Source organism: Mytilus galloprovincialis, chromosome 1 (genome assembly GCF_965363235.1).
Source record: "Mytilus galloprovincialis chromosome 1, xbMytGall1.hap1.1, whole genome shotgun sequence".
Taxonomy (NCBI): Eukaryota; Metazoa; Mollusca; class Bivalvia; order Mytilida; family Mytilidae; genus Mytilus; species Mytilus galloprovincialis.
Window position 1 is genome coordinate 98,858,797 of NC_134838.1, and position 288,358 is coordinate 99,147,154.

At 32.2% G+C, this 288,358-nt stretch overlaps 6 protein-coding genes and 4 long non-coding RNA genes across 16 annotated transcripts; 2 read left to right on the forward strand and 8 right to left on the reverse strand.

The window, feature by feature from the left end:
- Window positions 1-744: 744 nt before the first annotated feature.
- On the reverse strand, window positions 745-28,825 carry LOC143046794 (uncharacterized). Of its 2 annotated transcripts, XM_076219870.1 has the most exons (16): window positions 28,667-28,823; window positions 22,680-22,873; window positions 17,616-17,702; window positions 17,124-17,238; window positions 16,259-16,431; window positions 15,325-15,464; window positions 14,215-14,368; window positions 13,798-13,889; window positions 13,225-13,432; window positions 12,522-12,661; window positions 10,610-10,778; window positions 7,786-7,932; window positions 6,586-6,735; window positions 3,410-3,488; window positions 2,485-2,548; window positions 745-1,868 (listed from the first exon to the last, which is right to left on the reverse strand). In XM_076219870.1, exons 3-16 carry the CDS (start codon window positions 17,686-17,688, stop codon window positions 1,647-1,649), a joined length of 1,926 nt encoding a protein of 641 aa, XP_076075985.1. In that variant the 5' UTR covers window positions 17,689-17,702; window positions 22,680-22,873; window positions 28,667-28,823; the 3' UTR covers window positions 745-1,646. The 2 variants fall into 2 exon arrangements, with proteins under 2 accessions (XP_076075985.1, XP_076075980.1); XM_076219865.1 differs by lacking the exon at window positions 22,680-22,873 and having other exon boundaries at window positions 28,667-28,825.
- A 14,738-nt stretch (window positions 28,826-43,563) lies between these two features.
- Window positions 43,564-75,286, reverse strand: LOC143046860 (protein-serine O-palmitoleoyltransferase porcupine-like). Its single transcript, XM_076219923.1, has 13 exons — window positions 75,214-75,286; window positions 66,806-67,052; window positions 65,869-66,085; window positions 65,494-65,537; window positions 64,674-64,861; window positions 63,665-63,771; window positions 62,051-62,164; window positions 61,606-61,706; window positions 60,955-61,031; window positions 52,429-52,492; window positions 51,767-51,852; window positions 50,824-50,928; window positions 43,564-50,347 (listed from the first exon to the last, which is right to left on the reverse strand). The coding sequence occupies exons 2-13, from the start codon at window positions 67,032-67,034 to the stop codon at window positions 50,249-50,251; spliced, it is 1,431 nt and encodes a 476-aa protein (XP_076076038.1). The 5' UTR covers window positions 67,035-67,052; window positions 75,214-75,286; the 3' UTR covers window positions 43,564-50,248.
- Window positions 75,287-79,845: 4,559 nt separating this feature from the next.
- LOC143046881 (voltage-dependent calcium channel subunit alpha-2/delta-2-like) lies at window positions 79,846-136,748 on the forward strand. Of its 6 annotated transcripts, XM_076219941.1 has the most exons (39): window positions 79,846-79,961; window positions 87,606-87,699; window positions 88,110-88,226; window positions 89,327-89,386; window positions 90,308-90,443; window positions 92,899-93,030; window positions 93,484-93,544; window positions 93,942-93,992; window positions 95,521-95,620; window positions 98,135-98,203; window positions 99,114-99,203; window positions 99,646-99,765; window positions 100,017-100,101; window positions 100,384-100,433; window positions 101,259-101,342; window positions 102,923-102,997; window positions 106,109-106,174; window positions 106,719-106,796; window positions 107,524-107,598; window positions 107,765-107,833; window positions 109,332-109,352; window positions 112,867-112,938; window positions 113,624-113,685; window positions 114,489-114,556; window positions 115,648-115,705; window positions 116,332-116,426; window positions 116,967-117,054; window positions 117,670-117,726; window positions 118,236-118,345; window positions 118,787-119,028; window positions 119,584-119,654; window positions 120,202-120,277; window positions 120,978-121,039; window positions 121,446-121,472; window positions 125,456-125,484; window positions 125,912-126,026; window positions 126,690-126,829; window positions 128,063-128,139; window positions 132,696-136,748. In XM_076219941.1, the coding sequence occupies exons 1-39, from the start codon at window positions 79,855-79,857 to the stop codon at window positions 132,792-132,794; spliced, it is 3,288 nt and encodes a 1,095-aa protein (XP_076076056.1). In that variant the 5' UTR covers window positions 79,846-79,854; the 3' UTR covers window positions 132,795-136,748. The 6 variants fall into 6 exon arrangements, with proteins under 6 accessions (XP_076076056.1, XP_076076062.1, XP_076076066.1 ...); XM_076219947.1 differs by lacking the exon at window positions 109,332-109,352; XM_076219951.1 differs by lacking the exon at window positions 102,923-102,997.
- A 7,814-nt stretch (window positions 136,749-144,562) lies between these two features.
- LOC143046929 (uncharacterized) lies at window positions 144,563-155,554 on the reverse strand. Its single transcript, XM_076219976.1, has 4 exons — window positions 155,487-155,554; window positions 148,690-149,145; window positions 146,681-146,900; window positions 144,563-145,815 (listed from the first exon to the last, which is right to left on the reverse strand). The coding sequence occupies exons 2-4, from the start codon at window positions 149,092-149,094 to the stop codon at window positions 144,848-144,850; spliced, it is 1,593 nt and encodes a 530-aa protein (XP_076076091.1). The 5' UTR covers window positions 149,095-149,145; window positions 155,487-155,554; the 3' UTR covers window positions 144,563-144,847.
- A 5,070-nt stretch (window positions 155,555-160,624) lies between these two features.
- On the reverse strand, window positions 160,625-163,142 carry LOC143046942 (toll-like receptor 2). The gene has a single exon (XM_076219982.1). It carries the CDS (start codon window positions 163,087-163,089, stop codon window positions 160,750-160,752), a length of 2,340 nt encoding a protein of 779 aa, XP_076076097.1. The 5' UTR covers window positions 163,090-163,142; the 3' UTR covers window positions 160,625-160,749.
- A 342-nt stretch (window positions 163,143-163,484) lies between these two features.
- On the forward strand, window positions 163,485-168,137 carry LOC143046952 (uncharacterized). The gene is made up of 2 exons (XR_012969327.1): window positions 163,485-163,580; window positions 167,694-168,137. It is a non-coding gene; the product is annotated as an uncharacterized LOC143046952 (long non-coding RNA).
- Window positions 168,138-177,911: 9,774 nt separating this feature from the next.
- On the reverse strand, window positions 177,912-181,911 carry LOC143046960 (toll-like receptor 6). Its single transcript, XM_076219994.1, has 2 exons — window positions 181,738-181,911; window positions 177,912-180,607 (listed from the first exon to the last, which is right to left on the reverse strand). Exon 2 carries the CDS (start codon window positions 180,577-180,579, stop codon window positions 178,210-178,212), a length of 2,370 nt encoding a protein of 789 aa, XP_076076109.1. The 5' UTR covers window positions 180,580-180,607; window positions 181,738-181,911; the 3' UTR covers window positions 177,912-178,209.
- A 6,196-nt stretch (window positions 181,912-188,107) lies between these two features.
- LOC143046972 (uncharacterized) lies at window positions 188,108-190,710 on the reverse strand. The gene is made up of 2 exons (XR_012969336.1): window positions 190,538-190,710; window positions 188,108-189,018 (listed from the first exon to the last, which is right to left on the reverse strand). It is a non-coding gene; the product is annotated as an uncharacterized LOC143046972 (long non-coding RNA).
- Window positions 190,711-195,086: 4,376 nt separating this feature from the next.
- On the reverse strand, window positions 195,087-198,953 carry LOC143050856 (uncharacterized). The gene is made up of 4 exons (XR_012970501.1): window positions 198,804-198,953; window positions 196,770-196,850; window positions 195,986-196,092; window positions 195,087-195,584 (listed from the first exon to the last, which is right to left on the reverse strand). It is a non-coding gene; the product is annotated as an uncharacterized LOC143050856 (long non-coding RNA).
- Window positions 198,954-215,614: 16,661 nt separating this feature from the next.
- Window positions 215,615-240,231, reverse strand: LOC143050921 (uncharacterized). Its single transcript, XR_012970509.1, has 3 exons — window positions 239,914-240,231; window positions 217,532-217,705; window positions 215,615-216,422 (listed from the first exon to the last, which is right to left on the reverse strand). It is a non-coding gene; the product is annotated as an uncharacterized LOC143050921 (long non-coding RNA).
- Between the last annotated feature and the right edge of the window lie 48,127 nt (window positions 240,232-288,358).

Consider the following 288,358-nt stretch of genomic DNA (forward strand, 5'->3'; position numbering starts at 1 on the left):
GGATATTATAATTGTCTACAAATATAGTCCATCGTATGGAGTTTATTTCTTGTAAATTTTGTCGGTGCACCCTCTTTAACCATATCATCATGCTTAATGTACAAAACAAAAAGGGAGGGAAAGAGGGGAATAGCACTGTAAAAAGTTTGATAGAGTCGTGAATCTTGGGCAAAAAAGTAATCTGGTTCAATCGAGGAGGATTAAAATGAAAAAATCAGAGCTGTCAATTTCAATAATGTTCTATATAACTTACGTCTATTGGTTTGTTAGTATCGTTGAACAAATCTTAAGACTATGTTTTTTTCTTTCATTGTCGATTATTTTCCTCAGTAGAAAAGAGTACGAATTATCTTCATGATTTTAATAATTAACCATACTTGTATGTGTTCAGTGGTATTACACTCCGCACCATCATTTTATGATATGTATATGGATGTTCAGCTGTGGTGTGTGATAAAATTTCTCTCCGGGACAATCTGTATCAATATGTCAAGACGTGTCAGTCCAACTTACTTACTTTTACATAAAATTGTGAAATAAAGGCAACAGTAGTATACCGCTGTTTGAAATTCATAAATCGATTGAGGAAAAAACAAATCCGGGTAACAAACTAAAACTGAGGGAAACATATCAAATATAAGAGGAGAACAACGACACAACAGAAACACAGCACTAAAATGTAAAAAGTTGAGTATGGACATATATTTGTAAATGGACTTTTTTTTAATAAACACGGAGTTGAAATAAATTGTTTAATTCAAAATACTTTACAACTAAACGTCTATACACAAATACAGAAAATATCGAATGGTAAACACTTGTGTTGAAACCCCACCTTAATCTTTAAAAAAAATGTCTCTCTTTAAAATAACACAATATATTTTTTTAAATTCTTTTGCTGAATCGTCGTTAGATGATCCGTAATGTATAAGATTTGGCAGTTGGATGTTTTTCTTATGTTCTTCAGGGTATGATTTTGTTGAATATATGAATTTAGTAGATGTTTCTACATTGTTACAATAAAAAGTATTTCATTTGTTGTTGGTAAATACCTTTAAATGGAAATGAAATTCCCAATTGGTGAATTTATGATGGGGTAATCTCAATGATTTGTCATTTAATAGTGTGTACAATGCTTGTTGGAAATTACTATACTGACTGTCTGCAATTAAAGTTACATGTTAGTAAGTGTAAAAAATGCAATAAGTTTGCATATGCACACAGAGCTTACATCAATGACATTGAATTAACTCACAATATTTTGACAATAGATCAGGACGAATACAAATGCATAGTGACATTAAAGTACTCTAAATTTAAAACAATTTCAATCATGCCGACTGTAAATTAAAGAATAACCCACTTATTCTTCGTTGCTCTGATTATTCATTGTTAATTGTGACCTTGCTCGGTTCTAAACTATACCAGCCATTTCCCAAAGACACCATTCAATTTATTGTAATTGGTTTCCCGTCTTTAAGAACTTTTAGACATTCTGTATGGAAATGTTGGAAAAATCATTTAATCTCCATATCTCTCAAATGATAACGTATTCTGCATTGGATCCAATCACAGAATATTGCGTGGATTGTTGGACATCATTCCGTCCAGCGTAATTAGTGCAAAATAAATCCATAATTCTGCTGTCAGGTATTTAAAAGTGGTAACGCAGAATCGACGTTTTGAAGCAGATTGGAATTTCCTTTTGATGACGCCATACCAGAATCCCCGCGTGCGCTAGATGAAGTTTCCCCAGATGGTAAATGCATACTTGAATCTTTATTCAACAGCAGACAAAAATCTCCGGTTGAAGATGGAAGGTTACGGTATCTTTGAGTTAAGCTATCAGTATTTTGATTTGAATTATCCTAAAGAAAAATTTTAAAAAAATCATAAATATGGATAAAGCATAAACAAATAAAAAATTGTTTTTTCTGGGTTTTTTTCTTTCTTGAAATTCATGGTAACCAAGTTCATATAAATTTCGTTCTAAAATATCAAAATTATACTGCTATATTGCAACGCTGTCCAGTTCTAAACACTACATGCCTACACTGTGGAAGTGTGTATGCATTTAAAATAAAACTGATATGCAATCACATGTTTTCGTTGAGTGTGTTCAGTTCCTTAGTTTAAAAAAGGGTAAGTAAACATGTGTGCCCATATATGTATTGAACGTAGGAGATATAATAATCCTTTGAACAAGTTAAAGTAGTCCACACCTTTGTGTTAATATATAAATAACACATGAAAAGCCAAGGTTGGCAATGCTTTTTCGAGGGGAACCACAATCTGCTCTATCATTTTCTCAGCTATGTGTTATCTAACTTATTGTTCTGAATATCCAATCATTTTTTTTTTCTTTTACAGATGAATTATATTTAAAGTATTATCTATATAGTATTGTTATGATGATTGGTGTATCTTTTTTGTCTGTAGATAACTATATTTATGTTCAGATAAAATAAAATATTAAATATTTACGTTGATATGTGGTGTTTCTATTATGAATGGTCGTTTTATTGTCTTTATTGTCCTTCTAACTTTCCTGCAGAAGATAAAACAGGTTTAAAATTATAATATTCGCCTTCAACTAAATAGAAGAAATGTACCTTAAAGGGATTTACATTCCCTTTTTCTTTTCAAATTTTCATGTAGAGAAATTCCAATTTTCCTTTGAATATCAATCAAATCCCATTTTACACTAAAAATAAAATAAATAAAATCTTCCACGAAAGATCCATGTTTTTACTTGCTTGCTTTTAAATTAATAAACACTATATTTCCGTTATTATTTTCTAATTCTATAACTAATGTGTACAGTTATGCTACGAATTTCTAACTCTTGCAAAACTGCTAGCATTAAACAAAAAAAAAATATATCTAAAATAAGATTCCGGTTGTACTAAGAAAACTAGGACAAATTATTTATTTTCACACATGCGAAACAAAATATGTTTTATATATGAACTTTTTTTTCCTCTGTAGCTATGTACTAGTTTATGAGAACAAAGTCAGTCATTCATTCATAAAACAGAAATATTTAGAAACAGAAAAAATATTTAAATGTGCACCTTATGATCAGCATGACTTTATCAAATGACAATACTAATACTGAAAATCCATGCTAAAAATAAGTCGTAGGAACGCGATGTCGCGGGTGTGTTTTATTAAAAAAGATATTTAGAAAAAAACATTAGTGAAAATCTGACATTTTCGTAACTGTTTTTCAACGATGCAAGTTCTACAACTCGAGAAAAATCAGAATGAAAAAATGTTCCCAGTTAAAAAAAAAGCAGGTTAATTCATTGCTTGTGATTTGTACTTCACAAATCCTGAAGAATTCGATGAAAACATAACGGGATAACACAACATATAAGAACAAAATAAGTTCTACTAATTACATTACCTCACTATCATACAACATCCAAATATAGCTAAAAAGCAGAATACAGCTCCAACTGATAATAAAGCTGATACTAATACCCCTGCAATAGACAAGTTTTATGTATACTTTATATCATTTCTGTTATTTACACTGTGATCTAATATAGATGCAATGTCATTAATCTACCAACTACTTCAGAGTTGAAGAGACATTAATATTCATCCTAATACCTGGTCTGTTTTAGAGGACAGCTGTGGTGAATGAAGCCGTTTGTTACCTGCAAAAGCTTCTCACAGTATCAGTGTACTAGGTAACTTTATTCGTACAATACCGCAAATGTATTAATTCATACTTTCTACATTCTACTGTCACGGGACATATAAATAAAATTCTTTATAAAATAACAAAATCTCATTAGTATTGTTGAAAAACAATAGTGTTGACAATCCGGGCATCTTAACTGAATTGATTTAATCTATGCAATTCTTGATTTAGGACCGAAGTGAAAATGTATGTTATACATGGTTGTGTGCATAATTGGTCATCTGTTGCATTAAATATGTTGCTCCCCAGAATAGTTTTCCTAACTGTATTTTGCAAAACATTTTGAAACGTTGGGTCGTCGATGCACTTAAAATTTTTACTGAATTTGGCCTTTACATTTCATTCGAGAGTCACTGGTGAATATTTGTTGACGAAACGCGCATTATGAGTACACAACTATAAACCTGGTATATTTGATTATTTTTTCTCTTTCCATTTTACATGTAAAAAATGACAGCAATACGTTGTATAGATAAGAACGAAACTTTGTAAGAGTAATTAATTGTATGATGCCATCATACAAGTTATTACTTGTACAAATATAATTGTACGAGTAATTCCCTGTACAGTTTTTGTTGAGAAAAAGATAATTACTTGTACAACACGCTATTTTTTTGTTTTATTTGTTTCTTCCTTCTATCTGCTTTTTAAGTAATAACTTCAGCAAGCATGACACTTTGAGCATATTGGGTTGAACAACTAGGTGCCACTAAAATACGGACTACTGGTGCAAAGTGACAAAGTCATTGAAAGGAATAAATAAAATGAAACTCTTATTCCAATTACTTTTATTTATTATTTTTCAATGGAGGGAAATACTCAATTGTTCTCTGACAGTTGGGTTTTAATTATAATTAATTATTTACTTTTTTTTGTTGGTTTTTTTTTAATGAAATTGCACAATTCTTAATCATTCAGACCAGTGTCAGTTGTTCTCATGAGTTCATGAAATCATCAAACTCTTTATGTCAGCGTTCTATATTTTTATGAACACGTGACTTTGAGGTGGAAGTGGTCAATCATACAAAAATAAAAGTTCTAGCCAAAGAAGAAATTCCCTTCAATTAACATCATGCAGGATATGTGGAGCTCTAAAAAGTAAAAACAATGTCAGTGAGTTGGTAAGCCACTTTTGTCTTTTACGGGCGCAGTCCACTGAATTTGGTATAGTGATCCTGATAGTACATGATCAACATGGTATATCTGACAGTAACATCTTAGACTTTGACTAGACTACAAGCATAAAAGACTGTAGTTATGATAGGAGGAGCGACCTTTTTCAAAATATTCAAATATATGAGAGAAAATCCGGATAATTTCTCAGCTTATATTGTCAAATTGTGGTATTTTTAACTCCTTATAATTATTATTTGTATGCCTCCATGACCAATTTTAACACCAGAGTGTGCTGTTCTAGTCAGAGGGTAAAGTTGATCAACTTTACAATAATAAATTATTTCGTCTCCTTTGCAAATGAGTTTATCAATTTAATTCCAGCTGCATTCAAAACATCATGCTGTGACGAATGGCTTTGGGACGACTTTGCATTAAAAAGGGCGAAATCAGTAGTTATTTCGTATTTGAAACTCAAAACAGCTAAACATTGGAATTAAAAGCTACAGTTACAATTCTCTTATCTTATTTAATACTCACCTTATACTTCATGGTATTTATATGTTACATTTTATTAAAGTTACAGTAAGGTTAATCATTTGTTAACTAGACATCTCTTGATTCTATGATATGCTCTGTATGGCATAGTCAAATAAAGGATTGAAACACCATCGATACTAGGTTATACAGGGTAATGGTATTGTCCAATAGTGGTATATCCCAATCATCCAGTGGTATATAATCAGCCGTCAGCAGTCAATCAGGGTCGATATTACGATCAGATCACATGTATAAGTGATAAGATAAATACCTACTTATTGTATGTTCCAAACATTGGATTCACTTCTCAATTCTTTCCAATAACTGAAACTTAGTAGAAGAATTATCTTAAGCTAAAAGTGAGCTGCATCGAGAAAAGTGAAAGAGCTGGATAAGCTTCGTTGATAAAGATAAAGATAAAGGGGAAAGAGCAATAATGTTGCGAGCCGGTTGAGCTATCTATTTGAGATAGAAATATTGTGAGCCAGTAGAGCTACAGCCCTAGTGAGTATGTTGAGCTAGGAGCTACAGAGCTAGTGAGCAAGTGTATCTTGCTATTTATTTGACACATAGTCAGTAAGCCAGTTGGGCTGAATAATTGAGCTGGAAGAGATATATGAGCCAAGAGAGTTAAAGAGGAGTTATAAACAAAAGAAAATATATACACAAGTCTCAGATCTCAGGAATCAACTCGGGTACGGACCCCAGACACAATGTCATCTTAATAATTATTTTTGTAGTGCTGTCTTTTTAGAACTTAACTTGGCTTCCTTTACATTACTTAAAGTATCTCTTTCTCTTTCGCTAGTTAATACTGAATTATTAGAAGATTTTACTTGATGTTTTCCATGTTTATCCTTTAATAACCTAATAATTAAACTGTACAAATTGGCTACCATATTTATCAAATAATTTCAACATGTTTCAAGTTTATACTGATGCACTTACAATGTATACTAAATCATTTGTTTAAAGGGAAAGTTTTGTTGTAGTCAGGAAATAGGCCGAGGTAGAATAATGATTTGTGCAAGTTATTATCTTTTTTCTCAATGAAAATTGGACCAGTAATTACTTGTACAATTGTATTTGTACAAGTAATAACTTGTAAGTTGGCATCATACAAGTATTATCCTGTACTAAATAATAACATACACACGACATATATACCAATGTGTATCGCGAACTTTCAAGATGAAGAAATATATAGTATGTAAATTTACTTTTATTGCTAGATATTTGTATACATTCCTCTGTTGATGATCTTCTATCTGTATTCTTCCAATTTGGAAAAACTCTGACACACACATTATCTTTTGTTGTTTTAATGAAAGCATGCTCGGTTGTACCAGCCACTTTAACTTCTGTATAATCTAGGAAAAAGGTTTAAACGCAAGAAGTTAATACATAGATATAGGAAGATGAGACACTTCAGCATCCAAGTCACAATTTTATTTGTAAAAGTAAACCATTACAGGTCAAAGTACGACCTTCAACACGGAGCATTGGTTCACAACGAACAGCAAGCTATAAAGCCCAAAAACTGACTAGTGTGAAACTATTCAAACAGGCAATGGTTGATTTCAAAGTATAAACTTTTTGAAATTGAAAATAGTCATATTTGATTAATTCTATGAATAACCAGTCAATTTCGTAGAATTATGAAAGGTTGAAGACTTATACAATATTACAGATGATGTCCCAACTTTAAAGATCAGAAGTAATATTCTAAATCATGGAGACTGATACCGATAATATTCAAATGTCTGACTGTGCTACGTATTCATATAATATAAATCATTTGGCTAAGATGATTAATAGTATTTGTAAGTTAAAATATATTTTTTTTATTTTCCTGATGACCTTAGCAATAATGGTAAACAAAATTCATAATGTATTTGCTAGACAATATGTCAAAGTAACTAACATATGAATATTAACAATGAGTGCAAGTTATCATCTTACGAACACTTTGATTTTGAATGTTTTAAATACAAGGATGAAAATGTATGTCATATCAAACCAGAAAATAATTGTCAAACAACAAAACATTTTTTATTTCCTTTTGGTATAAAAATAAAAAAAGGACGACGAAAATGTCCCGTCTTTATACTAGATCACTTTATAGAACCCTTATAAGAAGAAAATATAGTCTGGTCGTAAAGATGTACGACATCATTCTTTCAACAGTAAGAGATAGCCTTCAGAAATAATGTGATCACGTATATTTTCGAAATAAGAGGTCTTTTACTCCCAAAAAATATTACCTATGCTGAATTTGTTAAACAAAGAATTTGTTGTTATTGTCTGTTGTTTTGATTTTTGTCTTAGTTCAATCGAATCGTGAGACTTGAACATCGATATACTACTTTTGTCTAAATGATCGTTCTGACTATCCTTATTTATTTAGTACTGATACCTACCTCCACATCCTTTTCCTTCACAAAACTGAATATTATAAAAATCGATCAACTGTTTGACCTTTTCGAAATTACACTTTGGTAATCGCCATTTTACAAGGACGCCATCTTCTTTTGGATACAGTGTAACTTTTAACTGCAAATTAAATTCTGAAATGAACAAAAATAGTATAATAATATTTATGGTAATGATGTCTCTTCAATGATGCTCAATTATCCATAAAAGTGCTTCGGACGCAAGAAATTTTTAAACTTGTTGTTTTTAATTTTTTTTTTTTTTTTTTTAATTTTTTTTTTTTTTTTTTAAATCTTTTTTACAAAAGAAAATCGAGAATTGAATGCGTTCATAACGACTTATTAACTTTTTTCCCTTCTATAACGCTATGCATTTTCTGAATAGTACTATATTACATTTATATATATTATACTTCACGTTAAAATGCAAGAATTTTATTGGCCCATACGATCGAGACAATTTACTCTATCCCATATGGCTGAGCGGATGACATGTTTTTAATGTCATCCTCTCGCGCAGACCGATCAAAATTCGATAATTTAAAGGACAATAATTGAATTTACAGACAATGCTCAAGTTCCACGTTTTGGCTCAGAAATTATTCATAGGCTCAATTTTTTTTTTATTAAAAAAACCTAACTTCACTTATGTTGATTTTTTAAACGTTGTTATGTACGTGACGTCATAGGAAAATACTTTTAATTCAAAATTCAACAGCAAAAGACAATTATGATAGGACATTCAGTATAATAAATTAAATAAAAAATAGCTGAGAGATTGATAGAACAGATTGGTACCCCCTCGAAAAAAGCATTGTCAACCTTGGCTTCGCCGCTTTACTATTTTGACCTGAGCGTCACTGATAAGTATTATTTTGACGAAACACGCGTCTGGCGTATCAATTTAAAAGTCTGGTACCTTTGATAACTATAAGCATGTCGAAATGTTTTATTGTATTGTTTATTTGTGCATATCTCTGTTCTGAATGTTCATTTATTTGTACTGTAGTCCTGACATGTAATGTTGTCATTTTAATGCTATATTTAACATTGCCATAAAAGCGCGAGATTTGGCTAGCAACAAAACCATGTTCATCCCACCATTTTTTCTTGAAATGACTTGAAAGTCAGGAAAATGGCAGTTGTTATCTTGTAGTTCGTTTCTCTGTGTGTTGCATTGTAGTTTGTTTTTTTGTTACACTTTAGTGTTTCTGTTGTTTCGTTGTTTTCCCTTATACCTTACAGCGGGTTATTTTCGTGGGGTGTAAATTTTCGCTTATTTTCGCCGTTTTTGGCACAACTTTTTTGATCTTTTGGTCCTTGATGCTGTTCGACTTTGTGCTTGTTTCGGCTTTCAAACTTTTGTATCTGGGCGTCACTTGTAGATCTTGTGTGGACAAAATACACTTCTGGCGTATTAAAATTTTGAAATTGTTGCCTTTTGTTGGCTGTTGTTCGTGCGTTTCTTTGTCAATTGTGTTCTCCAATTTATTTATATTGTAGTCCTGTGGTGTTGAGTTGTCATTTTAATGTGATATTTCACATGGCTATAAAAGAGGGAGGTTTGGCATACCACAAAACCAAGTTCAACCCACCATTGTTTCCTTTAAAAATGTCCTGTACCAAGTCAGGAATATGGCAATTGTTATATTATAGTTCGTTTCTGTGTGTGTTATATTTTAACGTTGCGTCGTTTGTTTTCTCTTATTTTTTAGTGTAAATTCACATTGCGATAAGACGTGTCACGGTACTTGTCTATCCCAAATTAATGTATTTGGTTTTGATGTTATATTTGTTATTCTCATGGGATTTTGTCTGATGCTTGGTCCGTTTCTGTGTGTGTTACATTGTAGTGTTGTGTCGTTGTTCTCCTCTTATATTTAATGCGTTTCCCTCAGTTTTAGTTTGTTACCCCGATTTTGTTTTTTGTCCATGGATTTATGAGTTTGAACAGCGGTATACTACTGTTGCCTTTATTGAACAAAATCGCCAAAATAAATTCCGACAATTTAAAAGTGTACATGCAAAGGTATTGATAAAAGTTTTGAATCCGCCAAAACTAAAACGGCCAAAATATTTCGTTTACCTTATTCAAGGAAAATCGCAAAATTTTACACCCGCGAAAATAACCCGCTATACGGTAGTCAGTGTGTTTCCCTCAGTTTTAGTTTGTAACCCGGATTTGTTTTCTCTCAATGGATTTATGACTTTCAAACAGCGATATACTACTGTTGTCTTTACTTGACCATGTTTTCTCGGGGTTACAATCTGCTCTATCACCCTCTCAGCTATGAAACGTAATAACCTTCACTGTTCTTAACAAACAAACAAGTTTTATAGTTATTGTATATCATGACTTTCAATTTATTTTCTCTAATTTCTTTTTAACATTGCTAACTGACGATATGTCCTTTTTTTTTATCTTTCAAACCTTTTGGTCTTGGCCCTATCTTATATTGGATTTCAAGAAAGACTTAACGCACATTGAAATCATAACTAATACCTAGGGGGTCGGTACGATACTGATGGACTTTCAGTAAATTAGGGTTCCATCCTACCAGTAGCTAGTGCTTTGGTAATTGCAGCATAATTTAATTCATATATCTAGCTATAAATATTAAGTTAACTAATTATGTAATTGTACTAACTCTACGGTTGGCACTGCACTGTCACGTTACCCTTGTGTGGTATTTTATGTTTGGCTAATAATTGCTTTATTTGTTCCGTGTATAGTTTCTTACAGTATGCAGTTGATTACATATTTCAACTGTTTATAATTTGAACTTGTAGAGTAATCCCCTTGATGTCTTACCTTTATTAACATCGATAAAACAGTCTGACCATTTAAAGCCTGAAGACATATTGTTCCTTGACGTATACGATACACCAAATAAATATGTGGAGGAATTTGTAAGGGGTCCTGGTAAGGCAGAATAACTATGTCCATCTGCTAAGCTTATTTCTATAGAATTCGGAGTATCCTACAAAACAATAAAGGTTAATGAGTTCCTATTCAGAATTTTCATTGATATAACGAGCTTGTTCCTTTTGCTAAATCCAACGATTTGTATATTTCCATAACTCGTTCAATATGATCATGTCCGCAGTGACTTTTAAGATTCTTAATATGTTTTGATTTTCAAATATTTCATTCGTGAGCATCACTGAAGACACTCTAATTGTCGAAATGCGCATCTGGTACAGTAAACCTGGTACCGTTAATGTTATTACTATGAATTGTCGGTTAATTTTAACATGTAGTCATGCTTTTTATACATGCAGCTTAGGGCGTCCTTCTTATTTAATCCGTTAGAGGTGTTTAAATTGATACATTAGTTTTGGAGAACATGGTTCGTCTATTACTTTAGAATGGGTTTTTACAAGCTTTCTATAACTTCAGGTACTCTTAGATTTGTATTTTGTGTGTTTTTGTCTGTACATTAGTTATGAGTACGATATACCAATCTGATAAAGTAATGCCAATCAAACCCATAATTTTGTACGTCAATCTATCATGTGGTCTTTTAACCCATCCTTCATTTGTCTAGACAAAAGACATATCAAAGATCCAGCCTTATACTAGTTATTACCCATGTCAAAAGGTTGTAATTATCAATGGTTGCTGTCAGTAATAATTGTTTATGGTAACGAATTAGGTTTTGCTCATTGTTGAAGGCCTTACTGTGACCTGTAGTTGTTTATATCCTGGTGTCACGGTGATAAATGTATCAAAGACAATGATAACCTTTTTTCTATATTAACATTGATATAAGACCATAAAAACATCTCTAGCAGGGTGTTGAGGAATAAAGACTAAAGTCGAAACTACACAAGTTTTAATATCACCATCAAGAAACTGTCTGTGTCTCAACAAATCACAACTATTATGTTTTCATGGTCTTAGATCTCAAAAATTTACAAGTTTCAAACATCGGAATACTAGTATTACCACTTTCTTATTTGACTCACCTGATCTACTTCCTTTTTTAGTTTACCAATCCTATCACTTTTCGTTAATTACCTTGATTTGTCTCATGAATTGACTAATGAAATCTTAACATTGGTAAAATATCTGAATTTAAAAGGACATTTGTTATGCCAAAACTGAGATCTTCAAACAGATCAACTCCTTCCTTCATCACACCTAAACTTAGATCGGCTCTACATTTAAGGCATTTGCGATTGTTTCAGGTGTTGAAATTCTGTTGATTGTTTTCATTAAATCGGTTAACCCATACTGAAGAAACTGTTGAAATGCGATGACCGCAAGTTAAAATTTGGTATTCAATACTGTTCGTCCACCTGACGGTTATCATATTTTCTCACCCACTTTCCCTAATTTTAACTATGTATTTAATAAAATCTTTCTTTCGTAGAGGCATTATCACTAGCAGGTTACGTTTCTTCTAAATAGTTTTTATTATTGGAGCTTCCGACTCGTTTGTTAGTAAATGTGCGACTCCATATCCAATGAATGAAGAAAACAGTTTTAGAGATTCCAGTGCAGATAAAGGGTTTGTATACTCATTGTGTCATAAATGTGTAAAGATAAGTGGGGTTTTTTTTCTTCATTTTCTTCAACATATAAAGTAGTTCGTAGATTCAAATGGATTGTTCGTCGGTACCTGACATTACTGTTAACTTTTTATTTAGTTTGTCAAACGTACATAAACCTAAATATATATTATATTTTAGAGCTGTATAACACAAGATAAACTATAAACCTTGCATATATCCCAGAAAGCCTGTTCACACCAAAATAAAGTGTACGATGAAATATCTATTGTCTCTGCAAACTTCCAATACAACTTTATTTGTGATTCCATGTCTTTGACAGCAACTACTTCTTCAACAAATTCAATATCTACAACAGAGTAATTGTTCTATGTTAATAAAATGTTTGTGTTAAAATTGACTTCTTTGGATTTGAAGAAAATAAAAAGAGAAAATGGAATAAAAGTTTTGGCTGATACTGACAAAAAACTTAACTCATATCATCTTGTAAATAACCGAACGTATTCGAAATGAAAACATTATTAGAAGAGGTCAATTCAAAAAGACAGGACAAAAAGTCAATAATCAATCAAGTATGATTCGGACTCAGAAAAGTGTATTCTAGATTTAATCAACTATAGCTCAAGTAAAAGAAAATCAGCGGCATCTTTAATGTAATGTGAAGCGCTATCTCAGACTTTTATACTTAACTTATATTCATTAATCAAAATATCTATGTTTGAGCTAATTTGCATTGTCGTTTGTCTCAGTCGTTTGTATGTTTATGTTGAAATTCAGTGTTTCTGTTGTTTCGTTGCTTTCCTCCTAAAGTTGATGTGTTTCCCTCGGTTTTAGTTTGTAACCCGGATTTGTTTTCTCTCAATCGATTTATGACTTTTGAACAGCGATATTCTACTGTTGCTTTATATTTACCTTTATATGATGGTATTTGAACAGACTCCAAGGTTGAATTTCCGATTTCGTTGTATGAGTAAAGGAACGCTTGATACTTCACTGTGGTATCGACGTTAAATGTAGAATAAAACTTTCCACTACTGTGGAGTAAAGTTATCCCGTTTGTTGACATGAAATATACGCCATATTGTATTGTATCGCCATTCCACCTGGACTTTTCAATTTGCTGTTAGAAGTTTAAACAAAATGGTTGTTATAAATGTAATACTTTTGTTTTATGTAAAAAGTAAAATTACAAAAATACTAAACTCCGATGAAAATTCAAAACGGAAAGTCCTTCATCAAACGGCAAAATCAAAAGCTCAAACTCATCAAACAAATGGACAGCAGCTGTCGTATGCCTAGGTTGGTGCAGGCATTTTCTTTAAATAGATAATGGTGGATTAAATGCAAACAGACAGATAACTATATCTCTATACAAAGCAGTTAAGGAGTATATGCAAGTTATCTTATTTTCAACTCTAAAAAATATACCGTAAAGACTAAATACAGTATATGTATTTTCTGAAGAACATTTTTTCAATCATTTACCTTCCAGAAGATCGTGACATCGGCTGATGAATTCTTAGATGGTTGTATCCAGGAATATCCTCCAATATGTGTACTTGGTGGAGATTCTGGAACTAGTCACAAAACATATGTGAATATATTAACAAAGAATACTATTAATGAACAAGCTATGAAAATTTCAGGAATTATGAGTATTTAATTTTAAATATCTTCCTCCCTGTATTTATTAACATACTGTTATTGTTTACAGCAAAATTAATGAAATGATATTTTTGTTCTACACAGAATCAACTGTTGTCGGATTATTTATTTCTAGTCTTTTTAATACAGTTTTTTACATGACTTTTGTCACTTTTTGATACAACTATGAGTCTATGATTTTTGTTACTGAAAATCAAAAAGACTCGATCTCTTTCAGTGCATGTAATAAAAGTATACCTGTTTTGTTAGTTCTGACTATTGTCTTAACCATTTTACTCCAACGCCCCTTTCTTTCAGGTTTACATGTCACCTGTATTTCGTATCTCGTGTATGGTTTTAGATGACATATTTCACTGCGGACTTCGCTTTTCTCGGAGCAAAGGGTGAGTATCTAAAATAATTAGAAGGTTTAATGATGTTACTATATGTTCTTACTATATATTTAAGGGCAGCAATTATCATAAACATAAGATCATTCTATCTTTGCATTTCACGCATTTTCTGTCTATTCATCAATGAATTTGCCTCGAAGCATGTTCTTTGTTTTAATGTGAGTATAATTACATCGCGAGATTAGTTTTAGCAAATACTAAGTGTTTGGCTAAGAAAATATGTTTTTTTTCGAGAAGTAAAAACTGAAAATAAGTAACAAATCATTTTCACACAATTTGATGTTTATGACTTTAGAAATATTGTTCAAAATTTTTACTCATTTTTATCACTTTAAAAAATAATGATAATGTTTAAAAACCGCATTTAGTGCGTTTCTTTTGGGTTTTTTTAACATAAAAAAAACTTGGAACAACGGTTCGCTTAAAACAATTTCGACGACGAACTTTCAAAATTTGTTTATACAATTATATGAAGCCAAATTCTTGCAAAGTAAAATAATAATATAAAGTTCATATTTTATAGAATAAAGAAATTGGTATATTGACAATACGAAAGCTATCCAACTGAAATGGATTAAAGCAATTATGGGTCAACAAGAAGTTGATATTTCCAGACATGGTTAAATCATATCTTGTTTAATTCAGTTTTAGTCCAAAATATGCATGAATATTTTTGAGCTTTAACAATAATCAATCACTTAAGAAATCATACACAAACTAAAAAAAAAATCTGTTATGTTTAAAAGTGCTAATTAGCAATTAATAGTTATCTTTCAAAATCATACTGATGTAACACTAGTATTAAAAATCAGTGATTTAGCTATCTCGAAAAAGTCTGCTCTTTTAATTTTGTCATTTGATAAATAATTTTCCGTTTTGAATTTTCTCTGGAGTTCGGTAGTTTTGCTATATACTTTTCCCAACTTTTATGAACGTAGAAGAAAGCAGTAAGTACCTTGGTTTGCAGTGCTCTTTCCGGCTTGTACATAACCTTAAAAGTCTTATTGTGCACATGATCTGAATGTTTCCATTCAAGTAACACGCATGACCAATTTTTCGCCATTGCAAACACTCTATTAACAGGATCTGGGTACACTACGAACAGAAGAAAGAATCATTTTGCAATTCATTTGTAGAAATAGAAAGTAACTCTTATAACAAAAAATAATAAAAGATCAAAAATTCTGTCTGATATGATGATTATGATAATTGTCATTAAAACCACATTATAAAAAAATCTTCATTCCTTACACGTAATTATGTCATTTAGCAGTATTTGTAACATTGCCATATAAGCGGGAGGTTTGACTAGCCAGAAAATCAGTTTAAACCCACCATTTTCCCTTTAAATGTCTTGCACCAGATCATAAATACGGTAGTAGTTATCAAATAGTCCGTTCCTGTATATGTTATTTTTTGTTTTTGTTGCAATTCGGTGTTTCTGCTGTTACGTTGTTTTTCTCTTTCATGTGTTTCTCTCGGTTTTGGTTCGTGACCCGTATTTGTTTTCGTTTGACCAATTTATGACTATTGAACAACGGTACATGACTGTTGCCTTTATTTTTCTGTTGTTCCGACGTTTTCATCTTATAGAGGATGTGTTTCCCTCGGTTTTAGTGTGCAACACGAATTTGTTTTCGCTTAATCGATTTATGATTATTGAACAACGGTATACTACTCTTGCATTTATTTATTCATATCCATACATAAAGAAGCAAAGTTGCCACTCATTGTGGAGGACAAACGTTTTCAATATTAACAACAATATAAATATGAACGTGTGTGTCAATAGGCAAGAGTGGATGATAGGATTTGACCCTTACAAAAGAAGTCCTCTTTACAATATAGAGAGTGTTGCTTATTCAGGCAACAAATGTATAAATCCTTACCTGACTCATTCCATCTTACGAGAAAGAAGTTGTGTAAGTTATTGTTAATAGTGACGCTGATGTTATGTTTTCTCTCTATGTCAATATTATGGTCATTTATGCTCCATTCACATGATGTATTGTTGGTAAGTTCAGGGCAATAGTACCACTTTGGAAATGGAACTATGGGTTGCCTGAAAGAATCCGAAAATAAATTATTGACTCTATACATAATATTTGAAAATAATTTCTGAATAAATCGCCATCTGGTGGTCAAATGGATAAAAGTATAAATAGCAAATAAAACATGAAAATGTTATGGTAATACATGATAATTCGAACTGTACAGTAACAATTCATGCTATGGAATTCTCGACTTTACAACACTACTTGGTTATATCGAAAATCGAAATTTCAATGTCGTAGGAAATAATAAGAAACGCACAAAATATATATCGAATAAAAAAATGTTACTATGCTATTCCAGTCTTGTCAAAGATCAAAGAGAAGTTTACATGAAGAAGTTTTAATCTAAGAATATAAAATTTCAATATGAATATATTGATATCTATTAAAATATGTCTTTTAAATTATGTCAGTGCTGAAACATGATTTATATGTTTCTGGTGACTAGTTGTGTCATTTGCTATCGCACCAGTAAACATTACTTTAATACGTTTCCATTTCCATCCGTTTCAAACAATAATGGTTTCCAATTGAATTCGCATTCTGCACAAGCATCAATATACGAAGTTAGTTTATCAAAAGTCAGTTACAGTATACTCAAGTCCAGTTATTTTGGACAAACCAAACAAACATAGAAGTGAAAATAACCGCACTGTTATTAACACCGAAAGAAAAGATAATAGGTATAAAGTAATATTACCAATAAACCTTGACAATCTTTATGTCAATACTATCTGTAATATTCCATGTACAGATAACTCTCTCCCAGTTGTACACAACGCAGGAAAAATCTTTAACGTAGCTCACATTATTATCTGAAATAAAATTAAAAGAATAAAAACGAATGTAATTAAAAGCTGCAATATGTAACAAAACCTGTTGAACTGGTTGACTGTCGTGAGCAAATCTTCAAGGTGGATATTATTATCATGGTGTATTTTTCGGTTTTCAAAATTGTGGTATTGTCCTAAATCCAAATATCACACGGCGAAGCTGAAGAAGAAAACCGGTCTTGGCTATGTTGTTGAAACCTAAAAGGTGCTAGAAACGTTTTTTAATATTATTATTATCATTTTTATTACTTTCTTGCTCATATATGTTGTAATTGTCATCAGGGATATCTATATGTGTGTTTTGACCATTTTTTCATTTGATACAAAAATAAATGTTTTAATATGATGTGGAACTATACCTTGAATGTGAGTGAAAACCAATCCTAATACTCCAAGTACAACAGCTGAATGATACCATGACCACTGTATCATAGTATTTCCAGTTCCTGCAAGAATAAGATTTAATTTTAATTAAATGCATTAAAAATGCAGCAAAATTGATTAATTGGTGTTAAACGCCTCTTCCAACACACTAGTGTGCTATTTCGTGGCGGTCAGTTTTAATTAGTAATGAAAGCTGGGGTCCCAGAAAAAAACGACCATCGGTAAGAAAACTAATAATTCTAGTCAATTACGATTAGAGTCGAGCTTCGTGCGGGATTCGAACTCACAGCCTCAATACAGTATTTCGACTACTTATACCACCGTTGTCCCTATAAAGATACGATCTTAGTAACGTCAATTACATAATTACGCCACACTTCTTGATTTTAAACAACAAAAAATAACGTTAAGTTGTCATACAGACAACAATTAATAGTTGTGCTTTTTCAAATGAAATCCAAGTCTTCAGAGTTTGTTTAAGTGATTGTGTTTAATACGTTTTAAGTGTACAAAATGAGTGCAACGTTTATGATTTTGTTATTCGTTTGTTTTGTTTTGTTATGAGGTCTTTATCTTCCGAGTGGTTAATAGAGAATTGGTAAAATATTTGCATAAAAATTCAAAACGTTTAAATATGGCTACTATTTTTTGTATAATGGCTTTATAATACCATATCCTAATTTCCATAGAGAATTGTCAAACCAATTTAACAATTAGTCAACCAAACATGTAACAATCTAATTATGCTAGGTAAACACTATAAATTTATTGAAAATGAAAGTTGATCTTGGTATTTAGTTCCATCAACAAAATGAAAAAAACTGTTTGTTAAAAAAATGCGCGATTTCGTTTCTTTATTTAAGTAAAATTTTCTTAACCGTGTTTCTCTTTATTTTTCTTCACAAAAAATCATTTAGATAGTTTCAATTCATAATTAGAATTGTCTATCGATTATTAACAGAAATCTCGTTATTAACTGCGGTGGAAAATAATGAATGCAATCTTTTTAATGTTTGTTTCGTTCATTTTAGCTTTATTTCATTTTTGTCTATGACTCTTGATGCTGTGCTTTTTTCAGGGAAATCTTCATGATCTGCTTTATAATTATAAAATAAAATACTATAGACTAAGATTAACAAGATAAACAGTTACACCACGATATCATGATGCACCAAAATATAAAAAAAAATATGACATTAGTGTTAAACTAGAGGCTCTAAAGAGCCTGTGTCGCTCACCTTGGTCTTGTGCATATTAAACAATGGACACGGATAAATTCATGACATAATTGTGTTTTGGTGATAGTGATGTGTTTGTAGATCTTACTTTACTGAACATTCTTGTTGCTACAATTACCTCTATCTATAATGAACTTGGCCCAGTAATTACAGTGGAAAATATTTTCTAAAAATTTACAAAAATTTATGAAAAATGTTAAAAATTAACTATAAAGGGCAATTACTCCTTAAGGGGTCAATTGACTATTTTGGTCATGTAAAAACTTATTTGTAGATCTTATTTTGCTGAACGTTATTGCTGTATACAGTTTATCTCTATCTATAATAATATTCAAGATAATAACAAAAAACGGCAAAATTTCCTTAAAATTACCAATTCAGGACAGTAACCTAACAACGGGTTGTCCGATCCATGTGAAAACATCAGGGCAGATAGATCTTAACCTGATAAACAATTAAACCCTGTCAGATTTTCTCTTAATGCTTCGGTTTTTGAGTTATAAGCCAAAAACTGCATTTTACCCCTATAATCTATTATTAGCCGTGGCAGCCATTTTGGTTGATTGGCCAGGTCACGCCACACATTTTTTAAACAAGTTACCCCAATGATGATTGTGGCCAAGTTTAGTTTAATTTGGCCCAGTAGTTTCAGAGAAGAAGATTTTTGTAAAAGATTACTAAGATTTTCGAAAAAAATGGTTAAAAACTGACTATAAAGGGCAATAACTCCTTCAGGGGTCAACTGACCATTTTGGTCATGCTGACTTATTTGTAAATCTTACTTTGCTGAACATTATTGCTGCTTACAGTTTATTTCTATCTATAATAATATTCAAGATAATAACCAAAAACAGCCAAATTTCCTTAAAATTACCAATTCAGGGGCAGCAACCCAACAACAGTTGTCTGATTCATCTGAAAATTTCAGGACAGATAGATCTTGACCTGATAAACACTTTTACTGCTGTCAGATTTGCTCTAAATGCTTTGGTTTTTGAGTTATAAGCCAAAAACTGCATTTTACCCTTATGTTCTATTTTTAGCCATGGCGGCCATCTTGGTTGGTTGGCCGGGTCACGCCACACATTTTTTAAACTAGATATCCCAAAGATGATTGTGGCCAAGTTTGGATTAATTTGGCCCAGTAATTTCAGAGGAGAAGATTTTTGTAAAAGATTACTAAGATTTTCGAAAAAATGGTTTAAAACTGACTATAAAGGGCAATAACTCCTTCAGGGGTCAACTGACCATTTTGGTCATGTTGACTTATTTGTAAATCTTACTTTGCTGAACATTATTGCTGTTTACAGTTTATCTCTATCTATAATAATATTCAAGATAATAGCCAAAAACAGCAAAAATTCCCTAAAATTACGAGTTCAGGGACAGCAACCCAATAACGGGTTGTCGGATTCATCTGAAAATATGAGGGCAGATAGATCTTGACCTGATAAACAATTTTATCCCATGTCAGATTTGCTCTTAATGCTTTGGTTTTTGAGTTTTAAGCCAAAAACTGCATTTTACCCCTATGTTCTATTTTGAGCCATGGCGGCCATCTTGGTTGGTTGGCCGGGTCACGCCACACATTTTTTAAACTAGATACCCCAATGATGATTGTGGCCAAGTTTGGTTTAATTTGGCTTAGTAGTTTCAGAGGAGAAGATTTTTGTAAAAGTTAACGACGACGGACGACGGACGACGACGGACGACGACGACGACGGACGACGGACGCCAAGTGATGGGAAAAGCTCAAAAGCTAAAAAGCTTGATCTGAAGATCTACTGGAAACTTTTCTTCTAGCCCATTTGAAAAGAGCAAGGCGTTATTTTCTTGTGTTTAGTGCACCAAACACACAGAAAACAACGCCTTCCAGTAAATCTTTCCATAAAGCTTAGTATAGTTACATGGTAATGTCTACAAGAGGTTTCCTTAAATTTAAATACAGAGCAAGAATTTTGAAAATAAAAGTAAAAATAATTGGTCAAGCTAAATATTATAAACAGCTTAACTTAACTATAAGTAAGATATGTTGGTTGTTTTTATCCAAAATATTGTATTTATAATCTAACCTGTTATTTGATGTTTATAATTCATTTCTATCAGTTTAAATTGTAAACAATTGTTCAACATTAAACTTCCACAGTTTTCTTTTTGTTTGAACAATGTGCGTCAACCAAATCTGCAATGGCGTAATGTTTGTACTTTGTTTAAACCAAAGCTGTGTTGAATCTTTAATTGAAAGATCAAATAGTTTTTATGTTTCTTTATATGATGGAGTTTGTTTTTGTTGCACTTCAGTGATCCTGTTGTTCCGGTGTTTTCCTCTTATAGTTGATGTGATTCCTTCGGTTCAAGTGTGTAACACTAATTTGTTTTCTCTGAATCGATTTGTGACTTTTGAACAGTGGTATACTACTGTTGATTTTAGTTTTGTTGCCAATGTTAAAATAACCCATGTGTTATCTTCTTGGGTTAAATTGGTTGGTATATGCTTCACAATCTATCTTGCTAATAAGTATCTTGATTTATAGGACATCTGCCACTGATCTGGTCATCTGAATCTTTTTTTTTTCTAAATCCTAAACTGCAATTAACATTTATCCCAAAAATATATAGGACATTGTTAACCATAACCCAATTTGTGCTGGAAGTTAAGTTATCCAATGATTTTCGTGTACAAATTAAATCATTCTGGTCATCGATGTCCTTCGATGCAAAATTTGACAAAAACATGTAAAACTTGCAACTTTGAATCAAAATGCATTTGACAGCAAAATGTAGAGCTGAATATCATTTTATGGAAATGGGTAAAGTGTTGAAGCAATGATTCTAATATAGACAGATACACCTTATTTCAATTTCCAATAAAATTTGACAATTTAAAGATTTTGACCAAAAATTGAAACAAATACAGGTGATATTAGCCCAACCTCTCGAATAGAAGACCAAATATTTTGACAGTACATGTATTCAAAAACAGTTTTTCTTTGTTTATAGATCTTGATGCTTGTTTCATCTGTTAATTTGTACAGTTTATATAATTATTGTGTCCTCATATGAAATCAGGTGTATACATTTTATCAAAATCGTGTTTGTGAGCCCTCAGCTCTCTCCTAACCTGGACCAGTTTTGTAACAACGCAACATAAGAACAAACTACAAACATAATCAATCGGAAAAGGCTTGAATTATCAGTTTGACATTCTGCACAAATAAAAGCAAATCACAAAAAGACATAAACTATGAACACGATACTTATTCTATAGATATAAGAAGATGTGGTATGAGTGCCAATGAGACAACTCCCCATCTAAGTCACAATTTTTTAAAGTAAACCATTAGAGGTCAAAGTACGGTCTTCCAACATGGAGCATTGACTCACAACGAACAGCAAGCTATAAAGAACCCCCAAAATGACTAGTCTAAAACCATTCAAACTGGAAAACCAACGGTCTAATTTATATCGTCGTCGTCTTCTAAAAAAGGAAAATTAACAATAGGGAATGAAAAATCAACTCTTGTCGTAAATTTTAGTATGGAGTTTCCCTATAGAATTTGAAATGTCTAAATCTAGAAAAGGACAACTACTGCTGTTTATGTTAGATTAAAGTTAAAGTACTAGTAAGTTCATTTGGGTTAATTTCGTTAGTTTATTAAGACTATATTGCCTCTTTCTTATTTAAACTTTGGTTGCTACTCCCCGAGTGCGAAGTAGAATCTAGCTGCAACCATGGTGTTAAGAAGAGCCATACAAATCTAGATTTTACTTCGCTCTGGGGGAGTAATGTAGACCCTATACCTCTTTTAGCTCTTGCTTTTAATTACCATGGTTGCAACACATCTGGCTTAAGTAGTCCCTAGACTAGGTTGCTCTTTCTATTTAACACTATAGTTGCAACTCTCATTGCCTAAAGTTTCAGCTCTTTCTTCTAAACACAATGGTTGCAACTCCGATTGAGTAAAGTCACCTATAGATTATTCTGGCTCTTGATTCTAAACACAATGAATGCAATTAGTTATCAAAGGTAACAGGCTTATAATTTGATTTGCCAGACGCGTGTTTCGTCTACATTAGACTCATCAGTGATGCTCAGATCAAAATAATTAAAAGCCAAACAAGTACACAGTTGAAGAGCATTGAGGATAAAAAAATTCCAAAAGGTTGTGCCCAATACGGCTTAGGTAATCTTTGCCTTGGATACGAAAATTCTTAGTATTTAGAATAATTCATACGTTTGCAAACAGTTAATTCAAAAAAAAATGACCATATAATTGATATTCCTTCCATCACCGAAGTGCTGGCTACTGGGCTGGTATTCCTCGGGGACGTAACGTCCACCAGCAGTTGCATCGACTCAGCGGTGAAAATACTTATCAAATTATCAAAGGTATCAGGCTTATAATTTAATATGCCAGACGCGCGTTTCGTCTACACAAGACTCATCAGTGACGCTCAGATCAAAATATTTAGAAAGCCAAATCAGTACAAAGTTGAAGAGCATTGAGGACCCAAATTCCAAAAAGTTGTGCCAAATATGGCTAAGGTAATCTATGCCTGGGATAAGAAAATCCTCAGTATTTTGAATAATTCATACTTTTGCAAACAGTTACAGCAGATTTCATTGAGTGTGTAGCGAAAGGTAATATCATTGGTTAGCTTGCTTGTTAGCTGAACCGTGAAGTCATTATTAGGTCAGGTATACTACCCTCCTTTCAAAGTAGCATAGTCCAACAGACAGATAGATTAGTTATCTATCGGACTTGTCTATTCTTAGTGTAGGGTAGTTAACCTAACCTAACAATGATTTCACGGTTCAGCTAAAAAGCAAGCTAACCAACTATATTACTTTTAGCTACACACTCAATGGAATCCGCTGTAACATGTGGAGTAGGATCTGCTTACCTTTACGGAGCACATGATATCACCCCCAGTTTTTGGTGGGGTTCGTGTTGCTTAGTCTTTATGTTTGTTTCTATGTTATGTCTTCTGTACTATTATTTGTCTGTTTGTCTTTTTATTTTTAGCAATGGCGTTGTCAGTTTATTTTCGATCTATGAGTTTGACTGTCCCTCTGGTATCTTTTGTCCGTCTTTTATAAAAATGATCATATAATTGATATTCATGTCAACACCGAAGTGCTGACAACTGGGCTGGTGATAACCACGGGGACGAAACGTCCACCAGCAGTGGCATCGACCACTCTCCTAGCGTAAAGTTGACACTAGACTGATTTGGTTCTTTCTTCTGAACACAATAGTTGCAACTTTCATAGCGTAAAGTAGCCAATAGATTATTATGGCTCTTGCTCTTAACACAATGAATGCAACTCTCCTAGCGTAAAGTAGTTACTAGACTGTTTTTGGTTCTGTCTATGTAACACTATGGTTGCAACTCTCATGGCATAAATTAGTCCCTAGCCTATTTTTGTTCTTTCTTAGACCTTATGCTATGTTGGATTTTTATAACTGACACTATGGCTACAAATCAATGTTGATTAGTTCTTATGTTCCTTTCATTCTTTACTTTCATGCTGCCAAACGTTTTATGCATTTGGATTTCCGGTATTGTCTTCTTGTCTCAATCATAATTCAACGGACGCGTGTAAGGAGGTGCTCTGATATCGGTATTATACGATCTATAATATAATTTTTTACAACGAATCCAAGTTGACATTATGTTCAATCTCAGATGTTGCAACGTTTTAAACGTACAGTTACAAATATACTAAGGAACTTCAAGAATATTATTTGACTAAAGTTAAATGATAAAGCCTCGGTCACACCTTAACGGATAGCTCGAACGGATGACTAACGGATGACTAACGGATAACTTTTATTCAATCCGTTCATGTCCGTTAGACGTCCGTTCTTATCCGTTAGACGTCCGTTCATATCCGTTGCATGTCCGTTTAGCGTACGTTTTATCCGTCGACGTCCGTTCTGTACGGTGGAAATTGTTGAGCATGTTCAAAACTTTGAACGGACGTCCAACGGATGAAAACGAAGTCGTTTTCACTACGCAAACTATCAAAAAGTATGTAGATGTTTTGTAGAGTTAAAGTACAATTACGGAAAAACACTATTTAGCATGCAACAAATATAAATTTTCGCAAATGACAGTTTATTTGTAAAAAGCGGCGAAATCCGACATTGGACATCTTGCAAGACATGTGCCAGAAGCCGTTGCATTTTTATATGTGGTGTAAGTGCTGCAAAAATTCGATTTTGATATGGTCTATCTATGTACTTTTGTGAGCATGATTTACACAATCGAAATTTCATATAGTCTTATATTTCAAAACCTATAAATGATAACTTAACATTTTTTCTAAATCTGACCATAATGAACACTATTTGTATTTGCCAAAAAATAGCGTTGGTCTTTACAGGAACGCATATTCAGTAATATTGTAATAATTAATATATAAAGCATATCACTCATTCTAATTTTCGCGAATATAACATTGTTTTGAAGAACACAAACACCCCTGCTAAAGTTATTATGCGTATAGTCTGTTACGTCTGACACGCATATTTTTGACGTTTTGTCAATATGTTGTACTTATTTTAGTCTATTGTAAAATATGATAAAACAATTTGTAGTTTTTTTCGGAATAGTATTTACCCGACTAGTCTATGGATATATAAGAATTCATGAACCTTAAGAAATCTGACATACCAATAATTGGCATTTCTGACGCGAAATTTTCATTGGCATTTATCCGTTTCAGATCCGTTCATCATCCGTTTTATCCGTTATACGTCCGGTACTCGTCCGTTGGATGTACGTTCGACATCCGTTCTGTCCGGTACGTTTCCGTTTCTCGTACCTTACATATCCGGTGTGTGTCCGTTCTGCATTCGTAACACGTCCGTTTTATTCGGTCAGTACATCAACGGACTCCCAACGGATAACAATTTTGTCAACGGACAATTTATGTTCATCCGTTAGGCGTCCGTTCGTGCTATCCGGTAAGGTGTGACCGAGGCTTAACCATTCCATGTATACTGAAAACCAAACGAGAATGAACTGCAATCGTATGAATTAAGCAATAATAAGTAAAACAAATCACACAGAAATTAATTCAACAAAGCAAAAAAAGCAGCAAATGTATGGTTGTAGAATATAATCTATCTCCTTCTTTTTGGTTTGCGTTTTATTTTTCTTAGGTGCAAGTATTTTTTCTGATGAAAATTATTTATGCATAAATGATAAGTTGCATTTTTAACCATATTTGGTATCTTTCGTCCCTCTTTTTTAACCATATTTAAAGATATGAAAACTGGCAACGATAAGAATTCTAGCAAAACAGTTCTCATTTTGTTGAGTTCTTGAAAAAATAACATTAATGCAAACTGTTCCTAATTTTATAAACTCGTATAACTGTTACTGTGCTTAAACGGATGTGGGTAACTTAAGTTACCCACAGCCCAAGATGGAGCCGCCTCGCGTCGGTTAGATACTTTTCTTCTATAGAATAACAATACCACGAATGCATTAATTAAACAACTGAATTTAAAAGTTGTATTAATCGTTAAGGGAAACCCCTAAACTGGAAAAGTGATTAAATTCTACAAAATAAACGATCACAGCACGATTTTAAAAAACACTTAGGCTGTCCGTAACTTCAAAACAACTTGTCCGTATCTTTTTTGATCATACCAATAGAGATGTCCGTAACTTTCAAAGAATCGACATACGCGGATGTAATGTTTAAACTGATGATAGAGATTGCATCGAATACATATTCACAAAACGAAGTAGATGTCTAGTATGATATATAATTTATTGTATCGATGGAAGACAAAATTGGGAAAAATATTAAAAAAATCACGATAAATCCGCAAAACTCGGGTCTCATTTTGTATAACGTCGGGGTACCCGTATCGCCTAGTTCGGAGGGTTGTTTCCGATCATAGCAGATAAACTGTTGAAACATCATCGTTCGTTTTTATTTTTGAACAAGTAGACTACACAAGTATTTTTACACATACATGTAGCATGTATACACTTACTGATTTTCTGCCAGCAACGACAAGGGTAGCATGAATCCGGGATTTTGGAGGGGAACCCAAATTGCCCAGGCATGCAGTGGATAGACTATACGAGACTTAAGTGCACAAACTTTTTCCGTCTTTTTGAAAAAGCCAAAAACACTTTTCTCTCATCCCCACAAAAACAAATCCCATCAAGATTAACAGTAAAATAAAAGGGGTGTCAATCTGGACACACTGGGACGTTGCGCACGGTGATATTGCGGCACCCTGGCCAAGATTTACAGTAAATGGGAAAACTTAAAAAAAAGGACATTTTGTATAAATGAATAAACCTAGTTTTACAGCTAGCTGCATATTTCATTTGTATGCAAGTTGCATTAAATCTCATTATACTGAATAAAACTGAAAGACACAATAGGTAAAAGTCAGTGACAATAAAAGGAAAAGAGCAGTTTAACATAGTGTAACAATTCGACATAGTATATAAAAATATAAATAACTACGTAGGACAACAGGGTAATTTAATAGTCTAACAACCCCTGATAACATACAAAGAGAGAAAAAAAACATACTAGGAAACATATTCAAAAAATCATAACACTATAACTAACTGGTGGGATGTATAAATACCGAGCCGCGTCAAAGAGTATTCATCAAAATACACATAGAAAGAAACAGAGGTGAAGGTAAACCGCAAACATATAATTAAACTCAAAACATTAAAGAGTATGGAAAAGCCTTGGTCTGACAAGCGAAAAACGTCGATAAGACGCACATCAGTAAATAAAAGTTCAAACCATAACCAGTATGGAGTACCACAAACCCCACATAAAACTTCTGTGGTGTAAGTATGATGCGTTAATAAAATCACATTTGGTGGTGAATGAGTAGTATAAACGGTCGCGAAGGTTACAAATATGATGTTAATTGTCTTCTAATTGTTCAAATTATAATTCTTAAAATTTTAAATCAAAAGTTACCCACATCTAAAAATAAAGTTACGGACAGTCTGCTTAGTTTCGATCAAAAAGTTACGGACATCTTATGCATTTTTTAAAGTTGACCTTGCGCTTTAGTGAACTCTATATTAACAAATTTATGGTAATTGTTAGTCATTTCTTTATTCAATAATCCTATAAATATTTACATTCTGCATGAAAAACGTCGCAAAAGGTACATTTTGTATGAATTAAATATCAACGAGTTTAGAGTCCGCCATCAGTTACCCACAGCCGTTTAAGCACAGTGACTGTACCCCAAAAAAAATACATTGCAGGGGTGTTTATATTATCAAGTATATTAATATGATACATATGTAACGGTTAGAATAGGAGGTTTTTTTTTCATTACTTTGTACATTTTAAAAAGAATTTAATTCTACTACAACGAAATATTTCTAACACGGGTTCAAATAAACCGGGTGTATTTTGTCGTAATTACCTTTAACAGGGATAGTACCTACTTTTCTTTACGTTTTATTTTAATTGAAATCCCTTTCGGAAAATTTTCAGTATGCATCAATGAGTTTGATATAAAAATATTTATCTGTTGATAACATGTATAAACAAATTCGTTAAAATTCTAAATTAAAAATACCTCTTGAAAATTCTTTGTATAAATAGAAGAGTGTTTTACCCTGTGATGCGAAATTCTAATTAGGAATCAAAATACTCAATACCGAATTAAATTAAAATAAATGAGGACAAAATGCTTTAATCATTCAAATAATTATAAATACATTGTCAAAAGTAAAACAAAACATAAAAAAAAATGAAAACCTGGACTTACCCTATCGAGGCTTTATTAATGTCAATACTATGTCCTGTTATGATTTGCTGTTTTAAATGATTAAATGCACGTGGTTATCACACATGGGAATTTCATAACAACAAAAATATCATAACAAATAAGGTAAAATGAAAATCAACTTTTCTTCTGTAATCCAGCGTATCAAATCAGTCAGGTGAAGAAAAATTTATAGTTTAAAGTACAGTATTGATATATATTGCTTAATTAATGTTCAATAACCATGAAAATCAGTTTAGAAAGGTAAATATTTATTCACATCGACAACTTTCATTGATAATAAAAAAAATATTAATTTAGAATATAAAAAAGGTTCAAACAACAAATATAAGGTTTCAAAAGAGCAATCTGATTTCCCGTAAAGAAAAAAAGTATCGTACAATCTAACGAGTTTTCAAACAGTAACTGACTTGCATATTCGGATGTTGAGTCTTAAATTTTAGTGTAATACATCATTTCAGTTGAGAGTGAAATATACCCTTTTCATGGGTTATACAACCAAACAATGACAACAGATTATCAAAATAATAAGTTAAGAAAAATTCTTTTGTAATTGACGCACATACTTAGAAACGATAAAATAGAACACAACTCGCACAAACAATAAGACCCTAGGGATTGACTTAGGGAAACAATATAGCCATCCCTAGTCTTCCCCTTTTCGGCAGTAAAACCTTTGTTGAAGTGTCGCATATGTTGGTTGTGTGATGTATATATTCGGAGCCACGTCCGATCGGAATGGGGACGTCAAATATCAGTTAAATCTTGCGGAAAATCGATTCGAAAGATGGGGTTCACAAAATACTCATGGGTGACTGGGGAAGCGAAGTTTGGTCTCTTGGTCTTCTTCCGCTCGGCAGTAAAACGCTTGCCAAAGTGGGGCGTCCGTTTGGCGGTGCGTGATGTTTCAAGTTTGCCTACCACGTGCGGTCAGAATGGAGACGTTAAATCCGATTCCTCGTGTTAAGAGAGTGCCACGCTCTTTGCACGTTAAGAACCCTTGCAACAACTATATGAGGGGTCCGTAGGTGGCCTTTTCCAAGGCAAAATGCATATCCCTATCGAACATACCCTCATATTCCAGTGGCAGTCCAAATTTCCCCGACCATCATCCCAGATGAACTCTATTATTACAATGCCTACCTATTGTGTTTATTGTTATTAACATGTTCTCGTCCTGAACATGCATGAAATATTTGCCACTGGACGTTAAGTAACCAACAATCAATCAATCAACAATACGCATGCTTTATATTTTTTGGTTAACGGGGCAAAGAAAACTAGTTTAGTCGAAGCTTTTGTTAATTTTCATGTATCGAAAATGTTCTTGAAATAGGGAAGAATTATTATCTATTTTGTCAGATAGTATACTTGAACGAAACAGTCGAAACGGTCAACTCGTGTCGTCAATGCTAATTTCATATCTACATACTCTGCGAGCTTTTTATCTTTAAGTTTAAAAAATAAATTGATATATTCAGACATTTTTTTTTTTCATTTTCAGTATTTCAATAGAGCATTATCAAAGCATTGACGTACTAAGTCCTTTATAACTGAAGTAACATCCTACGGCTTGTTTTTGTAAACGCTTAGAAGTTACATCGCATAGTTTTTAAATGTCTAGACCTTTCCAAGGCCTTCCATGTTTAACTAACATAAAATTTATAGCAACAGTTAACAAACTACAGGATATATAGTGTATTACAGGAGGTGGGTTGTGTACTTAAATGAATATGAATCACAACAAAACTGTCTTTAAAAACATACATAAGTCTTTTTGAAATGGCCGAAACCCTAAACACGTTGTGATAAACTACCACTGACCGGCTATCAACACAACCTTCTTTAAAAACTGTGGGTATAAAATTTATAAAATAAACCAGTTAATTGTTAAAGATGCACCCGCCGTTGCAAGCTTTATATCCGAGACTCGTTTACCGCGACTTTCTTAGCAATAAAGAAAAAAAACATGCAATCAAAATATTTATAGAAACCTACTTATTTCCCAAAAAATATTTCAATGCTTTGCTCTTTCACTTCAAAGCTTGCATTCTGATTTGCATACTTTGAATTCAGCGTCTTAACAGAAGTTTATTACTTTCTACTAGTATTTTCGATCAGCTACTACTGGTGGGTTAAAAAACAGAATCTCTGTAGTAAACCAATACAGGACATGCGCGTAGCTACGTTTACGTCAAAACGCCCGGGCGTACACTTGAATTTTGAAAATAAAACAAATAATCGACATAGAATAAGAAAAACTGGTCAAAAGCACATCAGCCTTGTGCTTCTTTTTTTTAATGGATTGTAATTTTGAATAAAAAGGGACTAAATTTACTCAAATAGATCATTTAATATATTTGTTCGAATCTTTTGTAAAAGTCTAAATCCACTATGAATTCTACGTACTTTTCTTATATTTAAAGCAATTCACTATCTGCTCAGATTCGATATGCTGTTTGTATTTTTGTCGAGCCTGTGATTTATGTCCCAAAAGCGAGACAAAGCGGCGTCAATATTTAGGTTCCGAATGTGGATAAAGTCTTTTGAATGCCTCTCCGTGAAATTTTACGAAAGTTGAACAGAAACTGTTTATGATCAAAAGAGTATTCAGAGCAATATAATAATGCAATTACATCTTTAATTTTTCCCGCATTTTAAGGACAAAATGTATTTCTTTCTGCAATTAATAAGTGGTCGCAGTTTGGGCTTACATTTTGTTATTTCTCAATTACATTAACTACTTGTCGAACCTTCATCGAAATTTATGAAAATGCCGAAGAAGCTTTTTCTATGACTAATGTATAAAGCTAAAATTTTGAAAGCATTTGTTTTCGTTCATTTTTCGGTTCTTTTCTGATAGACAGATAGCCGGACTCTTCTTTACGCAATAAATTGTTTTAAATGCTCAATTTATAAACCTTCATAGATTGTCGTGAAATATTCCAGATCAAGAAAAAAATATCAAAAGAAAATTTTAGATTTTTTTTAAATCCCTTTAAAGGAATTTCAATAATAAATTGATTCACTTTTTGTGGGAAGAAATCCAAGGTGTTCCAGAATTTTTTTATATTGCACCTCTTAGAAATATTTTTTTTTTCATGTTCATTAAAAGGTGCTTTCGTTGATTGTATGCTCACTCACGGCACCCTTTAAACTTATTTAAAAGTAATATTGGTTTGGACGTTTTCTCTAAAACCAATGACCATTAGGCTAGCTTCCAGTTGTTATCAATGAGTTTTTACTGACAGGAATCATTATGGTATCTCATTCTCGATAGCTTTCGGGGGCTTCGTCCCTTTCGAACCCACTACCAACAGGTGCTTTGACATCATTTGCGGATCCGGGGGGGTCCGTGGGTTGGAACCCCCCCTTTTTCTTAGACGATCAATGCATTTGAATGGGAGCATATAGTTGAAACCCCCCTTTTTTAAAATGGCTGGATCCGCCCCTGTACATTGAGCGGTTGGCACCCCTCATATCCCTCGCCAAGGTTCGGGCGTACACGTAAAAATGACCCAGCTACGCCACTGCAGGAAGCAATAATAAAAAGTAAAAAAAGTGCAAAGCGGGGACAGACCATAAGAAAAAAGCCAATATAGAGATATCATTTTAGTAATATTGGCCATAAATTAATGAAACATCAACGTCTCCAAATAACAAAAACAAGAGTAACTAGAAATGCCGTTACAAGCAATAGCGGATGCATCCCTGGTCCGCCAATTGCCATTAACAGCATCCATTTCGAAAGTACATCATAACCCATATATCATTTTTTTGTTAAAACTATAGAACAATTTTAACAAAAAAAAACTTAAAAGATTCTATTATATGTATTATAACTGTGCATAAAAGGTCTGGAAATCGGTTGAGGCAATCTCTTGACTTATCATACGACACAGAAGTACTGACGGACAGACAGACATAGTGATTACTAAAGGGCACCACAGATTATACAAATATATGCGACTGGTCAACAGTTTTCAGCATTCAATAAAGATAGTTCAATAGAAATACTAATTAAGCATTACTTTTGTCTTGTGTCTTATATGTATATGTATAAAGCATTAATTTACACCAACATTTTGCAATAGTATGTTCACAAAACTTTAAAACCGCATTACCAAAAAAAAACAGTCTGTAAATAATTTTGAATTTATAAGAGAGTTCCAGTTATATATTTTTTTTTAAATTGAACTTAAAAACATAATTTTGTAAATAGAACGGTTATAAATGCAAAAAAAAAAAAATTACAAAAAACATTATAAAATGTTAAGTACAAGAGTAATGAGGACAGAATATACGATGTGCAATTAATAAAAAAAAAAAAGAGAATCTGAAATTGAAAATAATAGCAACTTTCAAGGTGACGATAGCGATTGAATTGCATTGTTTACAAAGAATAGAAATATTATACTTTACCAAATTTTCTAAGAAATATATAAATTTCCATATAATTAAACCTTGAATTATGAAAAACAAATGTTTCGTAGAAAGTATCGGGAGTATCATTTTCAATTTGATTTTAAAATCAATATTGTATATAAAATCTGACAACAGATGGTACCATAAAAACAATAGTTATATTTTGTGGACAGTTCAATAAAAAATAAGTTTTGATTTTCAAGGTAATTCATTTTTGATCAAATAACAAAAAAGTACATTTAAAATGTAAAACATGTACGAAAAAATAAAACAAAATTAAAAATAAAACAAACAAAATATAATCCGATGTAAATTAATCATCAGTGAATGAACGTACGAGTATCTTCGCTTTTATTCTTGTTCCAAATATCTTTGCTAGTAAACTGGCAGCTTCTTTTTTAAACTTTATGCGATTGTTTTTTGGCAGACCATGTGTTGCCATGTATTTCTAAAATTTATGAAAGAGCTATACATGACCAACTAATGGAATTCTTACATAAACATTTTTATCCTCTTCTTTCGGCATTTAAGTCAGGTTTTGGTTGCCAAACTGCATTTATTAAAATAATAGAAGACTGGAAAAAAGCTCTGGACGAGAACAAATTTATTGCTGCAATTTTGATGGATCTATCTAAAGCATTTGATTGTTTACCGCATGATTTACTTTTACTTAAATTGGAAGCATACGGTCTGTCTAAAAATTCTCTAAAATTATTAAAAAGTTATTTAGAAAACCGCAAACAACGCATTAAAATTGGAAGTTCTTACAGTGAATGGGATCGTATGTTTAAAGGCGTACCACAAGGGTCAATTATTGGTCCAGTTCTTTTCAATGTCTTCATAAATGACATATTTCATTTTGTACAAAAAAGCACCATTTATAATTATGCTGATGACAACACTGTATCATACAGTGATCATAATTTAGATAAAGTTGTTGAAAGTTTAGAAACTGATAGTTTAAATCTAATAAACTGGTTTTCTATAAATTTAATGAAGGCTAATCCTGACAAATTCCAGGCTATAGCCATTGGAAAAAAAAAACAAATAAACATAATTTGATATTTAATTTAAATGGGAACAAAATTTCTTGTGAAGAAAATGTTAAACTTCTTGGAATAACTATAGATTCGGACTTAAATTTTAACATTCATATATCGGAAATATGTAAAAAGGCATCAAGACAATTAAATATTCTAAAACGTATGGGTAAATATTTAAACAGGCTAGGTAGGTTAACAGCATACTAATCATTCATACTTTCGAATTTTAACTATTGTCCAGTAATTTGGCACTACTGTAGTGAAAAAAAAATCTTTTAAAATGGAAAAAATTCAAGAAAGAGCTCTAAGATTCATTTATGAAGATTATGATATTCCTTACGAAAAACTGCTAGAAAAATCTAAATTGCCATCTTTAAAAATTAGAAGAATAAAAACAATTGCAATAGAAACATTTAAAATAATTCACAAAAAAAGTCCGAGCTACCTTCATGAATTGATTGATATAAAAATTAACAAGTATGATTTAAGATCACAGGAAACAGCAGTACTCCCAAGAGTTCGAACTACTAATCATGGCTTAAGATCGTTTCGCTATAATGCTGCACAAATCTGGAATGAGCTACCGAACCATTGTCAGATGGAAACATCTTTGGACCAATTCAAAAAATTGGTACAAACATGGGATCCAAGTAACAGCTCATGCCAGTGCAGTGCATGCATATAGTGTTTATGCCCGTTTTATTTTTACTTTTATTTTTTGTGTGATTATATGATTTGTGCAATCTTATTGTGCTAGCGTGTATTTATTCACGATTGAATAAATACCGTTATGATTTTGTAACGTATATTTTATTTCCGATTTGAATTTGCTTTTAATAAAGATGATTTAATTCCTAATTCATATTTGTGTTTTCGTTTTCAAATAGATTAATTACGGATTGTAATTAATTATGAGTGGTGCTATTCGTATTTTATATTCACGGACTTTGACGATTGACTAGTTCGGCCTTGATTGTTACTCACTTCTACTATTCTGATGGTCAGTGTTTTACGCTTGATTTGACCGCACACTTTCTGCTATTTCATTGGTTATATATCTTTTGGCGGTTTATTTCTATTAAGTCTATATGCAATTGTGGATTGATGTTCAAACCGAACAGACGTTTCTTATACTTTATTTGCTGTTTCATATTTTGTACTATTTGTATTGGAGGAATTCCACGATTATTTCAGGTCAGTTTGCTTACTTATCTCTTTAGATATTCTGTCTTTATCTTACTTTCATTGTAATTTTATTACCGGATTAATCAGTATTTCACGCATGAGTAACTTTCCATTTTAGCATGAATTCGTAGTAAGAATGTGTATCGTGTGATTGGTGAATGAATGTTGTAAACTATTTAAAAGGTTAACGTAACTTTTATAACAGGCACATGATTGATTTACATTTGAGCTACATAATTTAAGCCTGGAAATAAATAGAGTAAATATAAACGTATTAACTTGTGCTATGTTTTATGTGTACTATATGCTTTTAACTTATATATGTCATTTGTGGTATCTTACTATGCATTATATGTTTAAAATTGTGTTGTGCTCATGACTTTGAAAAGCTCACTAGAGCTTGTGTTATGTAGTTTATTGAATATCGACTCTAAATAAAACTTTGAATCTTGAATCTTGAAACAGAGATGATAAGACATCGTTAGATAAAGACGTGAATATCTATATCGTTCGTACGGTCTTCAACAATACTCAACACTAATAACGTATAGTAAGCTATAAAGTACCACTGTATGAGTGACTAAATGTGAGTCAATTTTAAAGAGAAAACAAACGGTCGGATTAATACCAGGGGCGGATCCAGGATTTTGGAAAGGGGGGTCGAAGTTTTTAATTTCGCTGAGCGGAGCGAGGTGAAAAAATTTTGGGAACTTTTTTTGGCTAAAAAAAAAAACATGAAATAAGTGTAATTTGTACTTTTAAAAACGATTCCTGGCGTGGGCATGTATGTTTTGTAGTTCCTGAAAAAATTAAGGGTTGGACATTTTCGATTTTGTTTCGAATAGGAAATTAATTGTCTATCATAAAATGATAGTACGGATCTGATAAATTTGATGTGGGACTTTTCAGTAAAAAAAGACAAGTCATGGAAAATTCTCACTGGTTTGTTGTAAGTTAAGTTATAATAACCTCACAGATTTCTTGTTGTAAACAAGACATAAGTCTGGCTATTCGATGAAATTTACAATACGACGGACACGAACTAAAAAATACAAACAAGCAATATTTATCCAAATGTTTGGTTGATATATATGTTTCACCCAACAAAATTTAGAGATGTGAGAGATTTCAAATCAACCAAAAGCTACGAATGAGTCTAAAATCATTGGACAACGAATATATGAATGACGGTCGAAATATGTAGACATAAAGGCTACTTCCAGCAGGCAGGTCTTGAAAAAAGTATTCAATATATCAGTTCGGCGAAACAGACATTCTGGTCAGACATGCAAACCCCGGCCAAAAATGAATACGCCCGTTGTAATGCTTTATAATTCTGTTGGATATTCGTTTCTAATAGCAAAAAAGGGACAAGATTATTGTTTTTAAACCAGATACGGCCAAAATTGTTGTTACATGGAAAAGCCAGAGTCAATTTCTTATCTCTCAAATATCTCAGACTGCCTCCTCAAATCAAATGGTTCGTACCTTAGACTTTAAATCTATCTAGAGCTTATATTGACTGGGGATCATTATTCAGCTGTTATTTTAAAATAGGATGTGGATCATGGGGCGTTACGAGTTAAACATGTTTTCGTAGGTATATAATATTGCTGAGGATTTTTTTTCATGAGAGTATACTAATATAGAGTATTACTGTTTGGTGGACTAATGAAATAGAAGTCAATACGTTCTTGCTCAATCCTGTGTCGCCTTGAAGGTGTTAATATTGTCATGCTAATCCTAAGCAATTTGTGACAGTAATTTAAATTTCAAAATGACTGAGTGACGTTTTTTCGACGCACTGGTCAACTCCACCATAGTGAATCACATGACTTTCAGTTAGTATATACTAGCGAAAAATGTCTTTATAAGTAAAGAATTGTCACATAAAATAAATACACAGAAAAGGCCAAGTTCACGTCGTCTAGTCTGATTAATCATTTTACAAAAAAAAAAAAAAAAAAAAAAAAATCCAATCAAAAGGGGGGGGGCGTACGCTCTCTACGTCCCCCTCTGGATCCGCCACTGAATACAACCAACACAGAATGAATATAAATATGTAAGACGTCAACCACTGGGTTAGATGTTTCTGGCTCTGGACAGACAGATAATGAAAGTGACAATATTCAACGTGTTTGAGAACGTTCACATCAAACTCAACTAACCAGGGTTATTGTTGTAAGAGTATTCGCATTTACTGAAAGCTAATTCAAAGCTCAAATTCAAAAAACAAAACAAAAAAACATGAGCTTTGAGGTCCACATATTGTAGAGTAAGATTTATATATATATAAATAACATACCTTTCTAATTCCTAGTTTATTGGTTCGACTTTTTGTACATGAATCAAGCTGTTGTCCATTGAAAATAAATGCAAAATGTTAATAGTGGATATTTGAAACATCGCTTTCATTGAATTGAACAATTAGTTATGTTATCTGCAATTAGAAAATGGGAAAATAAACTTCTCTGATAGAAGTTAACCACAATGATAATAGTCCAGGGACTCATTTTGTCTAAACCAGCTTCCATCGGTTTTTCATTTAACTACAATTATCAAATCATTATAATCTGGTGTAATGTCTGATTTAGGAAGAGCATGGCTTTCCACAAAACATAATTTAATGTTTACAAACAAAAATGTTTTCAAAATATTCAATAACAACGAATTTAAAATCGAAAGAAAAATTCTCGTTCAGAAAAAAAACAAATATTTTGGATTTTTTTACCCTAGTTATTGTTTTTAGTACATATTTAATTATCATGATGGACTTTGTTTTTAAGGACATTGACATCGACCGAGTCTTGATTGATTTGAAATGACCCAAAAAATCTATACGTATTCCCTGTACATGTATAGAGTCATGGTTGGAAAGAAGAGGAAATATAACTGAATTGATAATTTAAGTTTAGTAAAATCAAAAGAGCCTATATAATTCAGCAGTGTTTGTTGGCCGCTATCTATCATATTCGTTTTTCATTTATATTGTATGAACCAATTTTACGTTTCTTTTGTGGACAAACCCAAGTAAGAAATTACCATCGCATAGGAACATAAATAAAACCATACAAATATCACATGCATACTACAATCACATCATGCACAAATGCACCTAATAGGGTCCTCTATTTTTAAGTTTTTGCTGCAAACTTATTTTGTTGGAATAATTAGGCAATCCTCCCAAATCTTTTTGCTTCTTTACGTAAATCTCTCCAGCGTTGATATTAAAAGCAATGTCTAACTAAAAAAAATCTATGAACGGTCAGCACTGATTTAAGGTAGTGTCTCCTACATGACAGTCTTGATTTAACTGAAAATGGTTTACTTTTACATACTGTGGCTTGGATGGAGAGTTGTCTCATTGGCACGCATACCACATCTTCCTTTATATATTGAACAGTAAAACGCAATATTGAATATCAATGAATGTTATTTTCAGTGTTTGGTACAAGTTGACTGTCACTGGGCACAACAGTTCAACATACAATGTAGAACCCTATGGGGAAAACCAGAGAACTCTTTTTGTCAGAAAACACTGTCAAACATCCAAACGTACTATCCAAGCTGATCTGTGTCCACACTTGTTTATATTGTAAAATTTATACAGTATATCAGACATTAGGCCATCAGTTTTTTCGTTTGAATCTTTTAGATTTGGTGATGTCGGGCGTTTCATCGCTTGTTATGTGGAATAATTTTTTATTCATTGTAAAAGGCCGTGAGGTGACCTTTAGTTGCGAACTTCTGTCGTCATTTGGTTTTTGAGAGTTGTGTCATTGGCAATCATGTCACATCTATATATCTTTACTTTATGAACAAAGGTTAACCCAATGATTAAAATAATCAAAGGACATGAGGGAAATATAGTCTTAAAAATTTAAGCTCCCAATCGTCACATGTTATGGAAATATTCTGAAGAAACAATCGAGACTCTACCCAATTCTCCAATTATTGGAAACATTATGATAGAAGACGTTTTTGGTTGATAAAGGTCAAGAGTAGTCTATTGTTTAATACATTTTAAAGTCAAATTCAATTATAATTGTCAAATTGGCATAGTTGAATCCAGTGGCGGATTCGGGGGGGGGCGTAGAGGGCGTACGCCCCCCCTTTGCTCTGACTTTTTTTTTTTTTTTTTGTAAAATTATTTTATCAGACTAGACTTCGTGAACTTTGCCATTTCCCGAGTATTTAATTTTTATACGACAATTCTTTACTTAATATAAAGATATTTTTCGGTGGTATTTACTGATTGTCAAAGTCATGTGATTTGCTATGGTGGAGTTGACCAGTGCGTTGAAAAAACGGCACACGACGGTCATTTTGAAATTAAAATTACAGTAATAAACATTGCTTAGGCTGAGGATGTCATGACAATCAGGAAACCTTCAAAGCAACACAGGATTGAGCAAGAACGTATTGACTTCTATTTCACTATTCCACCAAACAGAAAGTAATAGTAAATACTCTATAGACTATTGCACCCTCAAGAAAAAGAAATTCCACAATATTATTTACCTACGAAAACATGTTTAACCCCAAATGCACCAGCTTATTTTATAAATAACAAATTGAATAAAGAACCCCTGTCACCCCGCCTCATTTTTGCGCTTGTTCCAAGTCAGGAGCCTCTAGACTTTGTAAGTCTTGTATTATTTTATTTTTAGTTTCTTGTGTACAATTTGGAAATTAGTATGGCGTTCATTATCACTGAACTATATTTGTTAAGGGACCAGCTGAAGGACGCCTCCAGGTGCGGAAATTTCTCGCTACATTGAACACCTGTTCGTGACCTTCTGCTGTTGTTTTTTTGTGGTCGGGTTGTTGTCTCTTTGACACATTCCCCATTTCCATTCTCAATTTTAGTATAAGCTCTATAAGAATTTCAAGTCTCAGGTACGAACCATTTGATTTGAGGAGACAGTCTTAGATATTTGAGAGAGAAAAATTGACTCTGATTCTTGCCTTAAACAAAAATTCTGAACCGTATCTGGATTAAAAACAATAGTCTTGTCCAGTTTTTTGCTATTAAAAACGAAAATTTCCAACAAAATTATTTAGCATGAAATGAACATGATGAAAAAAACGGGCGTAGTTTTTTTGGGGCCGGGGTTTGCGTGTCTGACTTGAATGTCTGTTTCGCCGGACTTATATATATTGAATACTTTGTAACCTGCCTACTGGGTGTGACCTTTATGTCTCCATTTGTCGACCATCAGTCTAAATTCGTTGTCATTTCAGACACTTTCGTAATCTTTGGGGGATTTGGAACCCCTCACTTCCGTTCTCTAAGTTATGTTGGGTGAAACATATATCAATCAAACATTTTGATAAAAACTGCTTGTTTGTCTTTTTTAACTCGTGTTGGTCGTATTGTAAATTTCATCGACTATAAAATATACATGCCCCAAGCCAGGAACCGTTTAAATTGTGCATATTACACTTATTTTATGTTTTTAGCCGAAAAAAGGTCCCAAAAATTTTTCGCCTCGCTTCGCTCGGCGACATTTATAATCTTCGCCCCCCCTTTACAAAATCCTGGATCCGCCCCTGGAATGCTAGGTTAAATAACCAGTTACGCAAATGAAACCAGTTTTTCCCTAAATATAAAGCGGCGCAAAAGTGGTATTGGCGCAAATAGATTGTGGCGCAAATAAATTCATTTTGGCTCTAAATAAAACGGCCGGTATGACCTAGTAAGACAACCTCTGACTGTGATCTGACTTTTAATACAGGCTTGTCAAAATGTGGTAAGGTAACACTTATTTTATTTTAGAACTAAATTTCCATTTTTTTATCTTTCATTTTGAAAATGACTGCCTCTGAATAATTATTCTTTTTTCTTTCATAAAATGTTTCGAATCTTATTACATTTTACATTTCAATTTAAATTTCAAATCTGACCATAAAAAGAAGATTATAAGTATTCTTTGATGTATAACATCAAATGATTTAACTTTCAGATGTATACAAAAGTCAAAGTTGAGTAATTGAAAATAATGACCAATCTAGAAGTAATTAGCTGAAACAAGCTTGCAATGGTGAAACATGTTTGTTTTTCCACAAGCTTAAAATTTGATGAGTAAAACATAAGAAGTTATAATTAATGTTTTCTCTTTTAATTAACATGTAATAAAAACAATCAAAACTATATCAAAAGTAATCCAATTAGACTAATTTTAAACAGTTTGATCAAACAAAAATAAGCACCCAAGCCCAACTTTTATTAAATAAACTAGATTTAAAAAATGACCAATGATATTTCATGTTATTTAAGATTTCCCCCCTAAACCAATCAATTACTTTGTTGTTTCAGTAATTTTTGTAATAAATAATGTTTCATCCATGAAAATGACCATAAATCACCATATCACAATAGTTCCAGTATGTCTTATTTCCAGTCATTCCAAAGCTCTGTCCAGGATTACCTGACCACTTTACCAGAGGGACTCAATGTTACTCAGCATACCAGAACATCAGCCAGTGGTCACTTCCTTATACTGCACTTTGGCAATGACAGCACTGACCAGAACAACAACATCACTGGACAACATCCAAGTCAACAACAAGACATTTAGTCTGAGCCTGACCATGAGACCACTTCTGACAACATAAAACATGAACCTGTTGATGCTACCAACATAAAAATAGAGCCAACTACAAGTAACACATCTCCATCAAGACTTGTAAAGCAAGAACTAACTAGTGTCAGACATGTAAAGCCAGACCCAGAACCACAAACCCATGCTCAAGGGCCACCATCTTTTAACAGTCCCTGGAGAAAGCACTGGCATTCTTCATCATCCAACAGAGCAAACAGAACTAAGCATTCCAGCCAACATAAAAAGAACTCAACAACAAGTCAACAGACAAAACAGAACAACCAGACAATACTTCAACTTCCACGTCTGAGACCATCTAGAATAGCTTCAACAGATGTCAATGTCTACATCAGCCGTCTTGTGTCTGGTAGTTTCTACAGATAAACTCTTTGTGACAGTAGCAATAATAGTGCTTGAACAGGACATCTTACATGTCTATTGACGTTTTGTAAAATATTGTGTTTAGTGCTAAAAGTAATATACATGTATTATTGAATGTGTAATATATATTTTTTTTTCATGACTTTTCAATAATAAATGTATGTCTTGAAATTAGTGTTTCTCGTTTCTTTTGTCAAAAATAGATTAGACTATTGGTTTTCCACTAGCCATTTTTGCGGCCCTTTATAGCTTGCCGTTAGTTGTTGAAGACTGTACTGACCTATAATGGTTTACTATTTACAAATTTCAATTTGGATTCAGAATTGTCTAATTGGTAGTTATATCACATCTTCTTATAACTGTTCCTAGGAAAAAAAACATGTTACTTTTTGTATAACATCAAAACAAATCATTAAGAGAACACTCATTTGTTTCTTTGAAAAACATATATTTCAAATGTTTTCTATGAATTTTTTTTCTATGGTATTTAATTTTGTATTTTATGAAAGTGAAACCTAATTTTGATGCTGTGTTTGTGAGGTTTTTAAATTTGATGCTTTAACGTTTTTAACACATCAAATCAGCGAAAAATTTGACAGGATGTAACTAAATCATATGTATGAGTACAGGTTTAATTGTATAGATTTTTAAAAAATGTAAAAGTACAAGTGCTAGCTGTGTCTGTAATACACATTTGATTTATTCCATAATGACTGGTTTACTCCATAATGTACAATTAAGTTTTTGAATGGTATCAGGAGGTAAATACTTGCGTACAGTTTGCACATATAAGGAACAAACTTAACCAGACACACTAAATATTTATCAATGAACCAAGAAAATGAGGCCTAGGTCAGATGAATCCTGCCAGACAGACATGCACACCTTACAATTTTTACATGGTTTAAATATAGTTTACCTTTTGCATATAGTATCTAAGAAACAAACTTAACCAGGAAAAGTTAAGATTGACCAATATATATCATATTTATCATAATAAGAGGGAAATCTTTCAGAGTAGTCTTTGCACCATGAAAATTAGGTCAAGGACAATGAACATATGACAAAGGAAAACTTTGTAACATAAAGCATCTACATGTATATACAAAGTTTGAAGGATCCAGGTCTTCTATCTTCTGATATATTAAGCTTTTACAAAGTTTGTTAACACGATGCAGGATGAATATTCCTATGTTCAACTTTCTGTGACAAAAGGAGCAAACATAACAAAAGCAAAATATAACACAACATTGTTTTTAATTACTATAAAAATACATACATGTATTTATATCCCAATTGATGCAAAACTTGTACCAACATCAAAATATAAACTTATCAAATATATTTGTCTTAAAATATACATACTAGTACAAAATTCAACATAGAACACTTTGGTATCCACCTATTGCTGATTTACTTTTATTCATGGGATACAAAATTTCATATATATTATGCCAGAAGATGAGATATGAAGTTTAGTGGTCAATACATTTCAAATTTTCTATGAGCTTGTATGCAAATTTTTGCACAACCACAAAAATCATGTATCAACCAAAAATTCCAGTTTTCTTGAAACCACAAAAAACATATATCGAAACTAAAATGCCAGTTTACTTGTATCCATGAAAATAAGTATACTTGTGGGTATACCCACAAAAAATAAATGAAGCCACAGAATCTCTTAATAATCAAATATTAAAAAAAATTATTACGATAATTCTTTCTTGTGTGTATATCACATTGTAACAAATACATGTATGTCAAAGTTAATTTTTTTTAACAAAGAGTAAAATATCTTTTATAAATCAGCTAAAACATTGAACAATAAGGAGAGAATACAAATAACAACCTTCAAAAAGGATAACATTTGAAAAAATAATTCAATAAAATAATTGACAGATCCAGGAAATTGTGATATTGAACTTATCATTAAAAAGAAGTAACCATTCTTTGATTTTTTTTTAAAATGCTTAATTGTCACATGTAAATAGACCATACCTTTATATCAATTGACTATTTACACTAAATTTACCATTTATTTAAAAAAAAGTCCCTAACTGGACAATGCACAACTCAACGAAATGAATATCACTGTTTGGCCCATGTTGATCATCCTTATAACAATTCAAAACAAGAAATAATTGATATATTTAAGTTTTTGATAGATTTTTTGGTTATATATAAAGCTTTTCCCAGTAATTTAAATGTGTTTTTCCATTGGAAGGTATCTATTTTTGTTTAGAAACATAAAATGCATAGGGCAACACTATCAGAGCAGAGGAGTTGCAGAAAGGGGTGGACAGTAAAGGTTGATGGTAGTTTTCCGCCTCAATCTAAAGCTAGTTAGTATACTGTTACCATATAGTAAATCTTAAATTTTCTCCTGGTAACAAAAATGACATTGCATACAGCATCAATACATAAATAAAGATATACCGGTACTCTGATATGCAATGGTATATGTGAAAACAACTAGGATATGTCATCTAAATTTCTTATGAAACTGAAATTTAATTCTGTATTCTAACCATTATTTAACATAGCACCATGGGAAATGAAATAGCACTATTTCCTTTAAGTTTGAGCACCTCTTTTATAATACATTTTAGTAGAAAAATCTATCTAGAAGTACCATAGCCATCACTGGTTGTGTCTCTTTGATTGTTTGTTTGTTTGCAAGCTCCTGTTTGTATTTGTAATCTTTCTAAACCTTAAATTGGATTTCATGTATATGCATATGACTTGCCATGATATGATGTCGTGATATGAGAATGATTCTAATGTAATCTTTTCTTTAAAATGTGGTCCGATACGCTATGTTATCTTTTAGTTCCAATTGTCAAATACAATCAAACACAGCAAAGAAGATATTCTAAAATATTCCCTTGTAAAATATACAATTATCCTACAGAAGTGCACATTGTACCTTACTGTTTCAAGTTGTATAATAACCGGTATATGACTACAGACACAAGACTTTTCTGAATGCCTGATTCGCAAGTAGTTTAGTCTGATAAAAACAAAATACTAACCTTATGGAACGTACAAAAAGAACAGAGTATAATTCTAATGCCTGTCATACATCTTATTCCAATAAAAGATAAAACAAAAATAATCCTAGAACAAAACATGATTTTTAGTATATATTAATAAAAATGATGTCCATCTTTTATTAAAATACAAATTTGATAAAAAAAAGTAAAATTTATATTAACCTCTGTCTAAGGCCTTGCATATAAATACATGTATAAATAAATGTATTTCTGTTTATTATTTCTTGTATCTACTTAATTAAATGCCATCAATTGTTTAATTTAATCATTATAACTAGAGGCTCTCAAGAGCCTGTATCGCTCACCTGACTCTACTTGGGTTTTTGCAATCACATAAAAAAAGATAAAATTTGGCTACAAAGTAACAACACTTGGTCAGTACCTCATAAGGAACATTCATTCTAAAAGAAGACTTTTGTATGTTAATCCCATTGTGTCCTATGTTAAATAAGTCCCCCGCTGGCGGCCATCTTGGAAGATGCATCAGCTACAAAGTAACAACACTTGGTCAGCACTTCATAAGGAATATTCATGCCATGTTTGGTTTCATTCTATTTAGTTGTTCTCTAAAAGAAGTCATTTGTATGCATTTCCCGTATGGTCCTTTGTTAAACTAAGTCCCCTGCTGGCGGCCATCTTGGATGATGGATCGGCTACAAAGTATCAACACTTGGTCAGCACCTCATAAGGAACATTCATGCCATGTTTGGTTTCATTCCATTCAGTGGTTCTCTAGAAGAAGTTCAAAATGTAAAAAGGTAACGCATCCGACAGATGATGCCAGATGACAGACGCTAAGTGATGAGAAAAGCTCACTTGGCCCTTCGGGCCAGGTGAGCTAAAAACACATTTTTCTTGTCATTATAAAAAATTTGAATTAAAATAAAAAGAGTTATTACATGAATATTGGTAAATTAAATTTCAATGTTTATTTAAACTGCTATCACAATCATAAAATATTATATCGTTAATAACCTTTAGTGAGATGAATAAAAGATTTATTAATACAAAAAAAATACTTTAACTTCAGGCTTATTTAAATGTTCTTAGGCCAATAAAATTTGTATTCATATAATAAATTTAGTTTTCATGATACCAGCATATTTTTTTCCACTTTGTTGATAAAATTTCAATAAATTACTAGCAAGATGTTTTCTTTGATAAGCTATGAGTGCTTTTGGAATTTCATATTGAATGTACATTATACCATGCAAGGTTAACATTTTTTTGAGATTACTCTTTCAATACATGAAATCCTAAATAGAGGTATACTGAACTATGATCCCTTTCTCATTTTCTTGTAATTGTCAAAATAGTGTAAAATTTGGTAAAATTGCAGTAATATTTAGTTGAATTATCTCCCCTGAATAGCAAGTTAAACTACAAAAAGAAAATAATATATATCATATCAAAACAAAACAAAACAAATAAAAAGATTTAATGCAACAATACAGTACTATGAGATCAACGAAAGCATATTATAATTTTGATACAATTAAACAATAAAACAAAAATTTACCAGCCTAGCAGTAATAACATACACTTACATATATAGACTGTCATTTCAGAATCTGCTTATCAATAACTAGGAAATCAGGGTTTTTACAGAAATTGTCAAGATATTTGAGACAGTAACCAAAGACAAAAGTAACCAAAAGACATCTAGGGGACAACAAGGTCTTCAACAAAAGACAAAAGTCAAAACAATAAATCAGACATCAAGTATATAAAAGTTGTAAATAAATTGAACAGAAAAGATCAAAGATCTACATTACCCCAATTCTTCATTATGATGTTTGCAGCTCAAGTAGCAACCCAAGACAACAATGATGTAATGACAAAAAAAGTCATTTTTATTCTTGCATTGCACTACCAGACTTGAATTGAAGAAGCCATGTTCAACTGCACATTTCTGGATACAGTAAGAAAAAGTTTTCCCTTTATTCAACAACATTTCCTTCAAACAGTTCATAAATTGAATGTGTCAGAATTGTTCTTCATTGATGTTTTTAATTAATTATATGCTGTGACTTGTCAAATCCCTGAAAAAAGTAAATCCCATGATTTAAGGAATCCATAGTAACGTTTTTTTTTTTAATACAAAGGCTAGTCAAATTTTTAACTGAATCATTAAGGGTAATGCCTCAGTGTCAATAATTGAATATGAGAGCATGTATAGCCAGTCAAGGTCGTTAAAAACTTCCATCATCAGTCTTAAAAGGCCATGAAAATGGTCCACAAAATGAGATTGTAACTTAATAGAAAATATCAATGTCTATTTGTAAGTAGTACCTACCAATATAACCTAATTTGATAAACTTATCATTGAAAATTTATAATTAATTCATATTCACTTGACCATGACATAGGGTGCAGACAGGACCTCAAAATCAAGTGCTCAAAATAGTCATCAAACTTATATGTACTGAAAGTGATGCAACTTCTTACAAAATATTATTGATCTTGCACAAGTAGATCCTATCAAACTAACTTAAGCGTAAAACTTAACATTAACAATTCAAAGTCATAACTGGACCATGTCGAAGACAGGGCCTCAAAATAGTTGTCAAACTGATATGTACTTACAGTTGTGCAACTGCATACAAAATACCAGTGATCTATCACAAGTTGATCCTATCAAACAAACTTAAGCAGAAAACTTAACATTGAAAAATGCTTATTTATTCTAAATCAATCAATAGGGGTCAGGACCTCAAAATAGTCATCAAAATGATATCTACTAATAGTAATGAAAACTTTATATAAAAAAATATCAATGATCTATCACAAGCAGTTCTTATCAAACTAACTTAAGCAAAAACTTAACAATTGTTGATGCAGTTTCTGGAAAAGCAATCCCTATGGCTTGCTTTCTGTGACGAAAGTCCAAGGCGAGACAAAAACTATTGTCAGATGACAAAAGACACTTCTTTTATCACATACAGGGTGGTCTTAAAAAAAGATATGGCACATAATTTGACTACACATGAATAGGTGCAATATATATTTCATAAGGCGCAGTAAATTTTTCTAAAAAGCAAATGAATATTGCATTGCTGGACTTATATGTTATGCTGGTTGCAAAGCAAATAGTCAAATTTTACTATTTTATGAAACTGGAGTCCACAATGATGACATTATGTAAATCCCTGAATGTATGTGTAACAACAATGTCATTAAACTTTTAATCAATAATTTATTTGCCAATATCTATTGGTACGAGTTGTTTCTCTAAGAAGAGACATACATTTTTCATTGAAATGAAGAGATAGCAGAATGGGCAAATTTATCTGTTATGTGAGTCATCTTAAACATCTTTTCATTGCATAGAATCTTTTGTAAAGCTAAAATATTATATTATCAATAGTAATTTTTCATCAAAAATTGTGTTGAAACACTAAAATACCACTTTTGACTAATCATGTTTGGATGGACATCAGCCCACCATGTCAAGAAAGAACCAGTCTATAATTGACAAAGGGAAATAGTTTATGTTAAAGTGTGTAATAAAAGAATCATATCAGTTATTTGCTAAAAGACTATTGGACAAAGTTTGAAGAATGGTGATGCCCAACTGATAATTCCAACTTTGTCATACTTAAATTATAATGTTATTAAATTCCAGTTGTCTATGTAGACTACCTATTCAGTAAAAAGTAGATTTTGACAATTTGCTTTGTAACCACTGAGACACAATCTGACACAAAAAAAATGTATAAACAAATTATATATGTATAACAAGTGAAATCAACTTTAACTGATAATTGCACTTTTGTGATATAAAAATGACACATCAAGATAACATATAAACTGTAATTATTTACAAGACTAAGTAAATTACATCAAGTCATAATACATATAATACCCAATAAAACTAAGTACATGTATAACTAAGAATAATCTGTAAGACAGTATTGCTCTATGACAAAAAATGGAAAATATATTTGTCTAAATTCGTTGCAAATTTTATGTAGATTGTCAGCTGCTTTATAAAACCATGTGAATCTTTCAACATTGCAATCTTTACTATTTAATTTCTTTTAAAACAGATACAGTAACAAGTTATAATTAGCTTTACAGTGACCACATGATATCAGACCTTTACTTACAAAAAGTTTAAGTGAATTTTTCAGAAGTGAATTTTTAATAATATTGACTAGTTTTCACAAAGTATGTGCGTTTTTTATAAAGTGATTTCTTCATAAATATTATAATCATAAAAAGATTAAGAAAAACTAAAATGCAATTTCTATATAACTTAGAACTTGTGCTAAAACCAGTAGCCATTTTCTTAAATCTTTTGTAAACCAAAACTTTGAAAAATAAATATTTTTTTAAAATTTGGTAAGGATTTTTATTTTATTTTAGAGGGGTTATAATTATGAATAAACAAGTTAAAAAAGAAAGTGGGTGCACCCAAGACATTAAACGGGAAGCTTGATACTTACTGTCACAGCCATATTAATTCATTTTAAGTAAAAAAAAAACATTACCACATTACCATTCATACAGAAAGGTAAACAAATCAATTCAGATATATAAACATAAAAAAATTAATGTATGTAGGAATAAAATCCATAATGTGTCATAAGTATTAAGTAACAACTTATCAATCCCTCTTTGATTATAATAATTTATGCTTAACACATATTTTGTAAATAAATGATTTACCCCATTTTTGTGGTTATTATCATTACAACTGACGACAAATCAAATATAATAACCATACATTCCCTCATACAATGTACTTATTTTTCTCAGCCTCCCTCATACAAAACTATTGATTGTGAGAAATTATATAACAAAAATTGTAAAATATATAAGAGATTCATCATTCACAATAAAACCACATGTAAATAAATAAACAACAATTCATATCAATACAGCAAAAATGTATGTTCCCAGTACAATCCAGTGACTTGCATAACTCAATGACGACCACTTATCTAAGGTATGGTACATGTCGTAACCCTGAAAAATATTTAATAATTCCATCTTAAATAATTTTTGAAACAATATCACTTCATTACTCTAAAGAAAACAAACTAAATGCATAGGGAAAAAATGTTTTATTTGGTCTTGGGCTAATATTTTTATTTTTCTTCACACCATGAAATCTTGTTTTTTTTTAATTTGCAGCCTCTCAGCTGGCTCCTAAATAAAAATATGTACCAGTTCAGTGAAAATTTTTGACCTTGATAGCTTGTTTATTAAAGTTTTCTCACCTCCTTAAAAAAATTTTAGTGACAACTTAGTTAAAATTCTTAAAAATCTTTGTATTTTTTTATATACTTTTTTACCTTTTCTTTGTTAAACTCTGAAGTTTATAACAGTGGTATTCAAAATATAATAAATATGCAATGTACAAGCCTAGGTATGAATAAACTCATCACAGTTAGCAGGATGAAATTGTATATGCTAGATATATATCTTTGTTAAAAGCTTACCTCTTCACTATTTGCACTGTTATCAAACATGAGGCCCAAGTAGGCAAGATGAAACATTGAAAGAGCACCAAATATCAGATTTGTTAATATCACACATGGATGAGTCTGAAAATTAATAACATATCATATATATATAACAATATATGTCCATCCCATAATGCATCAGCATTCTAATTATATGCCAAAAATAAATATGAATGATTACCTTAACATAAACAGAGCTAGTTTGCTTTAAATGGCTTGTAAATTTTGTCATTTTAAAAAAAAAAAATTCCAGGTACAGGAAATATTCATCTCAATATTGCCTTCAACGGAAAGACAATCATATCACAGATTGCTTTTTGCACAACATGTTAAATTTGTGAAATATCACTGATTTATTTATAATATCTCTACTGATCAACCATTTCTTTATAAAGTAATGTTTTTTGTGTAAAAACAGTAACAGGTTAAACAATCAATAAATATTATAATTAAAGCTATCATTCTAAATTTACAGTACTTAAAATTTAAGCTTTACTATGAGCAAAATAAGGTTCAGAAGTCCAAATTCTTTCAAATGCATAAAAATTACTTAATATTAAAAAGCTTTAAGATTACACATCTAAAATGAACCAGATGTCATTTTATTATCAGCTTTTATAAGATTGTTAACTTCCATTTGGAGTGAACTGCATTAAGATGCATAAAACAGCTATAACAGCCTATAAAATACTTTTTGATTCATTATTTTTTGTGAGGCACTGTTTATTTATGATTTATTTGGTAAAGTTTAACCACTAAATTCAATAAAGTACAATTTTCTATAGGATTTTATGCAGAATAAAACCACAAAATCAAAGACCCACAAAAAATGTAATTTTTCAACTCACAAAAATGTGTACCCTTTTAAAAGAATTTAATTCACATTACTCAACTCTAGACTTATCTAACCTTTACTTACATATTTATATTCATGGGCACATTCTTCTTTGCATTTTCTAGTACCAATACATGCATTGAAGATTCTTGATAATTTACTTCTAAATACTGAAAAAGAAGCGACCATCATTACAACAATCTATCATTACAACAATCTATTATGATAAGGTATTTATATTAAAATGTTATGTATTTTAAATAGAACAGTTAATGACACAGGTTCCAATCAATAAAACATAAAGGCCACTGTTTATTTACAATCAAAATCATGATTTTATGAAATCTAAATGACATAGTAAAAGTTTCTACTTTTTTACTTCAGTCCCTTATTTTGTTTCTATTTTATTTCATTTAATCCATTTCAACAAAAAATTACACTTTTTTAATGATTTAAAATGCATACGATTATCTTTATGTGTACAGTTTAAAAAAAATGTAATTAATAGTACAAAGTATGTTATAGTTATATAAAGGAAGGCATGCTCTTAATGGTCAAGCATCGATCGTTCAGTTTCTGCTACAGTAAGCGTCAAATTAACATTTATATTTCATTGTCATTCGTCAAATCTCATTTTGTAGTTACCATTATTTTAGCATATATTTTTGTCATGTGGAGTACACCATTCCTACTCTTTTATAAGTTCTGAATATCATCTAACAGACATGAGATAAAAATAAACATACCTGATTCAACATATGTATAAAAACCTAATGAAAATAAAACTGCAGCAAACTGGAAATTTAAACCCTGAAATTATCAACAGTAAATTGTAGTCTCATCAACAAATTAGTGAGTTTAATGATAAATATCTATAGCAATAATTTTAAATCACGAATTATTTCCAGGGGCTTTTGTCTTCATCTCCGACATACCAGAATACAGAAATTATTGCCTGTATTTATTTTGGGATTATTTATGTACCATATAAATGTGTAATTTTAAGTGATTTCAGGACAAGCTGCATTTATATGCCTTAAAAACTTTTGTGACTGCCTAGACGCAGTCCAGCTAAACCTATGTGCTAAATCGTTAGGGACTAACAAATCAAAGTCAATACTGTGAGATAGTATTTATTCTGTTGCACATCTATATGCTGAAAAGCTACAATAAAACAAAGACAATCGATATAAAAACAGCTGATGTAACATTTCAGACAAATCAACAAAAATAGTATCAAATAATAGAAAATGTAATGTACCTCTAATGGAAACATATTTCAAAATAAGAATTCAGTATACAAACTTCATATATTCAAAGTATCAACTTATTCGCAAAAAGCAATTTATCTACTGTCAAGTTTACACACAGTGACATTTCTGACCATATTCCAACTGAAAACATATTATCGATTCACACTTTGCTCACAGTGATTCAAATTCGCATGTGGTTATCAAAAATTGTTTGCATCGTCAAAAACTTATAAAAACAATTGCAGTCTATCAAAATGAATGTGTTTACACTATATATATACATAAAAAAGGTAAGTATAAGTGACTTACATCGTGGCATCAGAAGGATTGTCCAAGAGAAAATTATCATGACTTGACGGAAGTTTATGAAAATTGTAATAAAAAAATGCAGTCCAGTTTCTTTCCGGAAAATAAATGCATGTGAAACATGAGACATGACACTCCTCGCCTGATATTATCTATATCACATTATAATGACGGAGTCTAAAATTTATCTAGTTCTATAATAATACACAACAACAAATATCAACAAGTCAAATTGTCCATCGAAACTACACATTGTTAGTTTGGTAGCAGCACATTGAAACTACATATTGTTAGTTTGGTAGAAGTACATTGAAACTACATATTGTTAGTTTGGTAGTAGTACAATCAACTCGTTCACGGGCCTTGTGAATTTTTTCCTGTCTTTTCCTAAACGCACATCGACCTTGCGCACACGGTTGTCATCGCTTGTGTGTGTTTTAATAATGATTCCCACTGGCCATTCATTCCTATGTAGAGATTTATCGCACATAAGAACAACATCACCTTCTTGTACGTTTTTACGGTCCTGTTGCCATTTCTTTCGAGATTGTAAAGATGGTAGAAATTCAGATTTCCATCGGTGCCAGAACTGATTTGCGAGATGCTGAATACCTTTCCACTGCTTCTTGAAGAGATCCTTGGAACTGAAGTCTTCTAGATGAAAAGATCGAACAGTGTGATCAGTTTTCATGGTGAGTATTGTTGCAGGAGTTAACGGAAATGGAACTTCAGGATCATATGATATAGGCAAAAGAGGTCGAGCATTGATGATGGAAGAAACTTCTGCAAATAATGTAGCAAGCATATCGTGTGTCAATTGTTTGACATCAAGTAGGATAGCGTCGAGTATCCGTCTAGCAACACCTATCATCCGTTCCCAGATTCCTCACATGTGGGAGGAATGGGGAGTGTTAAAAATACAATTTATTCCTTTTTCATTTAAGTACTGTTTGATTGGTCGATCCTCAACACATATAATGTTAATATTCAAGTCCTTCACAGATCCTATGAAGTTCGTACCACAGTCTGAACGTATAATCTTAACTTCTCCTCTGATTGCACAAAACCGTCTAAGTGCATTAATAAAACATGATGATGTCATCTCTTCCAGTATTTCGATGTGAACGGCTCGCACAAGACACGTTAACAAGAGTGCCCATCTTTTAGAGTTAGCTTGTCCCCCTCGAGTACGGCGTGTAGAAACTGTCCACGGACCAAATACATCGATACCAATGTATGTAAACGGAGGCGCAGGGTCAAGCCTATCGAAAGGCAGATCTGCCATTTTTGGGAATTCGTGTCTGCCACGGAGTTGACGACATCTCACACACTTGAATACATACGATGTCACAACACGTCTTCCTCCCAACAACCAGAAACCCTCCTTTCGAATCTCATATTCAGTGAATTGTCGCCCCTGGTGAAAGATTCGTTCATGAAAATGTCCTACCAGCAAAACGGCAATGTGACCTTTGGGAACAATAATAGGATTCGCTTCAGATATCGAAAGGTCCGCATTTCCCAATCTCCCTCCAACCCGCAAAAGTCCAAACTCATCCAAGTAAGGCGAGAGATTCAAGATTTTACTGTCTTTATGCAATGGTTCCCCAAATGACAAAGCTGAAATTTCATCAGAAAAGAATTCCTTCTGAACGGCTTGAAGAATGAAATGTTGACTCTCCTCACGAGTAACTTGCCTTCTATTCTTGTCTTGACTGAAACAGATAGTTCTTAACTTAGTTTTCAACGTGGTGACGGCTCGTACAAGACTGATCCATGTGGAGAAATTTTCAAATCTATGAATTCCGAAAGGAACCTCCTTGCCAACAGTTGTTTTCAAAATTCGTACTTCACAGTCTTCATCCGGTGTAACTAGTGGAAATGATGACGGAACCTCATCGATGTGATCTATAAATGAAGCATTTGGGCCTTTCAATCAAAGACTATTTGGGAGATCTACGGCAGAGATAGAATTGCGAGTAGCATCGTCAGCTGGATTTTGATTAGTTGGCACATATTTCCATTGTGTGCAAGATGTTGACTTTCTAATACGGTCTACGCCATTTCTAACGTACACAAAGAATCGCTTGATTTCATTGTAGATATATCCCAACGTTACCTTACTGTCTGTAAAGAACGTAACGTTTTTAAAGTCTGTGTCAAGTTCTTCCTGAACTGTTTCAAAGATTTCTACACCTAGAACAGCAGCACACAATTCGAGCCGCGGAATTGTGTGTCCATGTTTTGGGGCTACTTTAGCTTTTCCTAAAATGAATCGTATTTCTTGTTGACCACTATTGTCAATCATACGCACATAAGCCACTGCTCAAACGGCTTTTTCCGAGGCATCGGAAAATACCAGTAAATCTCTATGATGAATAACAGAGAGGTCTCCTCCATAAGTACGTGGAATTTGAACATTTTCCAACAGTTTCAATGAGTTTCAAACTTTGAACGAAATTCATCTGGCAATGGTTGATCCCAATCCAACTGTTCGGTCATCGCTTCGCGCAAAAGAAGTTTTCCAGCCAATGTCACTGGGGAGGCAAACCCAAGAGGATCGTAAAGTCCAATGATGATCGATAATACGCCTCTCCTTGTATATGGCTTCTCATCCTGTGTTACACGGTAAGTAAATGCATCTTCACATAGATTCCAACAGACACCAAGACTCCTCTGAAGAGGAAGCTCGTCGCCTTGATTAAAGTCAAGTTTCTTCAAGTCCTTTGCTAAGTCATCCTTCTCAAATGCCGACAAAACTTTACTTGAATTTGAGCAAATTTTGTGTAGCCGTAAATTTCCTTCTTCAAGTAGAGCTGACTTAGCTCTTTTGAGCAAACTTACTGCTTCTTCATTCGAACTGTGTGAGGACAGTGCGTCATCAACATAGAAGTTTCGATAAATGTATTCCTTGACATCCATGCCTGACATTTCACCAGCAATATCGGCAGTTTTCTGTAAACCACAGGTAGCCACAGCAGGACTTGGGCTGTTGCCAAAGACGTGCACTTTCATTCTGAAATCCACAAGTTCTTTTGTGAGGTTGTTATTCTCGTGCCAGACGAAACATAAGTAATCTCTGTGGTCACTACGCACATAGAAACTATAAAACATTTGTTGCAGGTCAGCTATCACAGCAACTTTCTCCGTCCTAAATCTGATGAGCACACCAAGCAAATTATTAGTTAGATTAGGACCAGTCATTAAAACATCATTAAGGGATACTCCCTGAAACTTAGCTGATGAGTCGAATACGATCCGTATACGGTCCTTTTTCTGTGGATAGTAGATCCCGAATAAAGGTAGGTACCAACATTCACTATTTGGTTCTAGTACTGGAGCACGTTCTGCATGCCCATTTTCAAACAGAGCTGTCATGAATTCATTAACGTGCTGTCTCTTAACGGGATCCTTCCTAAGAGTTGCGTCAAAGCTCCTGACCCTATGCAAGGCTTGTGTGCGGTTGTTGGGCAACTGTTTACGATTAGGTTTGAAGGGAAGTGGTGCTATCCAATTATGACTGTCGTTTTCTCTTTTCATTTCAGTGTCCATCAGTTCTAAAAAACGTCGATCTTCTATCGATAAACTCGGTTTGTCGTCATCTTTCGTGGTCTTGAACAGGTGTTTGTCTTGTTCACAATCAGACACATTAAATTTACTACTACAAGGTTCTAGCACTGAAGACTTTCCATTAACATCTATAAAAGTTTTCAAAACGCTTGCATCTTTTGGAATGTGAGCACCGTCCAAGCACGATTCACCGACAATAATCCATCCTAATTTTAATCTTTGTGCGTAAGGCTGATATGGCTTGCCAATCCTTTGATCCAATACGTGGTGCGCTTGCATCAAATCTCTACCAATAAGAAGTAATATTTTCGCCTCAGCATCAAGAGGAGGTATAAATGGAGCAATGGATGCAAGGTGTTGGTAGTAAGCAGCTACGTCACAGGTAGGTATCTCATTTCGATTATTAGGTATCATGTCACACTCAATGAGAGTAGGAAGCTCAAGATTCTGTCCATCTAGAGATTGCACAACAAAACCACTTGCTCGTCTGCCGTTCATCATAACTTTACCGCTACAACTACTTAATGAATATTGTCTCGACTCTGCTTCGATGCCAAAGTAATCAAGAATGTCTCCATGCACAAGTGAGGAATTGCTTTGTTCATCTATAATCGCGTATATACGCATGCGTGTGTTTGGTTTCTGTGCGTGTAATATGTCTAATAATACAATTTTCGCACACGATTTTCCTACGCCGCCTTTGCAAACTTCAGTGCATTTTGAATTAACTTCCTCCTTTGGGGATTTCTCCTCGCCATAATTTGAGGCACTTGCTTCTGGTTTTGATTTGATTCCATCTTGAGATCCAATTTTGAAGACATGCATAGCTGTAGTATGTGAAGTTCCTTTACATTCCGAGCACTTGATGTTTTCGTGACAGTCTTTCCTGAGATGCTTTGAAACACAACATCTAAAACAGATACCGTGCTGTTTCAAAAGTGATCTTCTTTCATCCAATGTCTTTTGTCTAAATACACGACAATCATCAAGAGAATGATTCGCCTTGTGAATGATACATTTAGGAGTGTTAGTGTTGTTAACAATCTCCGTTTTTGCAACTGAGACATTTCGATTATTGGGTCTGTTTCTAGGTTCGTGAGACGTTCCACTAAATTCAAAGTCGAAACTAGGGTCATTCATAACTTCTGCCATTTCAAGAACAAAGTCACAAAAGAAGGTAAAAGGTGGAAAAATGACACAATGTTTTCTTTTGTATGAGGCTGCGCGATAACGCCATTTACTTTGTAATCCTGCTGGTAACTTCGAAATTGTCGGATTAACACCCACAGCTGTATCATAAAAATTCAGCAGTGCAGAGTAGTCAGGTTTTTCTTTTACTGCTCGAATCTCAGCCAGAACATCGGAGAGTTCATATAGTTTGTTTTTGTCCTTGTAAGTGATTTTCGGCATAGAACTTAACTTCATTTTTAACGCAGTTTCTACTTTCTCTGGTGATCCATAACGACTGTCCAAACGATTCCACGCACGTTCGAGTGCGCTTGTCGGATAACCTGCGTTAGCTACTTTGATGATTATCACTTGTTTCCTGGAGTTTACACCTGTATACTGTAACAAAAGGTCCAATTCCTCGGTGGCGGTGGCACCAATTTCATGTACAACACATTTAAATGTATCCTTCCACGAAACATAGTTTTCTGGGCAATCATCGAATTTATGTTTTCTCGATGAAAGTAAATCCTTCTTCATCAGAAACATAGCGAAATTGTTGTTAACATCTTCTTGCTTAACATGCTTAATTATCTGACCAGTCTCTTTTGTTGTTGGCAGATTGCTAGGTTTAAAACTAGGAACAGAAGGATCAAGTTGAGACGGCTTTGAAATATATTTCTCTTTGTCATTCTCTTTACTCAGAATTTTATTTTGGTCTTCAACATACCTTTTCGTTAATTGGATTTTTACAATTTCTGATCCATTGTCACTAGATTCTGACTCAGTTTCATCTTCTTCAATTGCATTTAACTCGGCCATAGCAACAGCTGCCTCTTTTCTAGCTGATAAACCTTTCTCTTTAGCTGCCAGTTTGGCTTTTTCAATAATGCATGTAGCTTCATATTCTGCCTTTTGCATCAGCAAGTCTGATTCTTCTTGTGCAAATTCTAGTTTCTTACGTACAGTTTCTGCAGAAATCTTTGCCTTTTGTCGCAGTACTGAACTGTTACTTGATCTAAGAGAAGCTTTGGATAATGATTTCTTTGAAGTTTTCTTGTGAGATTTAACAGAAGGTTCTTTGAGTGTAGATTTCGGTTGAAATCCTGTTGTCTCAGCAATACTTGATCGGATAAGTCCTTCCACTTTGTAGACAAAGTCTTCCCTAAATTTCGTGTGTTCTTCTAGTTCACTTATCGCTTCAGCTGTTTTCGTATGTGTAAGAAAACTGATATAGTCATCAGACTTTTTAATGTATTTTTCTAGTGATAGTTTGAGTAATTCTAACGTATCATGGTCCATTTGTCCAGAAGTAATTTTAACACAGTGTTCGTCTATCTTACTTGAAACACGTTTTAAAGTTTTTATGTGTTTATCCAGTGTTGTGTGAAACAACTCAAGTCCTTTTTCCGTCATTGTATGTTCTCTCTGTTTTGAAGCATCAACAGTTTCTGCTGTATCCATGCTGATTAATGGATCTTTTCACTGTGACTGCCTAGACGCAGTCCAGCTAAACCTATGTGCTAAATCGTTAGGGACTAACAAATCAAAGTCAATACTGTGAGATAGTATTTATTCCGTTGCACATCTATATGCTGAAAAGCTACAATAAAACAAAGACAATCGATATAAAAACAGCTGATGTAACATTTCAGACAAATCAACAAAAATAGTATCAAATAATAGAAAATGTAATGTACCTCTAATGGAAACATATTTCAAAATAAGAATTCAGTATACAAACTTCATATATTCAAAGTATCAACTTATTCGCAAAAAGCAATTTATCTACTGTCAAGTTTACACACAGTGACATTTCTGACCATATTCCAACTGAAAACATATTATCGATTCACACTTTGCTCACAGTGATTCAAATTCGCATGTGGTTATCAAAAATTGTTTGCATTGTCAAAAACTTATAAAAACAATTGCAGTCTATCAAAATGAATGTGTTTACACTATATATACATAAAAAAGGTAAGTATAAGTGACTTACATCGTGGCATCAGAAGGATTGTCCAAGAGAAAATTATCATGACTTGACGGAAGTTTATGAAAATTGTAATAAAAAATGCAGTCCGGTTTCTTTCCGGAAAATAAATGCATGTGAAACATGAGTCATGACAACTTTGTTTGCAGGGGTCTAGGGTTGTAATAACAACTATAGGAACTGTTTGAAACTAAGTGAAAACAATTCGTACAAGAATATGCGTCCAAAGGACACCATGCCACACACATATTATGGTCCATGTTCAGCTGATCATATAATTTTTATTTTTCGTTTTTTAATTTTGTATTTTAATTTTTTTTTTTGTGTTTTCTAAATATTCATTTATTTATTTATCTATTTTTTTTTTTTTTAAATTGTGTATTTTTATTATTTTCTTTTTTCTTCAATTTTCCGTCTTTTAATCCATGTTTATATATATATATATATATATATATATATATATATATATATATATATATATATATATATATATATATATATATATATATATATATATTTTATACTAAATAGATATACCATTCTATACATGCATGCTCATACATATATTTTTGTATTATATTGCTATAAATGTTAAATGGAGAAGACTTCATAAGTCTGTTTGACTTGTGTCTTATCCAATTTGTATTTAAACAAATAAAATATGTTTAAACTAAAAAAAAAATCATAGCCTGACCAGTTTTGGTCCATTCATCAGCAGCAGAATGGGGGATTAATATTTGTATCCTATTTATATAGATACGGTAACCAAGGTAACCAGCAGTTTAGAGTTTACCAGCGGTACAGAGTTAACAATACAATACGAACAAGAAACTGTAGTAGACAGGACATATGTTTTCCGAAATTGTCTAAAAGTGACCCTTCAAAATGTTAGTCCTTGACAAATTTCAATTTCAATATTTTCTGATATACTTTAAAAAAACCAAACCAAGTTAAATTGTTGGTACTAATTTATTTACACTCACATGTAACAAACTACTAGCTGCATATGTAAGAAATACTGCAATTACAACTCCATATGGCTGGACTACTAAAAACACATCTGAAACAAATTCATAATAGAGTATACTTCCTTTGAATAATAGAAAATGAAATAATACTCCTTAAATTATCTGCAAACTGAACTAGTTGTTTGGTCCTACTGATCATTTGATATTTGATAAAGGTAATAAAGGTTTTAAAAATGGTTCTTAGTCCAAGCTCTAATTTTATCACCTGTACATTTGACATTAAGGAAACAAATATACGTTTCATTATATCTCTTACAGATTTTAAGATACAAGACCAAAATGCACAAGAGTGGTTAAAATAGTCATTAAAGGGAAATATCTCCAGAAAGGAGTTGTCTGACCATTTCACAAAATTTTCATACTTTTTATGCATTTATTGTTAGAATAGTTATTCAATATATTTCAGGAAAATAAAAATAAGTACATGATTTTTTGAGGTTTAAGTACAATATGCCAAGTTATACACAAAATCTTTTAAAAATCTGTGACACTTTGATCAATTACTGTAACTTGACATGAAAAGAAACCTTAAACACAAAAAAGTGTACACAAATGTGCGTCATGATGTCCATTACATATCTATTAATATCAATAATACCAACTTACAATTTTTTAACCAGTAATGCATGGGTAAATTCCAGTTTGTGACCACATCTACTAAGGATCTAGGTAGTTCTATATTCTGTGGTTTACTGACAGTCAATCCCCTAAATTAAATAGATTACAAAAATGTTCTTACATCATGATAGTGATAGGGCGTTTCACTTACCATATAAACAAATTAAACAGCAAAAATTCTAATAACATAGAAAGCTTTTATCATTAGGAAAACAATTTACAAACTAGACATTCTGCATTTCAAAAATGCTCAACTTTAAAGTAATTTCATCCCTGTATAATCATAGAAAAAATAATTTCTTTTATGTTTCACAGATATATGGATCAAGGTTCTACTCACTTCAGGAGTAATAGTTTTTATGCAAATTAATACACAATCATTTATATATTAAAAATCAGAATAGTTCATTAATAAAATGATACATGTACTCACCACATGACTTCAGTAAAACCTAAGCCTGCCAATGTGGCTGATGTTTCTGCTACAAAACAAATAAAGTAATGACTAAACCGAAATGATTGTGCATCTCTGTAGGCTACTAACCACCTGAAAATATAAGGAAATATTTTACAAACAAAACATAACATGAATTAACCAATCTTTTTTCAGAAAAGTGAATTCCACTGAAATTTTAATAGAAACTGTTTCATTAAAATGTCATGTGCTGAAATTTAATTTGCTTGGGGGAATATCTAATCTCTAGAAAAGTCATCAGAAGTAAGTAACTAAAAGCATCAATGAATTCAACCACCTGTTTACATAGTTGTTGATAAAATTTAAAATAAATAGACCAGTTTGCTACAAGAACATTGGTAAATATAAATATGGGTTCAGTTATATAAATCAATACCGGGTAACAGTTTAGGCATATATAAACATTGTAACCAACAGCTCGATGAAAAATTATTGTTTATGTAAAAATCAAGCATGTATTTCAGTAGGGAAGCAGTGACAGCCCCCACCCCCAAATTTTAGTTGTTGTTGCAAAGCCAGGTGCTATATTTGTAACAGCAACTAAATTTCCTAAAAACATACAAATAAACAGCTGTGCCATAAGTGCATGATACGCCCGTCTTCTTGTGTGCAATAATCATAAATAGTTTCTGAGATACAGCATGACATGTGAAAACCCACCTTTTTTTAACAAAAAACTCAATAACTCTAAAATAAAATTTTGAATCATCACCAAAAAGTATACAGATCTTCAGATAAATATAACTAAGAAGAGTATTAAGTTTTAAGCAATAATCATGAATCGTTTTTGAGATACAGCACGACATGTGACCCCCCCTTTTTTTACACAAAAAACTCAATATTTCTAAAATTAAATTTTGAATCATCACCAAAAAGTATACAGATCTTTAGATAAATATAACTAAGAAGAGTTTTAAGTTTTAAGAAATAATCATAAATCGTTTTTGAGATACAGCACATGTGACCCACCCCCCCCTTTTTTTTATACAAAAAACTCAATATTTCTAAAACAAAATTTTGAATCAAAACCAAAAAGTATACAGATCTTAAGATTAATATAACTAAGAACTGTGTAAAGTTTTAAGCAATAATCATAAATCGTTTTTGAGATACGGCGCGACATGTAAAAACCCAATCCCCCTTTTTTACAAAATACTCAAAAATAAAATTTTGAATCATCACCAAAAATTATACAGATCTTTAGATTAATATAACTAAGAAGTGTGTAAAGTTTTAAGCAATCATCATAAATCATTTTTGAGATACAGTGGGACATGTAAAGAAAAACACACCCCTCTTTTAGTTACAAAGTCCCGTAACTCAAAAAGTTTTAATCTTATTTTCACCAAAAAGTATACAGATTGTTTGACAATCATAAGGAACAACTAACTTTCATGAAATTTGGATGAGTCGTTCTCAAGTTACGGTACGACATGTTTACGCCAGACAGACAGACAGACGGACGTCGGACATTTGTATACTATAATAGGTCCTGTCAAAATTTTGACGGGCGTATAAAAAGTGAGATTGTTTATCAATTGCAATATAGACTATTATATTGCTGTATCTTACTTTTCACCACTATCCAGAATAAGCCACTGAGTGAGACAGGTAGAGACAGTTAAACAGACTACAGTCAGAATAATACTTCTTATTACTTTCAATAACCATCCAAAACTCTGTAAAAAAATAGAAATTTATAATAGAAATTACTCAGATTAATTTTCTATAAAAAAATAAATTACTCTCTGCATCAAACATCAAACCTCTTTTAGTTTTGTTTTTAGCTAATACAGAAATGCAGACTGATATTAAACTACTTTCTCTACAGAAATAGTTTAGACAACTATTTTTGCTTGGGAAATTGCTGAAACTTTGACAATTCAATAGCATTAATACAAATTTTGTGGGTATACATAAATCAAACCATAAGCTAAGCAACATAAAAACAGAAAAGACATTGAAAGGTCCACATACAGTCTTTAACAATAAAGGTGTGCTTGTTTCCTTCATCATTTAAATAATCTTTAGTAGCCTAATTGTGCATGTCTTAAATTCAAGTTAGGTATACCGGTATGCATCAGGATTGGATGACACATTGAAATACCATGACAATATCTTTGCAAACAAATACCTGACCATTCAAAGTGAAGAAAAAATTTATAGTGTTTTGTAATATTTTATCTTTAATTGTGTCATTGCATGATCTTTTGATCTTGTATGTTTAATTCACCTGTCTGTACAATATTGCTACATGTATTGATAATCTTACTTCTCATTGACGTAATGACTCATGATGTTAAACTAATTCTCAATATTTGTCCACATGATATTGGACATTTTTTAAGCAATCTCACATTGAAGCTATATAAAAAAAAAGATGTGGAATGAATGCCAATGAGACAACTCTTCTTCCAAGTCACAATGTATAAAAATTTAACAATAATAGGTCAAAATAGGCCTTCAACACAGAGCCCTGGCTCACACCGAACAGCAAGCTATAATATATGTATTTCATGGATCAGTATTTGACAATATTGCTTAATACAATCATGATTTCATTTAATAAAATTTAACTTACAAAACCTTTAGTGATATTCTGATGGACTGCTATTGTGTAGTCATGGTAACTAGTCCAAGGACCAAATATAACTGTTCCAACACAGAACACATATCCTAAGTAACTATCTGCTCTAGGCATATCTGTTTTTTCACTTGATATATCAAATGCTAAGCCAATCAACTTCATTGATAAAATTATCTGTGCACCTGTAAAGTAATTTTAGCATTATGAAAGTATTTTCTTTGAGATGAAGATGAAGAAACTCTCATTACAATAAACCATAGATTACAGTTAATCTGCAAAGACATTTTGTTCAAAGACCTTTTTTAAGTTCTCAGAAAAAAGGGAGAAATATTGACCAAGGTAATGTGCTGCAGAACATTTTGCCATTTTAAAATTATTTGAATGGAAGAGAGGAAGACTTCTAATATTAATAATACCTGTATACACAACAGGGGTTCAAAAAACAAATTTTTACATAATTCTAAGCAAAATTGTAATTATTCTGTAACAAGTCCACAACAGTGTAGATTTAATGTTTTTGAAAATAAATTTAAAACTGCAGTGAGAAGATTTAATTTTTGTTGCATTAGCTTATTTAATTATTCACTTAATGTGTATTGGGTTTGTCTTGATAGCATCTGCAGTTCTGGTGAAATTCAGATTATTAAGAAATTTCCTAAGATGTAAGATATAATTATTAGTTGAATTTTGATATTCCTAGTATGAAAAATATTTGAAATACTTGTCTACAGATTATACATGCATCATAATCAGCAAGGTATTCATGTAGGTTTGATCTTTATCTAATTTACTAGTAAGTGTAAACATAACTTACCTCTAACATTATGCCAATCTTTTCTCTGTACCAAAACAAGTTCACTGTAAAAAGCAAGTGTCATCTTAGTTGCTAAAATGTTTGCCACTGATTTTACTATAAAAATGTCATTCCAAATAACATTTTCTTGAGAACATTTTTTTTCTTAAGATAATTTAAAAGACTGTACATACATGCATCAGCTAAATTTTTTGATAAAATAGAATTAAACCATTTCATATCATGCAATATGGAAATTCTTGCTTAACTTCAAATATTACAAAGGCTCTACAACTCTTGCATTTAAATTTGAAAATTGGATTTACCCAAGTGGAGAAATATAATGTATCACACAATGCAGTGGTAGAATCTATATCTTTTGTAGCATCTACTCACCAAAGTACAATAAAAGTCACAATAAACAAGGACATGACAGCTCCAGAATATGATCGACAACTTCGATATGACATCAGTAGTATTACATATCCCAGAACACCACACACTAATATATACACAATGTTCTTCTCAAATATAGAGTATAAAGCCATTCCACCAAATATTGCACTGGTAAGATGTGGAAACCATGACGGCATAAAAGATTCTCCTTTGCTATCTACAATGTATAATTCATAGTATACTGCCTGTGACAGTGCCATGTGTAAACAATGATTTACAGTAATATGTTTTTACATTTATGATTAGGGTATTACTTTTATATATCATGAGTAAAGGAAACTGTGCCAAGTTCCTGAAATAACAAGTTCCTGTTCTAACTGAGCTAATTCATTCTGTTGTTGAGGCCAACACTTATATGTGCCATAACTTTGTTTGTTCAAATTTTTGGTCAATTATTGCTTTCTTTTTTTTGTCTTTTTGTAGATTTTAACCCAATGCTCTGTTCATTAGCAATTTGGATTACTTATAGTGTCATAACTAATAAAGAAGATTCATAGAAATTTTGGTCCCAATTAGCTATGCTTTTACAGAGAATATTTATATACATTTATATTTGGCTTTTTTCAAAGATTCAATATCGTCGCTATTGTGTCTATAGGTTTGGAATAGTAATTCAATGTTGAAAAGTAAAATGTTATGAATTGAAGCATTTCATAAACGCATTTACACTTGGTATTTAGCAGAATTTTATCTCTGAAAGACCTTAGATCTGCCCAGAATAACCTTCTGACGTCAAGCAACAATCACTTTTTAATTGTGACGTCAATTTTTTCAATGGTGATGTTCAAGTTTACAAGAACTTGTGTGATCTTATGCAATGCCAGACAAATTTGCATACAAGTGCAAATACATCTATTGAAACAAATATAAGACATACCTGAGCCTCCTAAATACAGAGTTGATTTGAATACAAAACACATCAAATATATTGGAAACAATGAATGTGATGCTTGTGATAGAGTTGGGATGACACAGTTATTAATCAGTTCTTTGAAAGGTATTCTGCCATATTCTTCAACATCATCAAATTCATAGTCTCCATATTGTGCCATCATATCCTGAAGCATATCTTCATCATACATGTCATCGTAGTTATCATATTCCATGTTAAGTACCAGTTGGTCCTTTAATAAATAAAGAAAAAGTTTAGTTGCATGCCTAAATAATCCCATGCCAAAAATATACAACGTAAAAACAAACCTACATTTATAAAAAATTTCTTTTAAAATACAAAATCATGACAGAACATCATACTGGGAGCAAGGTGGATTTTTTTTGGAAAAGTACCAGGGCATTTTAGAGACGGGGGTTTCAGCATCGGGAATGGGTCCGAATACTGGATTGCCGTCTGGGATGAAAATTTCAGGGACTGAATTTTCAGCTCTCCCTTGACACCATTTGCGAGTATGGTCTTGAGGAAACGATGATAGTCCGTCGGAAGGGGATGATAAATGGCTGACCCGTGTTAAGAGAGAGCCATATCTCTTGCACGTTAAAGACACCCTTGTAGATTTCGAAAAAGAGCAGGCTACTGCCGCTAAAAGGCAGCACTCGCACCCCCAAAGTGGAAAGGGATTAATATAAGTTGCAAAACTTGTTTCCCAATCCACTATAAATAAATATGTTTAAACTAATTATAATACTGGATTGCTAGAAAAATCCATGGATGTTAAATACATATATGATTGAATCTGAGCAGCAATTGTCATAATTGGTGGTACTCAAAACAGTGGTGGTAGTAGGTAGGTTAACATGCTGAAGTGCAATAGTGACATTGCAACAGTAACATATTGACAGCAATACTGAAGTGTGATGGTTTAACTGTGATGTTGACATTTATTTTAACACTGCAGTCATGGCAGTGCGATGATGTCTATTATTAATCAAATGTAAAAGTCTGATGTCTTGCACTTGGAAAATCTGGATTGACTTTTGATCATTTCAAAGTCCACTTCCTCTATTAAACAAGTTAGATGGAACAATATAGTTAGAAACAATAGACTGTCTTCTTTGAAACATATTTGTCAATTTTGATATTGGTGATGAATTGCATTATATATTAGAATGTAAATACTTTGAAGAAAACAGGAAACATTGTCTGTCACATTATTATTTAAAAAATGCAAATATTGTCAAATACAAACAGATTGTATCTTCAAAAAACAAATCAGAATTGATTAAACTATGTTAATTCATAAAGATTATTCAAACAGGTGTATGTGCTCCTGGCTTAAATAGACTTCATATATTGTCTTAGCAACAATTTTGTTTGTTCTGTCTTGTTGTAAATATTGTTCATAATTGTCTTCTCTTTACCTATGTATATGGTTTATTGAGAATAAAGATATATAGCGGAAAGACCATAAAACTTTGCACAGACAATCACACTTCAGTGTCCTCATGGCACCTCATGAGTCCTACATAATGATATAATTAATACATATTGGGAAAAATGAAAAGTACATGGTTATATTTACATGTATGTATATTTAAAAAATAAATAAAATGTTCTAAGCTTTCAGAACATATCATTTTCCAAATAGTTAAAAGAAATGCCAAGACTTGCTGAGCTTTAAACACAGTTAGTAATATGTTTGTTAAACTTAAGGTTAGGCTCAAAAGTTACTCCTAAGTCCTTTTCTTCAGTAACAGGATTAATCAGGCTGTTTATAAACATTTAGCAGACTAATCAGTTCTTCAGGCAGTATATTAATAATCAGCAGTCGTATCAGCTCTCAAGAAAGTTTGTGAATGTTTAGCGGTCATATCTGCTCTTTATTAACAGTCTGAAGTACCTAGATGACGACTGAAAGCCTTTATAATTATTACCATGTAGATAATATGTGCTCTTTCTTTCTTTATTTTTTGGAATAGCAATATTCATATAAAATGTCTTTAATTCTAAAAAAAAAAAACGAGGCTTATTTTATAAGGAAATTGATTTTTAGACTGAATAACCATATCATTAATTTTTGAGGATTTCAGGTTCATCAAGACAATTTCTTTAAAGACATTTTCCCCAACGAAATATAAATGATTGGAATAGTTTACCTGAAAATGTTGTGTCTGCAAAGACCCTTGATAACTTTAAAATACAACTTGATCATCATTGGGAAGATGTTATGTACCAGTTCAAATGATAAATTATACAATTATTTTTATCACAAATTTTTATTGTTTCTGAATATGAGTGGATTGGCTCTGGGAATAAATTAAGTACCTGTTCTAGTTTTTCAAATATTATAACTAACCATTTATAATTTGAATTATCCGTTGACCAAGAGTGACCCATAAAATGCAGGATTGTTATGAGTTTAGTTTTTAGAACAAGTACCAATTTGGGTGGGCTATCAAAGGATTGAATATCCCAACACATGAGCCCTAAAAAGTTTCTACAAATATAAACAAGTTAGACTTAATAATACATACTCTACTAAAGCTGAAGTGATAAGTGGAGTACCCCAAGCCTGGGCAGTGTCCTGGGGCCAGTAATACTTTTGGCATTTAAAAATGATATGCCAGATGCAGTTGCTGGGCTGATTAAGGTTTTGCAGACGACACAAAAGTTTATTCATCTGTAGTTAATGAGCAACAACTCCAGGAATTGCAATCTTATTTAGATGGATTATATAAATGTGATTGGTCCAGGAAATGGAAATTATCATTTAATGCAAGTAAATGTAAAGTAATGCACTTTGGTCAAAATAATAATTTGTCTAGATACACAATATTAGATAATGAAAATGATTATGTCCAGGTTAATCCTGTTACTGAAGAAAAGGACTTAGGAGTAACTTTTGAGCCTAACCTTAAGTTTAACAAACATATTACTAACTGTGTTTAAAGCTCAGCAAGTCTTGGCATTTCTTTTAACTATTTGGAAAATGATATGTTTATTATTTTACATAAACCAATTATACGTCCCTTGTTGGAATACTCCACCACAGTGTGGTCACCACATTTAAAGAAAAATATAAGGAAAATCGAAAAGATACAGCTACAAGCTAACAAACTAGTACCTAGTATAAGAAGTTAAGTTATGTAGAAATTTTCCGCACCATATGAGTATTTGGACCATACACATATGGTCATGACCATATGGGTATATATACTCATATGGTCGGGGTAATTAACACGTTTACTGTTAAGACTTTACTTTTAATAAGGTATGATCCTTCTAGTTGTCATGTCATTGAGAAGATGCTATCAAAGGTCGATTAATTAATTAATTAAACGATCAACTAAAAAAAAATAAACAGTTTCATACAGTAAATTTTACTCACTGGTCAATACTATAGTAAACACATTTTATACCAGTCCTATGGTCATTATCGATTTATTATTACAAGTGAATGGGAATATGTCGTCTTGGGAAGATAACTTTCAAATATTTCTGAATGAACTTTTACAAAAGAAAACAAATGTTTTACTAACTGATGAAAAGGTTGAAAGGATAAAGAGTCTTATACTTGACACTAAAGATTGACAGAAAACAGATACACCCAGATTTAGACAATATGTGAAAGACAAAGGCTTCCAACTTGTAACTTGTGCCGTTTTAGGTTTAAAGAATGAGCTGTGTGTTCCAACAAAAGAGGTTAGAATTCTACATATTATGGCTTTGGTTAATTTTTAATCTTTACATTAATCAGCATTAGCAGTTCTTTAGCAGCACAATATTCAGAATTTTCCTATACGTGTTTTAGTTTTTACTTGCTGTCATCGCATCTTATATGGTTTTTAATAGTTGTAAAATAAACAGGCGTTTCTAAGTTAAAAATTTTATTACAAAAATCAGAATATGCATGTGGTATGATTGTCAATGACACAAATCTCCACCAGAGACCACATGACTTTGAAGTTAGCAAATTTAGGCCTTCAACAATGATCATTTTATTCATTCTGTAACTCTTACTAGCTTATTTCTTATACCTTTCTTTCGTTTTTTCCCCTCAGGAATGTGAGAGACCTGGTCTGCTTGCACACTGGAGTCGTGTAGTGACAGTCGAAAATATGTTCAAGACTTTAAAGCTAGTTCACGAAGGAACTCAGTCTCATACAGGTTATCACAAATTATTCAAAGATGTTATGTTGAGGATACTTTTTACCGCGTCCCAAGAAGCCTTTGTAAGGAATTTATTAAAGGATATGTAAAATGTGCATGTAAAAAACCTCAAAATAACATAGCACCGTTAAAACCGATTTCATCCAAACATTTTATGCATAGGGGTCAGTTGGATTTAGTTGATAAGCGTGCAGATCCTGACGGTCCATTTTGCTGGATTGGACATTACATTGATCATTTTTTCAAATTTAACTTTTTCTGGCCACAAGAACGTAAATCCGCCATTGAAGTTGCACATAATCTAAAGGTACACATATTTTCTGTCATTGGCCTTCCGTTCATTTTACAACATGACAATAGTCGTGAGTTCTCCAATGATATTAAATGAGAAACAATAAAGATTTGGCCCGGAGGAAATGTCAAGATTATAACTGGTAGGCCTAGACATCCTCGTACTCAAGGTCTTGTAGAGCAAGTGCATAATTCATTACATAGATTACTTGCCGCAAAACGATCTGAAAACCCTGGTTCTGGCTGGCTTGAACATTTGTACGAAGTGCAGTACTCTTTGAACACGCAACATCATTCAAGTATAAAGGTAACCCCATATGAGGCGGTCTTTGGTCAAAAGGCAAACGATGGGGTATTTGTAGGAACTAATGCAACTGACGAATTTATTAACGAAGAAGCCATTGAAATGTTTATAAGCGAGGATATACCAACAGACATAGACTCACAGACGGACAATGATTCACAGACGGACATTGACTCACAGACAGACAACGATTCACAGACCGACATAGACTTAAAGACGGACAATGATTCACAGACGGACATTGCCGCACAGACAGACATAGTTTTATACTAGTAATTTTGGGGCCCTTTATAGCTTGTTGTTCGGTGTGAGCCAAGGCTCCGTGTTGAAGGCCGTACTTTAACCTATAATGGTTTACTTTTTTAAATTGTTATTTGGATGGAGAGTTGTCTCATTGGCACTCACACCACATCTGCCTTTATCTATAGACTCACAGACGGACAATGATTCACAGACCGACATTGACACACAGACAGACATAGACTCACAGACAGACAATGATTCACAGACGGATAATGACGCACATACAGACATAGATTCACAGATGGACAATGACTCACAGACGGATCATGATTCTGTAGCAAAACGTAGGCGGATTGATATAGTCGACAGATATTGATTGTATAATCCTGAATGATCTTTTGACAGAAGAAACTGATACAGTATCAGAAACATTGTCGTTTACAAATGTCGACTCAACACATGACAAAATAAGGCAAATAGTTGAGAAAAATTATAAACACTCTGTTCAAAACACCATGCGTAAATACCATAAAAAGATGTCCAAATCTAATGCACATATCGTAAAAGGCTGTTTTGTTACTGTGCGTATACCGGTAGTTGATAGGGCGTCTGGTGATTTACTATGTTTATTATGTCAAGTAGATGACGTCACCGGCAAAGACCAAAGTTTATTCAAGTTGTCCTGTCAATATGGTATATTGCAATCTTATTATGATATTGGTGATATAGAACTTCTGAATAACACAGGGTTGTCTCTAAGATTTGAAGTAGCAGGTTAATTATAAAAAGTAGGAGGGGATGTAATGTGGACGGCGATGAGCTTGCTCGTCGTGCTACGGCCGGGGGTATGTGGCCCGTTTAAGGGCCCCAGAAAATTTTGAAAAAATGGTGCAAAATCCTGCACTTTGGGGGTCTCCTGGACCCTCATTCACTCCTCGCAAAACATCATTTTTTACTGATGATTATGTAAATTGTTTATCAAAATTTGTAACATGGGTCAACTTTTCTGTAAATTTGATCACATTTATTTGATTATCCAGACTTTCAACTTACAACTATATATTTGAAGATGTTTGAGAATAGCAATATCATGGTTAAATTTTATTTACTATAGTAATACATCGACCCAAGTGTGACAGGATTAAACTATCCCCTTTTTGTGTGAAAATGAATGTCCAACTTTTTCTAATTTCAACAAGGTTTGGCAGAAATTAAAATCCCTTTATTCTGTAACCTTGATTTACTTGCATATATTCTGCAAATTTTCATACCTCTGGATATAAAGTTGAAGGACAAACTGATCAGACAGGGTCAAATAACTTGGGGCACAAAACTATGGGGTGATTGATCCCCTTTAGCGTTTATCTATAGTCCTATTTATTGAGTCTTCATTTCTTTATTAAGTATTCCTGAGGCCAGGCTGGCTTTGGACTTGTTGAGAGAGAGAAAGATAGGATACTTGGGCAAACAACATTTATAGAAGATGTTGTCATTTATCCTATCTTAAAAGGTGTTGGCTTTCAGCTATATTTAGTATTTGTTTTGAATACCAATGTTCTGATTGAAGCACTGAAACACCCAACAGGTGACATTGTCACTGGTTGTAGACATCGATCTTCTTTTTGTGTGATACATTTGGTTGAAAACTTATGTAGCTTGTCCAACGTATGTTAAAATAATCGTTGACCATCCTCATTTCTGAATTTAAATACTTAAAACACCTGATAAACAAATAAATTACTTATTAAATCCAAAGAAAAACCGTCGCTGCATAGTGAAAAGATCGGTCAAATTTTAGAACGGAAGTGACAAAATCATCCGAGCGCTTTAAAAACTCGCAGCGTCGTAGGAAAGCTTTAAAAATGGCCTAAACACTTGGATTTACTTGGATTACTCAATGTATCTCTTGTTCACAATTAAAATCACGGAACAAAAACTTGTAACGGAGAAATATTGATCTCTGAATGTTTTTTTTTCAAACAGTCAGGTCATACTTGCCGCTACAGTAGCCGGGTCCACAAGGGGAAGTTGCCGAAATCCCCGGCCCCCGGGCCTTAAAGACAACCCTGATAACACCGTAGATACATCAGAGTGGTCCACGATCTCGGTATCTCTGCACGCAGCTGCTAAGAAGGCTAGCTTTTCCCTTGCTAGCAAACAGTGTAATTGCAAAGGTTCATGCACAACTAGAACGTGCAAATCGTAAAAAGCAATGGTACCGTGTGGTAGCAAATGCCATCCTAAAACTATTTGCAAGAACACATGATAACTAACTCGCGTAACTGTGGCTTCAATATGTAGTGTTATTGTATAATCATGTAACCTTTGAATTATAAAATTAATCTATTTTCATGTAACCAAGGTTGTGAGTTTTTTTTAAGGTAAAGTGTATTGTATTATTTCAACGTTTCTTATGCATATTTGTAAAATACCTATATGGTCCAGCCCGTTAATATCCAAACGAGTATATACTCATATGGTCCGTCCATACGCGTATGGTTGGACCATATGAGTATAACCATATGGTCATAGATATACGCGTATGGTCAAGATACTCATATGGTACGGAACAGAAATATTGAAAGCCTTGGGCCTTCTTACACTTGAATACAGAAGAGATCCTTACGATATGATACAAGTATATAAAGGTTTACATGAGTTAGATGATATTAAATGACAAAATATGTTTGAGTTATCTACAAATTCTGCTAGAGGACATCCTTGAAAATCAATTAAAAAGAGGTGAAATTCAACTCAAAGTCTTCACAAGGGATCATTGATAAATGGAATAGTCTGTCAACAGAAACAGTTTGTGCAGAATCTGTCAATATTTTTAAAAATCTTATTAATGATGAACATTGGAATGGGAAAAAGTTTAATCCTACATGACATCAGATGACAGCAGTATCTAAATGTGACAAGTATTTAAAATAATGTGGAAACCATAGTATACCAGTACAGTAAAATATTCGTTCTAGTTATGTGCACAGCTCAGTTAAACCATTAGTATTTTTATATAAAGTTAATTACGAGGCGTCAATAGAAGTTATCAACTTAATGAATGCCGCAATAATCCAGGTAGGTAGGTAAAACCAAAATGTAAGAAACACTAATTCACAATGAAAATTACTCAAGTATGGACAAACCTGCCCAATCTCAGGCCTAACATCCACTAGATGTATAAAAGTAAAATGAATTTTGCATTTCAAAAAGATACAATTTATTTTTTGTATTTTTGTAAAGAAAAATATTTTAATTATTTGATTAGCAGAAAGTTATGATGAACCTTAAAAAAGATATGTCAGCTAGAACTGTCTCTTCCCGGTGGAAGACAAAATAGAAAGATCTACTAATTGGACAGTTGTGCTTTTGTATCATTTACCTAAACATGTAAATGAATCAGGCAAAATTAATAACTCCTTTTGGATTTTTACACGCCGGGCTTCTTATTGCCGGATGTAGCAATAGTATTGAAAACGTAAACCATTTACGGAACGAGACAAGTTTCCGGCGTTGTAAAAAAGGGGTCTTATGGCTATCAAATGATTAATACCAGATACAGAGACACATAATACAAATAAAAATGATAGATCGCCGTGCGTTTTATCAAGCTACAGTTTGTGATAAAATGACACATTTTGTATGGATTATACAGGAAACAAACATCATTATGTGAATAGAAGTCCTTAGAACTTAAACCAAACTGATAGAATTGTAAAATAAAATACGAGAAGAGATATCTTTTAGAAAATGCTTTGAGAATTTCAAAAGAAAATATAAGGCACCGCTCGATTTTTCCGGCTAAAATGCAAATGCACTATTTTAGAGTTATATCCCCTTAAAATGTCCGTTCAACTTGAAACATTAAAAATCATTAAAATTTAAGCTAAAATAACCTAAAGTTGTAAAATTAATTATTTATAAGTTCTTATCTTAAAAATTTGTTCTTTTAAATGCAAATTTACGTTAGTTATCTGCATTTCTGCATCAAATTTTGCTATTTGATTGAAAAATTTGACCTTAGATTCTCTGTTTTTACAATCAAAGATAGAGAAAGACGCCCATACCATCTGTATAGGGTATCACAATCCATTGATTCCAATCACATCATTCATTCAGTCACGTCTCAGTCCTTACAGCTGAACGGACGTGCTGGGTCAGCTCTCCTTTACCCGCTATCTTCGATGAGGGTTTATTGCTAGATGGTCAACGACATACTACTAAGATGACAGAAACCAATCCATGCCGTACAGAGAGACGTAGTAGTTGGCGTACCCGCGTTAACATGCCTCCAAAACCATTGTCTATTATGGGGAGTGTCATGCCGATTAACGTCCGAGGGCTGTATCCTAGGCTGTTGGGTGATACGACCTTCATTTTCCTGCCTCACGGCTTGGGTCCTGATAACGCTTCCTGTCATCTTTAGAACTACGTCCACGATTCATCTACCAGTACTCCATCATCGAGGCTAGCGGGCTGCCAAGCTGACCAAACTGGCCCTGAAAGCAGCCGTTGTGAAGAAGTAAAATCCAAAATAGTAAACAAACCAAAATCAACTCACCAAAACCAAGATGGCGGCCTCCATTCGGCGTCCTTACTACCTGTTCCTGACCCACGGCAGAAATTATTCAAACGCTCACCAATCGCCTTCGGGCACCGAGCCGACCGTGCGAGGGCTGTATAGCCAGTCAAGGTCGTTAAACACTTCCATTTGTTGTTGCATCTGTATAGCACAGGCATATGTTATATTAAGATATAGCATCTATCTAAGGTAAGTGCATGTGCTTATTCAATGGGCCACAATACATAATCATTCGGTTTTTTTGTTTGTTTGTAGAAACAATCAACGGAGACTCAGTAGTCTGTTGAGCCTCTTTTTTTTTTTTTTTGTCTCGTTTGAATCTCATTAGGTCTTGTATACACGGTAGGCACGGTGGAGAAGAGCGACGTTGTTATTGGCGATGTTCCTGTAGAAAACCTTCTCATTGACTTGTGAATAAAAAGCATGTTAACAGTTATATAGACAACTGTGACAACTACAAGTTAAAATTTGTTAAAGATATACAGTTTGAAAGACGTCTTCTGTTATGCGACTTGCGCTGCATACGTTAAGTTTACGGCTACAATCCAAGTGTAAAATTGAGAATGGAAATGGAGAATGTGTCAAAGAGACAACAACCCGACCATAGAGCAGACAACAGCAGAAGGTCACCAACAGGTCTTCAATGCAGCGAGAAATTCCTGCACCCGGAGGCATCCTTCAGCTGGCCCCTAAACAAATATATATATTAGTTCAGTGATAATGAACGCCATACTAAACTCCAAATTGTACACAAGAATCTAAAATTAAAGACAATACAAGACTAACAAAGGCCAGAGGCTCTTGACTTGGGACAGGCACAAAAATGCGTCGGGGTTAATAGATATAGGAAGATGTGGTGTGAGTGCCAATGAGACAACTCTCCATACAAATAACAATTTAAAAAGTAAACCATTATAGGTTAAAGTACGGCCTTCAACACGGAGCCTTAGCTCACACCGAACAACAAGCTATAAAGGGCCCCAAAATTACTAGTGTAAAACCATTCAAACGGGAAAACCAACGGTCTAATCTATATAAACAAAACGAGAAACGAGAAACACGTATATATTACATAAACAAACGACAACTACTGTACATCAGATTCCTGACTTAGGACAGGTGCAAACATTTGCAGCGGGATTAAACGTTTTAATGGATCCAAACCTTCTCCCTTTTTCTGAAACAATAGCATAACATCACAACAAAGAAAAACATACGATAAAATATCAATTGGCAGACTTAACTCAATCAAAAAACGTATGATTAAACAATGAACGAATAAATTTGATCTGCGATATCTGAATACAAATGCACAGTTAATTAAATATTAGAGACAAACATTCATGACCAAAAAGCTAACAAACAAATTCAAAAAATATCTCATAAACATGTTTATGAGATATTTTATATACACCCGTATAAACCATTACTGAAATACAAATACAAAGTCTGAATGAGATTTGAATTACTAGTATTCTAAATATAAAGTACCACATTTTCCCTTTGTCAACAGCGCTGCGGGGATAAGAGTTTTAACAAAAATGAATGTGTCTTTATTACAGTTTGTCAATATACTCGCTTTCGGCAGTATCAATCCCTTTGTGCAAAATATCTATATTCTGTGTGTTGCGCAAAAGTTGAGTATAAAGACGGACTGATGTCAATTAAAGAATCATCGTCATAAACTGAGCGTAAAACATGTAACTTTTGAATGATTAGATCGATATACAGTCGAAATAATAATCAAAATAAAGGAATCATAAATATATACAATGATCAACCATGATAACTTTTAAAACGAAAACTTTTCGGGTCAAATAAGTATCCATCATAAAACTCTAAATAAACCGAAGTAAGTGACCACAGAAAAAAGTAATTATATGTATTTATCGATCTGCCTATTGAAATCTATTTTATAAATTAATGTTTGAATTTCGTGTCACATTATTGACTTTTGTGAGACAAAATTTACTTTTGTGAGACAAAATGCCATTTGTGAGACAAAATGACATCTCGTAACTTATAATTAACGATGAAAGACGTTTGAACACAAAAGTTTACCACAGAAATGTTTATTTGAGCTTTCCATTTCTATATGTAGCAGAATTCCAGCATCGCATGCATATGGAGTATATTTCTTCGATTTCCTTTCACACCACGATTTCTTTATCATGAAAAGAGAGTTGCTGATAACAAGGATCCCATTGAACCTATAGTTCCAAGTTGTAAAATCATTTCGGATGTTGAATTTTAACTAACTTCATCAGGATTAAGTTGACCGTTGTGCATATCTGTATCACAGACGACCACGAAGCTCAGCGGTTCCAATTGTCGTAGCCACAACTCCGTCCTCATTTGTTCTCAATTGTGAAATCGCAAAGATTCGTATTCAGTACCATGACCAATGCGTTCGTGTATGGAACAGGATTTTCTTATTCTTCCAGAGAACCCGAGATGGTGTGTCAAGGTTTCGCCAATTTTTTTTATGACTACAAATAAATAATGTCTTGTTGGAGAAACTTGACGAACAGATTCAAATATAGTTAGCACTTCATATAGTTAGACCAGAGACATCTAATACAAGTTATATATTTGTTCTCTAGTAAGACACTGGTACCATACTTTACAAACAAACAAATGAAATGCTTTATTAGCGTGTCACCTCCTTAAATCATTTGATATTATATATAAAGCATTTCATTTGTTTGTTTGTAAAATACAATATAATATTAACAGACCATTTTATAAAAGAGCTATGTTAAGAAGAGTAATGAGAAACTGTAAAAGTAAACACACATTAAAAAAACATTTATATTACATGTATAACATATATATGTTTAGCAAGTAATCATAATCAGAAGATATAAAAACAAAACACTATATACGATTATAAAATACAAAGAACTCATGACAGATTTTTACTGTTAAAAAGAGAACTCTGTTGTTATGAAATACAAATAAAAACTTTTCTAAAGTCAGTGTGCAAATCCTTTCATGAAATTTACTCGGGATTATTTTACAGTAAATCCAAAGTATATAAGTTTCTACGCTTTTAGTTAATCAAACATATGACATAACAGAAGATAAGGTCAAAATGAGAAGGGAAATATTTCTCAGTTAAAGACAGAGAAGCATTTCGGATCGTTTGATAAAAACGGAGTAGACATATGTCAATGATAATATTAATCTGTTAAATCAAGGATTTGTATATACAAATCCTTGGTTAAATTAATACTCATGTCTCTCATGTCCAGTCTAGTAAAAATCTTTGAGGTTAAAATTGACCAATAAATTTCGAAATAATGCAATCAAACTGTTTCCGTCGCCTTAATTAGTAACCTAATTAGTAAATTAGCGATAACGATCTGTGTATTCCTTATTTGACATTTTACGCGAAAATAGGTAAATAAAATCCAAAACGAGGTTTGTATACAGAGATCAATGGCGGACATGGGAGATTCAGGTGCCCGCATCGGAATTACAATTGTGCTTTTCTGTATATTAGTAATCGAAGTAGGATCCAGTTTTCAACTTCAAAATGTTAAAATGTAAGTCATTGCAAAAGTCGCCTTTAAAGCACCAATAATATTTATTTAAAACACAAAATTTTCGACACTCAGCATCAGCAGCCAACAAAAAAGGGGGGAGTGGAACTACACTCTCCCATTAATCTATGAGTTTAGAAGTACAATCTTCTTTTATTTATATGTCTTCAGTTGAAAAGCTTTCATATTAAACTTCCTAACCTCGCTTTTTAAAACATAATAACCTGATAACATTAGCCACTGACTGACATGACTGAGTAAAATTATCTCAGTTTCGTATGTATATGTATACATGTAATATTCAACATGTACAAAAATGTATGATGTGGGCAGTATATGATAGAAGAGCATGCACACTGATCACAAAGTAATGTGTACACTTTATAGATACTGAGTCAAGTGGTTTTCTAAAAAGACAGCAAAATCTCTCTTGACCTTAGATTCCTTTATAATGCGATTAATATTCACAGACACTTGTTTCTATCCATGGAAGAATTCTTTTTATATGTATAGTCGACCTTCCCATGGATAGAAACAAGTGCCTGTGTTAATATTCCTGTAGATATGAGGAATCAATATATTCTTTAAAATTTGTTGATTCACATACATGTTCTTGTGTTAATGTCTACAACTACATATACATGGACATGTATCCCGATAGAGTTCTGTACATTATGTACTACATTTATATGGGTCGTAGCACTTGGCAATAAAATTTTAAGAAAAATAATTGTATAACATTTAGTTCCTATATGTACCCACAACCTGTTGACCACCAAGTAATCAACTGGTGTTATGATTGCCAATGAGACAACTCTCCATCCAAGTAACAATTTATAAAAGTAAACCATTATAGGTCAAGGTATGGCCTTCAACACAGAGCCTTTGCTCACACTGAACAGCAAGCTATAAAAATTACAGGGCCCCAAAATTACTAGTGTAAAACTATTTGAACGAGAAAACCAACTTACATGTACATGTACCATGAAGTTTATCTTTTCAAAAATATTACTACGTTTCACTTTTCCTCTCTTCACATGGCATGTAAATTTATGACAGCCCATTGGCAAAACTAGCAGACTAGTTTATTCCAACCAAATAGTATGTGTAAACTTTTTTTTTGTCTTCAACCTCATAGAAAAATTAATTTCTTTGAATTAGTGTTGTTTCTCATGGTTATCTGGTTAATAACAACCTTTACCTAACAGAGCAATGTTAGAACAAAAACATACATGTAGTGGGCAATAATATGATTAGATTTAATTAAATAACCATCTCTTTTATCCTGGCATCACAAGCTAGAAATAAGTGATTGGCGAAAGACATCATTATCTATGATCAATTAAATCAATTACCCATCCAGAATAATGAATATAATTTTAAATTGTAATGGATGATTAACATATAAACATTAATTTGAGCCATACAGATCTACAGAAAATAAGTGTTTGTATTAGAAGACAATACTAGTGTTGAAAATTTTTAATACCATAAATACTTATAAAGTCCATACTGGCATGACTGGTTGAATTTAGGGGGGAAAATTGTAACTTTTTGAAAAAGTCTTTTGAAACTCGAGTTATTTCAAATCATGTGTGATGGTTTGCGTTATTTTCATGGAAAAACCTGTTTTCTATCATAAAGAAGTCAAACTTATAAAGAAACATTTGAGTTGAAGATCTTATTTGCTGGAAGTTCATATTGCACACAAAATAAATATCTGAGAATTGTGGAAAATCTGTTTTTCATAGTTATTACTAGAATACGACTAGAACGTTTCAAATTTATTAATATAGCTTAGATACAAAAATTGTATTGTTGGAGCTGCACTTACAGGATTGATCTGTTTTTTAACTGAATTCAAGGACATTATATATCATGTATATCATTAACGAGGTTGTAAATGTTGACTGCCAAGTTTCATGATATTTGAAATCAACTATTGTGTTTTGTCACTTTTCATTACCTAATCATATCAATAAGTTATACATGTATACATATAAATGTACACAGCCGATTGTATTTTAATGCAGAGGGAAGTGTTGATGAGCCGGTTAAAGCATGGTGGCAAAATTAGTGCATGCTAAGCAGAAAAGTAATTCTAAAATAGCCTCAAAACAGTAGGAAAAAAGCTGAAATGCCATTTTATTCATAGACACTAAAATTGTGGAAATTTAATCCTTGTTGACTTACAATTAGGAAATGAAAAGTGCTTGTATTTCTGGTTTATTCTCATCAGGTATTCAGTTTTAACTTTATAGATTTTTTTTGTCATGGTAATGAACTGTTAACTTAAAAAGATTTATTGTCAGTCTTTATTTTTACATGTTGTTAGTTAATACATTTCAAATTTTGAATTATATTGTCAATTTTCAAGTAAGAACAAAATTAGTAAAAATGAGAACAAATATGTCATAATCTCTTAGTTTGATTTGGTTGAAACCACAACATAATTACTGTTTTGCTTGGCCTTAAATACAGAGAACTTGTTTAACAGGAAAAACTTGAATATTAGAATTATTGTTATTTTATAATGTTTTAAATTATTTATAAATACATGCAATTGTATTCCATTATCCATCCAACTGTAGAGATTTTATATGTGATAAAAACTTCATCAAATATTGTATGATAGGAAGGTTATCTAAAACGTTTGCATTTATACCAGATTAAAAAAAAGACATATGTAGCGAAAATATGTTAATCATACACCACCCATCAACATTCATGCAGTAACTACTAAAATCCACAACAGGCAGATCTTTATTGGTGAACATTTTTACCCTGTAGATGACTGGGGTATTGGTAAATGTATGTACAATGTAACCTGTTTGTTTTATAATCTTCAATCTTGACAGTAATCCCCAGGGATAACCATTTAGGGGTTCCATTTGTAAAAAACAAATTTGGAGACAACACAAGGCCACAATTAAAAATATTTCAGTTTGCCCAAACCCGACCCATGATGACTGGGTGTGGGTAGGTAGGTAGGCAAATTCTTTTTTTTTTTTTTTTTTTTATCCGAATTTGCATGAAAATATTAAAAGATCTTAAAACAGTATATCTTTTTTTTCTCTGTCAAACCTTTGCAGAGACAACCAATAGCCATGAATTTAAAACCTCTATAAATAAATTAGTCTACTATATGATTTGTTTCCTGAGATGTTTATAACCCTGACAATTGCTAACTGTGTGAAAGGGCTGTTGGATTTGTGAAGTGATTTTCAACAGTTCCATCAACACGATGTTTGTGTAAAAAAAATTTAAGCTGATTAAGTAATGATTAAATTAGTTTGCAGTTTTTAAATCCTATTTCTATAAAAATAGATTAAATGTCCTAAAATATTTACATGAATTATTATCTACCATCCTTAGTTTGTGTCTTTTTTATGTTTTGAAAACAAATTTATATTTTACATTATCACACAGGTAAACTAATTTGGCTATAAATAGATCAAAGCATGTTCTGTAGAATCTCCAAACTAAAAACGTATTTTTATAATTTAATTTCTTTAAATAATCAAGTTTAAATTTTTGAAAATAATCATTATTGATAAAATGTAATTGCATAAAGTTAACGTTTTCTGAAGACTTTATTTTTAGGTCATGGTTCTAGGGGCTTCCTCACAAATTGTATAAAAATCCAATATGGCGTCCATAACATGTTTTTACTTTTGCACATGTGAAAAAATATTTCTGACAAAAGTCAGATTTCTCTTGTCAAAAGGGATTTATATTTATATTGCAATAAATTATTCAGAAGGAGTTACATTCAGTTAAGATTATATTTCTGATTCTGTGAGCAATTATAGTTTTATCAAATTCTCCCAAAAAGCAACGTACTGACTGTCTAATGAGACTTGTAAATTTGAAGAATTTGAATAAAAGGACATCTAATTTACATGATAAAGGAAGATTATAATTAAAGACAACAATTTATCAAGAAATAATTCCTTTTTATTCAGTAAAAACAAAATCTTCTTGCAAGATTGTAAATTCGCAACTTCCGGATCCATTTCCTGTCAGAATAACATTGAAAATATTCGATTGCACATGGTTTTGAACAAATCTACCTGAATATTCTTATCAGATATTCGATAACACGATGAAATTAACATTGAGCATATAGGTAAGGGTTTGGTAGTACAAACAACTACAGCGTAAAAAAACTGCCACTTCACATGTTTCACTTCTTTACGTTTGTTAAATCAGAAGATAAATACAGAGAACATCGAATATCGATTAACTGCGTCTCTTATACGCTTTCTTTTAATCTTATTCACAATTACTTTCAAACGCAAAGACGACAAACATTAAGTTTTGTACGATGACGGAGCGGACCCAAAAAAAATCTGAAAAAAAAAATTCTTCCAAAAAACGTCAAAAAAAGAATTTGAGTCGGTGGGTTTATTTTGGGTCGGTCGCGTTTGGGCAAACATACAATCTTTTTAGCTCACCTGTCCCGAAGGGACAAGTGAGCTTATGCCATCACTTAATGTCCGTCGTCGTCTGTCGTCGTCTGTCGTCGTAAACTATTTCAAGAATCTTCTCCTCTGAAACTACTGGGCCAAATACTTTCAAACTTTAACTGAATGTTCCTTAGGGTATCTTATTTATAAATTGTATCTGAAGTTTTGATCTATCAACAAACATGGTCGCCATTGCTAAAAATAGAACATAGGGGTCAAATGCAGTTTTTGGCTTATAACTCAAAAACCAAAGCATTTAGAGCAAATCTGACATTGTAATATTGTTTATCAGGTCAAGATCTATCTGCCCTGAAATTTTCAGATGAATCAGACAACCCGTTGTTGGGTTGCTGCCCCTGAATTGGTAATTTTAAGGAAATTTTGCTGTTTTTGGTTATTATCTTGAATATTATTATAGATAGAGATAAACTGTAAACAGGAATAATGTTCAGCAAAGTAAGATTTACAAATAAGTCAACATGACGGAAATGGTCAGTTGACCCCTTTAGGAGTTATTGCCATTTATAGTCAATTTTTAACCATTTTTCGTAAATCTTAGTAATCTTTTACAAAAATCTTCTCCTCTGAAACTACTGGGCCAAATACTTCCAAACTTTAATTGAATGTTCCTTAGGGTATCTAGTTTGTAAATTGTATCCGAAGTTATGATCTATCAACAAACATGGTCGCCATTGCTAAAAATAGAACATGGGGGTCAAATGCAGTTTTTGGCTTATAACTCAAAAACCAAAGCATTTAGAGCAAATCTGACATTGTAATATTGTTTATCAGGTAAGATCTATCTGCCCTGAAATTTTCAGATGAATCAGACAACCTGTTGTTGGGTTGCTGCCCCTGAATTGGTAATTTTAAGGAAATTTTGCTGTTTTTGGTTATTATCTTGAATATTATTATAGATAGAGATAAACTGTAAACAGGAATAATGTTCAGCAAAGTAAGATTTACAAATAAGTCAACATGACGGAAATGGTCAGTTGACCCCTTTAGGAGTTATTGCCCTTTATAGTCAATTTTTAACCATTTTTCGTAAATCTTAGTAATCTTTTACAAAAATCTTCTCCTCTGAAACTACTGGGCCAAATACTTCCAAACTTTAACTGAATGTTCCTTAGGGTATCTAGTTTGTAAATTGTATCAGAAGTTGTGATCTATCAACAAACATGGTCGCCATTGCTAAAAATAGAACATAGGGGTCAAATGCAGTTTTTGGCTTATAACTCAAAAACCAAAGCATTTAGAGCAAATCTGACAGTGATAATATTGTTTATCAGGTCAAGATCTATCTGCCCTGAAATTTTCAGATGAATCAGACAACCTGTTGTTAGGTTACTGCCCCTGAATTGGTAATTTTAAAGAAATTTTGCTGTTTTTGGTTATTATCTTGAATATTATTATAGATAGAGATAAACTGTAAACAGCATTAATGTTCAGCAAAGTAAGATTTACAAATAAGTCAACATGACGGAAATGGTCAGTTGACCCCTTTAGGAGTTATAGCCCTTTATAGTCAATTTTTAACCATTTTTCGTAAATCTTAGTAATCGTTTACAAAAATCTTCTCCTCTGAAACTACTGGGCCAAATACTTCCAAACTTTAACTGAATGTTCCTTAGGGTATCTAGTTTGTAAATTGTATCCGATGTTATGATCTATCAACAAACATGGTCACCATTGCTAAAAATAGAACATAGGGGTCAAATGCAGTTTTTGGCTTATAACTCAAAAACCAAAGCATTTAGAGCAAATCTGACGTTGGGTAATATTGTTTATCAGGTCAAGATCTATCTGCCCTGAAATTTTCAGATGAATCAGACAACCTGTTGTTGGGTTGCTGCCCCTGAATTGATAATTTTAAGGAAATTTTGCTGTTTTTGTTTATTATCTTGAATATAATTATAGATAGAAATAAACTGTAAACAGCAATAATGTTCAGCAAAGTAAGATCTTCAATTAAGTCAATTTGACCAAAATTGTCAATTGACCCCTTAAGGAGTTATTGCCCTTTAAAGACTTTTTTCACAATTTGTTCATCATGTTGACTTACTTTAAAAAATATTCTCCTTTGAAACTGCTGTATCAATTTCAGCCAAACTTAGGCTAAATGAGTTTCAGAGTATCTAGTATAAATTTTATATTTTATTTCCTTGTATGTCAAGAAACATAGCTCCTATGGCTAAAATAGAACATAGGAGAAAATGATTATTTTTTGGGGCTTTTGAAGAAAATAGGACGATCCAAAAAACATTTAAATAAATTGAAAAGCCAAAATAATCATTGATGAGAGATTTAACCAAAAGAATTAAGGTGAGCGATTCAGGCTCTTGAGAGCCTCTTGTTATTTTGGCCCAACTAGCTACAATGTCTGATTGGACAGTTTTTTTCACTCAAGCTAAATAGAAATATATATGTACATTGTACAACAGAATCTTTCATCATGTTCATAAACACTGTCTCAGATCAATGATTAGTATAAGCCATCACTTTAAATATATTTTAATAATTTGTGGTCTATAGCTACAAGAGTAAATTTATTTGAAATATACAAGTACAATGTAATTAAAATATTGTGATGAGGAAAGTAGAGTAGAGTACATGTACATGTATAAATCCGTCTCCCTCTCTCTTTTTGATATACATGGTGCAACCATAAATATCGTTAACACTGGTTGGCAGTGTAATGGCATGGTAAGCTAGGGCAGTACAGTTTATTAACTAGATTGATTTTAAGGATTTATGCAAAACTTGCTCCTAGTAATTTTTATGCACCCAATAAATGCCAATGTACATGTAGTGATGGTACATCTGTCCATCTGTAAGTTCCAAAATTGATTTCATGTTCTCTGACTTTAGTTTGACTCAACCAAATGTTATGAAACTTATACATTGTTATACACAATGCTTTATTTCACGAAACACTGATGAAGTACAAATTTAGGTAGGGTCACTTCTACAGTTCTTGAGTTTTGTCCCGTTTAAATGTCTACATGCGAGCAGAGGGCATCTGGACACATTCCCCATTTATTTACATATGTAGATAAGTTATTACATGTACCATCAATAAATTCATACTCTGAAGTTTAATTTATAAAGGTCAACTCTTCAATCAAATAAAACATTTGTCGCCCACATTAAAGTTATTGTTTTCTTTTTCTCCCAGGAGCCAAGCCAAAGAATGGTCAGAGAAAATCAGTACGAAGTTAAATACATCTTCCATGGGGGAATCAATGGGTTTTTCAAATTTCATTGAAGTTGTAAGTACATGTATTGTTAGATATAATTTCCATACAATAATGTTGTACATGCTGTATGCTTTACAGAAAAATGCATTGAGAGTGTAGGTAAAGGTAATATCTTTGGTTAGCTTGCTTGCTAGCTGGACCCTAAAGTCATTAATTAGTTAGGTGTACTAACATCCTTTCAGAGTAGTCTTGTTCTACTGTAACCTTTCAGATTTACATGTAGGTCAATTTTTTTCAGATCAGTTAATGCAATGATTTATATATATTCTCTATGGTTGATTTTATGTTGAAATATGCAATTAATTATTTTGTCCTGTCATGTTCAATATAGTGATTTTGCTTTTATTAATCGATACACATTCTTGGTTTAACATCATGTTGTGAATAAATAATTTTACATAACTTTATTTTGTTCCAAATAGCAATACAATAAGGCAGAAAGTTACATAACGTTTGAAAAGAATAATGGAGTTGAACTAGTGAAAGAGATGGCCACACAACTAGAAAAAATGCTTGGGAAGAAGATGGCAGCACTGAAGGTTTGTAATATGGTTTTAAACTCTGAAGATGGTGGCAAGTTAACAAAAAGTCATTACCTAATAAAATAAAAAATAAATAAAAATAGAAATATAAACAAATGGAAGTAGGTGGTGTTACAAAGCATACTGTCATACTTGGAGTAGTAAAGTGCAAAGGATAGTTACCGCAAAGGCAAACATTTTGGAAATGAAGAAATCAAGAAAAAAAACCAAATTGACTACTTGAACACTGAATAAGTCTCCTGCTCTTGTTTTTATATGACTGCTATTGTAGCTATAGCGATTGCTAAAATTTAGCTATCCCTATGGTGTCCCCATGGTTACAGCTAAGAGTGGCGCGAAATTCACCATCTCTTAGGTAACGATTAGAATCTCATATTTTCATACAAACAACATGTTACTTTTTTGTACTATCAAAATTATTCAGCTTCCGTTAAATAAACCTCAAATAAATTTATTTCATTCAAAAAAATAACCAAATATAGAATAAAAACTTATAAGATAATAATTAAAATACCATGATTTTAAAGCACACCTGTGCAATGGATTGAATGTACGTAGGTAAATTGTCTGGCTAATCCGATTTTGTTGTCACGCAACGTTAATTTTTGGTACATCTGATGGGCAATAAACCAATTATCAGCCACACGGTGTTGGGAGAGAATCTTTGGAGGAATTTAGGAGTGAAATCCGCAGTACTCGGTGTGGCTCTGAAAAACACGGAAATCGATCCGTTTGAATGGTACTGTATAATGTATTTCAAATGTAAATTAAGAAGTTAATGATTGCATTTATTATTGCTCTTTTTCATGATCATGATTGGAAAAAAATGAGAGTTTTATTGTTGCAATTTTGAAAAAAATTTCATACATGTTAATGTTTCAGTTATCAGATTGTAAGATACTCACTCAATGCATTAGTCGTAGAACTAAAAGCTTGCAATAATTTCTGTATTTACAGTATGTTATTTAAACAAGTTGTATCTTTGACAAAACACAATTTATATGGAACAGGATATTATGTCTAAAGTTTTGAGGCCTCATTTATTGTGATGGAAAGTTTAGTGTGACATGAACCTTTAAATATATATATCTTTACAGGATTTAGTTAATGCAGCTGAAACTGCAGTGAGAGATCACAAATGGAGGGAAGATATGAGGGTAAGTAAAAGATAGGCCACATGTTTTGCAGTTATTATTTACCCTTACTAGCTATAAAGGTCATTGTTTTTTCAGTTTTATCCCTGTGGAATTTGTGTCTTTCTAAACTTCCTTCTGAACTTCAGATGGGCATTTTACTTAAATTTAATTGCATAATGCTCCTGTTTCAATATTTTGATATGATTAATTTTTGGGGTTTTCTATAGCCAAACAAGGACACCACCATATCTGCAAACATGTGAAATAGAGGTAGAAATTTTGTATCAGTAACATTTAAACAATATATACAGATATACTGACTAGTGTATTAATGTTTTTGATCTTCTCTAGAACATTTTATAAGTTAAATTATTTAATTGAACTCATTCATTAATTTATAAGAGTAATGCAAAATAATCCATATGTAAAGCATGTTTTGACAAATACAAATGTACAAGCTACATCATAAAATGTATTGTCTTATTTTGCCCACTAATTATTCAAACAAGTGAAATATTGGCATGATTTAACCACAAACGGAAGAACTGTATCTAGATCTTCCCTTACATGAATTCATCAAGGAAGTGGTTGGAGTGGGTGAGAGAGGATCCTTATTTATAATTTGGTGTACCGATATACTATATCCCAGATAAAAGCCTTTCACATTTGAGAATCCAGTGACTCAGAAAGATATGTTCAATTCTTTGAAATTTTAAGATGACAGGCTTCATTATTAATTTTAGTTTATTGAATACTAGTAGTATATATACTTGAAACTTAAATTCTAATGTTTTAGTTCAGGTATTGGTATATTTCTAATCTTACAATTTAATAAATATTATATTTGTCACTTAAATTGTAACGTTTTAGTTAAGCAAATAGTATATTAGTAACTTGAATTCTATTTTTTTAGTTTAGTGAATTTGAAAATTTTAATTTTAGATTGGTGATGTTCAATATTGGGATGCCAAGAACCACAGTCAACTTCATGATATACTTTCATACAATGAAAGATTCCTACAATCTATTAATGAATCTGTATCAACCGTTCACATTCCAGTAGAAATTTACAATGGAAGTAAGTTTACAATATCTTGTAGTAAGGGCTGTTTCACTCAAGAGCTGTCAGCATGTTTATGGAAATATTCTTTATAAAGCACAAAGGTGTCAGTATTCACCTCAGAAACTTACAAAACCTTTGAATAGACTTGTTAAGAAGGGATATAATTACGATACTGTTGTCAAGTCATTAAAGATTGCATATTTTGGTGTTAATATTGAGTCACTGATAAGGTCTTTGCATCGGAACTAAACACATTTATTCTAAAACAGTTGTTGGCATGACACAGGTTATGTTCTTCTCATATATGTTATGATCAGAGATGGGTTCGATTACTTTCAATGTAATTGATTAAATTACAATTACTTTGTCATTTGTACGATTAAATTAAATTAATGATTACATCATTTCTGAAAGTGTCTGATTAAATTAATGATTACATTGGCAAAGTAATCATGATTACATCTGATTACAATGAATTTTAAAAACAAAACATTTTGAATGAATAAACGTTTAATATATTATAGCATTTTTAGAAAGGACTATGTTTCATATATTATAAAATGATAACTTTTAACTTCATCTATTTAATAAAGCACAAAAGTTCACTACATACATGAACATTGTGTCACAGGTTTTAATCCATTACACTTTGTCATCCTTGATCTATGAATTATTTTGACTTCAATTGAATAAAACTTTATAAAGAGTTTGCTTTTTGTCTTCTAACCTCTTCCAGACTTGTATGTATTTCAAGGTGCAGTTTATGGAAGTTGAAATATGGATGAAATAAAGTTAGCAGTAAAAATCTGTGTAAAATTTCAATAAAATTGTTTATTCAAATTGTAAACAAAATACAAGTACTAAATAAACATCATTGCATTTTACATGTCCAGTCCAAATACATATAAAATTTTGCTTATTTTAAACAATATTTTTCCAACTTATAATTTTGTTTGTGCTAATTTTTTGTCCTTCAGCTATACTCAATTGGAAATTGCAATAAAAACAAACCTTAATTGGTTTCCTACCTGTCAATTCAAAGTTGACAAAAATCACAATATTAACAAAAGATTATAATTCAGGTTTAAAGAGAAGTATTACTAGAATATAACAGTTACAAATAAATATATATGTACATCTTTAAATTGTCAATATATGTACAATATCTTTTACTAAGGCCAAAGACATAAATTAATACGTGCTTTATAAAGTAAACAAAACTATCTTAACATGCTTAATATTTATTAAATAAGAATAACAAAAAGGTTAATTTCTTGACCATAAACACAGTTAAAAAGACATGCATTGTAATCAGAATGTAATCTAAAAGTAATCAGGATTACAGGGTGTTTTGAAAAGTAATTGATTAAATTAAATTACATGTAATCAGGTTTTTGGCTGATTAATGATTACAATGATTACTTGAAAAATTGTAATCAATTACAGCTGATTAATGATTACAATTACAATTACCCCAAGTCTGGTTATGATGGTATGATACTAAACCCCTAACGGGAAGGATTGTGCCTGATGTTCATATGATGAAATCATAATCTTTCAGTCAGTTTAATTGAAGTCTGGAGCTGGCATGTCAGTTAACTGCTAGTAGTCTGTTATTTATGTATTATTGTCATTTTGTTTATTTTCTTTGGTTACATCTTCTGACATCAGACTTGGACTTCTCTTGAACTGAATTTTAATGTGCGTATTGTTATGCGTTTACTTTTCTACATTGGTTAGAGGTATAGGGGGGGGTTGAGATCTCACAAACATGTTTAACCCCGCCGCGTTTTTGCGCCTGTCCCAAGTCAGGAGCCTCTGGCCTTTGTTAGTCTTGTATTATTTTAATTTTAGTTTCTTGTGTACAATTTGGAAATTAGTATGGCGTTCATTATCACTGGATTAGTATATATTTGTTTAGGGGCCAGCTGAAGGACGCCTCTGGGTGCGGGAATTTCTTGCTACATTGAAGACCTGTTGGTGACCCTCTGCTGTTGTTTTTTATTTGGTCGGGTTGTTGTCTCTTTGACACATTCCCCATTTCCATTCTCAATTTTGTTTTTCTGTAAAAAGGATTAGAATCATAATTGTTTTGCACACAGACACAACAAAAACCATAGGGAAATATGCAACAGCATTTCTTTAGCATGGACAGTGAAACACAGAATTTTTTGTGTTGTCTGATATACTTCTAAAACACTTGGAATATTGTGAAACTTGGACATAAGGTTCTTGTAGGTTAAAAAAATGCACCTGAAAAAAAAAGATTCCAATAAAACAAAAAACAAAATATTTTACTGGCAAATGAATATATAGTTTTTGACAGTGAACATGGTGAACAGGACATTTTTACTGATTTTTTTTATGATTACATGTAAAAGTGGTGAAACATATATTATTGAATTCACATTAATTATAGATGAATAAAGTGTTGTGTTTACATCTAATGTTTTTTTAATTTTTTTTATAGATATTGACATATTAAATGGTCTTAAGTGGTCCAATGACTTAGACCAGGCATTCATGAAGAACTATGAAAATGATCCTGACATCCTGTGGCAGTACTTTGGTAGTCAGACAGGCTTTATGAGAACATTTCCAGGTAAAATGCCTTGCTTAATATTCATATGGGTTATATACTTGTACGAGTTATTTAAAAGGAGATTCTTTCACAAATGAAATTATATTGGGTAGAAGACAGTCATCTTTGCTATTTTTTGTCAGCCTCTTTTTCTTTCTTAGCTTTCTGTTAATGTTAATCACTTAAAAGGTAGGTCAGTAGTGTTTTTTCTTTTTGCAATTTATGAATGGAATGTGAAAAACTTATATATCTCGAGTGAACGCGATTGATAGTTTAGATTATTTTTACCGATAACCGCTACGAATTTCAGCTGACGGTGACTATAGATGCATTTAGGATAGTGTACTTTATGTTGAAGATTCTTTAAAAGTTTGGTTTATAACTGACCTCCGAATACAAATCAGGCTATGAAACTGTGTTAAAAGGTCATTGTGAATACACCAACAGTTAATATTTATGTGTCTATTTTAACAGGAAGTAAATGGAGTATAAAACATGATGATGTTGATTTGTTTGATGTCAGAAGAAGACCATGGTTAGTGAATTATTGTCCAAAATTAAATAAAAAACATATTACAACATAAATTCAATTTACTTTTAATATATACTCAGTTTATATGTCTTGCAAAAAAACAATAATCTGTACATACAGAATGATTAAATTTGTAAATAATATTGTAAAAACTCATTCTTCAAGTATCAAGACGATACTGCAAATCATGTATTTTGTTACAATTATAAATATGACCATTATTTATCATCTTGATAGTTGATAAACTTATGAACAGCAAGATGAGACAAATATTCTTAGGGGTGTTATATGTTTCATGAACAATATTTGAACAGAATATTTGTAAAACTAGGAATGCAATTAAAGGCATAGTAATTATATACATAGATACATAGAGTAAGGCTATATGTATTTTTTTCAGGTATACACAAGGCTCTAGCTCACCAAAAGATATGTTAATCCTCATTGATACGTAAGTAAATCAACTTATCATGCTATGATTTGGAACTATCCCAACTAACTATATATTTATATATTTGATGTGCTACCACAATAGCCAGTGAAGTAAACTTGTATAAATAATATAGCCAGTGAAGAAAACTTGTATAAATAATATAGCCAGTGAAGAAAACTTGTATAAATAATATAGCCAGTGAAGTAAACTTGTATAAATAATATAGCCAGTGAAGAAAACTTGTATAAATAATATAGCCAGTGAAGAAAACTTGTATAAATAATAAAGCCAGTGAAGAAAACTTGTATAAATAATATAGCCAGTGAAGAAAACTTGTATAAATAATATAGCCAGTGAAGAAAACTTGTAAAAATAATATAGCCAGTGAAGAAAACTTGTATAAATAATATAGCCAGTGAAGAAAACTTGTATGAATAATATAGCCAGTGAAGAAAACTTGTATAAATAATATAGCTAGTGAAGAAAACTTGTATGAATAATATAGCCAGTGAAGAAAACTTGTATAAATAATATAGCCAGTGAAGAAAACTTGTATAAATAATATAGCCAGTGAAGAAAACTTGTATAAATAATATAGCCAGTGAAGAAAAAGTGAAGAAAACTTGTATAAATAATATAGCCAGTGAAGAAAACTTGTATGAATAATATAGCCAGTGAAGAAAACTTGTATGAATAATATAGCCAGTGAAGAAAACTTGTATAAATAATATAGCCAGTGAAGAAAACTTGTATAAATAATGTAGCCAGTGAAGAAAACTTGTATAAATAATGTAGCCAGTGAAGAAAACTTGTATGAATAATATAGCCAGTGAAGAAAACTTGTATGAATAATATAGCCAGTGAAGAAAACTTGTATGAATAATATAGCCAGTGAAGAAAACTTGTATAAATAATATAGCCAGTGAAGAAAACTTGTATAAATAATATAGCCAGTGAAGAAAACTTGTATAAATTATATAGCCAGTGAAGAAAACTTGTAAAAATAATATAGCCAGTGAAGAAAACTTGTATAAATAATATAGCCAGTGAAGAAAACTTGTATAAATAATATAGCCAGTGAAGAAAACTTGTATAAAAAATATAGCCAGTGAAAAAAACTTGTATGAATAATATAGCCAGTGAAGAAAACTTGTATGAATAATATGTTTAAAAGACTTAAAATTTGTGTGTGCTGCTGCTTTTAATTCCAAGAAAGGCTGCCTTTTCGTTGTATTTTTTTTAAAATGAGTGCTCATTGACACAATTTTTGGCTTGAAAATGGCTGTGACATACATTTAAAACATTTGGTGCTTCTTGCTGTAGTAAAGGTTGATGATACCTTTTAGGATATTTTTAAGTTGTTGGAAAATGAATAAAGATAAATGCTAAAATAGACAAAAAAACCAACACCAAAACAACCTTAAGTAAATTAGTTGGTAGCAAAAAAGCTTTAAGTTTTAGATTTATATGCATGTATATGTTGAATTTAAAAAACATGATATAGACAAAATTAAAATGTTATATGTTGTTTATTTTATGATTGCAGAAGTGGAAGTGTACATGGGCAAGCTTTAAGTTTAATCAAAGTGGCCGTCAAATCCATTCTTGACACACTTGGAGAGAATGATTTTGTCAATATTGCAAATGTAAGAACTGTAACTTATTGACAGTAGCCACAACACATAACATACTTTGTTCTAGATTTTATGGGGGCATTAAGTTTTACCCTTGTCTGTCTGTATGTCACAAAATTTGTTTCCCTTCTCTTACTTAAATTGCCTCAACCAAATATTATGAAACTTACACACAATGCTTATTAACACAAATCAAGTTTGAATTTTGGGATTGACACATTTTACCTTTCTAGAGTTTTGACCCTTTACTAATTCATGGAAATATTGCTGAATTTTTGGTTTCCTTTCTCTAACTTAAATTTGCCTCAAACTCAGATCAAGTATGCAATTATGTCCCTTTATAGCGTTATATGCTATCAGGAGCATCATCTGTGTCCCATGAGCATATTCCCCATATTTTTGGTTAAGTTCACATGAGGTTTATGTGAATCCCAATTCTCATGAAAAGGAGAAGGTTCAGTAAGACCCCTTGTTGGCCCCAAAATATAGCAGTTTTACAAAAGTATGAAAATGTAATCTTTTAGCTATTTACTGAAAAGTAGAATGCTTCTTCTACATAAATATGGGCTGTTTTTGACAAAACAATGCATATATATCGGGTACTAGCATCATTAAGTCATGCTAAATTACTGAAATCTTCACAATTTGAGCATTTTAGTTAAGTTTTAAACGGTTTCCGTCTAAAATGAAAGTGGCCGCATTCGTGTTCATTGATAATATTGAAATGTAAGTTGTATTTGATGATAATACATAACATATATAAAAGTTGAGGATGAACACGGATGCGGCCACTTACATTTTTGACAAAAACCATCTGAAAAGTGACGTTTTTTGGCATATTTGATAGATTTTTCATATTTAAGCTTGAATTGGAGCTTTGTTAATTACTAAATCAGTTAAAATTCTTTACAGAAACTAATTGAATCAATTTAAATAGACACTAAAGTGTTTAAAAAGTGTCCAAAATCTTTCGTTCGATGAACGTGAAATTAGAGGCCAAAATCGGCCCTTACCGGACCTTCTCCTTTAGTTTCATGTATAATATACAACTGAGAATGGTAATGGGGAATGTGTCATAGAGACAACAACCCTACCATAGAACAGACAACAGCAGAAGGTCACCTACAGGTCTTCAATGCAGAGTCTTCATGTATAAGCTTGTTTGAGGTGTAATACCACCATTGATTTTCACCGATTTGTCTTTGTTAAATTGGCATTTTTTTTAAAATGAACAGTATTTACCTTTGTTTCAACTAAAGAAATACATTGCACGAATAAAGTTTAATTATTTCCAGTGCTACAATTTCACACTACATTCTATTGCATATAAGAAAGTAACCATCACCGGAAGTAAACAACCCAAATTTTTACACTGTTATTTACTGGTTACCAGCTTTGGTAACTATGTAACCTTAACGTTCCAAAATATTTTATAAGACCATCAATTAAAAAAAGAATGATGCTTTCATACACCCAACATACATTTTTATGACTCAGAAAAATTTAAGTGCATTGAAATTCAGGGTTAATTTTCTACAACTGTCAAATTCAAGGGAATATTTTTTTAGACCTATTTTCGTATACAACCGGATGTGACGTACCATGACTTGGTGGTATTTCACCTTAAGGTGAATCTCTCTCATGTAATTTAAGAGAATTTCACAGGAGATTCATGTGAAATTCATGTGAGCAAAATTTTCCTGTTATATATATACAGACAAAATACTTTGGTATATTTCGAAATGAATGTTAGATAAAGCTGACTGGTATTTTTTAGGTTACTGTATTGTACTGTGTAATCCTAAGGATTCATTTTATTTTCGTTGAATGAGGAAAACTTGGCTTTTCATGGATATTTAATGTCATGGTTTTCCAAATTCTGCATGGAAAATGTGTCATTTGTTGAACATCCATGTTGGTTGTTCTACAGTACCCACAATATTCACAAAGATTGGTATTTAACTTATAAATCCACAGTGCCTGTATACAATAAACGTATTTACACTTGTACGAAATTTGTCAGCCATTACGTAAAATCACACAGGTTCCCGTAAACTTTGACATCATAATTTAAATTATTTTACGTCACAATTTAAAAGTGATTGTTGCTTGACGTCAAAATGTGATTCAGATTAGATCTAAGGTCATTCGGAGGCAAGATTCAGCTAAATACCAAAAGTGTAAATACGTTTATTGTGCATTATTATATAAAGGTTTATGACATACTTTACATTTGATTTAAGTATGATACACACTGACAACGCTGACCTGATACACACTGACAACGCTGACCTGATACACACTGACAACGCTGACCTGATACACACTGACTACGCTTTTCAAGTATTTTCTATACCCATCCAGGAAGATTTATATCTGAATTCACAATATATATGTAATATCAACTCAACAGTAAATACACATACACATTGCTGGCTCTGTTATTAAATTGTTCGTATTTTGTTTTGCTGCTCAGTTTTCTTAATGAATATAAAATCTTAGTTTAATCAAATATTCTATCTGTAGTTTTCCAAAAGTGTGACATTCGTCAGCTGTTTTGAAACATTTGTCCAGGCTAACCACAGAAATAAGAAGGTAAGTGAAGAAAAACTCTTCCATGCTGGTTTAAAATTAAAAAAAGGAGATGTGGTATGATTGCAAATATGATTTAAAATATTCTGATATATAAAAAAAAATTTGAAATGATTCAAATGAGAAATTCAATGGCCAAGTGTATATGCAAAACAATTTATAAAATCATACATGACAAACATGAACCAACAAAACCAATGTATTACAGATCCCTCACCTGGAACAGGCACTATTAAAAGTCTACATTTTATATATTATATTCTTTACAAACAACGCAGTATTATCAAAACTAAAAATGTAGAATGAAAATTTATGACACAAGTATTTGAATTTTTATTGATGGGTGTACACATATCTTAGTGTAAAAGCTACATGAGTCACTTTGGGAAACTTGGATATTTTAGTGAATTTTAACAAGTATATTACAGACTTGACAATCTTAAGCATGTTATGACCAAATCAATCAAGATAAGGGAAAAAGATAAAAAATTATGGTATACCAAATTCACATTTAGAATTTGACAAAATTCAACTGTGTCAGCTTAAATCAATTGAATGATTGAAATTGTCCAATACTGTATCAAACAGTTATGCATGTTGATTTTGACATGTCATTTATCAAGTCTTTTTGTTGGATTGTTGTCTCATTGACCTCTTTATACTAACATTTCTTATTTTCACACATAATCTCACTTCTGGTATTTTGTTATGATCAATAAACATATGTATGTTATGACTAAAGGATATCATAATTGTCCCACCTAAGTTGAAGAGAGCCAAAAAATCTGAATTGGTATTGCAAGAACAATTATACTTTCACAGTATTGTATATGACCTTGGATTCACTGGTCAGTTAATGTGTTTCATAGTTATTTGAAACAATGCATGCTTAGTTAATGTTTTGTGTTTGTAGATCTTAAAGGAAGGGGTTGATGCCTTAACAGCAAAAGATATGGCAAATTATGAGTCCGCTTTAACATTTGCATTTGATGAATTTGATAAGGTAAATATACATTTTAGAGATACTTCATCTTGATTATTATACTACCACTTCTAGTGAGGGGTACACTATTTAACCTTTGTACGTCTGTCCATGTCTGTTCCATGAAAATTGTCATGATTTTATCAGGAACTACAAACAAGAGCTGCATGATATTTGGTTTCCGGTTTCATTTGAGTACTTTACTTTTGAGTATGATCCTCAACTGTGACAAACAAAGGACTTTAAAATGGATATTTCCCATTCTCTACCAAACATGTAGCAGTTAAGAGTAGAAGCAAAGAATGGACATTGGTGCTTTGAATCCAAATAATATGTTGGAGTTAGATGTGTCTTCCTTATGACTGTAACCATGAGATCTGTACATATTATGCTTTTTGATAGTTATGGATTTGAAAGCTGAATGGTAATAATTACAATTAAATTTCTTTATGATATTTTGTAGTTTGACAATTCAAGTGACAGTGGTGCTAAGTGTAACAGAATGATCATGCTGTTGACTGATGGAGGAACAGATGATGCAGAAAAGGTCTTTAATGAACGGAACTTTAAAAGACCAGATGAGGTTGGTTATAGATATATATTGTGAACTGCAAAAAAAAAAAAAAAGAGATATGATTTTTCAGTACGAAGTTGTGATGTGCTACAAACATGTCTTCATATTAAAAAAAACTAAAAAATGGTAATTATTTAACATAAATATTTTTGAAGAAACACACTCTAGGGATGATGATAAAAAAAAAGAACTTTAAAGATCATCAAATCATAATTGAATATAAGAAAGGGCCAGCTAAATAAATTGATATTTTTTTACAGGATCAAGTTAGGGTATTTACATATGCAGTTGGACAAACAGCAAATCCAAATAGAGGTATCAGATGGATGGCTTGTGCTAATAGAGGTAAGATTCACCTTACTGTGCAAACATTTTTGTCTGCTGTAAAAATACAGATTCATGATGCCAAAGTTAATTTGATACATGGATGTCGAAATATCATACACCTTGTGTAAGTTTAAAATATACATTTGTACTCACTGTTGGTTGTAACTGTATATTAGAAATAATATGAAGCATCAATTTCAAGTTTACCGAATACTTATTGCTGGGGTATCATTAGATAGCAGCTATTAATCTTGTTTTAATACTGCTTCACTGATAAATGATATCTTTTTTCCACTTTAGGTAAATTTTCAGAAATTCCAGCTATGGGAGCAATCAGAGCAAGAGTGCAGGTAAGAATAAGTATTTAAGGATAGAAAGTTAAAACATTCATTTAAAATTTGACTAAAAACACATATTAATTTAAGTTAGCATATAGATATAATAAATTTTCAAGGATATTTTCTTTTATTAATATTGATCAGTAACCTAATCCCTTTTTGTAGAAGGTTATAGAAACTTTGATGTAAGTGGTATTGGTCATTTAGAATATAAATTTTGTTTCTATGGTATATAAAATTTATGAACTGGTTCCATCATACCGGCAACTACAAGGTCAACTTGAAGACAAGAAAATTTCAGTATAACTAACAATCAGTTTTGAATATTAGGATTTAAAAAATATCACAGGTTTTTCAATCACGAAGCCTTAATATGACAAGAGTATTTCCTGTGATGGATGATTGGATGTGCATCACATCCATTGTTTTATTGCCTTAGAATGATTCCTTCCTCTTCACAAATATTTTTGCATGCAAATATTTTTAAACCAAAATTCACATTCATCAGCAGATTTTGATTTTAATCTATTAATAAAGTTCATAATAACGGGTATTAAACCTTTAATTTGACAAAAAGTTGAAACATATAGATTAGTTCTAATATTTTTCATTGTACAATCTTGGAACCAGTTTATTTACTTTATATGACCAAATAATTTACAAATTAACCCTGTTAATTAGACTTTTAGTTCATATTTGTTTTGTTTTCATTCGACTTTTCAAACTTTTTGAAAGTGTTATAACAGTAAGAATCAATATAAAAGATACTTGAGAAGTTAAGTTAGGAAACTATTAAACTAACAAGAGGTGAACACTTTATAAAAACAATTATTACAGGGATATGTAGACGTAATAGCTCGCCCTCTTGTGCTTTCAAATCGGCATGATACGAAATGGAATAGCGTGTACCGTGATGGACTGGTACAGATATTTTTTTTCAATAAGTAATCACATTAAGATGGTTCCATATTTATTGATTTTCATCATGGCTTTATAAATGTTTTATTCAAAAATAAGATGTGTCTTCCCTTTAGAGAATGTTGATATCCCAAGTCAATACTTTTTGCATGCAAATTGACTTTATAATGTTTTAATTTTGTAAAACATTTTTGCATACTTCAATGAAACGTTTAGAAAAACAAAGATAACTAACCTTTTGCGGTTAAAGAGTTTAAAAGTTTTTAAACTAAAATTAGTCACTCCTGTCATGCCTATGAGGAGGGAAACAATCATGGCATTATAAAGAAAATGGCAAAAGAAATATGCATTACAATGAAAATTAAGTTAAACCAGAAGTTTATGATTGAAATATAATGATTTGTGAATCATGATGGGATGACATTATATGGAATCACCTTTAGATTGCTTTAATTAATAATTCACATAATTGGTGAAGGATATACAGAGTTGTTATACATGTTACATGTAAGGCGTAGATTGACTTAGATTTTTTACAGGTTTGATGCTATATTTATTAATCTTTTTATGTCATAGCTAAGATGTTAAATAAAGTCTTTTAAAATAACTGTTTGAAAAAAATATCTAAAAGCTTCATCCTTTAAATATCAATTTCTGGTCTACTTGAGACAATTAATTTTGCATCATACGACAGGTAATATGCAGTGAGTCTTTTATATAATGCACTAAGGAACAGTTAGTTGCATGTTAAAGTAACTATAGACTTATGAGCACTTTTGTTTATGAGTTTGCAGAATGTAAAATGTTATCTAATGCTGGGATATTACTAATGAAGGGAGATAATTCATGTCTAATAGGTTTTCATGGAGTCGATCATTTGATCATCTAAGATTTTGACTAATGTGCAGTTTTTTAGAAGATTTTTTTTTATATCTTAGCAATGACATTGTAGAAAATCAGCATTTCACTAAAGCTTTATCTATTTAAAGGAAACTGAAAATTCAGTTATGCATGAAGCACGGTATAAAGTTTAAACACTTTATATTCTTGTTTTCTTGTAAATTTTTTGGGGTAGAGAAATTTATCTTGTATTCATTAATTCTTTTTTTGTAATTTTAGCTAAAATTATTGTTGGAATTATTTTGAAATATTGTTTCTTTTCAGAATTTTCCTTTTTTTTTCATTAGAAAAACACAACAAAGCAACAAAAAAAACCCAAACTTTTTAACAATGCATAGAGTTACACAATATAAAAATAAACTAAAGCACACTGTTATCCAGATAAATAATGCAGAAGTTATTTATTTCTGGTGATAGCTGATATCTTATAGATTGCTGATCCTGAAGGCTCATTTATACCTTGAAAACAGCCAATGTTTAGAAGTTGTACAAATTCTGAGGAGTAATAAAAAAAAACTACTCAGTAGGATTGAGGCAAATTTATGACTACACACATATTTACAAAAGCACAAATGTATTATAAATTTATAGTAAAAGTTATTATAAGGTAATAAATAGTTGGTGTTTTGGTTCCCAACCATGCATACAACATTCTGTATTGTTGTTTTCTTTACTTTTCATAGGAGTATACTTTTGTACTTGCCAAAACTTTTAAGCCAGATGGTCCACTCTGGTCAAGAGTATATCTAGATAAAACGGTATTACTTCATCCCATACATGGGACCTGGCATTAACCTTCAACCCCATGTACTATTGGGATTGTACAAACCAAACAGTCAATTAACATTAACACATGCTGCAATTTTATCTTTGGCATTAATCATACATATGTAGATATATATTATTATACTTAATTCATCATCTATATAAAAGAAGAGATTTCATTATTAGCATATTAAATAGCTAACAAAACAATTGACACAAACCATTTTAAAGACCACTGCAGTTTTGATTCAGACATGATAGGTCAGTTGACTGTTTGTTAATTAGGGACCCACTGTTGGGCTAACAAGAATGTTTCTTATTTCAGCTTTTCGTCTCATCTGCTTATCAATTGGCTCTGGGACCTTTATTATTCACAAGTCTATCAATTTTATTCATCATATTCACTTCATTTTGATTCACAAATAAAAAAATTGCACCAAAAATTATACATCGTTTAGATTAAAAGAAGGGGAAGGAACTTTTGACAAAAAAATTCTTGTCTATAGTATGTTTTGGTATAATGAAAGAAACATTCTTTTGCCTTGTGCATCATTTTGGTTTAGCTGTAGCCAACACAGGATTTTCCTAGAATTAATGATAATAGCTATTTATAGGACAAAATTCACAAACTGTAGAAATATTGTGTAGTTAAAAATAGATGTCAAACTAACTAATTGTTCCATGTGATATTTTTATCCTTTATGATAAATTATCAGTATTAAATGACAGAAAAAATACTAAGCAATATTGTGTTTATGTAAATAATTTGATTTTACTTTTTGTAAGTATGTACAATTGGATAGATATTTGGTTAAAATTTATGTTAGAAATACCGTCAACCTGCTTTGATTTAAAACCAGTTCAAATCACCAACCATCTGTTCAAATTGGGAAAGGCACATCTACTTCTTTAAATCTTTCAACTAACAAACTTTTTACTTCATTCTTGAAGTTGTAATTAAGTCTATTTGTATGATATAAAATACAATAAGAGGTCACATGTTTAGTATTTTTTTTTTTAATTTGATTTTCAATTTATAGCATATTGAACAAAACTTATTACTTTTCGACAGGAATATTTGCCCCTTATTATAGAAGAAAAAGCATATCATTACGTTCAAGAATTACAATGGAGTAGTAGAGTAGACCCTTTGGTAAAGAAGCATGGGAGTTTGCAAATTTTGTTTGACCCCAAAGATGAACTCCCTAAATAATCGCATGTTCTTCCATTTTTTGAAAATTTGCAAAAATTGTCTTTTATGTAAAATGTTTAATTGGCCACATTTGATAGTAAAAGATATTACATTCCAGAGATTAACAGATTGAAGGCATGCTGAAATAAATGTTTGTATAGACAGCAACCCAGTCTTTGTCACTTTTTTTTGTGTATAACAAATGACCTGAATTTATATTACTTAACCTTTGACTAACTGGTCTTGTTTGAAGGAATATGTTCCAGTCCTGAGTAGACCCTTGGCTATACAGAATATCCAGACTTTTACATGGTCCAACATCTATTCTGACTTACTGGTATATCCAGTTGAATGGAATAAGTTCTTTGTTGAGAAATTAAGTAGTTATAATTGTACCTTCTGTTGTTTACAACTGACCAGCCAAACAGAGAAGTTAAAATATAAGCCCTTAAGTTTCATGTTGGTTTCTTGTAAAGGAGAAATTATTTTAATTAATTAGATATGCATATGATGTCTTTAAGAATAAATATTTTCAAAATTTTAGAACGAAATCGGAAAACCTTTTATTTTTAATGAAATATGGTGCATATAAATGACATTTTCAAAAGTAAGTTTAAAAAATTTGAACAGAAACAACTTAAAAACAAAGGTAAGCTTTGGCAAACTCTATTAGAAAGTTTACTTAAAGCAGAATGCATTGAGTGTGTAGGTAACGGTAATATCTTTGGTTAGCTTGCTTGTTAGCTGAATCATGAAGTCATTATTAGGTTATGTATACTACCCTCCTCTCGGAGTAGTCTAGTCCTACAGACAGAAAGATTGTTATCTGTGGGAGTAGTCAATTCTTAAAGAAGGCTAGTTTACCTAACTTGATAATAACTTCACTGTTCAGCTAGCAAGCAAGCTGAAAAAAGATATTACCTTTACCTACACACTCAATGCATTCTGCTTTAATGATATTAAGAGTCAATTATTATTACATATGTAATGTTTGGTTGGTATTATGGTCGGTGTAATCTTTTCTTTTTACTTTTGTCAGTATAAAGAGATAAGTGTTGTATGTGATATTTTATAACTATATTGACACAACCTTTGTGCCTATTTTGCACCCTTTGGCATTCCACAGCCACATGTTTCTACTTACCTTATTTTATACCTTCTTTACTTATATTCTCTAATTTCATTAACCTAATATCAGAACATAACATTTAATGTTAATTTTGTTTCTTTTAATTCCTAAATTTACTTTTGCATTGAAGTTCTGCATGACAGCATTCGTGTTCAACTGACATTTGTTTTCTGTTGTGTTGTTAAAAATGTACTTATGTTAATTATATTTTTGCAGAACCGATATTGATTTATTATAAAGAAGAATATAAAGATAATAATATGACGTAATTGGAGTAATGACAACTGTACACTTGGTTTTGTAATTTTTGTTATGTACAAGTAGATAATTAAAAGCAGAAATATTATTTTGCTTAAACTTCACTTTCATTATTCTATTCAGCATACATATTTCTGTAGATAAGATGTTATCATTAATTTATCAGTATCAGAAATAATTTGATAATTCATTGAATTTTTGAAAGGATTTGATAATTATTGATACGATTAATTGCAGTTCTGTAACTTTTATAATTATGTACCTGTTGGTCGCAAATAGTAATCATATCTAATTAAATATATTTTATTGTAATTTAGATGCACTTTATTTTAAAGAAATTTGTAATATTGAAACTTTCAAATATTGAAAAGTATTTTATGTCACATTTAATTTATTGCTATAAAGTTGAATTATAGTTGTTAAAATATATAATCAAAATAAATAAAATTGTGCTATACAAAGTCATACTGACTGAAGACAAATATGACGTCCCATTCTAACGGTTTATATGTTTCAACTTTGTAGGGTTTAGGGATGATGACAACAGTAACTTTACCTGTCTACAACAAGACTGATAATGCTGATCGGCAGGTATGAATACATTTCTCACTGAAATTTTCCAAGACCAATGGTAATGTACAGACGAGCATGATATTTTATATTTAGGACAATTAAAAGCAAACAAGCACTGGTATGCTAAATGTTCTAGATAATACCAACATGTATCATCATATGCTCTCTGACATCGGAATAACAGGAAAGGTTATGATTTCTTCTGATGGCTGAGGATTTTCATTGTATAGATCTTTAGACTGCAAGATCACTGAAAAGACATAACACAACAAAATATGAAAAAAAATTTATGATGTTTACAACATTTAAAATCATAATTGATGCAGGAGCCTATAGCTATCCTAATTATATATTGTTTTGGTTTTTTATGCAGGAAAGCTTGAGAAAAAAATGTTAAGATAAAGCAATCACTTTAAAATAGTGAAATGAAATTAAATTGGCTTGCAAACTGGTGTTCTTTTAAGTTAATAAAGTATTGCTAATTACTAAACAAATTAAGGTTTAACAGTGTAATATCCAGTACATTCCAGTGTTTCAATCTGATTACTTTTTGTATTTCCAGGCCAATCAAACCATACTAGGGGTGATGGGAACTGATGTAACTACTGCTCAGATGGAGAAGTATACTCCTGTATGGAAGGTAAGAAAGTATTATACATTTACAGCCGATTTCATTGAGTGTGTAGCCAAAGATAATATCTTTGGTAAGCTTGCTTGTTAGCTGAACAGTGAAGTCGTTATTAGGTCAGGTATACTTCCCTCCTTTCAAAGAAGCCTAGTCCAACAGATAGATAGATTGGTTATCTGCTGGACTAGTCTAGTTTTAAAGAAAGGTAGTTTACCTGACCTCACAATGACTTTATGGTTCAGCTAGCAAACAAGGTAACCAAAGATATTACCTTTAGCTTCACACTCAATGAAATAGGCTGTAAACTGGTCTACGTTTATTAATTGTGACTTGAATGGAGAGTTGTCTCATTGGTACTCATACCTTATCTTCATATATCTATTGAATGGCTGCTTTTGACAATATTATATTAACAGGTATAAGTCTGGTGAGCAATTGAAGATCAGTTCAGGGTCTAGTAGGTTATCTTAAGACTTGAAAGCAGTAAAATGAAATATAATTCCATTAAAAAAAAACAATACTTGTAGGCAGGCAAGGAGATTAAGAAATGATTGTGGCAGCCTATGTCTCTTTGGAAAATCTAGTTATTGGTATGTCTTTCTTACACAAAGCTTATTGTGATTGTCAGACGGCATCATGTTTACTAGCATAATTTCCCTATGTATCTATGCTTTTGATATGATCTTGACAGTTTACTTTATTTAAATGTTTTTTTTCAGACTTTTCATTTATATTTCAGCTTGGCCCAAATGGATACAGCTTTGCTATTAATGCCAATGGTTATGTGATGTTCCATCCTAAGTTAAGAGTTCATGTAAGTATTATAGAAATTCAGCAACATCAGCATTACATTTTATAGCAAAAAGTAAAATAATAGATGTATGAATGAGAATGTCAAGCTAGTATTTTTATCAAATCAATTTAAAAATGATTTCTTCCTTATTTTGGTTAGTTGAATTATATCTATTGTATTTTTCTAGGATGATTTTAAAGACCCACCAAATATGGATTTCTTGGATATTGAAGTAGAAAATAAGGAGAAGGAAGAGGTAAACAATTTAGTACATCTTATCTTACGTTAGGATTAAAGAACTTTACATAGTCTTTACTAATAATATGTATTGACTGAAACTTTACTTATCAATTTTGACTGACACTTTACAAATCAAAATTGACTGATACTTTACTAATTGGTTATGAATGAGACTTTACCAATCAAAATTGACTGATACTTTACTAATTGGTTATGAATGAGACTTTACCAATCAAAATTGACTGATACTTTACTAATCAAAATTGACTGATACTTTACTAATTGGTGATGACTGAGACTTTACTAATTGGTGATGACTGAGACTTTACTAATTGGTGATGACTGAGACTTTACTAATTGGTGATGACTGATACTTTACTAATTGGTTATGACTGAGACTTTACTAATCAAAATTGACTGATACTTTACTAATTGGTTATGACTGATACTTTACTAATTGGTTATGACTGAGACTTTACTAATTGGTTATGACTGAGACTTTACTAATTGGTTATGACTGATACTTTACTAATTGGTTGGTTATGACTGATACTTTACTAATTGGTTATGACTGAGACTTTACTAATCAAAATTGACTGATACTTTACTAATTGGTTATGACTGAGACTTTACTAATTGGTTATGACTGAGACTTTACTAATCAAAATTGACTGATACTTTACTTATTGGTTATGACTGATACTTTACTAATTGGTTATGACTGAGACTTTGCTAATCAAAATTGACTGATACTTTACTAATCGGTAAAGACTGAGAGCATAAAATGTGGTCTGTGTGGTTATTAAGATTAATGAAACCTATTTTAATTGACGAAAAGACTTCTTTGTTTTTATTTTATCCTATCAGATGAAAATGAAACTTAGTCAATGAACAATGAAATTTTCAATACAAAAAAAAATGACTGGATCTTAACAAATATGAACATGATGAAAATCAGTTTTATATAAAAAAAGATTTTATTTCAGATGAAGGCTATAAGATGATGTCAAATGATAATTTTCTTTGACAGCTATTTGTTTGGAAAAAAAAGTTATATTAGTACCCTGTGACAAACTGTCATGTAGAAAAAATTGTGAAAATCTAATGCAGGATAAAAATATCTTTATGTGAAACCTTCATAGGTTGAGTACAAAGAAATATTTGCTATAAACTAATACATGGGTACATATTCATATGCACATGCGGTAATCAAATATTCATTTTAGAGGATAAAAAAAAATTATAGTAGAAAAAAAACTATTTTAAGGGTAAAAAAATCTACTGCAATCTTTAAAAAATTGTTCTATCTTTTTAAATGCATGTCTAATTGCAAAAAGTCAGTATTACACCTCAACAATTTTAATAATTTAATATAGAATGATTTATGAAGCTCATCTAATTGTCCAATATAGGAAAATAGGAACCGTTTAACAATGGAATGTGTGCATTTATTTAATCCTGGTCATTTTGTACTTCTAACATGTATTATTTATAAAATATGTCTTGTATTAAAGACTAAATCAGTTGGGAACCAGGTATAGTTTGCATTTTAACAATAGAACATCTTCAAAAAAGAAAATGAATGAAATCAGAGCACAAATATTCAGTAAATGTTCAGCTGAGTTTTAGAATCTATGTCTCTACAGTCACTCAAATTAGAGCTTGTGAAAAAGAAAAATAGCATAACATGTTCATAGTGGGGTTCCACATTAGCCTCAAACAATTCACAAGCCTGTTAGAATCTTTTTATCACTTAATTTAGTTATTATAAAGGCAATAAGATAAAAATCTGGCAGGGGTTGGTAGAAGGGGAAAATGCTTTAGACAGGATGAAAGACTTCAGTGTCATATTTTAATAAAATATCTAATCTACCTTTCTGTTCCTAAGAATTTAGAAGCTCTAATTTGAAGACTAACAAACACTGACTTCAAATTTTGAAATGCACATTCAAACTTCTTTCATCATCTCTTCCACATTTCACAATCTCATCTTTGTCGACTTTGCTAAATACATGTGTTTGATGAAATATTTTGTTAAAGAAAAATATGAACCAACTTTTTATTTTTATTTGTTCGTATTTAGGGAAAATTGGTCCAGAACTAAAATATCATGTTTCAAATTAATGATAGATATATTTTCTTAGTAAAGGATTTAGAGGTCTGTATAAGAACATGTCATTTAGCTTTCTCCTTGCCAAAATGTTTCAGTATGACCGACAAATAAAGTTTGATAAAAAATTGAGTTGGTTTGTATTTCCATAATTCTTTTTTTTAAACAATAAATTTTGTATTTATTATAAGATTTTCACCATCATTCAAACATATTATATCTGTGTTAGTTCTAGCAAAAGAATAGTCCTTGTGTGTCTTTATACATGTACATAACATTCAGGTAAACAACTTCATCAAACCGAGTGTTAAAACAGAACTCATGGGTGAGATTTTCATAGGCCTTAAACTTATGCACTGTTATATAGAAAAATAAGATGCAGTACTTTTTGTCGAGCCTGCAACTTTTGTTGCAGAAAGCTCGACATAGGGATAGTGATCCGGCGGCGGCGGCTACGGCGGCGGTGTTAGCTAACTTCTTAAAAGGTTTATATTTTAGAAGGTGAAAGACCTGGATGCTTCATACTTTGTATATAGATGTTACGAAGTTTCCGTCAGTCACATGTCCAATGTCCTTGACCTCATTTTCATGGTTCAGTGACCACTTGAAAAAAAAGTTCAGAATTTTTGTAATGTTGAATTCTCTCTTATTATAAGTAATAGGATAACTATATTTGGTATGTGCGTACCTTGCAAGGTCCTCATGCCCGTCAGACAGTTTTCACTTGACCTCGACCTCATTTCATGGATCAGTGAACAAGGTTAAGTTTTGGTGGTCAAGTCCATATCTCAGATACTATAAGCAATAGGGCTAGTATATTTGGTGTATGGAAGAACTGGAAGGTGTACATGTCCAACTGGCAGGTGTCATCTGACCTTGACCTCATTTTCATGGTTCAGTGGTTATAGTTAAGTTTTTGTGTTTTGGTCTGTTTTTCTCATACTTTATGCAATAGGTCTACTATATTTGTTGTATGGAATGATTGTAAGGTGTGCATGTGTAGCGGGCAGATGTCATCTGACCTTGACCTTATTTTCATGGTTCAGTGGTCAAAGTTAAGTTTTTAAGTTTTGGTCTTTTTATCTAATATTATATGCCAAAGGTGAACTATATTTGGTGTATGGAAATATATTATGATCTATATGTCAGTCCCGCAGGTTTTATTTGACCATGACCTCAATTGCACGGTTCATTGCACAGTGTTAAGTTTTTGTGTTTTGGTCTATTTTTCTTAAACTATAAGTAGTAGGTCAACTATATTTGTTGTATGGAAGCTTTGTTAGCTGTACATATCTGCCTGGCATGGTTAATCTGACCTTGACCTCATTTTTATGGTTCATTGGTCTTTGCTTAGCTATCTTGGTTAATGTTAAGTTTATGTGACAGTTGTAATAAAGCTTTATACTTAGGACTATCAACATAATATCAATGATTAGTAAAGAAGGCGAGACATTTCAGTGTGTGCACTCTTGTATATATTGGAAGGATTTCTTTAATATGATTTGTTTTCAAGAATATTGACCAGCTACCACCGTACATTTATTTTAGAACAGCATATATTGGAAGGTGAATGTTTCGGTTATTTTATATCAAATTATCCGATCGTTAATATCTTATGTTATTTTAACCTAATTATAATGTGGCTGATCATTTTTTTCTGCATGGCAATATCTGCATACATGAAGCATGTTCATTTTTATACAACAACAACAATCTGAAGTTTCTTTTAATTAAAACCCTGTGGATTTTACAAAAGTGGTTTTAATTAATGGAGAATGTATGACAAAGCCTCTTTTTGACCTCTTATATGTGAAAGTAATATCTTAAAAATGTTGATTAGTTATCAGTCTGTGAGAAATGAATAATATAATATTTGAATATTTATTTCATATTAGTTTTAAGCCATCACAATTCTTTTAACATTGTAAAAAAAGTATAGGAGGTAAATCTGTTGCTAATCTTTAATCTTTTCTTAAAACTATGTTCATTATTGGTTTAATAAAGTTAATCATAAAAATAATTGATAAAGATCGAAAAGTCTCACTAATTTTGCAATTTTAAGGACCTTATCATGCCTTTGCTTAAAAAAAATATAAGTAGAAGTGAGAGAGTAAATTTAACTTCTCTAAACAGAAAAAAGTATTCAGTATAGAACAAGATTTTTCATAGAAGCTAGTAGTTCATAGATTTTACAGACAAGATTTGTTAAAAAGGTCTGCATTGTCTGAATAACTCATGGTAAAAAAACCCAGAATGCAATGCTTTACTAAAGTTACATATTGCCATTTGTATTGCACATGTGGTCAGATGGAAAGATCAGTATATGTTTTAAAATATTGTATTCATATGTGAAAATCACTAGAGTTGAGAAGAGGACAATATTTTATGTCAGACTAGGTCAAGCTGCTTTGTTCTTAGCTATATGTTAACATCAGTAATCATTACCATTTGACCTTATCATTAAATGCCAACCCATTTCATATCTAAAAAATTACCAATTAGAAAATATTTGGAGCCAGCAGAACATGTAGAAAATTTAGATTATTAGAAGAGTAGTTTTCATGGTTGGAACCCAGAGGTGGTCTAGATTTCTAAGTAGTTAGATCCTTTGGAAAATGTTACCTACACAAATTGAAGATATCCATATTTAAGGATATATTATTGAGATTTTTGTAAGAAAAGTTGAATTGGTTTGACTTTATAAAATATGCAAGTTTGATAAAGAACTAGCAGTACATGGATTCATAAACTTGTAAATATAATTTGTTTCGGTTTAAAGAAGAAAAAATAATTGTAATTAATATATAAAATTCAAGGGTAAAATTGTGTAATCAGCAGTAAGGAAGCAAACCTGTATAAATTAAAATTGAAAACAAAATGTTGTTCATAAGGTGAAGAAAGTTATTATAATATTGATTAAACTCTTATTTTATTTACAGCTGAGAAAAAATATGACAGATGGGATAACTGGTGATGCTTCTATGGTTACCTATGTAATCTCTGCTGACAATGTAAGTTCATACAAAAGCTATATACTTTTAATCAGAACCTTTTTGCAATGTTTTTGTTATTAAGAAAATTATATGCAGATTTTTTTGGCCCCCCAAAAAAAACACATTTTAAAATTTGATGACGCTGATTATATGCAGCATGTCCTGAAAAAGACAAAATTTGTCCACTGTCCAACAAATAATTATATCTTTACTAGCACTTCATTCATGTTTGAGTTAAGGCTGAAATACTCAGTCTTATTTTTCCTTTTAAATATGTTGTCTAATTTGACATATTGATTTGATATAGAATAATATCTAATTCAACAAAATGTTTTTTTATGCCCAACCTACTATATTAGAGGGGTATTATGTTTTCTGGTCTTTGTGTCCATTCATTCTTCCTTCTGTCTTATCATCCGTTCGTTCGTCTGTCCTGCTTCAGGTTAAAGTTTTTGGTCAAGGTAGTTTTTTATGAAGTTGAAGTCCAATCAATTTGAAACTTTGTACACATGTGCTCTATGATATAATCTTTCTGATGTAAATGCCAAATTAGAGTTTTTACCCCAATTTCACGGTCCACTTAACATAGAAAATGATAGTGTGAGTGGGGTATCTTTGTACTATGGACACATTCTTGTTCTTTATCTTTTTATAGAATCATACAGATCTTTTCATAAAAAAAAAAATCTTTATTTATTTATAGAATCATACAGATCAAGAGAGAAGACATTATTTTTACAGAAACATTAAAAGCACTTCATTCAGGTAGGAATTAGTATAGGTTATGCAAACAGTTAAGCTACAGTATAAAAGTAATGAGAGGTGGTATGATTGCTAATGAGGCAGCTGTCCACCAAAATTCAAATGATGTGGATCTAAGGAATTAAAGACAATCGTATGGCCTTCATAATGAGAAAAACCCACACCTTGTGATTGGCTATAAAAAGCCCTGACAAGAAAAATATGATACAATAATATATTTCAGTGGGTTGGAAGGACATGAAATGATATATTTATTCAAAGTTCAAGTACAATATGTTATCAATGGTCATGAGATACGTCATGTTTTGCTTGTTTAAATGCATTTCAATATAGAATAGAAAACTTTGTATGTTATATAAATGACCAGCTTATCAGTATAGATTATTGAAGTTTGTGCAAAATTGAATAGAAGAAATGTCTGGCTAATATATAACTTTCTTTATCGATATTTAAAGAAGTTTTCCTTTGATCCTACTGACTGATAAATTCATTTCTCAGCACAGTAGAGTGATATGAAAAAATAATCGCTAGAAACTAACGGTGCATGTGCCAGTTGTCAATGAAATTAACAACAGCTTCATAATATAGGTAAAATAACGATAAACATATTTTCATTGGTCATCTCAACTCGATTGCTTTTCTCAATTTTGCCGTACCAGCTCAAGCGAGAAAATCATTCTCGTTGAGATGATCAACGATAATCTATAAGTATCACTGCTCTCTGGTGGACTGGGTTCATAATGATCTACATCTTTTTATAACTTTGATCTATTGATTTTAACATTAATATTTGTGTTTCCTTTCAGTCTTGGATTAAGTATACCATCTTACCAGAAATATACAATGGTTTTTACATCTACACCAAAGGATATAGGTAATAATAGTTGCCATTCAAATCAACTGATCATCCCTTAAATTTTGCAATAGCTAAAGCTGCAATAAAGGAGAATTGTTTGACTGCTTCTAATTGTTTACATTATACAAGTTTTACATCAAACAATATTTTATTGTTACTTTTCATCAATGAAAGACCAAATTCCATGCAGTATATTGCACTGGTTTTTTTTTTCGTTGTATAATCTAATTCATACTCGCTTTGAACCTGAATCATGACTGAATAATCTATGGTTAGTTTGAAGAACAGAAGACAGTTATCTGCAATAAGTAGCCATCTTCTTAGTCTCCTAATCGTGTGCTTTGAATGAGTGTGGGAGGTGGTAGATTGACTCCCTGGCCTAGTTAAACAAAATCTATGACAATAGATAGAATATTTTGTTCATTTTTCATAGAAACTACCTATAAAGCCTATCTGATATATGAAATCAACGTTTATGTGAGCATGCTATACCGTGCTATGCTTGTTACATATATCGCATAACTTTCATGTTTATAGAGTACTTAAAACAGGGGTATCATTAGAAAGCAATAGCTCACAGTTCTCCTTGTTAAATAGGTTATAGTTAACATATATTGTTGTTGTCCATCAGATTTAATAGAAATAATTCTTTCAGGTCACATACTTCATGCTCCTGTTATAATGGGTAGGCATTATATTTGTCTATGTCTTTACACAGAGTATAAGCTAGTTATGATATGAAAAAATTATTTCGAATAAGTAGGAAAATTCTAAGCTTTTGTACTTCAAAACAGACATTTCCTGTTGGAATGGTTTTACACTAGTCATTTTTTGGGGCCCTTTATAGGTTGTTGTTAGGTGTGAGCCAAGGCTCTGTGTCAAAGACCGTACCTTGACCTATAATGGTTAACTTTTATAAATTGTGACTTGGATGGAGAGTTGTCTCTTTGGCACTCATACCACATCTTCCTTTATCTATTATGTTCAAATTTGTAAAGACTTACTTTTGGAAGAATTTTATTGTATTTTCTAGCAAATAGAACATGGTATTGGTTACAAAGCAAATGAACAACATCATATTGGAATTAATTATTGTTTTTAATTTTCAGTTAAGAGTGGAACACCTTTTATAGAAGATAATAAAAGTATAGTGTTGGTAGCTCCTTGGTAAGTTTTAAGCAAGACAAATCTTACAATTGGACAAAACTTATTATATGTTGAGTCAGTACTTATTAAAATGTATCTAAATTTTTAAAGTTTTTGATCTGTTAACATTCCATGATTTTGTTCGGGGCCCTTAGAAATCAGAGCTGTGTTTTGTGTTTGTGAGGAATCAGTGATGTCAACAATATGTTTTTAAGTTTGTGACAAGTTCAGTTTAATAGAACCACTAATGGTCATTTCATGAAATGGCTTTCTTCTGCTGTTTTCAGCAATCCGGGGCAATATTGTTTTGACATAAATCGTGCAATGAATAAATACAGTTCTAACAAGAGTTTAATCAATTAACCATCCTTTAATACACAAACAAACCATATGGTGATCTTTGAGATGGCAATTTGTAATAGTTTTAAGTCCTATGAAAGATTAAACAGGGGGACCTACTATTGACCTTATTACACATTATGTTTGGAGAGAGGTTTCAGTTGATTTGGAATGTTGTATGAATTTTATGCTATTTATTTTAGCAATATTATTAGTGATATCTCCATCAGAATTACCAAGATATCCTCCAAGCTTATTTCTTAACCATCACTTGATTTGTATCTGTATTTATTTACATTGTTTTGCAGGAAGTATGTCATGAATGGGTCAGTAGCCAGCAATCTTTCTGATATTTATAGTTCTTACAAGAAATGGGAGAAGTCAGGCAAAGACGATGGTTTCTGTAAGTAGGAAGTCATTTAGTTATGGACATGTTATAATGACAAAGAATAGGTTTTACCACATTTTTAATTTCTTTCTGACTATAAAAGCGTTTGAGACAGTTATTCTTGTTTACCTTTTGTGTCCACCTTGGACTGTCCCATGATAATTTTATCACATTTTACCCATGAAATATTAATGGTAGCAAATTTTATGTGAGCATGAGATAGATGCATTCTCACATTCATTGCTCATCAACTTTCTTTACATGAGTATACTTGTATATTCAGACACATAAACATTTATATGAAACTCTTGTCACACTTTTTTCAGGATGTACAAATCAGGCTTTATGTGAGCATGTGATACTGTTTTTGTTTTCATTGCTTATCAACATTCTGTTTACTAAATACTTATAGCTGGGTTATCATTAATGAGCAATCACAGCTCAACATGTGTTTCTGATAAATTTTTTAGACATTAGACATTTCTTACAAACTTGTATTTCATACTTCACTTCACTTTTTAATAGATATTTATAACTGAAATCTTTTTTCTCCAGGGGACAATGAGAAGCTATTAACATTACACTTGGATCTAGAAAAGACTGAACATATGCATGAATTTTTCAATCAGTTTATGCTTAATAGGTAACCTACTATATATACATATTTAAGACACACTTGTTTAAATGAAATAATCTATTGTAAAACATTACTGTATTTATAGACTATATATCAACTTCCATTCATATTTTGTTGACTTAATTATAATCCAAAATATAAATTTGTTACCTAAATTATCCATCCTCATTCCTGTTGGTCAGAATCAAATGCTTTGAAGATGAAATCTTGCTGTAAAAAAACAAACAGCAGATTTATGTTAAGGGGAAAAAACTTGTTTTTGGGGTGAAAAAAAGAGTCCAATGTGTAGTTTGGTGAGCATCGGTAGGTTATGTCAACTTTCAGTTGAGAATGGAATGCATCTTTTTGCAATTTTAATGGGGTTAAAAAGTGTTGACAGAGACACATGCAATAGGCAACAGTAGGTATAACCTTTATATCAAATCTGTTGAGTTAAACAATTCCTACAGAATGATTCTAAACTTTTAAATGACAATTGCCTGACATAAGAAAAACCCATAAACCCAATATCAATTTCTGTGAACTCTTGAATTTTTTTTTTACCTTGAAAATGTCATATAGACTTGCTCCTAATTTTCACAAATTATGCTTATCTGAACTTCTGTCTTCTTTATTTTGCAGGACAGAAGCTATATTTGTGGCCACATATGGAGGTCTGACCAGAATTGTTCCAACTGGGTTAGTATGTGCAAATAAAATTTAATTATTGATGTTCTATACAGATGGTACACAGGGGTAGTGATAGAAAATTGAATATGTTCAATGCTCATGTATTTTTTTTTAAAAAGATATTTTCTGTGTCATCTTTATAAGTTGCCTTGGGAAGGACCTATGTGTGTTTTAGTTAAATAATCCCTATTTTTTTCTGTAATAATTTGAAAAGAAATGATTGTTTAAAATGGAAACATACCTTTGTTCATTCATATTGATATTTTATTCTTGGAAAACAATAAATTATTAACTGTTTATATGTATTCCATTTAATTTGAAAAATAACACTGCTGCTTTCACAATATTGTAGCTGTTAAAACAAAATAGTGATCCAAAGTAGAGAGCTGAGCATATATTTTGTTTTATATATGAAATATGAACAGGGATATTAAATTAAAATGAAATACATATGCAAAGCAATTATGTTTGATGCCTTAAATTGGTACATGAGTCATGAGTTTTATGTATTTTTGTAGATCAAAATACAAAGAAAAAATAGAAAAAGACAGAGATACATGGAAGGCATCATATTTTAAGAGAGCTCTAGATTATGATGGACTTGTATTCAGTGCTCCTTATACTCTCAGTAAGTTCGTAATAAGTTGCAGTTTTCATTGATTATAAAAAGAACCTATTTAACCATGGAAAAGTGAAAAGCATAGATAATTTTCCCTATAAAAGTCTTATTTTGTATTTATCAATTAAGTCCAACTGTACTGATCCTATGCAGAATCCTTCTTGTATTATAATGACAAGGTTGTTTTGGAGTTAATGTCGTGAAAAGGACATCACTTGTGAGTCATTGCATTTAGTTAAGGAGACTGAAATTATTTTCTATAATGGTCAATTTAATCAAGATATAAACAACTTGATTTTGAATTAACAATATTCCTGTTAACAAGAAGCTGTTCAGTAGCTATTCAAAGTAATCTTCAAAAAAAAAGTTCTTTGTAGAATGAATATTTTCATATGCCAAATTTTATTCTTAAAAATTTTTTTTGGCGCTACAACTAATATATTCTTACAGAGGAAAGAACAGAGAATGATACAGAACCTATTCCTGATATAATGATAACCAAAAGTGTGACTGTAACAGCATATAACTACAAACCTGCTGTCATTGGATCATTTGTCAAACACGAGAAGATTGTAGAGATATTAGGGACAGAGACTGATCAGAATTGTGGAGTAGATTCTAGGATTGATTGCTATTTACTTGATGATGGGGCTTTCCTGATTTCTAGTAATAGGGAAGAACACTTTGATGAGGTATTATTATTTATATTTGAAACTCCTTATAAATTTAGCAGCTTATAAATAATCTATTTTGATTTTTTGATTTTGTTTACAGTGTAAATTATAGTGAAAGCCCCGATAATAATCTTCAATAATTGAAGGATCGCTAGAAACTTAAAGAAGAAGAAGGCCCTGCAGACTTTCAGAAGTTATCTGATAGCAATTACTCTGTCAATATGTACATGTTCAGCAATTTTATTTGGTAAAGCTTGCTTATATGAATTGTTTAATTGTTTATACATTGTTGTAAGTGCAGACATAAGTTTACATTCAGTAAGAAGTTGTTTGAATGTGTTGTTCAAGAGTTAAGGAATTTGAAAAATCTTGAAATGATCTTCCATTTGTTTTTAAAGAGTTTCTGACTTTTATTTCCAGAATTTTAGGATTTTGATTTAGGCATTAGCCATCTGAGGAAAAAGTTGGAATTTGTTTTTCTGTATTTTATTTATAAATTGACTTATTTTTTGGCATTGTTACTTTATACTGACATCATAATGAAAAAATTATGTACATCTAACAATTTTTCAGGTTGGAAGATTTTTTGGGAAAGTAGATCCTCTGTTAATGCACGAGCTGTACAATATGACAGTGTACCAAAGGTTAGTTATTGTAGATTCATTATTATTCGTTGGATACCAATTTTCATGGGTTTTGTGGGTACAGACAAACCACGAATTCAAATGTTCAACAAATAACATATTTTCAATAGGCTTTGTATACACAGATTGGCAAAACCAAGAAATCAAATTTCCACAAAAATGAAAGTTTTCAGCGATTCACTAAAATTGATACCGAAGAAAATAAATGAATCCACAGTTATTGTAACATTGTTAGGAACAGTTTGATTTTCTAATCAGGCAATAAGTTCTCATGCTATTTGAAAGAAAATACTTCCCTCAGTAAATGTGAAAAATCATATGCATTCATATTCTATCAAGTCTTTATTTCATAAAGTTGTATTCTGAAATTTTATTATATAATGAGGTAGTAATCTATAGTTTAATTAAGTACATTTTTATGAGGAAAAAAGAAATAGAAAATGACAATTTCAAACGTTAATTTTTTAGTTGTAGAATTTTTATGATGATTTTATAATTATAAGTACCAAAAACATATTGTATTTTCTCTTCATATATTTTTTCACAGGTTAGAAGATTTTGATTACCAGGCCACATGCTCATTGAATGACAGCACAACAAGCAGTGCTATACGACTACGAATTGTAAGTACCTGTCTAGTTAAAATAAATTACTGTCAGATGAGAACTGTCTGTGTTAATAGAACCTATGATACCTGGTTTTAGAATACCATAACAAGAAATTTTGCCAAAATTGTTAGATTATTTATAGGAGTGATTGCCCTTAAATGATGGTTTGTTAAAACTCTTTTGTGTCTTGGGCAAAACTGAAGAAGATATAGAGAAACTCAAAACAAAACAAAAATGACCAGCAATACAAGATGAACAAAAGAGATTTTTGTCATGAATTCTATTATAGTCTACAATGTTGGAGAGAGTTTCAGTTGTTGAAGATGTAGACCTAGGTGAATGTCACAAGTGCCTAAGAGCCTAAAAAATTGAGAAATAGAAATGGGGAACATGTCAAAGAGATAAAAACCTGACCAAAGGGCAGATAACACCCAAAGGCCACCAATTGGTCTTCAACACTGTGAGAAAATTCCACACCCAGAAATGGGACTTAGCTGGTCCCTTAATTAAAATGTGTATTAGTTCAGAGAAAATGATCGTCATACTTAACTCCAAAAACATATAAATGAACTAAAATTAAAAAACATACAAGACTAACTGACTTGGGTCAGGTGCCAAAAAACAGGATTTGTGAGATCTCAATAGTTTATTATTATTTTAGTGAGATGTTTTTGATTTATTAGTGTATGACAGTAATTGTTTAACTATCTTACAGCCATCCATTAACATATTGTTTGAGTTACTGACAGTGAACTGGTGGTCATCTATTTGGACTTGGTAAATATATTCTGTAAATTATATGAATGAATTAATAATTGTACATCAAAAGTTGCAGCTGAACCACTGTAAAATCTTCTGATTTATTATTCAAGTAAAATACTCCTCTATTAGTGGAACTGGGTACCATGGCATTATACAGAAGGCAAGAAAGTAGTGTTGAACTTATTCAAATGAATAATAATTTACAAAAAAAAAACATCAATTTCTTGACAAATGTATATACTGACAATGCAAGTGGACTTTGCCACTGGCTCAGTTGCAGTATAAAATGTATTATATTTTCTTGTTGGATAACTTTATCTATATTGTACACACAATGTTACCATATTCCTTATTTACACAGTGGCAGGAACATTTTGCTCAGCATAGCAATGTTGTAACAGATTTCATCTTTCTGTTTTAGGTGGGTGTCAAACTTGAGTTTTTACAGGTATGTTTCTGTTATACAGTCTGTAATAAATTTATGTAAAATAGTTTAAATTTAATTTTTTTTGATAATTGTAGTTTTTAATGAATTTTTATACGACCGCAAAAATTTAAATTTTTCGTCGTATATTGCTATCACGTTGGCGTCGTCGTCGTTGTTGTCGTCGTCGTCCGAATACTTTTAGTTTTAGCACTCTAACTTTAGTAAAAGTGAATAGAAATCTATGAAATTTTAACACAAGGTTTATGACCACAAAAGGAAGGTTGGGATTGATTTTGGGAGTTTTGATCCCAACATTTTAGGAATTAGGGGCCAAAAAGGGCCCAAATAAGCATTTTCTTGGTTTTCGCACAATAACTTAAGTTTAAGTAAATAGAAATCTATGAAATTTTGACACAAGGTTTATGACCACAAAAGGAAGGTTGGGATTGATTTTGGGAGTTTTGGTTCTAACAGTTTAGGAATTAGGGGCCAAAAAAGGGCCCAAATAAGCATTATTCTTGGTTTTCGCACAATAACTTTAGTTTAAGTAAATAGAAATCAATGAAATTTAAGCACAAGGTTTATGACCACAAAAGGAAGGTTGGTATTGATTTTGGGAGTTGAGGTCTGAACAGTTTAGGAATTAGGGGCCAAAAAGGGGCCCAAGTAAGCATTATTCTTGGTTTTCGCACCATAACTTTAGTTTAAGTAAATAGAAATCTATGAAATTTAAACACAAGGTTTATGACCACTAAAGGAAGGTTGGGTTTGATTTTGGGAGTTTTGGTCCCAACAGTTTAGGAATAAGGGGCCCAAAGGGTCCAAAATTGAACTTAGAATGAAATTCAAAACAGTGTGGCTGTGTCCATTGATTGACACATTAAATTCATCCATTGACTGGGACAATTTACGTGAACGTTTGTCTGTAACGACCACTGTTCACGACGTACCTACGATAGACATTTAAACTGTGGGGTCGCCAAAGGTTTCTTAACGCCTTTAATTATAAAATAATTCGAAAAATTAATCAGGAATAACCTTTACGTTTTGATTTATATTATTGATATAAATCAAAACATTGTGTTATTTCTGATTAATTTTTCGAATTACTTTATTAAGGTGTTGAGAACGTTTGGTGACCCCATAGTTTAAGTGTCTTTAAAAAGTACATAGTGAGCAGTGGTCGTTACATACAAACGTTCACCTAAATTGTCCCAGTCAATGGATGAATTTAATGTGTCAATCAATGGCCACAGCCACACTGTTTTGAATTTAATTCTAGTTTGATTTCATCAAAAATTGAATAATTGGGGTTCTTTGATATGCCGAATCTAAAGCCTCGTTCACACCTTACCGGATAGCTCGAACGGACGCCTAACGGATAACTTTTTTTCAATCCGTTAATGTCCGTTAGACGTCCATCCATATCCGTTGCATGTCCGTTAAGCGTACGTTTTATCCGTCAGCGTCCGTTCTGTCCGGTGGAAAATTTTGAGCATGTTCAAAACTTTGAACGGACGTCCAACGGATAAAATGTCCGTTGAACGTCCGTTAGGCGTCCGTTTTGTACGGTACTCATCCGTTTCGTTTCCGTTTTGTATCCGTTACGTGTCCGTTATACATCCGTTGGAGGTCTGGAAGATAAATTCACCAACGGACTTCTACCGGACGTTTAACGGACAAAACTGATGTTGAACGGATGAGAAACGGACTTCTACCGGACGTATAACGGATAAAACGGATGATGAACGGATCTGAAACGGATAAATGCCAATTGAAAATTTCGCGTCAGAAATGCCAATTATTGGTATGTCAGATTTCTTAAGGTTCATGAATTCTTATTATTCATAATCGATCTTATAGTATAGGCACGCACGTCTTCACAATCAAGCAGTTCTTATTCAGGCCAGAGACTGCCCTTTGGCGGAATTTTGAAGAATAAACCAAAACCAGTTACACAGAAACATTTTGAATAAATATGCGATTTACATGTATTTTTATTGTCGCCTTTGATTTTTCCGTATATCTTGTTCATCTGTTTTATCCGTTACGCTTCCGTTAGGTGTCCGTTTTATGCGGTACTCGTTCGTTGGATGTACGTTCGACATCCGTTCTGTCCGGTACGTGTCCGTTTCTCGTACGTTGCATATCCGGTGTGTGTCCGTTAGGCATCTGTTACACGTCCGTTTTATTCGGTCAGTACATCAACGATGTCAATTTTGTCAACGGACAACTTTTATTTTCATCCGTTAGGCGTCCGTTCGTGCTATCCGGTAAGGTGTGACCGAGGCTTAACTGTGTATGTAGATTCTTAATTTTTGGTCCCGTTTTCAAATTGGTCTACATTAAGGTCCAAAGGGTCCAAAATTAAACTTAGTTTGATTTTGAAAAAAATTGAATCCTTGAGGTTCTTTGATATGCTGAATCTAAAAATGTACTTAGATTTTTGATTATTGGCCCAGTTTTCAAGTTGGTCCAAATCGGGTCCAAATTAAACTTTGTTTGATTTCATCAAAAATTGAATAATTGGGGTTCTTTGATATGCCAAATCTTACTGTGTATGTAGATTCTTAATTTTTAGTCCCGTTTTCAAATTGGTCTACATTAAAGTCCAAAGGGTCCAAAATTAAACTAAGTTTGATTTTAACAAAAATTGAATTCTTGAGCTTTTTTGATATGCTGAATCTAAACATGTACTTAGATTTTTGATTATGGGCCCAGTTTTCAAGTTGGTTCAAATCAGGATCCAAAATTATTATATTAAGTATTGTGCAATAGCAAGAAATTTTCAATTGCACAGTATTCAGCAATAGCAAGAAATCTTCAATTGCACAGTATTGTGCAATAGCAAGAAATTTTCAATTGCACACTATTGTGCAATAGCAAGAAATCTTCAATTGCACAGTATTGTGCAATAGCAAATATTTTCAATTGCACAGTATTGCGCAATAGCAAGAAATATCTAATTGCACAATATTGTGCAATAGCAAGAAATTTTCAATTGATTGGAGTTATCTTTCTTTGTCCAGAATAGTAGTTGAATCAACTTAAATTATTGTTTTATACAATATACAATGTATATTCACTTTTACTACCAACTGATAAATTAAAACAATCTTTACCATTCAGTGATAACAAGCACCTTTTGTTACATTTTAATATTTTATGATGTATTTAAATGAGTAGTTATTGTTGCAAACTCCATTAGAAATTGGAATTGAGATCAGTTTTGGAAAAAGGGAAAGGGGGATGTGAAAAAAAAAATGGGGGGGGGGGGGGTCTGGGGGTTAAATTTTTCTCATTTCAGATTTCATAAATGAAAAGAAAATTTCTTCAAACATTTTTTTGAGAGGATTAATATTCAACAGCATAGTGAATTGCTCAAAGGAAAAAAAAGTATTTTAAGTTCATTAGACCACATTCATTCTGTGTCAGAAACCTATGCTGTGTCAACTATTTAATCACAATCCAAATTTAGAGCTTGCCCCAACCGTTCAGGGTTCAACCTCTGCGGTCGTATAAAGCTGCGCCCTGCGGAGCATCTGGTTAAAAATGCAAAGATCCTTTTTACGTAAATAACAAAAAAGATAAGGCTTTGTGTTGAAGGCTGTACTTTGACTTATAATGATTAGATTGAGAATGGAAATAGGGAATAAGTCAAAAGAGACAACAACCGGACCATAGAGCAGACAACAGCCTAAGGCCACCAATGTGTCTTCAAGGCACCAAGAAATTCCCATACCAGGAGGTGGTCCTCAGCTAGCCTCTTAATGAAATTGTGTACTAGTTCAGTGAAAATGGACATCACACTAAATAACAAAACATATAAATGAACTAAAATTAAAAAAACATCAAAATTTAACAAAGGCCAGAGGCTCTTGACTTAGGACATGTTAAAAAATGTGGCGGGGTTAAACATTTTTTGTGAGATTTCAACCCTCCCCCTATACATCTGTTATGAAAAAATATCATATAATGCATTAGTTAATATGTTTCTTTTTCAGCTGGTTGAATGCCCCAGTGGTAGAGACAGGTAAGTTAAACACCATACTAATTTCAGTCATAGAATTTTACAATTTCAACTTCTGTTGTCAAAGACTGACAATCATCTTCACTTATAGTAATTGGAGTTAGAAGCAGGGTGTCTGGAAAAAATATTCAATTTTAACATGTTTTGCAATGTTGTTAAAGAGAGGCATAAAATGAACCACAGAAAATACATTGATAGCAGTTAGAAAACAAGGGGTATGTTATTCACTCATTAAACCATAATTGGGGCATCAAGATAAAGACAAATAGAAACTGGTTGATTTTTTTGTCGCTAATAAGTTTCATAAATGACAGTAATTCATATAGCATTGTAATGCATGGGAGGAATACCTGTGCAACAATGATGCATCTAGATATGTTTTCTGTCTAACTTTAGAAAAGTTTAAAGGATTTTTTTTACTTTCTTTCAGCCAATGCACCAGAAGTTAATAAAAACTGCATAAAAAGACAAGCTCAGTATTATATACCTACAGATTTCAGTGAAATAGAGGGTGTAATTGAATGTATAAATGTTAACTGTACAAGGTAAAGTATTACATGGATTATTTTGTATTTCTTCCCAGTTATGTTGATATGAAAAAAAGATGATAATAAAAATGTAGTTATTAAATTATAACATGTAAAGTTATGAATACATGATCTGATATCTGATATCAAAATGGACAAAATACTTGTGCTTCATATTTCATCAGGTAGAAGACATGGATGTTTCACACCTTGTATATAGATGCCTTATGATACACAAGATTTCATTTGTCATATATCTATTATCCTTGAACTTATTTCCGTGGTTAATCAACCCCCTAATAAAGTTGTGTGAATTTCTGACTCTTGACTCTTGAACTCATTTCATGATTAAGTTTTTATGATAAGGTATTTTCTTAGATGCTATAACTAGGAGGTCAGCTTATTTGATCTTATTTGGTGTATGGAATGATTGTAAGGTGTAATGGTCCATCTGACATGTAACATCTGACCTTGACCTCATTTTCTTTTTTTATTTGTCAATGTACAACATTTTGTGGTATAGTCTGTTTCTCAAATACTTTAAGCAGTGATATCTAGTGTATGGAATGGTTGTAAGGAGTGCTTGTCTGTCTGGCAGGGTTTATCTGACCTTAAGTTTTGAGGTTCAATGAACTCATTATTGGGTAGTATCTTTATGTTTGTTTTCCATATTTATTTTAGGAACTATAAAGCTATAAAACTAAACAACAGCAAACTAAAGAGCAACTTGATGTTTGTGATGGCTGATGTCAAATGTGATGGTTGTTTAGAAGAGAAGAGCGGTGACATAGATCTTCTACAAGAACCAAAAGTTTTTGAAAGTAAGTGGCTAGCAATAATGGGTTATATCTGTTGTAACATTTCAATAGTAAGGGAAATAACCTTTGTGTGTGTATTAATGCCCCATTTATGGGCATTATGTTTTCTGGTCTGTGCGTCCATCCATCCCTCTGTACTGCTTCTGGTTAAAGTTTTTGGTAGAGGTAGTCCAAATCAACTTAAAACTTAGTAAACATGTGCTCTATGATATGATCTTTCTAATTTTAATGCCAAATTAGAGATTTTATCCCATTTTCACGGTCCACTGAACATAGAAAATGATAGTGCAGATGGGGCATCTGTGTACTTGGGACATATTCTTGTTCTTAATGAAAGTGTATTTTGTTGCACACTTTTACTATAATCATAACATTTAACATGAAACAAATCATTTTAGTGGATTTAAAAAAAAAAAATTTTGCCCCTGAAGTTGAAATAGATTTTGGTCAATTGGTATTTCCAAGAATATTATTATACCCCCGCTTTAAAAAAGGGGGGGTATACTGTTTTACCTCTGTCTGTCCGTCCATCAGTCCGTCCGTCAGTCAGTCCGTCCCATGAAACTTTCGTCACATTTTTCTCAGGAACTACACTTCCACCTTTTCTGTAATTTGGTATCAACATTTATATATGTCAGCCATACCGTGTGATTCGTTTTCAGATTCATCACTTGACAACTTCCTGTTTACCGAACACTTGTCTGATTTTACACATGATAGCCAAGTTGAAAATTTTCGTCACATTTTTCTCAGGAACTACAATACAAGGATTTCTGAAATTTGGTTTCAGGATTTATATAAGTCAGCTATACCGTGTGATGCGTTTTCAGATTCATCACTCGACTACTTCCTGTTTACCGAACACTTGTATGATTTTACACATGATAACCAAGTTAAAAATTTTCGTCACATTTTTCTCAGGAACTACAATACAAGGATTTCTGAAATTTGGTTTCAGGATTTTTATAAGTCAGCTATACCGTGTGATGCGTTTTTCAGATTCATCACTCGACAACTTCCTGTTTACCGAACACTTGCATATTTTTACACTATTAATATTATCCACTTGCGACGGGGGTATCATCAGTGAGCAGTAGCTCGCAGTTTCACTTGTTAATTGTAATAAGTTACTTTAAAAAATTAAAATGTGTAAATATTATGTTGTGTTGTATTATAACTGTAAATAAACAAGGTATCATATTCAATCTAGACAATTCAGATCTTTTATTTTGACAGAGGAAAGTGAGCATTTTTGTAATAAACAGGCAAGATACAGAAGGGTGACAGAGCCATGTTATGATTATCATGAAAAGGTTTGTATATGCATATTAAAGCTACATATTTAAAAAATGATGATAATTTTTCAATAGGGTTTTCCGGTTGAAATCAGGTTGTTGATTGGGTTAAAAAGCAGTTGTGTGGGCCAATGGGAAGATCCTATTGTTTCCATGCAAAAATTTATGATCTTTTCAAACAATGCTTTCAAAATTTTTGTGTGTTGCTAATAATGACAAGATAGAGGACAAGTTTGATATTGACTATTATTGATTCATTAGTAAATGGCTCTTTATATTATTTCTGTTCAACAACTTATGAACCTCTCAACCAGTTCTTTTCTAATTATGATAAGTTGTTACTGGTGACAAGATAGAGGTTAAAGGAGTAGGTCCAGTAAGACCCCTTTTTGGCCTCAAAATATAGCAGTTTTACAAAATTGTAAAAATGTAAACTTTTAGTTATTTATTGGACAGTAGAATGCTTTTGCTACATAAATATGGGCCCTTTTTGACGATACAATGCATATATATCGGGTACTAGTGTAACAGTAAATTTGGTCCGGAAGTAAAATCTGTCCGCCAGACTTTTTTTCCTAGGAAATCATGTCCATGATCATAATTTTACTAGGAATGTAAGTCCCAGGACAAATTTCCCTAGGAAAATAAGTCCATAGGTAGCAAAATATGTCTGGCACTTATTTTCCTAGGAAAAATTGTCCTAAGACATTATATTAATAATTTTTATCATATTATAACAATTATTGAAAATGAAAACAGTATCATATTTTTAGTTTAGATTTGAAAGTTTCATTATTTTTTTCCCTTTTGACAATGTTTGAAATAAAGGAAAGTGACGTTATAACCTAGGAATGTTAATGACATGGACATGATGTCCTAGGAAAATAAGTCTGGGGACACAGATTTTAATAAAATATTAATACAAAACTGTATAACCGAAAATTGAAACATAAAATTCATATTGATGTTTTAAAATAAAGGTCATGGATGATTTTACCTAGGAAAATTATTAACATGGACATGATTTCCTAGGAAAATTAGTCTGGGGACATTCATTTCATTGAATTTTTAATGCTCGAGCTCTTGAAAAGAACAATATTTTAAAACATAAAAATTGCATTTCCATGTGAATAATTTGTTTCATTAAAACGTTCCTTTTAAAATACAGGACATGGATAAATTTACCTAGGAATATTAATGACATGGACAAAATTTCCTAGGAAAATTAGTCTGGAAACATAAACTTTATTAAAAGAATTGATACACAGCTCTTTATAACAATATCAAAATATAACATTTTTATTTACCTTTCAAAATAAAGAGCATGTACATTTTTACCTAGGAATATTAATGACATGGACATGATTTCCTAGGAAAATTAGTCTGGGACATACATTTTATTAAAAATATAAATACAAAACTCATAAGTTTCCATTGTTTAAAGGTAAATGATTTGATTCATTAATATATATTTTTCCTATAAAGAGAGTATGGACATTTTTACCTAGGAATATTAATGACATGGACTAGCATTCCTAGGAAAATTAGTCTGAGGACATAAATTACTAACATCAGACAAAAAATACTAGTAAATTTTGTAACCATGGACTTTTTCTACTAGTTATATGTGTCCGCCCAGACATATTTTACCAGGACAAATTTATCTCTTACACTTGCACCATTTTGTCATGCTAAATTACTGAAATCTTCACAATTCTACCATTTTAGTTAAATTTTAGACGATTTTTGTGTAAAACGAAAGTGGCTGCATTCGTGTTCATCCTTAATATTGAAATGTAAGTTGTATTTTATGATAATACCTAACATATATAAAGGTTGAGGATGAACAGGGATGCGGCCACTTTCATTTTTGACAAAAACCATCTGAAAAGTGACATTTTTCAGCATATTTGGTATGTTTTTCATATTTGAGCTTGAATCGGATCGTTTTTAATGACTAAATCAGTGAAAATCTTTCACATAACCTAATTGATTCAAATGAAATAGACACTTAAGTGTTTAAAAAGTGGTCAAAATCTTTGGTCAGATGAACCTGAAATTTGAGGCCAAAATCGGACCTTACCGGACCTACTCCTTTGATATGGACAATTTTTATACGACCGCAAAAATTTTAATTTTTGGTCGTATATTGCTATCACGTTGGCGTCGTCGTCTGCGTCGTCGTTGTCGTCGTCCGAATACTTTTAGTTTTTGCACTCTAACTTAAGTAAAAGTGAATAGAAATCAATGAAATTTTAACACAAGGTTTATGACCACAAAAGGAAGGTTGGGATTGATTTTGGGAGTTTTGGTCCCAACATTTTAGGAATTAGGGGCCAAAAAGAGCCCAAATAAGCATTTTCTTGGTTTTCGCACTATAACTTTAGTTTAAGTAAATAGAAATCTATGAAATTTTGACACAAGGTTTATGACCACAAAAGGAAGGTTGGGATTGATTTTGTGAGTTTTGGTTCCAACAGTTTAGGAATTAAGGGCCAAAAAAGGGCCCAAATAAGCATTATTCTTGGTTTTCGCACAATAACTTTAGTATAAGTAAATAGAAATCAATGAAATTTTAACACAAGGTTTATGACCACAAAAGGAAGGTTGGGATTGATTTTTGGAGTTGAGGTCACAACAGTTTATGAATTAGGGGCCAAAAAGGGGCCCAAATAAGCATTATTTTTGGTTTTTGCACCATAACTTTAGTATAAGTAAATAGAAATCTATGAAATTTAAACACAAGGTTTATGACCATAAAAGGAAGGTTGGGTTTGATTTTTGGAGTTTTGGTCCTAACAGTTTAGGAATAAGGGGCCCAAAGGGTCCAAAATTGAACTTTGTGTGATTTCATCAAAAATTGAATAATTGGGGTTCTTTGATATGCCGAATCTAACTATGTATGTAGATTCTTAATTTTTGGTCCCGTTTTCAAATTGGTCTACATTAAGGTCCAAAGGGTCCAAAATTAAACTTAGTTTGATTTTAACAAAAATTGAATCCTTGGGGTTCTTTGATATGCTGAATTTAAAAATGTACCTAGATTTTTAATTATTGGCCTAGTTTTCAAGTTGGTCCAAATGGGGGTCCAAAATTAAACTTTGTTTGATTTCATCAAAAATTGAATAAATGGGTTCTTTGATATGGCAAATCTAACTGTGTATGTAGATTCTTAATTTTTGGTCCAGTTTTCAAATTGGTCTACATTAAGGTCCAAAGGGTCCAAAATTAAACTAAGTTTGATTTTAACAAAAATTGAATTCTTGAGCTTATTTGATATGCTTTATCTAAACATGTACTTTGATTTTTGATTATGGGCCCAGTTTTCAAGTTGGTCCAAATCAGGATTCCATATCAAGTATTGTGCAATAGCAAGAAATTTTCAATTGCACAGTATTGCACAATAGCAAGAAATATCTAATTGCACAATATTGTGCAATAGCAATTAATTTTCAATTGGAGTTATCTTTCTTTGTATAGAATAGTAGTTGATAATATATGTTGGAAATTTGCCAGACATGACTATGATGTCATTTTCTATTTTTATTTGCCAATAACTTTATGTAAATAACTTCATTGGAAATTTGCCAATATAAAATGTTGCTGATGAAGCTTTTTTTCCTTATCTTATCTAAAATGTTTTTAGATAATGTATGTTGGACATTTGCCAGACATGACTATGATGTCATTTTCTATTTTTATTTGCCAATAACTTCATGTAAATAACTTCATTGGACATTTGCCAATATAAAATGTTGCTGATGAAGTTTTTTTTTTATTGTTTTATACAATAAACAATGTATATTCACTTTTACTACCAACCAATCTTTACCATTCAGTGATAACAAGCACTTTATTTTACATTTTAATATTTTATGATGTATTTAAAAGAGTAGTTATTGTTGCAAACTCCATTAGAAATTTGAATTGATATCAGTTTTGGAAAAAGGGAAACGGGGATGTGAAAAAAAAGGGGGGGGGGGGGGGGTTTCTTCAAACATTTTTTTGAGAGGATTAATATTCAACAGCATAGTGAATTGCTCAAAGGCAAAAAAAAACTTTTAAGTTCATTAGACCACATTCATTCTGTGTCAGAAACCTATGCTGTGTCAACTATTTAATTTTAGATTTAAAAAGTTTGAAGAAGAAATCTTTAATTGATTTGTAAAATCTTGACATTTGTTTTGTGTAAAAAAAACCCCATGTAATGTCAAAAATTTGATCACAATCCAAATTCAGAGCTGTATCACGCTTGAATGTTTTGTCCATACTTGCCCCAACTGTTCAGGGTTCGACCTCTGTGGTCGTATAAAGCTGCACCCTGCGGAGCACCTGGTTAAAGTTGGCACAAATTATTCCAACACTTCTTTTTTTTAGTTATTTGTGCAGTTTTAGGAATTAAGAAATATTTGGCACCAATGATCTTAGATTAGTCTATCATTGATTTATCTGACATTATATTGAAACTACATATACAAAATTGGTTAAAATGCATAAATTAAGAAAAAAATTATATTTTAGAATGAGTAAGCTGTCAATATTTTCTGTTAATGTATGTAATTTTTGTTTTGTAGGAAGAAAGTGATTGTAGTGGACCATTATCTACGCCAGTGTCAGTAGCAGTCATTGTCATAGCAACAATTGTAACTGTTTTGTGCACATGGATTAGATGATAGAAGCATGACTTGATTAACAATTAAATACATGTAAATGCCGCTTAAAATAAGATTCCGCAATTAATGGGGGATTATTCGAGAGAGAAAATGACAGAAATGTGCTGAAAAAAATACCGCTGTAATCATGTGTACATATATCATTGATAGTGTTTAAAATTGCCAAGATCATTATACATTATATCATCTATCCATGTTGTTTTGTTTTTTCATACAGTATGTTTTTGTATGATAAATCTAGTGCTGTAGGAAAATTGTGGTTCCTCAATTAGGATACTTTGCAGAAGCATTAAATAAGTTTTTACCAAATTATAAGAGAACAGCATTTTAGAAATTACTTCATTAAGGATCAAATGTTTTTTTCATATTAAAAAGTGTATATGTTATGGTGTTCTTGAAGATTATAAGATGTTCTATACATTGAAATAAAGGATAATTGTTCCAACCAATTTTGAGACAAGAGTGCCGCTTGATCCAATGCAAAACATAACATATGAGATTACTTCCCTTTCTTTTTGGTCATTCATACTTACATACAGCAGTATTGAAGTAAGACAGGTCACATACAAAATAATATCTAGCTTGGCATAGATAAATAACTGTGTTGATAAAAAATATAATAATTACTTCATGGTTTTGTGTAAAACAGACATGCTTGCATCATATCATACGAGTAATTACCTTATTATACAATGTTGAAAATAAAGATTCTGAAAATAAGTTTGCATAACTGCTTCAATGTGATGCTATCTTAAAAGAAATTTCATTAAATCTTGTAGATTGTGTTCTGGGGTGTAATACAAAATTTCTGGAAACATGAGGGTATTTCGAAGTTCATTGTTTACTAGGATGCCATATGAAATTTGTGGGGGAGACAACTGATAAAGCTAATTTATCAAACTTCTGAGTATTTTTTTGTGCCAAACTTTTGTATGTACATTGATTTGAATCCTATGTAATAAAAAGATAAAAGTTTCAGATATAGAAAATATAATAACTTAAAAATGATTATATGTTTAAATGATTTGATATATCATATAACAGCTTCATTGACAGTGTAAAACAAATACATTTTATTTGTTATACATATACTTCTTGAGGATTGAGATAGGAGAAAAAATCTCTTAATTTTGAAGTGAATGGTAATGGTGTATAAATTTTTTGTGTATTATTTATGACCCTACAATAATTCCAAATAACATTCCCTGATATTTATACATAAGGTATTATAGATATTGTTTTTTATTTGGAATGTTTCATGTGTGATTAACGAATGTTGTGTGATATTTTAGTATGTAATTGTGTACTATACTTAAAACTCAAAGCCGAAGAACAGCATGTTTATTAACATATATATTATATGAAAAGGTTATTAAAGGGTTGAATTGAGTTTTGCATATTTGTCTTTCCATAATGGCACATTAATCAAATATTGTATATAAGAGTTCTATACATGTTTATTGTATGTTTCTATCTTTTGTGTGGTTTTACAAGAAATCATTACATAATGCTATGGTGGGATTTATTTTTACAGTTAAAAGTTTTTACATGTTTGAATATTCCCTTAAAAAACTGATTTAAAAGAAAAAAAATAATGACATAAAAAATTTGATAGAATTTAAAATAATCCAATGTGAGGAGAGGGTATTATTTTGTATTAAATTGACCCTTAATTCAAAAGTATTTTAAATATTCTCAAGATTCATAATTATATTACAAATTTTGAATCTGATATTTGATAAAACATAACAGTTTGGGTTAGGGTAAAAATCTTTTATTTTTATGGATCAATCAGTCATGAAATAGCAGTTAATTCATTAAGATGGAAAAGTACAAATAATCTTTGTTTTGTTATACTTTTAAATGTGAGAAATACACAACCTTTATTCTAAAAGGTATCGAAGTATCTTGCTGTCATCCATTTGCTGCCAAAGTGTTATTATTATAAATAACATATATACATGCTTCATTGTGTAAATGTATTCAAATTGTCCCTGAATTTAGCTTTTTTTTTGCTTTAATATGACTAATTTCTGTTATAACAATACTATTATGATGCTCAAGTCAAATAGTGTCATCAAGCCAAAACTAATATATTTTTTTAAGCAGTTTCTACTATGATTGCTGTTATGAAATTCTTTGGATTTAAACCTTTATTCGCAATAAACATAATCTTCTTCACCAGTAATTTATTGTGAATTCATTTATTTTTGTGGATTTGAGATAAATTGTATTTTCATAGATATTTGATTTCGTAGAAGTGCCAAAGTCTCCAACTTGCATATAAAAATATGTACTTCGTTGAACATTTTGATTTATAATTTTCCTTCGCAAAAGAAATCCTTCAAAATTGGTATTCCGCAAAATATTATGAATCTACAGTACAGTTATCCCTTGTATGTGTGCATCAGTAATTGTTGTGATGTTCCTTATTAAATTTTTAGGTAAGAGTTTTATTCTTACCTTTGACCAAATTATACATGATGCTCTAGAGATTGTTTGTATTGGAATTCATTTATACTTAAATGATTGTTGTGCATTAGTGAATTTTAAGTTTTCCCCCGTTGGAGAATGTATTGCCCTGTTGAAGAAAAAAAATTACCGGTTTGATATTGCAATAAGTAAGACTATTAAGTGTGTCAACTGTTAATATAAACATTATTGAGATATATTTTTGTTTGGTTGTGACCTTGTTGTGTATAGATATTATTTTTTTGCTACAATCCTTCTTGTCTTTCTTGTTTTATGTGCCTTTTACATCTCATATTGTGCAATACTTTCTTTTTTATAATTAAAGTTTAAAAAAAAATAGCTTTAAATTTGGAGTGTTCAAATTTTGATACATCCAGTTGAAATCTGATAAAGCTCCCCTTGATGGAATGAATTAACTAGTATTTAAAATTGACTGACTTTTAAAAGTACTTGGCGTAAATCATGACAATATTTCTACAACTACAGGTTTTAGTATCAATCTATTTTATTTCATTTCATCATTCCTCTTGACTTTGTAAAGATTTTGATCATATTTAAGATCGGGTACATTTCTTTCATTGTAAAACATGTAGTCCCAGTTATATATTTGTTTATATTTTCTTTATTTTCCTCATTGGTTGTTTTATTAGTTTACACATTTTGAGTTATATTTGCAATATGTTTTTGAATATATATCCAGCATAATATCAGGCCTTTATAACTTTGTAAACAATATTATTGAATTTATTTTATACTGTACAATCAATGTTAAATAGTTTTCCCATTATAATTTGTGTTCAGTGCATATATATAAGCATTAATAGAAATCCAGACAACCTTTACATGTACTCTGTATAAGACTTAAGACTATCAAATTCTATTTCTTCTGCACTGAAAAGCCTTGGTTCCAGTCAGATAAGAACTACATTTGTGCATATTGTGGTTTAGCTAATTTTTGTTTCTTATTTCATTATTATTCTTTTTTATTAATTGTGTCTCAATCAGTTGGATTATTTCTTATTGACAAGTTGGATATATGTGGTATGTTAACAGTCTATAGTATTTTTTGAAACCTTAAAAATGTAGAAATCCAAATTTTATTTTTTCCCTTTCCTACATATTTTTTTTTTTACAGAATTAAACTATTTTGAATATGATAACAAATTATTTTAGATTTCTTTTTAAAGCCCTTATTTTTCTGGACTCGAAAGTATTTTTCTACATATTTGATATAAGTAGATGTACTCAAAATGTACCTCTGGACTTGTCAGCACGTTTAATTACAGTTAAAACTTATATGTGTATATATATTGTTGGTATGTGAATCTCCAGACATGTTGTGAATTATTTTTCCTTGAATCTCATTAGATGTATTAATATGAATCCTTATTTATTTCTAGTCAATGTAGGGTTGTTGATTTTTAAAACTTTAAGACAATATCATTTGTTTACTTTTTATTAATAAAACCATGAGATATTCTTTGTACTTTGTTGTTATTAATCTTTATAAAGTAGATTACAAATCTCCAACTTGGGTTTTCAACAAAGCACACACAACTTAATGTGGTTTTGTTTAGAAACAATGCAAAGTACCAAATTTCTCTTAGCAACCAACCTTGCCCAAAGCAATAAAGTTATTATAAACATAAGTCTCATTGGTTGTGAGTGAAAGTGAGTGTTTTTGTCTACTGGCAAATTTCACATGCATATGCAGATGAGAACATGTAATTATGAATATTTTACTAATACAGGGTAACAGTACACAGGAAGACATTACTCTTCTCAGACACATTAGCCGGATTGTGCAAAATAGTCATGCTCTTAATCTTACGTGTCATGATTAGCAGAGAAGTAGTTTAAACCAATTTCAAAAATATGGTTTGGCATGACAGGGAGGATAGAAAATCAGCACCTCATGAGCTCTAGGTGAGCACTCAACCATGATGCAGTCCTTAGAATTTAGGTATAAAACCAAAGATTTCATACCATAAGAGCAAGCAGGAAAACTTGAAAATCTAATTTATGTAACCAACCCTTAGTTAACCCAGATCCCTGAAACTTCACATAATGATTATACACTTTCTAGTATGGAATTGTTTCAGGAAGTATTTTTAAAAACTTGAAGAAAAAAAGTTATGAAGAATGCATAATATAATTTTTTCTAGCTCCTAGACTAGGGATAACCTTAAGGACTAAACATATGGGTACTAAAGTAATTTTTCAACACAGTTAACAAAAGATGGCAGCATTTTGGTTTGAAACCAAGATCCAGGAAAATTCATGAAGATATTAAAGTTATGGCAACCATGTTGGCAATTGTCAGGAGCAAAAGACACACACTCTATGCTAGATACCATACAGTTCATTCTGTTTGATTAAAATTGATCAAGTGATTTTAAAGGACGGAAAAAGGTGATGACAATAGCTCACCTGGCCCATATGACAATAGTTCATGCAGCCCATATGGCCAGGTGAGCTAATAAAATGAGTTGTGGGATTGGTAAGGTGAGCTAATAAAATGAGATGTGGGATAAAAGTCGAGTCTGAGACCAGAAAACCATAGACAAAACAACCATTAGACATTTAGAGGGCAATGTCTTCTTCAAGACAGTTGTCTAAAAATTATGTTGAGAACTAATAAAACTTCTAGAGTCTAAAAGTTATGTGAACTGCTGAACCATGAAGACAAGGACAATGGACTTATGCCCTATTAAGACTTCTGTTTATGAATCAAATTTTTCAGCCAAAATATAAAGCTTTTTTTATACAAAAAGTTAACACCACTACATGATAAGCATGACTATGTCTCACATTCTTGCACATTCATTGAAGGCAAGAAAATATGCCTCAGACTAAATAAAACCAGGTGCTCTGCAGGGCACAGCGGTATACAACCCCAGTGGTTGAACCCTGAACAGTTGGGGCAAATTTGATCACAATATTCAAGCTTGATTTTGTCTGAATTTGGATTGTGATCAAATTTTTTACATAATATAGGTTTTTGTCACAAAATTAATGTGGTCAAAGATCTAACAAATCTAACTTAATCCCAGCCTCTCCTTTGTTATATGGTACATTGTGGTACAATTTCAGAGAGATCCATACAATTACACACAAGTTAGTCTTGCAACTAGAAAAATGCTTGTTTCGACCCCTTTTTGGCCCTTAATTCCTAAACTTTGGCCCCATAACCCCTTAAATGAATCCAAACCTTCTACTTGTGGTTTTAAACATTGCGGTATAATTTCAGAGCAATTGAAATACTTCTACACAAGTTATTATCCTGAAACTAGAAAAATGCTTGTTTTGGGCCCCTAATTCCTAATAGGTTGGGACCTTGGTCCCCAAAATCAATCCCAAGCTTCCTTTAGTGGTATTGAACCTACTGAAAAAATTTCATGAAGATCTATTCACTTCAACTTAAGTTATTATCTGGAAATCAATGTGTCTTCGGACGACGACATCATACCATTATACGATCCCAAAATTATTTTTAGGTCGTATAAAAAAGAGTGCACACTGAAATGACTTGCCTGCCTTACATACTGTGGTTGGATTTATTTAAAAAGTTTGTTATTTGAAGGGTTGATTACAAGTGTCACATAAACTTACCATTAACAATCGTCAATTATTCCATACACTAAATATAGTTAACTTTTTGCTTATAGTATCTGTGATACAGAATTGACCTCTTAAACTTAACCTTGATCACTGATCCATGAAATGAGATCAAGGTCCGGTGAATCCTGTCTAACAGGCATGAACACCTGTCAAGGATCCCATATCCTATAACTTATTAGTCCCCTAATGACGAAGTCAATGAAACTTTAGGTTTGCACTCTTTCTGTGTCTCTGTCCATAGGTTAGTCCAGCAAAACAGTTTTCCACACTTTTTTTCTTCCTGCTTGAAGATATTGATTTGATATTTGGTATATTGTTTTATCATGACAGGTTTAATACAGATCAAGTTCTAATTTTATTCTGGTCTCATGATTTTGTGCAGAGTTATGGTCCTTTGAATTAGAAATCCACTAAAACAGTAAATTTTCTACACTTTTAATTGTCATTCTTGAAGAAATTGATTTGATAATTGGTATATAGTTTTTTCATGACAAGTTACAGTTCAAGTTTGAATTTTGTTCTGGTCTGATAGTTTTGTGCAGAGTTATGGCTCTTGAACTAGAAAATTCACTGAAATAATCAGTTTTCTGCCTTTTTTTCCCCGTCATGCTAGGAGATATTGATTTGATATTTGTTTCATGTATATAGTTTACACCACGACAAAATATAATTCAAGTAACAATTTTGTTCCAATACAATGAATTTTTTACCAATAGGGGACTATTACTGCATGTCAATACTCACAGAATGCTTGTTAAAAGTGAGTTATTCACATGACAAAAAAAATTCAAGAAATTAAAGCAGTGGCTTAATCATTAAAATGAGGTCAAGGACAATAAACATATGACAGACAGAAACTTTGTAACACAAAACACCTGCAAACAAGGTATGAAGCACCAAGGTCGTCATTCTTTGGAAATATATAAAAGTGTATGCCATCATCGCCAGAGAAAAATGAGACACTGTAATTCTTATTGTTTATTTCTGATTATTGTTATGAATTTTGTTTATACATAATTCATTATTATATAAATCAACTCATTCCCATACCATTTAAGTACAATATCAAGTATATGTAATATACACTATTATATAAAATATATTACTTTACAAACAACTCACTTGTAAAATGCCTTTCATGATAAATGTGTATTTTGTCTATCACAACTACTCTTATCCCACACCAGTAAAATATACAAAATAAACATGCATTAAAATGAATAGACTAGATACAAATCTGTACATAATGGGGAAATAAAAATAAAAATAAAATGATTAAATCATGATTTATGTACAACACACCTGTAAACCTGACCGTTTTCCACATGATATAAGTCTAAGAATCTAAATATATACAATATACACCAAATGGCGTTTAAGATATATCACACCTAGTTCGATACAAATTGAAAGAGTGTACATTTAACTTAGTGCTAAGTGTGTCTTACAGCTTTAGTAAAGCCTCTAAGAATCTGATAATTTTCCCCTAATACTGGTTATGGGTATGTTACCTTGTACTGTTGCACATCAGGCAGATTTTTAATATAACAATAGATTGGCCAGTAGGCTGATCCTTAGGGTTCTCTTAAATTTCATAAGAAATAAAATAGCACCTGTATATCAATCATATCTACATCACAACTAGATTTGTGGATATTGAACCACTTATAATACCAAAAGTATGAATGGAAGGAGACAACAGGGTAATTGTTACAACCTAACAACAAAAAATCACAAAAATAATCACTATGTCAAAATGTGGTCTTTATTGCTATTTTATACTTAAAACACATTCATTCTGATCAGGTTTACATTTTGTAATGTCTTAAATGGATATGAATGAACACACAACTCATGAGTAAATAAATATACAACCAAAACAAATCATTCAAAACTTAATGAGATTAATAATAAAATGTCCATCCTTTGGTTAGTACTGGCTAAGATATTGCAAATTTCTTATCATGATTATGGTGCAGTCAGTGCCAAACAGTTTGAGGGTTTGACCGATCGAAAAAGAAAATTGAATTTTCTACAATATATTCAACCAAAAAATCCTAAAAATTCTTTCCGAGTCTGACAGAAAGATTTTTTGTCTGACATTTTGTCAGTCAGACAGAGTTTGGCATACACTAATTGTTGATTCAATTATTTGATGAAATCTAATTCCGTTGCTTAAGATTTGATTTCTTGCTCTTCTTTTTATTCAATATATTTCTATGTTTGTATAGTTCATTGGACTTCTTTATATCTTGAAAGTTTCTCGAAATATTTTTTCTCTTTCATAATACGTGTTTATCACTGCTAATTCTATGAATCTTAATATTTTCTGATTTTTTTCTACATTTGAAGGATGCTAATTATTGTTATCTAAATTAGTTAATGTTTTGAACTCTACCCATGTGTGAATGCTTGAACACAACATAGATGTGTGTACAGGTTTCAGTACCATAAACTGGTTTTCTAAAACATTAATTTTTATCTCAATACAATGACAGGTCTTCTAAAATATTAAATGAGGTCATTGTTTGGTATCTTAAATATTGAATAAAGGGATTGCTAAACAATATTACACATGAATTTTTTTATAAATACATGCACAAAAATGAAATAACCATAATTCATGAAAAAACATTGTACATGTTAAAATCAATTAGACCTCAAATAATATTTTTATATATAAAACCTACTTTAAACTTTGTATCATGAAAGCACTTGTTATAACAGGAGGGAATAAAATCAATATGATTTTAAAACACACACATTAAAATACAAATAGTTTGAAAATCACACATTTGTATTCCTATAATAAGGTCATTTATTCAAATTTGTAACTTAAGAATGCAATAATAACTTTCACATTAAAAAATATAATAATGCTCATTCTACACTGTATGAATGCATATATATATCATGTAACAATTAAATATCACCATTGGACATTTTCAAATGATGTTTTAGGTGGGAATTTCTAAAGATTCAGACTATTGTACACATGTTAGAAGAACACAAATGCCCTAGCCTGTAGAAGACACAGTAAATCTGTGACAAGTAGGTCATTTGAAATGAAAGTAAAACTAAATGTAAATCTGTAACTCATCACTATCACCTTACAATCCAACTCAATAACAACAAGCATAAAGAAATTAAAACAGTGGTTTGGTTAACAAATGATGGACATTGGTAATGCTATACAACCTGACCACTCATTGGCATTGTTATTATTAGAAAATTCAAAGATAATTTCTATTCAGAGTTTTCATTCTCAATTCATTTCAATCACCTTGTATTAGCAAAACCAGTATTTCACGATGATAAACCACTGGTTCAACAACTACAACAAATTCCTATCATATCATAAGGGTCATACTGTATTTGTATTCTTATTGAAATAAATCCACAAATTAAAAAGATGATTAAACTAGAGGCTCTAATTAAGAGCCTGTGTCGCTCACCTTGGTCTATGTGAATATTCAACAAAGGACACAGATGGATTCATGACAAAATTGTTTTGGTGATGGCGATGTGTTTGTAGATCTTACTTTACTGAACATTCTTGCTGCTTACAATTATCTCTATCTATAATGATTGGCCCAGTAGTTTCAGTGGAAAATGTTAGTAAAATTTACAAAGTTTATGAAAATTGTTAAAAATTGACTATGAAGGACAATAACTCCTTAGGGGGTCAATTGACCATTTCAATCATGTTCACTTATTTGTAAATCTTACTTTGCTGAACATTATTGCTGTTTACAGTTTATCTCTATCTATAAAATTATTCAAGATAATAACCAAAAACAGCAAAATTTCCTTAAAATTACCAATTCAGGGGCAGCAACCCAACAACGGGTTGTCCGATTCATCTGAAAATTTCAGGGAAGATAGATCTTGACCTGATAGACAATTTTACTCCCGTCTCAGATTTGCTCTAAATGCTTTGGTTTTTGAGTTATAAGCCCAAAACTCCATTTTACCCCTATGTTCTATTTTTAGCCGTTGGGGCCATCTTGGTTGGATGGCCGGGTCATCGGACATATTTTTTAAACTAGATACCCCAAAGATGATTGTGGCCAAGTTTGGATTAATTTGGCCCAGTAGTTTCAGAGAAGAAGATTTTTGTAAAAGATTACTAAGATTTACGAAAAATGGTTAAAAATTGACTATAAAGGGCAATTACTCCTAAAGGGGTCAACTGACCATTTCGGTCACGTTGACTTATTTGTAAATCTTACTTTTCTGAACATTATTGCTGTTTACAGTTTATCTTTATGTATACTAATATTCAAGATAATAAGCAAAAACAGTAAAATTTCCATAAAATTACCAATTCAGGGGCAGCAACCCAACAACGGGTTGTCCGATTCATCTGAAAATTTCAGGGCAGATAGATCTTGACCTGATGAACAATTTAACCCCATGTCAGATTTGCTCTAAATGCTTTGGTTTTTGAGTTATAAGCCAAAAACCACATTTTAACCCTATGTTCTATTTTTAGCCATGGTGGCCATCTTGGTTGGTTGACCGGTTCACCGGACACATTTTTTAAACTAGATACCCCAATGATGATTGTGGCCAAGTTTGGTTAAATTTGGCCCGGTAGTTTCAGAGGAGAAGAATTTTGTAAAAGTTAACGCCGGACGACGGACGCAGGACAACGACGGACGCCAAGTGATGGGAAAAGCTCACTTGGCCCTTCGGGCCAGGTGAGCTAAAAAAGGATAAACCTATTTCAATTTCAACCTTGGAAAAATATGTTTAAGTATTTCCTTATCATTTCAAGGTATTTGAATATTCCTCAATAGAGTTATGAAATCTGTGAATTAGGTCCAAAAATGATATTAACTGGTTAGCCTATGATCACCATTAAACACTTAATTTTGTGTTATCCCACTTTTTCACTGGAGTTTTGAAATTTAGTTGAACATTCATTAAGTACATTAAGTAAGATATTTAAAAAAAACATTTTGGTGCAAAATAACAAAGAATAAAAGATGAGTGAAAATCATGTACATGTAGCATCAAAGCATGATGAAGCAATATTTGATTTTATTTCTAAAGCTCGAAACCTATTCTTTCCATTTCAACAGGAAATGAATTAAAACATTAAGTACAAAACTTTAAGATAAGAAAAATTAAAAATGATGTAAAAGCTCTTCCCTACAATAATAAGTGTAAATTTCGTGATATCAATCTTAAAAATCATTTTTGAAATATAAATATATATTGTAATTACATCCTGACATTGTATGACTTATAACTTTGATGAAAGGTTTTGAATAAATTGGAATTTAATTTGGTTTTTAAAAAGCTTCAAAAGAGTTTCATTAGCTGATAGAAAATCTCCTCATTTACGAAATGTAATTGGTTTTGTTTTAAGTTTCAAGTATCTCCTTCAACTAGTCTATGCTCAATATAAAAGCTCTTATAATCTAACAATGAACAGTGCATCTATAAACATACTTAGGCAACGATTCATATTTACTTAAAACTTTCTTTTGACTCTAAATATACAAGTCTTAAATGTCTGTTGTTTCCAAAATGTAAAGAAAAATTCAAAAAATTTAAACCTCTAATAAATCTGACAAGAAATGGCATACCTTTTTGCATAAAATAGTTTGAAGTATAACAGAAAAAATAAAAAAAAATATCAACTGATAGAATTGTAAATAGCAGAGTTGTTTTTTTGGCTAAATTCCTATAAGATAAAATTGAGAATGGAAACGGGTAATGTCTACTTCCTAATAAATTTCCATTAGTTATTCATGAAACATCATTCAGATGTTAGAAAATGTTCTCTAAATAGAAAATTTCCTATATTGATCAATTTCACTCTTTTGTAAACTTACACAAATACATTGTGTAAGTCATATATTGTGTTGAAATGATGATAACACTCTTTTGCACATATTAAGAGAGCTTTTCATAAGTACATACAAGTTTTCTAATTAGAAAAAAGATGCTTATTTTGATGATTCTTCTACTTCCTCCAATGCTGATTCTTCTACTTCTTCCAATGCTAATTCTTTTTCTTCTAATGCAGATTCTTCAATTTCTTCCACTTTCTCTTCATCTTTTTTCTCTTCTTCCCCTTTTTCACTAGGTATATCTTGGGATGTATTCATAGAAGATAGAGAAGAATCTGCATCATCTTCTACATTACTGGTCAGATCCACCATTTCAGAGCTAATTTCATCCACATACTCTGTGGACATATTCTCCATCATACTGTCATCCTCCCCGCTATCCAAGATGACTTCCCCGTAACGCACATGAGTTTTCCTGTGTCGATGTAAATTCCAACTTCTTGAGAACCTTTTCCCACATACATTACAGGAAAATCTAAGTATGTGGTTGTACTTGTGGAATTTCAAAGATTGTGCATCTCTGAAATACTTTCCACAAGTGTCACACTGCATTCCTCCTACAAAATCTGGGCTTACCTCCCCAGGTGAAACACGCTGTCGCTTCTTCTGCTGCTGATGATTCAGAAGATTAGAAAAACCATGTATACCCATCATGTGCATTTCTAACAAATGCTTAGCAACAAACATTTGTTTACAAATCTGACATTCAAACATAGCTTCTAATGTTCCTGGAAATAGATCTGAATCCTGCTGACTGGCATCAGCGCTACCCTCTTCACTAGATTGATATTGCTGGTTTTTAGCTGAGGTGCTAGATGAATTGTTTGGCTCGGACATTTCTGCATCATTTGACTTTTCTGTATCTCTCTGAGGTGCCATCATCTGTAAGGTGGGTGGTGGTGGTGGTTGAGAGGGTCTTACAAACATGTATTGTTGGGAATAGTTAACTGATTGACCTGTTAATTTTGGTTGAATGTGTGACATGTCAACAACTGTCTTTGTTAGTTTTATTTTTCCTTCACTATCTTTCTTTCTTCCTTCTCTATAATACTCTCTGTAGTCATCTACAAAATCAAAGTTAAACTAACTATATATAGGAACAAACAAATGATTTGAAGATATTGCTCTGATTAATAATAAGAATAGAATATTTATTATACTTGTATAGATACATAATATTGATGTGAATTAATTGTCAGATTTTGTTCTTTTACTAATTAGATTAAAAAGCAAACTTAAGTTTTCTTGTTCAAGTTCATGATGATGCTCTGTGACTTTCTATTTTTTGTAAGTAGTAATGGTCATTTTATTTTAGAAAATGAATGAAAAAACTTGTATATATGTAACTTCTTTAACTAACACATACCGGGTACATGCATATGTATCACCCTTAATTAATTTGAGAATATGGAAAAGGGGAATGTGTAAAAGAGACAACACCTTGACCAAAGAGCAGAAAATCACCAAAGGCCACCAATTGTTTTCAACATAGCGAGAAAACTCCATACCTTGAAGCAGATTTCAACTCGCCCCTTAACAAAAATGTGGACTTGTTCAGGGAAAATGGATGTCACACTAAACTCTGAATGATATATTTAGTGGTTGCTGATGATAGCAATGCTCAGGTCTGGACTACCCATCACCTGAACCACAAAATAAGGTACACACTATATTTCTGTGATCAGTTAACTGTGGAATAGGAGTCAAAACCATAATTTGATGTATAATTTAAAAAGTTCTCATCATAGTGAACATGTGAACTAAGTTTCATGTTGATGTGGCCCCAACTTCATTGTAAACTATATATTCCTTAAACAAATATTTGTAATGCAGGACAAAGATATGCTGACCAGAAAATATAATGTCCCCTACTATAATTCATGTAGTATGGACATGTAGGTTATGTTTAGAAATATATATTCAGTATACCTTGTAGTGCTTCATAAGAGAAATCTTGCACTTCAGTTTTGATATTAACAACATCACTGTCCACTGTCTCTACAGATCCAGAATCTGACAATGGTCTTCCTGAGGTAGATACACTTGGACTAGTTCTTGGACTTGAACGACTAGAACTCTCGACTTTGGAAGGCTCAACAATGCTGTAACGTCCAATCTCGGTGTCAAAATGTGGTTTTCTGTCTTCAATCTGCAAAAATATATGGTCCATTGAAAGTTGTGAATATATATTAATTTTACTGACCTCTGGTTTTTCGTTTATGGCATAATGGAAGGCATATAAAATTTTTTTATTACTTCCTTGTTTTCTGAAAAATCCTTTTATATATATGGAAGTGTTTAACGACCTTGACTGGCTATACAGCCCTTGCACGGTCGGAAAATCCTTTTACTGAAATGTTTTTTGATTTGAACATTACAATAAATAATCAACCATCTTTTCAGCATTTACATACTGGTAAATATACATAGCTACAGGTATATAATTATTGAAGGGAGAAAGAAACATGTGTATGATGCAAATAACCTACTAAAATTCTTTATAGTCTGACTGTAAGAATTAGATTTCGGATTCAATGCTTCTATGTAAAGATGCTAATATTCAAAAACATTATGATATACCAAATGAATAACAGAACAGCATTCTATTTTCCCCTTGCATATATTATAGCACATACATTGTATCTTACATGCATTTGTCCAAGGGTAATACATTGGAATCCATGATATCTCGGCCTATAACAAACTCGGACTATAACATTATCGGCCTCCCAAAATCAGACTATAGCAAACTTGGACTATACCAAACTCAGACTACTAAAAGAATATAAGTATGATGTTGGATGTTGTTTTCTTTATTGGAATTAGTAGTACTTAATTTGAAATTAATTATGATTTACAATAAAGTAAATTTATAATTTATTTTGAACATTTTAGAAGTGAGTAATATAAATCAAGTTACATTTACTAGATATGTATAAAAAGAAAAGTAAGAATGAATGCATTCTTTAATAATGAAAATCTACCACTGATTTGATTTTCAAAATTCGAATATCACAGCCCAGGCCATGTGTAAATTTCCAACAATTTATGGCTTCCATGAATTATTTCTTAATTTCTATATATATTTTTTTCAAAAATATTTATCAATTATATAGATTTTACTATTCGATCATCATAACTCCTATCTGTATTTCTATGTATACAATGGTAAAAATAAGGGCTAAATGCTGCTAGAATGAGTCGATGGGCATGAATCTGTGAACTTTTGGAGTATAATATAACATCACAGAATTCACCACAGCTATAGAAATGTTTCAGCTGTTGGGAAAGTTTGGATGTCTGTTTATCACATCTATAAACCATTGATAATAATTATCTCGTAAATTTGTATATTTGTTAATTTATATAAAGTTTTTTTTTTAAAGTCAGAAAAAAACCCGTTAACATCCCAATTTATTAATCGTAGTCCGAGTTTGTTCAATAGATTTCTGCATATCAATAATGGTAGGCGGAGTTTGTGATAGTCTGACTTTGTTACAGTCCGATTTTGTGATAGGCCGATTCTGTTTTAGTCCAAGTTATCCAGCAGCAATACATTGTACGTCCAATATATTTTCTCATTGTGTTTTAAACTTTTTTTTTAAATATTTAGGTGTGAGATTTTAAATTGAATGTGAATGAGTTCTTAGAAATGTATATACAAATACTAGTCTTGATACATGTAAGTCCCTACAAGTAAATGAAAGAACAAGTTTTACGCTGAGCTCATTTCAACATTTTTTTATGCTTACTTTATCACATTCTCCTGCTACATAAATATTGCATTGTACATGTCACCACCAACAATCTGGAAACAAAGGAACATTAAAACTTAACCCTTGCCAAATCTTTTTTCCTTAAACTGTACCAATTCCACTTTAGAAAAAATAAAATCATCCATCAAAATTACAAGGTTCTTTAATAGCACGTTTTCTTACCTCAGAAGCAAAAGACTGCTGTGCATTTAAAAAGGTTAAGCACAACTTCTCTACCTCTTTCACCTGAAGAGTATTGGCAAGAGAGAATATCTGTTCTGCAGAATCAGAATCAACAGTTATTACTCCATTGTAGAAAAAATCTACGATTGATTTTACTATTCGATCATCATAACTTCTCAGCTGAATTTCTGCTACATTTCTCCTATCTGTATTTCGGTGAATACAGTGGTAAAAATAAGGGCTAAATGCTGCTAAAATGAGTCGATGGGCATGAATCTGTGAACTTTTGGAGTATAATATAACATCACAGAATTCACCACAGCTATAGAAATGTTTCAGCTGTTGGGAAAGTTTGGATGTCTGTTTATCACATCTATAAACCATTGATAACGGAGCTGAATTCATCTTCTTTCGATCTTCTGTAATGATGAAACACTGCTACATCATCTGTGGTTCCTGCAAAAATCAAGAAAAGATTTAATGATACTTATTATATATACTTCTCTCAACTAGAGAACCACAACATACATTTGAGAATGACCTGTGAAGTTCCTATGATGAATGGTGATGTTCCTTTGGTACCGCCTTATGGTGTTTATAAACCCAACTTGTTGGCTATGCTGGTGACTGTAGTCATGTTTTGTATTTTATTGAGTGTATTCTATGTATTACTAGTAAATTATTAAGTCAGGGATTTTGTTACCACAGATTATTTAAAACCTTTACTAACTTCCATCATAAAACAAAAATTTGGTCTGCAAGTTTGGCTGTACCTGTAGAAAACTTATTTAGAAATGGAATAACACATCCTAAATGTTACAGTGATGTTGTAAACCAAATCTGGAAATTAAGATACGATCTGGGTAAACTTTACAATGCTTTAAATAAACTTATTCTAAAAGGTTACCTATTCAATATTGTAATCAAATCTTTGAATAGTGTTCTTATTGGTATGAAAATTGATTTTGTTATCGGTAAATAAAAACCCTACTTAATATTACACATTAAACATTTTTTACATAATAATTATTATTTGTTTCCGCTAAATTAAAAATTGCATGTACAAACATTGACACTCCACATTTTAGACATGTTAAGGCACTGTGAATAACTTGAATCTATGAATAAAGATGTTTAACTGATTCATCTCAGATGAAGTGCACATCAATAAATACACACATTTTATTTTAACCAACTCAATAATTTTACAATTTTATTAGTTTTTTAGAAACAAAAGGGCATTGGGACAAGGGTTTATGAAGTTTTACATATATGTACATGATTTTTTAGCCACATGTAGAATGGTAAATACAGTTAATTCATAGCAATTTCCTCTTTTCTATATGTTTCATGTGTACAGCTAGTCCAGCCCTGGCCTCAGTGACTCATTTTTTTTTTTTTTTGTTGTTGTTGTCACTGAGTCCAGCTCGCCCTCCATTACCTTCAATGGTGCAAGCTCCCGGGTAGATTAACCGGGGACGATAGAGACAATGCCAGAGCGCTCAAGTACGAAAATTGTATCACAAATGGTAAAACTTGATAAAATAAACAAGTTGCATACCTGAAATGCTTGTACACTATATGGAACTCATCTTAACAGAAGGAAATCCCTTGCAGTCGGAGCTGTGGACATCTTGTTTACATCAGTAACGCTATATTACGGAACGTGACGTTTCTACGTTATAACGTTAGACGAAACGAATTCAATGTATCGATACAGATTTTCAACGTTTAAACTCGTCTTATCATCTATTTTGCACCTCAAACTATTTAAACGCGGACCTTAGGGCACTGAAAGCTGCTGGTAAATTATGACACTTTAAATCATGTTTATATATGTGTACCTTCTGTTGTTCAGATGAAGTTTACTGATTGTGTTTTTTTCTTCAGTATCCGGCAAGTGACAGAAAGTTCAAACCAAATTAATCAGTTTTAATTTTTCCGTATATCATGATTCCTTTCAATAAATGACAGGACAATTATTATAATAAATTTCTTCATTAATTTATCATCACACTTTTATTTTTTTAACAATTTTTATATCCCGAAATTCCATGAAAAATCCCGAATATTTAATTTGGGGTTGCCGTACGGCCAACAGGCGGCTCTGTCTATTTCCTTGCGATAACATATCTCAACCTTTTTGAATGTGAATTAATTGTTACTTATGACAAAATGAAGAACAACTTTAATACTGACGATTTTCATTTTCTCTCATTTTTTTTTAAAGTTCTTGTTAATACTTCAACGCGGTAAGTCTTTTTTTTTCTTAAGCAGCGAATGATAAGTCTGAAATTGTTTTTCACTTAAAGTCTTTTATATATAAGTGTATTCAATTTAACATTGTAATTTAATGCAATTTAATACATTTTTCTTTCTTTCAAATTAAAGAAACAAATACTTGCTATTAACATATGGACCAAAATAAAGTATTTTGGATGGTGATTAATCATTTTCCAAGTCCAGTTTCCAAAATCGTATCAGGGCCAGACCATCTCCGTTAACATTCGGATTGAAAAATTGTTAAAAAATAAAAGTGTAATGATTAGTTGATGAAGAGATTTCATATTGTCCCGTCATTGACTGAAAATTTACGAAGAAAAGGAATAATCGTTCGAGTTATATTAGATTCTTTTTTTTTAGTCCTAGAAGATATGGCCAACTATGAAAACATTCCTTTACAGGTGTGAATGTGCTTTTTTTTACCCGCAGAAAACGTTCATGCATCCGACCGTTAATGCAGCAAGTTCTTAAATTATGAAATCATTAGAAAATAAAAATTCTTTTTGTTTTGGTAACTATGTGACATTTTTAACTGTTAATTTCCCTAGATGCAGAGTGCCGACAGATTTGTTGCAAAACGTAACGGTTATTTGACATTGATTGCTTTATCGTTTTCCCCGGAATATTCTGCTCATTGTTGACCTTCAAAAATATCATTTTTAAATATTCTATTGATACCTAAGCATCTGCAAGATTTATCTATTAATATATATATACATATACATGTATATATCTTCTTATGCATTACGGACTGAGTTTTAACACTTTATTTTTTATTCTTGCAATAACTTTTCATTTATTTTCTTGCAAAAACTTCTCATTTATAATGCACGCCGTATCCCTATGAAATTCTGTTTTGGAAGTAGGAATTTAATTTATAGAAACTCAGGTTGATGTATGAAAATCCGGGAAATGTACAACTATTAATGCAATTTCGTTAATCCCATCCGTTTGAATATGATCACAAAAAACATCGATAGAAAAATAGAAAAAACGAAATTTATTGGACTGAAAGAATACGGATTGAATTAGGAAAAAGCAAAACACAAGCAGACGTTGAAACTCATGATCATACAAAAATTAGTTTGTTAGCCATGGAATGAGAAAAAAAAAATGGTTATTGTTTGAATAACTTTCCCTGTATTCCAAGTAAAAACAGTCTCTGAAATTCATTGTTCTGTACAGAAGAAATCCGATATAGAACCGATATGGTTTCTGCATTTTTTTTAGTGTTGGTGTTTCTTTGTGTGAATAAATGGAGATATGGGATATACAATAAGATAGCAATGGCTATGCAATTAACGACATCAAAACCATAGACATTTTTCAGTTTCCTATTTCATATTTGTTGAAGTCGTTAAACTTCTAATTGAACTTCTGGAGAAAAATCAAACCATAATGAAATCAGGAGATGTGGTATAGTTGACAATGAAACAATTTTCCACCAAAGACCAACTGACGTACATGATAGCTTGCTAAAATTGGTACATTTGATAACACCAGTTTACCATTTCACTACACTGCATATTCACTGATACAAATATTGTCACCACATTCCTAATAAAATAGCACCATCATATTGTTTTAACCGTTCGGCAATCCAATTTGCACTGGGTATACATAGGTTTCATATATATACGGCTTATCTATTAGGACGACAGTCTTTTAAATTGTATACCTGCTTGTATGCTTGTACTAAAGCTGCGTATATCGTCAGTTTTTTTTTTTTTTTAAATGACAGGTTGCTGGATTATGATACAGGATATAAAATAACACGCAGAATACAGACTCCGGCTTATGTGTCGTACATGCACGATTTCAAACTGGATTTTTTGCGTGGAGTGTTTTACTTATATAGAGGGTGCATATGTAAGCGTAATTTCATTCCACCGTGTATTTATTCCGGGTATCTGTTTTTCACTAGAGAATATTGGAAGTAAAAGTGTCACGAGCGTCGATCTTGGTATCCTTGTTTTGTTTATATTGACCGGTTTATTGTTTACATATTATACATTTATGGGTTGAAATAATTTTCAGGGAATTAGTTTAATAGTCCTTCATTACTGAGTAAAAATATAATTATAATTATAATTTTTTCGTCAATAGACAAGTTATAAAATTGATCGTTATGTTTTACTGCTTCATTATACAATATATTTCGAAGGTCTGCATATAAAGGACATAAAGTAACTATATGTTTCTCATCTTCAATTTCGTTTTTACACATAAAACAACATCTTTCATTTAATGGCTTTTTCTCATATCGTCCTGTTTCTATTTTAAGTGGCGCAACGCCACATCTAAATTTTGCATAAGCACTTCTAAATTTAATAGATATATTTTGTTTTAAATATAACTCTGTACAATATTGTGATTTATATCGCTTATAAGTACGAAGCTTGTTACCATAATATTACTCTGTGACAAAATTTTCGTTTGCATTCTGCAATATATTATTAAATAAAACATTTTCAATTTGTAGAACAATTTTCTTTATGCAGCACACTATCAATACTAGTATACAAATCAAAGTTACAATCTTTAAGTTTTTTTTATGACTCTATTACACCAGTTTTTCTTATTATTTACAGCATTTTGATGTGACCATTTGAAAACTTTATAATTTAATCTGTCATTGGTCATGGCACTACATCTTGCCCAATGCCTAAATACACATGTCCATTGTTTTACACTAGGAGGTCTCCAGCCCATGTCCCCGTTAATTTCATCACCTATAAAAAAAAACATGATAGCTCTGTTCTGGACAGCGTTGATACAAGAAAAAGAACGAGTGCCCCAAATGTATGCACCGTAGCTTATTACTGACCAGACCAGAGTATCAAATAACGTTTAAAAGTACTAACCACAATGTGCTTTACATTTAACAATTAATAAACTTAGAGCTCGACTGGCAGACCTTGCTACAGCTTTAGCCATAATATTATGATAAGTGGTGGATATTTGGAACTGGATCCGGATTAACCAACCTTTTAAATTCTGTTGATGGATAAAAAGCAATATGTGAATTTGTCGCAAAAATTGACGTTTTCCTATAAAATTACAAGACCAAAAATAGTGACCCAAGTTTTTATGCATACAATGACTTATACTGATGTAACTCGATTCAAAATACAAGTGTGCCAAAAAGTTTAGAAATCGGGAGATATGGCATTCGGTATCATGTTACGAGTTTAAACGTTGAAAATCTTTATCGATACATTGAATTCGTTTCGTCTAACGTTATAGCGTAGAACCGTCACGTTCCGTAATATAGCGTTATTGATGTAAACAAGATGTCCACAGCTCCGACTGCAAGGGATTTCCTTCTGTTAAGATGAGTTTCCATATAGTGTACAAGCATTTCAGGTATGCAACTTGTTTATTTTATCAAGTTTTACCATTTGTGATACAATTTTCGTACTTGAGCGCTCTGGCATTGTCTCTATCGTCCCCGGGTAATCTACCCGGGAGCTTGCACCATTGAAGGTAATGGAGGGCGAGCTGGACTCAGTGACAACAAAAAAAAATAAAAAAAAAAGGAGTCACTGAGGCCAGGGCTGGACTAGTGTACAGCTGCCTATTATAAAATACAATACGTACATGTACATGTATGAAAATTTTGTACTTTTGGTGACATAATTAAAAGCTACATGTACATTGTAGTTCAAGTTAACTTCAAGTCTAATTCAATTTTGACATCACAAAAAAAGTGAACAACCCAACAATAATGCAAAATGGAACATTTACATGTACATGTTTGAAGCCATATGTCACAGAATCTGAAATACTGACAAGGTCTAAAGGTGTCATTTAAAGAATAAAATGTGTATTAAAACATGTAAAACAATTGTTATTGCATGATAAATATTCCTTCATTGATGAACTACGTGTATTCCCCATATGGCCGATTGTTCCCAAGGTGTTGTTTCTATACTGTAGACCAAATTCTTCTGTCTCTATAATGCATTATCGAGCACAAACAAATTGTATGCAAATCTCTGGTTTTGAATGGACATTGCTTTCTGTCTCTATATATATTGCCAAAAAAAAAACCCATAAAAAATAGTTTATAGCAAAATCATTACAAAAGCAAATGGAAAATAAGAAATATATGCATTATAGGGATATCAACACAGCAGTGAAAGGATATAGTTTCTTAGAGTGCGAAACTTCGAGTCATACACATACATACACATACATATGTTAGATCAAGTATTCTTGAATACACTGTATATGCATTCACTTTAAAGTCAACAATTTGCAGTAAATGCTGCTTAATTATGATGAATAACAATAGTATAAGCAAATACTGATGACTGCCATACTGGACATAACAATAAGTGTTTCATTTTGTTTGCAACTTCTCAACTTGCAGTAACAACATTATTTTGGAGCAATGTGCATAAGTCTACCAGTTATTTCAAAGAATATTATCGACATTAGTTTATTACAATAGTTTTCTTGGGGGCATATTTAAAAAAAAAAGAGAACTATAAAAATATTTCTGTTCTCACCCAACAGCTGTTTGTTTCCGGTTAGAGTTGTCGCCCCTTCCCTTGTTTGGAAAAGAAAAAAATGTCCGATGGTCCCGATATCATACGAATTTAACATAAGGAAATCAGATTATTTTTTCAAAGAACTAGCTACTAAATGCTTAATAGAAATTATCAGCTGTACTATATATAGATTCCTTGAAAATATTTCTTTTAATGAGAAAAAACAATTCATTTGAATCACCATAGAAATTACAGACTTTTGAAAAGTTGTTATACATTCACGACTGATTCTTTATATATATAGCTGCTATACTTTAAAAAAAAAATTATTTATGCTATTTGGCTATAACAGAGATATATAATATAATTCTGAATGCTACAAAGTGTGTCAGTATATTCATGTTTTTCAGATTGCTTGCCCCCCCCCCCCCCCCCCCCCCCAACTTGAAAAAAATGATGGGCGCATGCTGAGCGATGATTGACCCTGGAGGTGCTTACGATATCAATGATGATTCGCTTTCGTTTTATTTGCAACCTTTTTTATTTTATTCAGTACCATTTATGCCGACTTTATTTTTTTTTGTTTTACTTCAAACTAGTTCCGGCAATCTGGCCCACTGCACTTCATTTTGAAACAGTAGGAATTTAGCAGAGGAAATTTTGAATCCAAGCTGACAAGTTATTGTCGACAAAAGCTCCTAAAACATTCTGATGAAAACTTCCATTAATATAACTTTACCGTGTCTCTTTTGGAATTTGAATAACACATTTTGATTTGTAGTTAAAATGTAACTGTCCAAACATGATTTTGAAGGGAAGGCATACTATAAGACCTTCGTGTCGGTAACACAGTGAGAGAACAATAAAAATTCACTTTGAATAAAAACTTTCTTGTCCGAGGCAATACTTCAAGACCTCAGTTCTTTAATTTGAAAATAAGAATCATAACTCATGTTTTCAAAATATGAAAATGTGTAACTCCCGCAGGTATATAAATTATTCTTACTTGAAAGTGTTTAGTTAAACTTTACACAATAAAGTTGATTTTATAATACTTTTTAGTTGTGTTGCTGCCACGTCAGGTCTGTATTTTTGTTATTTCCAACTTTGTATTGATCTGCCCTTTTCTACTGGTTTTTTATATAGTGTGTTAATATGTTGCACTATTACACCACTGTCCTGGGACAACTGTAGGGGTTGGGGTAGGTGCACCCGCTCACATATTTAACAATGCCACATTCTGTATGTGCCAGCCCTAAGTCAGGAGCATGCAACTTTGTGGTTGTCGTTTGTTTCTGTTGATCATATTTGTACTTCGTTCATTTGTTTTTACATAAAGCAGATTGTTTGTTTTCTCTTTTAAATTGTTTTACATTTGTCATTCCGGGGTCTTTTATAGCTAACTATGCGGTATGCGTTTTTTTATTGTTGAAGGCCGCACAATGAGCTATAGTTGTTAACTGTTATGTCATTTGGTCTCTGGTGGAGAGTGGTCCTATTATCAATAGTCACATCTTCTTATTTTTATATTGGATAATTCGTGAAAAAAAACCAACATCGTAAAAAAGTACTCACAATTTCCCATTGCTCATCTTCATACAAAGTAACAAATTCAATATGAAAAAATGTTTTATTAAAAGGCAATATATAGTCTTCAACGATTGACTGAAAAATAAAAACCAGAACACTGGGTATACTCGTATGATGAGTAACAATACCACTAAATTAATCAAATACAACTTAAATTTCAATATTATGAATGAACTTAAGACGGAAACCGTCTAAAATTTAACTAAAATTCTAAAATTGTGAAGATTTCAGTAATTTAGCATCACTTAATGATGTTCGTACCCGATATATTTGCATTGTATTGCCAAGAACTGCCCATATTTGTGTAGCAGAAGCATTACCTTCCAATAAATAGATAAAAGATTACATTTTCACAATTTTGTAAAACTGTTATATTTTGGGACCGAAAAGGGGTCTTACTGAACCTACTCCTTTAAGGGCACATTGCATGCCATAACTTGGTTGTAGATGATTGAAATAGTGTTTAAACGGTTTGCTCTCTGCAAGCCACAAAACAAATCATTAGTTTTAAGTTATGTCTTCAATTCCGAATCCTGCACCATCTTCGTTAAAAGAATGTGATGACATAGATAAGGCGTGGCTTGATAAAAACAATTAAAAACGGTTTGAATCATTAGCTCAAAACCTATATGTAACGCAAATTATGAAAAACACACATATGCACTTTAAGGGCTATGGTTCCGCAGCTAATCGGTACTAAACAGAAAACAACAAACAAAAACAACCAAAAAGTACAAATTTATATTATAAAAGAGTACTTGCAGTTATTGAAACATATTGAGGTATATTATCATATACAATATTTTAACAGACAATTCTTTAAAAGACGTTGCACAATATAAATATGGTCACTTTGATCTTCCTCCGACCGGCAGCAAATCCCTTGTCAAAGTTTGACTGGGCGGGATGTATAAGTACGCAGCAAAGACCAGCAAAAAGGGACGTTAAATCTAATGCTTCGTGTAGAGACAGTATCACGCTCTCTGAACGTTAATAACACAAGCGACCACGTTTTGCCGGTCCGTAGGCGCATGTTGGAAGGCAACAATTATGAATTATGTCCTTATCCAATATTCCCTCAGTTTCCAGTGGCAGTCCAATTTTTTCAAATATTCACCCTGGATATATATATATATTTACTCATTGGTGATTTGTACTCATCCTAGAAATTCAAAAAATGTTTGCCAGTAGCAAATACGACGACATTAGTGAGCGCATCGAACGAGTTATACAAGGCTTCATCTTGTGTTGAGCAGCTTATATTTTACAATATGAATATGATGAAAATCTGAAAATCGATTTATTTGATTGTATAAATACGATAAATTTGTGAATTATTACGGGGCGCCGAATGGGACTCTTGTGGTTTTGTACTCGAAATTCAATTTTGTACGGACAAAAGTGACTTTTGTTCAACAAAAATGAGTTCAGTTTAACAAAATTTGTATCATACTACAAATTTAAAATTTTGTCATACAAAATTATCTATCAGCGGACAAAAGTCACTTTTGTCATGACAAAATTCATTTTTGTTACACAGACTTGAGTTTTGTTACCTAATTTGAAAATTGGGCGACAAAAGTCAATTTTGTATTCAAATTAGTTTAGTTTGGATTCTGTGACCTAATTTGCATACAAAATCGACTTTTGTTACACAAAATTGACTTTTGTGAGACAAAATTGACTTTTGTGAGACAAAATTGACTTTTGTGAGACAAAATTGACTTTTGTGAAACAAAATTCACTTTTGTCTCAACAAAATTCACTTTTGTCTCAACAAAATTGACAAAATTGACTTTTGTCTCGACAAAATTGACAAAATTGAATTTTGTCTCGACAAAATTGACAAAATTGAATTTTGTCTCAACAAAATTGATTTTTGTCTCACGAAAGTCAATTTTGTCTCATAAAAGTCAATTTTGTCTCACTAAAGTAAATTTTGTCTCACAAAATTGAATCTTATCTCACACAATTGACTTTTGTGATTTAATTTCAATATCAGGTAACAAAAGTCAATTTTGTATGCAAATATGATTATATTTGCATACCTTTTAGACAAAATTGACTTTTGTCATGACAAATATGAATTTTGTCTACAAAAATGAATTTTGTCATGACAAAAATGAATTTTGTCTACACAAATGAATTTTGTCATCACAAAATTGAAGTTCTCATAAAACAAGTCTGTAGCACATAGTTTTGTAAGACAAAAATGATTTTGTTATGACAGAATTGAATTTTGTACAAAACCACAAGAGTCCCATTCGGCGCCCCGTAATTATTGCATGATAAAAACTTTTTATCGTCACAAAGCAGTGATATATGAAATTTATAAAGAGCTGATCGAGTGTGTGATACTGACAGTGTAAACACAGACAAAAATTAAGACGTTATCAGCAGACTGAGAAAAACAAAACCTTGTGTAATGATAACACAGAAGTATCGAAGGGTCGTAGGATCATATGTGTAAATAACTGGATGTCTTACATTATAAATGTTAAGTAACTGTTGAACTGATAATCATAATGTCGATGTTAGTACAGATGGAGACAATATTCAAAGAACTTACTACATTGTTATGTTGATTGCCTTAAAGACTGTTTATTCAAAAATAAGCATAATACCTTTGCATGAATCAAGTTGTCTTTCCCCTTATCCCAAACATACATATTTGCCTCCGTTTTTAAAATCTACAACAGTCACGAATAGTATCAACATAAAAAACAGGGAGTGTGTTCTTATGACAAAAATTCGGGAAAATAAATCTGACAAAACATCATAGAAAGATAAAAAAAAATGTCGCAGTGTGCTTGTTGACCTGAAAGATAACATCCTATGACAAGAGTATTTCGTTTCTATTCAGTAATTAGTTCTTTACAGAATACAACATATTATTTTCTATTTCGTAGTCAGATGTCTAAAAGTCCCTTAACAAAAAAACATAAGTTCTAATATCAAATTGTCAGATATGTAACGGTACAAATAAACTCATCATAGATACCAGGACTAAATTTAATATATACGCCAGCCGCGCGTTTCGTCTACAAAAGACTCATCAGTGACGCTCGAATCCAAAAAAGTTTAAAAGGCCAAATAAAGTACGAAGTTGAAGAGGACCAAAATTTCTAAACGTTTTGCCAAATACAGCTAAATACAATGTAAACCTAAGGTATAACCTTTACATTTTTTACAATAAAACACAGCCGTGGGCTTCCCTAACAAACACAGAGGATGGGAATTGTGTACAGGATAATATATGAATATAGGAAGATGTGGTATGAGTGCCAATGAGACAATTGTCCATTCAAATAACAATTAATAAAAGTAAACCTTTATAGGTCAAGGTACGGTCTTCAACACAGAGCCTTGGCTCATATCGAACAGCAAGCTATAAAGGGCCCAAAAAGTTCGTAAAGTAAAACCATTTAAACGTGAAAACCAACGATCTAATAAGACCACAAAACGGCACCTGAAAAAGTTAGGACTGTAGCTAAGGTAAAATGAGAATATCATTATTAATTAAGATTTAAATACAAACCATTGTCCAATTGTAAATTATGAAAATATTAAGGATAATAAACCCCAATTTTATAAAGCATAATATATAGCCTAAATTAAGTAGTTATACCACTATTATTTGAAGAATGATAGCGTTAGTTTTCTTCTGATTAAAAAAACCCGGAATATTGAATTATTCAAAAGCAGTTTGTGAGTCTGAAAGATTACCTTTCAGTAAAGTAATATTCGTTTCTAAGTTGTGAACTTTGTTTTGCAGAAAGGTAATATCATGCTTTACTGACTTTTCAAGAGAGTCTATACGTCCTCGAATTTCAATGATCATACATCGAAGTTCATTTTGTTCAAATTTGTCAGTTTTATTACTTTTCTTTTCCTCTTTCTTATTCCTTGCATGTGGGTTTTCAGTCTCGCCTCTGCCCAAACTGTTTCTATTGGTATTGTCATTTTTTTCTTGAAAGCAATCTAGTATTCGCACATAGAATTCCTCCTTGTTGTGCTCTGACCAAACTGCATACGTGGTAAATTTGATCAGCATTTTTAATGTGTTTTCCATTAGAGATGTATTAATGTCTTCTAGTTTAATACTGATCAAAGAATCTGGACCATATTCCAAAAATCTTTCATTGGCCAAACGAACCTCATACTTGCACCATGGACTCTCTACAAAGCTATTTGAGAGGATAAGAACTATTTTTCTACTGTTATCCATATTTTCTACAATATTGTCTACAATAGGTCTTCCATATTGAAAGTCTCTATCATGAATACATAATCTATATCCGTGCTGATTTTCAAGAAATGGTAAAAGATTATTTAACAACCAGTACTTATCTGGTTCGCTATAAATAACAAAACCATCAAATACAGGTGGTTGACTTGTCTTTTTACGACTTTTCCAAGAACGGCATGACCTCGAAATATGAACTAAATATCGAATGCGATATCTGGACTTATATGCAATAACGGCAAAGGCAAATCCGAATAGAACAGTAATTTTAACTGTAAAGACTATAGTTTCCAATTGTTGTTTGCATTTAACATCGGCGACCGACTTGCCAGCCATGTTTCTCGGACCTGTACAGATATATGCCCCAGGATAATTTTTGATCGTCACATTATTTGATACTAGTTCTTCAAAAAACGAAAGACTATCACAAGTACAGAATATGCTATTGTTTGACATGTCTAAAGATTTCAAAGAAAAAACTGAAGACGGGACTTTAATTTTACCGTCTAGAAAAATTCTATTGTTGCTGAAGTTGATTTCTTTAAGATACTTAGGATATCTAAAATGACTCCAATTTAAATAGTTTATTTTGTTGTTGCTTAGATCTAGAGTTTCTAAATATGGAAGCATGTGAAATATATTATAAGGCATACTTTTCCATCCTACATTTTGTAATGTCAACTTTGTTAAATTTGACAACGGTTTGAAGAGTATTTTAGATGCCATCGGACTAAACGGCAGATTGGAATATGACAGGTCAAGACTTCTTAGCCGATGAAGTCCCTTAAAGATTTCTAGATCTGTGGGAACTATTCTGAACGATAGATTCTGTAACATTAGATGCTCGATAGATGCAGTCAAGATTTTTGACTGTGAACGAGGTTTAATAATTTGGTAATATCTGAAAATACTAGACAGCTCAAGAGTATGCAATTGATAGAAACTTTGGAGTTCAATCTCGTGAAAGGAGTTTTTTGTAATAAATAACTCACGCAAGTCTGCCATACAGTTCAATACATTTGGTGGTATTTCTTTAAACATGTTATTGGTAGCTGAAAAACTTATTAAATTGGGAACAGATGTTTTATTAAAATCAGTGGAGTTATCGCCATCAAGACAAAAATTTGGGAAAGTAACTAAGTTGTTGAAGTCTGCGTGAATGATTTCGACATTCGTTTGACATTTGAATGTGATATTTCTTAATTCATTCCCGGTTATATTCAAAGTTTTCAAAGTCGGAAAATTCACCCAATCGCAACTATCGATGTACATTAGATTATTAAAGGCTATAGACAGTGTTTGTATTCGTTTTTTATCAAGATAACGAAATAGTTCATTCATTTTCGTTTCTGTAATGTTCATGTGATTTAGTATCAATGAACCATTCTCCACAAAACGCAAATTACTGAAGGCAATGTCTAAATCTACTGGAATTACATTATAACTCAGATCCAGATAGGCGAGAGAGGTAAATTCTCTAAAAGTATTCCTTGAGATGTACCGTATGTCATTCCCAGCAAGAATAAGATGCGTTATCTTACTTTTTGTCATATTATGAAAAGTCTTTTCAGTCACGTTATTCAAGGTATTGCTTGTAAATGTAAGCATTTTAATATTTTTCGGAACCATCGGAATGAAATCAAGTTTGTCGCCATGATTCGAACAAATCATTTGATGATGGTCGCATGAACATATTAATTTAGAATATTCAGAATAACAATTTCTAAAATCTGTAGCGATCACATCTAACAGCAAAAACAACGAACAGCACCAAAATATTATCATTTTTACATTAAGTAGATGTCTGTTTTAGCCTGAAAAAATAAATAAACACATATTTAGAAAAGAACACTATTTACTTGAATGTTAATGGAAAGTAAAATAAAAAACAAAAAACAAAAAAACCCGAACTTCGAGGAAAATTCAAAACGGAAAATCCCTTATCAAATAACAAAATAGAAATTTCCAAAGATAAGTTAACTTGCAGAAGATAACGCCACTAAACCACAATGAGACAGAAAAATTCGATATGGACCAGGCACCAATAACTCAAGTTATATACATTAGAACGATTTTCAATGAAACAACCCAGATATAATATGTACATATAGTGTAAAATACTGAATGTATTAAACCTCATAGTATTTTAAGTGCTTGTTTTTCATATGTTAAGAATTTTTCTTCGTCATTGTAGATAATTAACTCTTTGTGTAAAGTTTGTTTAGGTTGGGTATTTTCAATCACATCATACTGTATCTTCTATTCGTATAATCAAGGTAAGTTTTAACAATTAATCCTTTCTTGAAATTAACTGGTACAATTATATATGTATACATTGATTAACAAAACAAACCAAAATTCTGTTAAAGGCTCCAGTGATTTACAAACGAAATACTCTACTATTTTTAAACTGGTGTCAACCTATGCTGAAATGTTCTATAGTTTTGATCAATAAGTTTTTAATCACTCGGATCAAGGACATATAGAGCAAGAGCCTGTCAATTATGCAAAACCTTGTGATTAAACTTGGTCCTTGTGATTTTTTTCATTAGATCTAAGTACGAATTGAAATCCTATTTACCCAAAAAATAACATAAAAAAAATTAAATAATGCCCTATCAAGAGTTTACTTTTTTTCCATGTTTCATACCATTACATTTATACTATCTGAAATCACAGCAAAAAAATAAATGTAAGCAATATTAACACTACCCCCCCCCCCCCTTTTCATTAAATTTCCGATATCTTGATGTTAATTTTTTATCTTCCTTTTTCATAAAATCTTTCTTAATATTTGTTTTTCTCGAATATTTTAAACCATATCCGAAAAAAGAAACAAAAGTAGAGTAGAAATAAGCCTGTACATGTAAAATTAGTTTGAAAACTTATGATAGTTGAATGATATTCGATACATTATTATATGGTCATTAAATGAAGCTGCCAGTCTCCTGAATTATATTCTTTGAAAATTAGTGGTCTTACCTTAAATGAGATACGAGTAATATTATAAAAACCGAGCACTTGCCTTAATTGATTCCTCCCGTTTAAATGTTTATCTACTTCCTGATTATACATAATATTTAAATCAATTTCAAATCTAGTTCAGTAAATGGTTAGCTTTTCGTTTAAATGGAGAAGAGAGCTGGTTTCACGTTTTTAACATAGTCGCACGTTTTTAAAAAAATCATTAAATCGTTTATACGTTGAAATCTTACGAAGCACATCTGCATACCATAAATGAGTCTCCATTACAAATGTATATAATGACTGTATATATCATCGCCATGCATGAGTGAGAAAATAATTTATCAGCATTAGTTAAAATAATCGAATTAAAAAATAACGTCCCCCCCATGAATAAATAAAAACCTACTGAAAACGAAAGAAAAAAAATTACTTCACGACTGATTAAAACAATTCACGAAACATTATTCACTGCTACTGTAAAGAGTAATGGTAAAAGAATTCATAAAATTTGTATGATCCCAGCTTTTAATGTAGCAAACATTATGCTAATATAGTTTGTTCTCCTTTTAAAGAGAAATGTTGTAGACGGACCAAAAACAGAACTAACCAAACTTCTCATGTTCTGGTGTTTTCTAAAAAATTAGAAACTGAAATGTTATGGCGATATTTTACATACAGGACGATTGGCAAAGTTGCAAGCTTTGAAATCTTGGCAATGAACTGTTATACAGTAATTAACAATACTTTAACTGAATGTGTGTTAATTGTTGCAGTTGAAAATGTGGTATCATTTGTTTACCAACAACAACAAAAAACTAATGACAGCAATGAGAAAATTTAAATAAAGGTGAATATAAATGATCAAGAAAAATGTTTCCACAGTTAAAATATTCATAATACTGATAAGAAAAAGTAGGACGAAGAACTCGGACAATGTTGATCATATTTTGAAATGACCCCTTAAAATCCAACACATTCTCTTTAACGCCTTTTATCTTATCTAAAATGTCTAACGTTTGTGTCAATCATCTGATAAAAAAGAAGTTTGAAATTTTCTTTAAGCACAAAAATAACATAAGAACAGATCGAAAAGGAGAATTTAACCAACAAACGAAATTTTCAGGCCAAAAATCAGTTTTGCATCTCATATCTATGAAGGCGATATACTTGGGGAGGCTTATCAAGAGGGTATTATGCATTCAAAATTATTTGTTGGTTAGCAACTGTTGTTTATAATAAATGAATCTAAATTTAAATGTTCAACGAAGTATACATTTAATGACAGCAATGGCTTCGCGGAAATTTACTTCGTCTGCTTCAAATTAAAAAAAAGAAGTTTTTTTTAACATTCTCAAGATTTTTCAATTGGAACAGTAGTAAGAGTTGTAGTATACAGAGATATATTATACTTTTTCTAGAAATAGATTTCAGATCCTTTCTGTGTGATTACATTTATTTACTGGAAATTGCACGATAGCAAGCATATTGTCCCCCTCGACAGCTTCGAGTCTGGAAATAGTTGGTGTCTAGGGAGAAACTAAACTTGCTATTTTCCTCATAGCCAGTAAATACGTGCATACTATTTCCTTATGTCTTTCTTATATTGATAACCTAAAATTTCATTTCCATGACCTTATTCATCTTCAAAAACACGCCAGCAGGAAGAAAAATCTAGAAATATATTCTTTTTACCTTACATGCATCTTTGTAAATTTAAATTATATTGGTCCAAAGACATGCCTAATCAACGAATAAGTTAACAATGAACTAAAGTCAAAAAAGGGAAAGGTGGTAATAATTGGACATTTTTTTTTATGTTATTATATTAAAACACTAGATTTTCCTCCCACTTACTAATAATTTAATTTATCTTGCCTCCTATGCATTTCTAAGAATATAATTGGTTAAGAGCAACCTCGTGGAGATATTCCATATTAGGTTAGTAAGGTTCCATATTAGGTTAGTAGTGGAGTTGTGTCCCTTTATATAAATTCAAACAACACGGCGGTGAGAAAAAAAACTTAAAGATTTCAAAAGACGATGAAATGGATAATGAACTTTTATAGGCCACTAGACTAAATATCATCTGTCTAGATAGTCGGTAAGATAAACTCGTTACATAGTGTGCTAGTGACCTAATACGATATATATATGGGGTCAGTAAATTCCATATGGGGATTCGAGCTTCGCTCTCACCCCATATGGAATTTACTGACCACATATATATCGTATTAGGTCACTAGTGCACTATTCAACTAATAATATACATTTCATATAATCATTGCCTCTGTTAAATTGACAAGCGGTTACTGACAAAAAAGTGATGATAACTTACTAGATAAAAACTACAGATGGCAGGTACCAGTTTTGGTGTACCAGAACATGTGTCCCACGCAGAAATTTTGTTATAGTTAAGTATTGAGGTATATAATTGCATCATGTGGACTGAAAAAATAAATGAATGTAAATTCTAGGCTATTGTACTACACAAGTAAGTAGTTGCATACACAGGTTGGGGATTTCCTTCACATATAGGTCCAATCATATGTCAAAATTGTGGTCTCTTCACTTGACGGCATTCAATCAAAGTGAGGGAAAAATTCAGTTTTATGTAAACAAAAATATCTTGAGATTTTGATGGTAAGGATAGGTTCGGACAAGGCTCTAATTCACTGAATATCCTTTCTCTCTTGAATTTTGGCTAAAATTCTTGTCGGTTTTTAGCAGGATTTTACAGGTGAGGATTAGATTGGTATCAGAGCATCACATTTTTTGCCTTATTTGCAATGCATTTATAAATTTTTAAATCTCCATGCTGGACAGACACCCAAATTTAAAGGTTTTCTATATATTAACATAAGCACGCACACATCTTAGTTCCTTGAAACCATACATTTTATTTGTATATAAGCTTGAATGAATTTTCAAGAAAATAAAATCATAAATCTATGAAATTCTAAAGATTTATTGTAAAATAACTGGTTTCTGCCACCTTAAGCCTAAACATGATTTTAACATATCACAAAATGTTCCTTTTTAAGAGTTCTACAGGTGTGTGGTATTATATTTCTTTTATTAACAGTCAAGGTATAGTTCTGTTTGCAATCAAATAATTTTTACATGGATTTTAAGAATTATCAAATATCAAGACAGATAACTCTGTATCCCAATACAAACAATGACATTCAATTGATTAGTTTTAAAATGATTATGTTCACCAAACAATGATTTTATATCATAAATTATATAGAAATAGCAATTACAAAGAGAGAAAAAAGTAAAATAAGCCTCAGCATAGTACAAGAAAAAGCTGATTATACTGTATATTACCTGTTATAATGATTTATTTCATATGATATGGACATTTTCTTATTTATTTACTTTTTTAACTATGAATATATGAATTCTTCTTTTTTTTATAGGTCTACTACATAGTTGATACTGTAGGACAGGCTATAGAAATAAGAAAACTGGTCTCTCTCATCAGCAATAGTGTGGCAATTCTAAAATTTCAACATAGGCCTACACAGCTAGCTCATGTGGAGAAGAGATATGAGACTGATTGCGAATAAATGTACACTTAGTTTAGTGCATCATGGATCTACAAAGGGAAACATATGTACCAAAAATAATAGTTTATTCATAACTAAGCCTTTTTCAGCACTGCAGTCAACAGAACAATGATAGTGACAAGAATTGAGACTATTTAATACCTCAAACAATGGGAAAATACTTCTTGAGATCAGTTGTAAGTGGTTTTATATCATGCATGAAACAATAAACTTAAGTAGTTTTAAAAACTGTTGGATAATTCATACACTGTACAAGACAACTCGCACAATAAAATTTATTAAATACGAACACAATCATTTTTTTCTAATTTTTTTGCATTGAAAGCAGTTTGACGGCAAAAGACGCAAATAATGCTTTAATAAATTTGGTCTTACAAAGCCTATTAATGTTTTCTTTTGTGCTATAACCATATAAAATGCATGTATTTTTAATGGTAAATGACTATAGAGCTCAATCAGACTAAAAAAATGGAAATATATTGTTTTCAATGAGTGGTTAAAGGTGGCAGGTACCAGTTTTGGTGTACCAGAACATGTGTCCCACGCAGAAATTTTGTTATAGTTAAGTATTGAGGTAAGTAGTTGCATACACAGGTTGGGGATTTCCTTCACATATAGGTCCAATCAGATGTCAAAATTGTGGTCTCCTCACTTGACGGCATCCAATCAAAGTGAGGGAAAAATTCAGTTTTATGTAAACAAAAATATCTTGAGATTTTGATGGTAAGGATAGGTTCGGACAAGGCTCTAATTCACTGAATATCCTTTCTCTCTTGAATTTTGGCTAAAATTCTTGTCGGTTTTTAGCAGGATTTTACAGGTGAGGATTAGATTGGTATCAGAGCATCACATTTTTTGCCTTATTTGCAATGCATTTATAAATTTTTAAATCTCCATGCTGGACAGACACCCAAATTTAAAGGTTTTCTATATATTAACATAAGCACGCACACATCTTAGTTCCTTGAAACCATACATTTTATTTGTATATAAGCTTGAATGAATTTTCAAGAAAATAAAATCATAAATCTATGAAATTCTAAAGATTTATTGTAAAATAACTGGTTTCTGCCTCCACAGCTGTCTGCACAGTCTAATACGTTTCAGCCATTCATTTCATTGTCTCTGTGTTAGTTTGACAAGGTGTTACTTATATATCAATCTGAAAAAAAAATAAACTGACAAAGGAACAAAGTCTGGGGTTTGTATACGTTAAATTCCGAAATTAATGTCACGGCCATTGACAGTTTGATGCTTTAGCCGACACAGTTTCATCGATATTAGTGATAACATAATAATGATAATGCTGTAAAAAAAAAAAAAAAAAAAAAAAAATACAACACACATAAATCAGACAATGTCTTCCTATTATAGGAATCAACGGTAAAATTCAAGGTTAGACTGACCTGACTTTATTATGACACATCACCATTCCATAGATCTGCATACTAAGTTTGGTCAACATAATGTCTATGAAACAAACGTTATGCAATGAACACAAATAAGACAAGGTTTTAAAAACATAGGGGCCAAAAGTCAGAGTGGTCTGAATTTAATATAAGATACACCCAATGTCCATGATGCATCTTCATACCAAGTTAAGTGAACCAAAAGATATGAGCCGGAAACGAACTGGATAAATATTTACCATTTTAGTGGTCAAAGGTGAGTCAAGGTCAGAGTGAATTGACATTGGTTTATGACTAACCCCAGTCTGTGATGCAACTGCATTCCAGGCATGGCTAACCTAAGTTTTACTGTATAAAAGTAGATAAGAAGCAAAACGGATGGACAGACTGACAGACAGACGGACATATGGATTTTTATATACCACCGAACTTTGTATACAGGGTTTATAGGAAACCAAGGAGGTCAAAATTAGGAAATTTACGATGACCGACTAGAACACCGAACATCCTTAAAAATTGTAAAAGCAACCATTTGATATTAGAAATGTACAGTACATATGCCACAATTGACGATTTCTTAACTGGAGGGAATCCAAATGACTGTTTATATTGTTTTTAAAGATTGTATGGACTCTAGGGTAACCAAAAGTGCATGCCATTTTGGTACTATTTTGGGTGAAAATGGTGTAAAAATAATTGCTTTTTTTTGTAGAATCAAATGCTTCACGTACGTTACTTTATGAATTTTCTATTTTTAATTAAATGTTTTGGTTCCCATGGAATGTATGTAACAGCTGAATTTTAGGCTTCAAATAAAACTCAAGTCGCTTTGGTAGGGTTGAGGATAGTTATTTATCAGATATGTAAAACATCCAGTCCTTTTCAGTAATGGGAACTGAATAACATATATGTTAAAGCCTATAGTGAGTCTGCTATATTATCTTGCAGTTAAGCAATAATCCTTTCCATATAGTGTACTTTGTGCTTCAAAAAGGTAATATGCTTTTCACTGCCTATTCGAGAGAGTATATACGTCTACAAAGTGTTTCAGTCATTTGATTAAAACGTCTATTAATTTCAAATAATATATATCGAATTTCTTCTTATGCATTTTGCTGTCCATTTACTGAGTACATTTGTATTACATTATTATAAATCTTTTCTTTGCATGAATCGGTGAGTTTTGAAGTTTTCATCTTCTATATTATAATTGTTTCGGTCAATTTGATCATTTTATTCTAGATAAAAATCTAGTATTCGTGCATAAAATTCTTCCTTGTTGTGCTCTGACCAATCTGCATGTGTGGAAAATTTGAGCAGCATATCTAATGTGTTTGTCATTTGAAATGTAGTATTTTTTTCTAGTTTTATACAGATAAAAGAATCCGGACCGTGTTCAAATAGTCTTTCGTGGGCCAAGAGAACTTCAAATTGGCACCCCTTACTCTCTGCAAAATTCTCTGAAAGGTTAAGTACTATTTTTCAACTGTTCTTCCTATTTTCTACAATATTGTCTATCATTATTCCTCCATATTGAAAGTCCCTATCATGCATACATAATTTATATCCATGTTGTTTTTCAAGAAACGCTGAAAGACTATTATACAACCAGTTCTTATCTGGTTCGCTATAAATAACATAACCATCAAATACAAGTGGTGGTCCTGTACTTTTTTTTTAATTTACAAAAACTTAGGGATATCGAAATACGAATCAAATATCGAATACAGTATATGGATTAATATGCAATAAAAGCAAAAACATATCCAAATAAAATAGTTATTATAATTGTGTAGGCTATAATTTCGAATTGTTGTTTGCATTTAACATCATCAACCAAATTATTAGCAATGCCTTTCGGATCTGTACACATAGTGTATGCTTCAGGATAATTTTAATTGTCACATTATTAAATGTTTGGTCTTCAAAAAAACGAAAGACTATCACAAGTACAGAATATGCTATTGTTTGAAATATTTAATTTTACCGTCTAGAAAAATTAAATTGTTGCTGAGGTTGATATCTTTAAGATACTTAGGATATCTAAAGTGACTCCAGTTTAAATAGTTCATTTCGTTGTTGCTTAGATCTAGATCGAGTTTCTAAGTACGGAAGCATGTGAAAGATATGATGAGGCATACTTTTCCATTCTTAATTCTGTAAAGTCGACTTTGTTATATTTGACAACGATTGGAAAATTATTATGGATGCCATAGGTCTAAACTTTTGATCGGAATATGATAGGTCAAGACTCCTTAGTCGATGAAGTCCTCTAAATATTCTTATATCTGATCTAAACGGTTTATTCTGTAACATTAGATGCTCGATGATATTCGGAACCAGGGGTTTGTCTCAATGATTAGAACAAATCAACTGGTAGTGGTCAATGAAGCATACTATTTAAGAATATTCAGAATAAATAGTACTAGTACTAAAATCCGCAGTGGTCGCATGTGATAGCATAAGAAAGGAACAACACCAGAATATGATAAATTTTACATTCAGTCGATGTCTGATTCAATCTGAAAACGAGAAAGAAACAAATATTATGATTCAAGAATCAAAATTCAATAGTTTATTAAAGTCTCACCACATACAACATGATTAAAACAAGTTACAATTATAAAACTAATTATACAGTAAACACAGTTAAAACAATTAAATACATGTATGTGCCATTCTTAAAAGAATTATGAGAGACTATTAAAATACAAATAATACTTATTCATTATAAAATACTACAAATACAGTAGTTAATGATATAAAATACTGTTTCTCCTTGTTTAAATGTTATTGCAGGTTTTGGCAACAGTATTACAAATATTGGTATTTTTAAACATATATAGATATAGGAAGATGTGGTGTGAGTGCCAATGAGACAACTCTCCATACAAATAACAATTTAAAAAGTAAACCATTATAGGTTAAAGTACGGCCTTCAACACGGAGCCTTAGCTCACACCGAACAACAAGCTATAAAGGGCCCCAAAATTACTAGTGTAAAACCATTCAAACGGGAAAACCAACGGTCTAATCTATATAAAAACGAGAAACGAGAAACACGTATATATTACATAAACAAACGACAACTACTGTACATCAGATTCCTGACTTAGGACAGGTGCAAACATTTGCAGCGGGATTAAACGTTTTAATGGATCCAAACCTTCTCCCTTTTTCTGAAACAATAGCATAACATCACAACAAAGAAAAACATACGATAAAATATCAATTGGCAGACTTAACTCAATCAAAAAACGTATGATTAAAATGAACGAATAAATTTGATCTGATGTAAATTTTTCTTCATCAGACAAGTTTAAAAACATATCATTATGACACAATATATCAATAAAAAGAGCATGTCTTAGATCTTCATACAAGGGACAATTTAAAAGTACATGTTTTTCATCCTCTAAAATATTGCAGTTAAAACAGACTCTTTCGTCTAGATTTTAAGAGATTAAGAACAGCCTGCTCTGAATACATGTATCTCAACCACATTGAATAACCAAGTTTGTTTATTTGCAGTGGTTAAGTTTTCCTATTTATCAATTGTATTTTTATCAATTGTATTATCATTTTTATTATTTGAAATGTGCAATGAACAGTTGTCCCTTAATAGGATCCTTCTGGTGGACTTCTGCTTTTAGTTTAAACAGTATTCATTAATGAAAAATTACAACAGTAAAGTAGTACAATATTACATAAATAAAAATATGGGATTTAAAAACAAGTTTCGAAAAACTTTTATAAATCCGTCTTATGTTATAAGATAGAATATCGACTATACATGCTCAACCTCGTAGTATCTATAGTGCTTGTTTCAGTTCTTCGTATGCCTTGGAATTTTCCTTCGTCATTAGGATAATGCAATTCTTTGTGTTAAGTTTACATAGTTTGAGTATTTTTAAAGACGTCAATTCGTACATTCAGTTTATATGATCAATGATATGTAAAGCATGTCAGTCATCCCACGAAATTTACTGATACACAGGCAAAATTTGCTCACATGAATTTCACATCAATCTCACGTGAAATTCACATGAAAAATTTCACGTAAGATTCACCTCAATCGAGCTTATACATGAAACTCACGTGAAAATTTTCATGTAAATTTCATGTGAATTGAGATGCACATGAATCTGATGTGAAATTTTTCACATGAATTTCACGTGAAATTTACAACAACAAAAATTGATATTTTTCATGATTTTAATTGAATTTAAAAATTTAGATGTTATTCGAATTACTCTATTTTAAAAATTCATGACAATTTCACATGAAAAATTTTACGTGATTTTCATGTGAAATTCACATGAGTTTCACACAAGAATCACATGAAACTCACAAAAAATTGTTTTCACGTGAGTTTCACGTATAAGCTCGTTTGAGGTGAAATTGATGTGAATTTCAAGTGAGATTCACATGAATTTAAATTCACGTGAAATTGATGTGAGTGAAATTTGCCTGTGTATAATAAAACCAGCGATACAAACTAACACTTTATAAAATGCATCAGTACTTTACAGAAATATCTCCCAACTCTGTTTTTAGACTGGTGTCAATCTATTGTAAAATCTTTAAAGCATCGATCTAGAAGTTTTTAATCACTTAGATCATAGACATTATATAACAAGAGATTGGCAATTATGCAAAACATCATGATTTCATGTTGTCCTTGTGATTGTTCTCATAATGACTAAGTACGATTTAAAATCTTTCAAAAAAACAAAAAAAACCTACTTTCAGTATGCATTGAACAAATAATTTAGTTTCCCGTATTTTATAAGATCATGAATTTGATTATTTTTTTAATAATATCCGGGAAAATTCTCCAATGAGAAAGAAATGAAGAAAATAAATGCGACTGTACATGTAAAAGTAGTTTATGACATTTCATTTGATTGTATGGCTATAAAACAGTGCTGCCAGTCTCCTGAATGATTTCCTTTGATTAATAAATGTAAAATGGTGGTGGGGCTTACCGGCCTTTAATGAGATACTGTTAATCTTATAAATACTGACCACATGGCTTAATAGATACTTCCCGTTGGAATGATTATATACTTCCTGATTATACATATTTAAATTAATTTCAAATATTGTTTAATAAAGGATAACGTTGCGCTTACCTGGACACGAGAGCTAGCTTCATTGATTGATTGATTGTTGTTTGCTTAATTTTCAGTTGCAAATAGTCCATGCATGTTCAGGATGGTAACACATTAACAACTAATGTAATAGGTGCAACATGGATCGACCAGGATGAGTGGCGGGAGACTGTAACTGCCACAGGTAAATCAGATAGGGTTAGAAATAAAGCCACCTGCTGACCATAAAAGAGTCGTTTCAAGGGTTTTTTGCGTGATCCTTAAAAAAATAACTCTGCGACTCTGTAGTCACTTCTGTCCGGGTTAGCAATTACTTCACTTACCTGGAGTATGACCTCTTTTAATTCTTCAAATCCATCTCTTGACCACCGCTCTTCATTTTCTATGCTGTCTTGCATATTTATGTTTGTTGTGCACGAATCGCCATGTTTATCTACTTTAATAGCATGATTTCACTTGTCTGGACAAGGGTTTTGATTTCGGTAAACTGTTTTTATTGCTATGTTTGTAAGTCTTACTTTCAGCTACAGTATTTGCACACTGGGATGCTAGCTGAAACGTGGTCTTCTCAATGTAAGACTATATAGGATTATTATATACACGGACAGCTTCAATGTTAAATACATGAGAGTACTCCCCGCGTACCTATTAAATCCTGTCGATTCTTTACCTTTGTCGATTCTAATCTCTCATGTTTTCTGAAGAAGACCAAAGTGAGGGAAAGGTTAAACAGAAATTAAGTATAAGTTTGAACTCTAAGAAGTCCGAGACATTCAAATGTTGAAAATATGCCGTACAGTCCGATAGTTATCAAAGATACCAGGATTATAATTTAGTACGGCAGACGCGCGTTTCGTCTACGTCGCCTATGATTTGACGTTTTGTAACTAAACAGTAGTGCAAAGGAACTTTCCATCCTAGGATATATTTTATATTACGCAGCTTCATAGAAAAAGTGGCACAGTTTAAGACGTAATAGGGGTTCATATGGGAAATTCATTGTCTATATGGACAGGTCCTCAATGGTTATATAGCTGATCCATTGTTTATGTTATTTTACATTCTTGGCTTTCAAATATTCGACTTTGAGCGTTACCGATGAGGGTTAATCCATAAAAGTGTTTCGCACACATGGACATTTCTAATTAGAGGTTTAGCGCTACAAAACCAGGTTAAATCCACCATTTTTTACATTTGAAAATGTCTGTACCAAGTCAGGAATATGACAGTTGTTGTCCATTCGTTTTTTTGATGTGTTTTGTCATTTGATTATGCAATGTGATTAGGGACTTTCCGATTTGATTTTCCTCTGAGTTTAGTATTTTTGTGATTTTGCTTTTTTTATAACGTGTTGCTTTTATTTTCTACCCTATTAAAAGTGCAACCTATAACACATGAATAATGTACCAGTCACCAATGATGTTGTTTCAGAAATGTTGAGGTTTTATATTTTCTATTGCCTACTATATAAAGTTTCGTAATTATTTTTAATTGAAAGTATTATCTTCCAGTCTTTTTTTCAGTCGCTGCACACGTTTTACTCAACATATAATTTAATAAACATAAAAGTAAGAAGATGCGACATGATTTCCAATGAGACAATTCTTCACACGGGACTTAATAATACAGAAGTTAACAACTATAGGTAATCGTACGACCTTGAAGTATAAGCAAAGCTCATACATCACAGTCAGCTATAAAGCGGCCCGAAAGGACAAATGTAAAACGATTCAAACGAGAAAACTAACGGCCTGATCTTCGTACAACATAATGAACGAAAAACAAATATAATACAATAAAAAGGTAGAATCACAAAAATACAGAACTCCGAAGAAAATTAAAAACGACAACCACTGAATTACAGGCTCCTGAAAGTTTAAAATTTACATAGGTAAAAGTGTTATAAATCGGGGGATTATTAGCTAAATGTTACCTTCAACTATGAGTGTTTTAGACCAAAGGTAGATAATCTTGAGTTTACCCGATAGACAATTAAGAGAGAAAACGGTTTATTTTTATTTGCAAAGCTAATGCATTTTTTTAACTCTCATCTTGTCTGTTCTTCGGTCAGGTTGTTGTCTCTTTGACATATTCCCCATTTCCATTCTCAATTTTATAATAATTATACAAATATAATTTTAATTTAAAGTATATACGTTTAAATTTTACTTATTTAGTAACTTAAAGATTAACATTTTGAAACCTTATGTTTGTTCGTATTTTACACATATTTTAACTATAGAGACACGACGATACTATACTTTACTTTTTGACAGAATATATATGTTATGCACATAATGTGATACAAATTCCATTTTATATTCGGATAGAATTAAGTTATCATAAGAACACATATATATATATCAAACAATACATATTGAGACACCCGTCAATCAATAAATTGATACACTAGTTATTTGTACAAAATAATAACAAGTAGACTATTTACCGGATTTGTTATCACATAAGCAACACGACGCGTGCCACATGTGGAGCAGGATCTGCTCACCCTTCCGGAGCACCTGAGATCACCCCTAGTTTTTGGTGGGGTTCGTGTTGTTTATTTTTTAGTTTTCTATGTTGTGTCATGTGTACTATTGTTTGTCTGTTTGTCTTTTTCATTTTTAGCCAAGGCGTTGTCAGTTTATTTTCGATTTATGAGTTTGACTGTCCCTCTGGTGTCTTTCGTCCCTCTTTTACATATATGAAACATCTGAATCTGTAATGTTTATGAGCTGAACAAAACATCTCAATATCATATTTCATTTCAATATACAATATTTAACAGCTATGACTACATGTGCTATCCGTGATAATGTTAAAACAATGCAGATAAAAACGACCAAAAAGCTTTATATTTATAGATTATCGTTGGTTATCTCAACGAGATTGATTTTCTCGCTTGAGCCGGTTACGGCAAAAGCGAGAAAAGCAATCGAGTTTAGATGACCAATGATAATTTGTTTATCGCATTTTTACCTATGACGATGTTGTCAATTGCATGTAAATTTCCTTAGCAACGCCACGTGGCTCATTAGTTTCTAGCAATAATTTTCCATCTCATAGCATGATATGAAAATTATCACAAAAAAAGCTCTTTATTCCTTGTTTGTAGCATAAACTGTAATAAAAATAATTGAGTTCTTCTCTTTATAATTTTGAAGGGTTGTAAAAGAGTTGATCATGTACATACTTTTAGTATGGTTAGGTCAAAATTTTGTAATAAAAGGTATTCAATTCTTAATCAAAGAACTGAAAAACCTTGACAAACATTCAAAATTGACTGAGATACTACGCGTATTCAATTATGCGAATAATTTTGAACAATTACTGTGGATTCATTTATTTTCGTGGGTACCAATTTTCGTGGGTTACGAAAAACTTGCATGTTCGTGGATATCTAATTTCGTGGTTTGGTCGAAGTCTGCATATCAGATTATACAACATTTATTATTCGTTGAACATTTAATTTCGTGGTTCACATTGAACCCACGAAAGCCACGAAAATTGGTATCCAACGAATAATGATGAATCCACAGTACACGTATGTCGCACGTATTATTTTGGTTAGAAAATAATGTTGTTCACATATACATCAAAATATTATTTAACAATCTGCGATGTGATGAATTCATTATGGATTATGAAAATGCTATGATATCATTATCATTTCTGTTCTGGCCTTATTGTTGGCCCGAAGCTTGCCGTATTGGCCTGAAGCGAAACTAAATAGTCCAAACTAAATATAATCAAGTTCGTTAAACACTGGCCATTTTACGGACAATACCTTTTGAGCTGTTAGTTTTGTCCTAATATAAAACTATCAAAATTACATTAATTACATTATTTAGAAGTACTTTGAGAATATATAATAGAATCTTGCAGTGAAGTGAGATTTGTTTCTAATTTGTCTACTTTGTTTTTCAGGAAGGTAATATCACTTTTTACTGTCTTTTCGAGGGAGTCCATACGTCTACAAAGGGTTTCGCTCATAAGATCGACACGGCTACACATTTCATTGAACATATGCTCGAATTTATCACTGAATATTTTATTTCTATCCTCTTTCACTTTCATTTTCTGCGCATGACTATGTGAGCATCGATGTTTGCTCGTATTTGAATTATTTCCATAAATATTATCCGTTTTTACCTGAAAGCAATCTAGTATTCGCACAGAAAATTCCTCCTTGTTTTGATTTGACCAAACCGCATGCGTTGCAAATTTGATTAGCGTTTCTAATGTGTTTGTCATTCTAAATGTAGTGATTTCTTCTAGTTTAATACTAATTAAAGAATCTGGACCATGTTCCAAAAATCTTTCGTGGGCCAAGAGAACTTCAAATTGGCACCATTTACTCTCTGCAAAACTCTCTGAAAGGATAAGCACTATTTTTCTACTGTTCTTCATGTTTTCTACAATATTGTCTACAATTAGTCTTCCATATTGAAAGTCTCTATCATGAATACATAACTTATATCCATGTTGTTTTTCAAGAAATGGTAAAAAATTATCATACACCCAGTCCTTATCTGGTTCGCTATAGATTACAAAACCATCAAATAAAAGTGGTTGTGGAGACTTTTTTCTTACTTTCCAAGAATGTCGTGATCTTGAAATATGAATCAAATATCGAATGCGATATCTGGACTTATATGCCATAATGGCAAAAACACATCCGAATAAAACCGTAATTATAATTGTATAAACTATAGTTTCCAAATGTTGCATGCATTCAACATCGGCGACCGACTTGTCAGCCATGCTTCTCGGACTTGTACAGCTATATGCTTCAGGATAATATTTGATCGTCACATTATTAGATGACAATTCTTCGAAAAATGAGAGAACTTCACATGAACAGTAATAGGTATTGTTGGATATATCTAAAGATATCAAACTTAAAATCGAGGACGGAACTGATAATCTACCAGATAGAAAAATTCTATTGTTACTAAAGTCAACTTCTTCGAGATATTTTAAATATCTAAATCGACTCCAACTTAAATAGGTTATTTCGTTATTGCTAAGATCTAGAGTTTTTAAGTTTGGAAGCAAGTGAAATATATTATGAGGCATACTCTTCCATCTTACAAACTGTAATGTCAACTTTGTCAAATTTGACAACGATTTGAACACTATTTTGGACGCAATAGGGCTAAACGGAAGATTGGAATACGACAGGTCAAGACTTTTTAGATGATGAAGTCCTTCAAACATTCTTAGATCTGTGGGAAACATTCCAAACGATAAATTCTGCAACATCAGATGTTCGATAGAGGCCGTTAAAAGTTTTGAATGTGAATGGGGTTTAATACTTTGGTAATATCTGAAAATACTAGACATCTTCAGAGTATTTAATTTATAAAAAGTTTGGAGATCAATCTCATGAAATGAATTCTTTGTAATAAATAATTCACGTAAGTCGTCCGTACATCTCAATGCAGTTGAAGGCATTTCCTCTATTATGTTATTGATAGCAGAAAACACTCTTAAACTCGGAACAGATGTGAGCTTGTAAGTAGTTACATTGATGTTATCCAGACAAAAATTTGGAAAAGACACTAAGTTGTTGGAGTCTGCGTGTAGGATTTCGATCTTCGTATGACATTTGAATGTCATATTCTTCAATTTATTCCCGGTTATATTTAGAGTTTTCAAAGATTGAAAATTCCTCCAATCGCAACTATCGATGTCCTCTAGATTATTGTAAGCTAAAGAAAGTGTTTCGATTCCGTTTGTATCAAGATAACGAAACAGTTCATTTATTTTGGTTTCTGAAATGTTCATATGATTTAATATCAATGAACCATTCGCTATAAAATGCAAATTACTGAAGGCAATTTCAACATTTACTGGAATTACATTATAACTTAGATCCAGAAAAGTAAGAGAGGTAAATTCTCTAAATGTATGCTTCGATATGTACCGTATATCATTCCCAGCCAGACTAAGATGTGATGTCATACTCCTGGTCATATTTCGAAAAGTAGTTTCAGTCACTTGATTAAGGTTATTGTTTGTAAATATAAGCATTTTGATATTATTCGAAACCTTTGGAATAAAATCAAGTTTTTCACCATGATCTGAACAAATCATCTGGTGATGGTCGCAGGAGCAGATTATTTTTTGATTTTCCGAATAACAAGTTGTAAAATTCACAGCTATCACATTTGATAGTAAAAGTAAAGAAGAACACCATAATAGGATCATTTTTGCAGTCAGTCGATTCTGATTCAATCTGAAAACGAGAAATAAGAAAATAGTTAGAAAAGTCTATAGTATTTGTTATAAGTTTTGATCAATTATGGCAGATACATATAAACAACATTTATGCGAAATCTCATTATTTCATTCACAATAGCTAAGCACGAATTAAATCCTATTTTCCCAAATTTAACAGAAAATATTAAAATAATATGTCAAATTCTCTACCAAAAGTTCATTTTGTAATTAATATAATATAACATCACAGTTATTTATCAAAAATCAAAATAAAATTTCAACCCAACAATTCCCACTATTTGGGAATTTACCGGATTTGTTATAACATGAGCAACACGACGGGTGCCACATGTGGAGCAGGAGCTGCTTGCCCTTCCGGAGCTCATGAGATCACCCCAGTTTTTGGTCGGGTTCGTGTTGCTTATTCTTTAGTTTTCTATGTTGTGTCATGTGTACTTTTGTTTGTCTGTTTGTCGTTTTCATTTTTAGCCATGGCGTTGTCAGTTTATTTTCGGTTTATGAGTTTGACTGTCCCTCTGGTATCTTTCGCCCATCTTTTCCCCCCACCTTCCATATGATTTGTAATACATGTATGTCAATGTTTTAACTTCCTCTGTCGTGTAATATCTGTTTTAAAGTATATTTCTTATCTATATCAGAAAAAAAATGAATTACAAAAGAGAGGTACAAGTAATAAGACTGTGCATGTGAAAGTAGATTGAGATGATGTATTGTATACTTAATGTCCAACGTAATTTCAAATGTATATGCAGGATGAGAACATGTGATATCGATCCAGGTGTATGACAGACAGACGTGCTAAGCTGGATTCTTTAGTACCAGTTGACCAGATAACATACCACAGGAAGACATGTCTCTTTATCCGGACACAATATTTTTATTCCGAGTCGACCAGTCTTTGATCTTACTCCTAACGGCTCAATGTTAAGTGGAGAAGCAAATAACAATATTAAGGCGACTCCCTGCGCTCGAGGGGGACATTTTATCACGAGAATAACGATGCAGTTACTTGAAAATGAATGGGAGAACCGATTGATATTTCAAAACAATATATTGCTATTGAATTGATTTGCCAGTCTCTTATATTATATTCTCTAATTTGATGTAAAATATGTTATGCCTTACCTTAAATGAGATACTGGTAAATCTTATAAACACTGCGGACTTGCCCTTATATTTATATCGATACAAATACTTCTCGTACGTATTTGGTTTACTTCCTGATGCTATACAATATTTAAATCATTTTCAAATAAAGATTAATAAAGTTTGATTTACCTGGACAAAAGAGTCGGTTTTACTTGTTTAAACACACATTGTCGCACATCGTTAAATATGATCTAAATTAATCTATACTTTAAAATCCTACCAAACAATCTTTAATAGCCTAAACAGATCTGCATTAAAAAATAAAGAAATGATGACAGCACTTACCAACGCGATCGTCATTTTTAATTTTGCTGGTTTGTCCGGTCATCTTTTGCGAAAATTTTGAATTTAAAAAATAAAGTACCCCCCCCCCCCCCCAACAAAAAAAAAAAAAAAAAAAAAAAAAAAACACCAAACCAAACAAACAAAAATTGATAATGGAAAAAAAGACTCTGCGGCTAAATCATATTCAATAAAACACAATGCTAGCACTCTTACTTCAGAGGGAAATGATAAACGAATTCGTAATTATAATTATAATATTAGAATTACTAATGTAACAACTCTTATGGAAATTTTGTTTTTCTATTTAACGAACGGAATCCAGAATCAACATCTTGTGTTCCGATGTTATTTTTAAATTCAAGAAAACGAAATGATATTCCGATTTTCGCAAAAGAGGACTGGACAAACCAGCAAAATTCTAGCTTTGTATACCTAACCTATGACCTGAAAGACGGTTTAAACAACAGTTAAAGAGTAGTTTCAATATTGTTCCTTTCTTAAATTCTTTCCCAAGTTGAAATGTTTTAAGTTATGATAGGAAAAATATGAAGAATTCGGAAAGTAAGTCTGGAATAACACCTTAATAAATCTAACGCATCCCATTTTCAACTTATCCTCTTACAGTCTTGTTTACATCTTGGATGAAAACTCTTTGAATTTTTCTTATAGCAAAATAATAATAAATTAAAAGAAAGATCCTAAAGCAGAAATTTATCAAATAAAGGATTTTCAAGGCCAAAAAATACATTTTGCATCTCATTTTTATTAGGGCAATATCAAGTCGGTACTGCGAACTCATTATCATTTGTTGGTTAGTTACTTTTATGGATTTCGTGGATATAGATGAATTCAAATTTACATGTTTAACGAAGTAAAAACAAACCAAGAAAATGAATGAATCCATGCACAGTATTTCAGGGAAACAGAAGACAACTTTCGATTTCGATGCATTTCCGTCAGAAACTTTGGATTTAATGAACATCATTTGTGGGTTTAGGTGCATCGTCACGTTCGTTCCAATGTTGAGAGAGATGTTGGAAAACTATGATGCTATATTGCATAAATTATTCGACAAATTGAATTCTCACAATTGACAATCAGCACTGCTGTCATTATGGGAATTGTGATTAAGTACCTATAGAAAAAACATTATTTCTAGTTTATACTGAACAATGACGATCACTTGGACGCTTGATGAACGTTAATAGTGCAGGGATACAGGCGACCCCTTTATCTGGTAAATGACCTCATAAAGGCGTGCATAATTGACGAGGTTTTTTTTTCGGTGACAAACCGAAAGTGGTCAAATGAGCGACCTATGCTTATTTGAACCTTTAAAACAAGTTTTGTTAAATTGGAAAACATATAAGTTATGAGTGTATAGAGTGTTATTGACATGATTGAGAAACACATTTATGATACTATCAGTCTATTTCCTGTAGGTCTTTTATGCTATTGACAACGTCAAAGTGCAAATTTCCCATGATAATCAATAAAAAAAACCCACATTAACAGAAACAAAATGTAGAATTATATACGTTTTACCACAGATGCTAGTTTGTGAAAATTAAATAAAAGAGGGACGAAAGATACCACAGGGACAGTCAAACTCATATATCGAAATTAATCTGTAGCAAGATGTTACTCTCATGAAATATTATTTCAATTTGTCGATGAACTGAGACCTAACTTGTTCAAGGGCTTTACATTTGACGATCTTCATGTTCGTGTTGACAAATTGGACTTACGGTGTGTCTACTGATAAATTTTGCTCTGCCTTGTTGAAGTGTGTGGGTTCCACAAGCAAGATAAAAGAGTTTATGTTACATCAATTGACAGCAAAAGGTTCTGCGCTCCCACTAAACTAAAATATTAAGTAGATTTAACGTTATTTTTATTTGGCATCAGCTTTTATAGTACGGTGACAAATAAGGTAAATTTGAAAATTTAATGGACCGAAATACCTCACGGCTAATTTTGGTTTTATTTTGTAGATAAATATACATATAATAAATATAGGGAAATCACACTATTTATACTACTAATAATAATTCATTGAAATTTTGCATGTAGACAGTATATACTTATTACAATATTTTAGGCGGAAAAAAAAATGGGGTCACCGATGGTGTTTTCGAGATATGACGTCGTCAAAAAGTAAAGAATCGCGTTATACCAAAATATAGAAATAGCGCTTTTAGTTGCTTTTTGAAGGCAAAATTATTGAAAAACTTTGTTGAACTGGTATAACTAAAACAGTCAATTGTAACTTTTACCTTATACACATTTATTTTTCTCATTTTCCCTATTTGTCAAGGCCTTTGAACATTTCCCGCCATTTTTAATATCTGTTTATTATAGATTTTTCTTGAAATAAAAAAAATCTACGAATGTTTTTCCCTTTAAACTTCTACATAAGTTGCAGCTTCAGGGGAGATTTTAAAAGCATAAATAAAAAAGGGGGGTCACCGATGTTTTAAATCCGCTAAAACGGAAATAATCTTATTATCGATTTTTGGAGGGAACTATAACTAACGTTATAGAACGACGTTGCTAACATAGGAGCATTTCTTGCAATGCTTGATACTGTTGGGTTGAATTAAACCTTTTCACTTCAAAATATAATAACATTTTGTCAAGATATTTCGATTATTCATTGATATTTTTATCAATCATGGCTATCGAAACGTTAAACATTACATACAGTAACAGTTTAAAATAAATTCTAATGCAATTTGTATGTAACAGTGTGAATGTTACTTTATCCGAATTTGAAGCGTACAGGTAACGTAATAACCTCCAGTTTGTAAGTTTTCATTTGTATGACGTCGCGTTTACCCATGACGTCTTTGCGCCAAAATCATTCATGAAGTTTCGCGGATTTTTTTTTATTTGTCAAATTTAGACATTTTTCCAAGTTTTATCGTATTATTTCTTTTTGAAATGCATTAGTATCGGAATAACAGTACTGTAGTTGAAGAGTTGCCACCGTCAAGTTTGATTTGACGGTCGCAAATCTCCGTTTTACTGTCTCCGCTACGCGTCGCCAGTAAAACTGCATTTGCGACCGTCAAATCTACAATTGACGGTGGCAACTCTTCAACTACAGTACTGTTATTCCGATACTAATGCATTAAGTTTAAGTCTTCTTATTTTTTTTAATTGCATTTGTCGTATAGGGAAAACCAATGTCTGTCTCATGTCGTATTAAAAAAATAATTTACGGCTTGCAGATTAAGAATCTTCTACTTCGGAAGACTGAGGGTATCACGGCTGAAAATTAACACGTTCCATTTAGACTACAAAAAGAATAAATTCAATAACTTGTCCGCACCGGAAAGTTAAAACCTGAAATGCCGTGTTTAAAAAGCACTTTGAAAATGACACCATAAGTGGCAAGTTTAATGCATATTCATAACAAGAACAATATACCCCGAACCGTACATACCGCATCGTGACAATACGTTGCCAAAGAAAAGTATGTGTCACCGACTTTGTTTCCGAGAAAATTGTCCGAGATGGTACTAAATTATATTGAATATGCTATGAATGTCCAACGTTCTTAGTGTTGATTATGCATGCTGATCATGTGTTTTTAAATTGATACATGTATGTTCTCTTTATCATAAGGGTCTGGATAGAGAGGCATTCATTTATTAATATTTATTTTTTTTACCAATATTTTGTTTTATTCTTTATGTTTTAGCACCTCGTCATTCTCTAATCTTTTTTTTTTTGCCTTTTATTCTGCAGTAGTTGCCCATTTTTCTGTATTCCGAAAACCCCAATACACAATCAGACCCTCTTTTATGGACACGTATTTTTAATTTAATTATAACAGTTGTAAAAAATATGATATGTTCATTTCATTTCTCCTGCTTTAGTGGTGCAGATTTGTGAAAACTGCGGTCAAAGGTCAAAAGGGGGGATTTTAAAAAAGCTCAAATTTTAGACATTTTGGATAATTTTTCGGTAGTCTCTCGTGTTAACTGAGATTTTTTTCAATGGAAGCATGCGCTAGGAATACTCAACAAATACAGCTAGTCATATTTGTGTCTGATTAACAGAGATTAGTGATACATACCGTCGCTTGCAACATGTAAGAAAATGAAACAAAAATCTTTATCTACGGAAATTATCGACAAAAAATATTCATACTTAAGATTCAACTATGCAATAATATATGGTCACATATAAAGATATTGTGGTGAAAGTTTTGTGAAAATGCCATAAAGAACAGAGGAGGAATAAGAACTGTAAAGTTAACACCCGGTCCATGATGTGATAAAAAAAATGATGAAATTCTTGGCTGATTATTTAAACTTAAAAGGATGTTAAAACTATAAAAATTAGTCTTCATGTTTATGACACTATAGTATTTGAAGTTTTTTTTATGTCAATAAATAAATCAGTACTAGACCAATAGCACATTGAGAAGATGTATCCTCTTTTTTCATAAAACAACGACAGACATGGTAGCCGTTTGTTAGTTTAAACATATTTCTCCATAGCGGATTGGGAAACAAGTTATTGCAACTTATATAAATTCCTTTCAATTACATTATTTAGAAGTACTTTGAGAGTCTATAATAGAATCTTGCAGTGAAGTGAGATTTGTTTCTAATTTGTCTACTTTGTTTTTCAGGAAGGTAATATCACTTTTTACTGTCTTTTCGAGGGAGTCCATACGTCTACAAAGGGTTTCGCTCATAAGATCGACACGGCTACACATTTCATTGAACAGATGTTCGAATTTATCACTCAATATTTTATTTCTATTCTCTTCCACTTTCATTTTCGGCGCATGACTATGTGAGCATCGATGTTTGCTCCTATTTGAATTATTTCTATCAATATAATCCGTTTTTACTTGAAAGCAATCTAGTATTCGCACAGAAAATTCTTCCTTGTTTTGATTTGACCAAACTGCATGCGTTGCAAATTTGATCAGCGTTTCTAATGTGTTTGTCATTCGAAATGTAGTAATTTCTTCAAGTTTAATACTGATTAACGAATCTGGACCATGTTCCAAAAATCTTTCGTGGGCCAAAAGAACTTCAAATTTGCACCATTTACTCTCTGCAAAACTCTCTGAAAGGATTAGCACTATTTTTCTACTGTTTTTCATATTTTCTACAATATTGTCTACAATAAGTCTTCCATATTGAAAGTCTCTATCATGAATACATAATTTATATCCATGCTGTTTTTCTAGAAATGGTAAAAAATGTTCATACAACCAGGTCTTATCTGGTTCGCTATAAATTACAAATCCATCAAATAGAAGTGGTTGTGCAGTCTTTTTTCTTACTTTCCAAGAATTTCGTGATCTTGAAATATGAATCAAATATCGAATGCGATATCTGGACTTATATGCAATATTTGCAAAAGCACATTCAAATAAAACCGTAATTAAAATTGTATAAACTATAGTTTCCAAATGTTGCTTGCATTCACAATCGGCGACCGACTTGACAGCCATGCTTCTCGGACTTGTACAGATATATGCTTATGGATAATGTTTGATCGTCACATTATTAAATGACAATTCTTCGAAAAATGAGAGAATTTCACAAGTACAGTAATAGGCATTGTTTGAGATATCTAAAGATTTTAAACTTAAAATTGCGGACGGGACGGATAATTTACCAGATATAAAAATTCTATTGTTACTAAAGTCAATTTCTTCGAGATATTTTAAATATCCAAAGCGACTCCAACTCAAATAGGTTATTTCGTTATTGCTAAGATCTAGAGTTTTTAAGTGTGGAAGCAAGTGAAATATATTATGAGGCATACCCTTCCAACCTACAAACTGTAATGACAACTTTGTCAAATTTGACAACGTTTTGAACACCTTTTTAGATGCCATAGGGCTAAACGGCAGATTGGCAAATGACAGGTCAAGACTTCTTAGCCGATGAAGTCCTTCAAAAATTCCTAGATCTCTGGGAAACATTCCAAACGATAGATTCTGCAACATCAAATGTTCGATAGAGGCCGTTAAAAGTTTTGAATGTGTATGAGGTTTAATAATTTGGTAATATCTGAAAATACTAGACATCTTCAGAGTATTTAATTTATAAAAAGTTTGGAGATCAATCTCATGAAATGAATTCTTTGTCATAACTAATTCCCGTAATTCGTCCGTACATCTCAATGCAGTAGACGGCATTTCCATTATTCTGTTACTGAAAACAGATAACACTCTTAAACTTGGGACAGCTGTTTTGAATTTACCATGCCAATAATTAGTGAAATTGTCGTAATCCAGACAAAAATTTGGAAAAGACACTAAGTTGTTGGAGTCTGCGTGTATAATTTCGATCTTCGTATGACATTTGAATGTCATATTCGTCAATTTGTTCCCGGTTATATTTCAAATTTCCAAAGATTGAAAATTCCTCCAATCGCAACTATCGATGTCCTCTAGATTATTGTAGGCTAAAGAAAGTGTTTCGATTTCGTTTGTATCAAGATAACGAAACAGTTCATTTATGTTGGTTTCTGTAATGTTCATATGATTTAAAATCAATGAACCATTGGCTATAAAATGCAAAGTACTGAAGGCAATTTCTATATTTACTGGAATTACATTACAACTTAGATCCAGAAAAGTAAGAGAGGTAAATTCTCTAAATGTATGCTTCGAGATGTACTGTATATCATTCCCAGCCAGACTAAGATGTGATATCATACTCCTAGTCATATTTCGAAAAGTAATTTCAGTCACTTGATTAAGGTTATTGTTCGTGTATATCAGCATTTCGATATTATTCGGAACCTTTGGAATAAAATCAATATTGTCACCATGATTTGAACAATTCATCTGATTATGATTGCAGGAGCATATATTTTTTTGATTTTCCGAATAACAAGTCGTAAAATTGGTGGCTATCACATCTGATATCAAAAGCAAACAACAACACCAAAATATGATCATTTTTACAATCAGTCGATGTCTGGCTCAAACTGAAAACGTAAAATAAGAAAATATTTAGAAAAGCCTGTTTTGAGCACCTATACAGCAATAAATAATAAAGTTTTTAGACGTGCAATTATATTTCCTTTTAAATAGTGCTTTCACTGTTGATATTTTGCTTACAAGGACCATAATAATGGTCTCCTGTTAATAGATAGAGAATTGACTGTACGTAATCAACTGATAGTGGCGGTTTCAATTCTTTGTATTCTATGAATCTGCTTTCACCATTAAAGATAAGCAATTCTTTGTGTTTGGGCATTTAGCTTCACAATGTCAATTCGTAATGGTACGTTTTAGAGTGTCGTTCTTTGTCTCAATATTATCTAGTATAATTATTGGTGCATGCATTGTTTCAGTTATGGTAGATACATATAAAACAAGACATAGGCATTTATGCGAAATCTAAATATATTCATTCAAAAGAGAAATTCACCTTAAAGTATTTAAATAATACTTACAATACCCTATCAACAATTCATTTTGTTTACAATATAATAATTACATTAGATGTATGTTTCATTATAATACTTTATTCTGATTGGCTAACTGCACATCTCGTGTTATTCCGTAAGCAGTTGCATTGCTCAATACAACTTTTCATTCATGATAACACGTGGTCCAACAATAAAGTGCACAGGTGAATTAAATAAAAAAATATATAAAATTCGTGTTTTCATGATCATAGCTAAAAAATGTAATTATAAGTATTGAATGCTTCTTTTTGTAACTTTATAGGGTTGTAAAAGCGTTGACCGTGCGCACATTTTTAGAATGAAGCGCTTCCGCGCCTCATACAAAATGTACTTCGGTCAACGCTTTTACACCCCAATAAATTTACAAAAAGAAGCATTTAATTCTTAAATATAACATCACAGTTGTTTATCAAAAACCAAAATGAAATATCAACCATAGCAACACTACCTACCGTCCATTTGATTTGTTATATATGTATAGCAGTGTTTTACTTCCTTGGTAGTATAATATTTGTTTTTAAGGTAAATTTCTTATCAAAATAAGAAGAAAAAATGAAGTATAAAAGAAAGTTACAAGTAATAAGTCTGTACATGTGAAACTAGATTGAAAAATAATGATAATGATGATGTATGGTATGTCAAATGTCCAACGGAATTTCAAATGTATATTCAGCGTGAGAACATGTAATATGAATATGTTTGACAGACCTACACGCAAAGTCGTATTGTTTAGTACAACTTCACCAGATAACATACCACATGAAGACATTTCTCTCTATCCGGACACAATTTTTTTATTCCGATTCTTTAATCTTACTCCGAACGACTCGGTGCTTAGTGGACCAGCAAATACCAATATTAGAGCGACTCCCATCGCTCGGGTGGTGCATGCCATCACGAGACCAATATAGCACTAACGTGAAATTGAATTATAGAACCGATTGATATTTCAAAAGAATATATTTCTATTGAATTGGTTTGCCAGTCTCTTATATTATTTTCAATAATTGATGTACATTATTTTATGCCTTACCTAAAATGAGATACTGGTAATCTCATAAATACTTCGGACTTGCCCTAATAACTATATCGATACAAATACTGTTGACACGTCGTTAAATATTTTTAAAAGTTAAAGTTATTTATTCTTCGAAATCCAACCAAACAAACCTGAGTATCCTAAACTAATCTGCATAAAAGTAGAATGACTATATCGATACAAATACTTCCCGTAGGTATGCGTGTTAACTTCCTGATTATATACAGAATTTAAATCAATTTTCAAAATAGATCAGTAAAAGTAAGCTTATGACTGACCTGGACAAAAGAGCTGGTTTCACCTGTTAACACGTCGTTAAATATTTTTTTAAAGTTAAAGTTATTTATTCTTCGAAATCCAACCAAACAAATCTCAGTATCCTAAACTAATCTGCATAAAAGAAGAATGATGAACACAGCACCTCTCCCCCAAAAAATGTTATGAAAATTAAGAAAAGACTACATTAAGCTATAAATAATTACTATAGTTTTTATTGTCCCTACAGAGATAAATGATCAAAGAATTCGTATAAGATTTGTTAAGATATATACTATATATAAGATATAAGATATAAATATATGTTGTTCTCGTAAACAAAATGTTCGTAAACAAAATGTAGTTGACGAACCAAAAACAACACACAACCAATATATGATGTTCCGCTGTTTCGTCATGAAAAAATAAACAAAATGTTATGGCGACTTTCGCCAAATAAAACGTGTTTTTGTTATCTTTAAGATAAACTAATTTAAAGAAAGAGATTTGATTACTTTATTAATTTTTCCGTGAAAAAACTTCTAGTATTGCATCATTCGGATCCGTATCTTGTTCTTCGTTCTCCACCCTAACACTGAACTAGCCCCTCTTGTGAAAGTTTCTAAACGGTTCAGAAAGGTTCAGAAAAAAACCAACCAGCTCTTCTATTAGTTAGTTCGCCTACCAAAAGCAAAAATTTCTAATTTAAAATATAAATTTAAATGCGCATCGTACTAACTTAAACATGTGTTAGGTGTATTCTTGTTTGTATCAATCTGATGAGTTCAGCCTTTTGAACTGATTAATATAGTTTGTTATTATGTAGTACTGTTACACCACTGTCCTAAGTTAGGGGAGGTTTGGCGCCTTCAAACGGCACATTTTGTATGTGTCTGTTTAAAATTAGGAGCCTGTAATTCAGTGGTAGTCCTTTGTTGTTACAGTAGTCCGGGCATTTGAAACGAATGAACGACCCAGGATTATTAGGACCTATAGTATAATATTTGCTAAATTGAGGAAACCCATGGCAAAACATTGTCAGAAGATTATCGGTTTCCAATTTCGTCTTACTATGTACTTACAACAATACAATGAATAAATTATGACTAAATATATACAAAAAAAAAACCATAACCAAAGTTAAGTCATGTCAGGATTTGCCAAAAATGAAGGAACAGTTTAGTTTAAAAACAAAGATAAAGTTTTTTAGTTATGAGTGCATAGAGTGTTATTGACATGATTGAGGAACTCATTTATGATACTACCAATCTATTTCCTGTCTTTTATGTTATTGACAACGTATAAGTGCAAATTCCTCATTATAATATGTAAAAAATAAACACGTCAACAGAAACAAAATATAGAATTATATACGTTTTACCACAGATGCTAGTTTGTGAAATTAAATAAAAGAGAGACGAAAGATATCACAGAGACAGTCAAACCCATAGATCGAAAAATAAACTGTATCAAGATGGAACTCTCACGAAATAGTTCACTAATAATGTTCTTAAGATATTATTTCAATTTGTCGATGAACTGAGACCTTATTTTCTCAAAGGGTTTACTTTTGACGATCTTCATGTTCGTGTTGACAAATTGGACTTACGGTGTGTATACTGAATTTTGCTCTGTCAAATATTAGATTTTATGTAACATCAGTTGACAGCTAAAGGTTCTGAGCTCCCACTAAACAAATGTTATAATTTTACCAATAAGTTTGTCATCAATATTAAGTAGATTTATAACTTTGATTTTTATATGGCATCAGCTTTTAGTTTATCAAGTCAATAAAAGTTAATAAAATCTCAATCTGAAATTAGTTCTATCAAAAATTTTGATTTTTCAATCCTGTATACCACCATTCCCCATGTGAAATTGAAAATCGTCTTTAAGAAATAATCCACAATAATTTTAAACATACAAACGGTAGCATACGCTATAAATTTATTAAAAATAAGTGATCAGTATGCTGAAGCATTTAATTGACAACCTATTTGTTGAATTTAAAGGTAGACTTTTTCAACAAACTGTCGGCAGTACCATGGGAACGACTTGTGCTCTTTTCCTTGCCGAACTCTTCTTATTTTTGTATGAATCGGAGTTCCTTCAGACATGTCAAAAACAAGACAAAAGAAGGCAAGCAATTTAATTTCACATTCAGATATATTGATGATGTTCTTTCCATTAACAATATAACATTTTCTGATTGGGTTCCATTGATATATTCCCTAGAAGTAAACTTGAATTAAAGAATCAACAGACACAGCTTCCTCTGCCTTTTTTTTTTAGACGTATACCTCGAATTTGACATACACAGTCGTCTCTGTATCAGAATCCATGACAAACTAGACGATTTCAATTTCGAAATTATCCATTTCCCACCACGTCATTGTGTTCTTTGATGATTTTCATATTCTTGTCTTCATTTTTATAATGTGCTTTGTCTACATGCCTTTTTATGTTTTTATTATACATGTGACGTAGCTCTGTACTTATACATCCTGTTATTGTGCTATTGTAGATTTTTTTTGGTAATTTTGTCTTTCATTATTAGCTAATGTGCTTAGTCTATATAGAAGTTTTGGGTTTCTTGTATATATATGACGTGGCTCTGTACTTAAACATCCCGTTATTGTGCTGTAGTAAATATGTGTATCATTGTCTTTAATTTTAGCCAATACGCTTTGTCTTTATGCCCTATGCGCTTCTTTGTTACACATCTGCTTGTTTTAAAGTGATTAAGATTTAAACACAATCATGACAATGTTGACTACTGTATCCCTATTTTGATATTTTTACCAATTATGTCTATTTTATTTGTTCACACATCGTTGTCAATATAATGGAATTTGGTGCGACTGTCATACAAGTGAGAGGTTTGTCTAGCTTTAAGGTTTAATCCATCATTTTATATATAAGAAAATGCCTGTACCAAGTCAGGAATATGACAGTTGTTGTCCATTCGACTGGTGTGTTTGGGCTTTTGATTTTGCCATTTGATTAGGGATTTTCCTTTTTGTATTTTCCTCTAAGTTTGGTATTTTTGTAAGTATACTTTTTAATTGTCTTTGAAACCAGTTTTGCCCACTTATTTTTTTAGTGTAATGTGTTTATTGGGGGGGGGGGGGGGGGGGGGGGGTCATGCATGTTTAGTGAATGTCAAGTCTTAGCGTAGGACAACTTGTACAATTCTGTTTCAAATTTGACAATGTCTTGTTATTTGTTTTTACTGTTGAAATTAGTTGTTATGTTAAACTAGATAATTATTCACCTTGAGCGATGTATTATTGTTGACCATTCGAGATTCTTTTTTTGCGAACCCATCTTCAGCGTAATGTGTGATTTTGATATTACTACGCGGGCCTCAAGGGATTACAAATCGAAAATAAATGCCAAATATGTTAGTTTTTGTGTCTTTCAAAACACAAGCAATATACAGAATTAATTGCAGGATAAAGACAATAACTGTTTAGTGTCTTTAAATATCAGCTGTATTTTTACTCGGCTCGAAACAGGTGTAGTAGCTCGCTAAAAGCTCGCATACACCTTGTTTCCTAGCCTCGTACAAATACAGCTGATATTTAAAGACACTAAACAGTTATGGTCTATATCTTTCGCTGACAGACATATCACACCCAATTGGAAAGCTAAAATCGTTTTTTTTTTCTCGTAAAGATTAAATCAACCGAACTTATTGTAAATGCCAATTTCTATATGTAAGCCAAGTTATGAGACAGACTTACTGTATCCGTGGTATCTTTTATTTTAAGGTCGATGAGATAGATGAACCAGCATAGTCACCAAATTTTATTAAGTAATAGAGCGTCATCTTTACAGCGGACGTGAAGTTAAAGTATTACCGTATTGTTTTTTCATTCTTACTGAAAAGCGCATGAATAAAGTATGGCTCATGAAAATAAGGAAAAAAAATCGTCAAAGACTGGCAAAGGAATATCGAAATAAACAAATCATGCACCTTCCGTTTTATAGTATTTTTTGTTTGAATCAGTGATTTTAAGTAAGTATGATTTATCCTTTCTTAAAACATGATTTGATTGTATCAACGTTGACCATTCTTTTTGTATGAAACACAAAATTCAAATTGTCTTCAAGAAATTGACAAGAATGAGGAATAATGGTGCAAAGAGAAGAAAGTTTTCATACTACTGCAATCTTTTATTTTTAGTACTTACACAGTACGTCTTGAGTAGGTTGTTTCACAGTAATTTCGAAGCACGAACTTGATTGCTTAAATAGACGTTAATAAATAGAAGGATAAATTAAAAATTGTAGAAAATGTTTTATTACAACTTGTTTGTCAAAATGTATCTAAAATGAGGGTAGTACAATATCGGTCATTATTTTAGATAAAAACGTACTTACACATATTGCAAATGTACAATTATTAGGTAAACATGTTTAAAATGCATATTATATTGCTAACTATATATAATAATCACATAATTATGTACATGTGTGAACTCAACTATAAATAAAAATGCCATCAATGTCCATGCAACAAATTACTGACGTCAGAGGGCGAGTCTATATGAACATGGTGGGGGTGGTCGTGATGATGGTGATGGTGGTCTTTGTGTCTGCAAACAATTACCGGAATGTCAGAATGGTGTACAATATAACTACTGATGCTTCCCATTATTGTTCGTCGTAATTTTCCATGGCCTCTAGATCCACAAATAATCACAGAAGCATGTTTTTCTTTCGCTGCATTAATAATGGCCTCTCCGGGTTTACCATAACACGAAAATACAGACCCATTTATCTGAAAAATTAAATTCATATATAACATATCTTTGTTGGTTTTTAAATTTACAAGGAAATAAGTGTTATTGATTTTTAGCTTTTACAAAACATTTTGTTATTCAAAACGAATCTTCATCTTAACGCGATCATCCTCATTTCATAGTCCTGAACATGAGTGAGATACTTGCCACTGAACGTTAAGCAACCCACAATCAATCGATTCTTATTTTCATCTATGAATTCAAGTATCCATGATTTGGGTATTGTTTTTCTTATTAGAGTTTATGTTTGTATTTAAACCAATGAAAAAAAAAAAAGTTATCCCGAAGATGTATTCTTTTCTTATTTGAACTTGATTACTTGATTCACTTATATTTTAAAGAATTGAGACTGATGTTATTACAAGAACAGATAATTTACCCCAGCGTTTGTTAGCTTTAATTGAAGATGATCTCCCAATGCAGCATGTATATCCATATCCTGTTGAAGCTGTTTTCGTATTTCATCAGTACTGGAATTTCTACGCACTAAAATGGATAAAAAATAACATAATTAGTATCTCATTACTCAAATAGGGGTATTTCAAAAACTTTTACAAAAATTATATACATAATTATATATTTAAGAATTATAATTTTATACTTCATATCCTAACTAAATAACTTTCCTCCAATCATTCTATACAATAACTTTCGGAATACCACTTGAGTAAAATTAAGAATGGAAATGGGGAATGTGTCAAAGAGACAACAACCTGACCAAATGAAATACAACAGCAAAGGGTCACCAACAGGTCTTCAATGTAGCGAGAAATTCCCGCACCCGGAGGCGTCCTTCAGCCGGCGTGTATTTTTCAATGATCATATTGACAACCTTCGACATACGACTCACGTAGAAACCTTTCATACGCAAATTCAAATAACGAAATTTACGGAATTAATTATTCATTATATTTTAACTCTTAAAAATGAAATTAAATTGTACATTATTTCTAAAGTGATACTACAATCCCAGTTCACACGTTTTAAGTCATCGCATTTGCGATTTTGGAGCAAAGAAAAACAAATATTTTTAACAGTCGGCTTGTGCTTCTACTTCGACTGTTTTGTCCGTTCAGAAAGAAAACTTGATATGATTTTACAAACGAGCTATTGTTTTCCAATAGACATAGAGAAACATACCCCAATAGACATATCCTACTTACTATATGCAGTACAGCCATGGTTGTCAAGGCAGGTAATAATTAGTACTTCATCGTTTTCTTTTGTTGCGTTCTGAGTATACCCTTTAAAAGATAAATATACACATAAGTAGTTCATACGTGTTTCTCGTTTCTCGTTTATATATAGATTAGACCGTTGGTTTTCCCGTTTCAATGGTTTTACACTAGTAATTTTCGGGGCCCTTTATATTAGCTTGCTGTTCGGTGTGAGCTAAGGCTGCATGTTGAAGGCCATACCTTGACCTATAATTGTTTACTTTTATAAATTGTTACTTGGCTGGAGAGTTGTCTCATTGGCACTCATACCAAATCTTCCTATATCTATGATTATTATAGTAAAGATGTTTGATCAGCATGATCAGTTGCGTATGTTCTAGTTTGTGTTTATTTATCTTTCTGTTTACCATTTTGTGTACGTGTTTTGATGTAAACTCCCTAGGCTAGAATTCAAATAGAAATATATATACGACACTGTTATTATAACAGCACGAATTACAACAATTTTAATGTTAAGATTTTTCTCTTATATTATATAATTTCAAACAATTGCCCACAAATTATTTGTGACTTTATGCAGTATCCTGTGACTTTTTGTCCATTAACAGATGCTTACAAACTTTCCATTTACCAATGCTAAAAAAAATGCTACTTGTCATTTTAGCTATCATAGATTATTTTTATGTTTTACATTATTGCTAAACAGATAAAACTGAGTTTTAGCTAAGTTTGTTATACTTTTAACAAGGACGTATATTCGTTATACGTCCTTGCTTTTAAGTTTGAAAACATCTATTTTACCGCTTACATCACTGAGAAAAAAATTCTCTGCAAAGAAAAAAAAAACTCAGCTAAAAAAATTCACAACGTTTAGAATATTTTTTATGGCGGATAAAAAAGTTCTCATTCTTAGATGAGTAAAATAATTCCTTCCGAGAATATTTTTTTACTCAGAAAAAAAAAGTTTTATGGCGCCGGGGCTTGGGTGAAAGGTGATCGATGATGCAGTGAGCAGTAAATAAAAGATGACCCTCTGATCATAAAACTATTTTAACGTCAATGTTAAAATATCTAGTTTACACAACATTTGCCTCAAGACATATTATTTTTCAACAATTCTTTGTTACTTTAATATCTTCATTTCAGTCTTGGTGATAATTGATGCCTTGGTTTTAAGATAAATGTATTAAAACAATTTAAAAGTAAGTAAAAGTAAAACTTTATTTGGATTCGGCATATTGACAAACAATACAAACATAAGCTCTAATGAGCTTTTCACCGAAAACGTTCTTATGTACACTAAAATTCTTTGTTTTCAATTATTTGTGAATTAATGTCGTACTTTTGTTTTCCTTATTAATGGTTGTTAAATGAACTTTTAGATATAATCTGTCGACCAGTTATAGTTGGTCTTCTCTTGTGCGAGATTTTCATTGCAAGTGGTCAATATTCTTTAGTTTTTTTAATCACATGTAAAATATACTATAGTATATTATTTAGATACAACTATAAGGGGTTGATGCACGATTGATTGTAACTTATTTACACCAAGATATTATACATGTCATGGGAAATGCAGAACTATAAACAAGAACTTTAGAATGTAGTATTTTAGCAAATTGACCTTCTGTTATGGAAAAGTAGGAACAATGCTGAATATCCAATTACATCTAATGACGTCTTGTTGTAAATACCTATACATGTAATTGATTTCAGGTATTGGACCAGGGTTATTTATGATTATGTCCTAAATTTAATGACATGTAAACCGATGTGAAATAAAGACTTGGTGTAATTAAAATCAACCATGTCAGCATAAGTCTCAATTCCATATTGAATAAAAATGACGATCTTACTCCTACTTATAAACAAGCTTATTATTAAATTCATACATCTGATTTGTTGTATCGCATACATATATGTGAGCTGTTATGTAAATAATAACAATACGTGATATCACAACACATGTAGATATAACTAAACTATAGATGCTTATATAATAGCATATGAATTACTTACAGTCAAATGCATAGTCTGAATATAAACTCCCGTCCATAGCTATTACAACCGTTCTTTTACCACTATCCGCCATTTCAAAGCCTATAACTGTTTGTTGTTCCCCAATACCTCGTGTCCGATCAATGATTAAATATCCTAGTGTACAATTGACCTACTTCACTGGTCAGTACTTATTAATGTAAACATAAAAACAAGTTGCTTTCTTTAAAAAAAAGAAAAGCAATACATGAACCTAAGACTGCTGACTGCTGGTTCACCAATACTTTGTTGCTGAATTTGTGTTTGCTTTTGAATTGAAATAATTGACTGTGTTTAGAATAAGTCAGTTGAAAGTGTATATTTACATCCACTCTTTAAATATTTTTACATTTTAAAGCTAGACTATTTTATTTAGTACTGTGGAATGTACATTAATTTTCCCAATGATTACCCTTTTGCAAATCCCAATTTCTCCTAACCGGATGACTTATGCAAATTGAACAAACCAATCGCAATATAAATTTATGCACTCAGTTTGCTTTATAATCTGGAATTCTGCATGCATTTATTTTATATAACATATCTTTATATTTTGTTTCCTGCATTGATCTTCATGTTTTCAACTCGATATAAAAGCTGTATGTACTCATGGTAGATTTAAATGTTTAGATAAATCTAAAGTCCATTTTCCATGTACAATGAAACCTGTGGCATGCAACATATAGGGACATCCTATAAAGAAACTTTTTCGGTCTCAAATGTTAAGGATTTACCGATTTTACTTAAATCAATTCAAATATTCTACAGGGAAACTTGGTTTTGCCGAAGAATATCTTAATTCAGAAATTTTATGAATACCTGTATATTGAACCCTCAAAATAACCAATTTATATAAAAAGGTATGTAGATATAAAAAGATACCAGAATTAAAAATAATGTTCACAAGACGCCAATATACAAAAAAAGCATCAGTGACACTCATATGAAAAAAGTGAAAATGCCAAATAAATTACAAAGTTAAGGAATCTATTCCTTGGGTCGACGATCCATAGCTTTTCGAAAAGGTCAAACTTTATTATAGGACAGTGACTCAAATAAGAAACGAAAGGGAAACAGCTAGAGGTCAGGATACCGTAAGTAATGTTGACCGTGCATGGAAGTCAAATGTCAATCACTTACAGCCATATCCTAAAATTAGATAAAAGAAACAAAAATGCACATTCACGAGTGAAATTAGTATTATAGGGATATTTTTAGATCGCAAACCGATAGTGTGCATTTGAAATGTGATCTATATTGTAAATGAATCAAGTAGGATAGTTGGGCAACACAGTGAATACAATTTTCAAAACCGTATCATAGTACAAATATGTAGATGTTATAAGGTTAAACTATTAAAACAAACAAACAAAAATTGAATTAAAATTTTATAATAAACTAACGTTACTGTTAGTAATTGTTTTCAAATTCATCTGAATATATATATAATATCAATAAACACGAACGTCAGGTATTTACGGATGGACATTTTATTCATCGAATGAATCTATTTTTAAATTCTAACATTCCACTATGTGAATATATTACTATACAAAATATAAGCAAAGACTTTTAACTCCATACTAAAACAGTATAAAAACATCAACAATATGGTTGTAAATAAATTTTGTTGTGATTATTGTTAATTATTTTTACGATTTTTGTGAGCTGCAAGGATTTAAAATCATGCTTTAGGAATTGAAAACACACAAGTATTTTTATTCACGACCGTTTACAATTTAGATATTTAATAAATTTATCTTACTTTCCGTTTTATGTATATATTACAATACAAAAAAAAAAAAAATAATAATAAATACTCATAAAATCTAAATACTGAAACGGTTTGAAATAATTAAAGTAGAAATATAATGATTATATTATTTATAAACACTTTTTTGTTTGGATGCAAAAAAATATTAAGATTTTATTTTTATGTTTCCTTTACAAATGAATATTCAAAAATACCAAAGCAGAGTATCTTGTCATATAAAATACTTATTTCTTAATTGCAACTCTGAAAATATTCTGATTTCAATCATTGTTAGTTTCTTCAGAAACATAAATACAGTATTTTGTACATATTTCTTTGATTTCGATTGAATTTATTTATATACTTTTGATAAGAATTTTATCTTTTGGTTTTCCGATCTAATATTAATATTTTAACCAGAATGTTCTTTCTCGTAAGTTTATGATGAAATACACAGCATCCCGTGGTTAAATCTTCAAACATAGTTAGTTTACATGTTATCGAGACAACAGACAATACCACGTTATAATTGACCCAGACACACACAGTGTACAGTGGTCGTTTTAAAACAAATATAATTCCGGGAATTTTATTCTGACTTCCGGCCGAGAGATATCGAGTGGCACATAGGTCTACACATCCAAAACTCGCCAATATATAAGCATGAACCCACTTTGGACAACAATTAATACATGTCGTCAATATTAAGGAAGTGTAGAAACTAGTATATTTTTAGCATAGTATTTCCTCAAAATGTATTAGTTCGTAGATAATCCTCCATGGTGAAAATAATTTAAAAGAAAAAACAAAGCCATTTGCTGTTATAAGGAAACCTATTTGAAAGAATATAAAAAAACAAGGAGATGAGGGCTGCTTGCTGATGAGACAACTGTATTCCCTACAGACGAAGTGACGAAAATGTAAGCCATGTATAGGGTTCTGCCCGGCCTTCAACAATAAATGAGCATAGCCAATACCGCTTGGAAAGCTCCAATAAGTCCCGACATGGCATATTGAGAAACAGTTTAAAAGAGATTAAACCAAACGGTTTTTTACTATACTATATATAAAAATATTAATTTTCGCGAACCATTTAGGTCACGGAAATTCCAAAATATGGCATCAGTAAGGAGAGTTGTACAAACAATGTAAATACACAGAACCCCAACCAAACTTGCTTTAGCTAATAGTATTCATCTTTTTCTATTTTATATGTACAAACAACATTCCATTTTTCAATAATTTTGATTAAAAAATTCCAAAATCTGAGTTAAAATAGGTCGAATGCCCCAAATAAACGTTGTCTGATTGGTTGAAGTACTGTGGCGTCGATGATAAGCATAGAAAGCCTCGATGTAAAGCACACGCTTCACAGGAATAAGGAGAGTTTTACAAATAATGTGAATACACAGATCCTCCATCCTATTTATGTTTTGCTGAAAATGTTGCAGTGTTCATCATTTCTGTTTTGATTCTGCTAACAACATTCCATGTTTTCTATAATTCCGATTTAAAGATGTGGAAACCCGTAATAAAAATAGATGGCCTCAATGATTTAAAAGCAACGCAAAAAAATCCGTTAATACGACCCTGAGTTCAACCGGGGTTATATAAACCGATTCACAAATAGATCTCCTTGCGCTCAAATGTAATTCTTAGTGAAGTATACGGGTAAATTCGTTTACGGAAATTTATACACACTTTATCATTAATATATTACCAGGCTTTTGCATATTCACGTTTTTTTTTATGCTCAACTTTAGTCAAATTCAATTCTATACATTTTTTTTTACGTAAAGCAATAGGAGTAAGAATATTATTTCGGCACTGGTTACGGTTACATGGAAATGTAACAATAATAAAAATATTATTGTTACATTGGAGACTAATTGACGGAATGCAAAGTTGGGTAAGGAACCGATTAACTACGAATGTAACAATAATTATTGAGGCTACGGTTACATTGCGTTATTGTTACACGAAAAACAGCAATATACGCTGGATTTATTAAATTCAAATCTTCTATAGTTTTGTTGCTTAATTCTTTCATATGTACCAAATAATACTTGTAATAATGACAAATAATATCAAATATTATTATTCAACAAATTGTGTTTAAATAGTTTTACGTATTAATGGTTTTGATGTTCTTAAAGATACTGTCCCAAGTCAGGAGCCTCTGGCCTTTGTTAGTCTTGTATGCTTTTTAATTTTAGTTTCTTGTGTATAATTCGGAGTTTAGCTAGCGTCCATTATCACTATAACTAGTATACATATTTGTTAAGGGTTTTGCTGAAGGACGCCTCCGGGTTCGGGAGCTTCTCGTTACATTGAAGACCCATTGTGGCTTTCGGCTGTTGTCTGCTCTATAGTCGGGTTGTTGTCGCTTTTAAGTTGACATTTCCATTCTCAATTTTACTTCAGATAAGTAGTGTCTAAGGCAAAAATTATAGTTCAATGGTTTGTTGTTGGGAACCGAGTCGGCTTTCTCAGTATTTAACTGCACACCTACTCTCATAACTGTCACTTTACTTTGAACAAAGGATGAAGAGATTCCTATTACTAATTTAGTTTTGGGTGAAAAATTTAAAACTTTGGATTGGTTTGAAACGAAACTGATTTAATAACAAGACACACATTTCATACAACTATACAAACGCAGTTCTCAGTGAAAAAATGATATATCAAAAGCAAAGCGAACATTGAAGTGCATTAATGTAACAATAACGCAATGTAACCGTAGCCTCAATAATTATTGTTACATTCGTAATTAATCAGTTCCTTACCCAACTTTGCATTCCGGCAATTAATCTCCAATGTAACAATAATATTTTTATTATTGTTACATTTCCATGTAACCGTAGCCAGTGTCTAATATTTCGCGCCAATTTAACCAGCATCACCACCACCATCAAAATTATTTACCGTTATCTTTGTGAAATTTCAGTTATATAGTTTATTAATTAGAGAAATTTTGGTAAGTATTACTTATTAATGTTAAGGTTCTACTGGTGTGCTTCTCTAGACCTTTTTGACGGTCAGTTTTATCCCATTTATCTCAATATTATCCCAGATGACAAAAATGTCAACCCGACCTATTCGTGTCAAAAGTGAAAATCGATCTATTTGATGAACTAATTTCTTCATAAACTGTACATGCATTATTTCTGTATTATTTGATAACCAATCACATTCACGTTGCATGTTTGCATGATAATGGGTTATGTATTAGTGGATTGTAAGGGCGATGCAACATGTGAGGTCTGCGCGATCACGTGACATTATTATTTGTAAACAAACATGCTCCCCGTGTAACACGTGTCTGAATTATCCTTTCAAAGTGTTATGAATCTTTCAATCACTATTTTATGATATATTTTTCTGTTTTTAGGTTTGCATATCAGTAGTCAAAGTGAATTAGACATAGTTCTGAGTATTGTGTTTTTTTTTTTGTTTTTTTTTTTAAATTAGAAGGTAAGTCTACATAACTTCATAAGTCATTATTTAACTCTGAGACTACTATAACACATTATAGTAGTCTCAGTTTAACTGAAGTCTAAAAAGATGACTTAACTTTCCCTCTTATTCTCCCTCTATTTTTGAAACCTGCATATCAAATGAAAGGGCATTTGCTCCCCTTCCCTGTCATTTCCCTTTAAATTTGCTCAAAAGTCATAGTCCATTTATTGTAACGGCTGATTTGTGATTTTACCATCTTAACTGCAATTTTCATATTGAACACATTTGACCATTCAGTATGAGTTCCCATGTATTTTTGTCTTATATGAAGGAGGTTTTAGGTCATGTTTTCCTAAACACCTTATTGCTATTTGTCTGTTTGGATTGTTAAAACCACAAATTCAAATATCGATAAATATGCAAGTTTTCAACAATCCAGGAGAATTGACATCCACGAAAAATATAGGAATCCACAGTAAGATTTAGGTTTTGATAAATTTTGGAAATGACATTAGGAAGTTATAAAACTTTATTCTTTGAATATGTTTCAAGCATATTACATGCACGCTCGGCACCGCTTTTTATCAGGAATTTTATAATTTATGTCTTAAAATTCAGGTTTTTTCCATTATAATAGGTGGATTTTCAAGTTAATGAGAAAAATGCTTTGTTCACTAATTCAGCAATGCTTTAACTGTTGTGAATGTGAGCTCCCTTCGGCTATTATTAGAATCTAGATTTACATCATTCATTTTCAATGTAAGAGTTCTCCTTTCATTCAAAAGGTAGATTTCCATGTTTGCTGGTCACTTGACTAGAAACTGCATTCAGTGATATTGTTTGTCTCAATTTACGCCTGAATTTCAGATTTTTCCTAATTACCAATCACTAAAATAAATGTCTTTTAATACGTATTAAATACATGTAGCATTGTATGTAACTATCATATTCATGTTTTTATTTGACATTATGAAAGTACTATTGAGATCCAGGATTCTGACTTGAATAAACAGTGTTTGTAACACACATGGTTTTATCCGTTTCTTTCCCTTCCCTTAAAAGTATCTTTCAGTTTGAAACTACCTGACAATCATACTGAGTTCACACCTAATTTGAATTGGATTGCATTGACATTAATTAACTAATTTGAATTAGTTTAATTCACATTTGAAACGGTTTACATTAACAAACACATAGTTCAAATGCGAATAAAATGCAAGTGAATTGTTTGTCGATCTATGGTCAACATGTGGGGGTATGACTATACCACTTTTACCAATTTTAAGAAACATTGTTGAATTTTATTTATGGAAGCTTACTTTTCATTTATATAAATTTAAGATTAACATTTCTGAGGTTATGGATTGTCTCTACTTATAAAGGGGGAGGATTCCCAGTTATTTAATTAAATTGTATTCAGGCGCGTAGATCCCTATATGCCAACACGCAACTGCATGCATATCAATTCAGCATGCAAAAAAAATATCAAAATAAAAATTTATAGCATTCGGCATGCAAAAAAAAATATGTCAACATAAAAATTTATAGCATTCGGTACGCAAAAAAAAAAATAATGTCAAAATAAAAATTTAAAGGAAACACAAATATGTTGTTTATAATAAACAAATCATTTAAAAGTTGTATGTTTTTCGAATATCATAAATACAGTTGTGAAAATGAATAATCAGTCCCTTGCTTTAATGAAAATGAAAAATCTTGCTTCACTAGTGCAAAAAATGAATAATTTGTCCTCTTAGATTACAAAAATAAATAACCGATCAAAAACAAATCCTCCTGCCCCCTCCCCCAGAATATCAAATGGTCGACCCCTAAGTCTATATATAGGATTTTTTTCTGCGACAAGTGCTTCAAACCATGTATTAAGATTTTTGGATAAAGGACCACAATAGGTAAAAGTCCAATTTAATATTAAATGTTTTAAGTTCTTAGACTACATTCATTCTGTGTCAGAAACCTATTCTGTTTTGACTATTTGATCACAATCCAAATTCAGAGCTGTATCAGGCTTTAATGTTGTGTCCATACTTGCCCCAACTGTCCAGGGTTCGGCCTCTGCTGTAGTATCAAGCTGCGCCCTGTGGAGCATCTGGTTTATTTGAAGGGTAGATGTTCCCGGCCTGTTTATTAGTGGAATTGTGAATCAGGCCATTACTCTTCTCAATTGTATTAATGCATACTTTTCATGTTGGGACAGTTTCCCTCATTTTTGAAGGCTGTATGGTTGCCTATAATTGTCATTTGAACATTTGTGGGTAGTTGTCTTATTGGCAATCTTATTACATATTTTAATTTTTATACGTATCCATCCTTCAGAAAAGTTGTTCCAAATGTAACGAATCCCCTCCAGGCTTGCCTTTGTCTTCATTGGAACAATTTTTGGGATACGATTGCTTTCAAGCAATCTGTAGACTTATACTGGTGGCTCAGAGCATTGCCCTCACGTCAATCGTTTTATTCTAAACATTAAGGAACATCTCAGATTCTTATGATTGTCTTGCTTTAAAAGGTAAAAACAAACAAAGGGATTGAACTTTAACAACTTTCCTATAATGTTCTTTTCATAATCTTCATGTTTGATAATTCCCTTGACTTATATGCGTGTTTTTAACAACACGGAAAATCAGAATTAAGCAGTATTTATATTTAGTGTTTTTATAAATTTAGAAACACGTTAGAGGGAATTCCCAGTTTTGATAAAATGCGAGAGTTCTCTGAATTCCGATAAATCTATTTCTGTCATATAAGAACTGAGGTGGAGTTTTTCTTATATTTTACCTTTATGAAGGTACCTTTTGAGATTGTACTTCCATAAAGAAATAGAGAACTATCTAGGTCGTTTAATAAACATTTAGTATACGTTCTTTCTCCAGGTTTTTTTTTGGAAATTATGCGCATGGGTATAGTTTTCTTGACTTCGAGGGGTTTTCGATTAAATGGTTGCTCTGGATTCCCCACTCAATTAATTAATTTTTAACTCATGGGATCTTTTCTATGTATGTCTGCTATTGAAGGTTATTATTGTTGCATAATTTTAAATCATATGCATCATTTAAATTAAAATAAATATAGTCCACATCGTAGAACACCCCTTCAGGTGAAATGGAGTCTTCCATATTATTGTTTCGAGTTGTCTCCCTTCCAGATGTAACTTACGTGAATTCTGAATCAAAACAATACGTCGAGTATTAGCTCGTTCTGTCAATAAAGTGTATTATATTAAAAACGATCGCAATTTAAACCGATAAATGTGTACGGAAAGGAGTCATGATCACTGACCGAAAGGAAATTAAATATTTAAAGAGTTAGGAATTGGGTTCCTCCTAGAATTAACGTAGGAAAATAGGTGATAAGATACGAAGTGAAATACCTTCTCTCACTCTGAGTCTCAGTGACTGCTGTGGAAAGTAAACTTGGAATTGATAGTACAAAAATAAAACACAATAGGCCTAATTGCGTTGTTCATACACTTTTATCCGGGATTGGCTATTTTGTAACTATTTTACATGTGCAGTTGAATTAGTTTTGAAAATAATATTATCCAGCTACATGTATACATGTACATGTGTCAACGAAACAACGGCAATCGTATCCCTCTGAGCAATCTGCTCTTTGATTTTTTTGGGGGGAGGGTTCCAAACCAGTTGTTTATAAAAGTTCAAATCAGGCCATTACTTTTCTTAATTCAATTGTTGCTTATTTAACATGTCTAGACTTTTTTTTCTCACTTTTTAAGGCTGTATGGTTGCCTATAATTACTTTGTTATTTTAACCTCTGGAAAGCTGTCTCATTGGAAATTATACCACATATATACAGATTTTTATATGGATTGTAGACCTGAAAAAGATTTTCAAAGTTGAATATGCTGTAAACTTCAAACAACCTACTACTTATTTACCATGCATGTCTATCATGAAACTTTTGATCAGAACTATATATAAGTGATTTCACCATTTCTTCATATGTGTACCACTATCAATCAACAGAACAAATGCAAATTATTTTTTTAATATTTGCATATGGTTTCCTTTAATTTCTCACATCTATTTTATTTGAATTTAGGGAAATAAGTATTATGTATATAAACAAATCTCATGTCGATATATAACACTAGAACACACCCGTGATAGCGCGGGTCCGTGACTGATATACAATTATGCGTACGCCTTATTTTAGTATTGGTATTGTCATCTGATAAAGTCATGCCGATTATAACATGTATAAGGTGCACAGTTTTCTCTGCTTTCATAATCTTTCTGTTTGAACCCGTCGACCTGGAATCTATCAATTATTAGTAATATTAATAATTTGGAAAACAAAAGGACCTGGAATGGAGTATTTTTTACTCAACTGTATACTGCAAAATTCTAAATACACTGTTTGGTGGTGCGCCTGTCAGATGCGGAAAGTACAGATAAGGTAATAGGTAACAGGTGAATATACTATTGGTATCGGTGTCGGACTCGATCCGGAACTTCTTAATTATTGGCAATATTAATTACGTGGAAAACAAATGGGCCTAGAGTGGTGTAATTTTTAATCAACACCATTGTACTATATTAGTTTTATATAAAGTTGAATTCTTTGATTCACCGTTTTTACGTGATGACGGCTGACAAATTGGACCTCGTAATTTTAGTATTATAGATGTACAACAATCAAACATCAACCCACACCAAACTGGCTGTAGTTGAAACATCTAAAGGGAAAAAACAGTGAAATTTGGAGAATTTATATTATCACATGTACATGCATTTGAAATATATTTAAAATATATTTTTCAAATTTTCTAGTTTTAGGTTCCACCTAGCTACCATATTAGAAAACTGGAATTTAAACGCTAGTCTATTAGAGGGATATTTCCAGTGGCGAAGTATATATGTACTTTAATTTTAGTCTTACGTGTATTTATGTGTACATATATCACTGATTCAGTGGCGATGGTGAATAGCTATATATAGACACTGACAAGTCTTAGATAACATTTTATAGTTTTGAATGTTTCTTCATCAGTTGACTAGACTAAAATTAGGTGGAGGTATGTTTTTATTTCCAACAGAGGGGCACTCATGCTCAACCTATATCAGTTTGTGCATGAAGCGATTGATAGTTGCCAGACACTGAATGATTATACCACAAATTTGTGAAAGTTTTAATCTATGCATATATACTTTAAATACGAAAAAAAAAATCATGTCTTTTTCAGGACTTCTGATCCAACCATGTAGAACGGCATGTTATTGAGATATGGTTCTGGTTGATGGATGTTCATGAAGGACCTGTAGTACAAAGTATATCACTGGATTGAGCTCTCTGTCAAAGTGTATTATTAAAGTGCTTTGCTTTAAGCTCGGTTCATTGTTATGCAATTCATTCTTTGTGAAATAAAGATTTTACAAACAACTTTCATGTACAAGGATGTCTCCAAGTATTATCATTTCTATGTACAATGTAAGTAACAGGGAGATAAAAGCATTTTTTGTTTGTTTGAACCAAACATTATTTGTCCATTGACCAAATTTGTTTTGCTTTCACCAGCTTTGAAGGAGATATTATCAAAGAATTGATAGAAAACAGCACAGAAGCTTACTTTCTAGCTCATCAGGCCCAAGCATCATGTTAGGCATTTTCATTACTAAAAACCAATAAATGTCTTCTAATCTGACGATCAATTCAACATTTTAAAGTGTTTTACTAATGATACAAGCCACCACAAAGATATACTGAGTACCAATGAAAACGCAACACTTTTGTTTTTTCAAAAAAGTCTGATAATTTTTATTTATTTTATACTGGAACTTTGTAAAGTTGGTTGAAAATGACTTTAAAGACAATTGTCGACAACTTTACGGTTGGGTGATTTTTGGAACAAATGCGAAGTAAGGGTTATTTTGAACGGACATAAACCGAGTTCACCGCTTTTCAACATACGCACCATTATCACGATTTTGTCATTTAAAGCTAGGCTAATGTCATGAATTTTCCCGCCCTTATTGTAAGGAAACTGTAATAAACATCTGAGTAAATGCCAGGACTTTCTGACAACCAGCGACATGCAGTTTCGGGTATGATCCAATGAAGCCTTTCACAGCATACAATAACCCAAATCATCCACAAATTCAACTAATGGATCAGTTAATGATAAGCCACATCCCGGGGTTCAAAAAGCAAGAAACGCTCAGCAAAACCGATACATTTGGTCTTTAACATATCCGATATCGACTCTGATGGATGTCCAAAGGTCACGTGAGTTCAATGGTGGTCACGGTAGATCCTATGGAGCAATTTCAGTAAAGCACCTTTTGCGCAGAAATTCAACGGTTAAAGAGGACCACAGCCGATATCTAAACGGCCGTCTGGTGTAAACATCGAATTCTGTAGACCAAAAATCATTCATTATGTACCAAAATCGTCAGTGGTGGTTACATAGACGTTTGGCACCCGCCTTGGCCAAAAGTCGTGCCTTTCGCCAGATTTAGGTCCGATAGAGCAAATTTTGCATCAGATTTGACATGGTTTAGACAATGAAAACCACCACCAATATCATAAAGTCAGCTTGAGTTTGCTTTACAGGACAAGTGGAATAACATTCCTCGAGATAACATTAAACGTCCGGGATGATCAATTCCACGGCGCTGTCGAGATTGCGCTGCACAACGGGGTTGTAACATTTTTTTTAGGACTGTGATTTGATGATTCGACATTGGATGTTTCGTTTATCTATTGTGCCCGAAAGATGACAATGAAACATTTTTGTTTGATATCGATCTATTGTTAGAATTGTTAATTTTCAAGAACAATTCATTTTGAAAGATTATGATTTCTAATATAAATTTTATTTTTGAAAAACTAAGTGTTGCGTTTTCATTGGCACTCAGTATAAATAAATAGAACCATCCAAATAGTTAGCAAATACATATAAAAAAAGATGTGATATGATTGCCAATGAGACAATTCTCCACAACAGACCAAAATGACATAGAAATTAAAAATTACAAGTCGCCGCACAACCTTCAACAATGAGCAAAGCTAATGCAGCATAGTCAGCTATAAAAGGTCTCGAAATGACAATGTGAAACAATTCAAAGGAGAAAAATAACAGGCTTATTTATGTACAAAAAATAAAGAAAAAACGAATATGTAACACACAAACAAACGACAACCACTGAATTACAGGCTCCTTATATCATGTTCTCAGATGTCATCTCCTAATTTAAAAAAATCACGAAAAATTGAACCTATTATGTGTTGCTCTCCTAGCTATAAAATGTATCCAAAATCAAAGATGTGGAACATATTCTATCATAATCATTTGGTAACTAATGCAATTAGTGTCTCTTCCATGCCTGTCTTGAACATAAAAACTAAACTAAATATAAAATAAACAATACTCCTAATGCTCCGGTTGGTTGTCATCGTGCAACACAGTTAATAACACATATAGGAAAATCATAGAACTACATTTATCATAAAACACTGTCAAACATCCAAACATACTATCCACACTTGTATTATTCTTAAAATAACAATCGAAAAACAAGACGACAGGAATACACCAAAGTCACAGGAGCGCAACTATTTGTTTACGTTTTACAAAGTATAGAAAATATCATTCATTTCTGCACGACGGAGCCATTAAAACATGCCTTTTTCATCAAGCAAAAAAAGTTGACGATTTTTTTCAACTCCATTTTAAGTTAATTTTTGCCGCATGACCATACTTATTTTTTGGTTGCAACATAGGCATTTCTAGCAACAGGAGCTGCTACCCGTTTTTGCATAGTTTGTGTTGTTTCGAGAAAGGAAATACGGAACACCACTGGTACCCTACGGAAAATGCTAAAAAATAATTGCCGCTCTTGTAACCTTAACCAACGACAACTGAATTAATGGCTGTTTGTCCTAGGGAGAAGCTTATATAGAATGTGTTTGTGTATAACACATCTTTCTGTGTTTTCCCCTAAAGGGCAAAGCATTATTTTACCACCTTGGAATTAAAAAAACCGAGTATACTGTAGTCATTTGAAAGACGAAATATTTACCTTCAGTAGAAAAATGAAAAAAGAAAAAAAAAGTCTTGTTTATGAGAAAGACATTCAAGTAAGACGCTTTGCTTCTAATTTTACCATCGTGAATAACATCTGATTATAGTGATTTCTTATAAAAACCTCTCCGAACACACCAGACTTTGAAGTTAACAATTTCATTCTGTATTCAAATTTAATTCCTTACAGCGGAAAGCGATTTTCTTGAGGTATTGGTTCAAAACAATGACTCTCCGCGTTTCGGTGTGTATAAATGATTTATTCATTAGGTTTAATATAAATATGAAGGAAGATACAATATAATTCGTTTAATCTGTATGGAACTCAACAACATTGTTTTTCTGATAGAAACAGATTTTTCAAATTGTAAAATCATATATTGTAAATTCTCATTCCTATCAAAAGTAACGTTTTTGTACGTGGAATTACCCGAGCGTTGGTTTCTTCCTGCTTCTATTATAAGCATTCGTAGTAATAGGATTTACAGACAAACAAAAATCTGTTTGAAAGTTTTTTTTCAGCAACATATGCATTAAATGGGTTTGGAATATTTCTTGTTATGTCATCTTTAAAGAGGCAATATCTACGAAAGACATATAGGTAATTTGTGATGAAAACTGAAAAGCCGTGAAACTGATTTTTTTTTTGGGGTAGATATCCCTGAAAAAATTGTATCTTGTCATTTTTAGGACTACACTATAAATAAAAACCAAATTCAATACTTTTTTAAATGGTTGAATTAAGAATATTGAGTACGATAATCTTTTTTAACAGTTTTATGTCCACGATTCACTCGCTTATTATTCAAGAATGTAAACACACATCACGAGCGATGAAATCTGCTTTCTTCAGCGTCTGTTCGTTCGTTCGTTCGTAAGTCCGTCCGTCAGTCCGACTGCAGTTTAAGTTTTTGATCAAGGTAGTTTTTAATAAAGTTGAAGTCCAATCAACTTGAAACTTAGTACACATATTCCCTATGATAATAATGCCAAAGTTTTCACCAGTTTCACGTTCCACTAAACATAGAAAATGGTATTGCGATTGGGGCATCTGTGTTCTATCACACATTCTTGTTTCTGAATATTTTGAACTACTAGAAATTGATTATTAGAATTAAATGAGGCACGGAAAGGATAATTGGTAATATAGAACAACAGATGTATTTGAAATTCCTAGCAAAGTTGTAAAATAATGGACTGAAGAAAACATTGATAAATAAAATAATAATTAATCATTGATCTAAAAATGTTTGTTTTGATATCTGCAATATGTTTTATATATCTGTGATGGCAGTTTGTTTATGTTTTAATAGTATCAGTCATTTTTGTCATTTCCACATTTTATTTTGTTGTGTATTCTTTATTCGGGTCTGTTAACTGACCACATTTGTATAAAGAGTGAATTAGGCTACTGTTAAATCTCCTTTTCTGCAATCATCTTATGTTTTGAATTACGAAATTGTTTAAATCATGAATATGACTACTACTTCAATTACAATCTCATTTTCACTCGTTTGTCTAAAGTGCGATGGTTCACGTTGAAACTTTAGAACAATGTAAGCTCGACTTAAAATTCGCCTACCAGTCACGGTTTCCCCTATATCTGCATATCTCGCTTGAACTTATGTAAACTACTCTTTTTAAGTCTATAGTTCTTCAAAACTGTCAGTTTTCAACGTTTCACAACGGCATTACATTAATCTGAGAAAGTTTTAAACAATTCAGCTTACGGAATTATAGGAATAAAATCTAAAATAGTAACATTTTTTTTCTTCTTGGACTGAACATACCAGATTGAGCGTTCCAATTACAGCAATGCGAGATAATTGCGTAATTATTCATCCCTTATAGAAAAGTGTATGTCTTTCTTTGGAATAGGGGTTTCTAGTCCAATAAAAAGATACCCGAGAATTACCATGTTTCATACATGATTCGATCCTAACTTAAAGTGTCTAAAGCACATCCGAACCCGTACTGAAAGGGTGTAGTTGTTTAAACAATCACATGTACGAAAAACACGGAACTAGACTCATATTGCAAATGCAAAGAAAACTCCACTTTATGAAAGAGGGGCTAACGATACCAGAGGGACATTCAAACTCATAGATCAAAAATAAACTGACATATCAAGGCTTAAAAGAAAAGACAAACAGACAAATAACAGTATACAAGATACATAGATACATAGAATACTAAAGACTAAACAAACACTAACCTCACCAAAGATTGACTTCTGGTGCTCCCGAAGGCTGGACAGTTCCTGCTCCATATGTGGCACCCATCTTGTTGCTCATGTTATTACAAACCCGGAAATAAATCTAATTCGGTATGTCACATTCGTGAAAAGGGGACGGTATTCTATTTACGACATAAGGAACATATCCGATATCATCTGTGAAACGGATATTCCATAACGGTCAACAAACTCGTGATGGCGTCCCTATAATTAACGAAGGGATGATTATAACTTCACCATTTGGAACTCTTGGTTTAATAGTTTTCTTTTGAGCAGCAACCCTCTATCAAGGAACTCATGATATGGAATACAACTCGGGAATATTGTATTAATTGGAAGATATATATAATCCGTATGCAGGCGCTGTTGGAATGTTGCTACATAGAAATAGAATCCCGTGGAAAGTTCACAATTGGGAAGCTCAAATTAAAAATATGTTCTCAATCAAACATCTTGATAATAATAGTTTCAGAGATTTTTTTTTATTAGAATCAGACTGATTTGTAACAAAGTAGGATTTATCCCTGGCTCCCTAAGATAGAATATATTATCGAATTCGTGATACCTTTTTTTGTCAATCTAGTTTGTACTTTTAGTATGAATATAAAAAAAGAATTTTAGTATAGGTATTAAAAAAAAGATGTGGTATGATTGCCAATGAGAGAACTCTCCACAAGAGATCAAAATAACACAGAAATTAACAACTATAGGTCACTGTACGACCTTCAACAATGAACAAAGCCCATACCGCATAGTCAGCTACAAAAGGCCAGGAAATGACAATGTAAATCATTTCAACCGAGAAAACTAACGGCCCTATTTATGTACAAAAAATTAACGAAAAACAAATATGTAACATATAAACAAAAGACAACCACTGATACCCTATTCCATGTTGAAAATTGACAATAAAAAAAACATTTTGACAAAACAATATATTGAAACTAAAACATTCACAGGAAATTTTGTAAAGGCTTAAGTAAAGTCTCCTAGTGTGAAATAGAAAAAAAATATAATGAAGATATCTCTTTTTCTGCTATATTTAGGATTGTACACATAACACTGCCCTGACCATTGTAATATATTTCGTCATTTAAATGGAAGAATGTGTACAGCATAGAAATTGGTCACTTGTTTTTTATCCGATATTTTCAAGTGTTTACTTTTTGAAAGTTCGTAGGAGTTATATAAAAGAAAAAAAAACTATATTCACAGGAAAAAGAATATTTAAAACGTAAGAAAGGTGAATTCTCATAATTTTAACATCCATGCAATCAAGTTTCTTCTAAACAGTATCATATTATTAACGGAACTTATCCCTTCAAGATGGATGGAATATATTTAGTTCTATATTTTCACAATGTATCTAGTATCATTAGCTGAACACAAAAATAACAAATGATTAAAATAGCGGAAAAACCAAGACATATTTGGAATCGAGTAGATAGTGATATATGACAGTGAACAGTTTTTTCCGGTTTGTGTGACGGTATAATCACAGTGTCTAAATGTATAACGGTGTATATATTTACAAGCTATTGTGTGAAGATACGCTGTTGCCTCTTGGAAACAAAGACAATTGAAAATCTTGCTCAACCTTATGTCTCGATACAAGTTGGATTCAATTATAATTTAGTTTTCTTCTGCTAATGTAAATAAGAACTTGGTTATTATTCTTTAAAATGTGTACATTGTTGAGTAATTGCTAAGTCTTGTATCTCACATTACACACTTTGATCTAAAGTTTCTGGTAGCATAAGATTTAAAACAAGTGTGTAGAAAAAGATGCATAAGTAAACTCGTTATTAAAAGGAAAGAAGTCATCATTTGAGCAGTGAATAGCAACCGGCGTTTGATTCAATTCATTGGAATTTCACACACAAAATACATTCGAAGCTTCTCATTGCAGCTTGCATCAACAATTTCTGGGGTTGTGATGAAAGTGAATAAACCACAATCGAATTCAGGGTCAAACGGATTGTTGCTATCAGGAAGATTGTTCAAATTATCAGTTACTCCAAGCACATTAACAAACGGGTCACCATTAATCCACGTTGTGCCTCTCAATCCAGCCCAGAACTTATTGACACCTATAATAAAGTTCAACAAGATAATTTTGTTCAGAATATTTAAATGATTTTAGAAATAATAAAATTGTTGGAAAAATTTACAAAAATGTTTTGAAATTTATGCCATAAAAGATGCTTCTTTCAATCAGAGACAGCAATGTTTAAAGGATTGCGCAATAGCTAAATGTTTATAAACACTCCCTTTTATTAATTTAAGCGTGCTTGTCATGAAGAAATGTTAATTTGACTGACTAATCTCATATTTAGAATATTCTGTAAGCATGAGCTTCATCGTTTGTAAAACATTTATTTAATTGGTAGTTTTCCTTATAGAAAATGATGTCAGACAAAAAAGTAATGAAAAGATAAAAAAAAAACATGTGGTAAATTTAGTGAGAAGCACTATTGAAAAAAAATTGAAGGTGTTCTTTTAATTGTTTTCTAAAAAAAAAAGTCACTTTCACCCAGGTCAAAATGCACCACATAGTTGTTGGAAATGAAGAATAATTGTATGACTCGGTATTCATTTGACTGTATTATGTGAATTTGAAAGTAATTTTACATCTTTACGTGAAGTTATAGACGAGGGTCTAGTAGAGTTTACAGAAAAGAGAGAACAAAAAGTATAGAATTAAGAGCATAAAAATAAAGAATAATTGGGTTGTAAAAGAGGAGCGAAAGATATCAGAGGGACTCATAGATCGAAAAAAAAGAAAGAACTGAAAGCGCCATAGCTAATAAAAAAAAAGACGAACAGACAAATAATAGTACACAAGACACAATATAGAAAACTAAAGACTTATCAACACGAACCCCACCAAAAACTTAGAGGTGATCTCAGGTGCTCTGGAAGGGTAAACAGATGTGTGCAAAATATAAGAAATAGACAATAATGAGCAACATAAATAAAAAAAAACTGTCTTAAAATACAAGAATAAAGAAATAAAGCACCCAAAGTGAGACTTTCATAGAAACTAATTATATATTATAATATAATATACATATACATATATGTACAGTATAGTTTGCATAAATGATGTAAAACATACGAGAAACTGATTTTATAATGGATCATCTTAAGTCTTTGTTTATGTCTCTTGCTTGTATTTAGTTTATTCTTACATACTTACAACTGAGATAATTACTCAGGAAAGTCCACTTTGCCATTGTATTGATACTAACTAGAAGACCACCATCCTGCTGACACATTATATTTGCATTAGTCCATGAACTCTGTACTCGATAAAAATGTTTCAGACATATCCCAATATGTTGAATGTAGTCATATCCTGGTAAATTGCAACCTACAAATAAACATTCTTTTATGAATGAGAGTACATATTTTTAGTAGAATGCATAATTCCACAGAGCTGCTGAAAATTGCACGCAACTGCATATCTGACCAGATATAATATTTCAATTGTTTGGTAAACGTGATCTTTTGGTTATTACGTTTTCAACATTCTTCCCATCATGAGTGTTTTAAAAATACTGTTTGCGTATGATTGGTGTGACATACATTTCTTTTCGTCACAAGGCATAATGAGTACCGTTATGCGTAGTAATTTGCACGAGTAAATTCACCCGTGAAAACTAAGCGGGTATATAAATCATTCGACGGTTTGCATTCAACCATTCTAGACGTTTAGTATTTAATTGCTGCTATAAAGGTCTGTTTTATTTTCTTCTCTTTCATGCCTGCGCAGAAATCCAAAGGTTCTCCTGGATGTGTATATCCAAGAAGTCATCTAAGGAGTGAAGTTGAGAGTTCTACAAACAACCATACCACTGAAGCTTTCTTGTTGTTTTTTTAAGAATTTAGGCAACGCCTTAGAAAAAAGAAGATCTTCACAGTTTATGAAGTAAAACTTCCAGCTTTAAACTAACCTGTAAATAAGCCTGACTTCAAGTTTGTTAGCAATATAACGGTATTTAACGACCATGTTTCTTAGGAAATTGATATATCGAAAACCTTCATTTCGTCAGATAATCGTGACTTTGTCCTAAAACTTAGTTTTACTTACAACAAAACTGTCAAAATTGGTGACAAGCACAGCTGGGACACCGTTAGCGAGTATGAATTTAACCCACTCGAAGATAATTCTGATGATGAACGCCCCCTCCGACAGGCCAAAAACCAGGGATATACGTAAAAGAAAGGTAGTCTTTGACAAACCAGACGATTTGATTTTGAAATTATCAATTTTCTCCACTTTAGTAGCAGTGTAACAACGTCACCTGCATATGTTGTATACATTTCCCAACTCATTTGGTATTCAAGAGCTTGCAGCTACTACTCAGACTTTGTAAAACGGCACCAGTGTCTGAGCACAAAGTTGATGAACCATATTTATGTCAATGAACGTCTCGTCCTTTTTCTAAAAATGTTCTTTGGAAGATACCAATACCTTGTTGATTAATATTCCGTATCAATTTAACAAATAATACACGATGGTCTTGAAGGAAAGATTCTACGTTCTGACGTTGTTCACCATCTTTATAACGTGTCATAGAAATCTTTTATTTGTTTGAGTAAATTATTACTTTTACTGTTTTGTCTATTTTTGGTAATATTCATTAGACGTGGATCGCTAATTATACATCCCGGATTTGTGTTATTGTGCTATGGTCAATGTGTGTATTCTTGTCTTTCGTTTTGGCTTATGTGCTTTGTCTAAATACCTTTTTGTTTTCTTTGATGACAAATTTGTTTGTTTTAATAGTGATTAAGATGACATATTTGATAAGATTATAACACAATTTTCACTGCTGTACACCTATTTATGAAATTTTTACCTATCATGTCTGTTTGTTTTGTTCACACATTGTTGTCAATATAACCGTCAAAGTTTAGTTGGCTATAATAATAACATTAACTGTACCAGTTTTCCTGCACAATCAATCTACATGTTTCTACATAAGAAAATGTGTGTACCAAGTCAGGAATATGACAGTAGAGCTTTTGATTTTGGCGTTTCTGTTTTAAATTTTTCTGTGAGTTCGGTATTTTTATTATTCTACTTTTTAGTGAAAGGCAAATACGATATCTTAAAGACATCTGCGACGACTGTGTTGACATAGGACACTGATCGTCTAACTGTCCAGAAAAAGCAAACAAGTCTAACAAAACCAGCAGTTCCAAATGAGGTATATTTCTTGATTGACCTTAATTTAGGTTGTAGACCAATACGAGTATGAAAACGAGTCAGTACAAGTTAATAATGTTAAAGGTCGATTAAATAAAATATTGATAGGTTAAAAAATAAGTTTAACATGATTATAGTTTTAAAATTCTGGTTATTTTGCAACTCCTGTATTTTTGATAACAATATAATTGATTTTTAACCCAAGATTTAGTTAATTATGCAATCGCAGATTTGGTTACACAGTAGTCGCTAGGGAAGCTTACACTCTCTTTTGCTGGTAATCCTTTATCGATGTCATTATACCCGACTGACAAGGAAGGACTGATTCTGACCTAAGACATGTGAACTTATACGAAGTGTTGATTATATATTTAAGTATAAGTGTGTTAATAAAGGCAACAGTAGTATACCGCTGTTCAATACACCTAATCGCTAATCCTGGCTGACACGGCCGCTTGAACTTTTGACGCATACAACAATCACTTTTCCATTGTGGCGTCAGATATTTTGTTTTATGACGTCAAATTTTTACGGGAACCTGTGTGATATCCAGTAATGGCGGACAAATAGCGATAAGGTGTATAGTCATAAACCGATTTAACTGAAACAAAACCGGGTCACAAACCAAAAATGAGGGAAACACATCAACTATAAGAGGAAAACAACGGAACGAAAGAAACACACAAATTATTGACAGTTTACTATTAGGAGTAATAACCCAAATGTAAGAAATGCAAGGAACATAAAAAATACCATAAACCAGTTTAAAAGCACATTGTGTCTTGCTTTAGTTTAAGTCCAGTGGCAACAATATCATGCATTCTCAGAATGAGACCGAATAAATAATTAATACATAAGGTTTGTTGAAGAGAAAATATTGGTTGAAGGACGGTTGAATGAAATCAGACATTTTGTCTGACAATAGTTCATCATAGTGTTGTTACACAGGTTCTTTAATATGCCGAGGACGTGACATTCTCTTTATCCGAGTCATATTATTGAAGGTTCATATTCCGACCGCACGTTGATGTGTATGTATACACCCTGCAATGCCTTACAAATGAACCACTTTGGCAAGGGTTTTCTTGCCGGAGAGAATAAGAATTTTTGGTCACCAAAGGTATATACGCCAGTCAACTGAAATAGTAGTATGTGCATTCGAAGGAAAATATTTTGTCAATTAAAAGTTACATCAATATTACAGTAATCTCATTTCAACACAGACGATGGTCACAGAAACAAAAATACCTTAAGGACTTGCAGTCAACCAGCAATAGGATCGATGCAGTATGAATATAGTAGAGATTAAAGTTATCGTGGGAATTATTAGAGCAATATGTTAGAGCAATAGGCTTTTTCTCAAAATATTAAATTTCCTTGACTATGAATACATTGAATTGACATATTATAAAATCATACTTCTTTTGTGAAAGTAAACAATAATAAATTACTCGAACATTTTCATTTATTTCCACAAGACGGCCCAAGACCACAATTAATGACCCCGCTTTACGAATGTGGTTCCTTTTAATTAGAGTGTATTTTTCCTTTTTTTTTTCTTTCCCTTCCTCACTCATTTCTTAGATTTTTTTGGGTGGAAATGAAAGAAGAGAGGTGAACTAAATTTTTGGATGTTGTATTGAAACTGATTTTGATATGGAATGAGTGATTAGGCCAAGTGTAAAAAGGTAATATTTACAGTTTTCGGAACATCTCTTGACTTGTCAATAGGGGTATGGATGTGTATTGGCTAAATTTGTAAAAGTCATTGCTTCAATCTTTCTGAATTTTGGATATATATTTGGACTAGGACTATACATTACACACACACAAAAATTGACAAAAGTGCATGGTGCATTTTTTTTTATGATGCAAAACGTTATAAAGAACTGATAGAGAAATTAATTGTGGTCTGTGGCCAGACTTGAAATCTAAGCGCAAAAACTATTAGTATATCATATACATGTAATAACTTATTCAGCAATTAATTTTGCGTTGCGATTTAGTTTCAGTACCAAAGCAATCCTTTATTCAGTTTTCATATTATTTCTAACATATATTTGAAAAATAACCATACAGAAGATTACAAGTCATCACAATGACAAAAGTTACACCATAAGAAATCTCATAAATAAGTTTGCACGTAGTTATGATAACATGCATAATTTCTGGTAATTTCATTATTCCATTCTTAACCAGCGAATATTTTACTTTTCGGAACAGATGTAATATTTTACCATATATCATATTGGTCAATATAACTAATATAACGATACTAATAGTAGGGTTTATCAATAAGTCATTAATATAAAGTGTACGAGTTCCTTTCTTATTCATTAATTCGATAACATGACTTAGTAATACGAGTAACAAACGTTTTCGATAGCATGTTTTATATTTTACTTATAAAACACATCAGTTTCTGTGTTATTAAAGTTGGCTTATGCAGATTACCTTGGTTTTAAATTCATTTTTGTAAAATTGGAATTACTTCATTGTTTATAAAGTAATCAAAAGATTCCGATAGAAAACAACAAAAAACACTTTATAAATTCCGTTAGGTGATTTATGAAAAGATACATGAACTCTGTATAGACAATTAGCAAATGGCAAAAAAACATGCTTGAATCGGCAATAGATATAAGATATTTTGATATCGTATATTTAAGTGTGTCTTCAGAAAATCAAAAAAATATGTTAGAGCAATAGAATTTTTCAAAAAATACAAAATGTGCTTGACTATAATTACAGCGAAATGACATTTTACAATATATATATATCATTCTTCTTTTCTTCAAACTTAACAATATTGCCTAACTTGAATACCTCCACACTGTCATTTTTTTTCCACAAGACTAGAAATCATAGGGGCGACAACTATATCATATAATATAATAACTTATTTATAGCTGACGATGCGGTAAGGGCTTTGCTCACTGTTGATGGCCGTACGGTGACCTATAGTTGTTAATTTTTATGTCATTTTTGTCTCTTGTGGAGAGTTGTCTCATTGGCAATTATAACACATCTTCTTTTGTATCTCAAGCAGTTAATTGTGCGTAGCGATTTAGTTTAGGTACTACATCAAACCTTTTCTATGATTCAGTTTTCATATTAGTTCAAAAATAATTTTGAACAAAATAACCATACAGATGATTACAAATAGTCACAAAGACAAAAGTTACACAAAAAGAAATATTGAAAATAAGTTTTCAAGTTTTACGATTGTATGCATACTTTCTGGTAAGTTAAATATTCCATCCTTCACCAGCCAAAATTTAACGTTTCGGAAAAGATGTAATATTTTACCATATACCATATTGGTCAAACTTTAAAATATAACGATAGTACAAGATGGGTTTATCATAAGATCATTAATAACAAATGTACCTGTTTCTTTTCTTATTCATTAATTCTATAACATGACATGGTAATATGCATTAGCATTACAATATCATGTTTTATGGTTTACTTATAAAACACATCAGTGTCTGTGTTATAATAAAGTTGGCTTATGCAGACTACCTTGGTTTTAAATACATTTTTGTAAAATTTGAATTCCTATATTGTTTATGTTTAGTAATCAATATACTGGATGATCATATTTGTTTGTAAATATTTAGTATCATGACGATCATTTGAAACTTTAACATTATTATTCTTGACTTAAATACACGTTGATATACTTATTCTTATATTGAAAAAGATCGAACTAAGCCTTTATGCTATTGGTATTTAGAATTCCGATGATTATTCGTTTTAACGATGCAAACACTACACCTTAAAAGCATACTATGATATTCAGAAAAGAAATGATTATTTATATGGAACGCCATGACTGCCTTATGTTAATAAACAACATTATATACAGTGGTCACAGCATTATATGAAGTGCTCACAGCATTATATGCAGTCCTCACAACATTATATGCAGTGCTCACAACATTATATGCAGTACTCATAACATTATATGCAGTGTTCATAACATTATACGCAGTGATCACAACATTATATATAGTGGTCACAGCATTATATGCAGTGTTCACAACATTATATGCATTGGTCACAACATTATATGCAGTGCTCACAGCATTATATGCAGCGGTCACAACTTTATATGCAGTGTTCAAAACATTATATGCAGTGTTGACAACATTATATGAAGTGTTCACAACATTATATGAAGTGCTCACAACATTATACGTTTTATAATGATGAAGGTGATGATCGGTGATGGTGATGATGATGTTTGATATATGATGTATGATGAGATGATTCGGTAAACTTGGGAGTAAAAACGTTGTGTAAATAGAGTCTGAGATGAGTTATAATGTAATGACAAAATTAAAAAGTTTATACCTTAGTCTCCCCCAAAACATATTATGTATATGTCTATGGTTTCCCTGTACTAGGTGAACTATAAAACAAATACACAAACAATGCATTGGATAAGAATAATTTCTAGATATGGTACGAGTTGCAGCAGCCAATGAGAGTCTTAGACAAGACTCCTTCAAAGTCCAAGCATAGATGGATCTGGGGGAGGCCCCTCTTTTGTTGGAAAAATTTGGTTGATAACAGGCAATCACTGAAGCATGACTGGAACAAGCCCCCCCCCTTTATGAAAAGTTCTGGCTCAGCCACTGCTGAGGACAATGTACTTTTTAAAGTTAACAATTAATTATAGGTCAAAGTATGGCCTTCAACACAGAGAATAGCTTACAAGGAACAGCAAACTACTCAGTATGGAACGCCATGACTGCCTTATGTTAATAATCAGCATTATATGCAGTGCTCACAACATTATATGCAGTGTTCAAAACATTATATGCAGTGTTCACAACATTATATGAAGTGTTCACAACATTATATGCAGTGCTCACAACATTATACGTTTTTTGTTGATGAAGCTGATGATAGGTGATGGTGATGATTATGTTTGATGTATGATGAGATGATTCGATAAACTTCGGAAATTTCATCGGATATTTCCGGACCGAGGCCGGTCTATTTATTATTAACGAGCACATGTTACACCGAAACAAAATGGCTGATAAAAGTATACAGGCGGTTCTTTTTGAACTTGGTCTTGGGAATATTTCCCAAAGATTTATTGAGCACAAAATTACTTTCGATCTTTCAAAAAAGTTGTCTGATGAAGAACTCAGTGCTTTGGGTGTTGGGACAATAGGCGATCGGATACGCCTCAAAGAAAAACTGAACAGTCAACACAGAACCTGTGCCTGTGGCGCATTCAAGTCCTCAGGCTTCAGGTTCTACTTCAGGTAAAATCAAAATAAAATACGTAATAATGACGAAAACCCTATGTGTAGCTGTGAGACAGGGAGTATAAATTGGGAGTAAAAACGTTGTGTAAATAGAGTCTGAGATGAGTTATAATTGACAAAATTAAAGTCTATACTTTAGTCTCCCCCGAAAAATATTATGTATATGTCTATGGTTTTATTGTACTAGGTGAACTATAAAACAAATACACAAAAAATGCATTGGATAAGAATAATCTCTAGATATGGTAGGAGTTGCGGCAGCCAATAAGAGTCTTAGACAACACTCCTTCAAAGTCCAAGTATAGATGGATCCGGGGGAGGCCCCCTCTTTTGTGGGAAACAATTGGTTGATAATAGGGAATCACTGAAGCATGACTGGAGCAAGCCCCCCTTTTATGAAAAGTTCTGGCTCAGCCACTGCCGAGGACAATGTACTTTTTAAAGTTAACAATTAATTATAGGTCAAAGTATGGCCTTCAACACAGAGCATAGCTTACAAGTCACAGCAAACTACTCAGTATGGAACATCATGACTGCCTTATGTTAATAATCAGCATTATATGCAGTGGTCACAACATTATATGCAGCGGTCACAACTTCATATGCAGTGTTCAAAACATTATATGCAGTGCTCACAACATTATACGTTTTTTGTTGATGAAGGTGATGATGATGTTTGATGTATGATGAGATGATTTCATCAACTTCGGAAATTTCCTCGGATATTTCCGCACCGAGACCGGTCTATTTTTCATTAACGAGCACATGTTACACCGAAACAAAATGGCTGATAAAAGTATACAGGCGGTTCTTTTTGAACTTGGTCTTGGGAATATTTCCCAAAGATTTATTGAGCACAAAATTACTTTCGATCTTGCAAAAAAGTTGTCTGATGAAGAACTCAGTGCTTTGGGTGTTGGGACAATAGGCGATCGGATATGCCTCAAAGAAAAAAAAAACTGAACAGTCAACACAGAACTTGTGCCTGTGGCGCATTCAAGTCCTCAGGCTTCAGGTTCTACTTCAGGTAAAATCAAGATAAAATACGTAATAATGACGAAAACCCTATGTGTAGCTGTGAGACAGAGAGTATAAATTGGGAGTAAAAACGTTGTGTAAATAGAGTCTGAGATGAGTTATAATTGACAAAATTAAAAAGTCTATACTTTAGTCTCCCCCAAAACATTATGTATATGTCTATGGTTTCCTTGTACTAGGTGAACTATAAAACAAATACACAAACAATGCATTGGATAAGAATAATTTCTAGATATGGTAGGAGTTGCGGCAGCCAATAAGAGTCTTAGACAACACTCCTTCAAAGTCCAAGCATAGATGGATCCGGGGGAGGCCCCCTCTTTTGTGGGAAACATTTGGTTGATACTAGGGAATCACTGAAGCATGACTGGAGCAAGCCCCCCCTTTTATGAAAAGTTCTGGCTCAGCCACTGCCGAGGACAATGTACTTTTTAAAGTTAACAATTAATTATAGGTCAAAGTATGGCCTTCAACACAGAGCATAGCTAACAAGTCACAGCAAACTGCTCAGTATGGAACACCATGACTACCTTATGTTAATAATCAGCATTATATGCAGTGGTCACAACATTATATGCAGCGGTCACAACTTTATATGTAGTGTTCAAAACATTATATGCAGTGCTCACAACATTATACGTTTTTTGTTGATGAAGGGGATGATGATGTTTGATGTATGATGAGATGATTCGATCAACTTCGGAAATTTCATCGGATATTTCCGGACCGAGACCCGTCTATTTTTCATTAACGAGCACATGTTACACCGAAATAAAATGGCTGATAAAAGTATACAGGCGGTTCTTTTTGAACTTGGTCTTGGGAATGTTTCCCAAAGATTTATTGAGCACAAAATTACTTTTGATCTTGCAAAAAAGTTGTCTGATGAAGAACTCAGTGCTTTGGGTGTTGGGACAATAGGCGATCGGATATGCCTCAAAGAAAAAAAAACTGAACAGTAAACACAGAACCTGTGCCTGTGGCGCATTCAAGTCCTCAGGTTTCAGGTTCTACTTCAGGTAAAATCAAGATAAAATACGTAATAATGACGAAAACCCTATGTGTAGCTGTGAGACAGGGAGTATAAATTGGGAGTAAAAACGTTGTGTAAATAGAGTCTGAGATGAGTTATAATTGACAAAATTAAAAAGTCTATACTTTAGTCTCCCCAAAAACATTATGTATATGTCTATGGTTTCCTTGTACTAGGTGAACTATAAAACAAATACACAAACAATGCATTGGATAAGTATAATTTCTAGATATGGTAGGAGTTGCGGCAGCCAATGAGAGTCTTAGACAAGACTCCTTCAAAGTCCAAGCATAGATGAATCCTGGGGAGGCCCCCTCTTTTGTGGGAAACATGTGGTTGATAATAGGCAAGGTCCCCTCTTTTGTGGGATATTTGGTTGATAATAGGCAATCACTGAAGCTTGACTGGAGCAAGCCCCCCCCCCCCTTTTTATGAAAAGTTCTGGCTCAGCCACCGCGGAGGACAATGTTCTTTTTAAAGTTAACAAATAATTATAGGTCAAAGTATGGCCTTCAACACAGAGGATAGCTTACAAGGAACAGCAAACTACTCAGTATGGAACGCCATGACTGCCTTATGTTAATAATCAGCATTATATGAAGTGCTGACAGCATAATATACAGTGTTAACAACATTATATGCAGTGCTGACAGCATTATATGCAACGCTCACAACATTATATGCAGTGCTCACAACATTATATGCAGTGATCATATCATTATATGCAGTGCTCACAACATTATACGCAGTGTTCACATTATATGCAGTGCTCACACCATTATATGCAGTGCTCACACCATGATATGCAGCGGTCACAACTTTATATGCAGTGTTCAAAACATTATATGCAGTGTTCACAACATTATATGCGGTGTCCCCAACATTATATGCAGTGCTCACACCATTATATGCAGTTGTCGGAACATTATATATAGTGGTCACAGCATTATATGTAGTGTTCACAACATTATATGCAGTGCTCATAACATTATATGCAGTGCACACATCATATGCAGTGTTTACAACATTATATGCAGCGGTCACAACATTATACGTTTTTTTGTTGATGAAGGTGAGGATCAGTGATGGTGATCATGATGATTGATGTTAGTGATGGTGGTGGTTCAGATTCGGTAAACATCGGAAATTTTATCGGACATTGCCGAATCTGGTAAAAAAATATACGACAAAAATTGATAATGCACCACCTAAATTTTAAATGGAACAGTTACTGAAGTCCTGTAATTTAGGCAATGTCCGGAACGTTTATAAAAGAAAAAAATACACTGGATATTATCTGCAAATTGGACAGACATGATTTTTATAATTTATGGGTATTTCATTCAGATGAAATGATGAAACTACGAATTGCGTGCATTAGTAATGGTACTGTTCGTCCAGAGAAATACACAAGGAATAAAGTGAGTAAAAAAAACAAACAATCAATAATAATGATAAATGTATAATCATAGATTACATCAAACATCAAATAATAGGAGAATTTTAAAAATGAAAAATGTTACCACAGTACAATAGCGGTAAACATAAATTAATAAGGATGTGTAGCAGCAAAGGAACATAAACAATCACTCCGAAAACAAATCCCTTAGAATATCACAGACATCAATATAGACTAGTCGTCCCCTTTAATTATTATCTCTTCGTCAATCGGAGTTTTGAAATGAATGTAGCATTTCCTCCGTCCGTTCGTTCATCCGTCACGGTCAAGAACTGCGAATTCAATTAAAGATGACAGATGTTCTGTTACTGTTCATGTGCACATCTTGGGTAGTAACAATGGTCCAATAAAAGTGGGTCATCTCGACCTACATTTTATGCAGAATTGTCTCAGTCCGTTAAGCTGTGCATAAGATACGGAATCTTTAAGCAAGTACAGCAGTACATGTCATATATATATGTAGTACTCTAAAGTGCGATGGTCACGCTAAAGTACGATGGTGTCTCACGCTAAAGTGCGATGGACCAAAAGGGTAAGATTCGAGGGATTAAAACATCGAGGTTAAAAATTAGTATTTTTGCAAAAGCTAATATGCTAACGTATAACATATGTGATATGCTTTATAATTTACCGGTAGTCTTAAATAATTGTTTCTAAATTTAGAAGACCGACCACGTTATAATTTCTAAAAGGGTAATTTATTTGTCTCAAAATATGATATTTCATGTAAAATGATTTTTTAACAATTCGGAGCTTATTGCATCTTTGGATAATTAGTGTAGATTGCCGTTCACACTCATGTTACAACCTCCCATACAGTCGTCATTGTAAATAACAAATACAAAATTCGTTCATTGTCGGAATATGCAAAATTTATTAGTATAAAATTTAATTTGAATGCGAGAGAAAGGCAATGTTCGCCGAGCTTTCTCCTTTTCCGTATTTTCCTACAAATTACAGAACATACTAATGTTTTAGAGCAAATAATTTATAATTCACGCATGCAAACATGTATCTCTATTTTACCGACGTTACTTTCATCAAAGCATTTTAACGGGGATCGCAAAGTAAACTGCCACATAAACAATGATTCAAATGTTTCCGTTTGCTTCAAATATAACTTGAGCAAGATAAGTATGCGTATACTATTTTATATTTATATGGTAAAATGGTCGACTGTAAGATACAAGTCCTTCTTCCAGCACGATAAGAATAAACAATGTGCTTCATCCGACAAAGAACGGTTAAGTTTAAATCAATAACTAGTAAATCATAAACATTTGGTGTAAAAGTTGTTAATCAAATATTCATAATCTATCTTCCGGCATGTTCATTTTTGGTTTGTATGAACGACTGTTAACGTTATAATCCAACTACGTTTCGGACGTTTAACCTTTCGCGAACCATCGCACTTTAGCGTATGGAAGCATCGCATTTTAGCGTAGACCATCGCACTTTAGCGTGACCATCGTACTTTAGCGTCCCCATCGCACTTTAGAGTCCTACATATATATATCCTTTACTATAGATAATTTAGCTGATCTGTAACAATAACATCTTCATGCCTTAAATATCATGTACTGTAGTACGCCGCTAGATTAAAACTGACGAGGAAAGGTAACACACGGCCAGCGAAAGCTCTTTTTTGAGGGCCCAGATGGTCGTGTGGTCTAGCGGGACGGCTGCAGTGCAGGCGATTTGGTGTCACGATATCGCAGTAGCATGGGTTCGAATCCCGGCGAGGGAAGAACCAAAATTTTGCGAAAGCAAATTTACAGATCTAACATTGTTGGGTTGATGTTTAGACGAGTTGTATATACATTATGTACACAGCCATGTATCACCATCATTGATGGCGATCCGATGGATACATCTGTTGTAGAGTTGTCACTGACTCAGACGTACTTATAAATATAATTATTTTCTGTGACTGTATATTACATTAATTTGTAGGATCCTTTACTATAGATAATTTAGCTGATCTGTAACAATAACATCTTCATGCCTTATATATCATGTACTTGTAGTACGCCGCTAGATTAAAACTGACGAGGAAAGGTAACACACGGCCAGCGAAAGCTCTTTTATGAGAGCCCAAGTGGTCGTGTGGTCTAGCGGGACGGCTGCAGTGCAGGCGATTTGGTGTCACGATATCACAGTAGCATGGGTTCGAATCCCGGCGAGGGAAGAACCAAAAATTTGCGAAAGCAAATTTACAGATCTAACATTGTTGGGTTGATGTTTAGACGAGTTGTATATACATTATGTACACAACCATGTATCACCATCATTGATGGCGATCCGATGGATACATCTGTTGTAGAGTTGTCACTGACTCAGACGTACTTATAAATATAATTATTTTCTGTGACTGTATATTACATTAATTTGTAGGATCCTTTACTATAGATAATTTAGCTGATCTGTAACAATAACATCTTCATGCCTTATATATCATGTACTGTAGTACGCCGCTAGATTAAAACTGACGAGGAAAGGTAACACACGGCCAGCGAAAGCTCTTTTTTTGAGAGCCCAGGTGGTCGTGTGGTCTAGCGGGACGGCTGCAGTGCAGGCGATTTGGTGTCACGATATCACAGTAGCATGGGTTCGAATCCCGGCGAGGGAAGAACCAAAAATTTTCGAAAGCAAATTTACAGATCTAACATTGTTTGGTTGATGTTTAGTCGAGGTATATTTCTTTTTTTTGTGATCGTTGAATTTTGTTTTCCATGACTTTTTTCCATGGATTTGTTGTCTGTGATTCGTTCATTTTTTTTTCATGTATTTGTTATCCGGTGTAGGAAAATTGTTACCGTTAATGTTATTACTATCACTGGGTCGATGCCTCTGCTGGTGGACTGTTAGTCCCCGAGGGTATCACCAGCCAAATAGCCAGTACTTCGGTACTGTCATGAAAATACGGATTTTTTGTGTTGTTAAAATTTGCTGTTACAAAATGTTAGAAATTAATATAAATTAAGGAATGTATGTCCCTCATGCAAAACTCTGATTCCTTTCAAGGATTTTGCTATACTTTTTGAACCTTTTGAATTATAGATCTTTATCTTTTATATAAGCTTTGGATTTCAAATATTTTGGCAACGAGCATCACTGAAGAGACATGTATTGTCGAAATGCGCATCTGGTGCAGGCAAATTGGTACCGTTAATGTTATTACTACCGCTGGATCGATGCCTCTGCTGGTAGACTGTTAGTCCCAGAGGGTATCACCAGCCCAGTAGCCAGCACTTCGGTACTGGCATGAAAATACGGATTTTTGTGTTATTAAAATTTGCTGTTACAAAATGTTAGAAATTAATATAAATTATGGAATGTATCTCCCTCATGCAAAGCTCTGATTCCTTTCACGGATTTTGCTATACTTTTTGGACCTTTTGAAGTATAGCTCTTCATCTTTTATATAAGCTTTGGATTTCAAATAGTGTGGCCACGAGCATCACTGAAGAGACATGTGTTGTCGAAATTCGCATCTGGTGCAGGAAAATTGGTACCGTTAATGTTATCCGTGATTTGTGAAACGTGCATTTTTCGTGACCCGATTTTAATTCACTTTGGTATGAGTAGACTGATGGCAAGTCTCATATGTAATAGACATAAAGAGATAGTAGGGTTACTTGAGCCAGGAGGCAGCACTATAGTCAGTTTATTTGATACACGGTCTCAGTGATGAAGGAGTTAATTTTTCTTGTTTCGTGAACAGCGACTTCCACCTATTGATTCTATCTGTTGTGCGTGTCCTGCATGTAAACTGTGACCCGCAAATTGAACAGTAACAAAAGACCTTGAAACAAAGAAGGTCATTGGGACCGACATTTTTTTTTACGCATTAACTATTTTGGTTAATATTTTGTTTATGATCCAGCTAAAAGTATGAAAAGTCACTGAGGATACTATGTTGTGACGGCCCACTTCAATGACAAGACATACACTTAGACTGTTCTGTATTGTAATGTCACCTCGAGAAGTTCCGAATAAATTTGAAGATTTCCCATTTCAAAAAACATCAGTTGAAAACTGAATCTTTTCCCGATAAGTTATAGTGGTAGTACTTCATTTGCCACAGCGCTTTAAATTAACCCAGGTTAGCCTAATGTACAGCGGCAAATCTTCAACTTTCAAATTCCGACAATTTATCTAAAATAGCACTTCCCGCCATACTTTTATGACCGGCTGATTTGTTGCCGGTGAGTTAAGACCGGCGAGGACAGCGTATAACTTTGTGCGCCGGCGGCTGATTTTAAAGCGAATGAAGCGACTGTGCCTATACCGGAAGCGTCGACCGGGCTAACCCGGGTTAATTAAAGGCGCTGTGACAAATAAAGTACTCCCACTATGACTTATCTGGAAAAGATTCAGTTTTCGACTGATTTTTATCATTCAAACTTCAAAACGTATTCATTGACCCCTCTGTTTTAATGCCATTTGGTTTGATTATGGAAGAAGATTATGTGTGCCAATTTTCATGAAAACGTAAATAGTTCAATTTTTTTTTTAATTTGATAAATATGCAGCAAAAAGTAAGATCACAAAAATACTGAACTTAGAGGAAAATCAATTCGGAAAGTCCATTATCACATGGCAAAATCAAATAACAAAACGCATCAAAAACGAATGGACAAGAACTGTCATATTTCTGACTTGGTACAGGCATTTTCAAATGTAGAAAATGGCGGACTAAACCTGGTTTTATAGCACTAACCCTCTCACTTAATGACAGTCTCGTCAAGTTCCGTTATATTTACATTGATGCGTAAACTAAACAGACACAATAAATAAAATAGTCAAAATATGGGTACATCAGTCATCATCGTATAACAATTTTAAAAGGGACAATTTAACAGAACACAAAATCATCTATCTACAAACACATTCATTGATTTGAGTGTCTGACGTCAGAATTTTTTTTTATACGTCACATAAATTTGTTGTTCAATGTGCATGCAAACAATTTTAAAATTTACATAGGCAATTTTAGCATGTAGGGTTAATAAATCAAAAGTATGTAAGAATAAATATCAGAAATAGACCGAGATTGAAAATAGTCCAAAAGTTGTAGAATCATATTCAAAACAGTGTGGCTGTGGTCATTGATTGACGACCTAAATTATCCCATTGACTGGGATAGATTATGTGAACGTTTGTCTGTAATGACCACTGCTCACTACTTACTTATTATAACATTTAAACTGTGGGGTCACCAAAGGTTCTTAACACCTTTAATATTAAAATAATTCGAAAAATTAATCAGGAATAACTTTATGTTTTGATTTATATTATTGATATAAATCAAAACATCGTGTTATTCCTGATTAATTTTTCGAATTACTTTATTTAGGTGTTGAGAACCTTTGGTGACCCCACAGTTTAAGTGTCTTTAACAAGTACAGAGTGAGCAGTGGTCATTACAGACAAACGTTCACATAATCTGTCCCGGTCAATGGGATAATTTAGGTCGTCAATCAATGGCCACAGCCACACTGTTTTGAATGTGATTCTATATAGAATTTATAAGAATCCACAAATAGTTAATTCCACTATCAGTCATCATCGTATAACAATATTAAAAGGAACAATTTAACAGAAAACAAAAACATCTATCTACAAACACATTCATTGAATTGAGTGTCTGACGTCAGAAAATTGTATACGTAACATAAATTTGTCGTTCAATGTGCATACAATCAATTACGTTACGTTTTTTACTTCTTTTGTGAACATTTGATCAATACGAGTTATTTGAAAAGAAATTGCACACATTTAAAGGACGTTTATATAAAACAGAATTTACAAATAATTTAACAACACACAGCTTGTTTATCTTTTAATACAAAAACGTAATGTATTTCTATCGAAAAGAAAAATACGTCCTGAAATCCAAATTATGAGAAAATATATAAAATTTGGACCTCATTTTACTCAAAAAAGTACTAGTAGCACATTACATGAAGGTATATATATATATTTTTTATTACATATTTGATTTAATCAGGCAAAAAATATCCTATATGCAAATTGTGAGGAAATTTTCAATATGGGATCAAAACTGTATCGTATGCCCTTAAATATAAGTGTTAAATGGATATTAACCCTGTTTTTACTAGACCGCAGTCAGACATGTCACCTTACCCAGACACATTAAACTGACTCTGGGCGAACATTCAGTCTTTATGCCGTGTGCATGCTTAGGGGAGAAGCAAAACAGACCATTTTCAAGGTTTCAGTTTGACCCAGCAAGGTTCGAACCCATTACTTTCTGAACTCCATGCATGTGAACACGATACCTGCGGTAGTTACAGAAGGAGGGCATCTATCCTCCAAAATTTATTTAAGTCAATATATATGAGTTAGATGTATTAATTTCTCATATAAAAATTACTATACACCAAGGGTTTGTTTTAAAGTCTAATTGCATCGTAATTGTGTATGCGAATTCGATGTGGGCCCTTAATTGGTAATAAATTATATATCTTATCTTCCAATACAACAGAAATACCAAAGTATATTGATGAAGATAATGAAATGGGAAATCTTCAAGTTTATTCGGAACTTCTCGAGGTGACATTACAATACAAAACAGTCCTAAGTGTATGTCTTGTCATTGAAGTGGGCCGTCACAACATAGTATCCTCAGTGAGTGACTTTTCCTGCTTTAAGTTGGATCATAAACAAAATATTAACCAGAATAGTTAATGCGTAAAAAGGTCGGTCCCAATGACCTACTTTGTTTCAAGGTCTTTTATTGGTGTTCAATTTGCGGGTCACAGTTTACATGCAGGACACACACAACAGATCAATAGGGGGAAAGTCGCTGTTCCTGAAACAAAAAACAAAAAAACAAAAATAATAATTAACACCTTCATCACGGAGAACGTGTATCAAATAAACCGACTATAGTGCTGCCTCCTGGCTCAAGTAACTCTACTATCTCTTTATGTCTATTAAATATTAGACTGGCTATCAGTCAACTCATACCAAATTGAATTAAAATCGAGTCACGAAAAATGCACTTATCACTAACCCCGGGTAACAAATCCATGAAAAAAACTTAATGAATCTGAAAGATTACAAATCCATGAAAAAAAGTCATGGAAAACAAAATTCAACGTTCACAAAAAAAGAAAATATCCCATCATTCCCCTCAAAGTAGCATCCCTCTATATATATATATGACATGTACTGCTGTACTTGCATATAATGTTGTGAGTACTGCATATAATGTTGTGAACACTGCATATAATGCTGTGAACACTGCATATAATGCTGTGAACACTGCATATAATGCTGTGACCACTATATATAATGTTCCGACAACTGCATATAATGGTGCGAGCACTGCATATAATGTTGTGAACATCGCATATAATGTTGGTTGTGAACACTGCATATACAGTTGTGACCGCTGCATTTAATGCTGTGATCACTGCATAGAATGTTGTGAGCACTGCGTATAATGTTGTGAGCACTTAATATAATGTTATGAACACTGCATATAATGCTGTCAGCACTGCATATAATGTTGTGAGCACTTCATATAATGCTGTGACCACTGCATATAATGCTGATTATTAACATAAGGCAGTCATGGCGTTCCATAATTGTATGCTGAATAAATTACTGTCTAATAGAATGAAATTCAAAACAGTGTGGCTGTGGCCATTGATTGACACATTTAATTCATCCATTGACTGGGACAATTTACGTGAACGTTTGTCTGTAACGACCACTGTTCACGACGTACCTACGATAGACATTTAAACTGTGGGGTCGCCAAAGGTTTCTTAACGCCTTTAATTATAAAATAATTCGAAAAATTAATCAGGAATAACCTTTATGTTTTGATTTATATAATTGATATAAATCAAAACATTGTGTTATTTCTGATTAATTTTTCAAATTACTTTATGAAGGTGTTGAGAACGTTTGGTGACCCCATAGTTTAAGTGTCTTTAAAAAGTACATAGTGAGCAGTGGTCGTTACATACAAACGTTCACCTAAATTGTCCCAGTCAATGGATGAATTTAATGTGTCAATCAATGGCCACAGCCACACTGTTTTGAATTTAATTCTATGGCATTTAAAGGAGAGCTTTTTTAAAAGTAAAAATGTGCTTCAAATAACTGTAAACAATAATTTTATAACGATGAATATGACCAATCAATGATATTGATCATTTTAAAATTGAAATCTCTTCATCAAAAGTAAATATTGGAATGATTTTTTTTTATAAATTTAACATTAAACATTAGACAATATCAAATAGTGGTGAGTATATCAATTATAAAAATAGATATAAATGAATAATTTTGCCGTGAACAAACATCAACTTTCCGAAATCAATGCACTCTTTTAAATGCATATTAGACCTAATGGAAAATAACACTATTTAAATATCCTGCGTCCGAAGCACTTATCTGGTTTTACTTTCATTGGGAACGCTTGAACTCAAAATTTGACAGCCAATGATTTACAAGTACAGGGAAACTATAAATCTAATTCAACAAAACGGCATTTGACTTTTGTCTTCATTATTCAATATTCTATTATTTTGCAAATTGTCAATTTTTATAGCGATAGTCATTTAAGTGTCTAAACACTAGTGCAAAAATACCGATAACAAAGAAGACTATATAAATTCCGTTAGGTGATTTACAAAAAGATACAAGAATTCTGTATAGCCATTTAGAAAATTGCAAAAAAAAAAAAAAAAAGACTACTTGAACCGGCAATACAATTTTGATATCATATTTGTCTCCACAAAATCTTATCTCGGTCATACTTGGTGAGAGTTTTATTTCAGAATAAAGCGATGTTAATACGAAAATTCATACCTTAAGAGGATCGAAGTCCTCACAACTGTAGATAATCAATTCGAAGAATAAACATTAATTATAAATGAGTAAATCTTATTCGCACATGCACAGAAATCCGTTGCAATTTTTTTTCTGTTGAATTTATGCATAAAACATCATAAAGAGGAATATGAATACCCGAAATTTCCATTTGATTCCACCATACAATAATTCCCAATTTCCTGATTCGACCGACCGCTGAATCCGATATAACTGCCACAAACACCGTCTGTAATTACAATTTGATACATCGTCTTAGTCAGTCAGTCTGTTTTTTTTTTTAGCTCACATGGCCCAAAGCGTAAAATTGTTCATCCGGTCAAGATCTACATGTTCTTAAATTTTCAGACAAATCGGACAACCCGTTGTTGGGTTGCTGTCCATGAATTAGAAAGTTTAAGGAAATTTGCAGTTTTGGGTTATTATCTTGAATATTATTATAGATAGAGATGAACTGTAATCACCAATAATGTTCAGCAAAGTAAGATCTACAAATAAGTCAAATGACCAAAATGGTCAATTGACCCTTTAAGGAGTTATTGTCCCTTATAATTTTTTTTACAATTTGTTTGTAAACTTTTGCAATCTTTCAAAAATCTTCTCCTAAACTACTGAGACAAATTTAACCAAACTGGGTCACAATCATTATTAGGGTATCTAGTTTAATAAATGTGTCCGATGAACCCATCTGCTAACCAACATGGCCGTGCATGCAAGCAGTCTTAATTGTATCTTGTTTTTTTTTCAAGTTGATGGCTCCATCGTCATGTGTGACCAAACCAGTTACCAAAGGACAGTGCGGTGTGCCGTTTGTCTATGTTTAGTGTTGGGACAAACTGATTCATTTCTGAATTCAATGTGTACGTTGTAGATATCTCTATGACTCAATCTGACGGGCTGCGGGGTTCGAATGTTTTTGTATAAACTTGCGTACATGTCAAATCTTCGTTTCCATAGTCATCAAATATTCATCCAAATTAATAATTTCATTTTCCACATCTACCAATTCTGTTAGCTTAAGAATTTGTTCATTTTAGTAATCAAATTATTTTTCTTTTTGTACAAGTTATCAAGTCAGCCTGTTTGTTAAATAACATTTTTCTTCCAATTTTTTTTTTGCACAAGTTATCAAGTCAGCCTGTGTGTTAAATAACATTTTTCTTCCAATTGTTTTTTTAGATTGGATGTCAGTCCTATAGTACGTTTTATAAGGTGGGATTTTAGAATGAAGGATTAAGGACATTTGTTCCTTAAATTGATGTCCATCTCCTTAGCAATATATAAAACGTTTACCAAAACATTTCGCTGCAACAAGATCAGGATTTGTATACACCTTTAGTTTTTTAAGTTGGTTTTGTTCTTCTAAATCTTAAGATTTGAGACTAATGTTATATTTTGTGTGTCTAATAGTCTTTTTTTCTTTATTTTTACCATTGTCTTCAGCTTGTCCAACGTTTTACGACTACTTCTTTTTTAGTATCTTATTTTGATAAGTATTTGTTTTCTTATGGTCAAATTCAATATGGTGGACTTCCTGAAAAAAGTAACATATTTGTTTTCCCTTTTTTCCTCTCTCTTTCTCAATCTAATGAAGAGATTCTCATGCATTTCTATATTAATGCAAAAAAGACACCACAAAGAGTCATTGTTCGGTTCTTTAGTGTGCAGAAACATAGTGGCATATGCAATCAACTTGATATCGGATTTATCATCCCCATTCCGTTTTGACGTGACTTTTTTTCACAACACGCTTAAGCTTGGTTTTCATTAAATGCCGGTTTGAAGGTCAATATACACAATTGAACCTCTCTGGTTGAAAACTAAGATATACAGAGGTCCGTACTAGGTCATGCCAAGAAATTGCCTCCGTTGAAATTCTGCAAACACCACATAGAGCAAATTACATGGATGATTAATATTGACCATTTGGTATATGGCCGTGTTCTAAGCGACACGTACATGAAGATCATAAATTAATTTCTTGAATGAAATCAAATCTTTAGCTACTAATGACTGCCGTAGGAGGTCGACCGGAATTTTTAGTGAGGATTTCTTGGCATGTTTCAAAAATTGAAATTTCTACCGTGTATGCCAAGTTCTCATTGGCGTAGAGTCTTAAGATAAGTTATGTATGAATATAAATAATCTACGAAGGCTTTCCTTCCATTCCGAAAACCAAAATACTAAGGAACAACTTAAAAAACCGAATAACACAATTACTTTTTCAGACATGTCACATTCACGTGTCGATCTGTTAAACCAGTTTCAACTCTTGCTATGTAATGCCGTATTCATAACAGAGAAGAAACAAATACATACATAACTGAAGGAGATTAGATTATTTTTTTCAAATAAACAAAAACATATATTGAATTTATTTTCTCTTTGTTTAACTTTGTTATTTAAGGCACTTAGATGCTTCCTAACTTTAAAATTATTTTCCATTTTATTTCATATTGTATAATAATATGAACTTTCAAGATATTTGTTTAGAAAAAAAAAAAACAATACTTTTAATGTCAGAAATTTTCATGGTGTTTGTTGTTCATCCATTATTTAATATTACAATATTTGGTAATTTGAAAAATATTTGAGTACAATTTATTACACAATGTAATTTACGTAAAGGTCGTATATGCCTTTTTTAAAATTTATAATCAAAACCAAAACTTACTATTATGTGCAGTACCGTATAGTTTCCATTTGACATCTGTGGTAACTTTAACCGAATTTATCCCAGTAATTGTCTGTTCGGAATGAAGCATGCATTTCTTTCCTTCTGGATCATATATAAACCTTGAACATGGTCCAAAGGGGTTATTCTTGCAGAGTTTAGAACATTCAATTCCAGAACGCGCAGAATCTGTGAAAAATACATCATTAGTCATTACGCATTCTGTTCCAATTTTCTTATACTTCCAAACAACTGCGTATGTCATCGGTAGCACAAGGAAAATACGTATTTTAAAAGATTTAAGCAAAAATAACATCCTGAAATATATATGGAAAACGAACCAAAAAATATAATGCTAAAGTATGCGGTCTCCTTTCTTTAATACATATTGCATACAGCGCCAATAGCAGGTCTATTTTTTTAATCGTCAAAGCAGTTTAAAATTGATCTGGTGAACAGAGTGTAGAAGTTTCAATTATATCATGTTTGATATTTAAATGCAATCATAGGTAAGACCATTCGTTCATAGCTTTGTTAAAATCTGTTAATCTGCATACTTATATTATGCATAGAAAAGTATCAAAGAACTTTTGCATCGTACTGGAAGACTTTGATTACTTATTTTGTAATTGCATGATTGAATGTGTTCATATGTTAAGTTATGTATACCTATAGCTTGACATTTACCACGTGTAGATTAATAATAGGTTTAATCCACTAGTTTCAACATAAGGAAATGCCTGTACCAAGTCAGGAAAAGGACAGTTGATTTCCATTGGTATTTGACTTTTAATATACAAGCATGGAAGTAGTGAGATCACTTTTTTTTAATCTTGTAAGCGTAAAATAAAATTATCAAATGAAAACTAACATTCAAGCCTTAAAATTGTCACTGAATATTTTTCAAAAAAGGAGGCAAAACTCAAAACTTCAAACCTGTGCGATCAAAATAAAATTTCTTAGTATTTAAGTCTAAAATGATCTGTGAAATTCAACAAAAACAGTTGAAAATGTTCTATAACTTTGACTATGAAACACATATAAATAAGTTTTCATTTGAAAGAAAATCCTTTATTTCCTCCGAATCTTTTTAAAAATGTACTTTCTATGAATCTGTCCTCATAAAAGTGTATTTAGCTAATAGGAACACATATAAAATATGAAGAAAACAACCAATTAATATCGCTCTATCTTCTCATTTTTGATTCATGTGCTCCTATGGTGATTGTTTATCAAAGTCACGATCGGTAGATACGGCGACAAAATCCGACAGTTAAAAAGAGTTTAAGTTTCCGATTAACAACAAACTGAAATATTTTTGTTGGTTGTACAGCATAAATCGTGAAACGAACGTTGTACATTTTTAGATACATTAATAAAGCATATATAGATATAGGAAGATGTGGTGTGAGTGCCAGTGAGACAACTCTCCATCCAAATAAGAATTTTAAAAAAGTAAACCATTATAGGTCAATGTACGGCCTTCAACACGGAGCCTTGGCTCACACCGAACAACAAGCTATAAAGGGCCCCAAAATTACTAGTGTAAAACCATTCAAACGGGAAAACCAACGGTCTAATCTATATTAAAATAAAAAAAAAAAAAAAAAAAAAAAAAAAAAAAAAAAAAAAAACCAGAAACACGTATAAATTACATAAACAAACGACAAATACTGTACATCAGATTCCTGACTTAGGACAGATGCAAACATTTGCAGCGGGATTAAACGTTTTAATGGATCTAAACCTTCTCCCTTTTTCTGAAACAATAGCATAACATCACAACATAGAAAAACACACAGTAAAATATCAATTGGCAGGCTTAACTCAATCAAAAAACGTACATTAATACACTATAAACGAATAAATTTGATCTGCGATATTTGAATGCAAATGCACTGTTAATAAAATATTAGAGACAAACATTCAAGGCCAAAAAGCAAACAAACAAGTCCAAACAAAGCCATGGCAAGTCACCACTACGAAATATTTAACCCTTCGAAAATATTCACTATAGGCCAAGTTCGGATGGAACTAGAGTTCTGACTAGAGTTCCATATGAACGGTAAATAATTTTGAAGAATAAGGTCTCAAAATTACCGGAAGTACAAGGCCCCTACTCTGAATATGTTTACATTCAAATTTGATTGGATTGACGTCATAACATCCGGGATATCGAGTCGATCGCTAGGAACCCTGCCACAACCCAGGGTTTCTCGAGTGTTCATGGAGGGAAAGCTATATCCAATCATAACAGTTGTTATATATGACCATGTCAATTCCATCTACCCTAGATATCCAGCCGAACTTGGCCATTAGAAAAAAAAACGGTTTAAAAAAACAGGTAAATCTTGAAGTTTATACAAATGCAGTTAGAAGAAGTGAAACTTAGACTCTATTCCAAATTATCAAAGCTGGTATATAGACAAGATTCATATAAATATACAATAACAAAAAAGCATTACAAACAGTATCAAAAGGTCGAATTAACAAGAAAATACAATTTGAGAGTACTCGCAATTACTGACAGCTAGTTAAAAGCCAAAAACAATTAATAATAAAAAAATCATGCATCAGACTAAAATCAACTAAAACACATCCCAGGGATTTAGTATTTTAACGTCATGCTCAGTCAGAGAAGACATGACTTGTGCAATGCCAAAAATAAATGTATCAACAGGTAATAGGATAGTGAGGAGCAACTTCTATAGAGATAAAAATTAACGTGTCTGTGTCTCTATACATCCCGCCTCAAAAAAAGATACAATTTAGTTATGTTTTAATTTGTTAATGACAAAAAATATTAGTGCCAATGTAAACTATATTCAAAGATCTAATTACAATATTGGTACGATAACCTTTACTTACAAGTTTGTTTAAAGGTTCGATGAGTTTACAAGGTTCAATAATTTCGTAACAATATAATTACAAAAAAATCGTTTCATATGTCTTTAAAGGGGCACTAGCTGTCAAATTCATGGTCACCGATTCGACTCAAATTCTCATATTTGATTTATAACAATGTAAAACATTTATCCAAACTATCAAAAGTCTAAAATAAACAGTTTACAGAGCATGGGGTAGATAATATATAGGTTCGTTTCGTGTGTATTTTAGTCAAGACGCCATCTAATTAACAATCGATTTGACCTCAGATGACCATATGAGCGATGTAAACATAAATAAAGATATGAATGGATTAAACCAACACGTGCAATTGAATTTTTATAGGTCTGTTTGATTTTATTTTATAGATTAAAAATAGATGTTTCTCATTGCTTTTAACCGTATAAGAATGATTTTAACATGCCTAACAAGATTTTGTGAGGGAATTCGATGTTTGCTATACCACTGTTTATTTCAACGCACGTAATGAGAATACTTCTGTACCAACCGAAATGAAAATGTTTGCAGTGTTTTGAGAAATGATTTTACTTTGTAGTAACGTATTGTTTCGGAAACATGTTATGTTTTAAAAGGACAAATTTTCTGTATAAAGTCAATAAATATGTGGACTTTTGAAGCTTAAACTTTGTATGGCCTTAAATAAATAAATGAAAGATCCAAAAACTGTACTAATACAGAACGACATGTTTATGAAATTATAGCAAAACTTTTGGTTGACAAATTTTTATTCGTTATTGCCAAAAAATAAATTTTAAATACCTTACATTTTCTCCCTATCCAGTTTACCCCTATTACTTATTATAATGTGGACCAGTCATTGTTATTGAATATTACGCAATTTGATTGGGTTAATGCTTTGCATACATGACTATTTATTAAATCAGAACGTGTATGAATGTGACAATATCTAAAATGACCTTCAAACTGGACACTGGATGAGTCCATGTTATGTTTTATCAATGAAAGTATAGGTATCAACGTAATCTGTACGAAAATTTACGTTTGAAGTTGGATTCATAACAAACTGAACATCTATACTATTAAACGAGAAGACCTCATTTTGTGTGTCGCTTCTCTTCCTTCCACAATAAATCAACCATCATGCCTCTGTGTCCTATAGGTAACATGCATAGTCGCATTTGTCATCCATTCTTATGATTATTCAGATTGAGTTATTTTGGGAGAAAAACGACAAAAAAGTAGTCCGGATATGATTCCGTCATCAGACTGACTTTTAGTCATAGATAATACTTCCGGTTTGAAACATGCACAAATACAACCAATCGTATGATAGATAACAAAAATGAAAAAATAAATAAGCCAATCAGAGCGTTCTCCATATCATGGTGTTTAGATCGAAAGAACCACAACTATAATACCTTCTTATAGAGGACAATTATTTTTCGCGTTTATCTACATGTAAACTACGATTATACTACTTTAATATACAGAGACTATCTGCATTCTGTCTACTGTTTTCTTTGAAATGTTTACTACTGAAGGGGTCATACCATCTGCATATATATATTAAAATGCGACACAAGTACATCCAATCGTATGATAGACTGACTTTTAGTCATATATAATACTTCCGGTTTGAAACATGCACAAATACAACCAATCATATGATAGATAACAAATATGAAAAATAAATAAACCATTGTTCTCCATATCATGGTTTTTAGATCGCAAGAACCACATCTATTGTACCACCTTAGAGAGGACAATTATTTTTCACGTTTATCTACATGTAAACTACGAATATACTACTTTAATATATAGAGACTCTGTAATCTGTCAGGGACGTTCTGTTAGTATAGAAAGTCCCTGATTCTATCTACTGTTTTCTTTGAAATGTTTACTATATAAGGGGTCATACCACTTGCATATATATTAAAATAAGTAAAACATGCTCAACTTCATCTAAAACTACCTCGACCAAAAACTTTAACCTGAAGCGGGACAGACAGACGACCGAACGCATGGATGCACAGACCAGAAAACATAATGCCCATAAATGGGGCATACAAATTAATTGTTGAAAGGGAAAATAGTGATTTGGCAAAAATGAAAGTATGGTAGAGATTAGAGGAAGGCAGGACCTTTTTCTGGGCGTCGGGATCGAGTGTTTTAAGCTCGGGATTTGGGGATTGATCCTTACGGGATCCGGGAATATATTTTTCGATTTATGAATTTCTTTACGTTCTGCATCTCGGAATGTTATGGTTTTAAGCCAGGGATTTCGGGATCAGGGCCCCTCCGACCACCCCTTAAATTAGCCTTAGTCGGTCTTAGTCATTTATACATGATTCACATCCTACCATTGGCAGGTTATTAAGGCTCTCAAAAGAAAAAGCACTGATGGATTGTCCTAGAAGCATATTTTATTAGACTAATAATAGTCTATATATATATCAGCACTTACATTTATTTCATGTTTGAAATGGTGCAAAGTTTTAATTTGATTTGACTTTTACCAAAACAAGAAGCATTGTAGCAAAGGAGAAGAATAATTGTGGTCTGAGGCCAGAAACACGAAAATAATTGAATTTTACAGAAAGCGAACAAATATTGGACTTTGGAAAAAGGGACAGGGCTTTTGATACCTTTTATGAAATTCTCCATACATGATATCTTTTACAAAAAATCCTCCTACAACAGTTCACAAGCTGTATATGGTATATGCCCGCGATTTCGCGGGTGTGTTCTAGTTGCATTTAAACACAATGCATATTGCAATACTTATTAATAGCAATTAACTATAATATATATACTAGAACAAAGTAGTATAATCGTAGTTTACATGTAGATAAACGCGAAAAATAATTGTCCTCTATAAGATATATGACAAATGCGACTATGCATGTTACCTATAGGACACAGAGGCATGATGGTTGATTTATTGTGGAAGGAAGAGAAGCGACACACAAAATGAGGTCTTCTCGTTTAATAGTATAGATATCAGTATTTAGGACACACCAATTTAATTTCTTGTTCTACGGATTTTTGGACTCCAAAAATTGGGGCGAGCGAGCGATTTGAAAATTTTAATAAAAAAATATTTAATTTGAAAATTTTTGAGGCGAAGCTGGAAAAGTAAAGGCGAACGAATAGTAGGTTTTGACAATATTAAGACTCAATTTATGACTTTTTCTTTGACATTTCTTTAATTAATGATGAATTTTTTCCCCTGTTCACCATGTTCATGATGTTCACCAAGAAATAATTGTATAATTAAATCTGGTCTATGTATGTGTGACTGACAATGGGCAAATTCTCCATCTACATTAAGTCATAATCAGGTTGGGAACAACCCCTTAATGTTATAATGTAAATATCCCTTTTATGAGGGGTCAATATATTAAAGTCATAATATATTTCTTTGTAAAAAACATCTTTTAGTACAAAAGGGCTCATATGTTCACAAAGAACTACATATCTATTTTGTATTAAATGGTCAAAACATGTCCAAGAATTTTGTAATATTCCTGGACTTTAACCATGTTAACACATTTACTGTATAAACAGTTTATTTAATATTATTCAAAATAAGTGGACCCCTCTTTTAGAAAAATTGTTTAAAATATGATTTATTTCTCCTCTTTTTGAGTAAAAAAATCTAAGTTTTCAAAGGTTTTGTATAGTAGCACTATACAAATCCTTGGTATTTCTATTTTCTTTTCTACAACAGTAAAATTACCCCTTGTCTGAGGGAGGGTTGTTCATGTTGTTCACAACCTGATAATAACAAACACAGGTTAAAGTACGGCCTTTTACACAGGGCTTTGATCCAGACCAAACAGCAAGCTTTAAGGGACCCAACAATTATTGGCGTAAACCATTCGAACAGGAAAACCAACTATCTAATTTATATATATCCAAAAGGGAAAATACCAATGAACCACATCTACAAACGATAACTGCTGAACGACAGGCTCCTGAATCAATCAGGACAGGTACATAAACATGCAGCGGCTATGTATAGTTTTGTTTCGCCCGCATACAATATAATTGCAGTTGAAGGCAAATCTTTCAGAAGTTCTTTGTACTTTATTCTTAACAACGAACATTTTTTGATAGGGAATACAAGTAAGGGGAAAGAAACCAATGTTTTGTTCTCCAAAGGTATTTCCGCTGTTATATCGGAGCACTCACACGTTTCATGCTGAAACAAATATTCTCACAAATATTTACACAGTGTTATGGGGGTGATTATAGGTTTAAAATCGTTATAAACAGGGTAGAATGTGATTTTATAAAACAAATGTTGATATTTACAAAAAAAAAAAAAAAAAAAAAAAAAAACGGTGCGGGAAATGGACATGATAACATTTTCGGATACGGGAATATAAAAAAAAATAAAAAATTCGGTTTTGAAAAAAAATAGGTGCGGGCGGGTCCGTCGAACAAGGAATTAAATTGGTGTGGCCTTAGTTCTATTATAATCTTTAATCAATCCTAATTCTATCTTACTTTTGAGATATAGTTTTTCATATGTGACGTCATTCTTCTGCTGTTTCAGAAATTTCATAAATTCAAATGTGACGTAATTTTTAATGCCTTTTCACAATCGTATGTGACGTCATTTTCACGATTTACTGCGTTGAGGCCTGGACTGAGTCGGGTGTGTCTATTCTGTGTTGGTCTGTGCATTATGTATTCGTGTTTGTTTTCTGTAATGAGTTAATACTTCAGTTTCATTATGTATATCTGTTATATTCATTTGATAAAATTTACTGTTTGCAATAGCATTAATTGTTCTAAATAATAAGGATGTTCTTATCCCAAGCATAAAAACATAGCCGTATTTGACACAGCCTTTTCCAACTTTTGATCTTCAGTGCTGTACAACTTTGTACTTTTTTTCGCTTTCGATCTTTTATATCTGGGCGTCACTGGTGAGTCTTGTGTGGACGAGGCGCGTTTTTGACGTATTGAATTTTAAACCTGATGCTTTTTGTTATTCATTAATCATGTGTTTCTTTGTCTAATACGTTCTCCTATTTATTTGTATTGTAGTCCTGTAATATTATGTTGTCATTTCAATGTTATACTAGTATTTAACATAGCCATTAAAGTGCGAGGTTTGGCATGCCACAAAACCAGGTTCAACCCACCATTTTTTCCTTTAAAAATGTCCTGTACCAAGTCAGGAATATGGCCATTGTTATATATATGGCCATTGTTATATTATTGTTCGTTTCTGTGTGTGTTACATTTTAACGTTGCGTCGTTTGTTTTCTCTTATTTTTGAGTGTAATTTCACATTTCGATAAGACGTGTCACGGTACTTGTCTATCCCAAATTCATGTATTTGGTTTTAATGTTATATTTGTTATTCTCGTGGGATTTTGTCTGATGCTTGGTCCGTTTCTGTGTGTGTTACATTTTAGTGTTGTGTCGTTGTTCTCTTATATTTAATGCGTTTCCCTCGGTTTTAGTTTGTTACCCCGATTTTGTTTTTTGTCCATGGATTTATGAGTTTTGAACAGCGGTATACTACTGTTGCCTTTATTTATGAAAGGTAAGAATTGCCAATTCTCCTATTTTCACAAAATTTTCCAAATACACTGTAGATAGATTATATTTTAATAGTCAATTGCGGAAGAAAACAGAAAAAGTTTACAAATAAGACGTTTAATTCCAATGAACAAGTCATTTCTCCGAAAAATGCCAAAATACACTTTACACACGGCTACGCCAGGTTAAATTATTATTAATCTTACAAAAAAAACAACATTTTTCAGTCTCATAGGAACATGCTAATTACAATTAATCCCAAACTAAGGTAGTCATTAAATAAAATCAAAATATGTCCAAACTACCTATTTTTGGAGAAATAAGTCAATACAATCGTTTTAAGGTCAATTTCGTCTACCTCACAAAATCTTGTTAGGCACTATAGTAATCAAATGATTTACCGTAGTTTCACTTTCATTGTTGACATTCTTTTTCTTTAAATAACCAGTACACGTACATTGCATGCGTTGTCAATCTCTAGCGAGGGGTTAAATTGAAGTTCACATGAATACGAATTTAAAGAGGTCGACTCATTTACTTGCAAGTGAATAACTAATTATCAATGTTTCTTAGCGTAATTTGACAAAATTGAACCTTTTTGGCTGAAAAAAGCGAATTGTTATTTCACTATTTTACTTTCATTATTGATTGAACAGATCAAAATCAAACTTTAGATTTTTTATTAATCTCATAGCTAGTGCCCCTTTAAAGAAAATATTGAGTAATACTTCATTAGTTATTTTTTAAACGGACAATTTCATATGGAATAACCTTATATTAAGTGATAACATCGTTGTTTAAAGAATGGATTGTTGCTTATCGAAAGTGCTCAAGGTTTCCCTGTGAACAAAAAGCTCTTTTCACATGAGCAATATCATTCATTTTGACAGGCAAATTAGTTTTTGTGCGTGCTGGGTGGTTGATTGAGAGGGATTTTTAAATACGCAGCCACGTCTTGTTGAAGAAGAACAGTGCCAAACTCACTGCGAGTCGAGAAATCATTACAGGAACTATTAATTGGAGAGGGATAGTAGGAAGTGATTCGTTTGCAGCTTTTGGAAGTTTTGAAGTTTTAAATATTCTAACCTCTCTTAAGACTTTTTATTTGTTCATAAAAGAGAAGTGAAAGATACCAGAAGGACAGTCAAACTCGTAGATTAAAAATAAACTGACAATGCCATGGCTAAAAAGAAAACAATATTTTCGGTTGCCCATGTAAACGAGGATAATCTTTAAACGAATCAGTTCGAATTCCATTTTACTGGGTGTTGGTTTTATTACACTCAGGTAATTTTTTTATATGTGGTTTCACAACACTGCAAGTTGGATTTGTTTCCTTTGTATTGAGTTCAAGGTGAACATGTTGCTTATCGGAGCGTATTTCTCCAAATAATCCACCCAGGTTTAACTTTTGCGCAAATGGAGCCTTTGGTGGTCCTAGACGTGATCAAGGGTGTAATGTGTCTATCATAGGTCTCTTTCAATGAGCAATAGATTTTGCATTTTCCATCAATCGGGAGAATAGTTTTTTGCAGTTCTTGCAAGTGTTGATACTGTAATTTATCCTGAGGTGAAGCAATTTCGTTCCGATTATTGGGAATGTTATCGCATTCAATCATTTTAGGTAGATTGAATCTAGTATTGTCTTGAAGTTGTAGACTTTACGACAAATCCGTTTCCTCGTTCACCGGAAGTAACCTTGCTGTCGGAGCATGTGGATAACAATGTATTTTGTTTCTTCCTGTACGTTGCAGAATAGGCTGAAGAATTCCGGAGCGGCAAGAGTCCGGTTGCTATGGTCGTCAATAATTGCATACATGCGAACTACTGTTGCCATCTTTGCAGATACTTGTGCAAGTTGAACTAAATAAAGGCAACAGTAGTATACCGCTGTTCAAAACTCGTAAATCTATGGACAAAAAACATAATCGGGGTAACAAACTAAAACTGAGGGAAACACATTAAAAATAAGAGGAGAAGAACGACACAACATAAAAATGTAACAAACACAGCAACGGACTAAGCATTAGACAAAATCCGATGAGAATAATCAATATAACATCAAAACCAAATACATGAATTTGGGATAAAAAAGTACCGTGACACGTCTTATAGTAATGTGAATTCACACTCAAATAAGGAGAAAACAAACGACACAGCAGAAACACAACGTAAAAATGTTACACACACAGAAACGAACTATGATATAACAATGGCCATTTTCCTGACTTGGTACAGGACATTTTTAAAGAAAAAAATGGTGGGTTGAACCTGGTTTTGTGGCATGCCAAACCTCGCACTTTAATGGCATTGTTAAATATAACATTAAAATGACAACATAATATTACAGGACTACAATACAAATAAATAGGAGAACGTGTTGGGCACAGAAACACATGAATAATAGATAACAAAAGGCATCAAAAGTTCGAAAGTCAAAAAAAGGGGGACAAAGTTGTACAGCTATCAGGATCAAAAATTGAAAAAGGTTGTGCCAAATACGGCTGGGGTTTTCTGCTTGTGATAAGAACATCCTTATTATTTAGAACAATTTATGCTATTGCAAACAGTAAATTTTATCAAATGAATATAAAAGATATACATCATAAAACTGACGTCTTAACTAATTACAGAAAACAAAACCCGAATACATAATACATTGAAGACCAACACAGAAAATAAACACACACGACTTAGCCCAGGCTTCAACGCAAAAAGTCGTAAAAATGACGTCACATACGAAGTGGTGAAAAGGCCCAAAAATTACGTCACACAGACATTTGAATTTTTTGAAACAGCACATTTGAAAAACCATATCTCAAAAATAAGATAGAAATAAGATTGATTTAAGATTATTATAGAACTAAATACTGGTATTAGGCCGTGTCTGTTTTTTTCTTTGTTTGGCGTCAACTGATTCTGAGAAAACCTACCAGACAGCAAGGAAAAAAAACACACACAAAGAAAATAACACAAGAGTCTGCTTAAGTTCTGGACTGATTAACAGTGACTTTAGATCAATACTGTCATATCTAAGCGAAAGAGCAAACATGACAAACAGGAAATTTAGCAATGTACAAACTTGATATGACTATATTCTGAGAAATGGCCTTGGTATTTCAAACATTTCCCATTTATACTGAAGCCTTTGAGAAGAGACATGTTTTGATCTGAGATGTGTCATGTTGTATTAAAACCTATGTATAATCAATAATTCCCTGTATCAAATCAATAATGCTTTAAGCATGAATTATCTCCCATTTGCAGAGTTATCTTCCTATAATTGGAATACTTTATGTAAACTTTTTGGCAATATATTAATATTTTGTTCTGCATACTTTTTTTTCAGAAAATAAACTAATGAAATTATGTTTTATATCTTAATATCTTGTGGAATTAAAAATGTACATACTAATTTATCCTATCTTATCAGACAGTAGATATCATTTAAAGAAATTTATTAGAAATATTTGCAAAAACTACTATTTTTCATTTAAAAAAGTATAAAAATTTATTTCAATTATAAAATAAGATAACTGTGCAAATGGGAGGTAACTCTTGCTTCAAGCAAGTAAGGAACGCCTACTGTAAGACCTGTACCAAGGAAGAACCATTACAGTGAAATTGGTTGATCTTTTCAATATCAAATTTAGTGAATCTTAATATTAAATAAAAGCTTTGATACATTCAAATGTTTTATTAATTGAAAACAATTCTTAAAACAAAATTTAAAACAAATAAATCAAAACTTAACATGAGAACTAAAGTATAAACTTAACAGGAGAATTAAAGTATTGGCTGAATATTTATAAACAAAAAATGAAGAAAAAAAACATAAAAAAATTATTTGAGAAACACATTAAAAATTAAAAATAAACCATCCTTTTATCTTTGAAAAGTGAAACACAAACGATCTCGCTCGCCGGCACATTTTATACTGGCCATTTCTGCTGTCACATGTATCGAAGTCAAGATCGCTTAAACGCTTTAAATAAGGAGCGTACTTGTTATTTAAAGCGCAAAATAGATTTGAGTATAAGAATACACAAAAACACGGCTGGAAAAACCCGGAAAATACGGATTTTCTACTGACGAACAAAAAAAAGTTTGTGTTTGTTTTTGACACAAATTGGCCGAAAACCTACCCGCACGCGGACGCAAAACAAATAAAAAAACAACTATGGCCTTACATTTAAACGCAATGCACACTGCAATACTAATTTAAACAGAGGTTAGCTTTGTTTCAACTAACTCAAGTTGCTCCCCGCCGTAGACTGATCTAGGCGGTGAATCTTTGGGTTGGTACACTATATTTTTGTATACTGCAGTGGTGTGTTGTTTACTTCTGCATTCATTGCAACTGATACTTGAGTTGCAATCACGACTTCTGTGCATAGTCGAATCACAGCATTTGTAACACAGATTGTTTTGCTTCAACATTCCTTGCGTTCCTCGATTGATTTTGCACGGAACGCTCGGCATTAGTTTAAGGGATGCTGTTCAACTGCTGTCTTATGAACATTGACTAGAATATGTTTGATAGGTGTGAACTTTGGCACGGCACCTTTTGTACTTGGTGTGACTCTTGACCCCAAAATGAACCCAGGGTCGTTCTTAATTTTTGGTAATTTCCCTGATGAAGGCAGATAATTCTGTGAAAGGTGGAAAAGAAAACTTCATATTTAGACTCGTATCTTTACGCCCTTGTTATCCAATTTTCTTGGGAGTCCGTATGGCAGTTTTTCCACAATAGGATTTATCTTGGACGAAGAGTCGAAATAAGCAAGCAAACATCGCAGCTTGGGATTTTCCTTGCGATATTCTATTTCTGATAGAATATCAGACAAGTCATATAGACTTGCGCTTTCTTTGTTCGTCAAGGTAGGAAAGTTTGCTTGTGTCGTGTGAGAGGCCTCCAACATTTTCTGGAGCACCATATCGCTCATCCAGTCTCTGCCATAACCTTTGTATGCCTTTTGTTGGATTATTGGCATTCGACGTTGTATGCTAATGACATGTTAAGCAGACTCTGGACCGAGCCACTTGACCAGAAGATCAATCTGTTCTGAGTCAGAAACTTGTAACTCGTCTGTCACGTTTTTAAAGCTTGCTTTCCATGTATGAAAAGATTCTGCAGGGTCGTTAAAGCTTGTTAGCCGGGAGAACAACAGGTCCTTGCAGAGGAGAAATCTGCAGAAAGCTGGTTATATCCGATGTAGGGTTGATTTGTGGTTGGTGTATAACAGGGGTCTCTTCTTTAACACCCTGTTCTTGGTGTTCAGCAGGGATTTCATCTGAAAGGCCTCGTTTTTTGTATGCCAGTTACTATTCCCAGATCTGGGATAAGGGTAACTTCTAGTGACTTAGTCTCGGAAGGCAAGACAGCAGATGTCTGTGATGGCAAGTTAAGTGCCACAGATGGCACAAACGCTGGTGCTTCATGACTTAGCTCTATCGGAACTGGAATTTGTTTGGTCTTTTTGGGTCCTGTCACTTCCCGTACGGCAGCTGGGACAGGATATTTGTTTACGAAATCTTGCACACGTTGGAGCGGTTCGTCTAACGCTTTGTTGTCGTCATATTCAAGGACACGAGCCTCGGCTTCTGCTGCTGCAGCTTCTCATCGTGCTTCGAAAACGTTTAATTAGCCTTTCAGCTCGTCATTTTCCCGGCTTACACGTGCGGCCTCTTGTTTAATTTCAGATTCCCTACGTATGGTCTCTCGCTCTGCCTGATGTTCCAGTTCAGTTTGTCTAGGTTGGGCTTTTTCCTCTAACATTGCCTTCTGTTGAAGGATCAGTGAATGTTGATCACCAAAGGTTATTTTAGACTTGACAGCCTCTGCTTTGGCACGCTTCCTCCGTGCTAGCTATAGACTTGACATGTCAGAGACGTTGGAGCTTCCGCTGTGTGAGGTATTCTTACTCTTAGATTTTTTTTTGTTTTTATGTATTAAGCCTTTATGAGGAGAAGGCGATGCTCGTGTAGAGTTCTCATGACCAGTTCCACTTTGTACAGACGAAAATCCAATGAGAAATTACATGCTTCTTTGTCTTTTTGACTCTCCAATGTTCTTGCCCTTTTCAGAAAGTTCAGGTATTCACCTGTGAGCCTACGATAAATATTACAGGGTTGTCGCTGAAACTACGTTATGGGTCTGCTGACGGTCGTGGATTGGCGTACGTTATCCAACAAAAACAACAGGCAAGTTGAAGCTTTTTCACTATACTGGACGGACCAGCGAGTTTAACCAAGATGAATGGGTTTATGTAAAAATAAAACAATCAGAAGCTGACTTTTATTTCACTACCAATCCAAATGGTGAAAAACTGAAAATACAAATATAAATACAATTTTACAATGTGTTCAATGATAATTAAAGTCCATTGAAAATACGGATTAACAGTTCGTAGATATATAAAGCTTTTAATGTTCTTAATAATAATAAATAAATGAATATTCTTTCACAGTTGGGTTCTGTCTGAATTGAATTGTGCAATCGAGAACAGTTTGAACGGTTTAATGTTCATAATTCCTTTATAACATAGGAAAATATGTTAAGACAGTTTATCGCTGATGTAAAGACATAATTTGTAATGTTTCAAAGGTAACTAACGCTGTGTTTAGCCACGAATTGTTCCTTTGGATAACGTGTCCGCTGAATATTCCTTGCAGTTGTGCACACGGCCTGCTGAGCAGTTTTCGTCACTCAGAAGAGAGGGAAACGTAACACGGGTTCCTATACTGTCCTGTATAAAACTCTCCTAAAACTGGAGCATATAAAGTGATGTACGGAATGAGACATAAACAATATAAAATGATGATCACACGAAGAACAAATGACCAAGGAGTTCCAGAACAGCTTTTAAATGTAAAAATAATGAATTTGTGAGGAATTTTTACTGTACCTTAGCCTAGACGAAGACCCTTGTTTTTGTGTATATATATTATGATAAAGCATTATAATACCTCATACTTTTTACTGTTATTATGTCACAACTCCTCGCATATACTTTCAACTTTGGTGGATATTGTCTCGTTTGGCAATCATACCACATCGATATTTTTATATAGTATAATGAGCTGATTAATCATTTAAAGATGCTTGCATGACTGTAAAATAACAAAAATATTGAACTCCAAGGAAACATTCAAATCGGATAGTCCCTTTTCAAATGGCAGAAACAACAGCTCAAACACATTAAACGAATGGACAGCAACTGTTACATTCTGTGTCTTGGTACAGGCATTTCTTCTATGAAGCGGCAGTCGCTTAATATTCCATTACATGGACAACAAATTGAGAAGAAACCAAACAGACATAATAAGTAAAATGTCAAAAATCGGGACACAGCAGTCAACATTGTGAAAAAAGAATAACAAAATGGCATATAGACAAAACATAAGCGAAAATGAAAGAATAGAATATAAAACATGACCATAGCACAACACATTGGCGGGATGCATAAGTACCGAGCCACATCAAAAAGGCAGTAAAGGTTTATAATTTAAAAAGTAAAATAAAAGAAAACTAAAAAAACGTTGTTAAGATGATAATTGAAACTTAATTTTTTCAGACTAATAAAATGGAATTCGTAGTTTTTATTGTAAATATATAAGCATTGTTACAGTTCAAGTTTGTCTGTTGTTCAGAATGATCAAACCACTAACTCTGTCCTCCATGACCACGTCTAACTGGATATTCTCCATCTGTCGTTTGTTGAAAAATGAGACAATGATGATTTGATTGAAGAAAGGCGGGTAGGGTAGTTTAGCTCTGATTTTTCACGTGTTCCATACTCAAAAACTTAAATAGTGTTATGCGAATTAATAACTGAAATAGAATCTTCATAGAAATTAAGGTAGATCTCACAAATTGGTTGACCGATACGATGTGTGTCTCAACTCGCTAGAGTAGTGCTTTTGTGGTCTTAGGAATTTTTATAGTAAAGTTATACTGACTGCATCATTTCTCAATTGTAACATTTTTAACTGAATGTGGGTTTGATGGCGGCGAATGAGGCGATTTTTTTTTACTATTTCCTTGTATGCTATATGAGATTTAAATTTGGCAATCATTTAACTATTGTGGCCTAAATGTATCTATTAAATCTCATGATTGAGGTTACGATAGTGAATAACGACTGAGACACTTTTGTGTACTATTTAAGTTAGTTTTGTAATAATGAGCCGCGTTTTTATAAATGATCTTTATTATTTCCTACAATGACAAGAGTGCAACAGTTTTGTGGATTTTTATAATATTTAGGGAGATTGTTACACATTTTACCATGCGTCAGCAATAAATAGAACCATGCAACCAGAAAATACAACTTAGCTGCTTTAAGTTTTATTTTGATTGTGTCAGTTGCAGAAAAATGAACACTATGCGTACGTCTAAGAGGAAGGCTATTTCAAGCTATATTTTGGAAAAAATTACTATTCAAGTTTAAAGTTTAAAGTTTTTATTAATTTAGGAAAATCAACACAAAGTATAATGATGTCTTCCTCCACATTAATCAGATAAATAAATAAATATTATATATGACAAAATATCAAATCAAAGTTAAATGAATAAAATTTCAAAGATTCAAAGCATAACTGTATGTTATGGCATATATGTTTTGTATCAGCAATATTTTGTGGGTTAAGGAAACTAATAGTAGTTTTCATAACTTCTTCAGGGAACAGATCTTGAAAATTAATATTTAGTCTATTAAATAGTTGTTTTCTGTAAATTTCAAACGTTTGCAATAAATAAGGAAATGCTTTTCATCCTTTTTGTTTTGCAGTTCAAGCATATTCTGTTCTCTCTCTTAATTTTCGCTCTGAAATATCAGATGTTAAACAACTGCGTTGCAATACAGTCCCAATAAACAGTCCTGACCGATCTAAGCTGAACTTTTTCTACCGCTGTCATATTTTAAGGCAGCAACCATTTGATTTTCTGGGGAGGGCTATGTTTTTTTTTTGGAAAAAAAAGTTTGTTTCCAGTTTTTGGAGAAAAAAATAATTTGTTTTTGATTCTGAGAAAAAAAATTGTTTGTTTCACCCTCAGCTGCCACTATATGTAATGCTAAAATTGAAAGAAAAAAATTGTTCTCGACTTGTCGCGAAAAAAATAGATTGTTTTTCGCCGCAGGCGAAAAAAAAAATTTGTCCAGAAAAAAAAACCATAGCCCCCCCAGAAAATCAAATGGTTGCTGCCTAAATATTATACCAGCTTAGATCGGTCAGGACTGTTTTTCGGGACTGTATTCCCACGCAGTTGTTTAACATCTCAGCTATCACCACCTTTGGGAATTTATAGTTGTGCCAGTTCAAATCGTAAATAACTATTTTTATTTTGGCATATCTCTGTAGTCTTTGCGCCGTGTTTGGAAATTTAAAATTGTTCCAGCGTTTGCTTAAATTGTATTAATTTCAAGATTTTGATAGAGTCTTAATTTGAATAGACGTGATTCATTTGTCACCGTGCTATTACCGAGGAAGGATATCTGTTATCCGAAATATCTAACATAATGATCGTTTTATTGTGTTTTTGGTGATGTTGTACCCTTTTCGCACACCTTTTCCTAATCTAGACGGCTTAGAAATAGTGTTGTCTCTTTTTACGGTGCAGGAAATGCTTACCCTTCCGGAGCACCTGATTTCACTCCCGGATTTTAGTGGAGTTCGTGTTGTTTCTTATTTATTATTTATGACGGTTCATGTAAATGTCCCTTGGTTTTGTGAGTCTTTGTTTACTCCTTGGGTGTTGATTGTAATTGTCTTTACAACAAATTCTATTCAACCATTGGTATTATCCTTAAGTATACTCTGTATTATAAACTCCTAATTGTTGCTGTTTAAAAGGATCCCACAAGTACCTTTTACAGTCCAGGTAGTACCATATACTGTAAAAAGTAAATGTTAACTCTAAAAAGTACTTTAAGGAATTTTGGAGAAAAGATTCTTCATCTGTTACTGAATTAAAGAATATAACTATGCGTAAGCCTTATTTTAGTATTGGTACTGTCATCTGATAAAGTCATGCCGATTATAAGATGCACAGTTTTCTTTGCTTTCAACATCTTTCTGTTTGAACCCGTCGACCTGGAACTTATCAGTTATTGGTACTATTATTTATTTAGAAAACAAAATGGCCTGGAAAGGAGTATTTTTTAATCAACAACATTGTCCCTTTATGAGTTATAAATAAAGATGAATTCTTTGAATCGCTGTTTGACGCCAATCCGGCTAACAAATTGAAAACTGTACATGCTGTACCTATACGCCTTATTTTAAGTCCAGATTTTTATTATTCGTATTGTCATCTTAGAAAGTCATACTGATTAAAATACTACAATCGGGAACAATGTGACAATGATTGAATTTAGTTGTGTCAACCCTGTGATTACGACCCGTGTATATACCAAAATCTTAAATACATCGTTTGGTGGTGCGCCTGTCAGATGCGGAACGTACAGATAAGTTAATAGGTAACAGGTGAATATACTATTGGTATCGGTATCGGATTCGACCCGGAACTTCTTAATTATTGGCAATATTAATTATGTGGAAAACAAAAGGGTCTGGAGTGGTGTAATTTTTAATCAACAGCATTTTACTATATTAGTTATATATAAAGTTGAATTCTTTGATTCATCGTTTTTACGTGATGACGGCTGACAAATTGGACCTCGTAATTTTAGTATTATAGATGTCCGAATTATCGATGTACCTTATTGTTATCATCAGATACATCATGGCTGCTAGCTACGGTACACTTTTTATATTACATGTAAAATGACATCTTACAAACAACACATGCACACCCCCCCTTTTTTCAGTTATATCCCCAGTGTTTATAGTCAGAAGAATTTACAGCATTATCATAATCAGAAAGAAAAACAAATTCACCATCAACTGATCCATCAGCCACCCCAGTCGTCGTTGTTTTACTCAATTTTTGATCAACTTTATTTTCCGTTTCACACATCTAAATCTCAGTTGGTTTTGAGTCATCGTCATTAAAAAAATCTTTTCTATGTACGTCAATGTTTATAGCGGTATCCTCAGTATTGTGAATTTCTTAGCATATACATTGTCAATAACCTGTTTATATTTCTCGACCGTTTCACTAATGGAAGCTTCTTGTACAGCTCGACTTTTCTTCAATTGCGGCTGTTTGGAATCCTCTTTCTTTCTCTCTGATTTTCGTTTGTATCACGCTGTTTTGATTTTGCAGTTGTATCCTTCTCTCATCACTGGTCATTGTTGTTTTTATGATTTTCTGTCGACTTGCACTTTCACAGCATTTTGAAATATGCCCAATACTCTGGCAGTCCCGAACTGAAAACATTTGTCATTCGAACAGTTTAAATAAAGATGAAAAGGCGACAATCAGTTCGAGCACACCTTTTAATGATGGTCGTGTATGATTCGAATATATTCATGTTTGTTGTTACCTAACTCAAACTTCACCACCACATATACGTGAGACTTGTTACATTTGGCGAGAATTTTAATCGCAACGTCAGTTACATTCGAACTACCATACACATGTAATCTGATCGGATATTTCCAACATTACGTTAATCATCATCTGTCACTTAAAGGCCGGTTAGTGCAAAAGCCTATCAACTCTTTCTTTTGAATAAATCGCTCGTCAGTTATATCCTTTTGAACCAATGACAAAAGTACCAGTAGTGAGTTCATTAGCCTTTACAGTTAAATCATAGGAGTTACTTCTTGTAGGAACTACAGGTAAAACATTACCTTCACCCCATTAGACCTCAGTTTCTTCTATATCGCTTTTTGGACCAACTATCTTGTCTTCTTCTTCTTCGACAACCAATGACAGTTCCTTTTAAAGACAACACCCTCTATCATCGGAAATGGTGAAGGGGAAGTCTATTAAGACACTAAAAAATACAAAAATAACAATAAAAAAATCAGAAATACCCGACTTTGTACAGTAACTTTTAAAATAGCAGGCCACAAAAAATGAATAAATGAAAGTCCACATGTACACTAAAGCTGTAGAATTTTTAGGTAGTAATATTTTACCTTGTCACATGCCTGTACACAGTAAACAACATAAGAATGAATTATATTGACCAATTCATTACAACAGTCTATTAAGACTTTCTTGTATAATGATATTGTTTTTGTATGTAATTCGTACTACTTTGAATGTTTTGTGAAAGAAATCAGAAAAATGAGCACGCAGGTAATCCCTTCGTAAATTTTATGGACCCCATTTCGAGTTGGTTGACCGTTATGGAATAACTGTTTCACAGATGATATCGAATATGTTCCTTATGTCGTAACTACAATACCCTTCCCTTTTCACGAATGTGACCTATCGAATTAGACTATTCACAGGATTTGTAATAACATAAGAAACACGACGGGTGCCATATGTGGAGCAGGATCTGCTTACCCTTCCGGGGAACCTGAGATCACCCCCAGTTTTTGGTGGGGTTCGTGTTGCTTAAGTCTTTAGTTTTCTATGTTGTGTCTTCTGTACTATTATTTGTCTGTTTGTCTTGCCATGGCGTTGACAGTTTATTTTCAATGTATGAATTTGACTATCCCTCTGGTATCTTTCGTTCCACTTGTAATCCCACAAACAAAAACATATAATTTGACCAAGGTGGATTCAATTATCATCTAGTTGAACGGCAAGTCGGAGAACTTACCTTGTATGTATTGGATACCTGACCTTCACAAAATTCCATGCAAACAGCTGTATATTGCCGGCTCATCTGCATATTCGGCGAACGAGTATTAGATTTACAAAAAATCTGTTCGCAGTGAAAGAGGGACTTGAGAAATACTGTGAAACTATTTACTCGTGAAGTGGCATTAACCATATTTGTATTAAAAAAAAAAAAAAAAAAAAAAAAACACTTAAGAACTTCTGAATAATTTTTAATCTTGATATTTCTCGGAAATTACTTCTATCAAAACTATTGATTTTTCATTCCTGCATACCACCACTCTCCATGAAAAAAGCATCTAAAAGAAATAATCCACAATGCTTTTCAACACAAATATGGTAGCATACGTTATCAATTTATTATTTTATGACATTTTTTTTTATTGAAGTACACAAAAAGTTAAAATATGCTAAGTGATGAGTACGCTGGAGTTTCTTATTGATAACATTTTTGTTGAATTTAGAATTAGAATTTTTCAAAATATTGTCGGCATTTCTATGGGAACGAAATGAGCATCTCTCTTTGCGTCCTCTTGTTATTTTCATGAGTTAAAATCCCTTAAGACACTTGTTTAACAAGAAGATCAAAGAATTAAGACCACTTAATTTTACATTCAGATATACTGATGATGTTCTCCATATAAATAATCCAACTTTTCGGAATGGGTTCCATTAATATATCCTCCAGAACTTAAAAAAAATAACGAAACAGCAAACACGGCTTCCTCTGCCTCATTTCGACCTGTAACTCGAATTTGACATAAGCGGTCATTTGAGTACCAGAATCTATGACAAACAAGACGATGTTAGTTTGAAATTATCTACTAAGACCTTGTTGATAAATATTCCGTATCAACTTCGCAAATAATACACGATAATCTTGAAGTATAGATTCTATGTACTAACGTTGTTTATCGTCTATATTCCGTGTTATAGTGTTTTTATTTGCCTTTGTTAAGTACTACTTTTAATATTTAGTCTATTTTTGGCAATATCGATGTGACGTGGCTCGGTACTTATTTTGTTATTGTTTTAGTAAAATTTTGTATTCCTGTCTTTCGTTTTTGCTAATGTGTTTAGCCTATATGTGTTTTAGTTTTTCTTTGTTGACATAGTTGTAATGATGTCTGCTGTAGTTAGCTTTACTTATGACATTTTTACATATCATGTCTGATTTTTATTTCCACACAGTATTATGAATGTGACCTACCGAATTAGACTAGTTACCGGATTTGTTACCACATAAGCAACACGACGGGTGCCACATGTGGAGCAGGATCTGCTTACCCTTCCGGAGCACCTGAGATCACCCCTAGTTTTTTTGTGGGGTTCGTGTTGTTTATTCTTTAGTTTTCTATGTTGTGTCATGTGTGCTGTTGTTTGTTTGTCTTTTTCATTTTTAGCAATGGCGTTGTCAGTTTGTTTTAGATTTATGAGTTTGACTGTCCCTTTGGTATCTTTCGTCCCTCTTTTATTGTAAATTTAATGTAATTTTATGCGACTGTCATATAAGTGAGAGGTTTTTCTACGTAAGAAAATGTCTGTACCAAGTCAGAAATTAATAACTGATCTCGTTTCGTTTGATGGATTTTGAGCTTTTAATTTTGCAATTTGATTACGGACTTTGTGATTTGAATTTCACTATTTACAAATGTATTGATATTGTCACATGCAATGCACTCGATTATTTAAAAACATCGACAGCGTTTATTAGTTTTTTAATTATTCCTTAAAATCCTGAGTTTCTTATACCAGAAGTTAGTTACAAGATTTCATTCAATAGATCGAAAATATGCATACACTCTGAACAGGACATATCCATAATATAGCTATTCACCAGACATTCAATATTATTGCACATTTATTAGTCCTTTTGTTGTTGGTGCAAAATGTCGATATTAATCAATTTGAAGCATACATTCTGTATAAATTTCTACATAATACAATCAATTTATACATTCAAATTACTACAATCTAAATTGTATATCATAGTCTGCTTCTTTAACATGAGGATGCTATTTTTCGAATGAATCAAGCATTTTATGTTTTTGACCCATTTGAAAATAAGAAGATGTGATATGAGTGCATATAGTTAACAACATTTCCAACTTAATCCAAATAAAAACACATGTTCACTCTGTACACCACTTATTCTATTAGAAACACAATTTTAAAATAATTTCAGAAACTAATCGGACAAACAGTTTTTAGGAATTTTTAAAGTTAAAGTTAAATGCAATTGATAAAATAGTCGCCAGTATCACTACCTCAAAATCACATGACCATCTTATTCTCTTGTATTTACTTTTTTGTAAATACACTTTTTCAAAGAAGTTGGTTTGGAGTCTAGTTCAGTTTATTTTGTAGTCTAACTGAATAAATTTACATTTTACCAACAAACTCATCATAGATACCAGGATTGAAAATTTAAATTTACAACAGACGCGCGTTTTGTCTACAAAAGACTGATCGGTGACGCTCGAATAAAAAAAATGTTTAAAAGGCCAAAAAAAGTACAAAGTTGAAGAGCATTGAGGACCAAAAATTCCTAAAACTTTTGCCAAATACAGCAAATTTTACTGAACTCATTTTCATCAATATTAAATATCTCTTTCCACATTTTAACATCACAACGATCTTTAGTATTATCATCAAATAAACCGTTATCAACATTTAAACAGTGCATCAATATTAAATATCTCTTTCCACATTTTAACATCACAACGATCTTTAGTATTATCATCAAATAAACCGTTATCAACATTTAAACAGTGCATGGTACACGATATGTCTTCTATGGTTTAATATACTTTGTAAGGTCTGCCTCAAGTCACCAGAAATTGCACAAATTAAACGATGATACTGATCAGTCACATTGTTTACATTTGAATTTTTATATACATTGTGTGTCAACAACACAATCAGGTAAGTATCATGATTTAACCTCATAGCATTTAAGGAATGACTGTAATATTTTTTCTGTCTATTCGAAATAACATAAAAAAATTGGTGCACACTGAATAACGCGCGTAGCGGGTTATTTAACAGTGTGCACCACATTTTTTCTGTTATTTCGAATAGACAGAAAAAATATTACAGTCATTTTTTATAATTTAATTCTAAATTCCATTTTAAACCGTAGAAAACCATGAAAAAATGTTGATGACGTCACGGTCACATGACTAAATTATATCTATGGGCTCATAACAAAATAACGTCAGCCAATCAGAAGACGCGTTGCATCCAAAATTAAATTATATAGATATAGATATAGGAAGACGTGGTTTGAGTGCCAATGAGACAACTCTCCATCCAAACAATTTATAAAAGTAAACTATTATAGGTCAATGTACTGCCTTCAACACGGAGCCTTGGCTCACACCGAACAACAAACTATAAAGGGCACCATAAGTACTAGTGTAAAACTATTCAAACGGGAAAACCAACGGTCTTATCTATATGAGAAACGAGAAACACGTATAAATTACATAAACGACCACTACTGTACATCAGATTCCTGACTTAGGACGGGTGCAAACATGTCTGATATCTTTAAGAGTAACTATACCAGCATTAATAAAATCATTCCATAGTATTGGTTTATCTTTCAATACAATCTTTGGATTCGTAAACAATGGTTTGACCGACCGTACAAGGGCTGTATAGCAAGTCAAGGTCGTAAAAAACTTCCATCATCATCACTGGTTGGTCATAAATAATTTCTACACTTCATATAAATGCACTCTTCTGTCTCAAAATATATCAAGCTTCTAACAATTCAATACACACAATCGGGAGACATTTGAACTCAAAATGTGGTTCTTGAATAAACAATACCATTTATCGTAGATTCATATCTGTGGCGCTAATTTTGATTGGCTAGACCCACCTTTTTATGTATTATCAACAAAGACTGTCTCTTGGTTGTATGCATAAATGAAATTCTTACTTAGAATTTTCATTACCTGTCATTAAATCTTGTACATCATTAACCAGACGATGGTCTTCTTTGTCGTTCCTATCATCCTTTTCTGGATTGTTAGTATTGGTATCATTTTCTGGAGCTTCGGTATTTATATCATTTTCTGGATTTTCAGTATATATATCATTTTCTGGATTGTCAGTATTTTTTTCCTTTTCATTTGTTTTATTTGTATCCCTGTTCCGAACCGGTTCTCCCCGACAGTATGATAAAACCTTATGATATGTGCTACAAGGTGGAGTCTGACGAGCTCTGGTCAGATATCTGTTGCGTTTACACTTATAAAAACTATTATTCTGACAATTTGCATTGACATGACTTAACTCGAACCACTATGTGCAGACCCGTCATGAACTACATTGATATATTCAAATGAGTTCACACCAGTTGAAAATCTAACAACTACATATCGTGTACCTTAAGCGACTTCAGTACCAGGATGTACTTTCCGATTATTGGGCGTCTTGTGTTCTGCTTCTTACTCCTGCAATTTCTCTCGTATTTCAGAGTCAGGCATATACTGTGACACATTGAAAACTGAAAAATATTTCACGGCAAAAAAACCCACTTGATTTAAAATTTGTATCGTTCACTTTTAAACTTGTATCCACAACCAAATCTAATGCATCTTTATAATACAACATAACTTCTTGAATATAAGCATTTTTTTTTACACGGCTGCAAGAAATATCCCCCCGCCAACTTCTTTTACAACATGAGTGATGACATAGGTAGCTTTTACAGTCCGTTTGTCACCTTGATCAACTAAAACAGTTTTCTCCTTGATGAAACGACCATTCCCCCTGGATGCGTAAAAGTCTATATGAGTGTCACAATGCACAAAATTTTGCTAAAAGTAGTTCTGCTTGAACAATATTTGACAGAATATAGAATGAACATCATCGGATGGCTAGTCACAAACCACAAACTTATCAGTTTTCCTCTGATTTAGAAGGCACGTCTTGCTTATCAAAAACGAAAACAAACGACTCGAATGTGAAGCTGTATTTGGCTTTTTTAACTTTTTTGGATTTGAGCGTCACATGAGTCTTTTGTAGACGAAACGCGCGTCTGGCGTATATACTAAATTTAGTCCTGGTATCTATGATGAGTTTATTTATCTTTAGGTTATTTTTAGCTTGTATTTTATCATATGTATGTCTATAGTATACAGCATAAAGATGAAGGTTAAGATCATCTGGGTCAGAATAAACATCAGAATTTCCTTTTACATCAGTTGAATCATGGTCATCTAAATTTGAAACAGGTACCAGGTACCAGGATTATAATTAAATACGCCAGAGGCGCGATTCGTCTATATAAAGACTCATCAGTGACGCTGAGATCAAAATAGTTATAAAGCCAAACAAATTCAAAGTTGAAGAGCATTGAGGACCCAAAATTTCAAAACATTGTGTCAAATACGTATATGGTAATCTATTCCTGGGTTGAGAAAATCCTTAGTTTTTTGAAAAATTCAAAGTTTTGTCAACAGGAAATTTATAAAAATGACCATATAATTGATATTCATGTCAACAACGAATTGCTGACTACTGGGCTACCCTCGTGGACGAAACGTCCACCAGCAGTGGCAACGACCCAGTGATGTTAATAGTTACCAAAGGTACCAGGATTATAATGTAATACGCCAGACGCGCGTTTCGTCTACATAAAGACTCATCACTTACACTCAGATCAAAATAGTTATAAAGCCAAACAAGTATAAAGTTGAAGAGCATTGAGGACTCCTAATTCCAAAAAGTTGTGCCAAATACGGCTAAGGTAATCTATTCCTGGGATAAGAAAATACTTAGTTTTCCGAAAAATTCAAAGTTTTGTCAACAGGGAACTTATAAAAATGACCATATAATTGATATCATGTCAACACCGAAGTGCTCACAGCTTCCATTTCTCTTATTGATATTTCATGTTTCTGTTTTTAGAGACAAATGCCTCAACTACACCTTCAACAACTTCTACCTCTACAGTATTAATTACCGACACGGCCGAAACAGTTGTATTGTTCCCTTAACTATTTGCTCCTTTACAGTTATAGCGGCGGCCCCACCTCCAGACAGTGAGGTAACAAAATAAAAAACGTTAAAATGTTAGAAAAATAAAAAAATTCCAGACTCGCAAATGTAATGCTGTTGTGAATATTCACTTACACCTTAAGCCATTGATAGCTTGTCCTCAGACGAGAAAAAATTTGATTTAATCTCAGCGTTGAAAAATATTTGCTAAATGTCTAATCCGGAAGTAATTTACAGTCGAACGCACCTATTCCGCCACAGAAACTCGAATGTCAAAGTGTAGAATTTTAAGGTAGTAACTTGTCATTTATCAAAAAATGTATACCGTGTACAACAAAAAGATGCATTATATTGACCAATTGATTTTAACGGTCTAATTAGCATTATTTTACACATATATTGTATGATGTTACATGAATTCACTTGATCTGTAAAAGTTCGACCGGGTTTCCTTGACAAGAATTAATAATAGAGTATATCCATAAACATTCCGTTCAATAGATAGAAAATATGCGTAAACTCTCAACAGACCATATCCATAACATAGTCCTCCACTAGATCTGATACGTAATTACACATTAATTCCTTATGTTGATAACCTCAGTTCTGTCATATAAAACAAACAAAAAATTCTGAAAATGAATCCTATTTTTAAACCATTACAATATCAAAACCGTTATAAAAAAACTGAAATAAGTATTTTTTCTATCCATTTTTAATCTTTAAATTCAGATACCTGAGCGCCTCGATTGATGTTAACATTAGGTGTAACCTTTAACATACACCTTCTTTCAAGCTGTATTTGTTGCTTTTTAAATTTTCTACGCTCTTTAGCAGAGAAATGACATACAACAACGTCAACGGTCAACACATGCTTGATCCCAAAAATACTCTTGCAACAAAGCAGAGGTTCTATCATATAAAACATTAAACATTCTGAAAATTATTAACAGTCTGTTAACTATCACAATTAAAAAACATTTCAATCCCATTATGAAAAAAAATGAAATAATGAAATGTATTGTGTTTTTCAGATACCTTAGAGCTTCGACTGGCATTAACATTAGGTGAAACCTTCAACATAGACCTTCTTTCAAGCTGTCTTTGTTCCTTTTTGAATTTTTGTAAGCTCTTTAGCAGACAGATTTTGATTCGAGCGTCACTGATGAGTCTTTTGTAGACCAAACGCGCGTCTGGCGTACATACATATATAATCCTGTTATTTATGATGAGTTTTACTTCATATACTAGTATCAATGTCTACGTTTATGGAGCACATACTTTGTTCAACAACTTCATATAGGTCTTCCTCAAAGCCGATATAAGAGTCGTCATCCACAATATCACCACCATCCTCTGCGTTGTTTAAAGCAACATCGCAAAGGGTGTCATAACGTTAATGAATTATTTTTTTTTCATGAATGTCATCGATTAGATCTTTACTTTCTAGTGCATCGTTACTTTTTAACTCAGTTAGTTTGGATACTTCATTATTGATTTATTCGTGCGAATTACTCTTATTTTTAACGCGTGTCTTCAACGCAACTACAGACTAATTATTCACAATCAAACCGCACTTTTCTACGATTGGCACCGGTTGCGTTTCAAATTTCCCCCTTCTGACATATACACTTTATCGGTAGTTCATGACAATATTCCCTTATCTGAACGACACCTTCTCTCCATATGACCCTATTCTCCACAATATTATTTAAAGACAGTTTTCGTGAACATGTTCAGGTGAAATATATTCTGAACCTTTGTCGGATTGTTATGAACACATTTATAATACTTCGTTATTTTACCAATCTTGAAAAGCAACGTTCAGGGAAACGCAACTACATTTGGCGTAAAAACGCATTTAACAAAACGTGTTCCATCAGCTATCTGCGTACCTGGTACATTTCTTCTAAATACTGGTGAAACAACTTAAATCTGTCATGTTACCTATTATGTTGTCAATTTCTACTCCTCAGAGAATTTTTTGCTGCATTTGACTTACAATCAAGCGTAACATCATCTTTAATAACCACAGCAAGCACAGAGCTCAATCTTGTGACATGAACAATTGCCCTTATAACAGAAATTGCTTGCACTTTTCCTGTAAATATCCCTATTATACGAATAGTACAGTCCTATGAAAAATCTTTTTGTCTCCATTCCATATTTTTCTTTAACTTCAGAAACTTTCCCCGGCTTCTCCGGCCCCACCAAAAACATTGTCTTTTAAAATAAATCATTCCGCCAGTTCTTCAAAAGTAAGTCAAACCCAGAATAAAAACCTGACAAGTGCACCGCTCCACCCCTTTCACAAAATGACTAAATCGCCGGTGTTAATAAAAAGTTAATAATGTTTTGATGAATGAAGTATTATAGTCATCCAAAATACCTTTCATATGAAAAAAATGCACTTGAACACTGAAATCAACAACATCATATCTGAACAATGTAAACAACATTTATGTCTGGCTGTGCTTCATTTAGTGTCTAATAGCCGAATGTGCTTTAAAAAAAAGACATATTATACATATTAAAATACATTTAGTTTAGTCTGTTTTTTATGATATCCATTTGGCTTGGCTCTGTTCTCATAAATCTCGTTGGTGTATTATTTTTATATGATATTTTTTGTATTCTTGTCTTTTATTTTTGCTAATTTGCCTTTATGTTTTTATTTTAAACATATATCGTGGCTCTGTACTTATACATCCCGTCATAGTGTTATTGTTCTGTGATGATATTTATATTCTATCATTCGTTTTTTCTTATGTGCTGCGTCTATGTGCCGTTTTGTTTTTCTTTGATACATATGACGTGGCTCTGTAATTTTACATCCCATCACTGTTATTGTGTTATTGTAAGTTTGGTATCTTTGTCTTTCATGTTTGCTATTGTGCTTTGGCTATATGCCTTTTTGTTCTACTCTGATACATATTTGTTTGGTTTTATAGTAATTAAAATTATAACACAATGGTTACTGCTGCACCCCAATTTGTGAAATTTTTACCTTATTATGTCTGTTGGTTTTGTTTACACATCGTTGTCAATATAATGAAATTTGATGAAAGATTACGCTAGGTTAAAAACTAGGATTAATCCACCATTTTCTACATAAAAAATGCCTGTACCAAGTCAGGAAATTGACATTCGTTATTCGTTCGTTTTATGTGTTTGAGCTTTTGATTGTTCCTTTGGATTTTGGACTTTCCGTTTTGAATTTTTCTTCAAGTTCCGTGTTTTCGTGATTTTACTTTTTATATATATAAAACAATATCACAAGTTTTGAAAATATCTATGATAATCTATTTGGACCTTGTGTGTGCATGTCCTCAGGACACAATCAATTTATATATGAAATTTCAATCCTGGTATCTATGATGATCGAGTTTATTCACAACAATTACTATACCGTGCAACGTTTATTGCCTTTGTAACCATACGTTCAAAAGTGATTACAAATTTGATATCTTTTCTTTCCTTTTAATATCATCACATATATTTTGGTGTTTTCCTATATAAACACCACGTAGTAATTGTACATTATTATCACATACTTGTAAACCATGCCCCTGTTTTTCTACGGGGAACAATTCTCTCTTTCAAACGCATAAAATTTTACAGACTTGCCAGTTGCTTTACTATTTAAATAAAATATTAAAAACTTCTGATTCAGATTGTTTATTACAAAAAGATAAAAATATATCCGTCTGCACGCTGAAAAATTAACCCTTCGGTTTCACTATTTGGAAAAACAATACCTTTTATCAAATAATTTTTAAGAATCTTTCTATGTAAGGGTTCAGCAGCTAAAACATACAGTAATGCACTAATAGTACATCCTTGTCTAATAACATTCTTAATACATAAATAATTTGTTACGAAACCATTGCATTTCACTGCACTTAATATTTCTATATATTTACATGTTATAAAGTTTTATCTAAAACCATACCTTTTTAAAACCTTCAAAAGATATAAGTTACTCACTCTATCAAATGTCTTTTCTTGATCATTGTATATAATCAAGGACGTATAACTAACATAATATACGTCCTTGTTTATAATATAACATTCAAGTTCATCTCTCTCTATGATATCTTTGACGTTTATTACAATATTAGATATATGTCGACCAATTATACAAGTTTGGTCTACAGAAATAATTTTTGGTAATACAGTTTCAAATCTTTTTGCCACTATTCCGGCCAAAGCTATATAATTAACCTGTACCAGAGATAACGGTCGTTATTTTTTAAGTGATCTTTTGTCACCTTTTGTCTTAAATACAAGACTAAATACACCACATTTTATTGATCTACTTACAATCCCTCTTGTTCAATAGTATTTTAAAGCTTTACAAGTATATGCTTAAGTTCAGAATACAATTGTCAATAAAACTCAACAATAAGTCCGTGTGATCCTGGACTTTCATTTTTAGGCATTTGAGATAATGCTTTAAATAATTATTTCTTCAAACGAAATATCTTACGCGTCTGGCGTATATACTAAATTTAGTCCTGGTATCTATGATGAGTTAATTTACTAACATAATTGATGATAATTTTTATCTATTTTTACATCTGCACAATATAATAACTCATTCTGTTTCTTATCATCAGTATCTACACTAGTTTTGCAATTCTTTATTCTAATCATATTGTTAATCTAAAATACCATTAATGTCACTAACATATTCATTATTTACATTTAACAATTCCTTTACAGAGTTATTCTCCTGTTTATATTTTAAATAAAAAAAAAGTATTTTGTACTTTTGTATGATTCAACAGCCCAAAAGGCATTTAAATCTAAGAATAGCGCTTCTACATTTTTATAATTCATATTAAGACAATTCTAATCTCAAACTTTTCAATTTAGCTATATCAATATCATTATCATTGGCAGCTTTTTCACATACATTATTAATTTGCTTTTCTAACATAAGATAGTATCTTCTATTTTCTTTAGCTATAGAAGAAGATATAATTTGGGATGATCTTTTAATTTTATACTTAAGAGTATCCCACCATATCAAGATATCTCTACTTTATTATATAACTCATTTTCGTTTTCTACAGATAAAATTCCCTTAACAATTTTAACATACTGTTCATTTGGTAAAAGTGTATTGATAAGGATCCCCAATCAAGGACTTCTTTCTATATTATTACAGTTCAAGTTCAATATAAGTTAAGCATGATCACTTAATGCCCCAGTCACACTAGACCACGATCGCACCACGATCTAAATTAATTCAGATCTTGGTGAGGTCGCAGTATGAGTGGCATTAAATATAAATTTTTGTTGTTTTCACGATTCTTCTACGTCCTAATTACGCTTCTACAACGATTCCGCTACGATTACTATTATACAACATTTTCGCCACGCTTATCATGCGACCTCACTACGATTATCAGGATCTTACTACGCTCATCACGTTCTCTTCTACGACCATACCATGATTTATCCGATTGCAACACGATCTTATTCACGCTTCTTCTACGATTATAGCACGCTTTAATCCTGGCCATTCTACGATCTAACCACGTTCATAACGCGATCTAGCTACGCTCTCGGCAATAACGTCAACATCATGTTCCATATAAATACTGTTCCATTCCTTCTCATTTTCATTAATACAAAGAATTCTCGAAAACAACACAGGCATGCCACCAAAATCTACCAGAACTCATGGGCGTGGTGGTAGGGGTAGAGGTAGAGTCTGCGGGGCCTCTGATGCGAATCCTAATCCAGATGATATGTCGGATCAACAAATCAACCCTGAATAACAACGTTTTGCTTATCAGTCAAGATCAAATGACGAGATGTTATTGAAAAATAGTGGGAATAATTCAGATGTGTCACACATGGTTGAGCTTTTTGGAAACTAGGGACATGATGTCCAAATTACATACAAACAAACAAAACCTTGAGAGTTTTTATATATTTCATGTGACAATGACAATGAGCTCAAGTATGGCTAGAACTCTAAATGGTTGTAGTATGAACGTAGTTATGTCGTAAGACTAACGTGATGAGGACGGCATGCGAGTACTAGAATCGTACTTTGGTCTTGAACAGCGATGTATAAACGTGGTATAGCCGTAGTATAAGCGTATTTCTGTCGCGGGGAGAACGTGATGGTTGTAGTGAGGTCATAGTAGCGTCGCTGTGAGATCGTAGCGCATTCTCTCCCACTAGAATTGCGCTTTCGCTACGCTCTCGCTTCGATGGAACAGCAACATGTGCTATCATATCACGACCTTACTGCGCTCTTGCTATGCCTTTACTACGATATAGTTTCGCCACGATCGCACCACGGTTCTTTTGAACATGTTCAAAGTTGGCCAGTTTCATCCAGATTACGAGACCTCACCACGAACGTACCACGATTTTACTGCGATATACACGATCGCATTAAGATCGCCAAAAGGAGTAGGTCCAGTAAGACCCCTTTTTGACCCCAAAATATAGCAGTTTTACAAAATTGTTAAAATGTAAACTTTCAGTTATTTATTGGAAAGTATAATGCTACTGCTACATAAATATGAACTGTTTTTGACAATACAATGCACATATAAGGTAGTAGCACCATTAAGTCATGATAAATTACTGAAATCCTCACAAATCTAGCTTTTTAGTTAAATTTTAGACAGTTTCCGTGTAAAACGAAAGTGGCCGCATTCGTGTTCATCCTTAATATTGAAATGTAAGTTGTATTTGATGATAATACTTAACATATATACAGGTTGAGGATGAACACGGATGCGACCACTTTAATTTTTGACAAAAACCATCTGAAAAGTGTCATTTTTCGGCATATTTGGTAGATTTTTCATATTTGAGCTTCAATCGGATCGTTTTTAATGACTAAATCAGTTAAAATCTTTCACATAAACTAATTGAATCCAATGAAATAGACATTTAAGTGTTTAAAAAGTGGTCAAAACCTTTCGTCAGATGAACCTAAAATTTGAGGCCAAAATCGGTCCTTACCGGACCTACTCCTTTGCATTTTTTTCAGAGATCGTAGTGCATTCGTGGCCTAGTGTGACTGCGTTATAAACTAGTTATAGTACACATTTGGATACATGGTGAAAACTAAAATATAAGCTATCCTACTCTGTTGTAACTCATTATATCTAATACGTTTCCATAAAAATATTCTTCTGTGGATGTTTCTAGTACGCAACACATCATATACATAATTATCATTAACTGTTTGGTAATATTTTCTTCAAATTTCATCTGCAATATGTTTTGTTTTACCACCCTTGTCTAAATTAGACGAACTAGTATTGAAGCACGGGGGTCTCTTCCTATATGAAGGTATACACATATGTGCCGCTGGAAATGGTCCCTTTTTTGATAAGGGAAGTCAAATATATTAATGGAGTGCAATTTTACCGAGTATTTGACCTATTGTGATATATCAAGATGATCAATGGGTCATATTTTTTTTAGTTTGTTGTTCAACGATCTTCTCTGAATTTCCCAAACTCTTCGCCGTTAAAATGTCCAAAAGTCGCCTAAAAAACGTTTTCCGTATTCTCCGTATACAGTTTTACAAATTCAAAGAACTCTGTTCTTTCAGTTACCGTATTTTGTGCATATAACAATATAATATTGTAAAATTTTTCATTTCCAAGAAATGTAACATGTGAAAATATACCTTTTTTCATCAGAATGAACAAATTGTATCTTATCTTTACAATACCATCACTATTTGTATCCAGTATTTCTACTTAACTTTCATACCTATCACCAGAACAGACAGACAATTCATCATTTTCTTTCGCAAGTTCAGTGATGATTACTGCATCACCAACCAGGGTGCCATTTATTTCATTCAATGAGAGACTATCCTCCATATCAACATCAATAATGTCACCACTCCCTACTACAACAGTATTGCAAGAAGGATTGCTATCATCATCTCTCTTGATTTTTTTTTAACTTTTCACAATTCTCTGTCTGTTCCGGCAACAAGACTTTCACTCTCAACTATAATAGTTTCAGTTGAGCTATCTGTTCTATGATCATCATTGTCATCAATATCATCCTCTAAAATCGGTCGCTTCCTCTTTAAACCATCTTGAAGTCCTTTTTGCTCATTGTGCACTTCTACTTCTACTATTGTAAACTTTGAGACTTCTGTTTTTTTTTCAATTTGTCTTCGTTTTATCTTCGATACAGTTTTCACTTGGTATTCTTTCATAGTCATGTACATTTTCACTTACAATAGACTTTACCACGGTTTCAGTATCCTCATCATCTGCACGATTTCATCTGGTCTTCTTTGTATTATAACTTCTGAGTATTGTCATAAGCTAACATACAAATACAATCTTTTAACGGTTGATCACATTCTTTACATTGACATTCGCACGGATATTTGGAACAATCCGCACAAGGACAAACGCACGGATCACTTCGGTATTGGTTACATTTACATACACATGGAACTGTGTCGCATGTGTAGAAAGCACATGTGCATTTACACATACAGAAATATTCTCCACAGTCCGGATAATTTGCGTTATTTTCAATTAAAAACAGCAGGGCTAACACTCCTGGAGGAAACTTACACCTCATGAATCGTGTGTCATCAGCAACTTCAATCCCAGGTACGGTTCGTCTATAAACAGGTGAAACTACTTTCACTCCTTTATTTTCAATTTTACTTGTATTGTATTATCATCGTTACAAATATAAGACGGTAATTTCATTACTGAAACTACGGTTGTCCGAAAACCTCCTACTGCACTCAAAGTCTCTATTAGCAATTTCTAAGCCCCGTAACATCTTAAACGCAATTTCTTTACAAAAAAATGTTACATCAATCCGGTTAAACTATAACAACCCTTTCTCCAATTACTTGTGTAGGAATTTTTTCCACCCTAACAGTACTTTCTCGCTGGTAATTTTTATTATCAGTAACATAAATCTGTTTCGAAAACCAATTTCTATTATCCCTTGTGTTTTTACGAGAATTTCCTGAATTTGGACGATTCGTCTCCGACTGAGACATTTTCGAATTTCAAAGCAAGCACGAAAGAATCAAACGCACCCAAGTCACCCCTCCTCCTCCAACATATAAACAGTTTATCCGTTCGAAATATTGTGAACAATGCAATGTTCATCAGAATTACCTTTGTATATGCATAAATCATATATACTACGTCGAAATCAACGAAATTTTTTCCGGAGAATTGTTTTCATGGGCTGTGATCAATTCAGCCAAATCATATCATGAATTTCTTTTACCAGAAATCAATTACCAGGACATATCCATAAAAAATTCGTTCATTAGATCGAAAATATGCATAAACCCTTAACAGAACATATCCATAACATAGTCTTCCACTACAATTACTATATAGTTACATATTTATAAGTCTTTTTGATGATAACCTTAGATCTATCGGTGAAAAGATGAGAATCCAACTGTATTTTCTTCTTGCAAATATTATGCCACGTCCCTAGGTGGGCTAAAACCATCAATCTTTCGGTTAACAGCCGAACGCGCCAACTTTTTTATCATTAATAATTTTTTTATTAGATTTTTAGGGACAACATCAAAAGATCGATGTAGGATAAAAAAACTTATATCAAATAGTTTGGGGATGGGGGTCAACATTGCTGCAAGTTTTGTTAATCTAAAATCGATTTTACATATATCCCTATTGGTCAATCAATTTTTCCCAAATTTAGTAAAGAGGGTGGTGTGTGGGTCAGTGAAAAAACTATGTGAATTAATTTTTTTTATCCTTCATTGAACTTTTGATGTCGTCCCTTACATACTGTCACCATGAGACGTCCCTCACTGGAGAGAGGTTTTCTATATACAGAGTTGTTAGTACTTATCCTCCTACATTAGTAAAAATTAAATACATCTAAATGATACAAGTTTAAAAGTTAAAACATATATAGCATATATGTCCCTTTTTATTTCATGGTGTTTCATTTTTGTAAGTGTATATGGTTACAAGAGCGCAATTATTTGTTAACATTCCACTGGAAACTTTTTTTTACCCCAAGATGGTACTCAGAAAAAAACAACTGTGAAGCTCCTAATTGGATGATGCAAGTTGTAATTATTTTTTATTTGAAAGCTTATCCATATAGGTTTGAAAATTGGTGAAAATTAAATTCATAATTCACAATGTGTAGAAGATAGAATTTTTTTATTAACTGAAGATCCATTCAAAATTAGCCTTTCCAATTTAGTGCGGAATTAGGAAGCTTCCATAAAAACTGCATTTTAGGGCACTTTTTGCCGCATGACCATATACTTCTTTTTGCTGTAATAAAAGGCTGACATCTATAGTCTCAGGAACTGCTACCTATTTTTTTTTAGTTTGTTTATTCTTCAAGAAATAATTTTTTGAATACCACTGGGGTCCTATGGAAAATGCATTACAAATAATTGCGCTCTTGTAACCATATGAATTGACGGTGGACAAATTCAATACAAGTTATATATTGAAAGCGAGACAACTCTGAAATATTTTCAAAAGTCGAACACACCCAAGTGCGATCGATAATTTTACATTGGTATGTGATCTTTTGTTCTAACAACCAATCGAAATAACTGTCAAGACAAACTCAACTGTGTGATAATTTTGAATATCCAATAAAGTGATTTGTGTGAAGAATGTTTGTAGAATAATTGTCTTTGTTGTGTCATTTTATAATGCATGTATGTGTTTTCGACGTATTTTTTAAGTGTGAACTTGAAAAGACGATGTGCATCTATGTCTTTCATATGAAAAACTTTTAAATTCCGTGTTGAATATGCAAAGTCGGGCTACGCTATGGAAAAAAATTAAAAAGTAAGTATTGATAACTTGTGACCGTTTCAAAAACCAAAGTAAAAATAACTGTTCATAATCAATGGAATTAATCATATCAGGCGGGTAATTGATTAAAATGTTGTGTAATATGTCTTTCAGGTAATCATGAAGTGGATTGAACTTTTGACAATGTACAAACAGGTGATTAAGATTTCTATACCCTTGCCGCAAGTTTTGCATGTGCCAGTATCTGCCTGACCTATTATGACCAACTTTTCAAGTGTAAAAATAGCTCGATGGGCAATCCTAAAGTTTAAACAATGACAATCCAGTCGGAAACCCGATTGAAATAGAACAAAAGAATCGAAGCTCTTTGTTAGAGAAGGCGAAAAATGCTTACTGCAATGTTTACTATAGTGACAAAATTTTTTAAAGTTAATAGAAACAAACAAAATTACAATTCTCTTCTCAATTACTAAGTGTTTTATTCTAAAAACACCATTTACATAAGTTTTCAATTTATCTAGTACATAGTTAAGCAGAACAATTATATATCAAGTCGACGACATGGGTATCTTTCAAGTTGGATGTAGAAAATGCATAACCTCCGATTTTGTTTAAAAAATTTCCACGGACGAAAAACATATCAATCTATTAGTTCAGTAATTTCCGTGTCTGCCCTTCCATTATGTGACTCAAGAAAAAATTCCAAAAATGGGTTACTATTGTATCGAAAAGAGAATATCGAGTGCACCTTTTTATGTTAGGGCGTGTTTGAGTTGAATATTTTGTCTTGTAATCGTACAAAGCAAGAATATTTCTTACATTGTCTCGCTTCAGATTCTATCATTTTTATAATCACTATCGATTTTAGTGATAAAGTAATCAAACGCACCTTTCCAGATTGATTGACATTCAGTATCCAAATATTTTTTAAGAAATTTTAATATAAAGGCTTGCATTTTTAGAAAAATATCAGGAATATTTAATCCACCTTCCAGTTTTGTACCTACTACACTTTGATATTTTACTAAATGTGATTCATTTTGCCAAAGAAATTTTATAACAATTAGACAGATTTCATTTTAAACTTTTTCCGGCAATGGACATACAGTTACAGTATAATATAACCTCGAAGTTGTAGTTTTATCATCCTGTTTGAAGGAAATATGGATACATCTACCGTCAAAACTTTGAACTTCAGACACTTGATTTTGTACTCTTTTGCTTACTAAAAAAGCAACACCTTGTCTTAGGTTTACACCATTACAAAAGTATATTTTTCCTTCCCAAAATTTTTCAATATTTGGAATAATACCATCATCCCAAAAGATTTCTTGGATACCAACAATATCAAAATAATTTTCTGAACAATATTTTGTAAAATTTTGAAACTTTGTTACATCTCTGAGACCATTAGCATTTATGATAACAATATTTACCACCAACAAGAAAAATAAAATAAGAAATAAAAGTGTGTACCTATGAACTTGAACTTGGTTGTTTAGGGGAGAGTTAAGACTTAGGATTAGACCTTATCTTCTTAATGTCTTCAGGGGTGAGGTTTGGGCTGGTAACTAAACGACGCCTTCTTTTTTTACCCATATTACGAGCCAGTTCCTCATCAGTAATTTCCATTTCTGGCTCACTGTCAATCGAAGACCCTGTATTTTTATCAAGATCAGAATCAACCAAGTCAACATTTGACTCATGAGAAACTGACTCGTTCACTTTTTTGGACCCCCCTTTTTTTATACAAAATATTTATTTCATTGTCAATTAAATTGTCTTTTGAATGTTCATGTACTGTCATAACTTCAGTTTGTTCATCATCATCGTCAGGAGTATTGTTACCGGAATCAGTGTTAGGATTTTCATCTAGATTTAGTTCATCTTGGGCAGTATTAACATCGGAATTTTCTTTTACATCTATCTGTTGCATCATCACGGTCATCTAAATGTAGCGTATCATCTACATCATCACGATCATCATTCTTAACCTCTTCATCTTCTTCCATTTGTTCATCATTAGTTGCATTATAATTTTCGACACTAGAGTCTTCAGCATTTAAGTCATCTTGGGGTTCAGTATCAGGACGATCATACCCCCATACAGGTTCACAAGTACAGCTGGCTGGATATCGCTGACACTTATCACAGCGTGGTTTCGGACAAGTACGTGCCAAATGACCACTCTCTTTGCAACGATAACACATATTATTAGGACAGTTAATATAAACATGGCCTGATTCGAAACATTTAGAACAGACCCTTTTCTGGTTGTCATGTAATACTCGTATGTATTCGTGCGAATTGACATCTGTAGAAAATTTCATACTCTAGGGTAGACTTTGACGAAATTCAGGGACTCATACTACCACGTACCTTGTACCATCTGCAATGGTCTTGCCACGATGCATTCGGCGTTTAATAGGCGATATAAGTTCGGCACCGAAATTTTCAAGTTTTTTGGTAATTCTTCATCCGTCACATAATATGACACATTGAGGAAGCTCATCATCTTTTGCTTAGAAAATACAGCGTTTGGCTTGAATGTCACATTATTAACTTTGAACCCCGTGTTGCATAACAAATCAACAGCTTCTAATTATTTAAGTGTGATCTCGTACACATTTCCACTTTTAGGTACACAAGCCTCAACTACACCTTCACCAACTTCTGTTTCTACACTATTTATAACCGACAAAGCCGAAACATTTTTATTGTCCCCAACATCAACAAGGACAGTCTATTCCTTCACAGTTCTTTTCGTCCCATTTCACCAGGCATGGTGAAGGGAGGTTACGAAAACACTTAAAAATGTCAGATGTATGGAAAATAATCCACGATTATCAAAATAAATGTCACTGGGAGTGTTCACTTACACCTTAAGCCATGGATGGCTCGTCTAAGGAAGAAAAAAAAATCGATTCAAACTCAGCTTTGAAAATTACATCCTACTTGCTGAATGTCCAAACCGGAAGTTTCCGAACGCGCTAACCAATTGCGCCACAGAGACTCGCATGTCAAGCTTTAGAATTTAGGTAGTGATGTTTTTACCTGGACATTTGTCATATGCATGTATACCGTATACAACATATTAAAGGATGAATTATATTGACCAATTGATTATAACGGTCTAATTGACACTATCTTATACATATATTGATGTTGTCACATGTAATGCATTGCCATCTTTAAAATTCGACCGGGCGTTTATTAGCCTTTCATTATTCATCTAAAATCTAGCTGGCTTTATTTTACCAGAAATTAATTACCAGAACATATCCCTAAAATTTTCGTTCAATAGATCGAAAATGTGCATAAACCCTTAACAGAACATTTATCCATGACATAGTCATCCGATACAATTACTATATAATTACACATTTATAAGTCTTTTTGATGATAACCTTAGGTCTATCAGTGACAAGATGAGAATAAAACTCTATTTTCTTCTTGCAAAAATTATACCACGTCCCTGGGTGGGCTCGAACCACCAACCTTTCTGTTAACAGCCGAACGCGCTTTTTTTTTTTATCATTAAAATTATTTCTTTACTATTTACATAAAAACACCAAGAGACAAACCTCTTTGGTACCATCTTTGGTATGTACAGAGTTGTTAGTATTAACCTTTTTGTTAGTAATGATTTCCATCTAGATATATTTTTTAAAAGACAAGTGGTTATAAAACAATGATATTTGATTCAATGTATACCCAAAGAGAGATAACTCTAATTTTATTTTTTCGAAAGTCAAACACACCTTTTTGACATTCCTTTTACGGACACCTTTTCTTTTTCCTTGTTTTTTTCATATTGTAATGTTCTTTTATCTGTTCAAAATGAAATATTCAGAAACTGCTAGTGAACAATTGTAATCAATTTGATATAGATTTCATGTGTTTAAAAAAATAAAATTATTTTGTCGTTTTCAATACACAGTAAGGAATTATAGAGTAAAAAATATTTATCGAAGATCTGTTGTTGATGTTTTATTTTGTGATAAGTGTGTGCATATTCTTTTTTTTTCTAATTGTAAATTTGAATAGTCTCATTGTGTCTATTTTTTTTTGTCATGAAACACTTTAAGATTGCGTGTTTTGAAGATGCATAATCTAGCTATACTCAGAAAAAAGTTAAAAAAATATGTGTTCACAATCTTTGAACTACCAAGGTACCCAAATATCATCAGTTCCTCATAATTTATCAAATTCACAACATCAGGGGGATAATCAATAAAGATGTTGTGTAACATATCTTTCAGAAAGTTATGTATCGGGGTCAACTTCGGACATAAGGCAAACAGGTGTAACAAGTTTTCTGTATATAGGCCGCACGCTTTGCATGTGTTGCTGTCCACTTGACCAAATTTAAATAACTTTTCTAAAGTAAAAATAGCCCTGTGAACCATCCTATAGTTCAGACAATGACAGTAAGGAGGTAGACCATTCTGATTGGTTACTGAATATAGTTTAGTAAAATTGTTTGACGGATATTTCTCCGCCCAATGCTTTTCAGCTGTGGGCGTTTAAAACATTTGTGACAGTAAGAGTTTAAAATAATTTTGTAACTGCCCCTAAAAACGGAACTTCTCTGTCGTTTTCTAGACAGATACGTAATTTCGGAATGCTCTCGGTATTTAACGGGTTTATGGATTTCAGTAAAATTTTCCACGTTTCAGGAATACATCTTAAAATCTTGTCGTATGCAGCTTTTATTTCGTGTGCTTTTTCGTCAGGAAAATTTTGTTGAATTATTTCTACTATTGAACCGGAAGTAAAAAAAAACGGGAATAACTTCATAACAGATGTCTTTTATCTGGATCAACCCTGAGTGAATGAATTTTTCGAAAAGAAGCATTTTACCGTTTAGCTTTATATTTGGATTACAAAAAATAGGATTATCGTACACATGTTGAATTTCAATTTCAAATATAAGCTTGGATTTTATTCTATAATAGGCATTAAACATTTCTTGTGATAAAGTGGTTAGTGTTTCAAATGCTTGGAATTCAAATACGGGAACACAATATTTTGTTTTAAATCCATGTTTTCAATTTTAGTGATGAAATAATCAAGCGCACTTTTCCAAATTGATTGACAATTCGGGTCAAGATATTTTCTAAGGAATTTTAATCTAAAAGCTTGCATTTTTAGAAAAATATCTTGAATATTTAAACCTCCTACTAATTTTTCGCCAATTATTGTTTGATACTTTACCAAATGGGACTTGTGTTGCCAAAGAAATTTTAAAACTATTAATCGAATCTCGTTTTTTTATGTTTTCTGGTAGCGGACATACTGTTAAAGTATAATAAAATCTAGACATTATAAGTGAAGTAAGAACAACTGCTCTACCAGGTAGTGTTAGATCTCTTTTATTCCAAAAGAATAAAATTGTTTTTATTTTTTTAATTTTATCTTTCCAATTCAATAATTCACATAGCTGTTTATCTTTACCAATATAAATTCCAAGAACTTTAGTTACAGTTTCACAACGCGGAACTTGCAATGTATTTAGTTCTTGATCATTTATGCTACCAGGACCTAAGCATAAAATTTCAGATTTTTGTTTATTAATTTTAGCACCTGACGCTTCACTATATAGATTCAAAATTTAAAATGTCTCTTTTATAGAATTTTTGTCGGCAGTAAAAATATATGTATCATCTGCATGTTGAGAAATTTTTGCCTCTGTATTTGAATTTGGAATAACAACACCTTTAATATTTTTATTCTTTATTATGGCCTGCCCTAATGGTTCCGCAACTAGAACGAAAAGGAGAGCAGACATGGGACATCCTTGTTTTATTGAATTATTTAGTTTAACATATTTTGTTAAAAAGCCATTACATTTTACGCTACTGTTTACATTTTTATAAAATATTTTTATCCACTGAATGAATTTTGGACCAAAGCCAAATTTTTCTTAAACTAAATATAAATTAAAAACCAATTCTTTAGAGAACAATTGAAGGTCTTTCCACCAGTAAGAATCTATTTAAAAATGAAAAATATTAAAATTTGATTTTAAATGTCAGTTTCAGCGTCAAATGACAGCTTATTGTACGCTGATTCTAAAAATATATGGTTTCTATATAAAAAAGGGAGATAATCTTTTACTTCCGGTTTGAAAAGTTTATTTCCAGTATTGTTTGATAGTTTACTTGACACTGATTCCAAAAATATATGGTTTTATATACTTTTACAACGATTTAGTACAAAAAATAGCTACTTCCGGTTTACAAAATGTCACTTCCGGTTGTCTTTTTAAAGGTCACATTGCTTACAACCTAATGCAAAATGTCCCATGGCTTTATCATGTGTACATATGAGGTAAAAGCAAAGGTCAAAATCTAGAACGTTAAATAAGCATATGAACTTGAGCTCAATTTCAAGGTCATAAATCAAGGACCTCAAATCAAAAGACTCTATTCATCTACTTTATATTGTTAATGAGTTATATTGCCATACGTATGATACTAGATATAAAAATAGGGAAAACTCGCGTCAAATGACTACCTAACCTTTCGACTAAGATTTATGTGTTACGACATGTCGTAACTAACAATTGTGTGAAAATATTTTGTCGAAATCTTATATGATTTCTGAAAGAGATAACAAGCCAAAATCAAAATTTTAATCATGACCTTGACCTTTGACCTTGACCTCATTTTTTTTTCGTAATTGAATATGTACACATCTACCGTCAAAACTTTGTATATAATTTACTTCATGTTCAACCTTTTTACTTATCAAAAAAGCAACACCTTGTCTATGTGTTTCAGCACACGAGTAAAATATTTTACCATTCCACAACTTAGAAAAACTAGTAACTTAATCATCTGACCAAAATGTTTCTTGGATAGCTACAACATCATAACAATTTTCCGAACAAAAAGAACATAAGTTTTGGAATTTTGACTGATCCCTCAAACCATTAGCATTAATAGATACAATATTAACCATCAGTACAAAAATTAAGAAAGAAAGTAAGTTTATACCTATGAACTTGAATTTGATTCTTTATTCTTGGGTTCCCTCCTAAATTCTTTAAAAAAAAAAAAAATAATCAGAGGAAAAACAAAAGGTCTTTCCACGAAAAGTGGAAAGACCTAATAATCAGAAGAAATTCAATAGGTCTTTCCACATGGAAAGGTGGAAAGACCTAATAATCATGATCAACTTTGTCAAAAGCCTTTTCCTGGTAAATTTTTATAAGAAAAGCTTCTAAATCATCGTTTTCAATTATTTCAATTAAATCTCTAATGCTTGCAGTTGTATCTGCAATATCTTGTCCAGGGATACAACACGTTTGATAAATAGAAATCAACTTCGGCAAAACAAATTTTAGTCTATTAGACATTATTCTAGCCATTATTTTATAATCCACACATAACAATGAAATGGGTCTAAAGTTTTTTAACATATTTTTGTCCCCTTTATTTTTATAGACCAAAGTAATTATGCCATGTCTCATAGATCTTGTCATAAGTTTTTCATCTTCAATGGCTTTAAAAGAATTCTACAGTTAGTCCATCGGGACTCGGGGATTTATGTTTAGACATACTAAATAAAGCGTGTTTTATGTCATCTAAACTAAATTCCGCTTCTAAATTTTCCATATCATCTTCAGAAACTTTTTCTGAAATAAAATTTAGACTTTCATTTGCTTTATCTTTGTTTATTGATGTACAAGAATATAAATCTTTATAAAATTTATGAACTTCATCAAGAATTGCCTCCGTAGATGTGACTATATTATTATCACTACTTTTAAATTCTTTTATAACATTACAGTTTCGTTTATATTTTTCAAGTTGTAAAAAATATTTAGATTTTTTGTCACCATCTATTGCCCAATGGGCTTTAGAACGCAAAATTGCGCCTTTACAAATGTTTTCTTCATGACATTTTAATTTCAATTCAACTTCCTCAAATTTATTTAAGTCAACAATTGCATTATTAGCTACGGCTAATGAAATTTTTTCGAACTCTCTTTGAATTTTAAAAAATTCCGATTTTTCGGCACGGGATTTATCTTGCGCAATAACTTTTATTTTTATTTTAAATTATCATATTAAACCAACGGTTCGTCGTCATAAAGAGGACATTGTTTTTCGGTTTCAATTTATTTATTTATTTTATTTACAAACTCTTCGTCATCTAACAATTTGTTGTTGAATATCCATAAACCCGGGCCTCTTTCAATTTCACTAAAATCTATATTCAGATTTACAAAAGAATGATCACTGAACGCATTATGTTTATAATAAACGTTCTTCACGAATACAGAAAAGGACTTTGGAATAAATATAAAATCCAATCTACTCTGAATCAAATTATTTTGTGCAACTCGACGCCAAGAGAATATTCGTGACGTTGGATTTCTTGCTCGCCATATATCATATATATTCAAATTTTCGCACAACTGATTTATTGTTTTGTATGATTTGTCTTCTGTGTGTTGTGGTTTTCCGCACCTGTAATGTTTTGACATAGATGTGTTCATATCACCCAACAAAATAATATTTTCTGTATTTATCAATTTTCCGCTCAAATTTTCGAAAAAGGTAGATCTCTCAAGAACAGAATTAGGTGTGTAACAATCAACAATATTTATTAATTTATCATCTTGTTGTAATTGAATATGTACACATCTACCGTCAAAACTTTGTATATAATTTACTTCATGTTCAACCTTTTTACTTATCAAAAAAGCAACACCTTGTCTATGTGTTTCAGCACACGAGTAAAATATTTTACCATTCCACAACTTAGAAAAACTAATAACTAAATCATCTGACCAAAATGTTTCTTGGATAGCTACAACATCATAATAATTTTCCGAACAAAAAAGAACAAAAGTTTTTGAAATTTGACTGATCCCTCAAACCATTAGCATTAATAGATACAATATTAACCATCAGTACAAAAATTAAGAAAGAAAGTAAGTTTATACCTATGAACTTGAATTTGATTCTTTATTCTTGGGTTCCCTCCTAAATTTTTTAAGCTCATCTGAAGTAAATTTTGGAGATGTAACCAAACATTTCCTCCTAACTTTACTCATATTCGCAGCCAATTCCTCGTCAGTCATTTCAATATTAGCTTCCTTAGATTCATCAACTTCTGTATTTTTACCAACAGTAGTTAAATTAGGCCCACGAAGAAGTGGCTGTGGTTCTAATTTTGATAGGCTAGACCCCCCTTTTTATGCATTTTATTATGAACATTTACTGTCTCTTGTTTGTTTGAATGTTCATCATCAGTAATCAAATCTAATTCATCATTATAAACATCAGACATTTGTTTTTCATTGGAAACTGTTACATCATTGTTTTTTTTTAGCGTTTTCATCAAATTGTTCATCTTTGGCATCGTCGTCAGCTTCACTTCCCTCCATGGTATCACCATCACCGTCACCTTTCGCCGTGTTATCATCGTCATCATCACTCTGCTCCATGTTATCATCATCACCATTGGTCCCATCCGTGTGCTCGTCTTCAGCTTCATTCTCGTTCATACCATCATTTTCTTGATGTTCAGTGTTTGTTTCTTGTTCAGGAATGTCAGCATTTGTTTCGTTTCCTGAGTTGTTAGCATTCATATCGTTTTCTGGGTCTTCATTTTCATTTCTACCTCTGTTCCAAACCGGCTCACACCGACAGTATGATAACACTTTATGACATGTTTCACACGGCGGAGTTTGACAAGCTCTTGCTAGATGTCCGAAGCGTTTACACTTGTAGCAAATGTTATCAGGACAGTTTGCATAAACATGACTTGTCTCAAAACACTGGGTACAGATTCTCTTCTGTTCGTCATGAACTACTCTTATATATTCGAATGAACTCACGCTAGTTGAAAGTTTCAAAGTATATGGTAGACTTTGTCGTTCAGGGGAAAATCTAACTACTACATACCGCGTACCATTAGCGACGTCCTTACCAGGGTGCATTTTCCGCTTAATAGGCGACTTAAGTGTTACACCAAACTCCAGTAATTTCTCACGTATTTCTGAATCTGTCACATAATGTGACACGTTGAAAAAACTTTATCACGCGAAAAAATAGCTCTGGGTTTAAAATTTGAATCATTCACCTTGAAACCTGTGTCTACAATCAAATCCAAAGCATCTTTATCAGTCAACGTCAGCTCATTACCGCTTTTTGGAACACATGCAAGGACTGTTCCCTCACCAACTTCTTTTTCCACATTAACGATAACATCGGCCGCTTTTATAGTCCGGTTATCACCTACATCCACTAACACAGTTTTCTCTTGAATGGAACGACCATCCCCCCTTCCACCAGACATGGTGAAGGGAGGTGATAAAGTCTAAATAAGTGTCAAAATTGCACAAAATATGGCCACAAATAGTTATACTAAAACAATATATAGACTAATATTGACTAACCACCAACGGATGGCTAGTCATACAACAAAAATTTATCAGATTTTTCTCTATGAGCGTCACTGATGAGTCTTATGTAGA

Coding starts and splice junctions, on each gene's coding strand:
- LOC143046794 (XM_076219865.1), bottom strand. CDS start 17,688: ATGATACAGTGGTCATGGTATCATTCAGCTGTTGTACTTGGAGTATTA. Junction 14,369..15,324: donor AAAGAGCACTGCAAACCAAG/GTACTTACTGCT, acceptor TAATTATTTTAG/ATACTCACCCTTTGCTCCGA. Junction 6,736..7,785: donor TGAAGGAAAAGGATGTGGAG/GTAGGTATCAGT, acceptor CCTTTTTCCTAG/ATTATACAGAAGTTAAAGTG.
- LOC143046860 (XM_076219923.1), bottom strand. CDS start 67,034: ATGGAATATGATAACTACGATGACATGTATGATGAAGATATGCTTCAG. Junction 65,538..65,868: donor GTGACTTTTATTGTACTTTG/GTGAGTAGATGC, acceptor TGCTTTTTACAG/TGAACTTGTTTTGGTACAGA. Junction 51,853..52,428: donor TTATACATATGTTGAATCAG/GTATGTTTATTT, acceptor CTTCTTTTTCAG/TATTTAGAAGTAAATTATCA.
- LOC143046881 (XM_076219941.1), top strand. CDS start 79,855: ATGGCGGACATGGGAGATTCAGGTGCCCGCATCGGAATTACAATTGTG. Junction 113,686..114,488: donor ATTAAAAGCACTTCATTCAG/GTAGGAATTAGT, acceptor GTTTCCTTTCAG/TCTTGGATTAAGTATACCAT. Junction 128,140..132,695: donor GTTATGATTATCATGAAAAG/GTTTGTATATGC, acceptor TTTGTTTTGTAG/GAAGAAAGTGATTGTAGTGG.
- LOC143046929 (XM_076219976.1), bottom strand. CDS start 149,094: ATGAATTCAGCTCCGTTATCAATGGTTTATAGATGTGATAAACAGACA. Junction 146,901..148,689: donor AGCAGTCTTTTGCTTCTGAG/GTAAGAAAACGT, acceptor ATATTTTTGCAG/ATTGAAGACAGAAAACCACA. Junction 145,816..146,680: donor CTCTTATGAAGCACTACAAG/GTATACTGAATA, acceptor TTGATTTTGTAG/ATGACTACAGAGAGTATTAT.
- LOC143046942 (XM_076219982.1), bottom strand. CDS start 163,089: ATGATAATATTTTGGTGCTGTTCGTTGTTTTTGCTGTTAGATGTGATC.
- LOC143046960 (XM_076219994.1), bottom strand. CDS start 180,579: ATGATCCTATTATGGTGTTCTTCTTTACTTTTACTATCAAATGTGATA.